The sequence below is a fragment of the Caloenas nicobarica genome, chromosome Z, assembly GCF_036013445.1.
Source record: "Caloenas nicobarica isolate bCalNic1 chromosome Z, bCalNic1.hap1, whole genome shotgun sequence".
Taxonomy (NCBI): Eukaryota; Metazoa; Chordata; class Aves; order Columbiformes; family Columbidae; genus Caloenas; species Caloenas nicobarica.
In genome coordinates this window covers 64,420,662-64,709,019 of record NC_088284.1, presented here as the reverse complement: position 1 = coordinate 64,709,019, position 288,358 = coordinate 64,420,662, and the positions used below count along the sequence as shown (strand labels likewise).

General features: G+C 39.6%; 1 protein-coding gene, 1 long non-coding RNA gene and 2 other non-coding genes across 11 annotated transcripts; 2 read left to right on the top strand and 2 right to left on the bottom strand.

The window, feature by feature from the left end:
* The first annotated feature begins 38,193 nt into the window (after window positions 1-38,193).
* On the top strand, window positions 38,194-38,265 carry TRNAH-GUG (transfer RNA histidin (anticodon GUG)). Its single transcript has one exon. It is a non-coding gene; the product is annotated as a tRNA-His (tRNA).
* A 6,166-nt stretch (window positions 38,266-44,431) lies between these two features.
* TRNAH-GUG (transfer RNA histidin (anticodon GUG)) lies at window positions 44,432-44,503 on the bottom strand. Its single transcript has one exon. It is a non-coding gene; the product is annotated as a tRNA-His (tRNA).
* A 1,442-nt stretch (window positions 44,504-45,945) lies between these two features.
* LOC136001833 (uncharacterized) lies at window positions 45,946-70,029 on the bottom strand. 4 transcript variants are annotated; one of them, XR_010607851.1, is made up of 7 exons: window positions 69,929-70,029; window positions 68,932-69,095; window positions 63,759-63,832; window positions 52,627-52,726; window positions 51,666-51,762; window positions 49,804-49,960; window positions 45,946-46,146 (listed from the first exon to the last, which is right to left on the bottom strand). It is a non-coding gene; the product is annotated as an uncharacterized LOC136001833 (long non-coding RNA). The 4 variants fall into 4 exon arrangements; XR_010607848.1 differs by lacking the exon at window positions 45,946-46,146 and having other exon boundaries at window positions 49,599-49,960; XR_010607849.1 differs by lacking the exons at window positions 45,946-46,146; window positions 68,932-69,095 and having other exon boundaries at window positions 49,600-49,960.
* Window positions 70,030-89,026: 18,997 nt separating this feature from the next.
* NFIB (nuclear factor I B) lies at window positions 89,027-266,088 on the top strand. 5 transcript variants are annotated; one of them, XM_065655431.1, is made up of 12 exons: window positions 89,027-89,490; window positions 95,617-96,148; window positions 190,268-190,321; window positions 201,347-201,415; window positions 203,550-203,670; window positions 205,475-205,593; window positions 220,984-221,115; window positions 223,591-223,775; window positions 235,648-235,786; window positions 239,787-239,869; window positions 248,564-248,652; window positions 259,316-266,088. In XM_065655431.1, exons 1-12 carry the CDS (start codon window positions 89,461-89,463, stop codon window positions 259,443-259,445), a joined length of 1,683 nt encoding a protein of 560 aa, XP_065511503.1. In that variant the 5' UTR covers window positions 89,027-89,460; the 3' UTR covers window positions 259,446-266,088. The 5 variants fall into 5 exon arrangements, with proteins under 5 accessions (XP_065511503.1, XP_065511502.1, XP_065511504.1 ...); XM_065655430.1 differs by having other exon boundaries at window positions 235,648-235,813; XM_065655432.1 differs by lacking the exon at window positions 248,564-248,652 and having other exon boundaries at window positions 89,029-89,490; window positions 235,648-235,813; window positions 259,316-259,412.
* The last annotated feature ends 22,270 nt before the right edge of the window (window positions 266,089-288,358 follow it).

Genomic DNA, 288,358 nt, shown 5'->3' with positions numbered 1-288,358 from the left:
GAGCTTCCCAAGTACCCCCAAAAGAACAAGATAGGAAATTTAAGAAAGCTTTAATGTCTATATTCTGTGGATGAAACTCCACAATAATAAGCACTCGATCCCTTATGCCAACTATTGCATTTAACAGAAAGGTCACAGGAAAGCTCCAACAGCACCCCAAGGGAGTGATCTTATCAGACCTGTATCCATATCTTTGATTTTGGCTGTGCTGAGTAGACAGGAGACCAACACTGGAAAATATAATGGTTAACAATTGTGAAATGCTTACTTTACGAAAGGTATACATATATAGATTTTGAAAGTATTTTTACTCAGGTTGTGGATTGTAGATTAATTTTCCTATCTAAATTTCCCAAGGTTCAAATATTTTCTACTTCATATCAATGAAAAAATCAAGATCTTTCCATTTTTGTTTATTTACTCCTTAGGACTGGAAAGAGGAAGCAGGAAAGAGCAAAGAGGCAGAGAGAAGACACTAATAGCTCACAGATGGGTAGACAGTAACTTGAGTGTTAGGATCATAGCCAGGGAAACATACAAAAAAGATTAAATCTCTTGCTCCACCATTTCCCATACCTGAAACAGATAGTCAGTGAATTTGGTATATTTTTTTCTGCACATGTGTAAGAGTTTTAAGTGGGATCAAAGACTTAATCCAAGTTGTTTACCAACTGGAGCAAAAAAAAATCAAATGTAGGAAATACACCTTTCATCCAAATGAAGTTGAACGAAGGCTGGAAATTTGTTTTCCTGCACTGATAATGTATGCTAGCCATCAAGCTGCTACTGCTGCTGCTCCTTTTCTTTCCTATCTCCTCTCCCCTTTCCTCACTTCATGAAAAAGTATATTCTGCCTCTATTTCTGGTTGAAGTTTTGTTTAAGGTATTAATTTTCTATTGAAAGTTTTGGTTTTGATTAGTTGTGCTTTTTGAGAAAAATACTACTTCAGCAAGAATTCCCAGTCAGCTCAAATCCATGCTTGGATGAGGAATGCATGAAGTCTTTTGTCATTAAGTTAATGTTTAGATTAAAAGTATTTACAGTATTGAGTAGAGTCCTCACCTTTAAAACTGTCTCAGCTGGTCACAGACAGATCTGAAAATGTTTGTGAGTGCATAGCACCTTTTTTAAGAAGTTGAATTTTTCCTGTCCTGGCATCTAAGAATAGTGGATACAAAGCACTAAGAGGTGTGGTCAGACAACCACAAGTAACTTTTAAAAAGTATTTTAGGAAGTTACAGCTCCTCACCTGGAAGCTGTGTCCTCAGCTTTGATGCAGTACTGGTTTTGATGTGTGCGCTCTTTGGCAACAGAGTACATTTTGTTACTTTACTCTAAGCCACTGTTGAAATGAAACTGGAGCTAATGGACCCCAATACACAGTATTCTGAGCTAGGACTTAACTTACTGTTCTTAACATACTGGTATATTCAGTCCTCTTTTAAATGCTAATGGGCTTGGCTATCTCCAAATATAAGTTTACTATAACAACTATAACAACTGCTTGAAACAAATAGTAATTCTTGTTTGAAATAACTGAGGTGAAGGAACATTTTGAGAAAGGGATAGTACTTATGACTTACCTGGGTCAGCCCCTTCCCTGTCGCTGCTGGGCAGAGGTAGGGGACCAAAAAGATGAGGAGGGTTGGAAGCAAGTTCCAGTTCGGCGTTATGGGCAACCCCCCGCTCTACCTGCTTTGCTTCCCCGGGTGCCCCTCTGTAATAGGTTTGAGGTCCTGGATCTTGAAGGAGAGGTAGGTGGGGATGTGGTGCAAGGCCCACCTACAAGGTCACATAGGAAGAGGCGGTTGACTCCATACCTCAAGACTCCCTTCTGAGAGGGACAGAGGGCCCAATATGCAGAGTTAACCCTCATCATAGGGAAGTTTGTAGTCTACCCAGAGCCAGGATCAGGGATATCACCAGGGCACTCCCCAGCCTGGTGCACCCAACAGACTACTACCCACTGCTGATCTTCCAGACAGATGGGGAGGAAGCTTCATCCCTCAGTCTGAGGGGAATGAAGAAAGATTTCAAGGCCTTGGGACGGTTGGTGAAAGAGTCTGGGGCACAAATTATTTTCTCTTCCCTCCTTCCATTTTTGGGTGATGATGTGGGATGGAATAGAAGAATTGAGTCCATAAATGATTGGCTACAAAACTGGTGCTACAGGCAGGGCTTTGGATTCTTCGATAATGACTGGTTTTACAAGACACCAGGCCAGATAGTGATACGTGGGAAAGGTTTACCTCACAGGGGCAAAAGGATACTGGGACAGGAATTAGCAGGGCTCATTTGGAGGGCTTTAAACTAGATTTGAGGGGAATGGGGTTGTAGCTGGGCTTGCATCGGTGGGGCAGCACTCTAGAGTTGATGAAGACCAGGAGGCCTCCCATCTCCCTAGGGTGAAATCAGTGTGCTCAACTCGCTCCCTGAAGTGCCTGTACACCAATGCGCGCAGCATGGGGAATAAGCGGGAGGAGTTAGAAACCTGTGTTTGGTCAGGAGATTATGATCTGGTGGCAATTACAGAGACATGGTGGGACAGCTCACATGACTGGAATGTGGTCATGGATGGCTATGTCCTTCTCAGGAAAGACAGGCCAGCAAGGCAAGGTGGTGGATTTGCTTTTTACGTGAGAGACCAACTACAATGTATAGAGTACTGTCTAGGGGTGGATAAGGAGCAAGTTGAGAGTCTGTGGGTGAGAATTCAGGGGCAGGCTGGCAGGGCTGATACTGTTGTGGGTTTCTATTACAGGCCACCAGATCAGGGTGAGGATGTTGATGAGGCCTTCTACGGGCAGCTGAAAGTGGCCTCACATTCACAGGCCCTGGCTGTCGTGGGGGGTTTTAACTACCCTGATGTTTGCTGGAAGGACTACTCAGCCAGCCAGCCACAGTCCAGGAGGTTCCTCAGTGCATTGATGATAACTTTCTGATGCAAATGGTGGATGAGCCAACTAGGAGAGGTGCACTGCTGGATCTCATCCTCACTAACAAGGAGGGTTTGGTTGAAGCAGTAAAGGTGGAGGGCTGCCTTGGTTGCAGTGACCATGAGATGGTGGAGCTCAGGATCTCATGTGGCAGGAACAGAATACCAAGCAGAATCACAACCCTGGACTTCAGCAGGGCCAACTTTGGCCTTTTCAAGCAATTGCTAGAGGAAATCCCATGGGCAAGGCTGCTTGAAGGTAAAGGGGCCCAAGATAGTTGGTTAGCATTCAAGGACTGCTTCTTCCAAGCTCAAGATCAGAGCATCTCAACATGTAGGAAGTCAAGGAAAGGAGCCAGGAGACCTGCTTGGTTAAACAGGGAACTGCTGGGCAAACTCAAGTGGAAGAGGAGAGTTTACAGACCATGGAAGGAGGGGCTTGCCACTTGGGAAGAATATAAGGCTGTTGTCAGAGGATGTAGGGAGGCAACTAGGAAAGCTAATGTCTCCTTAGAATTAAACCTGGCAAGAGGGGTCAAGGACAACAGAAAGAGCTTCTTCAAATACGTGGCAGATAAAACTAACACCAGAGGCAATGTAGGTCCACTGATGAATGAGGAGGGTGCCCTGGTGACAGAAGATACAGAGAAGGCAGAGTTACTGAATGCCTTCTTTGTCTACACTGCCAGAGGCTATCCTGAGGAGCCCTGTACCACTGAGGCCCCAGTATGAGTCAGGACAATGGAGGAGTTTGCCTTGGTTGATGAGGACTGGGTTAGGGAGCAATTAAGCAATCGGGACATCCATAAATCCATGGGTCCAGATGGGATGCACCCGTGGGTGCTGAGGAAGCTGGCTGAGGTCATTGGTAGGCCACTCTCCATCATCTTTGCTAAGTCATGGGAAATGGGAGAGGTGCCTGAGGACTGGAGGAAAGCAAATGTCACTCCAGTCTTCAAAAAGGGCAAGAAGGAGGACCCGGGTAACTATAGAGCGGTCAGCCTCACCTCCATCTCTGGAAAGGTGATGGAACACCTTATCCTTGGTGCCATCTTAAGGCATATCAAGGATAAGAGGGTCATTAGGGGCAGTCAACATGGCTTCACCATGGGGAAGTCATGTTTGACTAACCTCATAGCCTTTTGTGAGGACATAACCCGGTGGATAGATGATGGCAAAGCAGTGGATGTGGTCTATCTTGATTTCAAGAAAGCATTTGACACCGTCTCCCACAGAATCCTCACGGCTAAACTGAGGAAGTGTGGACTGGACGATCGGTTAGTGAGGTGGACTGTGAACTGGCTGAAGAAAAGAAGCCAGAGAGTCGTGGTCAATGGGACAGAGTCTAGTTGGAGGCCTGTATCTAGTGGAGTGCCTCATGGGTCGGTACTGGGACCAGTATTATTCAATATATTCATCAATTACTTGGATGAGGGAATCGAGTGCACTGTCAGCAAGTTTGCTGATGACACCAAGCTGGGAGGAGTGGCTGACACACCAGAAGGCTGTGCTGCCATCCAGTGAGACCTGGACAGTCTGGAGAGTTGGGCAGGGAAAAATTTAATGAAATACAACAAGGGTAAGTGTGGAGTCTTGCATCTGCACAGGTTCCACTATAAGTTGGGGAATGACCTCTTAGAGAGCAGTGTAGGGGAAAGGGACCTGGGGGTCCTGGTGGACAGCAGGATGACCATGAGCCAGCACTGTGCCCTTGTGGCCAAGAAGGCCAATGGCATCCTGGGGTGTATTAGAAGGGGGGTGGTTAGTAGGTCAAGAGAGGTTCTCCTTCCCCTCTACTCTGCCCTGGTGAGACCACATCTGGAATATTGTGTCCAGTTCTGGGCCCCTCAGTTCAAGAATAGGGAACTGCTGGAACACAGGAGGTTTCACTTAAATATGAGACGAAACTTCTTCACAGTGAGGGTGACAGAGCACTGGAACAGGCTGCCCAGGGAGGTTGTGGAGTCTCCTTCTCTGGAGACATTCAAAACCCGCCTGGACACCTTCCTGTGTAACCTCATCGAGGTGTTCCTGCTCCAGTGGGGGGATTGAACTAGATGATCTTTTGAGATCCCTCTCAATCCCTAACATTCTATGATTCTGTGATTCTGTGACTTTACTTTCCAGGAGCTCTCAATTTCCCTTATTTTATCCTCAAAATATAATTGAGAATAATCCATGCCTATGAAACAACGTGCCTGGTGAATCCCACAGTGATAAGCTGATAAAAGTAATTACCACAGCTCCTACAACTTCACCTGATGATTTTTCTTGGGGAGAAGCCAGACACAAAGCTGCACCAGATCATTGCTTTGACTCATTCACAGCAACACACAGGGAGGGATTTATCTGGTGGAAGGAGCTTCCTATGATGTAGACATCCACATCCAAGCAAGCAGCCATAAGCTCCCTGTATAGTTAATTGCTATTTGATCAGTGGAGTTCAGGGAGGGATTTCTCTCTTTGGCAAACACCTGAAGGAGACAAGCTGAACCAGTGTCATCTCGCCTGCAGTTTACGAGTTGTGCTTTCTCTCTGCACAGCTACTATCACTTTAAGTCTCATTTCATATCGTTTTTGTTTGCTGTCTGGAAAGAAATTGCATGGTAACTTCAGTAAAATTTCCTCAGAAACCTCTGAGTCTCTTTAGATTATTGCCACTTTTTCTCAAGCTATTAATATACTCTGAAGAAATTGACTTACTGAGCTGTCTGCTGAGTAATTTAGATGGACACTGCACTGAGGAACATTTTTATAGAAATTAGGTGGTTTTGTCTTTAGGAATGTTTGGGTAAGGGAACAAGGCAGTCTTTGTCTGCGTTACTTTTATTAAAGATTAATGAGTGGCCATATTTCTACATCACTATAAATCTGAATGCTGCTTTTTAGTCACGTCCTGCGTCTGACTGCAGCTGTTTCACTGCCCGTGTTGTGAATTCTTACAGTGTCTCATGTTGTACAAGGTTGAGGTATATGTGAGAAAGAATACTTTAAAACTGTATTAATGCATTACACAACAGACTTCAGGAATTCAGTTTTGCAAGAAACTTGAGACCTTAATACAACACTTTGAACTGCCTACAAGTCAGTTTGCTCTCACCAAACAGGGAATGAAAGCCTTCCTATACGGAAGACTGTTTTTCAAGGCTACTTCGGGAACTTACTTCTCTAATTAATCTGAAACTTGAACTAACAACCAGGTGAGCAGCAGCACATGTTGAAAAGGCAAGGCAGTTTGCTCTCCATTTCCAACTCATGCACAGGTCGTCAGGAGTAACAAAAAATAAGAGGTTCTCATTAATACTGTGGAATTATTATTAAGTGATTAGAATAGAAATAAAAATATATTGTTTTGCAAACTTTATTTTTTTAAATGGTACTTAATTTCACAGAGTTTCTTATTCTTTTGTCTGTGAATCTCATCTGACACAATTGTTCTCTTGAATGTAAGATGTATTGAAATAAAAAAGGTATATATTAAGTGAAATTCTAGGAGCAGAGCTTCATTGGCCAAGACATAATAAGAGAAAATTAGGATTTAATGTCCTCTCAAAAGATTCTACACTAGTCAGAGGTCAGCAAAAGGCACACAAAGCAAATTTAAATCATGGTTTTAGGGAATACAGATTAACAGATAAGAGAAAAAAATATGCTAAAGGCTTTTTATGGATAGCTAAATGATGAAGAACGGGTGAAAAGTATTCATACAGAGCCCCAAATAGAGCAGAACAATACCTAATGTGCAGTAAGTTTTCTCAAGAGAATACCTTGAACACTTACGAGTTTTTTTTCTGTTTTATTATGGCTTACCAAGATTGGAGGAAAGTGCTAAGATGTAGGCTCCATGTCTCAGCTTCTTTGAAATGTCTTAAACAAAAGCAAAATTAAGTTCACATTAAACAAAATCCTGTGGGCATCTCAATAGGAAAATTTCGAAAAGCAGCTGTTTAAGTTAGAAGTCCAGACTATTAGGAGGATAGCATGTGAGAAATAATTTCTGTAATGTTAGACATACCGACGAGCTCAGCATGAGTCTTTTGAGCTTTGACTTCCTTCAGCAAGTGATGATAAACAATTTCCAATCCAAACTTGTGACATTTCAATACAGGAAATGTCAAATAAGTGACAAAGGAATTTGAACTGAAAATGAGAGGCTGAAGAAGCTCTGTACCATATTGTGGTTACTACAGGGAGTTTCAAAAAGATGGACCCAATTTGAAATCACTATATCTTTGAAATTGGGTTCATTGTTTTTAAACACCCTGTAGATAGCAAGATTCAACAACTAGATTTGCTGGCAACATTACCTGCTTAGGTAAGACTATAACCATAAAATTTCAAGAAGGTCTGGCTTATTACTATATAGTCATATAGTGACTTTAAGGTAAATAAGTATTTTCAGGTGCTCCCTGGAAAGAGACATCTTTGTATGTTTTTCAAAGGCATTGCAACAGCAATTTATGCTACCAAGTAGGGAAAAGTCAGAACCTGCCTTATCATGCCATACAACCTCTGCATGAAAATTAAATGTTTTATTACCTGAATAAATGGCATAATAATGATTGCCTAAGTGCTGAAAACCTACTTAAAATATTCATTTTAGTTGTTCTATCTCCTGACATTACTGGCCTGAACTCCTCTGCCTTTTGGCATAGTCATATAACAACCTCTCAATTTTAAGGGCAGTTGTTTGTGTCTCTCCCAGAGCAGAAAGTATCATCAAGTATTCTTTGATTAAAAAAAAAAAAGAAAGGAAGAAAAAGAGATGAAAGTGTGGACAGAGTTTTCTGCTATTGCTTGAGGTGACTTCCTAGTACTGCAGTGACCAAAGTTAGCAAAAGACACATTGGTTATACAACTGTGTTTTAAATACATGATAAAATTACTTGGCTGATCTTCATTACCACTTGTTGAAACTGGGTCCAGCAAAAATAAAATTGCAAGTCTACCAAGTTACTAATCAGAATAACCAAGCTTTATCCCTGCTTTAAAAACTTATTAATGGAGCTATTTACTTATTTGGGCTTAGAATAAGATTTAAACCTCTCCTTCTTTTGACTATGTGTAAAGGATCCTGATGAGGATGGGCAGTTGAACAGACACAATCATACATGCTCTTCTAGATAGGTGGTAGTTTTCTGAGAAACTCTTTCCAATTGGTAATTTTCCTGTCTCTTTTTATTTTTTGTTTTGAGTGAAAACTGGTGCTCTGATGTTCTGTGCACCAGAAGTCCCTATCAGTCCTGTTGGTATTATCTCTGGTTATTCTGAGAACTCACAGCCAGAGCTGTTCATAATCACCTCATGACTGGTGCTAAGCAGGACTTTCCCCCCCTTTTTTTTTTTCCCCCTAACCCTCTCACTCTCTAAGTCTGCAGAGAGGAACACAAGAGCTGCACTTACTCTGTCCTCATAGCGCAAATTATACAGCCAAGGGAGAGTATGTCAGTTAAAAGAAGAGATTAAAAGGACTAGGATTACTTAGGTTGGCAGGTAGATGAGCCAGAAGGTATATAACAAAAATGTAAATATTACGAGTTGTAAAGAAGGCAATTATCTTATGCTTATTGGCAGCTGGACTAGATGGTTGCTGTAGGTCCTTTCGAGCTGAATCATTCTACTCTATTCTGTTTTACAGAATTAAAGTGCCACTCAGTGAGATGGGATACATTTATGAGAGATACACAAAAATAGTGTTTGACATGTTATGCAATTAACTGATGGAACTCATTGTTAATGGATATTATTTGACAAATATTCACAGCTTGCTGAACTTGCTGGGTTTAGTAGTGGAATGAGCAGCAGGGTTAAGAATTGGCAGTGAGCCTTCAGCTCAGAAAAGTTCCTTTATATTATTATCACACAGTTCAGGTACATTACAATTCTGTGAGAACTATGGTTATAACCAGAGAGAGGTTCATCTTGAAAACTAATATTATGTTCATCCTTTTATTTGTGTGATCCATTCTTAAAAATCTTTTTTTTTCCTAAAATTTGGTTTGCAGTTAACAAGTGGCCTATGTACCATTCTTTTTGCTAACACTTTTGCTAGCTAGATTTACACTAACAGTTCTTTCATCTTTCAAGTAATTCATGAGGGACCTTTCTCTGAAGCCTAAACACATAAGGAAAAAGCATATAACTTAACAAAACAAACAAAAATAATTAAAAATTTGAAAAGTAGGACAGACTTACATTAAAGGCTGGAAAAAACTGAGGATTTTAAACTGCAGCTAAGCAAACCTAAACTACATCCCAAGTCAAAGCTGGTGAAATGCTGATCTTTTAGTGACATAATTCAGAAGTAAATCTGGTTAAACCAGTACAGTTATATCGGTGCCAATGTCTTAAAGAGAACTTAACCCATCTCCTACTAGTGTATGAAACATACTGCACCAACGTGTATGTCTGAGATGCAGAGTTTCAGGATGCTGTGCCCTGAGGAAAAATGGTCCTGTAGCTCTGAGGAAGCAGCAGCAGCCAACAATGTCGTGGTCTCTTTTGCTGTGAGCCTCCTTTGCTACATAAACATCTTAGCATGTCTGTGCCATGTTTTCTTCAAGTATGAAATTTGGATTTACTGTTTTCATAGAGGGACAGGTGGACTGTATGGCTGGTTACACTAGAGACTGGAAAGAGCTGAAGTAAAATAGTGAAACTATAAAAAACAAGGTTCTGACTATACTGTGTTCACCTGATGTAAACAAACCCCACTTTTCTAATGTATGCTCTTATCTGTGAGCCTAGTACTATGTATATAAATAAATTTACTTTTGAACCTCATTGCCATTCTCAAACATGCTGATGAGACCACCCCTTCAGCAAGGAGAGAAGAGCAGGTCAGGCACATTTTCAGTGGCACCATACGGTTTCTAACCATTTCATGAAGTGCAGATGCTTGGACTATTGTTTCTTTGCTGTGCATGTAGCCTATGTGACTTCAGCTGGTATGGCAGATATTTCTTGCCAGCAAGGTTTGATACAGACAATATATTTCTGTCTCAGTACCACAAGAGGTGTATGCAAGGCACTATTTCACAATGCTGCCCTGGGACTGGCACCAGAAATAGGCTGGGGTGTTGTACCCCACTGGCTGCTCAGTGTACGTGGCATCAGCAGTGATATACTCTAGCAGCTCAGCAGTACAACTGGTCACATTTGCCTTCAGAGTGCTTCTGCTTTTCCTTTGTGTTATCCTTAGTTCTCCTGTTTGAGCAGTTGCTCCCTCTTTGATAATTGTTCACCGACAAGTTTAATAAAATTGAGTTTTGGATTACGCTGTGAAATTCCACAGTCCCAGCTACTTCTGAATGGAAAGAGAAGGGAATTTTGTCTTAGATGTCCTGCTTTATATGTGCACCGTGTAATTTCTTGTCTAATCCAGATAATTAATAAGGGCCTTATTATTCTAATACCTATTTCCTTGTGAAAAAGGGAAGTGTTATTATTCCCCTATTAAAGCAGAGGCTAGAAAATCACAGAGAAATTCCTGGTTTATAACTTCTGCCCTTTCCTCAAGAATGAAAATTATAAAGGAACGCCTTCACTAAGTACGATCAAAGAAATTTCAGAGAATTTAACTACTATAGGCATCACTACCCCTCTAGACAAAAGGCTTCTATTCACATAGGTAGCAAAAAGAAAGCTGAAAGCAAGAAAGGCAGTATTGACTTGGTTGTATCAAGTGTCCTCAGCTCAGATATCTGATGGCTTACTCCAGGGCCCTTCTGATTTTATCACAGAAGTTATCTTATTTTTTGAACTAATGTTTTTTATCGCCATGCTAGACAGAATGTAATTATCTTGTCTTTTTTCTCTGCACAACAGCATAAGCATATTGGTATTGTGTACATCCATGTGAATTAAATGCAAGTTGTTTTCTTAAATACTAGGAATAAGTCCACATGTCTTTTGGCAAATGGCAAAGGGACAACCTCAAGAATTCACAGATAAACAAAAACAAGGCCTTATTTCAGATGTTCACTTTTTTAAACAATGTAGAGGGCATAGCAGTGTTTTTGGAACACAACTGTTTGTGAAAGAAAATAGGCTCTTATAGACTATTGACAGCAACAACTTTGATTAGAGAAAAAAGTATGTTTGCACAGCTGACATCATACGTAGCTTTTTTCTCTGTAGAAGAGACATAGGTTAGGTAACAGAGAACATGGCAGATTGTCAAAATTTCTCAACTCTGATTTCCCAGAGCTCCCGCTGATTCAGAAAGCAAAATCTCACAGTTCATGCCTTTACAGTAGAGCTGCCAACCAACTTCTGGTGTAGCACCATTATGCTAAGACTTATAGTGAGCCTGCAAAGCCTACTCTACACACGCAACAGCCAACAGTGATGGCAGTTTGCAATTGCTTCCTTGTCACTCATTTTGAACCCTTTTGTGCATCTGGGCAATGAGGTGGCTGGTCTCAACTTCACTGTGTCTCTGAAGCCATCATGACTTAGAGCATCAACAGCCAGAAAAGGTATGTAAAAGCCACTTGCGTCTGCTGCACATCTAGAAAACTGTCAGAACTGCTACAGACAGAGGAAGTAATCCCTCCAAGGCAAAGCCAGAGAAAAATCCTGCTGCAATGCCTATGGTGATATAAGAGGAACACGTACTGCTTCAGGATGAAAGAGGATCCATAACCTGGGGGTCCCGGTGGACAGCAGGATGACCATGAGCCAGCACTGTGCCCTTGTGGCCAAGAAGGCCAATGGCATCCTGGGGTGTATTAGAAGGGGGGTGGTTAGTAGGTCGAGAGAGGTTCTCCTTCCCCTCTACTCTGCCCTGGTGAGACCTCATCTGGAATATTGTGTCCAGTTCTGGACCCCTCAGTTCCAGAAGGACAGGGAACTGCTGGAGAGAGTCCAGCGCAGGGCAACAAAGATGATTCAGGGAGTGGAGCATCTCCTTTATGAGGAAAGGCTGAGGGAGCTGAGTCTCTTTAGTTTGGAGAAGAGGAGACTGAGGGGTGACCTCATTAATGTTTATAAATATGTAAATATGTCAGGATGATGGAGCCAGACTCTTCTCAGTGACAACCAATGATAGGACAAGGGGCAATGGGTACAAACTGGAACACAGGAGGTTCCACTTAAATATGAGAAGAAACTTCTTCACAGTGAGGGTGACAGAGCACTGGAACAGGCTGCCCAGGGGGGTTGTGGATTCTCCTTCTCTGGAGACATTCAAAACACACCTGGACTCATTCCTGTGTAACCTCATCTAGGTGTTCCTGCTCTGGCAGGAGCATTGGAGAAAATGATCTTTTGAGGTCCCTTCCAATCCCTAACATTCTGTGATTCTGTGATAACAGGAGAAGGCCAAGTTCAGTGACCCAGGAAGTTTCTCTCAGTCCCATTTACCTCGTAATTGTTCTGTTACTAACCCCTTTCTAACCCAAATTAATGGATGTTTAAAGTGTATGGCCCAGAGTTTCGGAGAAAGGGCCGTTTGTTCCTCACTCAGCTTCTTGTTTGTTTCTTTGCTGATGAGATTATGCTCAGTAATCTACCCTGGTCAAAGGAGGGGATCGATATACTCTGTTTAAAAGTAAGCTCGTTTATTCACTCTGGGTGAAATACAATGAGGTCCTCGTCTGGTAGTAAGAACTAAGTGATGTTATATAGCCACTAGTTCTAGTTGGCAAACAAAAAATGAATGTCATTCTTTGTTAATCACTGTGAAATACAAATCATTGCCCTTGTGTTTCTAGGCAGATTAGTACAGAATTGGGAGCTTCCAAACAGTCTGACTGCAGACTGGATGTCAAGTTAAAAACATTTCTTAATGTTGAAACAACCCCACTTTATCATTGGTTATCTGTGATCTTTGTTGAGATTACTTAAATTTAGAGCTGCCAATATACCACTAAGCTACAAATGCATTTGTACTGTATTTTCTGCCCCAGAGGGGCAAGGGAGAGAGAAGTTGTTTCCAATCTTCTAAGAGTCTTCAGCACCAAATGTCCCAGCATGTGACTGACACAACATATTTGACTTACGTTAATTCGAATAGTTACAGAGTGGCTAATCGTAGGAACTTCAGAGATTCTTTCAAGTTTAAGGCAGTAATAGCTTCAAGAAATATCACAGATTTCAAGATTTGTAGTTAATATTGGCAAAGTTGACAACACAGTGAGCAAGTGTTTCATCTGGCAGAGCTAGGAAGTGCAGTCCTCAGCTGTTGCCCTGGCATACCAAAATGTGCCACTGGTTGAAAAGGTATTAACTAAGGTAGCAAATTCTACAGTTGCCTTGAAAGTATATAGGTGTCATATAGAAGCATAAGCTACTGACTGATTGCCACATTGCCCTTCATTAGTTTGTTCCTAAGTAATTTCTGTGAAGGCAAACCAGGAACTATATACTTTAATTAAGAGTTAGAGTCCATCATGATGATGTACACAGAGAGAGTATCTTCCCTCGGTACAGCTGAGTTAGGTCATTGCCTGAGAGACTCTCTTGCCGGAGGGCCTATGATAAACTTGCAGTACTGACTTCTGGAAAACTACAAGATAGACTCCAAAGAAACACCATATGAGAGATTTTCTTAAAGTGTGCTCATTTAGCTGTGTTTAATGCACCTATAAAACTGCAGCTCCATTGTTTGGATCATATTGTGTATCATGCTTCCCACTTAATGCCTCCTTCTGTGTCATCAAGCAGAACTTGACCTCACCTTCCATCTGTGTCCTATGTGAATTTACACCTGGTTGTTTCTTTCCATTCCCCATCCATATCATTTCAGTGCTGCTGGGAACATTTCCCTGCAACTTCTTTGTCTGCCTTCTGCTGCCAAGATTTCTTCCATTTCTTGTCTCCATCGTTCATGTCCACCTCCCATACTGATATCCTCATGCTCTCTCTTCTAGGTATCTGTTTCCTGGCCTGCTGTGGCCTGGGGACTTCCTCATGTCTCTTCCTGCTGTAAGTCATCATACTGAACTCAGGTTCCCCTCAAGAAAGCCATATAACCAAATTGTTGTCCTCTATTCTCAGGGCAGCTTTTCTTCAGCCATATCAAAACCAGCAGAAAACAGAGAATTCTTCTATGCAGCTGAGTCTCTGCTTAGATGTGCAGCTTAGATATGAAGCTTAGGCTGTACATAATGAGCACAAAACTTCAATGTTTGAATGTATGAGCTGAAATTCGTAAGAAACATTTAGCGCCTTTTTCCAATTACAATAAAAGTGCAAGCTGGCAGGTACATTGCATCTGCTCAACAGTGAGGAATCAGTGGAGTTTTCTTGGTGGGCTACTTGGGAGTGATTCAAGACAGGATCAAGACGTTAAGGAATGCTCAGGGCCCAAAAGCCTTCAGAAAGGCTGGGAAAAAACTTTGGCCTTGAAGTTAGAGGAAATATACATGCAGAGTAAATGAAATATGCTTGACAGGGAATGAAAATGGGACAAATAGGTCTCTTGGCTATTTTTCTGTGAAAGCTCATAAGTTAAGGTTACAAACATACTTGTGTCTATTTGCTCATAGACTTGTACCCCAGATGTTGTAGCTGAACTGCTAAATTATTTTTCCACTGAAAGGGAGTCAGAAGTAAAAGTTTTACCTTTCTCTCTGTAAGAAAAAATGCCTGGTTTTTAGCTGAGACAGAGAGCACGATACTGAACTAATCATCTGCCGACTCAGTCAAACATGGAAAGAACATAATTTGCCTGCTGTAAACCAAAAGAAAATGAATAACACCACAGATTTTGTCTGGAGATGTCCTCTTGCTACACCCCTCTGCTGTTTGCTTTCGTTTCCCACCATCCTGTTTCTCAGAGGAGTGCTTTGCAGCAATGGTTGTAACCAGTCTTCCTGTGCTAGTTACAGAACCGTGCCCATTTCCAGCCACAATTGTCAGGCATTTCTAATACAGTTGCAAAAACTCTCTTGCGGTTGAACCGTAGGAAACAAGGTATCTGAGGAAAGCAAAAATGTTTCCATGCTAAATGCAAAAGCCTTCTATTTGTGGTGTAGTCAGTTCTGCCTAAATGTTAAAAATTTTGTGCTATTATCCAAAAGTGAAATGATTTTTTTTTTTTTTTGGTATGTCACACAACTTCTCCTCAAGTCACCAGCTTGGTCCATTTTAGTGGCCCTGTATGTGTAATGTCTTCTGCAAAATGCCAAGATAGCTGCAAAATCCGGGCTGCCTCTGGAGATTGCATTTCTGTCCTCTTTTGTGAATAATCTATGTTTATGTGAATATTCATGCTTCTGTGTCTTACCCGAAAGGTGAGAGGGTTAGCAACAGTAGAATGCTATGGGATTTGTCACAGTAAAAGACTCAACATGACTTCTTAATCAAGGTACTACATCTTCCATAGTGGATTTGAGCAAAATGACATTTGAAAATGTAAGACAAGCAGGTTTTTATGAGTAGTGAACTAGAAATATTGTTTTAGTGTTGTCATGGTTATCTTAGTCGTCTCCTTTTCAGAGATTCATTCTTAGAAAGTGATCTGAATTTAGGAGTGCAAAGAAACACTGCTACACCAAAAAAGCCTCTCTGTGTTTCATACCAAAAGACCTCAAGCCCCCAACTAGTAAGTAAGGTAGTAAACACTAGTAAATAGAAAGGATGCTTGTGAACACTAGGAGAATGAGCAACTGAATCATCTTGATACAATTCTTAGAAATAAATGACATGTCCTTGGCGTGAGACAACAGCATCTCTAAAAACTACAACAATTTGACTTTTTGTGATACTGCAGCACTTATACTGTATCAGACCATTTTTTTGCAGCAGCAGAAATAAAGCCTTCGACTCTTTCACAGGAGTTATTTGTCACCTGCTTACTCATATAAAGCTGCAGGCATTTGAAAGCAACTGCTTAGTAAGATGGGAACAAGTAAAGCTTTGGAGTTAATCTGCTTTTTATTTTTTTCTCTCTGCTCAGTGGACAGTCATCTTTGCCTAGAAATGACTTTGCTATTTTAGGTTCTTTGCAATTGTTTTGGACCTTTCTGAAATCACTCTGCAGGCCATTCTGTTTAACTGGCTCATTGGTATAATATTGGTATATCAGCAGATTAAGCTAACAGTCCCTATCTTTCTTACAACCAATGTGGTAAATTTCTAGATGAATATACTGCCAAGGCTCAGACATTTCTGCATTTGTGACTGTAACAGATTGTTGCTCCCTGAGCTGGTGCAGAGCCAAGGCCTCTGCAGGGAATGGGTAGGCTGTCAGGAGGAGCAGAGGCACACATCCGTGGATGCAACAGGCCCTTCTTCTTTTCACAATGTGATGCTCACCAGGGCTCATATACCTGCAGATTGTGGGCTCACACATCCTCTAAACGCAGCTAAGACCATTCTAGGCTGGCTGAAGCTGTATGTATACATGTGCATATGTATGCACAGATGTGAGCACAAACACATAGGAGGATATGAATGGTCTAATAACCACATGAAGTGCCTAACAACCAGGACTTTGGAAAAACTGAAAAAAATAGAAAGATAAAAAAGATATCTGTGTGTAATTATATGTAAAATAATATAAAAAATCTAGGAGACTAGGGATCTTTCTCCTCCCTTTTGGGGTAGGACTGCTGAGCATCAGGTACACGTCTGTATAAGACATCCACTTAATGCATTTTGAGACATAACACAGGTTTCAGTCTGCCTGTTTTATTTATAATGCAAAGTTACTTAAATGCAAAGGAAACAGTTGCTTCTCTTGGGAGGCTTTGTAGCACCTTAAGATCTTAAACTGTAACAAAATACACTTCAGTCAGCTCAGAATAGAAAGATGCCAGAATGGATTTAAGGCACTTCAGCTAAAGGGTAATCCAAGTAGCTGGTGGTTATGTCTCTAATTTTGTATATGGCAGGCTTAAGTCTCTTCTTCTTTATATCAGTTATTCTTAGTGCCCCTTGTCCTGCCTGATGGGCTAGAGACATAAGCTAGTCCCAGGAAACTACAGGCCAGTCAGCCTCACCTCCATCTCTGGAAAGATGATGGAACAACTCATTCTGGATGTCATCTCCAAGCACGTGGAGGAAAAGAAGGTTATCAGGAGTAGTCAACATAGGTTCACCAAGGAGCATGCTTGCCCGATGTGGTAACCTTCTATGATGGTATGACTGGCTGAGTAGACGAGGAGAGAGCAGTGGATGTTGTCTACCTTGGCTTCAGCAAGGCTTTTGTCACCATCTCTCTCAACATCCTCATAGTTAAGCTCAGGAAGTGTGGGTTGGATGAGTGCACAGTGAGATGGATTGAGAACTGGCTGGATGGCAGAGCTCAGAGGGTTGTAATCAGCAGTGCAGAGTCTGGTTGGAGGGCTGTAGCTAGGGGTATTCCCCAAGGCTCAGTACTAGGCCCAGTCTTGTTCAACCTGTTCATCAATGACCTGGACAAAGAAATCAACTGCACACCCAGCAAGTTTGCTGATGATACCAAACTGGGAGGAGTGGTTGATACAGCAGAAGGCTGTGCTGCCATTCAGTGAGACCTGGACAGGCTGGAGGACTAGGCAGAGAAGAACCTGATGAAGTTCAACAAGGGCAAGTGTAGGGTCCTGCAACAGGGGAGAAATTACCCCAGGCACCAGTAGAGGTTGGGGGTGGACCTGCTGGAAAGCAGCACTGCAGAGAAGGGGTTGGGAGTTCTGGTGGACAACAGGGTGACCATGAGCCAGCAAGGTGCCATTATGGCCAAGAACGCCAATGGTACCTGGGGTGCATCAGGAAAAGTGTGACCAGCAGGTTGAGGGAGGTTCTCCTCTCCCTCTACTCTGCCTTGGTGTGGCCTCATCTGGTGTACTGCGTCCAGTTCTGGGCTCCCCAGTTTAAGAAGGACAAGGAATTACTGGAGAGAGTCCAGCAGAGGGCTATAAAGACGATTAGGGATCTGGAGCATCTTTTTTATGAGGAAAGACTGAGAGAGCTGGGCCTGTTCAGCCTGGAGAAGAGAAGACTGAGAAGGGATCTCATCAATGCTTATAAATATCTCAAGGGTGGATGTCAAGAGGATGGAACCAGACTCCTTTCACTGATGCTCAACCATAGGATGAGGGGCAGTGGGCACAGACGGAAACACAGGAAGTTCCATCTGAATATGAGGAGAAACTTTTTTATTTTGAGGGTGACAGAGCACTGGGACAGGCTGCCCAGAGAGGTTGTGGAGTTTCCTTTTCTGGAGACCCACCTGGACACATTCCTGTGTGATCTGCTCTAAGTGAACCTGCTTTAGCAGAGAGGTTGGACTAGATGATCTTCAGAGGTCCCTTCCAACCCCAGCTGTTATGTGATTTTGTGATATTATATAACTGTAAAGACAAATATGTGTGTGTGTATGTATATTTACATAGGTATATGTATACATACAAATACATGTATACATATATGTATAGGTATTTGTACACACATTTATGTATACATGTGTATATGCATACACATTAATGTATACGTATATGTATGTGTATATATGTGTGGCTACACATTAGAGAGAGGAACAACTTAAGTTTCTACAAACATATATTTGTGAATAAATGTGCAATACCTGTAATGATCATTGAAATTCTTTTCATAAAGGTGTACAACACAGCACGAATGAAGAAACAGAGCTTGCCTTTGTGCATTATGCTCTGTTTGCAGAAACACTTATGTGTCTATTGCTTGTTATGGACAGCTGCTCAAAATTTTTTACATGCCATAAAATGGAGACTTCTGGTCCTTGCCACACAACTTGTGGAAGTTTTGTTTACTAAGTGAGATCTTTGGGAGGATGATAATTAAGTATTCTTGCTTGTTTGCTGCCTAGTTTAATTACTATGCATTTGCTTAAACAATTCCAGGTGATTTGTTTCTTGCCATATGAGCCTCATTAAGAAAAGAATAACTAAGTGGAACCTCCTGGATTTTTTTCATTCAGTTTTTGTTCTCAGAACTTGTGTAAAGAGATGAGGGAGAGGGAAGTAACTTGGAGCTGGGAGAGACCCAGGTACTCCACTTGTGTTTTCCAGTAATAAATCACAGAGTGGCAGACTCAGGGGAGCTGGAAGAGACTGTGGGTCCCTCAAGGCTGGCTCAGCTGTGAGCTCAGTCTGAGCTGTTCACCCAGTCAGGGAGTGAAACCCCCCAAAGATGGAGATGGCCCAACCTCCATAGGCCTCAGTCCCACTGCTCAGCTGTGGAAAAAAGGCTCTCCTTATCTTCAGCCTGAGCTTCTCGTGTTTCAGCTTTTACCGCTGCCTCTTCTCCTCCCACCATGCAGTGCCGTGAAGAGCCCAGCTGTGTCTTCTCCATCCCTTCCATCAGTGCCCAGGATGCTGTTGAGTGGTCCCCAAGCCATCCCTTCCCCTGGCTGAACCAGCCCTGGTCCTGCAGCCTCTAGTCACAGGACTAGGGCTCCTGCCACACTTTCTCCAGAAAGTTTATGGGTGTCCTTCCTGTATTGTGCAGCCAAAACCAGACATAGACCACCTGTTGAAACTGTGACCTTGTCTTCATTCTGTTTAGCTCCTCCCACATGCTTTAAACAAAATGTTTCACACACAGAACTATGTTATGTTGTTCCTTTTCTCTATTATCTTTGTTTCATGTATATACGTTTGTTAGCGTTTCCTCAAATCTTGTCCATCTCTAAGCACCAAAGACTCAATGTGGAGCAATAAGTTAGGCAGCAGTCTTGCAGGACTTAAAGGGAATTTCACAAAATTTGGTTCTGTAGTTTCATAAATCTGGAAAATTTAAGCAGATTCAGAAGTCTCTGAAGATGAATACGCAGCTTTTATCTTTTTATTCTGTTTGCCATTTCCTAGATATTTCCCTCCTTTACCTTTTCATTTAATTCATCTGAAGATTGTTCCTTTGGCCATTTCCTTCCAAGCACTTGTTCTCTCTCCGTGTTTGCCCTGGAATGAATTTACCTGTGCTGTAAGTCTCATACTCCAAGCAAGGTCTTGAGGGTTATCAGGTGTGGTCTTGAGGGCAAAGGACCAATTGAAAAAAGAAAGGAAGATCATGATTGAGCCAGGGACTGAAGGCAAACAGGGTATTTTCATAATATCTGTATACCTGTATACACAAATTTAACAGGGTTATTTTTTGGAACAAGGAAAAAAAAATCGAGGAAATTATAGACAGTTTAGTTTCTGGTGTAACCAAGAACTGTATATCATAGTTTGAATGGGCGATGTTTGCCACCAGAGGAATGGGAAACAAGTAAAGTGTTAGCATGCTGTAAGTAAAAGTAACAGGACAGATTGTGTTTTAGGAAGGATGTTAACTACGGTAAGAAGAGAAAACAGGCTTTACACTGATCTTTCAATAGAAAGAGCAAAATAAATCTGATACAGCATTTCCTACCCTGGAAAAATATCATCTGGTTGATGTAGCTCCCTGTGCACAAACCAGGACACTCCGCCACGTTGTATTTCCTGTGTCTGGCAAATGGGAACTGCCAGGTTGCTTCTCTGGCCATCTTGTGGGAGCCGAGTGAACCAACACCTTCCCTGTGAAGGGGCCTTAAAGCCCCGTGTGTTCATGGTCTTCACTTACAGTGCTGTGCAACTGTAGCATCAGTGAAAATTAATGGGAACTGTGGATGCTTCAGTGACAGGTAAACTAGTGGAGGTAAGCTGGAAGAAAGGTAAGCAGGTGTCATCTTGTAGTAAGGTTCTTCAGAACATTCTGATAGGTAAAATGGAACATTTAAAAGAGGCATTGCCAAGCCTTAAAGTAAAGATTTGCTAGCATTTTGCAGTTGCTCAGCATAAAGTTTGGCAGAAAAAAAGTCAGATTTTAAACTAAGCTGTATATGAACATTAATAGAATTCTTTGGATCAGATAATTTTCAAGCAAGGAGGAGATAGTATTTGGTCTTGTGGATATCAAAGTTATCTTCCTGAATGCTGGTCATGGCTGGAGAAGCTATAAAGTTAATCTCCATTCATGAAGTAGTCTATGAAGAGCATTTTGTAAGTTGGAAGACTTTGCGAGAAAACATTGAGAATAGAGGGATACTTATGTTTTCTATAAAATATGAAAGAACTAGAAGGGCTCTCAGCTTCTCCAGCAAAATGTCAATGTAAATGAAATTGCTTTAAGTTATCCAAGAGCACGATATTACTCTGTGGATACAATCTGTAGGCTTCTCAGAGAAACTATTGACCTAGCACAAAGGGAGTTTTCTCTCCTGGAAAGAATATAAAAATGGAAAACGTGATGTTTCCTGTTCAGCAGAGGAGATGCTGAAATGAAATGAGATCCCTCAAAGAGTGAATGTTGGACTGAAATGCTTTTTCTTACTACAGAACAAAGGAATGGCCTAATCCTGCAAAAGATCGACTGTGAGGCATTCAGCATTCCTTATCAAGCCACAAAATAATCGACAAAAAATAACAGTAGTGAACTCAAATGGCTAAATGGTCAAATGACAAAGTTAAAACAGTGCTCATGAGAACTATGGGCTGAGCAGATCACATGGATGGTGGAGACTTGTTGCCAAACCTTTATTTACTGAACAAGGAAAAGTGGATGAAACGAAACAAGTAAATAATTAAAAACTAATGTCACAAACACATCTCATTTTGTTTCTCCCATACTTTAGCATCCTGTTGCAACTACAGGTCTGCCAGCACTTGAAGGAGTGTGTGCCCGCACAGCATCTGCAGTGCTTTATTTATAATGTTCATTAGATATTTACTCCAGGTAGGTACCCCAAGAGAATGTACAATGAATTTTTCTCTTTGTGTCAAGTTTTAGCAATTCTTCATGGCCTCTCCTCAGTAAAACACACAGCCACATACACATACATCTAAACGTGCATGCATGTGTGTGTGAGATGGCACTTCCCTTTCCCAGTGGATGAATGCCAGCTTTGTTTAAATAGATCTGGGCTGACAGATCCTTTTCAGCACTTGCAGAATCATTCTAATATAATTTTCTGGTTTTAAAGGTACAATATAATTTGTTTTAATACCTGAAAATATAAAAGAACAGTGACTACAGCATAATATGCTGACTATTGGCAAGTGCTATCTACATGTCAATGGTTTCCAAACACCTCTCTGTGTTTGGGGTTACAGACGATAGATATGGCAGCTCTTTTAAAAGTCTGTTTTCCTTATGACTAGGGAGTTTATGTTTCTTGTCATTAGGAACTAAGGCAATTCTTCTGTCTTTTTGGTACTATTTTCTCCAGACAATGTCAAGTTTGCTAACACAGAAGTGTTTATATTATGTAGCATAAACATGCCAACTGAGCAAAGGCTCCTGGTGCGTGACACTGTGTTTGGGTGACAGTTTCTGCATTGCAAAGACTGTAGGTGGACAATGTAGGCAAAGGGTTGTGGACAACAGAAACTCCACAGAAACAGTATGATTTCTTATTTATTTTTTCTAATTTATCTTATGAGAAAGCAAAAGGTTCAGCGCTCTGTGCCTGCATTAGCTTGAAGTGTCATGAAGGCCTTTGCTCTGGAGAACTCGTGCTTGTGCAAGAGAACTGTGAGACTTGCAAGTCCTTCTGTTTGTTTATATGATAAGTGCTATGCATATTTATATATAAACATCCTGCAGCAAGACAATGATGTAGATTTGTGCTAGTGATTATTGTTTTCCATTTTCCAGTTGGTTTGGCTTATCTTTCGATTTGACTCTGCTTTCAAGTCCTTTGGCTATATCTTACTCATCAGCTGAACAATTTCAACTTAAAATACTTTTTACTTCAGTCAGTATTTGGGGAAAAAAAACCTTTGCATTTGCCTTCACAGGAAAAACAGTATGTTGTTTTCCTCAACTCAAATAATCTACTTTAAATCCTAGAAATAACAAGGCTTTTTTTGTTTTGTTTTCAGTCCAAACTAGCAGGTCAGATTAAAAGCCATGGAGATCTATCAGCCAGCTTATTAAGGGTGAGCACTATATATTTCCTTTTCTTTCTAGTGTATGACTTCCAGTTAGAAAACTCAAATTAAGAACATACCTTTTTAAAGACAAAATCAGTTGTCTGAACATGAGCTGGGAAGAAAAGAGCATTTCCTTGCCACATAAAGTGATGTAGTGCAGTCATTCCTCAGTTTTTACTGAACCAGGAAAGAGAGTAGCTTCATCAGTGCGGCATTGTGCCAGGCTAACGTGGCTATTCTGCTTCCGGACCAAATGTAGTATTCCCACATGACCCTGGAGTTATTATTACACGTCTATTGTCTATAATTGTACTCTGAAAAAAAAAAAAAGGTTCATCTGCTAACAATTTGCCTATGTTGAAATTCCTCAGTCTGATCTGCAGGGATATCAAGTAGGAAAAATTTAACTTTTCCAAAGCTCTTTCTGAAGGTCCACCTGGGAGTAGGATTAAAGCACCTCCAAGTATAACCATATTTGATCCTAAATCAGCAAAAACTCTGGGTAAAATTGTCTCCTTTGACTGGCGATACAGATATTTGCTCTTATTTATCTTTTTTTCTGTGGCAGTTCTGTGCTCAGAACAAATGAAATCTGTGCTTTAGAGGCATATCATGCAAATAATAAATAACAAAATGAAAGTTTCCTCCACCTAAAAATAGCAGAAAAACTGTGATTCTTTTAATCACTGTGAATATTTTTATTAAAAAAATAATTTAAATTTTGTGAATTTTTTGCTCTGTAAGTTACCATTTTGTAGTTACACATGCTTACAATATAAACAGATGGGTTTGATTTGCTGCAGTAAGATCATCCCTAGATCTTATCAGCAGTTCTCACTGATAGCAAGTATGCAATTTTCTTTTTAACATCAGCAATAGGTCTAATGTGAGTATAAATCTGATTTGCAATTGTAGGACAAAAGGGTCTTAGAGTCCCTCAGGTGGTGACTCATAAGAATTGCAGCAAAATGTGAAACTGCTTGCAATTCAGAAAGGAGTACAAGCTTTTGCAAGTAACAAAATATTCTGAGTGTAAGGACTGACCAGAAAAACCATATGGTTTAAAATCAAGGCTGTTGGTTATGGAATGTATTTTCTACTTCTGTGTAAAGTTATTTGTTCCTCCTTTGGAGGCTGTATTCTGATCTCAGGAGTAAGGATTTGTTTTTATTCATTTGTGGTAGCATATTTTGTTCAAAAATTTTAGATGGAACTGTGTAAGTTTATCCTTACAATTACATTGTGTTTCAGAATAAATTGAAAAGGGGATGCACACTCCTCTTCCTTTAAAAGTAACAACAAACTAATGTGCATTTTCACACTGGTTCATGCTTATGACAAGTTAATTTTATAATTCTTTGTGGTATTTCTCTCAGTGAATCATCTACTAACAACAGATTTTTTTTTTTAATTGAACTGTTCCTAAAAGTTGTATTTTTGTATTGTTACTGTTGCCTGATACCTCTTAAGGATAGCACACTGTATTATCTTCCTGCGTGAAAGATAGCAGGTGGGTCTTGGTGGGAAGCTGGTCTAAGAGGTGGTGCATTTTTGTTTTTCTGTGCTTTCAATTTGTTGGGTTGGCTTAGTACCACCGTTGGCTGTTACCTTCTTTATAGCTGAAAGCTGATGCCCTCCATGTGCGCTTCTGAGCAACTACAGCTATGTGCAAGCAAACAAAAGGCTGCTTGATGCTGCTGAAACCATGCCTTTCTGCTGCATGCCTTTCTACACCAGAGAGGGTTTCAGATGAAGTTCTGGATATTTAAAGACTTGTGCAATTACCGTCTGGTAGATTTCTTCACCACAGCTGCTCTTCATCTCCTCAAGTCTGTTTTTTCTTTCCTCCTTACTTTAGCATTAATCTCTCCCATAACCCCTCGAATAATTAGTACACCAAAATTAGATTGTAAAGAAATCCAAATTGCTCTTCAAAGAGAGAATCAGAAACATGGATTTCTTCTGTAACCTTACAAATGCTTTTGTTTCATTTGTGCATCACATGTTATGAAGCCTTCGTGCATGAAATCAGTAACAGAGTACAGGTGGATCAGAATTGATACAACCATGTTGTTCATATTGCTTTCATTCACTAAAAATTTTCTTTCTGGTCCTTGGAAGAAAAACTTCCGAAAGTGACTAATGTAGTTCGCCACCTGGGAAGAAATCACTCGCAATGTAGGCTATCTCCATGGTTAATTTTAAAATCTTAGGCATGTGAGGCACTGTACACCTCAGTGTCATAGTCTACACATAGTCAAAACAAAAAGTGAGCTCTTCTAGCTGAAGCTGCTCAAAATTCCCCAAGCTTTTTGTGGAGGAGAGCTTCAGGAAAACAAACTCCCCCTTCTCTTGCTGCATGGTGCATCCTTTGCCCCTCTCCTGAGTAAAGAATCAGCTCTTCCTTGCACACATGCCAAAGGCCACATTTCTCTCTGGTATGTGTGTCTGGGTGCTACTTGCACAGAATACAAACTGAGAACAGGACTTGGCTTTGTGGTCTGGCTTGTACAGCATCTAACTGCAGCCAGGCTCCTGCTGTGACCTCAGTGGAACTGAGCTGACAGCTCATGATCCACCATAAATACATACTTTCAAAATGATAAAAGGTAAGCCAAAAGAAAACAATTAAGCCAAACCAAAACCAGAACTGTGTGTGCACAAGGGGAAATACAAAGGTGTTTTTTTCAGGTGAGCTTTACCAATCTGTGTTGTACTACAATGCATTCTTAACGTTACTTTCATAATGGCTGCATTTACACAGTGACATGAGCCTTTCTGCTTTGCAACACTTTTTAATAGAAAAGCTGTGTTTTGCAGAGCTTTGGGGAGTTAATGTGATTTTTAAGCTTTTTTTTTCTGCTTCTCAGCTAGTTAATAACATGGATTCCTCCACAGACAGAGGTCTATATAGCTATTAGCAAAACGGTATACTTTTACATAATATATAGCAAAAATAAAGCAGATTTTAAGCAATTCTGTCCATGTCAACATGCTTTCATAGGAAGCTCTCTAAAATCAGAAAGACAGGAGGTGTCTTAAATTTGCAAAATTGAAAAGTCTTCTAAAAAATATTTAGTATATGATTTGGGTATTTAATTCACATGGTTCTTCTGTACAGTCTGCTGGGAGGAAGTAAAATCCTGTCCAGCCCTTCACAGGGCTGGAGTGGCTGGCTGCACTGCATCTTTTTACCTCTGTAATCATATTTGCCAGGTGTTTATTGCAGTGGTACCAAGGCAGTTCTGCCTTTTGGACCATACGTGCCTTTGAAGTGGGAAAGCACGTGGACTGTAATGACAGCCCATGTTACACTTGTACAGAGCCAAGAGTATTGGCTATTTATGCAACAGACAGCAGTTACTTCAGAGAGACAAACACTGTCTGCTGAAGCCCTTAGTAATGCATGGCTTAAAATGATAATGCAACCTTATTGTCTAACCATATCTTCCTTACAACTCTAAGCAGGAACTGCTGATAGTATTATAACAAAACTTCACGTTGGGTTGAATTTATTGTCTTCACAACTATCCACATAAAATTACCGTCTCAGAAAATGTACTTTTAGGTTCACTTTGTATTGCTTTATTTTGGTCGTGCTGGTTTTGTTGCAGAAATAAAAATGTAGAAGGATGTCCACTTCTGTTTTTCCTACTGATACTGCAGGAGAGGACTCCAGCATACTTTTCTCAGCAAAATGTTGAGACTAGGGAGAGTGGAACAGCTTCAGAACAAAAGGAAGCCTCTGTTCTTAACTTTATGTTTGATGGACAGTGTCATTTATTGCCATAAATATCATCATAAACACCTTCTTCAAATAAATATTTTGTCAGAGAACAAGACTTGAATAATTCAGGGCAAGGAAATATCTAGGGTTCTTAATAGATGTTAGAGGACTTGACATTAGTGCTGATAATTTAGAATTTTAATCACTGGGTTTGAGTTGTTGCACTGCATATTTTGTTTGTTTCTTTCAGTTTCAAAAGGGGATTTTACAGATGAGCATAGAACCATAAAGTATGGATGGGGGAGATTTAATCAGTGCATACGGGAATGTACTATACCACCAGATTGCAATTATTAGACCATTTCCACTTTCTTAAGAAGATCTTACTCTCAATTATTTGCTAGCAAATAAATGAGTAAACTAATAATAATGCTGGGGTCTTAGCCTTGCTTCCGTAATAGATGGCTCAGAAAAGATCCTTTGTAATTCAGTCTCAATACCATATGTCTCTGTTGACATTAAAGTGCTTAGTTCCAAATGAGTTGGCTTCATTCAAGCATCTTAATTCAAGAGTGGATGATTAGATCTTAAGCTAAAAACCTATTAGGATGTAAGCACTTATGTTGCTGAAAGGTATTAAAGGAACAGCATAGTATGGTTGCAAATAAATCCTCTATATCTAGGACTGATGGGTTAAACTTTGTTTGATCTTCAAACAATGTTAAAAACTAGCTTAAATGTTCAAAGTTGAATGTCACATAAGTAAACCTCCAGGATACATTATGTGAAAGTAAATTTTGATGGCTTTTTGAGAGACAGGGAAGATCAGATACTAGGACTTGACACTGCGAATAGAAATAACATAACATGTTTTAAGGAGCGCACAGACTCTTCAGCTTTTAGAACTGAAAACTGTGGTTTTTACTTTAGTCAATAAAGCATGGCAAGAGTAATAAGCAACTCCAAAGAACTTTATTCAGTCATTCCTTAGCATAGTAACTAGCATTTTTAATACTCCTGCAAGCTGTGTATTTTATTTTTCATTTGCAATGCAGTACAAACTATGTAGTGAGCAGAAAAACCCCAATCCTCTGTTAAGTGAAAAGAATTATTGTCTGATTCCTTACTGAATAAAACTCAAATACTGGAAGTAAAAATTGCTATTCTGAGGGACTGATTTATGGCACAATTTAGTTCTGCATGTGACCCAGGCCACTGTAAATTTGTTTTCTGAATGATGTATTTTGTCTCCAGCCCTGTAACAAATAGGAGAAGAAAAATAATATATAAGTGACCGTGAAATCTTACTTAAATAGTATTTTATAAAATATTTATTACAAATAACAAAATTAATAACTGAATTTCAGAGCCAGATGTGTGATTTTGGGATATAATTGGTAACATTTTTGAAGGAGAAGAGACCAACATCCTTCATGCTACAACCTCCTTTCAGGTAGTTGTGGACAGCGATAAGGTCTCCCCTCAGCCTCCTTTTCTCTGGGCTAAACAGCCCCAGCTCCCTGAGCCGCTTCTCATCAGACTTGCACTCCAAGTGGTGATGGTGAACTCACCACTACTGTACACACTGCTGTAACAGACAAGGAGAAATAAGAGATATCTTTGCGAACTGTAGTAAAAAGACATGAATTTAGGACACGTCTGCATGTGAAAAAGGAATCAACTTCAAAAAAACACTTTTAGAAATCAGCTCTTTTGGAGAGGCATAGTCTTCCTGGTGAACAGTGTGCTTTCTTCTTCCCTCCTGTGAAGTTCTCATTTATTAAACAGAAGTCAGTAAGGTACCTCTACTGTATTTGAAAACAACAAAACTTTCATATTTAAGTAAGCAAAATGCCTAAGTAGTCTGTGCTGCTATGGGTCTTGAGAACTGTTCTGTAGCCTTTTAACTTCATTTCTGCCAGGATGCTGAGTTGCTGCAGGTGAGGGCAGCCAGAAGCAGCTGTCCCTCTCCCTGTCCTTGGCAATACCATGGTACACAGACCGCAGTGCCTCTGTTGACTTGTTCTGGAGATATGGTCCTGGACTTGTGTGCTGCTGGGTCACCTAGCAATGAAATTGGGCTTAGGATCCAGCCTGGAAGCCAAACATGGTTTTGTCAAGTTAGCCAAAGCATGCAATGCACTGTTGAAGCCTCAGCTTGATTGTGTTGGCTGCAGGAGGAGACAAATACCTGATCCACAACATCAGAGTCAGGTATCTGTGTCCTGAGGCTGATTTGAACAGCACACAGATGCTTTGCAGCCTATGGCCATGTTGGCCATAAGGATTAGGCAGCTGTATATCATAAACACATGGCATGAGATTCAGACAATTTGATCATAGTCAGAACAAGAAAGATTTCACCCATCTACTGAAGCAATTCACATCATTATTGATCAGGGTTTCAATAACAGCAACAACAACAAAGCTCTTTTTATCCAGTTTTTAGCACCTATTTGTTCATGTATTCGCTAGGGTCTGGTACAGGACCTAGGCTAACATTGTGCTTCTCAGCTGTGTCCCAACAAACCTCTGCATCCATCTGTCTCGTTTTGATACACATGCGTGATTAAATGAACTCTATCAAGATCCACTGCTATGATGGAGTGAGATAAATTGATACAATAATGTGAATATGCTTCCTTACAGACTGCATTGTTTTGAGTAATCCTCTGAATATGTACTGGTTTACAGGATGAAATAAATACATGAAATAATTAGCCTAATGGAATATTGTGTCCAGTTCTGGGCCCCTCAGTTCAAGAAGGATGGGGAACTGCTGAAGAGAGTCCAGCGCAGAGTCACAAAGATGATTAAGGGAGTGGAGCATCTCCCTTATGGGGAAAGGCTGAGGGAGCTGGGTCTCTTTAGCTTGGAGGAGACTGAGGGGTGACCTCATCAATGTTTATAAATCTGTAAAGGGTGAGTGTCAGGAGGATGGAGCCAGGCTCTTCTTGGTGACAACCAATGATAGGACAAGGGGCATTGGATACAAACTGGAACACAGGAGGTTCCATTTAAATTTGAGAAGAAATTTATTCTCAGTGAGGGTGACAGAACACTGGAACAGGCTGCCCAGGGAGGTTGTGGAGTCTCCTTCTCTGGAGACATTCAAAACCTGCCTGGACACTTTCCTGTGTAACCTCACCTAAGTGTTCCTGCTCTGGCAGGGGGATTGGACTAGATGATCTTCAGGGTTCCTTCCAATCCCTATCATTCTGTGATTCTGTGATTCTGTAATGGGGAAAGAGAGAGTAATGGGGAGAGTGAAGACTAGGGAGCGAGTAGTAATGCATGAATTCACAGTCCTTGAGACCTAGGAAAGTCAGAGGAATCATGGCAACTATTCTGTACTCCTTGACAGCAGCAGGAGCTGATTTTCATCATCACAATTGAACCTTGGGAATTAGCTTGTTTCATAACTTCAGAAAATGCATATGTTCTGTATGTTTAAGATGAATGCCCCTATGGCAATGTGCAGGAATGACAAAAAATTCGTGATCTAAAGGATAGATACTATTTAAACAAAGGGGAAATATTGAAAAGTGGGGACAACCTCTCCCTGTTCTCACTGTAAAAATCATCTCTTTACGTTCCAATTTCTTGCTTGGGAGCTCTGCTTGACTTAGGCTTTCATTTCTGACAACTTATATACTTAACCTGAATTTGCCCATGATGACTCTTTGGTATTTCCACCTTAGCCAGCCTTCAGTTTTGGTCGTTCCTCTCTTTTGCTGTAACATTATCACTTTCAGTCTCACAGTGGCTAGTAGCAGCACCAGCAGCTACTGTTTTCTGATTATGTGACTGGAGCTGCAGGCTGCCTTGGTGCTGCTCCCAGCTCTGTCCTGCCTTGCAGGCAGCACCTCCTCACAGTCAGTGCTTCTTTCAGTCCAGAGTAACTGGATTGTGTGGCACTACAAGCTAAAATCCAACTGAGCCTGTAAATTTAGGCTGGAAATCCTCATACATGTCGCAGCATCATTTGCTTCAGTGTTGTCCTGTGGTCCACTGTATCCTACCCCCTTCACAAAAGGCACAAACAGATCTTATGGCTCATGGTGAAAGAAATATACAGCAGTTCAGCTTACAATAACAAAAAGATTTATGAGATGTATATACCCTCAAGTCTTGGCGGTGCTTATCAGCAGCACTGATGATGCCCTGAAAGTCTATCGGTGCTTATCAGCAGCACTGATGATGCCCTGAAAGTCTATCAAGTTAATAAACTGCTTACCACTGAAGCTGCATAACGCTGTGGCTCCAATCCTTCCACTTGTGGCAACATGGGGCAAATTGCTCCACCAGAAAGGTGTATGGAGGATAATGCTCACCCTCGTTGGGTGGAGGGGAGGGAGATAAGAGCTATAATGATCAGAACATCTCAGAGATTGTGAAGCCTGTCCCTGGAATAGCTCCTGGGATTTGAAAGCTGAAGGCATGACCTCCCAGACTGACAGGAGGGTATGGACTGTGTCAGTTCTGCTCTCACAGGAGTACATCAAGGCTAATCTTTTATCTCCTTAATGCCTTTTTCGGTGCTTCTAGAAAGCACTCACAATAAACATAGACTGATCAAATACCTGCTTTGTTAATGAATGTGAAGCTGAAAATTGCTATCAAGACATGTTTGGTCTAACAACAGTTAACATGTTAAATAAGTTATCAGATTAGCTCAGGTTTTTTTTAGTTTGACTGCCTTGCTCATTATCAAGTCCTTGTAAGGAGTTTCACTTATCCTTCGATGTTTTCAAATCACTGATCTAAATGTGAGATATGGTTATCTCTTCGCAAAAGGTGTTTTCTGCAGATTTGCCTACCATGCAACAGTAAGTGCACAGAAAATGCTGCCACATAGAAAGCTGAAATGAGCATCAAGAACAAGTCAAAATGCAGCATAGTGGGATTTCCTCTTTTTCTTCATTGGAAGAGAGAGCGTGCTGCTGAACAAAACTGCCTAACGGCCATCCTCCCAGTCTTGTGGTTTGCAACGCATATGGCAGTCTCCTGGCTTTTGGCGAAACTGTATTGTTGTGTTACAGTAAAAAAAAAAAAAGAGTAACATCATGTATACAAAACCCTTCCCTTGGATACACCTCAACTAATTCACTGACAGCAGAATGTTACATGTGAAGTCATGCTTACATGCTATTTATAGTTAAGAAGAACATGTATTTGACAGTAACAGAACATCCTGAGACCTTTCCTATTCTCAGTCTATTTTTGGAGGCACAGGGAAATTTTTCTCCCCTCCAAGGACATTGGTGTTGCATCCTTGAAGAGAGCTTTCAGATTCAGCAACTAAATTAGGGAAAGATCAGTACTAGTTCATACTCCACTTCAGGAAAGTCACAAGGCTCATTTTGATTATACAACTTGATTTCCGTGTTTTACTTGAGTAGTATGCAAAAATTTTAAAGAGCAAGAATCATTTCAGGAAAAAAATCCCACCCATAAGCGTCTTCAGCTGTAGGAATATAATCTGCATAAATGCTCAGTGAGATTGAGAATTTTGCAAGAGGACAAAAATTACAAAATAAAGGAACAACAGATGACACATTCACTTGTGTGGCCATGCTAGCTTTGAGACTTTGCTGCTCCTGTCAGCAGACAGAGAGTTCTGGCAGAACACCTGAAGTGTTTCATTCAGTCTAGGTCTCTGGCTACCAGAAAGAAACTTGAAACTGCAGGAAGGGAAGAGAAAAACAGAAAAGATGAACAAAACCCTTAGGACAGAGAACAATTTGTTCATGAAGAAGAGTTACGTGATGTTGGCTAAACGAAAATACTTGACACTTGCAAGGTCATTTGTGACCAATTATAGGGATGCACAGAGCAAACAGAAAGCATTGTAGCATGGATGCATTTGAATTCAAAGAAAAACATGAATCCCAAGGTGACTTTTCTGGACTAAGAATCTTTGTGTAGGAGATCACACAAAAAATAAGATCGGTTGCAATACTAATAGAAATAATATTACCAGAAGAAGAGAAAAAAACTACTTGCTGTTGGCAGTGCTGCCAAATGAATTGCTATAGAGCTTTTCCAGCCCAGGCTTTGCTTCTAATGGGCATTAATTGTATTTTCCATCTATATACAGATTAAACTGAAGTTCAGCACAGAATCTGCCTGAGAAAGGTACTACAGCCAAATGGCAAGCACACACCCAACAGAGAAAAACCCAATTTCTTTATAATCTTGTTGTAGTGAAAGTGTAAGCTTCCTCAGTCTACCCTGTGCCCAAGTCTCAGTAAAATGATAGCCCTTTAAACAGAAAGAGGAGTAGGTTCACCCTTTCCTGGAGCTATGCATGACAATGCCTCACCCTCCCTGTACACCCTTTGATGGTTTTAATGTTCACTCTTTATTGGGAGATGAAAGCTGGACTGTGGTGCAAGCTGCTCCTGCAAGGCAGGAGATGGGAGATTTGCTGAGCCACAGATCCGTGCAGCACAAAGGGCTTTGCAAGGCTGGTGCAGATGAGCAGGAGAGGAGTAGTCCTTGCAGGTCAGACAAGGGGAGCACATCGCAGAGCTGGTGCTCCCACATGGAGTGGTGAGGATGCTTAACCAAAGGCAGTCAGCAATCATTTTGGTAGACACTGTTTGAATGCTCTGCGTGTATGTAGCAATAAAAAACTATGCCTTGCAATAATAAAATACTGCCTAATCAGAACTGTCTATATACATCACGCTGGGACTTTAGACTGTGCAAATGATGGCACCAGGCCAAAGGAGCAGAGAAAACCTCTGGATGCTGGCCTGAATGGTTTTGCAATATTTAAATGTAACTTTATCGCTCCCAATCTTTCCTGTTCATTAAAAATACAATCAGAGAGGATGGGAACAGTAAATATTGGGTAAGTGAACTCTGCATTGAAAACTAACAAGTGGATATACTATGGCATGACATCCCCTACAAGGGTATTGGGTGTTACTGTCAAGACAATGTCAGAATTCCTGTTGTGTGTTATTTCTTCAAGCAGCTTTTCTGATCTGGGTGATGATTGTACCTCCCACAAACGCTAGGTTTCATTGACTGTCCTTATTATTGCTGCATCAAAAAGTCTTTAATCCTTTATATTTTTATTAGTGAAGAGCCTGAAGCCAAATTTTGTCAGCCTGTAATAAATTCTGTTTCATTTTTATTGAGACAAATCACCCATATTGCATGTATGTGCAGATAGACTTTCTTGCCTGAAGGCATCTATGAGTAAAACACTGAACACAGAAAATTCCAGTAGAATTCTGTTCCTGATAGTAAAAAACAGTACTAAAAGATACTTTTTAACTTCTACATCCCCGAATGTTTGGCTATGACAAGCATTTACTGTACAAATTGCAATAACCATCTAAAAAAGCTTATTTGATATTGTGCTGCAAACTGTCGACAATTTAAGCTAAGTACTTTAAAGAGAGTAGTAAGCCAATGTAGGGCTTTGACATAGCACCTGAGTCTTCTCCACCATGTGGTCAGAATACGTATTTGAACTGCATGAAGTTACTCTGACAATCATGGAGACTAACATTGTCACTCAAAATTAGAGGTATTGTGTCTCTGATCTTTAAGATCAGAAGAAACACACCCTTTCTGGTAGAGGCAGGCAAGAAAGAAACTGAGAGACCCAGATATGTAATAGAAGCAGGCAGAGACCTGATCAGGGTCTTCTGTGGCCTATGTGGATGTCTTGGGCTACTTGGCTATGGGTGTGCAGAGGGTATGCCTGTCTCAGGGCTTTCTATCAAGTGTTACCCTTGCACAGCTAATTCACTACAGAGGCAAAAAGCGTTAACTCTATGGCCTGATGCTGGGGCCACTCAGCTAAAACAAAGGTGAGTAGCCTGGGGGCTGGTCCTGTTAAATGCTTGCTTATGCTAACAGTAAGTGGAAGAGTTCAGACCAGAGACAGTAGGGGAATTCACCTTATATTAATTAATAATCTGATAAGTAATGAATCCCTTTGGGAAATGAGAGAGAGAGAGAGAGAGGCTATTTGTATTTGCTTCAAGTCCTCCTTCTTCTGGACCTGCCCATGAACTTTCTGGCAATTTGGGGGCTAGGGGAGTGTCTTCTGATTACTTATTTTCTTTCGACCAGTGATTCAATCCTGAACAAGAGAAATGTTCTGTGCAAAACTGACATTTTAACAGGAGTCATTGCCTTGAAATATCTTTTTAGACAAAAACCCACAAACAACAAAATGCTTTATTTTTTAAAAAAAGGAAACTGCAAATATTTAGAGTGTCTTCATAGTTATGTGGGTGAAAATTTCACAGCTGTTTTCTGAGCCCAAGTAAAAATACCAAGGTTGGGCTCAGGGGCAGAGAATCACATGACTACGCACGTACTGCACAAGGCATGCTCGTGTGCAATAACCATCTGCTGGGGACAAAAAGAAAGATACAGTAATAATGTTTTACTAACAGAAATTATTAAAATAAATATAAATGTAAAAAATGGCAAGATGCATAGAGACAGAGTGAAAAGTAGTACTAGTGTAGTACAATTAATGCAATGATCATCCATTGCACAGTGGTTACTGCTTGTAGTATCATTTCAAAGATTTGTGGACTGATCTTAAGCTCCAAAGATTTATGGATGTGATTGATGGCATTTATTATAAACTGTATTTTATTCTCATGTGTAGGTCTGAAATTCTCAGGTGTGGGTCTGAAATAAAAACAGTATATCAAGTGACTCCGACTTAGCAAAAAATGCATTAGATGACATTCTAAGCTCTGTACAGCAAGATGGAACTAGAAATGCACTTTGTTTCTCTGAGACCCAGATTTTTTAAAAGTACATGAAAATTTTTGATGGGAATCTAGCAAACCTATTTCAGTGCTGCAAAAAATCAGGCCTCCCTAGGACTTCTGTGGGAAGTGACACTGTAGAGTAGACTAATACAGGTTACAGAGCTTGCAAGGGCCCTGTCTCAACACAGCTGAAAATATTTTAGTGATGATTTGTAAGACAAACCACATTTAAAATCACATTCCTCTCCTGAGTATTGTGCTATAAAGCACCTAGAGAGTCTTACAGTAGTTTTAACTTAATCCCTTTACTTACTTTGAAGGGCATGCTGTGGACAGAAACCTATACCTATAATATTTACTAGACTTCTGCCTTAAGGGGAAATCTGGATGTTCTGAGAAACTCAAACAAAACCGAAGTTACTGTTGTTACTTCAGGACAGGTAACCAGTTATAACAAGACTCAATTTTTTTAAAAAATAAGGTTACTTAAGGTTCTAAGTATGGAAATCAAGAAAATATTCTAAGAGCTATATTTCCACGGGTCTACAATAACAAGAAACTACTGAATCATTTTTGTTCCAGGTCTGTTCCACCTGCCCACGTGTGCATGATGCTGAGCAGTGCCATCTTCCAAATGTACTTCTGTTCACATGCAGGTGATTAGGTGATGGTACTGTACTGTTCACTGTGAAGACCTTTTGAGCTGACTTCAACCCTTGTCTACCACCCTTCTTTCTGAACCACAGTTTTCCAGATTTTTCAATTAATGTATATATATTAAAAAAAAAAAGCAGTAATGAAGATACACTGGATATGCTGGCCTGATAGTGGCTGTTAAATACTAGTGCCCAGTTTCTTTGTTGCATTTAATCAAGGTCTTCAGAGTACTGAGGAGTATCATAAGACTTACCACATCAAAACATTCGCCCAGAAGTGGCAATCACTGTCCAGCTCTTCAGAGATTTCTTTAGAGTTCAAAGGGTTTGGAGGCTGGTGAGGAAAAGGGGAAAAGGCCTTCCTATACTGTGACTTCTTACAGCTGACAACATGTATGTGATGGCTTTACAGGTAACATTCACACTTTAATGCACAAGCTGGGCTTGAGGTCGTTGCTTTTTCCGGTCTTTTTCCCTTGCCAGAAGATTCAAAAGGTGTTCTGATGGCACCTGCTTTCCAGAGAGCTGTGGATGAGAACTGAAAGACAGGGATGGAGGCGGAAGGTACAGAGAGTCCTAGTACCTCCTTGTTTTCATGTCATTTCTAATTTCCACAGTTATGCTTAGTTTCTGCTAAGTGTAATGGCTTTATGAGGCAGCAGCAAATCTAAGTTGAGGGTCTAGGTTTTTGTCAGATGCATACAACTCCTGGTCCTGGTTTTCTTTCTTTCAAACTTGTGACAGCAATGCAGTCCCTTAACACAGGGTTAGGCTGTGCCTAGCAGGACTGGAGATCAGGGAAGAAGCAGCCTTCCTGCCCTCTGGAAGGGTTCACTGACCCTTGAGCAAAGTGTTATTCTGGTCACACCAAGCCATCGAGCAAGGCTGTAGGGTGAGGTACAGCAGTCTGAACCACCACTAGAGCACACTTCTGCTCGATACAGCCCCAGCAACCATCAGAAAGAGCAATACCTTCTCCTTCCCTCCTGCAGCTCCAGCAGCAAGGAGGACCCTGTGTGCTTCCCTAAGGCAGAGACAGTGCAATCCAGCACTGAGGCAGACCAGAGTCTGTGCAGTAAGTTTGCCTTTTAATGTCCCAGCTTGATGTTTCTTTCGCACAGTCCGCTTATGGATTAGTCCCCACCGTGCAAACCTTCATCCAGAGTAAATCCATATCTCAGCATGTTGAAGACACACTGAGGACATTTTAATGTTCTTGTGTATGACAGACTAGCAATTCTTTTTGCATGTCTTTCTTCTTCTTCAGAGACTCAGTGTAGCACTGTACCACTGCAGTGATGATGTTGCTGTGATCTCCAAGGCTGTCATCCAGGCAAGCTTTGCAAAGGAGTTAATTTTTTGAACTGAATAATGAATATAAATATAGGGAGGATGAGCATAAGGAAAACAGGCTGCATTTTATGAGCAGGGTTTGAGTGCCCCAGAACCTGCCGCATTATTATCTTTCCCCATGATAATCTCTCTTTACATTGCACAACTTGATTTCTGTTGGAGCTCTTATTTGAGAGAACTAACAATTTTTTGCTGTTGTGGCTATTTGAATGTTGTTTGCAGCTTTCTGTGTCTGAACACCTGACAAAGGGCAGGTTCTTCTCAGCAGTTGCTTCAGTATAAGAGTAACTAGTGGCCTTAGTTGATAGAAGCTAAGTGCTCACTCCACTCGGACTTCATCTGTAGCATTTGACCAACTCCTTCCACAGTAGATGACGTAAATTCTGGAAAAGGTGTTTGTGTGTTCTGTGCTTATTGCAAAGTTAAGAAAGAGGATGTCCAAAAATACAAGCACTTACACTGGAATGAAACATACTTGGTACGATTCAGGAAATGCAGTTTGCAGTTAAGCAGATTTTGTTCTTTTGTCTACATCTGTCTCTATAGCACACTGCCAGATTGCTGTCATGACTCTGCTTTCCCCAGCACTGATAAAACAGGAAAAAAACAACAACAAAGAAAGTTCTTCCTGAAAAGATTTGGAGGACAGGAGTAGGGTTATTATAATTCTTTTGAGCCTGTTTTTAGGCAATCCTGATAAGCACAGATTATTAAGAGAAAGGAAAAGTAAGTCTGGAAGTAATTTCGAGAATTTGGAAAAACATGTAATTACTTGTAATAACGCTTAGAACCAGCTGCTGCTAAAACTCAGCGTAAACTGTAGGTGGCACCATTTGTATAAAATTTTGGAGTGCAGTAGGGAAGAAGCTGTCACATTAACTTAGCAGTTTCTGATAGCTTGCCGTGATCGTATAGTGGTTAGTACTCTGCGTTGTGGCCGCAGCAACCTCGGTTCAAATCCGAGTCACGGCAGGGAAAGGTGCATCTTTTGAAGAGATGTAACTGCAGAGTGCATTCCAAAAATAATCTATTAGTGATGTCAAAGACTAAGATGAGAAAGCAATTGGAAGCTCTGTAAATTTTACAAGAATGTTTTTCTAAAAGAGTATGTGTCACAAGTATTAGTTCAGTAATCCTGTTGACAAGTATGATTTTTTAAAATTTATTTAGGTGTTTATGGATATTGTGATAAACACAGTGGCACAGTGAGCACGTAATTTTTGCTCATTACAACTATTTAAGATCTGGACTGAGCCATGAAGTCTGTTTGGTTTTGATCTTCGCTAGTTTTTCATGCTAATAAAGAGATCAGCCTGAATTGCTGGAAACATGACAGTGGTAGATGTGGAAATCCTGCTTACCAAGGCATGAACTGCTCTTAGCAGAAGGTCTTTGCTGGTGACAGATAAGAGGAATTGTCATTTGTCGGTTACTCCACGGATTCCCTTTGTTTTTGTGGTAGAAACAGCGTGTAACTTCACTGTCCTGCCTCACTGAGTAATATGAGCTCAGATTCTCAGAATGGAGACTTCTAAAATGACCATGTGGACTTTATAAATTAGTCATGGCGAATAATGGCAGTTTGTGCAATAAATGGTAAATTAACAACAAAATTGCATAGCTGGCAACAATTATATTAATAAAATATAATTATTATGGAGTTTATCAGATTATTTGGATGCTACTGAATAAAGTTTCTGGTAGTTGGTTCTTCGATTTGATAAGGAGTTGATTCAAGAGAAAGTGCTGGTTTTCTCTCAGTGTTGCATCTGGTGGGACATCAGTCCTCTGCATCTCCATCAGGCTTGGGTGGATTCAAGTTTCATGCAACAGGTCCAGCTCTTGCAGCGTGTGACTGACAGGTGCTTTTCTCTTTGCTTATCCTCCTACTCAGTAAGGAAGTGAAACAAAACTTTCTTCACATCGCTATCAGGAAAAATCAAAGTCCTATACACTTGCAAACCTGGGAGAGCACCTCACCTCTGGAGGCTGCAGGCTTAGGTGTCCCAGTTTTGCTGCAGTAGGCTAGTGGCCCCTGGCATCTCACCACCTCTCACAGATTCATGAGTGCTCTTTCTGTTGTGGTGTGTTTTTTTTTTTTTTTGTTGGGTTTGGTTGTTTGGTGGGGTTTTTTTTGGTGTTTTGTGGTTTTGTTTATTTGGTTATGGGGGGGGAGGTGTTTGGTTTTTGGTTTTGTTTGTTTGTTTTAATATCTTTGGGTATTCCTTTGATTCGCCTCAGATCTCTTGTCTAAATATCACTCAGCCTCTTAGGAACATATCAGAGGAACTGGTCTTCTTGGTCTAATTGATGAGGCAGATGTGACTGATTTCCCAAAAGAAAGCAATTTAGAAGCATGCACTAGCGTAAAAGAGACCAGGATGATCTTTCATACTCTGTCCCTGCTGTAATGTCTCAGAAATAGCATCAATTGTGTTAGATTTTATAAACTTCAGAAATACCAGATTAACTCATCATAGATGCATATATTCTTTAAAGCATCCCAGTGAATTAAGTCCTAGAACAGAAATTTTAAAAACGCAGCGTCAGAAATTCTGCTTTACTCATGTATCTTCCTGAGGCTGCCAAAACACTCAAGGCTCACCCCTGCTTGACTTCAGCCTCCCTGAAACTGACTTCTGCATATCCAGTGTTCATCTGTAGCTAAAGTGTGGAAACACTGTGTTACCTTCTTGCTGGCTATAGTAATATTGACAATTTCAAAGTGCCTTTTAAAAAAGAAAAATATGATGAGTTAGCCAGAAAAAATGGTCATTCTGTTTACTTGAGTTTATTTAGGAGACCAATATCTGTATCACTAGCTGAGTGTTAGCACTATAAACTGAGAGCAAGAACGGTATAGGCAGATAATCAGACACTTCTTACCAATTTTCCTTGAATTCTCCTCACAAGAGAAGGAAAACTAAAACACAACTTCAATTACACGTTTCATACAAACATGCAAGTGCAGGTGGCTCCCAGCATTCCATTTCCTGAGAAAATATGTCAATTTTCCCATCTCGTTTGGGGAAAACAAAGCAAAAACATTAGTACAAAACCATTTCCAAGGATAACACGACTGCAGATGAGGAAAATCCTGGAATGGATTTTGAAGCTTTTGAATTGCCTATATATTTCTGAAACATGTGACTTTTCATTTCTAGCAGACATGACCAGATAATGCTTTTCCAGTTGGAAACCGTGATCTAATAATACTACTAATAATATGTCCAAATATTAACAAAAATCCAGATTTACATATTTCTGAAGATCTAATTTTTTTTTGTCTAAGACCACTTCGAAGGCCAGAGATAAGAGTTCACTTCAGCAGCCTTCCCTGCCTTCATGCAGCAAGCTGATCTGGTGGGAAATGAAGAATATTGTTTTAAAAATGAGACGAGAAAAAGGAGTACTTGCCTTTCTCTGCAGCTGTTCTGTGTCTGCCATTGTTTAGTGCATGGCTCATTCTGCATAGGATGTCAAATCTTCAAGACATAGAGGTATCTATATCCCCAACATGCCTAATTCACATTTTGGCTCTGAAATGTATCAACACTATTTGGGAAGAGATTTATTTCTTTTTATTGTATTTTAACATTAGCTTTTAATTATGGTTAAAACTGCTGGAGTTTTTAAGCAGTGGAGAAAGATGTCTAGTTGTTAAAAAGGCAACACTGAACAGAAAGACTTGAAAAACTTTTGAAATGTTAATTGAACCTGATGCAGATTTCTGTTCTACTGCCTTTATTTTTCAGGGGTGCAGCAGAGTTGGTTAAATCCTGTTTGATGTTCATATCAGGTGCTGAGCAGGATAGAAAGCAGTGGCTGTTTTGAATCTGCAGTCATCAAATAAAATTAATTCTGTTTTTCATTCTCTTTACAGGAGTGCAGCTCATATTAAAACTTTTATAGGTCCCCTCTGAAATCCTTTCAAAGGGCTCTCATCAAGAAGACTCTTTGAAAGGAGATCTTCTGTGGTAAAGAGAACTCCTGAAAACTTAAAATAGCTGGTTGTGCTTTAGCAAAGAATGCCAGGAATCCATTTCACAGGTGGGATGATTTTACCTCTGGAAATTCAGCTCTGAGTTTACAGGGTATTACTGCAGGATGGGTAGTAATTGGGGAGAATTTGGCAGACAGGAAGATTCCTGAGCCTGATATGTAAACATAACTGCATAAACAATGTCTGATGCTGCAGTTCTGTAGCTTTTTCAATCATCTGCCTCTGGTGTTTCTTAAAAAGAAAGCACGTCCTGGCCTCTAAATAAGACTGTGTGGCTTCTTATTTGTAAAGCTGCAGCAGGCACTCACAGCACAGGAAAGAGATGCACGTATGTGAAGACTGTCATCAATTTTTGAAGATTTTAACTTGTCCCACTTTGGGCTAAGCTTTGAATCTCATAACTTTCTGCACTACATTTCAAACTACTGAGTAGGACCTGATTTCACTTTTTCATCAAGAGTTCAGCACAAATCCCAAAACTACCAAACATCCAAAACTATCTAAATAACGGTTTAGGTTGCTTTTTCTTTCTTTTTGTTTGTTTGTTTGTTCTTTTAATTTATTTATCTCTGTTGTTGTATCTCTTGAATTCTAAATTTCCATTTTTTATTCTAAAACCTTTATAGATGTGTCCTCAACTGGGAATTTTACAGAAGCAAAATCAGCTCTTTGAATTAGATTCAAACACATCTGATAAATATCTCTTTCACAAAGCTTTGTGAAAGTCATTCATGTGCTTAGTGTTTTACAACTTTTTCCTGCACTCTTTTATCAAGAAATGTGATATATGCTTTTCTCTGCACCAAATACAACTCAGAAGATGACACTGTGTGATATTCCTTTCAAAAGAATATCTTCTTTGTCACAAAGAATACTCCATCCAAAGGGATCCCAAAACACATATTAAAAATCTTTGAGAAGAGAGCACACTTTTGATATTCCATGATAATATAGCAAATTTTTTCTCTTATAACATGGCCTGTAATACTAACACAATCAGTGTCTCCATGCTGCTAAACCAGCACCTATGTGTCTCTTGCACCTGAAAGTTGTGCAAGGAGCTAACAACACAGCCGCCACACTCTTTCTGGTAATTTCTTTCTTGGGACTCCCTGCATTCTCAGTTTAGATCTTATGCCTCCAGACTCCCAGAATTTTTTTTTTTTCATTCTCTGATACAAGCAGCAAACCTCTTACTTTACTCTTCAGGATGGTATCACATTTGTTTGGGGATGGCAGGTCTATCCAAACTCTTCAGGAAAATCTGGCATAGCAGGGTGTGTTTATTCTGGGACCTCACTGCTGCCATTATTCACCATGCAGCTGAAGGCAAGAGGGTGTGCTGACTTTTGTACTGGCACAGAGAGGAAAACTTCTTTATGATATAACCATGAAGGCATTTATATTAAAACCGCATGGGGTAAATTAGTGTTTTACTATTACACTTGAGAAGGAAAAGTCTGAATCATTTGGCTAAAGCAGCAGTAAGAAAACTTGCATATAATGAAAAATTCTCTTCAGAAAAACAATTTGAAGGTTCTTTGTTTGTTGGGTTTTTTGGTTTGACACTTTTTGTGTAAGAACTGAACTTGACTGAAAAATAATTGCAAAGGGACTCTAGAAGGCCTAGCGTAAGAAACATGAAGTCTTCCAGAGTGACAAAAGTGTAAATTTCAGAAAGAGATTTAAGATTGATCCACTTACCATCGAACTGCTTTGTTTCATCATGTTGTCCTTCCAATTTCTTCTTTGCTGAGAGAAGAGTTTAACGGAATTAAATATTCTCTGTTGGTCTCCATCATTACACAAATCCCACTTTAAAATAAATTCCTTTTCATCTTAATAGGTTCAAGATAGTCTTGCTTCCTTAATGAGGCCTGGACAGACACCTGGAGAAAGTTTGCCAAGAGCTGAGAAGCCTGTGTCTGGATGCCTAAATAAGGTTTGACCTCAGGACATACACTGTCTTCAGTAAGGAAAACATCTGAGATTCTGGCCTCAACTGTTAGAAACATACAGCCATTTCTCATAAATAAATATTTGCTGCCTTGTCCTTTTTCATCCCCTGCTTTTTCTTTTTAATTGTAGGCGGGCCGTATGCTTAGAATAATTTGGTCAAAATGAGTAGTTTTTGCTTCAGACAGCAAGATGTATAGCTATGTAATGAAGAAATTACAATTGGTCATATGATCTGAAGTTCATGAATACATTTTGAGCATCTTCTATTAATAACAAATTAGAAGTAGAACTGTGTTGCTGTGTGGTTCAATCAGTATATGAAGTGCCCATCTGTAGGCACTTGGGAGTGTTTCTTGAAAATTTCACTGTGCCTTTCAGCTACCTTCTCTACCTCACCATCCCCATACTGGAAAACCACTGGTCCCTAACACCTTTGCCCCAGTGAACAGCAACATCCACCGTGAACAAGGGAACAGTACTTAGATAAACAGAGAATCATGTCAGGCTATTTTCTCACCTCTTAGCAGAGACCTCCCACACAGACCTCTCCCCACAAAAATGGCATTACATTTCCAGCAGTGTCAAGCTTCTCTTTAATCAAATTTCAGATCTAGACATTATGTCTCCCATCTGCTGCTATTGATTACTGGCTTCATAAATGCATCATTCTTGGAAAAAAGATACTAAGAAGTGTCACAATAAAGAAACTAATTGCATGGAATTTCATGCCTTCTTTGGTGCTCTTTCCTGAAAAATTCTTCTGGAATTTTATTTTGTGATGAGTCATCTCTGGGGACAGATCATAGAAAGAAATCAGTCGTCACTGGGAGAGAGAAAGGAGATATGTTAAAAAACTGACAGAATGAAGTCAGTGAAAATGTTGTCCCAGAAAACCATAGTACAATGACATCTGTGTGAACTGCTTGAAATCACATAAAAGGAGACAAAAAAACCTAGGCAAAGAGTGTCAACCACTTTATCATGTAGCAGTGAGCTACACGAGCTTTTTTTGTGCAGCTACTGCTTCCCTCCCTCTGCTTTTTCTGCGCTTCAGACATGGAGTCCTGTTCAGCAGTTACTGCAGTGTGAGGGCTTGGGTGGGTGTTGTGTCCCCCATGGTGTGCCTCCAGCACCAAACCTCCAAAAGTGAAGACAAAAATTGTTCCCTCTCCTCTCTGCCGTGACTCGGATTTGAACCGAGGTTGCTGCGGCCACAACGCAGAGTACTAACCACTATACGATCACGGCAAGATACAGAAGACTCAGGTGTCCCCTCTAGCAGAGCCATGCAAGCATTGCCACCTAGCACAGGCTGGTTATGATGTTCCAAGTGCTGGCCTCCTCCCTGGGGTGACCACAGCTGTTGGGGCACACCTAGGCATTCCCCAGCTGAAAACAGTGCTGCTGACAGAGATGTGCATGCATACAAGACAGGCACAAATATTATGGTGGCAGAAAAATGTTCCTGCTCCTTTTGGCAATTGCAGTCTGGTGTGGAAATCTTTTGTTGCCTTCTGTTTGGCTAACATCTATTTTTAAACATACAATGGTTTTGGTCTGAGAATCTTCTTTCTGTTTTCAACGCTGTGCCTAGTGGTGGAGGAAAATCTGGTGAAAGGACATTCAAAGTTACGTAATTATTTTAAAAGCTGTTGAAAAGGAATCACAAAAACACATGTTCCCCTCCTGCTGTAAGTCAGATCTGAAACAAGGTTTCTGTAGCCACAGCATGTATTATAGTACCAGCCACTGGACTTTCACAGCAAACTGGCACATTGTGAGAGGTTTTGAGCAGACATGGCAGAAGAATAAGATTTCTAGTAAAATATCAAATGTCGACAGCATCGAGTCATTGAAGAAAGATTTCTGTTGAAGTTTGAGAGTTGATGTTTCAAAACACGAGTGTTGATAGTAGAGTTATTCCAATAATTGTCCTTATTAAAGATATATCTGCCATTTAGTCTCACTTTTTAATTCTGTGTCGGACAGTGATAACAGCAAAAGATTGACAGTAGCAAGTATCTTCACAATTTTGTTAATTAGTTTAAAAAGTGGAAGGAATTGGTGGGTACATCAGGTGGTTCTGCTGCCATTCCAAGGGACTTTGTCAGGATGGAGAAATGGGCTGACAGGAACCCCATGAAGCTCAACAATTGGAAGTGCCAAACCCTATACCTGGGGAGGAACAGCCCCATGAACCAGCACATGCTGGGGGCTGGCCAGTGGGAAAGCAGCTTGTCAGCAAAGTCCCTAGGAGTTCTGGTGGACAGCAAGCTGACCATGATCCGGCAGTGTGTCCCTTTGGCAAGGAATGCCTACTGACTCCTTGGCTTTGCCAGCAGGTCAAGCGAGGTGACCCTTTCTCTGTACTCAGCACTGGTGAGACACACCTGGGTGCTGTGTCCAGTGCTGGGCTCCCCAGTAAAAGAGAAGTATGGACATACTGGAGAGAGACCAGTGAAGGGCTTGGAGTTTGAAAGGGTGAAAGAACTGGGACTTTTTAGGCTCAAGAAGAGCAGGCTTTGGGGGGATCTTATCAAATGTGCATAAATACCTGATGGGATGGTAAGGAAGATGGATCTGGACTTTCTTCTGTTGTATGCAGTGACAAGACAGAAGGCAATGGGCACAAATTGAAATAAAGGAAATCCCTTTTAAATCTGAGAAAAGCTTATTTATTGTGAGGGTGGTCAAACACCAGACCAAGTTGTCTGGAGAGGTTGTGGAATCCCCATCCTTGGAGATATTCAAACCCAGCGGGGACATGATCCTGGGCAACCAGCTGTGGCTGACCCAGTGCAAGCCACAGTGGGACTACAAACTTCCAGAGGGACTGGCCAGCCTCAGTGATTCTGATTCTCAGGAAAGCCAAAAGAATAGCTAATCCAGGCCTGCCAACAAAAATAAAATGTCAATTATTGCAATGTTTTTTTAAACATCTCTGTAATGTATAGCTGTGCTTAACAGCAGAGGCAGTCGAGCAGAGAGAGTCCACGAGTGCCAAGAAATGGGATACTGAAAACTTGACAACCTTCCCTGTTAACATCCACAAAGCCTGTGTGACTTGGGGAATTAAGCAATAGCTCGAGGTTGAGCGTCTTAGTTGATACAGAAACATTTAGGACAACTTTGTGTCTTCTGTTATGTTTTCAGAATTGACAATGACAATTGACATGGATCTTGCCCAGCACATGCATGTGTTATATTTTTGCTGGGAGTTAGAGGTGACAAGTCATGGGTATGAATGGTTAAATGTATAGGTCAGCAAGATTGCTTGGGATTTTCTAGCTTCTCCTTTGCTGAGGTGAATTGAAATAGATTACACAGTTTCAGCTAAACTCCCTGTGATCATGAAAAAAAGAGTTGCCTAGTTTTTATTCTTCTAACCACAAATAAAAAAAAATATGACAGTTTGCCAATCTATTCAGACTATGCTCTTTTTTCTTTCCCTCCTTTTTTTTTTTTAATAACTCCACCCAATGTCATTGGTTGTATGTACTGACATAATGATAGAAATATCCACAACTGTCTGCAGACTAATGCCATTTCTAGGAATTCATCTTCTCCCAGTATTTGCAATGCCTTGGGTTTGATCCAAAGGTCTAAATTATTTTAATAGTGCACAAGATCTAATTTCTGCACCTAAACATGTATGTACAGCTTTTTTTTTGGCGTTGTTTTGTAAGATTCTATGTGCTAAATGACTTCTGCGTCTGTAAACATGATGCTCATGGTCTCATGTTGATTAAATGCCTATCTGCTTCATATTGAAGGCCTACTAGCAGGCCAGTAATCGATTTCTCTGTCACTTGGTCCTCCATACTTATCTTTTGTTGAAACCAAACCAGATTATTGTCAGAACTCAATTCAAAGCTACCAATTACATGATAGTGTGTGTCATTCAAGAAAAAGAGTGATTTTTAAAACATTTTAAACTCAGAAGCATGTTTGCATTATTAAGTATGCCTCTGTCTTTGATTCAGCTTGTGCATTTGTAACTGTTATATCTGACTAGTTGGTGTCGGCACCAAGGGAAAAACTTGGCACATTAGACTGTGTCAGCATATTTTAATACAAAACATGAGCCTCTGGAGATTCTTTGATTTGATAGCATGCTAGTTACGTTTCTTTAATTGACTGTCATTGCTAAAGTTTAGCTAAGACCTTGATTAATTTGGAAATAAGGAATTTTGGCCTAGTGGTACTGAATACAAGGATATCTCCTTGAAATAATCCTGGCATACTGTGCTTCCAGTATTTTCTCCATTTGAAAATGATCCAAGAGGCAGTGGTTGGGTCCAAGTTGGTAGTAGAAGCAGAAGAAGTTTAGCTATGCTCACAGGTGGTAAGGTTGCCTTACATTAGAGGGTACCATGGGAACGACGAGGAAAAGAGGGTTCCAGAATAAGAAAAAGCCAGAGGCAAGTGGATTTGAACTGAAGACACATCATCTGTTTTGTGTTCAAGGTGTTGGCTATTTGGGGGTAGCAAGACCTCTCAAGTGTATAAGCATCCTGACTCACAGTGGTAGAGCAGACCTCTGCCCCAAGACATCTAGGTGGCCATTTGTGGTACAATTTTTGGTATTGTAGGAAATGTTAGTGCTACAGTTCAGACTATGCTATTGCTTCCAGTAAAATCCTGTTGCCCTGTCATCTGTCTTCCCCTTATGTTACTGCCTTTCTTTCCTTACATTTTCACTGACTTAGATTTTCACTGGACTGAACTTCCTTTTCTGTGTAATTATATCAACGTAAAGGAACCCATAGACACATGTGATGGCTTATTTCCCTCTTGAATGATGATATAACATCTAGCAAAACAGCTCCAGAGTAAAAGGCTTTCTCCTGGGCTGTGTTAAGGATGCAGAAGAGCTAACTCAGCTGCTGAGCCCTGTGCACTTTCCTTGGAGAAAAAAAAAAAAAAAGTGAACCTCCCTGAGATGTGTGCATTTCAAAGCAAACTCTTTGATAAACTAAGTTTCATTGCAATCATCCTGATGATATGGTACCATTAAATGAGCCTGAAAAGTCCTTGTGGTTGAGCTGAACATTTGCAACACAGTACTATCTTTGTAGCTGAATAAAACATAGAAATTGAGTCTCTTATTATACTTAGTTTTAGAGTTGTCTGAGTTATTATGTGTGGACAGATTATATAAGACTTCAATGCAGTCTGCAGGATGCTTAGTATGTATGTAATGTAATACTAGACAGTATAAATATTTGGTTTTGAAGTGTATTACTGTTTCTTCAATAGAGTTGGTTTGGGTTTTTTTAAAATTCTTTATCAAAACCTGAGGTTGACGATGGACATCTCACTACTTAAAATCACTTTTTGAATTAAATTCTCATCTTATTTTAGTACTGGATTAATATAAAAGCCAGTGAATGTTTTTTACTTAGACTTGAATTTTCATAGTGTCTAATCAATATACTGGATAATAAACCTGCCTTTAAGTAAATCTGATTAGCAAATCGAACATGTGTGAGCCTGAGGAAATCTATGAAGCATCCTATGACCCTGTTCAGTTGGAATTCTTCTGGTGCAGAAGCTTGCCTTATATAATGCTGAGAAGAAACTAGAGGAGAACAGTAACAGTGACTAAAACATAACACCTATCCCAGCCTGCTATGTTTCAGTCTGCTTGGCGCACATGTGCCAAAACTTCATTCATGACCACTATTTTTTTTACTTCTTATTTTTGAAAGCTGTTCTACCTCCGAGGCAGTTTAGAGGTGATATATCCCTCCATAATGGGCATGTCAGAGCAGAACAGACTGTTGTTTGGAGAATCCTGGCTTGAAATCCTACCTTTTGTACTCAGATTTGATGTAGATGCATGGACAGGTACAGTTAGGGCCATCTGTTTAAATGAACAGCAAAGTCCCATTCACAAAATTCTCAGACTTTTGGGTGTTATAGTGCAGAGAAGCCAAGCAAATGTAGATTGCTTGGCTGTCCAGACAGAATTGTACTTCATCTCTTCAGAAGAAACTCTTTCATGAAATGACAAAGGCAATAATGGAAAAATTTCGTGAGAGTCATATTTAACTTGATTTACAGCTTGCTCTATGGAAGGGGTAACTGTGAGGCAAAAATCCAAAGGAAATGTGCACACAACTCTCTTATGCAATGGGCGCTTAATGTTGTATGTAGAAGACTGACAAAAAATATTCAGAACAGCTGTAATAATGGAATACTCATCAGGTCATTCCAATCACATAACCAAACTGTATCTGACCAGGAATGGTATTTATCTTTTGAATTAGAAAAAATATTTCAAAACCTTTTTTTAAAATAACAGATTGTTGATAAAAAGAAAAAACAATTAAGCATGTATTAGGCTCTCAGAAACTCACCTTTCACAAAACAAGGTACACATGACACCCAGAACATTTTTAGTAAGGTTTATGTTATGCCGTTGCAAATAAACAGATCTCTCTGACTTGTTCCAATATGAAGATTTCTCTCAACAGAATTATGTAACAAGGAATGAAATGACCTTTAAGTTGCAGTTCTGCAGTCAAACAGCTTGTTATCTTCACCTTGGTCTCAGCAGCATTGTCCCCTTTAGCATCAAACAGCAACCATGCATTCCACGCTTTTTCTATTGTGTGCATCCCAAGCTCCTGCACATCTTCAGTTTGAAAGATGTTGTTAGTTTCCCGAAATCTTCATTGTAATGACTAGTTGTGTCACTTCCTTTAATATAGGAATAATCATCAACACCATAGCATAATACTTCTAGCAATACATTGTTACTACACCTTGCCTAGCAAACAGGGGAGATGTGTGGATCAGAAGCCAGAGAGTCTGCTTTGCTGTCCTGATGGATATTTATTGATAAAGCTACACGATATCCGTGTTTGTCTACCATCACCAGCTCATAGGACCTATGGCTGGAGTAACTTGTTCAGAAATATTGCTGTTACAGCTCAGCATTTATCTTCAGCTACCAGGCTGTGCTCATTGCTGTTGCAGGAAAAAAGCTGCCAATGCCACACACAGGAGGACAAAAATGTTTTTATAAGGGAACTCATGGAGATTCCTTTTTGGCTCTTTAAAGACTCCTTTTAGCTGCTGCTTGTAGGTCCCGATTTCCAGTGTAAAATTATGTCACAACCAATTAACAACAGACTAGTAAAAGTCTATAAACAGTTCAGTTCTGTGGATGGTTGTGCAAATTGATCAAATCTTAGTATAGTCTGGCTAAAACTTGAAATGGTGCTTCACCTTCTGCAAAGGTGTTTTCAGGTTTCTTCTCTGAGCCTTTTTATGGATACTGTCAATCCTGTTACCAATGCTTTTTTTCAGAGAAAGGTGACAGCACCTCTAGAACTGCTATTACTCAGAATACCTCATGTTCAAGTCCATGTACATCATCTATACAGAATTACTCCTTGCATTGTTTGGCTATGAAAAGCTCTTTTCTCCTTTTCTGTCTCCAAAGTTTCCTTCTGATTTTGAAAAGGTTTATTGCTGACAACACCCTCATGAACATAGAGGGTGGTGTATTATAAATATATCACAAGTTCATTCTGGATAATGCTGACAACACAAAACTAAGCATTAGGTTAGTAAAATACTGTCAATGAGATAATAGCAGTGCACCAGTGGGCTCATGAGAGCTCAAATACATTCCCCTGTTGATGTTTTCCCATTGACAACTAGCAGATGTTGGCTACATGAATGCTAGTGCTTTCCTTGCTTCTGTGAGGCTTTTTTGATTGCAATAAGAAGACACTGTAATTTTGGTTTTCTTTTGTTATGTACCATCTCATATCTTTGGGGATAGATTTTGTGAATTCAGTTGTGACCCTTACACTGGCTGCACTGAGAGCTCCCTGAGCACCAGCTCAGCAACCTGCACTGTAAGCCCCACATAAATGTATTTTCTATTCTTGGTAACAAAACAGTACATTTTAAAATGTATTCTAATGCCAGTTAATTAGTGTTAAAATAAGGGTGTTCAGATGATTGTAGTCAGATTTTGTTGTGCTAATTACCTCTTGAATATGCTATTTGTGGTTAGGAAAGTGCTGCTCAGGGACTGACAAAATGAGAGACACTGTTAGTAGAGACCCTTTAAACTCAGAGGTGGCAGAACTTCCTAGTACTTTGAGTCCTAAAGTTAGAAAGGCATTACACTCCACGATGTGGTCTTTTCTTGTATCAAGTGAATGCAAACCAAACAAATAAACAAGAAAACCCCACCCAAACCCCACACATGTATTGTTAAAAAATTCCCTGATTACCTTATTTAATATGTTACATGCATTACCTTATTTAATATGTTACATGCAGCTAGAAGTGGTTAAATTCCCATATTCATGATGTTTTGTTACGCTGCAAAATTGCAGAGTAAAAAAGTTATCTGGCTTAGATTTGCATAGTAATTAAGATTTACCTGGCAGGAGTTCATAAGGAAAAGGTACAACAATGTCAAACTTCTGGCTTCCTTTAAAAAATCTAATTCATGACCCCTCACTCTGCATTTGACAGGTCTGAAAGAGATTTTTTTTACACTGAATACAGGTTTTTGAAGAACACCTATTTGTAAAAAAAGCTCAAACAATTGGTTGGTATTTGTGAAATAACAAAACATTAAGTGATTACTATGTTAAAAGTCAGTTCAGGAGCCGCATAATACCATAATCTAAACCTCAGAACTAAATTAAGGGCGTTGATTAGCACCATCTGATCCCAGAGACTGATTCACGCTAAATCCATTAGAATCTCTTCAGTGGCTATTAAATGATTGTTTAAACAAAGAATTATTATTTAATAGTGATTTCCCCAGTTATGTCCACATTTTGAATATTTGAAGGGTTTAGATTATTCACTAATCTGATTTGTTCCACTGAGAATTTGCCCTTAACAGGTACTTTTTCAGCAAAAAGTATTTATACTGGTGCCAAAAGAAAAGCGACAAGATATTATCTGTAAGCAGGACTGCTGTTTACCAAACTCGTCCTCATCATGTTCCTCAATATCTTTCCCTTTTTGATGCACATTGGAATCATAATAAACAGATGATGGAAGGAGAGCTTTCCTAAGGTTTGGGGCCATAAAGCGATTGCAGTTTCACGTGGTGTTCTGTTTGTAAGTGAACTAGGTTTACTGCTGCCACCTCTTAATCCCTGCTACATTCACCAGAGATTATAACTAGCTTACATCTACCGACATAGCCAGCCACACGTTCACCCTCTAAGGTGGCTCTCAGGATGATACATGTTCCCTAAATATCTTTCATGGTAGGAAAGACTGATTATGACTGAGATATAGAAACTTCTGATTTTGGAGAACAGTGACATGGAGTAATATTAACCTAGCTCAGTTGTGCTAGAACATCCTGATTGATATCTCACCTCTCTGTAATATCGAAGAGATTCAGAAAACCAGCCATAGGCTTGCATCAGCTGACCTCTGTAGGCATGTCATTCGATCTCTATATATTAGGTTTTCCACCTGTAAAATGTCCCACAAAGGCACTGTAAGAATTTCATTTGTTAATGCTAGAAAATCTGTTTCTCAGAATAGATAGTACCTTGTCTATGATATCTAGATAGTAATTAAATTAGATGTGATTTCAAAATCAGATATGTTCCTAAGTATAATTAAAAGCTCCTTTTATGATGCATTTGTAGCAACTACAACAATAGGATCCTGATATTTATGCAATCAATAATTACCAAACAAGTTATTACATCAGCTGTCTTAAATTAATATAATCTGTAAAAGTTAAAGTAAACCTGAGGCAATTAATCCCTTCTTCTGCAATGACCAGAACCATGAAACGTTTATCAAGCATGACATTATCTTCCTTCATTTTGCAGTTCACTATCAGTGTCCTCAGTCTACAGTGCATTCATTGCTGTGGTAGTTTGTGAGAGCCCAGAAATTTGACTTCTGTTCTCTCCCAGTCCTCAGCAAGACATCTAACTATACCTTTTATTTTGCACATCTGTAAAACCCAGACAGCAAAGTACAATAATAATATCTGATAGAAAAATGCTTTGCAAATCATGGATTAAATACATACAAGAATGTCACCCACAACAGGTGGGTACACCAGTATGCACACACACACATATATATACATACATACAAATATGTATATGTATAACATTGTCTCAAATGCAGCTCCAATTCAAATGCCTAACAGCAGTTTCAACAATGATAATTGGTTGGAAATATTTAAAGCTTTCATAAGTATTAGCCAATGCAGTTTCATAGTTTTTCAGAGATGTTATTGCTCTATACAAATAACAAGTTGAACCAGAAAGAGGTAACTGCCATGCCTGTCATGACATAAACTTTTATGATCACTCCAATGACAGAATTGATCCTAATTTTAGACTTCACTGTGACTAAAAGTGTATCACAATGGCACTATCTTTACGGTCAAACACAGAGCATCTTTGTTTTGTTTTTTTATTACTAGATTACACAAATGTGCTTACATTTAGTTACAGTCTATGAAAACCATTCCAAATGACTTGTCTGTTAAGCATTAATAACTTGTTTCATGTAATTTAACTTATTACATCGGTTAGGCAATATTTTTTTACCCAAAATCTTAAACAGCTTAATTTTTAACTCAGCATTTTCACTGGGTAAACCAAGACCCCTCTGATGGATCTACAGAAAAGAGTGTGGATCTGCCAAGGTCCTGTGGACAAAGGCTGAGCACTGGCTGGGGCTTTGCCATTTTTTTTAGGAATGTAGCTTTTCTCATTGATCTTGCTTGTTAAAAGACCACTTAAAGGACAAGGAGTTTAAGCTTTATCTACAAGGAGTGTTGAACCACTGAAGAAGACTACTGTCTCCAAAGGGACAAAGAGGCCTTTCCTGAGACTAGTGTTTTTCAGTAGTTATTAGAAAGCCACCCCTTTCTGTGAAAAGAAAATAAGATTTTGAATAGTAAAGGAAACTATGTTATACCTCTTTCAACTCTGAAGACCTTAATTTGCCATTTACTGTACCTCACATCTGTCTTTCCCATGACAGTAGAAAAATTGCTCAGCCCTCTCTCTCAAAAGCATAAGACCAGTTTAAAAATAATGAGATTTGACATGAAACTATTAAGGCACCAAGAGAGCACATTTTTGGAGAGGCCATGCAGAAGGCAAGAGCAAAAAACTACTTTTTGAGTTGCTCTTTTCTTAATGAAAACTGAAATTATATAATCATAATTTTACTAGTACATTATTTATTAATTATAATTATATGGTTGTAATGACAATATAATCCTTAGTCTCCAACTATTGCTTAAGGAAAAACACCAAGCGTCATGAAAATCAGAATTAAATTATGATATACAGCAACACTACGATTTATAAAATCTGTGACAAAGTCTTCATTTTTCAAAGTTTGGTACAAAACAAAAATCAACTATGACAAAATATGCCCTTCCTAAATACTGTTGGGCCTTTTAATCATTGCTCTCCTTGAACGCAATGTATACTAACTGCTGTGTATGAACCAAGGAGTTTCTGAGATATGTGACATGTTTCTGTTCCAATTTGCAAAGTTTCATAAATTTTGTAACATTCTGTCCTTACCAGGAAATGTGAACAATTAAGCCTAGAAAGCTCTCTTGGACAGATCAGCTTTTCTCCAAAACAGACAGAAAGCGCGTTCTATATTATATTGTATTATTTTGTATATCTAATTTAAGACTCTTTGGGAACTGGTTTTCATAAATCCCACTGCATCTCACTCTCTTCCCTGCCTCTTGTAGCTATCTAATGCCTGATGGTTACATACCTAGACCTTTTGGAATTTTATTCATGTGACTTATATTTTGACCTCTAATATGCATATACTGGAGAAGGAACAAAACAGAAAGTGAAGAAGGAACAAAACTATCTTTCCACGTAACTGTGGGAACCCTTTGTTACACGGTTATAGGATTGTGTGTTTCGCCATGGCTACCCGTTTAGATCTGCGTGTTACCTTCTGCTTCTTCTATCTAAACACACACTGCTAACCACCGTAGAAAGTGCTTCTCTTAAACAGGATGGGATTAATAGACTATGTCACAATTTTTAATGGGAAAAAGCTGCTCATAATCACAGAATAGCTGAGGTTAGAAGGGACCTCTGGAGGTTGTCTAGTCCAACGCCCCTGCTAAAGCAGGGTCAGCTAGAACAGGTTGCTCAGGACCATGAGATTCCACACCTCCCTGGGCAACCTGTGCCAGTGCTTGGTCAGCCTCACAGTGATAAGGTGTTTTCTGATGTTCAGAGGGAACCTCGTATGTTTCAATTTGTGCCCATTGCCTCTTGTCCTGTCACTGGTCACGACTGGAAAGAACCTGGCTGCATCTTCTTTACACCCTCCTTTCAGTTATTTATATACATTGATAAGATACTCACTGAGCCTTCTCCTGCATGGCCGAGATTGGACTGGCTACTGCTTCATTCTTCCTGATGTATGTCTGCTCCAGTTAAGGGAAAACTATCCCTAGATGTGTTTGCTCACACAGAGAAAGAGCACAGCTCATCTACAAACAGGACATGCCTTTTAATGGATCAGAGCAGCAACATTATAGACATGCCAAAGCCAGATATTTCCAAGTTTTGGGGGAAATGCTTTCACTGACAACATTAGGTGGGGGAAGTCCTAGTAAAAACATTGCCATGTCTGCTATTGAAGTTTTTCTTTCTTGTCCACCAGGCAACCTGTCACCAGAATTACATAAGTCAGAGCTAGCCTTTTTAACTCTAAAGCAATTCTTACTGCCACCACTGAAAAGGCACTCAAGTTAATGCAGGAGACCTCTCAGAACAGCCTGGAGTTAGCACAGCTGCAGTAAAGGATGGTGAATTGATAATCTGTTGGAAGCAGGCACCTCCTATGTGTAGTGTGATGCTTCCTTTATCAGGTCTAGGATTAGCATGCTGCGACCAGCTTTACTTTCAACATATTGACTATTCTAACCCAAAAACCAGACGCAAACAAAGGAATAACATTTTAGGGAAGCAAATAAAGTAACAAATTTCAGCATATGCTTGGATTCAGCTCCTTAATAGTCTGGAAGCTAGAAAAGTTTGCTTTTTCCTTACAATCAAAAGATTCACAATAAAAATATCTGCAAGCAAAAGATTTCTTTAAACAGTTCAAGCCCTGAGCTGATTCCTGCACAACGTCACAAGTATCCAACAGATTTCATACTGCTGACCACTACCTTACAAGCCTCATGGTCCAGAAAGTTTTCCACCTTCTATATGGTTTGTTTATACTATTTATTTCTCACCAATCTGGCTATAACTGTCCTACAGGAGATTGCTCTTAAAGCCTCACTAATCTGAGGTAAACAGTATCCATCGCCTTCCTCTTGTCTGTATGGGATATTATAGAAGGCAATCTGGTTGGTCAGGTATGATTTGTCCTTGCTAAATGTATGCTCCCAATCACTTTATTCTCCTTCGGTCATCTGGACATGGCTTCCAGGAAGATTCAATTCATAATCTTACCATGGACCGAGGTGAGGCTGACCTTCTCACCCTTTTTGAATAAGGCTGTGCATCATTTACCTTTTACAAGTCATTAGGAACCTCTCCGAAACATCACAACAGTGAAGATGGTACAGAGTGTCTCACAGGGACATCAGCCAGCTCCCACAACACCCTGACATGCATTCTGTGTGGTCCCATGGGCTTGTGTGTGTCCAACCTGCTTAACTCAATCCTTAACTCAATCCTCCTCTATCCTTGGTAATGCTTCATTCCCCAAGGCATTGGCATTAGGCTTAGGGACCTAGGAGACCTGAAGACAAACACATCCAGTAGAAATCAAGGCAAAGAAGTTGCTGCATGTCTTAGCCTTTTCCATAGAATATCTTATTGCTGCTCTTCATGTCCCTTGACAATTTCAACTCCTGCTAAGTTTGGGCTTTTCTATCTCCATCTTTTTTTGTATATCAAAAAGTTATTAGTGCTTTGGCCTGTATGACATGACTCCTAACAAAGAGACTTGTCTATTATTTCTGACGATGCTTTTCACTGGCCCATTCTTCCTTTCATGCGGTAACACACAAAGGTGAAACAAACTTTTCACTACACAGTTCCAGGGTCCAGGGCTGCAGCTCAATTTCTCTCAACCCATCCTTCATTGCACCTCACATTGAAGGCGCCTGTCTGCTGAATCAGAACTTAAATAATAAAAAATTAATTTTCCTGTACCTCGAAGAAACAGAGTTAGAATTCAGAGAAACTCTGAAAGAATAAACATGACTAATACTCCCTCAGTTCTATCTTCCGTGTTACATAGATGGGCAAATGCCATTCCACAGTGCTGCTCCATCAGCAGCACGACCAAGTCACTACAGCCCCACTGAAAAATCATCTGTAATTCACAATTCTATCTGTAGGTGGCACTACATGATACTATGCATGGGTTTTGCTTTTTCTGTATTCAGATTTCTTATTTTCTAGATAGTATGGATAGCTTCTGACCTTTTAACAACTCGTGCCTGTGACAAGCAGCTGAGGATGTTTGTCTGAGAATGTAATAACACATCAGCAGAAGATTTTTCGATGCTATGGGAAGTTCTGTTTTAAATGTCCAAGGCCTTATTAGGTGAATATATTTTACTCTATTTTTCCATCAAATTCTGATGTAGAAAATCCAGTGGGTCCCTTTCAACACGCAAATATGGGACATGCAGAAATAAGTGTAGTATGCCAGCTAAAGCACACACAGCAGGAATCCATAAATCCCATAACTGCTTGAAATCCATCTCCCACTCCATTGTCATACATGGAAACATGCCCATTGCCTTCATTTTCAGAGCTTCAGGGATAGCACCCACTTTGAACCCTTTTAAATTCTGTTTCTGCTGTACAGAAAGTAAAGGACTGACAGCAGTTTTTCTATCGTCAGCTCAGAACTGAAACACTCTGTAACTGATAGGTCACTATGTCCTTACCCAGATGTTCATGCCTGATCTTGATGTAAAACTACCCCTTATGTATTTGTCAGTAAAGGGAGTGGGGGGGGGAGGATGGGGTGTGTTTTAACTTTTAATGCTGAAGAAGTAGAATGTTTAGAAATCTGCTATATATGTTACTATCACTTTTCTGTGTGCCCAGTCAAAAAAAGCATAGATAAGGTACGTTTAGAAGCTTTTCAATGAAGCCTGTTTTCTCTCGACATACTGAATACCATAAATACTGGATCTGGAAACCATTACAACATTTTTAGAAGCTGAAAAGTAATCATAATGAGATCTTGCAAACAATGAACTCTATTCTCCCTCTGACACACAGAAGGATTTACGGACATATTATTGCCTGTGCATTCAAAGAAAAATCCCTTGTGCATCAGCACAATAGGATGCAAATATCCACTGAGTTCTTCCACAATTACAGTGCTAGTTTCACCCATTTATGGTGGTTTTATTCTTATTATTCTAACAGTAGATGGCAACATTTAGTTGAAATTTAGCAAACCTTTGTGAGCTTTATGGAGTCATTTCAGTTCTGATTTTACTCGTGAGACTTAGAGATACAGAAAAACAACATATAGCAGCACATAATTAGAAAATGTAAATTAACTAAATTGTTTAATTATCGATATAAATTAATACAGCAATTACCTTATTTTGTTCCAAATTCCAGCTTGCCCAGGATAGTTTTTGACTGAAAGCCAGCTGTGCTCTGACATTTTATCTGGCAACTTGGAAAAATATCGATATCCTAAGGGTTAAGCTTTCCTTATACAAAGTCATAAGTGGAGAAAAGCAGCAAGGTAACTTCTGAAAGGGTTATCAATAAAGCTTTTCCTGAACTACACAGCTCGGATTCAGATCTGAACTGCCAGCATCTCAGGATGTTTGGATCAAGCTTTTCAGTGTAGGCATTTACAATTCTCCAGCTTTTACCATATCTGTTTCCCCTGAAAGGTGCTCAGTGAATATTCCCATTTAATGCTGAAGTTAATGAGAATTCTGCTGTTGACCTGGTGGAGACAGGAACATCCTCTGTACCATTAAGGGACAGAACTGCTCTTGGTTATTAAGATCACAGTAAAATTGAAATCTCTTAACACTTCAGAGGTTGTCTTGTAACAGATTACTCCATGCCTCAGGTGTAGGCTCAGGCATAAGGTGAATCAGTATGTCTCCACTCACCCAAGAAGGACAAGGATCCATCTCCTGGGCTGTATTCTAATCTTTGGATACACACTGAAGGTACTTGTGTAATGTTTGGCCTTGGCAGAGGAGGCCAAGGGCTTAGGAAAGGAAACGCCAGCTGCTTGGAGGTCTCTAGATAAGGCTATGTGTGTGTTTAATCAGAACAGGCAGGACTGCTTGAACTAAAGACTCGCCCCATAGATCTTTCAAGCAAAATATTTTCTTCAAGTTTAAATTCTTTTAAATATTAAATATAGACATGTGTGTAACATACATCTCTCTCTGTGTGGTTCCTTGTCTGGATCTGCCTTGAAATCTTGGGCTTCATCTTCTCAACAAGAAGAAAGACCATATAGTCAAGGAACATTCCCCAAACTCTTCTGTTTAAATTACAGTGAAAGTAAAAAGCAGATCAGCAGGTATATTAGTGTGCATGGCTTTGCAAACCCTTCTGACCAAGGCACAATATTATCCATGGATAGTGCATTAATCACTCAGAGAGACCAGGGCATTATTTCTGGCTTTTAGAACCACAGCCTGGGCCTTGTGCTGTTGCGCAGACAAGTACAGAAAGAATGTCATTTGAGAGGGGGAACGTGAGTCGAGTGAAGAGAGGAGGCCCTTGTGCGGGGAAGAGAGAAGAAAAGAGAAAGGAAGAAGTTCCAGACGCTGGCAAGCAAGATGCCTTTTAAGCTGCCAAGGGTTTAACAAAAGCAATCATGAGGTTATCCTAGAGGGAGTGAGCTTCTTATCATAAACACACAAATGATTTCACGGGCATGCTCTGGATCTCACCACACTTCTGTGTGTATCTTATGCAGTGGTGTTTGGTCTCTGGCTTTTTCTTGTAGAAGGATGTCTCCTGCAGAACTTCACAAGAGGCTACACATTCCACAGGGCATTTATGTGAATGTGGAAGAGTCCAGCAAACGTCCTGTATATCTATAGCTACTGCACTTTTTTTCTGACAATGGAATGAAAGATAGATAGACTGTTAAGAAATGGAATATTCTGGAATTGTAAAATCTAGTAAATGTAGGGCAGCCTCTGTATTCTTTAGATACACTGAGATTGAGCTATCACAAAAGGAGTGTTTAATCAGAGGAAGACAGAAGCATCTAGAGATAGAGGTAAATAGATTAGGACTAAGTAACTGAGGCTGCCTTCTGTGCTTCGATTGTGACTGCAGAATTCCTTTGGATTCATCTCCCTGCAAGAAAATCTAGCGCAGCTGCTTGAAAAACCTCTGACTGTGGAGTGAGCAAGAAGAGGAAGCTGCTAAAACTTTGGCTGACTGCTAGGAGCAGCTTTGAATCAAAAGCAGGAGAATATCCCAGCACAAAAGACATAGAGGTTTAAAAGCAGAAAAGCAAGACAAATCAGGAGACTCAAGGTCACTCATCTTATGAGACAAATTGCATTACACTCATAAAATGTTATGCCAGTGTAGACTGCCATTTACAAAATAAAGTCTGTATGTGATTGAAAGGAATTAGTCAGGAAGGACAGGCATACGTTTTCACTGATCTCTCCTAAAACAACAATGCATTTAAGCAGTAACTGCCTACTAGCAGTGTGCGCCATTTGACAAAGCTGAAGGACACAAACATAGCCAACCCAAGAGGTTAAATGTGGGGGTTGGAGCATAACTTTTCATATCCTGCAGCTTGAATATAACACGGGTAAAAGAGGGCCTCTGATTTGGTGCTCTGTTTTCTGGAATGTATAGCACAACTGAATCTAAATTTTGGGAGAGTGCCCAGTTTCAGATGTCTAAAGCCTCTGTTGAAAGCAGTGGAGACTACACACTGCCAAAGCTTTATGTACGCAACTGCAGATTGATTGCCTAATGGCAGTCATGGGCTTTGATCATGAGTGTCTGGAGAGAGAAGTCTCAGTAGGTACCGTTTTCCTCTTTTTTTCCCTTTACTCTTCTAATTCCTAATTCTACTGTTTTTCAGTGTTTTCTCTCTGTATTTACTACAAGACTTTCACTGATACCTAGGATATAAAAGTTCCTCTCCACACACATTTATTCTCTTTAACAGCTTGCTAGTCAAGGACTGTGCAAGAGGAGTTAACTGAAGAAGGTGCAAGGGTATGCAATTGCTCTAACACTTTGTCTATTTTGGGCTTTATGGGTGAGAGAAACAGATGAAGATAATTTCCTCTCATTCTCTGTTTCTTATTAGTAAATCATGAAGAATTCTTAGGTACAGAACAAGCGGGAACATCATCTGTGTGCAAGGGAAAATTCTTTCCTTGCAGTTTGGTTGATGTGTGAGTCAGAGTCACATAAAAGATGTCATAAGCTGCTGCATCTCACAATTAAATGTTTTGTTCTGATGGCAAACTAAAATTTAAGTCCAGTAGAATTAAGTGAGAAATCTTGCAGATTCCCAGCTAACCACATATTGTGATTCCACTTGGCAGCTAATAGGACTCAGAAAATTGCTTTTATTGGCTCCTACTTTCCATTTTACATACACCTCCGGAATTGTGCAAAATGACAGCAAACTGCCATGAATATATCCTTAGTCTGTATTCATTGCTCATTTCCTTTCCTTAATGAAAAGAAGGGTGGTGCATCAATTTTTATACCTTTTTACTGAAAAAAAAAAGTACCACTTTTAATACTTACACACCTAACAGACGGGGTAAAATGACAAAGAAATGCCTGACAGGATAGGCTATTTTCTAGTGAAAAATCTTGCACAGCCAAAGAATTAAAACATTTTTTTAAAAATCATGCTTGCCCTAGAATCAGCCTATTCTGTTTTCTTTATAACCTCAGTTATGGGGAATCATCTCAGAAGCTTCCAACTCTTACAAAGACAGATATTTGAATGATCCCCTCCTGCTCAGTATCAGCTGTTCAGCAGAGCTTGCCTCAGAAATAAAGGACCAGTTACCCCCTAGTTTTGGCTGCCTTTTCAGGAATGATACAGGGATTTTTTTAATAACAAAGGAACTTTCTTTGTTCTGGGGGTCAGCTAGAAAGCCTCTGGCAAGTGCAGATTCAGCTCAACATGAATAGAACTTGCTGTGGCTCCTTGCTCTTAAATTTCACTTACAGGCCAATTACACAACCAGTGTAATTTTTATGAAGGTATGGTGAAGCTCATCAGCTTAAGTCTCCTATGAATTCTGCATCTCTCCCTTTCAGGCATGAGGGATTCACTTATTCGATTAACAAGAGCAGATCAGGACACTTGAGAAAGAATGTAGGTACCCCCACGATCTGTTCTGCTGTGGGTACACAGTGAGGTAGTGAACCTGATTCAGTGCTCGAAGATAAACTGCCCTGAAGGCTACACCATGACATTGTTTTCCTCATAAGGCAGTGTCTTTGGGTGAGGATGTGAAGAGGATCTAAAGAAATGAAACAGACAAGCCTCAAACCAGGTGAAGATATGGTGTCAGTATGCTCTTCAGGTTGTCATGTGTTTTTCTCTAAACAGGCTTCACAAGGAGGCCCTTCAACATAAAAGCAAACTACGTTGCTGTATTCCTTTCCTTTTGTCCCTGGTTTCCCATTGTGGGAGAGGTTCTTTACCTTCCAAATCTAAAAGGTTTCTGAGAGGTGAACTGCAAAATGAAAAATAAAAATTAAACTTGACTTTGCATATTAGGATCTTGACCAGGGAAGGGAGCAGGAGAACATTGCCTATAAATGAACTCCCAATTTAACAAAATCATAAAAGCCCCATAAAAGATTAAGTATAAAAAATAACGGCAGCCCAAAAATATGGTAACAAAACACAGTAAATCAGTCTTGGAGGGAACCCATTTCATTTTTGTGAATTAGGATGACCTCTGCATACTTCACTGAAGTTCTTATTTTACCAGTCCTGAGCTCATAAAAGAGGGTATATTTCATCCCAGTGGTAACATTAAGATACTGTGAGTTAAGCCCAGAAATATGTGCTGAACATCCCCCCATTACCAGACCGGGTGGAGCCTTGCGCATAAGACTAAGACTTGAGTAACCCTTTCAAAACCTTCCTCCTCTCATGGCTCTCCCTGCTGCTATGCTCTGGTCTAAGGTATTTGTCCCTGTGAATAGGTGACAGCCCATATAGTGACTGGGCTTGCTGGAGTCTCAGGCAAAGATCTTCATTCGCATTTGATATTGCCTTCTAGGTATTCAACAGTCATCAGTGGACCAGAGGAACCATTACTCATGTGTGGGTCACGAAGGGAAGGAAATCAACACAAAAAATTTAAGGCATACTGTGGCCATAAGTAGCACTAGAAGGACTACTGTAACACAGGGTGGCCTCCAGCTCTGATAAATTACACCAAAATATAATTTGGCTTTTCTAACAGCAGGCATCCTAAGAACCACCTTTTCCCCACCTGTCATTTCTAAACATGCCGTATGTTCTTCAGTTCCCAGAGGTGCAGGACAAGCTCCCAGACAGCTGCTTCATCTGGAAAAGTTAGAGACTGACATATTCAAATGGCAAGAAAAAAATTGCCATCTCCTTCTCCCCTCCCCATCACCATTAAAGCTGTGCTTGAACTCTACTATGGCTCTCCTCAACCTTCCTTTCAATATAGAACAACTCTACATGCTTTGTGCTTTCTTGTTAGGTCTCATTTTTTCTTGTTCTTAAAGATATCTCTATTTTTCTCATATATATGTCAAAAAATGATTTTGCTTAGATCTCAGTCTAAATTTATGCTATTGTGTAGTAAGTGGAGAACTGTACTTCATTTCATGACCATGGTAGGAGCTGATGCTCTCTGTTTTTGTGGGTTTATCAGTTCTGCCAGCCTCATCTGCCTAAAGCAACATGGAGATCAGGACTTGCACACTGTGGCTCTCCTGGAGATAAATTGTGTCCCAGTGTTTGCTTCTCTGTTTCATGAAAGGGGATGACACTGGCAACCTGGCTGCCTTTGAAAGTTTGGTTCCGTGGCTGAGGTAGATAGTAGCAGTGATGACTTATAAACAGCCAGTTGATGTTAGATTTGAGCTGGTTAAGAAGTCAGGACAGGGGGGAGTAAAACTCCTCAACAAAAAATGGTATCTCTTCATGATGAGACGGCACACAGAAGCACATGGTGCAAAGCTTAGACTGCAAGAAACTGCAGCTCTGTGGAAAAGCTGTGCCTAAGCATCTCTGCAGGCATCAAGCTTGCTGGTAAACCTGCTGGGATGATTTCATAGAAAGTTATTTTTCAGTTTGCTTAATGAAGGAGCAGCATGCAGTGATATCAGTAAACAGTTTTAATCACTCACCACACCTCAGTAAATTAAGAACTATGGTGAATTCTGGAGCCTTAATACAGACTTGTGTCCATAAACACTATTGTATAGTGTTTAGGAGACCTGAAGTGTAACAAGACCTTAATTATTTCAAGCAGGGTATTACTTAGTTGGTAATTTTTACCCTTGCTTCCTTTCCATAACATGAAGCTAATGGTTCTTTCATCTCCAAGGGGTTTGTGTGCAAATAAATGAAGCCATGTTTGCAAGGCCTTTGTGCACTGTGATGAGAAGGTGGATGTTCCCAGTGGAAGTGCGGGGGCAGAGGATGTGTCTCTCGGGTTGGGGTCAGGTGAGCCAGTGTTTGAGGGACAGCAGAGGGTGATTGAGACAGTGACGGTGGGGCCATCTGGTTGTCACCATGCGTGGAGCAGGCTGGAGGTGCATTCGGCTGCCCTGGGCTCCCTCAGAGATGAAGAAGGGTGTCCTCACCCCAGAGGAGAGCTAGGGCGAGCACAGGAGGGCGACGTGGGGCTGGAGAGGCCAAACCAAGGCATGCCCCCACGGTCCACCCCTGACCCCAGAGCTGCCACCAGGTACCCATGGACTGGTGCTGTGGTCTGGGGGGGATGAGGGGACCCCGAGCCCCACACCCAGGATACTGGACCCAGAGCTGCAAGACAGGAGGGCAGACAGGCAGGGCGGGCCCCGCGGGCGGGAGGCGGACCCCACGGCTGGGGGTCTACCCCACGGCCAGGAGCCGAGCCCCACGCCGCGGGGGGGCGCTGCCGGGGCCGCGGTGACGGGCGGGCGGCGCTAGGGGGCGCGCGGGGCCCGTGCTGCGCTGCGCGGCCGCGCAGGTGCCCCCCCCTCCCCGGCGTGGCCGTCCCAGCGCTGCCCGCGGCGGCCCTGCAGCGCGGCGGGGGGGCCCGGGGGCCCGCGGCGGCGGCCGCGGCGGGGGCCGGTTCCCGGCGGTCTGCTGCGCGGCCGCTTGCCCGCATGTGGCGGGCGGAGGTGTCGCCGGTGGCTCCGGGAAAGCCGTGCCGGGCCGCGAGGGCGGGAGCGCTCCCCGCTTCAGCCCGCTGGCACGGAGAGGCTCTGCCAAATTAGGCGACTTTTCCTGTGGAGGGGGTGGAAGCCTCGGACGTCCTAAAAATAATCTCGGCCGGGCCGGCGGTCACAGGGGTGCGGGGGAAGGCAGCAGCGGGCTTTTTGGGGTGAGGGCGAGGAGAGGTACTGAGCGGACCCGCGGGGCAGCCGCCGCGTCCGCCGCTGCGCGGGGAAGCGCCGTCCGCCCGCCGCCAGCATCGCTGGAAAGCCGCGGGCGCTCTTCCACCGGCTCCGTCGACGGGGTTTTAAAATCCATCTGCGTTTAAGAATAAATGAGTAAACGCCACGAAACGGTCGGTAGAGGACAGGGGAGGCTGCGCCGCTGCCCTGCGAGAGCCGCCGGCGCCGACCTGCGCTCCCTGGGTTGCCCGGGGACGGGCGGGAGGGGAAGGGCACCGCCCGGGCAGGTGCAGAGGCTGTGGGGCAGGTCGGCGGCGGTAACCGCAGAAATCCCGCTGGCCTCTTTCTGCGGGAGGTGGTCGGTAAGGTCTCGGGAAAATCTCCCTGGCCTCTGCGTGCGCGCAAAGATGTACGCGGGGGTGAGGAGGGCGGGGGGGGAGAGTGGGGAGTGCGTCGCCTGGGCAAAAACCAGCCGCTTTCATTCTGGTAATCCGTCAACAAATACAAGGCAGAGTTGAAATGAAGCTTCCCCAGTGCACCCGTCGCGAACAAAAGGCGCACGTCCCCCCGCTCCCCATCACACCCCCAACTATGTCTTGCGTGGTGTTTGTGGGCTTCTTACTTTATATTTAGTCTCTCTACGGCGGCTCTAGTATTGTGTGAGGTCGGGAACGCATTTGCGAGGAACGCTCCGTTGCTCGCTGCCTGGGTTTTTGCTGTCCCTTTTGAGAAGTGCTGCTTTGGGCTGCGGTTCGTGCAGGCGGTTCTGCCGGAGCGGAGCTGGCGACAGGGAGCGGGGTGGGAGGGAGGTAGGGAGGCTGCAGGACAGCCGCTACCCCGCGCTCTCTTGTCCGCGGAGGCTCTCGCGTACCTGTGCCTGTCATTATGTGCTCTCATACAACCAAGGAGTCCGCTTTTTTTAAGCACACCGGTCCGGCCGAGTGTTATGACAGAGAGAAAAACAGCAATTCAAAAAGAAAGCGCGTTAACTTGAGCAACAATGTCAGTATTGCACTCCGGTTTTATAGGTTTTCCCTACCTGTCAAAGAGAGTTTGTTACTGTTCTCCGAGAACCAGAAAAAAGCAGCTAAGATGCACTACAAATACAGAGAATTTAGAGACCTCTAATGTTTGAGTGGGCTCGATATAATCATACGAAAAGGTTACTGCAAAGTAGGAATAGGTATTGAATTTATCGATGCGCACATACAGGAAAAAATAGCCTTTGTTTCCTCTATGCAATTTGGAAGCGTTAGTGCTGAAATTAGGATAAGTGGGAAACAATGTGCATAATTACAACGGGAAAAAAAAAAAAAAGACAATAACGATTGAAAAGGACAGGGGGGTTAGCAGCACGCAAAACACCACGAAGACAGTAGGCTTGTTAGATACGAGGAATGTTTATCTAGATCCCTGTTCACTCGGTTTCTTCATAATAAACACTACCTTTATAGCAAAGCAGTTATTGCTTCTAGTCATAACGATAATCACTGTACGAGCAGGATTTTGCCTCTTTCTGTCGTGCGTAATGATCGTGTTCTGTTGCTGAGACTGTAATGATTTGGAGCGCCGACACTCGGATTTTCGTCTTTTCTAGACGTTCTCCTTACACATATTTCAACGTCTCTGTGCAAAGAAGACTAGTTTGCCCTTATTTTATTCAGTTGACTTCGTTCAGTCTCTGGCCCCTGGCCACGGAGGGAATCCTACATGAAGATACTCTTGGCGGTAACTGAAAATCCTGTGAAGAAGATCTCAGTGATCAGGCATTGAATACAATGCAGTGTTTTTGCTAATGTGTGCGGGTGTCCAAGCGCAAGTGGTATGAGAACTTTCCAAATCTACAGTCATGATTAAAATTCGTCTTGGCATTTCTGCACCTCAGACTGTACCTATGCCTACATATAAATGCCTATGACATTATAATCTCAAGAACGCTAGTTTTTAAAGTCTGAATTACTGTAATTCACTCTCTAGGAAGCATCACTTGACAGAAATGGATTTTGCCCTTTCCTTTCCCACCTACTTTGTTGCGTTCCTTCATAGCGCTATTCACATTTATGTTGGACAGCTTGTAGTTAAACACACAGCGACACGTTTTTAAAATGGACACAGTAATAGTGTCAGCTGGAAGCTCTCGGACAACGCGGGGCGGGGGGGGGGGGGGTGGTGAGAATATTTAAACACACTTTAAAGTACTGTTACCGAAACAGTAGCTGCAGGACTACATCTGGGAAGGGGAAGCAGGGCTATTTAAATGATGTTTGAATTGGACCCGATATTTTAGTGCTGTTTATGAAGTGCATATGGTACTCCCCAAAACTGTTCACCAAGTGCCGACAAAATGTATTTATCAAGTGGACAAGAAGGCATGGCAGTATTTTGATCAGTTCTTATTTTGATAGCTGGGCACACCGTTAGGGTCATCATAAGGGCAGCATCTACGGTAGATTTACTGGTTTAATATTGCAGGCATTTCCCTGCAACATTTTAGAAACGTTTCTTTATTCAGGCAAATGCTCCTGTCTACGTTGTTGAGAGTGATTTGCCAAGCTAAGGGAGCCATTTCCTACAACAGGTAGTTTGACAAGGAAAACCGACGGTCTTAAATATCAAAGAGTAGACAAACTGCCATAAGATTCAAAGCAGGGAGTGTTGGAACATTTTGTTCCAGCGAACAAGCTAAAAATAACAGCCCCCACCCGTCTGGAAGGGGGTTGATTTGCCCACTTGGAAGGCCCGGTAGGAAATAGAAATTAAATTATTAATGTAATCAAACACAAAAATCTGCCTGGAGACTTGAAGGGTGAAAGAGTTTTGTTCTAAAGAGTCAGTGATTTAAAGAAGCCCGAGTCCAGAGCCGGAGCTCTGAACGGTATCTGATGGGTTGTTGGGTGCTTTAATCTAATTGTATACCTTCCTCATGGCACATCAGAATGCGTTTGAACAAGGTTATAATAATGCCAAACTGCACAGCCAATTGTAATCCTGCTGCTCCAGCCGTTCTGCCACTCGAAGCCAAATCTGAAAGTCTCATTTTCAGCCCAAAAGCAAGTTCCTTCCACAGCTTCACTTTTTTTTACTTACCTGCAGGACAGGCTCTCTAAAGATGTCAGAAACTGCTTAGACATCCATTTCGGAGATTAGAGGCTGAGTATGGTGCACGTCAATAAGGAAATACTTAACAACATGACAATTACACCATCCACGTTATTGAGGTATTTGCTGCCATGTTAGAGACTTTCACCGTCCTGGCTCCGCAAAAAGACAGCTTCGTTATTTTCACACCGTGGGGGAAAAACAAACAAACAACCAAACCAAACCAAAACAAAACAAACAAAAAACCAAACAGCAAAACTCAAAACATCCATGTTTTTAATCCCCGAATCACTTTTTTCTGCAGGCAGGGAAAGAAGCTTTCCCCTTTTCCAATAAAAGCGTTTCCTGCTAGCTATTACTTCCCTACTCCCGTGAGCGGCGTTGGGTTTGTTTTTGGGTGTGATTGTTTAAAGCACAGTAGAGACGCCGTAGGAAAAACAGCCCACGCCAGCCCGACCGAGCGGTGCTGCTCCCCGGCACAGCCTCCCCCCGCCGCGCAAAGCCGCGCTGCTCCAGGCTCGCTGCCGGGTTTCCCCGGCGGCCCCGGCCCCGCAGCTCCCGCTGCAGCCCCACAGCATCCCCGCTCAGCGCCGCCGTCCCGCCGCCCCCGGGCACTCCCATGCTGGTCCTCGGGGCCGGCGCCGACCCCTAGTGCGGGCTCGGCCCCGGGCAGCCGCCAGCCGCGAGCAGGCGGGTCGCCGCTCCGGCAGCGGGCACCGGCCTTCCAGCCTCGCCGGCGGGGCCGGGCGGCAGCCCGTGTGCCACTCGTTCGCTCTTTATTTTCACCTGGTCCGACACCTCAAGTTCTTAAAAACACCGTGTCGTCCCCTCCCGCCCCAGACACAAACACAAGCTCTCCCCACCCTCGGCCCCTCCGAGCCGCGCTACCCAGACGGGGCGGCCACCCCGACCTGCCCCTTGCCCAGAGGCAAGAGGCTTTTCCTCTCCCCTCCCAGCGAGTCGGGGCTGGACCGTACCCCGTTACCTTTCTCTTGTCCGCCAGGAGCAGGCGGGAGTCCTGCACCCCCGGCCCCTGCCCCAGCCTCCCTCCGCGTCCCGTCTGCGGGACTTCAGCTCTTTTGCCTTCTGTCCTCCCGCATGCATGCCTGCCTGCATGCCTCCTTTTTATTTTCGCTGCCAGTGACTTAAACCCAAGCCAAAGGAGGCACAAGGAAAAATACAGCCGTGGGCTCCAGGTCTATAAATACACTTCAGAGAGAGCGCCCAAAAGTTTGGAAGGAGAGAAAGGGAAAAGGCAGAGTACGGAGACAAAAGCTAAGGACCGCTCCGCAGCTGCCGATGCTCCGGCTCTGCTCGGGTTTCGTGGCGAAGGACCGAGTCTCTTTGCTGTTTGTTTGGGTGGGCTGTTTTCGGGGGCAGCGCGGCAGCGGCAGAAGGTTGGGCACACTCATCGTTTCGGGCTTAAATATGTGAATTTTAGCGAAAAATGCCAGTCGATCGGACAACTTTGCAGCTGCTATCGCGAGTGGAAACTTGCCTAGCGTGGCTCAAGCTGCTCGTGGAGAGTGTTTCTTTTGTTTGGTTTGGTGTGTGGGGGGGGTTGGGTTGGGTTGGGTTGGGCTGGGGTTTTTGTTGTTGGGGGGGGGAACTATATATATATTTATTTATTTATTTATTTTCAGCTGGTAAAACCTAAGAGGCTGAACATTTCCTTGTTCTCTCCACGGTTTGTGTGTCCATAGGCGAGGGAGAGAGAAACAAGCAGTCGGGTCTTTAAAGGAGGAGTAGTGGCATCCTTACCTGTTCTGTGTCATTGTCCCCTTCGGGACACTTGTAAGCGGGGCTGCAGTCCGCTGTAAAAGTAACACAGGGATGTCAGAGAGGAAATGGCCAACATATGTCTCCTGTGTCCTAAGTAAACATTCATGTTATGTTAGCTGCTTCTTTCTTCATCCTAGGTAAGCAATTGGTGTCAGACTGAAAGTAGTGCCCTTTCTTAGAACCGAGCAATACCCAGTTGTACTGTGCTCAGAACAGCAATAACAAAAGATTCGGTGAAATCTGCGTACACTGGATGAAATAGGGAGAAACCGACACATTTTTTTGGAGGTCGTCTATGTGGGAGCTTGGGGTTGTGGCGAGGAAGCAGATCTGGAGTAAGAAAACGAAGCTGGCAAGCAGAGAAAAGTGACATCCAGTGCCCAGCCAGCCTTTGAAAGCTCAAGGAGGGACAAGCCAAACTGCTCTGCAGCGAGAGTGCCAAGTGGAAGCAGTGAGAGGCCGCAGAACACCGTGTGGAATGATGCTGCCGGGAGCGGCCGCCCGCAGCGCCTCCCGCCCCTCGGGATGGGCTGCCCCTGCACACCGGCTGCCCCTGCCCCTCTGCAGCTGGGAGCAGGGAGAGGCCCTCACCCTCCGGGAGAGAGAAATAGTCGGCGGCTGCTATAAGACAGAAATAAAGGAGGCTCAGGGAGTTAAGGTCTAGGAGCCAGGAGGAGAGAGAAGGAGTTAATCGGAAGGAAAAAATGCGTTGCAGCTCAGCGCTGAAGATTTGCAGGAGTTATTGCTTGCTTTGCACGCCAAGCACTAGGCAGGGGGAGATATGCCTCCCCTGAAGAGCTTTGCAGGCTGCAGGCATCAGAAGAGCTCTTTTTGGGACCCTCCTACATCTCACACAGTTGCAGAAGGCAGCTTTACCATGCACTGCTACAAAACAGGGGGCTGGAGGTTCTTGCTTGTTGCCCTGCTCCATGCCACTCTCACCCAAGGAGGAAGGGTTGGCTCAGCTTGCCAGGCTTTGAGATTCTTGTTTACTTAAGGGTGGTGAGAGTTGCCCACAGGGATTGTTTTTGGATTGGGGAAAGTATGAGGAGGGAGAAATCGTGTATCAGCTTTATGTTGGGAAATTCACTGGTGGTAAACATCTAATGAGAAAACAGCACTGTGCAGTTTTTGCAGCAGTGGGGCTGCAGAACAACCCCCAACAATGCCTCCCTGGGCTAGCTCTCACCACATTTGCCATTCCACATGAGTAACACATGGAGAGGAGGCTTCCCCCACATGCACAGGTGCTGCCACCCTGCCACCACAACTTTATTGATGACAGATTTTTAGTAACTGCAGAGTTATTTTCAGGGGATAGGTCACATCGCCAGCCATCTCAGCCTGTCCCCCTTCCTAAAGGGTGAGCAAGGAATTGAGGGTGGCTGAGGAGCTGCACACAGATAGGGATAAGGCACCCCACAGGTGTGGGCACGGCAGCAGCAAAATGCAGCTCATCCTGCACTCTCAGTTGGTGTCCTCCCTTGCTGGCCAGTCCTCGAGGAGCAGCCTGCAGCCAGGGTTCCGTCTATTTAAAGCCTCTGCTGCTGCTGCAGACTCCAGGCAGCGTGTGCCAATCCCTTCAGCTTGGCAACATTATTTTTGGCTCTGCCTCCCTGCCGCAGCATAGGAAATACAATAAAATTAAAACAAACAGAAAAAAAGTGAGCACTCCCAGCAGGGGAAGGAGAGGAGCCCACAGATGCCATGTGTCTGCCCCACCACACTGTTCTGGGGTCACCTTCCCTCCAGGCATGACACCTCCACCTCCCTGCTGTGGGGTCGCAGCTGTGGGGTTAGAGGAGGCAGCATGGCAGTGCAGCCCTGCACCAGCTGCCATGGGGCCTTCCCCACCACTGTTGCTGGCCCTGGCCCTCCCAGGCTAAAAGGATGGACACCCCCCTGGTCCATGCTATGTGGGCAGCAACCTGCCCCAGGCCCCAAGGGGGCTGCTGGTGATGAGCTTGGGACCACCCTGGACTGTAATTTAGGTAGTATAGACCTCTCTGTGCAGACATCACTGGCTTGCGGATGATTCTGGGTCCTGCTGGTGTGAGCTGGCTTTAGCCTTCACCCTGTCTTCCGGGAGAGGTGGTAGGACATACTGCAGCTTTTGCTGATTCAGGTGGAGCCTGAATTCTGATGTTGTCCATTCCACTACTGGAGCTCAGCCTTTAAAATAGAGTAGTAATGAAAATGATATTTAAGCAAATCTTATTCCTGAATTGAGGCCATGGGAGTTGTAGACACAATGCATACCAGAAACAAAGAAACCCGTGCTTTCCCAGAAAACTTGTATCTGTCAAAACTTCACAGAAGACATGACAGGATGTGGTTTAGGGATGGAAAGTAAATCCATTAGGGAAAAAAGGAACTCCTTTCACTGGTGCAGAAGAAAACACCACATAACTTTGTAATGGGAAAGCACTGCTTGATTTTGTTTTTTCCTCTAATCTACCAACCTACATTTCCACCTCTATACAGAGAGCATGAAGATATGCGTTTATGTAAAATACATTCTTTACTGAAAAATCAGTAGTATTTCTACTTAGAGGCTGTAAGTTAATTTTGCCACCTCCTCTGGAGATGCTCATATATTACTCTCCTTTACACAGTGTAAGGTCTTATAGAGCTTTCCCCATGCCCTTTATATACCTCCTGCTGCTTCAGCTCCTCCTACTTCCAATATGTTTTCCTTTATTTGGCTCTGTAAGAAGCCAAAGGAAGACTGGGACGGCTAATGATAGAGATGATGGGAGTGGGGGCTGCGAGGATAAAGAAAGAGGTGGAGCTTGCTTTGGTTTTGCCTTAGCAATCAGTACTGCTCTTGTGACAAAGCTTGCCTTTGCTCATCCTAGTCAGGCAGAGCTGCTCTCAGCCTAGGTTGACCTCCTGCTGCTGGCAGTCACATCTTCCTCTGACTTTCTCTGCTTCCTCTACTCAAGAGCCAAGTGCTGTCCTGCTCCATTCCTTGCTTGCGTTAGCACATATTGTACTGCAAAATACATTACTTTATTAATCAGTTCAGCTGTTTAACAGAAAGATTAATAGTCTTACCCTATTAACTTGAGTGCATGTATCTCTGTATTCAGAGTATTCAAAGAACTACAGGGTATGATTAAGCTACAGAGAAGTTCCATTATAACCTTGTTTCCATATGTTCCAAGCATTCTGAAAATGTCGCCTTTGGAACTCAAATTTCCTGTGTCTAGTAAAAACTATTAACATGCCAGTAAGTCTTTCTCTGAACACAAAACTCAGCCTTTCAGAAAATTCACCGTGTGTTTAAAGTACGAAGCAGGACTTACATTTTAGCTTAAATGCATCCAAATAAAATTTTTTGCTCTGAACTTACATGGCCTTGAGAGCCAGGATCACTCAGCTGGCTGCTGGTACAGACAGGATATGGGTTTCATTTTAAAATGGGCTCTGAGAGGCTCCCTATATGGAGTGGCTGCTGCTGAAGTCCAAAACCCTTACGCCAGGTTTTAGTAGCTCCTCAGTGCTGTACTGCAGATCCTTGGGCCCGTACTGTTCCGCTCTTCTTCCTTCTCGTGGCTTACTTCTATGCAACACAAATTACCTGTGGTCAGTTGTGGCTTATACACATCTTAACTCTCCTGTCATGCAGCTCATTCTATTTTTACATGCTTGTCTCACCTTGCACATGCTGCTGAGGTTAACCAGCTCTTGACAAGACCAGGCTCATCAAAGGGTTTGGTTACTCCCTGATGTGATCATGGTTTACAGTTTAATTTTGGTAGGTGCATGGAAAACCAACACTGGTAGTAAGGCACGTTCAGAGACAGAGATGAGAAAGCCTGCTGCGATTTCAGGGTGTGCTATTATAAATCCAGTGAAGAACTGCAATTGCACCAAAATATGCCAACACCACACCTTGCTGTGCATCTGTACAGCTGTGACTATGGTGAGCTTGAAGGGTCCCTGTGACTGCCTCAAATATCTGCTTTTCGCCTAATTTTTTTTTTTTAAGAAAACTGTGACTTTTGGTTTGGCCACCACGGCTCCTTGTTTTTTCAGACCATGCTCTCTGTAACATTCACACCAGTACAGCAGTGTAGAGTGATATTTCTAAAACATTGTCTCCCAGTCCAGACTGTAGATGACCAGTGTTTGCATGTAGTAAAAGTCTCTACCCAAGGCTGTGGAATTTGTTGTTCTTGAGGCTGTCCATTCACAACCTTGCATCCCGAGAGAGAAGGAGACAATAAATTTGACAGTCTCTGCAAAACTTCACCTTAGTCTCCTGTCAACGGCTGTTTAAATTCCCTCCCTTCCCTAGTCAGAATGCTAGTATTTGCCTTTAGCATTTAAAGTTTAAAATATCAACGCCTGGTAGGCTTCCTGGCCAGAACAAACTTCCTGTAGCTCACCAGTCCTCTCTCTGCCATGGTTTGCTCTTCACTCAGAGCCTCATGCAGTGAAAGGTGGAGTTTCTTACACCTGAGAAAGTTACTTGCCTTCTTACCAGTAATCTCTCCTTACTAACATACTGGAATGACCCCTCAGTCCATTTTCCTTGGCTTCTCTTTTCAGTCAGTTAAGAAACTAATCTGAAATCCTTCCCATAACACATCAACGAGCTGGGAACCTGGTTGCTAGCAGACAACGCATGGGTCAAATAGAGAGACAAAGAAAAATGTCTGTGGTCTTGCCGTGTCATAGAATATAAAGGAGCAATTCTTTTGTTTCTTTAAATAGAGGACAAATTATATGCTCTTTGTTTTTCCTGGAGGTCAACAAACAAAGCACAATCAACAGAGTACTATAAAAGGGCTCATAGATGCATGAAGTAGATATAAACTCTAGACAGAAGTTGGATGAACATTTCAGCCAGTGAAGTGAGGAAGAGCAATGGCTACAAAACAAACAAACAAACCAAAACAACATAACAAAACAAAACAAACACAAACTATGGAAAACGAGGAAGGTAAAGTGATCTCTCTTCAGAAAAGCTGAGATACAGCTCTCTGACTAGGACTGGAAGAGCACGCAGGACGGGAGAAGAGAGAAAGGAGCTAAGTGGCTGGTCACTACCACAGTTTCCAAGGCAAGGGTTCCCACTCCTGAAGCATAACCACCTCCAATATTTTATGAGTGCTCTCTCCTGCTTGCTGCCTTCTTGCACAGCCAATCCAGTCACCAGGGAGCACAAGATTTTCAGTGACTGCAGGACTGGAAGTAGGTACTGCTCCCCATTCATGCTGTTCCCACCCAGCACACTGGTGTGTGGTCAAAGGGAAGTAGAACTCTTCAGAAATCCTTCTCAACTACCAGTGTGATTGTACCACAAGCACTTACCGGAACAGCAGATCTGTATCTTTAAAAACTGTTATTATAAGCAGCTGGAGTGCCTGTAATGCTTCTAAAATATTAAATAACAAATCTTTTTGTAATATTTTTATTTTAATATTTTAAAAATTGTTTAGGAAATTGATTAAACAATCATCATAGGCATTCCCAGGCACATGAATATTCAGGAGAGAAGTAATCAGGAAGACTAACATATTCAGGTTCCTGATTGTCAAAAAAGCAATGGAAAGCATATCCATGGGTGCTGGAGGAGTGTGCTGTGTCCCACTTTATTTCCATAGCACAACATTTTCTCTTGCACATTAGAAGCAATGCAAGTATAAGTGCAGCCAGCATTTTCCTTCAGTTCTTTCCCTGCTTACTGGACTCTACCCCATTGATGGAGAGCATACTTTCTAAGGTCTACTGTGCCTTGAAAACTGGTGGAGAGCCTCAGAGGTCCTTTTCCTTGGAGACATTGTGCAGGATACTGCAGAAGGCAGGAGAAGAAATGACACTGGGTACGCTTTTATCCAGAAGTGATTTGGTAAGGAGGACTGTCTGTTCTTTAGCCTGCTGAGTTCACACTTCAGCACTCTCCTCCAGCTGACACTCTTCTGCTGGCGGCAGCGATACCAGCACAAAGAGGGCAAGAGGCGTTTCTTAAAATGATACACGTCTTGCTGACATCCATACTTTTGGGAGAGTGTAAGATCCCTGCTGTTCAAACTAGTGAATATCATTTCTGGGACAGCATCATGCTGGTCGTCTTTCTACTTTGTGGGTGACAGAAGCCTGCACTGCCTTTCAGGCTGACACAGTAAGGTTTTCTCTGTGATGGGTGAAGTGCAGTATCCACAGTGTTAACACTGGCTGCAGTGCAGTTTGTGAAGCCCAGTCTCTTAAACCGTAGCTATTATTTTAAACACCTTAGCAACAGGAACAAGATCATAAATCGTATCAAAAGTCTTTGTTACCATAAGCTCTTCAGCTCTCTTGCTGACACCATGGCACAGACCTGTACAAGTCTGGATGAAAAAGCCACCAGGTGGCAAAATCGTCCACTCTGGACAAAAAACGCCTGCCCTCATGGGCAGATCCTGGAGATGGGGGACAGGAAAAGTTTGTGGTCAAGCCTCATGTGTATTTCATTTTCATGAAGAAATACTGAATGTCCCAAGACTACACACTGAGAGGATAGCTTTCTTTTGCACAGACTGTCATGCTGATGTGCCTACAGAGCGCCCATAGTGACTGCAGCGTGAGATAAGTGTCTGCCAGACCATCACATCAGCACTCATCAGCAGAAATAAGCTCTTCTCTTTTTTTTTTTCTTTTTTTTTTTTTTTTCCCCTGGAGATCCCAGTGTAAAAGTGAGATGTTTACATGAAAATAACCTTTGCTGCCTTCCCTAATCTCTCCTGCATCCTGCTACAAGAATGCTAATGCCACATTCATGAGTGGCTGATGCAGGTCCAGGCTGATGTAACAGGAAAGAATAGAAATGAAAGTGAGAAGCTGGGTTAGCAGGCTAAAATTACTTTTTCACAGGAGTTTGTAGGCACAGAGAAGTTCTTCCTCTGACCATTTTGAAAAATGCTCTCAAGCCGGTAAGTGCTAAAAGCCTTGGAAAACATGCTCAGAAATCCTAGTGCCAAACCTATCCTAGGACCAAATCCGATCACCTACGTGATTGCAACACAGTTAGAATGTGTTACAGGAGTATGGGCCACGTGCGCTCTTCAGGTGTACATTCATATATAGGTTTGGTCAGCTCAGGTAAACATGCTCATGTTCAGAGCAATAAATATACTGTCAAGTCAATTTGGATGCTCTAAGACCCACCTCAGAAACAGTGGGGTATGTGAAGTTTAGTGGAAAGAGACCCCCTAACTGGAGCAGGAAGGAGACTTCGTTCTGATAGATTGGTTTGCAAAAAATAGAAGACAAAAATAATTGTCCTCTAAGGGCCTGCCCTGGCTCCATTTTACAATGTTCTGCAATTTCTAAACTTAAAAACCAAAAACATAAACCAACCGAAAAACGACAAAAAACCCCCACAAATCTGCCACAAAAATACAGCTGCTACAAAGTCAGTTAATGTGCTGCTGGTCTGTTCACATAGCTTGGCTGAAAACGCTGTAAGGCAAAAGTAACAACAAAGATGTGCACCCCTTCCCTTCCTGTTCACCTTAATGAGGTGTGAACTCAAAAGGCTCTGTATGCCATTTAAATGCTACCATTAAGGCTCAGCTATTATTTTTTCTGTTAAAAACAATGATGTTACAGTTCCTCAGCAATCCTGTGTATCAAGAGAGGCAAGGGGCTGGGGGAAGAAATTAAACTTTGCTGTATGTTTAAGGACAGCTGAAGAACTGAAAGCAGTCTGTTGTATGGAATGTATAGGAAAATCTCTACCTTTTTAGTGCTTCATTCTGTAATCTCCTAACCTTCTTTTAATTTGTTCTGGTGATGATGCAGTTGTGTGGTGATATTGTGAAAGTGCTTCCAACATATTTTAATAGAAGTACAGGATTAAACAAATAAAAGCACATAGTATGACACTTTTAACTAGGCAGAAATAGATACTGTGTATCAGGATTCTGCAGTTGTTTTCCTGTACAAGGTAAAGGAGGCTGACTGCTGACTAAAATCGTATATGCCATATTTCCTCTCTTGCGTTGCTTTATTATCCGAAGTGAAAAATCTGATCTGCTCTAATTGGCAACAACTTTGTTACTGCTTGCCGAGGCCTCAGGGTTTTAGAAATAATTTTACGAAATCTCCTTGAGTTCCCCCTTCCCTAATATGCCAGAGCAGCTTTGGGAACAAATGGCACTTGTCACCGCCGTGACAAGTGGGAACTCTAGGTTTTGCGTGGCAGTATAGGGAACTACCAACACCAGCCTCTATGAATCTGTTGACCAGCACTCCCCATCTCTCTGCCCAGTGCATTTTACCCTAGACTGCAGAGTACTTGCCTGGGGGAAGCAGCAGAAGAAACCATTTCGCCCGTGCCAAACTCAGAGTTATAATTCTGCCTAGTTGCTAGGAAACTATGCAGGAGGCTCAGTGGGGCTGGGAGCCTATAAAGAGCAGCATGGCAAAAGTAGGAACTTTCAGAAATAATGAGCAAGTGTCGTGCACATGTGCAGATCGTGGATTTTTACATGGTGGGTTGCCCAGATGAACCTGAATGAGTTGTTGCAGGAATAGCAAGAGTAGCCATTCCCTGAAAAATGTGAAGCTCCTACTTGAGAACTGGTAGGGCGAGAGCAGTTTTTTTACATGTGCGAAATGATGTGTTTAGCCAAAGCTACCTGGTTTTCTCCATTGTCTTGTTATGCATGAGGATGGCTGTACCTCTCATGCACGTAGCTGAGTGCTACTGAGATTCTGCCTACTGTATTTTCACTTAATGCGGTCCTTGTTTACTTGGTTTATGCTGTGGCTGCACTACTGATAGAATTTACTGTAGAACCATTGATATGCCAGATCTTCTTCCACTCGTTTTATTTTCCTGTCCTGTTGATTAGTGAGGAAACCCTAAAATACAGACATTTTAATAAAGAAAATTATATCAGCAGCTTTGAAAATAAGTCTTGAAAAATTAGATCTTTCTTACAAATTCTGTTATAAAGATGTCAAATAATTCTTTGGGTTTTTTTAGTGGAAATTCTGCAAGTGAGTCTATCTCCCTTCAGATTATTATCTGCTCATATCTAGATAGGTAATTAAGTATGTAACAATTATCCATAGAGGAAAACTATTTAGAGTCTTTTCATGTTTCATCCATTATGAACATTAAAAAGTATCAATTATACAGATATACAATCTCAGAACACAAAAAAAATCCAGAGTCAACAGAATCTAAGGTCACCCTGTTACAAATATATGAGCTTTTGATAATATTTATGGAAAAGAAAGCCATAATCAAAACATGCTAGTGCTATACAATTGAGAAATAAAAGGCAATGGAAATGATACATAACACAATTTTTGAACTTAAAAATATGTTCAAGAAAGTTGTCTATGACAAACAATCCAGGCTTAAACTAAATAGAGTAACTATGGCAGCTTTGGGTAACAAAATTTTTCTTTCTAAAAGACTACAATATCCATGGCTTTCCCTGATGCCATTATTTCTCTCATGTGTTCTAATATAAATAGTTCCCAATTGTTTGCTAAATCATTTGCAGAGTTAGGCTTAGTAACTATATAGGCTCAACAAAAACAACTAAAAAGAGAAAGCTGCAGACAGTAATTGGCCTGTCTACCAGAACTTGAATCTTTGTCAGCAATCACAACAGCAGCACCAAAATTAAACCTACAGAGCAACAAAACCCCTGGAAATCTATCACGAAATATTGCCAAATTTCTTGTAATAAACTCTGTTAAGTATTGATGACGAGTGCAAATCGTTAACTGTCTGTGACTCTGTGACTCAAAGCTTGAATTCTGTTTCAAAAAAAAAAAAAAATCAACACCCATAGATTCTGTCTGGGATGGAGAAAGGTCTGCTCTCCACTCGACTGACTGGCCGTCATAAAGGTTACAAAATCTGTGCCACATATAGCATGAGCAATCATTTCCCCCCTTCACTGAACAGACAAATTCATAATTTAATTTTTCTAGGTTCAGCTTCTTCACAGAAGAAATCAGAAAAATAAAGACCAAAAAACCCCACAGTGATTATTCTTAAGTCTGAAAGCTTGTGTTTCTTATTTTTTTCCTATTTCATGGCAATTTGTACTTCATTCTTAGAGTGGAATGTATTTTTAGCAGCTTAGAATGTTTTTCTTGAATCAAACAAAAGAAAATTGACTTCCTGAGAGGCCCCCATGTTCCCAGCAATGGTCTCCAAGCAATTATGAAGATTCTTTAGAGTTCGTACTCAGCGAACAATTTTTAACAGGAAGGAATGTATTTGTTATCTGCCTGATTAAAACTCTTCACACACTTTCGCCTCGTGCAGTTTTATTTATTTCAAGTGCCTTAACCCTGTAGGAAGTTTTAGATGTGAAATCCTTCCTCTGCGAGGTGCCTTGCTGCCTTCAGGTTTGCGCTGCAGAACAAGTTCTCCGAAGTTAATCCTGAAAGGAGGGAGAAGTATGATGTGATAGTTTATAAATGGCATCTGAAGCAATGAAATTATATAACCTGTCAGCAAAAGCCTCTTATAAAGATACGTGTGAAGAAATGTACCCGTCACCCGCGGCCTGTGAGGGCTAAACTAAAATATTTTGATATTTAAATTTCAAATGCGATTGCAAGCAATTTAATTCTCCGACTCTCCCGGTCTGCGTCCATGCCCTCCGTTCAGCGCACGGTGCTTGCCCCGGCTGGGAGGGCTGTTGCACCCCCAGTCCTCCCAAAGCACGGCCGTGGGACTCCGCACCGAGAAGCCGCGATGTAGCGAGCGGTGGGTGTCACCCCGCGCCTCTGCCCGCCCCGCCGGCGGCTGCAGACGCGGCCCCCGCCGCCCCCGCCGCCCCGGCCGCTCCGGTCCCCCCCGCCCCGCCGGGCGCACACCGGCTGCCGCCGCCGCTCGCGTACCGCCCCGCCGAGCCCCGCCCCGCGCTCCCCATTGGCTGTCGCGCTCCTAATATGCAAACGAGCGCAGCGGCCCCGCTGCGGGCGGCAGCCGCCAGGCGGGAGCGGAGAGCCGCGCTTCCCGCGGCCGCCGGGCCCGGTGCGGGGAGCCCGGTGCGGGGAGCCCGGTGCGGGGAGCCCGGTGCGGGGAGCCCGTGAGGTTGTAAGGAGGCTCGGGCCGCCGCTGGTCACCGGCTCCACGCAGCGCCGGGGGCGCGGAGGGACGCGTGCAGTGGCGCGCAGAGGCAGCCCAGCCGTAACATACAGATCGATCGATCTAGCTGTGTGTGCGTATGTGTATATATTATATAAAAGTAAAAAATTTTCCTTGGACGGCGTTCAAGCGCGCCGCCGCCGAAACGTGCTCTCCAGCCTGGCAGCTGGAAAGGGGAAGGGAAGGTGGGAGGAGGGGGCTACCTGCGGGCTGTGTGGCTCTGCCGCCTTTTCCCTCGCTCCGGCCAAGAATTTCCATTACATTCGGTGTCAAGCAAAAAGCCGTCAACAAAAGACAACATCCAGCCTGAGCAAATAATAATACATACCACTTCCCCCTCCCCCCCCCAAATCAATGACAACAAACAGACCAAAACAAAAATGAAACACCCCACCTCAAAAGGTAGAAGGCCAGTTATATTTGGTGGGGGGCTTCTTCGTTTGGTTGTGGTGTTTTGTGTTTTGTTCTTGTTTTCTGTTGTTTGTTGTTTTTTTGTGAGACTGCAAAATACCGAGTCCTTGTGAAAATAATAAATTTGTTTCCTGGAAAATGTGAAGCCAACGGCTCGGTGGTGTGTGTTAGAGATTTCAAGATCTCATTTATTTAATTCAATGTGGTTTTTTATATAGGTATATATTTAACTTGCTTGACTCTTGTTTTGTAATTCCTCCAGGCTGAGATTGTGTCTCTGTGGTTTCAAAGTGGATGTTATACCCTCTTCTTAAATGCTGATAATCACTGCTGCTTTACAGGATGAGATATGAGTGGTGGATTGTTTATATTTTGCTTTTTTGGCAGCTTTGGTATATGGGTCACACTTTTATGCCAGGAATCAGTTGATGGAAGTTTGCGTCCAAAAGTGCTGAACTTGGCACATTTCCTGCTTCAACTTTTCCCCCTCCCCCCTCTTCTCTGGCAGGCAACTATCAGTTAAATGCTGGAAAGGATTAATGCAAATGCTACTTTATTTGTACCTTGCAGACAATTCTTTTCCCCTCTTTCTTGTTGCTGTAGAGATTGCTTCTTTACTCACATTTTAATATAATATTTGCTCTCTGGCTGTCTTGGTGGTTTTCGTAGTTACTAGACTGCAGCGTTAATGTATAATGTTGAGGAAACGGCATTGCTGCAGTGTATGGTCTGCTCGATGAATTGTCTGGAGGCTTGTGCTGGTCTCTTTCACGCTGTATTGATACAGGATACAGGATACAGTGCTCGGGTGGCACTTCTGGCTTGGTTTTTAAAGTTGCTTTAGAGGTGTGTTCTGTTTTTTTTTTTTTCCTCCCCCTCCCCCCCCCCCCCCGCGTTTTGTTGTGGGACCTGTGTGTGTATTTTAATTCATTCCTTTCTCTTGCGTGTCTGTGTGTGTATGAGTGTGTGTGTGTGTGTGTCTGTCTGCTTTCCCTCTTGTCCTCTCTTCGCCTGTGTGTCTGGGCCACATTTTAATGCACAATATCCCATCCATTAAGTTGTGGTTGAATGCGGAGTGTGTGAGGACTTGGCAGCTTTCAGGTTGAAGGGGGCGGGGAAGCCAGTTTCGACTCTGACACAAGATGCCGATGTGGCGTGATCTGAATTATTATTAGGGCTGCGAGCATGGCCATCTTCTCCTCCCGCTGCTGGAAAGCGCTGCCATTGAACTTGAGACAGGACAGACAAGATCTCCAACTTTTTTTTTTTTTAAGTACAGTAGCTAGCAGGGAAAAGGCGCCAAAACACACAAGATTAACTCGTAGTGTTCTCTGAAGCGGTTTTGAGCTGCAATGCTTACAATTCTTACATTGAATCATAAGAAAAAAAAAATAAAGCACTTTTATAATTCTAATTTGGGCAGACATTTAAATCCAGCTTCTAGACACCACTCCCCGTGCCCCCCCCCCCCCCCCCGCTCCAGTATACTCAAAATCTGGCAAGTGATTTAAACTGCCAGAAAAGATGGTGCTGAAATGGTACTGTTTTTGTCTTTGCTGCTGTTTATATCCACGGCATTTAAGATCAGCAAATGTGAATTTTAAAATAATTTACTGTACTGGGGTAAGAGGGTTTCATGCCTTTGTAAGGCTGAGAATGTGACCCACAGTGAGGACAAAAACTGCACAGTTGTGTAACCCAAAACGTTGTGGTTTACAGCTTTACACTTGAGGTTTGAGGTTTTCATCTGCTGGTCTGGGAGCTGTGGAAAGCTCAAGCATTCCAGTCTCCATCAAAACATCTGGGGATAGGGGTCAAGTACTCACACCCTTTGTATATATGTGTCACTGTATGTAGTCAGTAGTGTGTTTATTTTTGATTGTATACATGCACACTTCCTATCTGATCATAATCTACGCAGTTTATACATAGTGTTCTTTTGATCACTCCGAAACAGACAAAAAAAGGTGCTAGTAAATATTAGGATACATATATTTGTAGGTATGATACTACACTGTCTTAGGGTTTTACTGATTGCTGTTTGTGCTTTAATTAATAAATACCTTACAATTCAGCTGCATATGACAAGTATAGAGACCCCATAAACTAATATGTTATCAATTTAATTATTTAACTAGTTATGTTTATTCCCTAAATGTTTTCTAGCCAACTTTCTGTGCATGCACATACATCTATAGATACATATATATCTATATGCACACACGATACTATACATAAGACTACTTACCAAGGCTCTAATTATGCCAAAGATGTGAAAGTTTGCAGTTTAATAGGTTTGTACAAGAAGTCTTCAAGGCATGGAGAGAAGTCATACAGATAGAATTGCCATTAGATAACACTATGGTAATATAATATGGTTTAGGTTATTTGTTACATGTAGTTGACATAAACTATACTATATTTGTAGTGCCCAGTATTTATGTGTGTACCTAAATAATTGTGTATCTAATGAATATGGGCATGAACAGCATTTTCTAACGAAGTATGAAAAAGAAGTTAACAGTATTGCTATTGAACTAGATAGAACACTGTAAAGCTTGTCTTTTGGATCGCAGACACCTCTAAAGTGTAAGTTTTGGAGCTGGTTCTCAGATATTGAATCTTTTAGATGAAATACCATATGCCAGAATCAGTTGTTTCTTATTTTCACAAGGAGACTACTGGAATTTTAATGAAAATTTGATTTCTTAGAAGCTGGGTATGTGTATATTTAGATAGTGGGCCAAACTGCCCACTTGTATGCTGAGAGAATCTTAGACTGCATGATTCAGCATTAGCAATACCTTTCTCTTTGATTTTTGATGCATGATAATAGTCTTGTGCTCCAAAACTTAAAAACAGTTGAGCAGTTGTCCAGCCAAAGGGCATCAGATGAAACTCTGCTTTAGAAAGCATAGAGATGGCCTAATTGGCCTTTCCACTTTTTAATATTATTATCTCTGCAGTGCCAATTTACAGCATCTGGTAAAGTTTCTGAGTATTGTCTGTGAGGGAGAGAAGGAAAAACTAGGCTTTCTGTGCAAGTTTGGCATACCAGGATCTGCACCGCTGGCAGGAAACTGCTCTAGGGAGTGAGGGCAGGTTGTGGTGAGCAAGCCTGTCTGCTCATGGTGTCAAAAAACCTTTCTGGTTCTTTCCTGAGGTGAACTATTGCGGATCCTGCAGTGCGGACAGTGGATGCCCCTCTATCCTGGCCAGCCTGGCAAAAAGTGGGTGGGAGGCATGGGGGGATGTGGGGTGGTTGCACACTCTCAGAGAGGGTCATTCACACACAGCTTCAGTATTTGCCACTTACTGGTGTGAGAGGTGCCTTTTCTTCTTGAAGGTGCCTTTTTGTTGCATGAAGTTTTCTAGCACCCATGTGCCTGGCTGCGTGTGTGTCCAGGCCTGTCTTACCAGTGCTCATATCGCATCCTGTCTGCAGGCAGGATTGCTCAGGCCATCCTGGCTCCACAGAGTCAATAACAGCTCCCGGTGTCTCTCACCAGGAAGGTCAGACGGTGACTTCTATTTTCTTAATTGCCAGCATTGAAATGATAGCTGAACTACCAGCTACAGTGTGGAGGTTGGCATAGCTCTGGCAGCGAGGACAAAAAGCAACTGTCCCCCAACCTGGAGCTTCAAGGATAGAGAATTTGCAGCAGTAGTGGGGTTTTTAGTGTGTAGGGTGGGAGAAAAGTGTTTTTAGGGTGATGGGGAGTTAATGCAAGCCAGGACTTTGAAGCAATTGAACCACTTTCCCAAAAGGTCTCCCTTCTTGCCAGGGCCCAGCCACTGTGGCTGCTGTCATTACTGCATTAATACCATGTTTCTCCAGGCTAACCCAGTTCCCACATACCTCTTTATGTACCTCTGCAAGGAAGTTGTAGACAGTTGCTCTTTTTTATTATTTTAATGGAGTTCTTTCTCCATTCTGGAAAGAATTGTTAGCTTGCTTTCCTGTCAAATGAGCTGGGGTGGGGGGGTGTTGGGGTGTGTGTGTGGAGGCTTGTGCACACATATGTGTCTGTATGTGGGGAGGGTTCTCCCAGGAGAAAGCCTCTCCTGTGCAAGTTCCACTGGGGTTAACCAGGAAGAACAGAGCCAAAACATTCCTTTTTGGTGTCCAGTCCAGCCTGCTTTCACTGATGCAGTAGGAACCTGTGGGCCAGACTGGAGGCAAACCCATGGCAACCTGCACCATGTCTACCTTGCCTCCTAGGTCATGCAGAAGACAAGATGCTGCTTGAGCCATGCTGGCCAGGCAACTCCATTTCCTTCAGGATGACTTCACATGAGAGGCCTGCTCAACTCTGGCCAGCACACTGGCTCAGGGGATAGTCTGGCTTTGCTGTGATCCCCAGCAGTGCTACTCTGGGGGGTGCTGGCATATGCTGCAGGGCTGGCTGGGCCTAGCCCCCCCTTGTCTGCTCTGGGTAGAGATGGAAACCCACCCTCAACCAGCTCCTGTGGGGGCGCAAACCCAATCTCACCCTGACTCCACAACCCCTTGCAGCAGTAAGGGCTGCAGAAAGCACCCAGCTTGGTGTCTGCCTTTACCTTGCTTCATTTGTGTTTTCCTGGTTACCTCTGCTCGCTCCTGGGACCTTGCCAAACAGTTCTTGCTTCTCGTGCACAGGTCTCTAGCACAAAGTTGTTCCTTGGCCAGGACCTGGGAGGGAGTGGGGCCTTCTGCAGGTCCTGCCTGGAAAAGGACAGACTTCTCCCATCTATGCAGCTCATAAGGGCAGCCTTGCTGATGGCAGTGTTGTGGGCTTGCCCTGATCCTTGTGGAGGGGTGTGAGGAAGAAGAGGGACGGATTGGGGTTATTACGGTTTTAAATCAGGTCCGTAATAATGGCTCGTTGTGTAAGAGTTCAAGCACTCAAAGAGGTGTGTTCAAGGACATCAGTGCATTTGTGCCAAGAGGGATGTCTTTTATAGTAAATTAACTCCAGGTAAATTGAATATTTATTCAAAGGGAAACTCCAGTATTTAAAGCTGGTGTTATCAGCTTTTTGCAGTGTCTGGGTACAGGAAAAGATTATAGGATTTGGGGGGTATTCTACACCAGATATGAAAACTAATTTTGCTCATTGTGGCTAAGCCCGAGTTTGCCTCATCCCTTCTTGCCTAAGCGTATGCTCTGTAGTTGTCACTTACCGATGTGGTCTGTAGAAAGGAAAAACTGTGGCTGTTGCCTGAACCCTGCAAATCTGAGGGAACTCAGAAAATGCAGCCAGAAACGGAGCTGCAGGGATGCGGTGTGGATTCTGCAAGGGTTAACACGTTGGGGTCTTGATATTTTCTTTGACATTACCTGTCTTATACTGGTTCTCTCCTTCCCCCGCCCATCCCCCTGCTTCTTTTGGTTTGTAAATTTACGGGAACTGCAGCTGGTAGACTTGGCAAGCTCCCCTCATTAAGAGCCCTCGTTGAAAATGGGCTGTGTTTGAGCATTTCCCTAATGAGGACAGGACGGGGTTAAAAAGTGACCATTTCATGGTTGACTTGAACTTGCCTACTTGCCTTGATGTGTCGTTGTGAAATGCCTGACGTGAATAAACTCTCACTTTGGGCAAGGAGGAAGTCCGCGGTCTCTCCGGGACGCCGCCGCGGGCTGCGCACCGGCAGCGGGAGGCAGCGCCGGTGCAGCTCAGCCGCTCGTTCCCGCAGCCGGCAGCGGCAGCGCTGGGGGGGTGTGAACACACAGCGAGCGCTCCCCCCCGAGCTGTGCACCGCATCGCAGCCCTCATCGCAAGAGCAGAAATAAGTTTCGTTCAACTACTTTCCCCTCCGTCCCCAGCTCCCCTGGTAAAAGCTGCCCAGGAAGAACGAAACCAGACCCCTCGCCCTGTTGGTGCTGGGGAGCCGGGACCCCCCCGGCTGCCCGGCAGCAGCCTGCGAGCGCGGGGACAGCAGTTACTGGCAGTGCCGGGCAGGGGCCCCTCCTTTAGTGGGGCGGCGGAGGGGGCTGCCTTCTCCCGCGCCCCGCGGCGGGGCGGGGGCCGCCAAGGGGGGAGCGGGGGCGTCTGAGCCCGCGGCCGCTGGCAAGATTGTACCCCGAAAGGAGGGGAAGGAAAAGAAACCTCCTGCAGATAGCAGCCCCCCCGCACTCTTCCCGCCCCTTCCTCTCACCCCCCCGCCGGAACTTTCTCCCACCAGAAGAGAGGGAAAATGAGGGATGTTTGCAAAACGTGCGAGTTCCTTCTGCGGCGTTAGATGGTGATTAATAAAGAGGGAGGGCAGAGGAGGGGGATCTGGTGGAGAAAGAATGTGTTTGCAGGAGGAGGAGGAGTGTAAGCGATGATTGTGTAATTAAATAATTAAAAAAAAAAAGTCTCATTTGGGGAGAGAGCTGGGACAGGGTCCAGAGGGTGTAGCCGGCGAATTTTTCAACTTCCAAGTTTTGCAGAGTCGGGGGAGGGGGGCAAAGAAGGAAGGGGGACACGGCGGGAGCAAATCGGGGGGGAGCGCGAGGGGAGAGATTTATCGTTTGAATTTCCAAGAGATCATTTTTATTGCAGTGGGCGTTTGGAAAGCAGCCTCTCGCCATCGCTGCGGAGCGAGGGCGGGCGGAGGGAGCGCACAGGGGCCGCCGGGGGAGCCCGCAGCCCGCGCCGCCGCGCGCTGCCTGCCCGGGGCGCGCGCGCTCCCGCGCCCGCTCGCGCCCGCAGGCGCGGTCGCTGCCCGGCGAAGTTTCGCCTGCCATCACTCTCCGGGATTTTCCTGCTCCGCTCCGGGCGGTAACCTTGAACTTTCGAGAGCGTGGTGACAGTGCCGTAATAACCCACCATCACCAACTCCTTAAAAAAAAAAAAATAAAAAAAACCCCAACAGGGCCAAACAAAAAAAATCCTCCCGCCCACCCCCCCTCCCCGAGTCCTTCCCCCCTCATCTGCAAAACAACCAGCAGCAGCAGCAGCAGCAAAAGCAAGACTCCCGCGCCGCCGACTACAAGAGGGTTAAAAGTGTAGATTGGATTTCACCCCGGGAAATCTAGCACACGGAGTGAACTTGAATTTTTGGCTATTTAAGGAGGACTGGGGTTTGTTGTGAAGTTGCGGTGATCCAAGGCAGAGCCCCGTCCTGATTGATTTCATCTTCCTTGAGTCTCAGATGACTGTAAAATGAATAGATGAAATTATTCCTTTTTGAGGCTTTTCTTAGGGGCTCTCCGGGCAGCGTGTTCTCAAAGCGAAGTCATGATGTATTCTCCAATCTGTCTCACTCAGGTATAGATGCGTTTTATTTCGTTTATTTGTTAATTTACTTATTTATTTTCACTTTTTAAAAATTTTGATATGTGAGTTGTTAATGAGTCATTGCTAGTAGTTGTAACGGGTTAAAGCACAGTTGTAACTGCTTGTCAGATCCAAACTCCTCTCGCAGGAGGGAATAGTAGAGAATAAACTGTACCAGGCCATTGTTTTGGGGAGATCCATTCAAAGTGTCACCCGTAGACAAATACTGTTAATTGTTGGTGCATAGGAAGTCAAAGGTTAACAAAATGGAAATGAGCATAATTACGGTAAAAAGCAGGTTTGAGAAGTATTGATTTGATTGGAATTAAACGATTTGCTCTCTTTTCAGCTCGCCGTTTTAAGCAGAGTCTAATGAAAGGGTTTGAAAGGAAAAGTGCTGTTTTTGACAAAAAATGAGCGCTCGCCGCTGCGAACTAGTCCCGTCTTATGCTTAATTAATAATACGTAGCCTGCCAACAGCGAGGGCGATGTGAGTGGGGATGACCAAGCCGTGCACCGTTTTCTTGTTCGGTTGTGCAGGAGCGTGGCATTGCCCCCCTCCCAGCGAAACTGCAACGCTCGCGGACCAGCATGCATCCTCCCGAGCAAGGGGAAACATCTACCCGTGTTGTACAACCGCGCTTGCAGCCACTTTTCAAGCCGCGGCGGCGGCTGTCACCGGGACGGCGGGAGGGAGCGGGGAGAAGCCGCGGCCGGAGCCGCGCGGGGCCGCGGAGCGGGGCGCAGAGGGCGGGGGGCGGCGCGGAGCGCGGCGGGCAGCCCGGGCTGGGGTCCCAGCCGCTGCAAAATGCTTTTTGCCTTTTTTTTTTTTTTTTTTTTTTTTTTGGTGACCTAAGGGGTTTAGGGAGCAGGGTTGGGAAGTTGCCCGGGTGCCCCAGGAGCGTCCTTGCCTGGCGTAAGGTAACGGGGAGCGGGGGCTCCGGAGCCCGCTCCGGGGTGTAAAGACGGTCTGCAAAGCCAGGGGATAGTTTTCAGAAGCTTTTTGTGAAACTCTGTCTTAGGAGGATGTGATGTAAACTGATTAAGCGATAACTGCTTGCTTCCACATTGGTGCACCAAAAAGCTAAAGAAGCAGAAAATGTGCGAAAGTAACGTCTTCTGCGGTACTGGTGTTAAGCGGCCAACGATGCGCTTATATTTGCACGGTGAATAAATAAATATGATTTAAGTTATTCCACAATTAGAAAGCCTTGTAATTCAAAAGGACTGAAGTATTCATAAATTGTGAATGAAGATGGAAACAATGATAAGGCTTATTCAGTGATTGGATACAGTCCTGTAGCTTTTTGGCTGACACATTTTTTATTGTTTATATTTTGTTTGGCATCTAAGTGTGATTGACTTAGATATGGATATTTTCAGCAAGTAAACGTGAGCTACAGTGTAGCAAAGCTGGAAAAGAGTACTGTTGAGATATTTCTTCTTCAAAAGAGAAATTAATGCATGTAGGAAGCGTTTTGTGTAACAGATACGCACATGCGTACAGGTACCTATGTAGAAAAAATTACTTGGTGAAATCTGCAATTAGTAAAAATTAATTCTATGTGGGCTGTCCATTCTGTGAAATTATTGACAAGCAATAAGACCTCTGCACCAGAGTGTAAATGTGAGAGTACAACTTAAGAAAGCTTTTTTTGCATTGGGAACATGTAAATTTTCACTACCACCTCTGTTACAGCGGGTATTTAATTTTGTTGTTTCCTACTCTGATTACATTTTTTTTCACCCCTATGCTTGCCTTTTGGACTCACAGATGTAATAGATTTCCTTATTCTTTCCAAATCTGTATTAAAATATCTCACTCAGGTGTATGCAAAACCACCGCATTGTACTTATACAACCATAAATACAGGAAAGCAATTCCAGGGTTTCATGCATTGATAACTTCTCCATAATATTTTATAATTATGCTGTACCATGTACCATGAAGAGGCAGCTTCCATTTAGTGGTACATACATGGAACACGGTTGGGGGATATTTATTTTAATTTGTAATCTTTCTCTGCTTACTTGGAGTGATAAAGGCATTTAAAAATTATCTTCACATAAATTAAAAATTAATATTACACTCACAAAGAGAATTTATACTTTATGATATTTATTTATTTAAAGCAAAAGATTGATCTCAAAATGAGTTGTGACTGAGTTAAAGTAGTACTGCCAAAATTGTTCTCTCTATTGTGTTCTCCATCTCTAGGGCTCTTGCAATGCATATTGACTGTGGTAGTATATGCTTGGAAGAAAATATTTTGGTAAAAGTTCTAAACGCAAACACCTGTTCGGACCGTGCTCTCTATGAAAGCAGTAGTTCAGTTTGTGCTGAGACAGTGCTGAAGCATCTTTTAGGAAAAAGTCTAAAATCCAAAGTACAGCTTTAAGAAAAACCTTGGCAATTCAGATGGTACCCATCACTCTTTTAATAAAGATTTGGTGAGTGTAAAGTAGCTCCAAGGAAGAATTAAGACTTAACCAAATGCAATTTAATTTTTGGGGGTCCTTTCCTCTCCTTCCTATATGCTTCTTTCCCCGTTTTGGAATGAGCATAAACTGCATTTATCTCTCTTGCTGAGGCATGATAGGATGCAGTTACCGCATGCCTTTATGTGCTTGGTCTCTTGTGATATTTTTGCCGTGGTTTATTTTTATGTTGTGATGGTCCAGGAAACTCAGAATACATTGTCATTTTGTTTTCCTCTTGGAATATGTTGTTTCTTTCAGCACAGAGAAAATCCATGCAGGAAAATCTAGTACATTAAGTTTTCTGTATAAAATTTTTATACTGCTCCTCAGTTCAAACTTGCATGAATTGATATGAAGTTTATAAAAGTGTAAGACAGGAGGAGGGCACTGCATTTCCCCTTCACCTTTTCCAAAAAAGAAAACTTGGCCTATCTATTATCATTAGAAGACTGGTATTTTTTCCTTTATTTACAGGCTACTTAGATATTATATAGTAACTTCCATTTTAATGTAAATTGCCAGTGCACAATGGTTCACCTGAGCCATTTGGTATGACATTTGAAAATCTTACCTCCATAAATCACTTTATTGCAAGAGCAACTGTGGCACATGGGTGAATGCCACATAAAAAAAATTCAATAAAGCCTGTGTGAGTATTAAGGGAGAAAAAAATTAAATTCTGTAGATGGCTTTTTAGGAGGTTTAGTGGGGAATGTGTGTGATTAATTGCAAATCTCCATTTAGGATCATTTTTATGGGCACTTCTTCTTGTCAAGTAATGTTTCATTTGAAAGGACTCCAGGTGCACAATGAATCTCTCAAAGATATCTGATAATGTTGCTTTAGAACAGGATGTTCTTTGCTGTGTTTCTCCTTCACACTCTTTCACATATATTTATATCATTACAACTTAATGATATTATGGAAGAAAAGCCTGAATACAGTTTTGAAAAGCTTTTAGCTTTTTTTTTTTCCCCCTTCACTCTTTGAAATAGAAACATTCAACCACTACAGATAGGAATTTAAAGGTGGAATTTTTCTCTACAAAATTTTCATAAAATGTTGTAGGTTATTACTGGTACTGCTGTGTGCATTACCTGAAGGCATAACCATTACAAAACAGCCTGTGATGTTCTTCTTGGAAATGAAAACTAGACGTGCAGTATTCTAGTAGTGTAGAATATTTCCACATTCATTTTATTGCCATTTTAATTTATAAATACTGAAGTCCGTTTAGATGTAGGGGAGATCATTGTATTGAGACAAAAATTCATTTCTCCCAAAGCTTGTCAGCCCCCTGCCTTTACCCCACCTTTAGCCCCAGCTGTTAGAATTTTCAAAATCTATAGTAAATCTGGTTTATTCAGTCTAAAATGAAATGTAAGGATTTAACACTGCGCAGTCCTTATGCTTTTTTTTTTTTTAAATTTTCTTCGAATACTTCAAACAAGATGACTTCTGTGGAAGAAAAAATAAACTTTCTTTAGTAGTTATAATTGAGGGGAAAAAAAGCATGGCATCAGAAAGCATATGAAGATAGGGAAGTCGTATCATGGGCTGTGGTTACTCAGAGCAGTATTGCCTTCCCACACAAAGAACAGATTGTGGTTTAACTCTTTCCATGGCCTAGTTTTATGTGCCAGTATAGTATCAGAATTGTTCAAATCTCTTCTGGAAACTACTAATCAGTTTAATTGTTGCCTTTGTGGTTCTTTGTCAAGCATCATACTGTAATGCAATTGTTTATGTCCTCAATTACCTTCCTTTATTGTCTCTCTCTTTTATTTATTTATTTATTTATTTTTAAATTCTGTGAAGGTAACGGGGTCATAGGTAAACTGCTTGCAACTTTTCTGTTTTCTGTTTGATTTGAGGATGGTTAGGGAAGAGAGGTAACTAGATCTCGTGAGGTTTTTTACCACTCAGGAAATTTTGAAGTTTGTTTGAAATCTGAAGATTTAAATACTAAATTCTTGGCCTGAAGCTTATACAATGGCAGACTGAACTCTGTATAATTGAGACCATTAGTTATACTTTCATCATTTTTACCTAATGGACTTAATTGACCTATTGATTAAACATAATTCATTCCTTGTCTAGCAGTGTAGCTAAAATATTAGTTTGTTAATTGTATTCTTGAACACAATTGTATAAAAAAGGTTCTGTTTTAGTTTGGTTGGACTGTGCCACTCAGTGTGATGGGCAATCTGCATGGTATTTAAAACTAAATATGCCTGTGCACAGAAAGAAAGATACCTCCCCTAAGGTCTCCTTTCCAAACCAAAATACAGTAATGTTTGATGAGCAGATTGCACTGCTTTAAGCAGTGGCTTTGCTTGCTGAAAACAAGCATTAATTTTGGGGAAAAGCCTATTTAGATATTAACATGGATGTGTAGGATGGTACTTTAAGCAGACAAAATGAACTAATTTAATTGCCATAGGATGTATGCGTAGATGACAACTAAACATTACCCCCTTAATGCAATCCATATCGCTGCTAGGCAAAAGATAAGAACTTGCAGGTGAAGCCAGATGACAGAAAGGGATATTTTTGAACTGTAAATAAATTGCTTGAATTTCACAAAAGCAGCATTTGACCAGCGGTGCACTCGTAATGTCACTCTGCCACAGCATGCAGGAACACAAAGAATGCGAAGTTTGTGCCAAGTTGCCATTTTTCATTGTACACCTCAGATTGATTTTTAAGGGGTTTAGAATAATTGCCACACTCATGTGATCAGTTAACAAATTAACTGACTCTGTGGGGCTTCAAAACCCTCAGTGGAGCTGCTGAAAGAACATAAATGTAATTTTTGTTCTCAACTTCATAAACTTCTATTTTACAGAGTTTGGGGGTGGTGGGAGGGAAGCCCGATGAGCTGAAAGTACAGAAGCTTCTGTTCAGGATTTGTATACGACACACTGTGTCTTTTGCCTGCTTTCCCTTACTGTATACTGGTTTCTCTAGTTACCACCACTGGAATGGTGCTGTTTCAGTGCTGGAATGTTGGACGTTTGATAAGAAAATGGATCAAGTTTAATGGCGCATGCTCTTTGTGCCACCAGCAGTCTCTTGCTGAGAGCATGCTCCAAAAGCGGGAACTGTGTGGCATTACACTGAGCATGTATATGCTTTGTGTTTCTGTGCCACAGAGAAGAGAAATGAACTGTGGCATTCGCCTCAGCCTTCTGAACGTTTCTGCTCAGATTTTCTAAAACCGTATAGTGTCCTCTTTGTGCAATGGTACTTTTTTGATGTTAGCCGTTCACTCAGATATTTAAATGTTAGCAACAAAACATCTTGATAGCATCTCTTTTAAATGATATTATCTCTGCAGTGTTGCGGGTTGAAGCGAAAGGAGGCATAAAAAATAAAATCTTCACATGGTTCTTTCAAAGAAGGAGATATGGGGAAAATGCAATTCTGTGTGTACTTTTTGTCTGCTGCCTGACAGTGATAGTAATTGCATAAAAGGTGTTATGCAGAAATTTGCAAAAATTTTAAGTGTTTATTCTCTTTGTCTTGGATTTCGCTTTAAGATTTTCAGAAACCTTTCTTGATACTGCTTTGATTATGAGAACTTACTGACTTTGAGTTTTCTTCTTCTTTATTTCCCTCCACTTCTTTCCACAGGATGAATTTCACCCGTTCATTGAGGCACTTCTTCCACATGTCCGTGCAATTGCCTATACTTGGTTCAACCTTCAGGCTCGAAAACGCAAGTACTTTAAAAAGCATGAGAAACGAATGTCAAAGGATGAGGAAAGAGCAGTCAAGGATGAGCTACTTAGCGAAAAACCTGAAATTAAACAGAAGTGGGCATCCAGGCTTCTGGCCAAGCTGCGCAAAGATATTCGCCAAGAGTTCCGGGAGGATTTTGTGCTCACGGTGACTGGGAAGAAGCACCCATGCTGTGTATTGTCCAATCCTGACCAGAAGGGTAAGATTAGGAGAATCGACTGCCTGCGACAGGCTGACAAAGTCTGGCGTCTGGATCTAGTCATGGTGATCCTGTTCAAAGGCATCCCCTTGGAAAGTACGGATGGAGAGCGGCTCATGAAATCCCCACATTGCACAAATCCAGCACTTTGCGTCCAGCCACATCACATAACAGTATCAGTCAAGGAGCTTGATTTGTTTTTGGCATACTACGTGCAGGAGCAAGGTAGGAAGCAGATTGTCATGTTTCTATGTTAGTATGTCAAACTCTGATTCCAAGTAGCCCTGTTTCCCCTATGGGCTTGCTTCCAGTGAAACATTATTCTGTCGTCTATAGACATAATGTGGGTACATGTCCATATGTAAATCAGCATGTATAGTTATATACTTCTATACGCACACATTCCTACAGACCTGTGTAAATGACATGTATGTTTGACATATGTGCCTCGTTCTCTTTCAAGAGAGAGCGGGACGTACCAAGGTAATACTTTAGTTCCACTGAAGTTGCCTTTTTTTTTTGTTGATTAGTGGCAATATATTGTGTAGTTTTTCCAGTTGTGACTTCAGAAAACATTCTTCTTGTTTTTCAATTTTTTTTTTTTTATTGCCCTGATATAGTTAGTAACAGATGCAGGTATGTGCAACTGCACAATCACAATAAATAGTACGAATATTTTTTATTGTCTTTGTAGTTACAAATAATCAAGAATTCATCCTTAAACTGATGAACCTACTGTCGCTTTGAAGAGCAATTGTAGACTTTCTCATGTCTATAAAATAAAGCATGGAAAAACTTCAACACAGAAATACTGCTTTGTAAATGCCATATGTAGTCAGAATTACAGCATACAATACTTAACGTTTTATTCATATTTTACATCACCAGCTCATCTTACCTGTCTGAGCTTTTAAAAAAAGATCCAGGTTGTAATATTTCAAGATAATTTTCCATTAAAGGTATATTTTCATAAACACCCTCGTACTTATTTTATTTGGCAGGTAATTCAAATGTGGAAAAGTGCAAGAACACTATGGAAAAGCTTCTTAAACTTAGCTTTACAGAATGAAAATAAAAACAGGGCTTCTGATAACCAAGTATCAGGGGAAAAACTGCAAGTCATGTTGCATATTCAGATAACAATACTTATAGACAAGTTCCCTGAAATCGTAAATGGCTGCAAGTACATGAAGGTTTTTTTTTTCTCCAATACTAAGCCTTCTGAAATGCTTTTTCTCTGTGAGGGGTCATTTTGGTTCTTTCTGGAGATTATACCATCCTCTAGATGTCTTTGTATTGCTGACTGAGCAGCGGTAATAAAGCATTTATTTTTTAGCCGCAGACCTCAGCTAGGGGAAGTTTGGCCGGCTGCAGATGGTGGGCCATTTCACAACTTGGCCTGGTAGTGGGCAGAAATGGCCTGCAGAAGGGCAGATGGCCAGCTGTTATCTGATGCCTGATACATAACTGCAGGATTTAACTGAAAAACAAACAGAATGGATTTTGTTAGTAAAAAAAAAAGTAAAATTGCACGTCTTCATTTGGTGTGTACTCATTCTTTAAGAGAACAGATACACAACACAACCTTTTGGTTTTTAGTGAATTTGTCTTTTAGCATTTACTCACGAAAGTGGAGCACTATCTTTATGTGAACGTATAAATAGGGTTCAATCTTTTAGGATAATTGTAATGAAAAAATATTTATTTTTAATTTTTTTAATATATATATATTTTTTTTCTCCTCTGCTTGTACTTTTTGTACTTTCTCTCCACAGCAGTAGACAACAGTTATATATTTTGTAGCGACTTTAAGTAGCTGCAGTCTGGTGAATCTGATCGCCAATAACATAGAAAGAAAGATTTATTTGACAGCACTAACCAAAATAAGTTAATTAGAAATAATTTGTACCGGTAAACTCCTTTTGTGAAAAAAAATTCAGATGATATTTTGAATGCATATATTGCAACACATAGCTTACTGATTAATTCTAATGGATTTACCTGTCTCTAGACGTCAAAACTACAAAGGGAGGTAAAACAGTTTAAGTAGCTCTTGAGCCAAAGAAGCTGGGGTCAGAGTACTCTTACATACTGTCGACTTTTAAGTTGTTGGAAGCCAGTAACTTGAAGTGGGAGAAGGAATTGCAGGGCATAGTTGATTTTATTGATTTAAATTGATTGAGAATACAAGTTTACTAAAAATATTTCTCTAATTGGAAATGGGTAAGATAAGCATGCTATAATATTATATGTTTCAAAGCTATATAGCTATATGGTGCTACTTTGAAAATATACTGGAAGATGAAGCTGGCTAATTTCTATGTACCAAGTCACCCTTAGTAGACCCTTTTGTTTATTGTAAACTGCATGTATTTTGTATCCGTCTTGCTGCTTCACAGTAAATCTTCTGTTAACATCTGTTGGCTCTCTTCTTGAAGAACTCATATTAAGTTATCCTTATATTTTTTTTTTCCGTTTTGTCAAACTTTGATTCTCTGTCCTCATTGAAAGTAGGTTAATTGTGGTGCTTTGTAGTGCACTTGATTAAGAGCACCAGGCTTTGCAAAAGATAAGCATGAAGTCAACCAAAATGCTGCAGTATACACATGCTGTTTTGCTTTTTATTTCTCTTAGCATATATAAACTCGCCTGATAGTATCATGTAAAAACTAAGTGGAGACATAGAAATAATTAAATCCCCGAACGAAATATGAAGAAGGAATTAGCACATAAAATGAATAAAGGGGCCAAGTAGTTTGGTTTTTTGTTGCTTTAAAAAAAGAAGATTAGGGGGAAAAAAGAGGAGGAAGGATAGTTCGAGTGCCAGTGATGGTTGCCAGTGGCACCAGGATTGGCATCAGACCTTCTTTGTTTAGCCTAGAATGCCTGTGATTTGTTGGTTGGCATCCGCATTGCAGTGCGGAGTAATGTTACAATATATTGACAATTTCCAGATCTAGAAGTGTCAATAATCCCTTCAGTTCTTAATAAAAAGAGCTTCTACTTCCATGCCTGCCGTGAAAGAAGAAATAAGGACCGACCTATGAAATTTTGTCATTGACCAACTTCATCTGGTTCTACTTTTCCCTCATCTCCCTCAGAATTCAGCACCTTTCTTTTTCCCCCTCATTCTCTTTTCTACTATCGTCTCATGCTTTACGATCTCCTAAAAAAAAAAAAAAAAGACGACATAGGTTGCAATGCTGCTCCTTTGACTGAAATGGAGGAAGAAAATGGGAAGTACATACTGTGATCAATGTTTAACATCAAAATAATTCTTAATCATAACACACTTCTGCTTGTTATGTGTATCAGGTTCACCCCCCCGCCTGAGTTTTTAAAAAGCCCAAACTTTGAAAATGGTATGAATATCGTTTCTATTGACAAATCTGTCCCCCCCCTTTTTTTTTTTTTTTTTTTTGTCAGGCATCAGGGAGCGTCTATCGTTTGGTATGAAATGCATCTCAGTCCGTAAAATTGTTTGATGATATTTGATTCAGTGCAGCGCTTATGCTGTGTTCCCGTTGCTACAAGAACCGCCATTTTGTTTGTCAAGTGCCAGGAGAGGGAAAAAAAAGGCAGACAATGTGCTTGATGCCAATAATGGTTGCCAGTGGCACCGAGGTTGGCATCAGACCCTCTTTGTCTACTTGCTGAATGCCTTTGATTCGTTGGTTGGCATCCGCATTGCAGTGGGCACATTGGAAAGTTTTTGACAATCAGTGAATGAAAGCTGCAGTACTTGTTTGCTGCAACAGAACCCAGATAATATAAATCCCTTCTTCTGATAGATATTTTACTCTTACAATGGCTAATAATAATAAAAAAATGCGTTGCTGTTTTTTCTAAAGCATAATATATCTACAGCAATGTGCCTCATCTGCAGAATTCCTAATCCCCGCATCATCTCTGCTGTTTTTTGCAGCATAAATAAAATGCAAACTTGATGTTAGGTATTTCAGCACATAGTGAATGAAGCATAGTAGACCTTGAGAAAGGCTTTGGGAGTTTAAAGGACTGAAGCAATGGTACATGTAAATGTTAAACATTTGCAAGTGTTTTTAATGCATATGCCTCTCAGACTACATTTCTCAGATCAGTCATGTTACTGTTTACACTGTCCTTTGTCCTTCTGTAAGAGTGATTTAATTGGAGGACCCTGAATCCCCAGCTGTTAATAAACTCTGAAGTTGAGGGAGGGGAGAATCTGTTAAAGTATCCAAGAAGGAGGGCAGAAACCATCAAGATGCTGCCACAGTTCCAGCTGCACGACTTTGTTACCAGGAAATCAGCAAAAAGACTAAATCATTTCTGTTGGAAGTTTCCTAGATAGTTAGCATTGATATTGCTTTCTGGTTAACTGCTATTATCTCGTTAATAAGAAGGATTAGCCGCTCTGCCCAAAGGGCTGCACAGAAGGAAGGCTGGCCTGCCTGAGTCCCTGAATCGCCAGGCTGTGCCCTGTCTCTTGTGGGGGGAGAGAGGGGGCGGGAAAAGAAAAAGAAAGAAAGGAAGAGAAAAGAGAAGAGGGGGACAGCGAGGGCTCGGGCTGGCTTCTGCAGCCTGGGTAGTGGAGAACTTTGCGTGCAGGACCCTCCGGCTGCCCCGCGGGGAGCTGGCAGGTCCCGGCGCCGGGGGTGGCTGCGCTGGGGTGGCCTGGGCGCAGCCACCTGCCTCTGGCCGCGCCGCCGCACCTGTGCTAGTGGCTTTCTGCTTGTTAATGTCCCCCACGTCGGATAACCTCAGCTGGGGCGCAGACTGCTGCATCTGCCTTCATTTGAAACTGTCTTTACCCTAGTTTAATGCCAGCAAACTGTTAATCCTGAACTCACCAGGGATATCACTTTTTAACTTCAGACTGCCCTGGAAGCGTGAATGCACTGTCTTACTTTGAAAAATGTGTCCTCCTTCCAGGAAGAACTGTAATTCTTTTTTAAAATGTGATATATCGAAATTGCAGGGGTGGGTGGGTGAACTCTTGGTGTACCAATGGCTTGGTATTTTTATTAAGCTTTTTGAGTTTTTTGATTTTGTTTTTATAGGGAGTTCAAATTTTAAAATAGGTTTATGTAGTCTTTTCCATGTTATACCTTATTTTTCATTTAGTGAGTATGGAAAATTGATTATATAGTAATATTATAATAATACTTCTAATATTTTAAAATCATAAATAAATTATTTTTGTTAGTTTGCTGTGACTACAAGAAATTCCACTTAAGATCACAATCAAAATTGTGTTTTAAGCAGTCTTCCTTCTGCATAAGTCATATAATGGTCGTATGTCTAAGTGTCACACCACCAAGATGGATTTTGAATGAGGTTTTGCATTTCTTGTGTGCACTGATGCTTCCACGTACAATTAATAAAAAAATAATGGGCTTAGAAGAATCAATCAATCTGTTGAATTGCTGGTTGTTCCTACTTCCATTAACTTTAATGATTTGCCTCCTTCTGAATACTTTACCTGGGAACATACAGTAGAACATTTTACCTGTTTTGCAGAAGGGTATGTCAAGGTACAAGGTGATTTGTTGAAGTTTACATAGCAAATTATTAGTTACACTAGGAACAACAGGAAATGGAGCTTATTACTGCCTGTACCTATAGGCGTCTAAGTGATCTAGGAGCTTGTTACACACACAGTGAAACGGCATTCCGATCCCTTGCGCTAAATGTCAATTTTGAATCAGAAAGCAAATGCAGAAGCAGAAGTATGAATTTATATTTTATCTTCTCTCATATGACAAGAGCTTTTTTTTGTAGTTTAGGAATCTGATAGGGAATAGTAAACCTTTTTAAATCTTTGAATTACTTTGAGCAATTCCAGTCTATTCAGGCAAATAGAAAATTTAATTTTAAAATTTTTCTTGTGTCAACTGAAAAAGACATTGCATTGATTTGTTTTCTAGTTTTCTAATGTAAAATTTTGGATGATTACTTTGTCAAGTATCTCTATTCTGGTGAAAATTGCAGGCAGGAAAGACATTTGTCATTAGTATATATATGGGCATAATAAAGTTTTTCAATTGATGATTACAGATACTTTGTTCATGAAGATGTAGGATATGAAAACATTTAAAAAGGCCACCCATCGACTTTTATTTTTCAGAAAGTATATGTGTGAACTGACAGTAGATCCAAAGAATTCAAAATGTATATTTTTATTTTGGATTTTAGTTTCCCTCAGAACAGGGTTACAGGTCATATGACAGGTTCATGAGAAAGGAAAGAGACTTTTCCATATTTAATTTTACCGTTGCAGTCAGGAATGAAGTACATATACAGTTTAGGAAGGAGCATTTAGCTTGTTCTTTTTTTTTTTTTTTCTTACCTGATACACAAAGGAGAGTAATTTTCACAAGCTTAAGTGACATTAATTGTGTTTAAGACAAAAGAGGTTTATGGTTAAATAAATTCTGTACAACTAGTTGAAAATTTAGAGGTCAGGATTAATTTATGAATGACATTTAGATCGACAGCAAGAAGCTATGAAGTAAAGAAAAGAATAGAAAAGAAAACAGAAGATTCTTGCTTCACCATAGTTTCTGACAGAAGAACAATACTGGGAACAAAAAAATGCTCTAAAACTATAAATAATGCCAGTAATTCATAAAGTAAATACTTCAAATAACAGCAGAGATTTATGTTTAGATTTCTTAATTTTCCTGCATATTCAATTCATTGTAACTGTGAAATCTTCATTAAAATGATTAAACACTAAGTGCTGCTGCAGGTTGGATTTTAAAGTTAGTTGCGTGAGATTGCTGTTAAGTCCACTTCTTTTTCTAGCTTTCCCCTTTTCTCTGCTTTTGCTCCTTCTCCATCTCCCTGCTGCTAGTATAGTAATGTAGACATCTCAGGGACTGGTGGTCCTCCAAAGCTCTGGTCCTTGGAGCAGCGTGCCATGGTGCCCAACACAGTATTTCAAGAGGCTTCCTAAAACATCATGTTCCAGTCTCAGCAGCAAGGTGGTATGTTGCTTTGCGGTGATCACTCAGGTTGGGATGATCTCAATATCAATAAATGGCTAACTTAACTGAATAACGTTGCTCCTTCCATTGTACTGTGGAGAAGAAATCCCTTATTTGTTCGACAGATGTCAAACAGGATGTCATTCTTTGTAAGGAGGTTTCTCTTTTTTTTTTTTTTTTTTTAACTCTGGTGTAACTTCTAGAAGCAGTTGCTAAAAACCTGGCTCAGGGCAGTGAAGCCTGGATTAGAAGAGGTTTGAAAGGCTCAAAAGCTAGTAAAGGGGAAGTAAGTCTTAGATTATTATCTTTGTCCAAGAGAAAAGAGAGTTGGTTTGCATGTGTGCATTGTACTGTCTGGGGGCAGTGAGTTGTGTATGAAGTTAGGAACATTCTTCTAGCGCAGCTGTTAATCTTTTCCACCCACCTTTTTATTTACAAAAAGGTTACTCCCTTACACTCTCCCCCTGCCAAGCCTCCTTTCAGAGAGGTTCTTTCCTTTTCTGAAGTATATTGTGCTCTTTCAGTTTTAAATATATTCCTTGAGCCATTTCTTAGGAACCTCATTGTTGGCATGTGACTTTTGTTCTAGCTTTTTTCACAGTTGGTGGGAGATAGACACTTCAGACATAGGTTTTGTGGAGGATTTTGTCTGAGGAAGGGCTGATAGTCTGAAGTGTGTTTATCAATAATAACATTTTGGATGTTTTTAGCCAGCCTGAGGACCAGAGCTTTTGCCTTCATAACCCATGGCTCCTGTATGTTACAACCCTCTTACCTCCACGCCCTTCTTCAAGTCAAAAAGGTGACTTAACATTATAGGGACATCGGAGTCATTTTAATGTTAGTTTCCTCTGAATGACTTATGGTGTTTGGGAACTTTTAAACTACTTCTTTCACTCTAAGAAATAGAACTGAAATAAGAAGAAGTAGTTGTGATATGGCACTGGAAAAGCACAGTGCAAAAGCTTAGCTGAAGCCCATTTAACCATTAAGTGTTCTTTTCCGTCAGAGAGACCTTGCACTTTTGAACAGTAACCTTCTGTTTCCAGAGCAGAAGGGAAACTTTTATGTTTTCCAGTATCCTTCCATACAGACATCTTCACTAATGGCATCCCTATGGCTTTAAGTGGGCTTTTAATTATTTCCCCCTGAAAAAATACACAAAATGCAACAAAACGGTTCCCCATTTCTTACTCAGAGACTGAACAGGAAAGTCAACTGCAAAAATGAACCATTAGCGAACTCTGAGAAACTCAGCATGTTCATTGAGAAACTAGGAAAAAAGATAAGTTTTCTGATACTGGTTTGATGCAAATGCTGTGCACAAGTAAGTATATTCTATATTATTTACAGTTATGAGACAACTGAGAATTTTAAACTTTTAGGTCTTGAGCATATTGTTTATACATTTGTCTTCACAATCATCAAGTTCTACTAGCCTAAATTACTACACATATTTTCATAAGGATTGAATTTAAACAAGTGAAATATAAGTATGAACTATTTATCTTAAATCTAGCATTGCATTTTAATTTTTAATCAGTTTGCCATATGCTTCACAGGTTATCTTCTGAGAAGATGATATGGGATTTATACATTTTTATTTAAATTAGAAATAAAAAAATATGCACACATTAGAACCCAGTAATTACAAACTATATGTCTTTAGAAATTAAACATACTTAAAATATTTACAGAATATATGTCCTTTGTGTGTGAATTACTTTGCCCTAGAATGCCAAAACTTTTTCAGCCTTTTTTGCGGAAGCAACTAACAAGGGAATGCTCAGTTTGCTTAGCAGATTTTTATGGAAGTGCCTTGTGTCTGTGAGATAGTAAGTATATTTACTGCAGCATCAGTTTTCCACTGCATGATTAATGCTATTGAAAATGAAGCCAGACATCTTGAAAGGATGACTACACTTCAGTGTCCCTGATTTAAAAGTCTGAAAGCAACTCCTAGTCAAGACAACTTGTATTTTATTATTCTGACATTAGCAGTTTCTGGATGGATTACCTTAAATTTGTTATGCTATGTTAAAAGACATGTTTTACGAGGCTGGCCTCAGCTCCTGGCCTTAGTGTCAAGAACCCTGCTCCATGATGCAACATGTCTTGTTAGGTTTAATTGACCAAAGCTGATTTGTTAAAACAATTCATTTGTGCTGTAACTCATGCCCAGGCCAAGTTGCTACCTGAATCTCTTGACCTCAGCTTGTCTGGATCATGAAATGGCTGCAAACTGCTTGACTTCTCCATTGTTCAGCAGCCGTGCCCCTTCCTTTGGTTCTTTGTGGTAACTGCTGACAAGAAGATCTTAGTCCCAAGTACACCCCAGTGGGTTTCACGGTGTCCCTCTGGAGCAGCTGTGTCCTCCCTTGGATGTGCTCATGATGGTGGTACCTTTTGTCTGCTGACAGTGACAAGGGGACAAGTTGACAGCTTTCCATAGTGGCAGAGGTGGCAGGAGGATTTCTGGAGGCTGGAGGGAAGCTCCATCCTCTACCAGGCTGCAGGGCATTTGTCTTCTGTCTGGGTGCACAGATTTGCTTCATTTTTCAAGGGCAAACACCGTCAGTCTTGGTCCCATTTCACTGTGAGCATTGTTCGAGTGGGATGTGCTGGGAAGGTTCCACTTCAAAAATCTTTTGTGATGAAAATGTAATATGTATGCATACCACTTCAATTTTTAGGAGAAAAGAGTGATCAAAATATTTTTTTTGCCATGAAATGGAGGAGCATTTCATGTCAGTGTTTTAAGTGGCTATTTGATTTCTGTAGTACCAAACCATCATTTTGTGAGACCCAGATCACATTCAAGAGCAACTGTGGTCTCTAAAGTAAAGGACTTTACATGCTATGCTTTATGCAGTACAGTCTTTGTCTTCCTTTTTTTTTTTTAAAAAAAAAAAAAAAAAAATTTTTTTTTCTTCTGTGAAATGCTGGGTTTTTGAGGGAAACTATTTGTCCTCATGAATTACTCTTGGAGAAGGGGGGAGTCACAGACTCCATATCCCAACAGGCTTCCTACTGTCAATGTCCCTGATGCTAATGTCAGCTTCTTGATGTAGGCTTTGTGCTTCCTGTAATTACCTACAATTTGACTGTTAGGACAGTTTAGTTTTTTGAGATGAGTATTACATCTAATCATCTGCTACATTGTGCCATTGTTTTAGGAAGCGGTGCCTTTTGAAATCAGTGACTGGTTCTGTTGAAAAACTGATGGCATGTTACAGCCTTGCTGGGTTAAGAAAGCTCATATACTAGTAGTAGTACCATTATAAAACAAGTGAATTTGTAATCCAGTGGTCATCAAATAATTCGTATGTTCTTAATTTAGGGCCTCAGCCTGAAAACTTTGCTCATGTGAGTAGATTTATTCAATGAAATATACTTCATTTAAAACTTTTTTTTTTCCCTACAGCATGAGGCACTGACTTTTGCAGCATATGATCAAGGTTATATTACTGTAGTCCACCTGATTTCTATATCGACTCACTCTTTTTTTTGAAAAAGGAAAAAAAAATCACAGTGTATTTGTACATACAGCATTCCTGTGCACTTGTAAATGACCAAATATTTTATTTCAGGGTGAAACTTGACAATCTAGGTGTGATTTTTAATTGCACTTACATAGTTCCTCTGAAGCAAGAGGGTGGGAATGCTGATGCAAGGAACTCAAATGCTATCACTGTGATGCCAATGTAAAGTGTGACTCAATGTTTAGATGCTAGGATTTAAAAATCCTTGTCCTGGTCCCCAGCCCTGCTGCAGCTGCCCAGGTGACCACAGGCAGGTTGCTTCGTCTCTCTGTGCCTCCTGTTCCAGGGAGAGAGAGCACCGCTTGCTGCAGCACTGCTCTGCGAGGATCGCAAAATACTGAGATATGTCCTGACTGAAAAGTTAAAACTCTTCCTGTGTTTCATTGCAAGCAAAATCCGCGTGCTGGTGCCCAGCCCCCAAGTGGGCTCTGTGTCGTAAAGAAATGTCTTACCTGGTTTTCTCATGCTCAGACGGAAGAAACTTGCCCAAGCAGGGGGGCCGGCATGAAGCATTCCTCCACCGCAAACCCTGCAGTGGTACTGCTCTGTGGGAGAGAGCGTCGGAGAGAACCGTGCAGGAGGAGACTGGGTCAGTGGTGGGAGCAATCCTTGGGTCACCCATGCTTCAGTCTGCTTGAGCCCTGCGCAGGGCTGGCCCTTGAGGGGGGACCATGGTGCAGGGGCTTTGGGGCACTCAGAGAGTTGTCTGAGTATTCTTGCCCTCTGACAGTGAAGGGAAAAATACTTCAGACAGAAAGGTAAAAGAAACAATCATTATGGGCGGTTACATATATGTTCGTCCAGCTGCCCTGCCATGGAGGAGGCACCTGCAGTCCCTGCAGGGGTGGCCTCTGAGCTCAGTTTGGTTCCTCATCCCCCACCCCACTCTGAGCCCAGGTTTTTCAGTCATGTGTACCAGTAGCTCAGACCAGAGCACACCAGCACAGGAGGAGGATGGGTGGTCAGCAGTTTGGTCCGAAGTGTGAGATAAAACCCAGGCTAATGTAATGGCATGCTTATATGTGGAATATGCATCCCGTTTCATCTCTCAGACTTGGGCAGGTCTGATTTGTGAGCCAGCCAAGAGGGAGAGAATTGGTTTGTAAGGAGTCAATCAAGGGTCTTCTCTTGGAGTGCCTACCTTTGCTTGAAGCCCATGCTGCTTGTACTGAAGCTCTTTTATATACTCAGTAACTTGTACTTTTTGGACCCAGTGTGCCATCTACCCTTACTCGTTAAGTAATTGCTTTCCTCATTCCTTCCTTTATGATATTTCGTGATTGGTAATGAGCCAGCTATAACATCAACACCTACAAAATTACTGTGTCTAGTTCTCAGAGTGGGAAGTGACATTAATTTATAAAAATGAAAAAAAGTCTGTCCATTCACTTTCCACAGGTGATACTGAAACAGTACAGTTTACAGCTAACCAAGGGTTAACATCAAAAGTTATTCTATTTATCTTCCAGTTAAAGAATAACCAGCTTGTGCAGAAAGAAGAATTGAAAAATTGATTTGGCTGTCTAGATTCAGACACATAATTTAAAGTAATCTGTATCAAGTTGTGATTTTGCCATATATGCATTCATAGGTGAGTTCACTGCCTGCAGTTCAGTCATCTATAAAGGCTTATGTTGTAGGAGTCATGGACTTCTTTGGTTTTATTAAACCTGAGGCAATTTTTTGTAAGCTATGTGTAATTACTTTAACTTGCTCAATTGTTGCCTTTTTTTTGAGTTAAGGAAACAGATATCACATTGTTACATAAAGCGTAAGAATTGTTTCTGCATTTTTTTAACTATAGTGAGGAGTGCCTGGTCTTGCCTTGTCATACACAAGTGCACAAATGCAGCGTATGTATATAGTCTTCCCTGGCCATTCACTTTTTTTTTTCCACTAAATTTCTGCTGTAACTTGGATATTCTGGGACGAGAATTATAGTTGTCCTGTGATGATTTCTGTTCTATTTACAGCCTACAAATAAAGGAAAAGCTGCTTATAGTGAAATAAGGATCACTGGTCTTTCAGTAATTAAATAGACTTGTTATACTGCATTAATCCTTTTTGGAACATTTGGAATTACTTCTTAGCACTCACAAACACAGCATTAGGGCCAGCAATTAATCTGTTGTTTGTCCTCCAACATTTGTGTGATGTAAAACATGTGTGTTCAAAGATGTATTTCAGGTTTAAGACTAAGATCATTGCAGAGTCAAATAATGATAATGATTGTTCACTAGTGTGAACCAAGACCTAGAATGAAATTGCAGCAATTGTTAGAAGGACTCACACACCACTGTGTCCAGCTGGAAGGACTTATGGTATAATGGTGTCAACACTGTCTGGTTTTGGGTGTTGCACATGAGAAGAAAAGTGGGAATTATTTGAGGCAGCCAAAAACTTTCTAGATCTATGATTAGCCTTCCTTATAGGTACAAGAAGTAAAAGCTTAACATTTCATCAGGAAAGATTATGTTCAAGAAAAAAACCAGTAACCTTCTCATGATGAGGGCAGAATAGACTGGAGAGGAGAATGTGTTATTTTTGTCAAGGACAGGTTTAGGAAGCATCTACCAAAATGACACACCTAACTTGATCAAGATGTGCAGCAGAGAGGTGGTTCAGGTGATCACTTCATGTCCTCTGTAACCTTAGGGTTCAATGATGTTAATGTGGTAGTCGAATTTGCTCCTTTTCTGAGCTTTGAGTTCACAAATAATGAGCACATAAAGTGACCTGAACTTTCTTTCAGACTTTTGCCTTTTTGTAATTGCTTTCCTGGACATAGCCTGCTTAGTTTTCTTTGATCAGAAGGGCATACTAATTCTCTTGGTGCTGTGCTGGAGTCCTGTGCTGTTCTCCTGAATTGTTCAGCAGTAATTAACTTGAAGCGTGGTGTAGAGCATTAGCCACTGAGCCTGGGTTAAATCAGCAGAAGAGTCTTAGGTTCCTGCAGTATATAGTCTTAGAACACATTATCCTATTGTAGTAAGATAAAAGTATTTTTAAATATAGTCCAGCCAGTTTGACCTTGTCAGAATTCAAGCCATATAAATGGTACCTTGGGCTTGCTGATGTGTTTCATAGTAGGACAATCATTAAAACAGAACTCCCTACTTATCTGGTGAGGAACCTACAGAGAGGGCTATACATAGATTTTTTTTCTTAAATTCCCTATTACAATATAATGAGATATTCTGTTTTCCTTGTGCTTATGACACTTTTCTTGCCATTCATAGACACCCTGTGTCTGAGACCAACAGACACAGTTAAGAAGAGACACTAGAAAGCAACAATATTAGATCATGTAGATATGACTGCTGAATAGTAATAGTTATGGGTTGTATTTTGAGAAGCAGCAATTAATGACAGTTTCATTCTAGCAAATCTAAGTGTGATGTCCCTGCTTTCATTGTAATGCCCAGGAAACAGGTATCAAAATACACAGAACAGAACTTAATGATTAATTTACACATAGCATATAAGTTGCAAAAAAACTCTAGAATTTTTAAATTTGATTCTGCTGAAGTTTGACTACATGAAGTAATACCTAAAAATATCATAGTGAGGTCTGAGGAAGCTCCCGTGGGTCCTGAAAGCAGCAAAACGGCATTCATATGGCATCTTCATGTGATCTTATGTACAGTGCTCCTGAGGGTTCCCTACAGGATGATGTGGATCTCCTCTGGAAAAATATGCCCATTGGAGTAACTATAGTAGGCTCATTTGAACTTCTCTCAGTTATACGTGTGTTTTATTTTCTAATGGTAGTATATGCATATGAGTCTGACTATGTCTGTTGATGTGATGTTCGATATGTAATTTCCAGTCTGAGTGAACAGTGTTCAGCACACATCCTAGCTGTTATGTATATTATTGTCAAGGATGCCTTAATTTGGTTCTCAAGACTGGTTTCTGTATCACTGGTTGCACATGATCTATTTTAAAGTGTCACATGGAATCATTCATGTTGGAAGAGACCCTCAAGATCATTGAGTCCAACCATTAACTTAGCACTGTCAAGTCCACCACTAAACTATGTCCCTAAGTATCACATCTACACATCTTTTAAATACTTCCAGGGTTGGTGGCTCAACCACTTCCCTGGGCAGCCTGTTCCAATGCCTGACAACCCCTTCCATGAATATTTTTTTCCTAAAATCCAATCTAAACCTCTCTTGGTGCAACTTGTAGCTGTTTCCTCTTGTCCTATCACTTGTTACTTGGGAGAAATGGCCAACACCCTCCATGCTACAACCTCCTTTCAGGTAGTTGTAGACAGCGATAAGGTCTCTCCACAACCTCTTTTTCTCCAGACTAAACAATCCCAGTTTCCTCAGCTGCTCCTTGTAAGACTTGTGCTCTGGACCATGGGAGTCAAACTCATTTTCACTGGGGGCCACATCGGCCTCACGGTTGCCTTCAAAAGGCCAAATGTAATTTTAGGACTGTGTAAATGTAACTACTTCTACATTCATACAGTCCTAAATTTAAATTCAGCCCTTTGAAGGCAACCACGAGGCTGATGTGGCCCCCCAGTGAAATGAGTTTGGCACCCCTGCTCTAGACCCTTCACCATATTCATTGCTCTTCTTTGGATGCACTTCAGCACCCCAATGTCTTTCTTATAGGGAGAGGCCCAAAACTGAACACAGTATTTGAGGTACAGCCTCACCAGTGCCATGCCTGGGTGGCAGATACCCGAGGGGCAGAGTAACTGCATCACTGGACATCACAGGTGTTGAGTAAATGTGCCAGCATTTCCCAGCTTCCCAGAGTATCTCCACGAGACAGCTACCACTCATCAGCTTCTTTGTAGCCTGTCACCCTTTGACTACTTGGTGGCCATGGGCTGTGTGTGCCTCCTTTGCCAATGGAAACCACAGCAGTAACCTGGCTTCTGCAGAACCTGGGGGCATGTGGGGGATGGGTGAGGTGAGAGAAGACAATGCATGTGCGCCAAGGGAGGAGTGGGCAGGGGGTGCAGCGGAGAGTGCCCAAGAGTGGGTGTGAGGAGGGGGTACTGCATTGCCAATGGCACCAGTTTTGAAACCCCTGTGCTAGGCACGCCTGTTGACTTCTAAATAGTAGTCTCTCTTCTTCCATCTCCATGGTAGCCCCAAGTTACTGCATTCAAAATATTTCCAGCTCCAGGTTTTGATATCGGGAGAGGACAGTGTGCATATCCAATGTTGTGTTCCATTTAGGAAAAAAATAATAATAATTTTAAAAAATGGAGAAAAGTATCTTTTCTCCTTTCCCCAGTTTTGTAAATGCAAGGGGCATTCTTCTTGTGTTTTGTACTTTAATATGGATCGCGTCTTATCTCTTTGAATGTTGTTTGACTCAGGAGGGGTTGCTTTAGAGTAGTATAAAGTCCTAATGCTGAATTCATGTTGCAAGGACTGTGTTCAGATTTGTTCTGCTTCTGTAAGTGATGCTTGGCCTGTTCAGGAGCTATTCTGCTGTACTGGGTTCCCAGGCAACAAAACTAGAACACGTATGACTGAAGTACTGCAGACTCTCTAGACTGTAGACCTAATCCTGCAAATCCCTATTTACATAAATCCCACTGATTTCAAAGGGTCTGCACATGAGAAAGCAGGTTTTACAGGATCAGGCCATTCTTCCTAGAGACCAACATCTGTTGCACCAACTGTGATAATCTCATGACTGTTAAAGAAAACTGTGAGGAAACATTTTATCTGGGCTAAAAGAAAACAGCAAAAAAGTAACACTGTTGTCTGTTGCTATGACGTGGATTATTACCAAAAGCAACTCTCTGTGTATACTGTGTCTCTCCTCTGTTCCCTTCCTGCATATTTTTATTTACTTGAGAGAAAATACTATATGTAGTTGTATACTATATGTAGTTGTGTGCTGTTACAGCAGTTCTTCACCTGTGTTGTATAAACTTTCTGTGCCAGACTACAGATTTTGAGATATTTTTAGATACTGAAAGAGGCCTCTGGCATACAGGTTAATGACTGTCAATGTGTTCCTTTTGGAGTTTTTGGAAACTGAGAAAGAAATGTCTTCAATATTATTCTAAGGTATTTTGGATCTTGCAGTTCAAGTCTATGCTATGTTTTGGCTCTGTCCAAATTAACTGAAGTAGTACATTCAAAGAGTGCACTTGTCATTCGCTGTGGAACAGTGAATAGTCAATTGGTAATATTGCAAGAAAGAAAGACATCTGAGCAAAAGCAGATTGTGGTCATATGGGGAAGAGCAGAGTCCACTTCCTTTGCTCTCCTCTAAGAACAGAGAACACCTGCGTAGCAGTGGTAGCACTTGGTGCAGCTGGAGTTGAATATTTTTTGTGACTTCTGCTTGGAGGTCTGATGTAGAAGGGACAGTAGCCGGCTGCCTTACCTTAGTTGACTCCCAGTTCCTCTGGCCTGGTTTTGTCACACACAGGAGCATGTGGAGTCATAGTGCTGGGCTCACTTGATGTGTAGTCTGGAGATTTCCTGTGTATGTTTGCTGCATGCCTTGGGCTGTGCAGCTGAAGAGAGAAATAAGATGTTATTCAATGTCCCTTGCAGCACAGATGTTACAATAAAACAGCTGTACAAAATATAAGAGAAAGAGCTTGGCAACTGAGTTGGACCATTTATGTGGTGGTGGGGAAGACCTCCCTGAAGTCCAAAAGCAATGAGGGTCTACGTCAACAATGCAGTGCATGCACAATAGTTCAAGCATCTGCCCCATGTTTTGGATTTGCTGCACTTAAATTTTACAGACAGTCTGCATGTGACAAAGACAGTGGTCTGGGATTTCCATGAGCCATGTAATGAGCAATAAGCTACTGCTACTCATGTCATCAGACCAGTGGAAGAAAAGGGGCAAGATGGCAAAAACACTGACAGTGCTAGTCAGTCAGAAGCTGCAGAGTTGGTGGACAGAAGCATGCTATTGCTCTAGACTGTAGTATATTCTTGAAAGTTTTCCTTCTCATTTTGAATATTTCACATGGTTATCCTTTCACTTTCCTGAAATTAGTAACATGATGTTCAAAGCCTAACGGACAAGGCTTTGGCCGATATGTAAAAGCTAGAATCTAAATGAAGCCTGTGTGCAGTTCAGCTTTACAATGTAACGAGTTCAAAGACTGTCCTTTTATTCACAACTGTAACTTTACAGCATCTTCTAAATATCTTTCCTGGTTATTACAAGTCAAGTTTCCTTAAACATGCAAGATTCATAATCGTGCAGACTTTTCATTAGGGGAACAGATGCTTTCCTATAGGTTTTTCTTCTGCATCACCTGTATCTCCACACTGTAGTTACCACAATTCCTCCTTCTCTGTCATTTGGTCCATATTTGCCCTTATGTTGTAAGGTAAGTTATTGGGAATTATGCTCTTAATGATTTATAATGAAATTTTAACTGTTCCACTTCGCTCTGAAGTAATTGCTTTTGTGAAGTGGACAATAATTTTTAGTGTATATTTTCTAGATTTTATATTGACCTTTATGGAAGATAAGACCTATACTAAACGTGCAACTTAAATCAACTATACCATGCTTAAAAAAGCAGAATGGAGAGGATGATCAACTGAAATTGCAAAATGTAAACCTCCAGAGAATAAGTCTTGGGACCAAAGGCAAAACAAGTTACACATTTCTTTTCATAGATGTTAATATGAAAGATTTGAGAAAAAATGACATTCAAAATTTCTCTAAAGTTTATTTATATAGAAAAAAGAATGAAGAGAACCCTTGTGCTAATTTTCTGTATTGAGATATTGTCATCTTCATTTGTTAAGACCAATTAGTTAATTCAATCAGCAGATTTTTTCTTTTTTGGAACTGCATGGAACAAGTATTCTCAAAATAGCAAGTGTATAAGGTCAGTTTGCTCACATGTAGTTGTGCACACTGTATCACCCCAAGGAATATTGTAATTTCTTTAGGGTCTGAAATAATCTTTGGTTTGTGTTAGGTTAAATCTAGGAATATAAATATTGTGCCAAATGTTTGTAGTCCTTTTAAATTTTACTGGACTTTTTTTTTTTTTGATACTTTAGAACAATTCTTGCCAGGATTTGCAAATGTAACATTACAGCAGGTGGAGACAGCATGGGCAGAAGGTGAACCTGATTCTAAACAAGAAGAGTAATTAGTTACTTTTGAAGAACAGTTCATTGCTTTTTTCCTGAGACTACTCGTAACAAGTGATTCCTTGTCAATTTCTGTGTAATTTTCTATATTGCAATCTCACATCTCAGGAGAAATAATGTTCTTCTTTATCAGAACCAATGTACCTCATTAAGTCATTAAGATAAGAGGATGTCCTGTCATTCTGCTGTGTTATAGGGCTCTTGCTGAAGGTGAACACCTTTCGAATTCTAAAAGAGTTTTGCATTCTGTCTTAAAATAACATGCTGTCTCCTGGCTACCTAAGTGAAACAACAGTTATTTATATAAACCTGCTACATTATCTTGCTGCCTCTAGACATGTTTTTTACACAGATTTGAAACTCCGTGTCTGAGAGGAGGAGGTTTTTGGGATTGTTGTCCTCCTGTGCCTAAGCTCATCACCAGGCACAGCAGGATCTTCATCCCTGCTTGAGATCACTGTGTATGGTGGTATTCAAACACCTAGTGTGGAAACTCTGTGCTAAAGCAATACTCGGCACACTACAGCTGCATTTCAACCTGCAGGCTGTGATTCTCAGCACTTTCTTATTGCTAGATAAAACAAATCATTAAACTGGTTGGGTCCATTCATTTGTTATAATGTATTCTTAACATAGATTCTAGAGGTCTTTCGGTATGAATAAGAAAATATTTTTTCACAAGCATGGAAAGATAGGTCTGTTCTATGTCACTTTCTTTGCAACAACTATTGCATTTGTGTATCTTACCTCTGGCATGAAAATCTAGTCAATGGAGAAATACTGCCTTCAATCTTGTAAATGCTTAGATTTTTAACTTTTTCTTTTTCCCATGATAGTTTCAAAATACCTGTCAAGAGAGGAAATCCTGAAAATCAGATAAGGTTTTATTTTAGAAAAACAGATTTTTGTTAATCATAGTGAACACTAAAATGTCTTCATCTTTATAGTTGTTACAAAAGCTTAATACACCGAACCAGATAGAAGGAGACACTGTAGAAAAACACAGTAACACTTTCAACTTTAGTAAGAAAGAAATGAAACAGTTTTTTGTTTAGTTTTACTTGTTTGAAAGAAAAAAACAAAATAGAACAAAAACATATGTATAAACTTAAAGGATGCATTCACTTTACTGAGTTGTGCTCGGAATGCCTGATGCGCTTTTAAGAATTCAGTAGATGGTGCTTGTTCTTGTGATGCTGTCATTGCTATTGATGCAAATAAGGTAATTTGGAAAAGTCTCTGACCTTAAGAAATACTAGGACCACAACACTTGTTGCTATGAATTCTCTTTAGATCAATAATTCATTTATCAATAAATTTATAGTGTGTTTAAAATGGCAATATCTGTTTCTCCATTTTTGAATTTCAAAAGCCTTCAGACACAGCTGAGTTTTTACTTTTAAATATCAATGTGCATAAATGCATAGGCCTCAGAAGCAAAAATATCTAAAAAAGTATTTTTGAATCCATAGTGTACAGATTACCCACTTGACTAATCTGCTGTCCATCCACAGAATCATATTGAACAGTGTGTTTAATAGCCTTTTAAATTAAATATTTAATTACATGGTGACTTGTAAGAAATGGTAAAGATTATTATTATAGTGTTCATTGAAAAAATGTGTTTGGGTAGCATGGGCAGTTCTGCAGGCAGTTCAAACTTGCTGTAGAAGAAGTGAAAAAAAAATACACAATTCAAGAGTATTATTTCTGTCAGAACACTTAAGAGGTTCATCTTGGAAACCACAAAAGCATGACTCTGGCACAGATTTAATCCAGATAATGGTATCAAAATAAAAGTGTCTTACAGACTCCATGATTTGAAGACACTTTTTTTTTTTTTTTTGCTACACAAAGTAAATATTTGAACATGCATGGCAGGTAGTATTCTCACACATTTGTTGAAAAGTAAGAAATCTCAGACATCTAAGCAAGTCCAGATTTTTAAGAAGCCTCTGCTTTATAACATGAATGCATTAGTTCGTGTGAAGAAAATGAATTTTGGCCTGCAGCACATTAGTGTAAGCCATAAATGACCTTGATGTGCTTTCTGCCATGATCTTTCTTATTGCTGTGGTTGGCTTTCCTTTTGGTGTTTTTAGATTTTTTTGTCTCCTTTACCTATATTGTCAAAACACAATTATTTGTAGTGCATGCTTACTAATAGCAGTTTATCTCTGTATGTTTTACAGAATTAGAAGCCAATAACTATAATTACATCCATGTTCGTAGCTTAGCAGCAAGCTAGGAAAGTGAAGTTCAAGTATGTCATTGATGCAGTACATCCAGTAAGAAGTACAGCATAAAATCATTGCTATACATTCTTTTGGTTTCATGATAATTGTTACTTAAATTTTGTTTGAGGTGGCGTTACCACTGTCTGTTGTGTTTATGTGACCACATAAAGAGCATTTAAGTTCTTTGCTTTGTGACTTTCTTGTTGTATTTATTTACCACGTCTTCCTTCTGACTCAGCAAAACCGTGAATTACAGATAATAACTTCCTACAGTAACCTGGCATTTGTGCTGTGTGGAACCAGTGCACTTTTTACCACTAGTGGTGCAAAAATGTAAGCAAGGTTGCAGCACCTATGACAAAGTTCAACTGTGAAGTGTCATAGCCACTATCATCTACCTGGCTTACTTGCGAGCAGTTCTTAAACATATTTAAATCAGGCAGCTGCCTGTAAGGTTGAAATGAGTATAATTGAGACTAATGTACAGCAGGTTTTCTGTAACAATGGAAGTATTAACATTTAGGGATCCAACTCAATTGCACAGATGCATTTACAGGTATAATTATTTTTTTGTTATTTGGCAGCTAAATTTAAGTATTCTTTGAATATGTATAGTTTATTTGTTGTAGTTCATGTTTTTTTCTTTCTCCTTGCCATAATAATGCAAATTTAAATATTATTTTCTTACTGACGCTGACTCGAATTCAACACAAGAAATATTTAATTTCCTGAACATCTGCCTCCCAACATGTCAAAAGATGAAAATCTTTCATAATTTAAATAAAAGTTTAGCCAAACATGGGAGAGTTGTGCAGACAAACAAGAGGCAGATCTAAGTGTACTGAAACTACTGAAAGTTCTAAGTGTATATGACAGGCAACAAGAACTCTGCCAAACAAATATAAAGTTTCTCCAGTTAAAGTATTAAGCAACTTTCCTTAGGCTAAACAAAATAACAATGGTAAATTGACAAGGCAACTAACATCCAGTGTCTGGTCCCTGTGCCCGTTGAAATGGACCATGTTACTGCATTTTCAACTGTGGAAATCTAGGGCTGGTTTCCTGCCCACACTTATCAGCATGCTTCCTGTTGGTTCTCTGAGACTCCACCAGACTCTCTTTTGCATTGGTCTTGTGCAGTACTGTCTTGTTGGCAGCCAGTCTTAGAAGGAAAAGCACACTTACATTTTGAAGAGTGTTTCTTGGTGCTGCTGTGAAGTGTGCTGTAGCTGAGCATTTTTGTCACAACCTAATTCTTACACAAAGAAGTCTGAGCTCGCCTTCCAGGGAAGTGCTTTGTGCTAAAGTGGATTAGACAGTAGTTATGTTAAGAAAATTGAAGCAAGATTAGGACATATTTATATGGTGTTTTGTAAGCAGACTCAACACACTTTCTCTATGCACTGAATTAGCCAAGCCACTACAAGGCACTCAGTTCTGGCCAACTGGCTCATGGCACTGTCAAGGCTTGTGTGTGGCTGCCTGCAAAATACCATGTAAATACACCCATACTTGTAATAGCAGTGGGAACAGGGGAGTGGTCAACGCTGACCTCTCAAATAGCTCCTTTCCAGCTCAAGTGACAGGGATGAGGCAGGCCATGTGTCAGGGGAGGGTGACGGTGTTGCTTTTCAGATGCAGCTTGTGTCTTCTGGCAGGCTCCCTTTGAAGTGCCCAGCTGCCACTTTGCAATGTCGCCCACCTCTGTAACATGACCCAGCACAGCAGCATCAGGGGTGGCTCGGCTAATTGTCCTCCCTCTTTGCAAGACCTGTTTGTCCGTTTGCATGGAGGCAGGGAGCGAGGTACTGGCTTGCTTTAGACTACTTTGCTCTCTCTGTTTCCCAGTTGTAGAGCTTCCTCATTTAATTCAGTAGGTAGTCCACCTGTTTTTTTGGGGAGTATGTAGAGAAACAGAATAAACCTTCATTCCCATTATTTTCAGAACACAATATTTGGGGTTTTATTGAGTTATGGATGCTTTTGATTTAAAATGTCTTGGTTTTTACTGGAAATGACTGCAACATTACGTTTTTGTTTCAAAATAGTCCTTGTAAACTTACATTTGGAGATACTGAGGAAGAATTTACCAGGAGTCAACCTTCAGTTTCCTTTTGTTCCTACTTCTGTACTCTCAAAACAGTCAGTTTTCATTGGATGGAAAATTGTTTCAAAAAAGCTTTTTATCATAAGAAATTAAGAAGAATAATCTGAAATAGTGGAATTCCCCAGGAAATAGAAGTGACTTTTCTCAATTAATATTTGTCATTGAATTTAGTGTGGTCATTCTGTTCTAGGGACTGAAAATAGACACTCAGATTTAACATGTGTACCTTGTTAGCAATGTTTTGACAAATAGCAGCAGCTGTATAAACTAATCTTTCTGTAGCTTTCACACATGGGACTCAATTAACAATGAGCCACTGTCAGTATCTAATCCTTTCTATCTTTTTTTTTTTTTAAAGTTTCCTGGTTTCTGTACATTTTTCCATGTGTAACTCAATTATTTTTCTTACCTATAAAATGAGGAAAGTGACAGACTGTAAATGGATTGACCTTGCATGACATTTTACATGTGATTTATAGAAGACAGTGGCACTCATGTTTATATTCCTGGTAAATTCAGATTAAAGTGAAGATTAAAGTCTGTTATTTGCAGAATGTTGTAATGATTGCAGAACCTAGAATAAAGCTTTGTTTGAAATTACTGTGTCTCAAGGTCTGAAGTGTAGAGAATCAAGAAGTATTGCCCTAGGTATGTCATTCAACCTCGTGGTACTAAGTAAGAGGAGGAAGGGCTCAGTGGATATTGGCTATAGTAAGCCTGTGAACCCATGGTATGTATTGTGCAAAAGTCTGTATTTACCTATGGCACAGTCCTGGCACAAGACTTCGATGTTCCAAGTAATTTTACCTCCAACTAATCTCCAAATGGATCTGTGGCCAGAAACTGAAATATTAGAGATTTCCACAGTAGGACTTTTGAAATTTTTTAGGTGTCTTAAAATAACAGCATGTACAAATGCAAGCTCCATTTTAAATGCACTTGACATTTGAACCTTCCATTTGGAATTCCTGCAATAGAATTATCTAAGGAGGACATTCTGGAATTACAGGGGCCTCTTGTCTTTGGCAAGTGAGCAGAAAGATGGCAAAAGGATATGAGGACAGAGCTCAAACAATACATCATTAATTTTTTCTTTCACCTAGTAAAACTTAAGTAAAGCTTAAATTGCTAAATTCAGAGTAGGCTGTTGTCACTACTTGCCAAATAGTACATGCTTGTGCATCTGTCTAATCCATATTTGAAAGCCACAAACAGAAGCACATAATTTGGCACAGTACCAGAAGCATGCCTCGGCACACTTATGGAGATTCTTCCAAATGACTTACTAATTCAAAAATTCTATACCATTTGCCTCTGCACGCGCACTGAGTATCTGGAGAAGCTTAGCATAAATTCTGCAAGAAAACTATGTGCATTGTGTTTGAATTGGGGATGTGATGATTATGCATCCCTGTTAATTTACCAGGAGTTCTAGATGTATAACAAAGTTGTGGTTTTATGCTTTCCCTTTCCCCTTCCTATTCCCCTTCCCCTTTCCTTTTCCTTTCCCCTTTTCCCATTTTCCCCCTTTCCTGTGTGTGCAAGGAATGGTTGTGTTTCCACTATCAGAAAATCTACAGAGACAATTTACGTGAAACAGGCTGGTGATGAAGTGTGCTTGTTAGCCAGAATTTTTTTCAGTTACTTTGTTTTCTACTCTTTCTGTTGAATTTTTAAAACAGGGGATTGACTAGTGCTTAGAGACTTCAAAAGCGGGATACAAACTCCTCCATAAAATAAACTCCACAGTCAAGAAATCGGTTTTCTTCCTCCCATGGTAGCAATCATTCTTTAGATTAATCTCCTTAGGCTCTGGCACATCTTCTTTTATTTCACTGTAAAGCGTTTCAAATATTCGGATAGGTTTAAGGGTGCAACTCCATGAAACAGCTGAGATGACCTCATGGATAGCTGCTGCAAAAAGTGGCCCTTCTCCACTGGTCCTCTGCACCCAGCTTCCACAGCAACCTTCACTTGCCCTGGTGCTGGTTGTTGGTTGTCTCACCACTTTACTGACGTGTGTTTCATACTGGCAGAAAGTGTTTAGATGGTCAGAGGATGAAATTAGTCTGGGAACTGATGTGGTTAAAATATTAAATTTAAAAAACCAGATGTAATGTTCTAATAGTTTTAAATATAATGAAATGAAACGTAACACAAAAGTAATCAGCCATTTCATTTTTTGAAGGGGCTTGAGATTGTCCTTCAGTTTTAAAAGAGCAATCTTGTTTCTTTCATGCTGCTTTGCCACTCTAGATGTAAATACACTAAATCCTAGGTAATTTATTCCGTAGTAGTTATTCCAGTGTAAATTACTGTTGTGGGCACAGGTGTTTCAGAAGTGAAAAAAGATGCTTTAGAGAGGAAAAGATGCTTTTATTCCAAATCAAGCTTTCCAAAAGGGTATTATGTTATACCAGAACTGCCGTTCTGGTAAATTTGCTGTGTTGGACAAATCTTTTTGTGAACAAATCAGTTTTTTGATTGAGAACCGTATGTACAAGAAAGGGAGGTAGATGCATCTGTACTCTGTGTTTCATACTTATGTCCATAGTTCTGCAGAACAATGACACACATGATGTAAAAACTGAGATATAAGCCTGCATTATCTTAGATTTCAAAATCTTAGATGTGGAAATATTGTCACCTGATGGTTTTCATTGCATTTTTTTTTTTTATTGATGAGCAGAGAGTGTGCTGAAAGCTGAGAGTGATGAAAGGCAACTTATGCCATAAGATGAGCTTCTGGCTTCTAGTTTGGACACTACTACTAGGACAGACAGGCAAGTACAGCATATTCTGTCACAACAAGAAAAAGACACAGCCCATTTTGTCTTTTCTAAGTGTGATAGGTTGAGCTTGGCTGAGTACCACACACCTACCCAAGCTGCTCTCTCACTCTTCCTCATCAACAGGACAGGAGAGAAAATAAGACAAGAAAGCTGGTGGACTGAGATGAAGACAGAGATGTCACTCAGAAATTACCCTCATAGGTAGAGTAGACTCAATTTGGGGAGAATTAATATAATTTATTGCCAATTAAAATAGAATTGGATGGTGAGAAACAAAGGAAAATCTAAACGACCCTTCCCCACCTCCTCCTTCTTTCCAGGCTCAATGTCACTTCTTCATTCCTGACTCTAGTTGTGCAGGGAGATGGGGAACTGGGGTTGCTGTCAGTCCATAACAGCTCCTCTCTGCCTCTCCTTCCTCCTTTTCCTCTGCTCCAGCATGGAATTTCTCCATAGAATGAAGTATAGAATGTCCTGAGTTGGAAAGGACCCACAAGGATCATCGAGTCCGACTCCTGTCCCTGCACAGGACAACCCCACAGTTCACACCACGTGTCTGAGGGCGTTGTCCAGTCTCTTCTTGAACACTATCAGGCTTGGGGCCGTGACACCTCCCTGGGGAGCCTGTTCCAGTGTCCACCACCCTCTGGGGGAAGAACCTTTTCCTAATGTCCAACCTAAACCTCCCCTAGCACATCTTCCTGCCATTCCCTTGGGTTCTGTCATTGGTCGCTAAAGAGAAGAGTTTGGTGCCTGCCCTTCCTCCTCCTCTTGTGAGGAAGCTGTAACTGCCATGAGGTCTCTTAGTCTTCTCCAGGCTGAACAAACCAAGTGACTTTTGCTACTCCTCATACGGCTTCCTCTCCAAACCCTTCACCAACTTCATAGCCCTCTTCTGGACACTCTCCAGTAGCTTAATATCTTTTTTACCCTGTGTCGCCCAGACCTGCACCCAGTGCTCCAGGTGAGGTTGCACCAGTGCAGAGCAGAGCGGGACAGTCACCCCCCTGCCCGGCTGGCCATGCTGTGCTGGATGCACCCAGGACATGGTTGGCCCTCTTGGCTGCCAGGGCACACTGTTGGCTCATGTTCAACTTGCCGTTGACCAGAACCCTCGGATCCTTCTCTGCAGAGAGTACTCCATGGAGTACAGTCCTTTGAGAATAAGCCACCTGGTCCACTGTGGAGTCCTCCATGGGCTGCAGTGTGGACATCTGTGCTGGCGTGGTCTTTTGTACAGGTTGCAGGGAAATACCCATTTCAGCATGGTACTGGAGCACCTCCTCCATATCCTTCTTATGTGAACTTGGTGTTTGCAGGGCTGTTTCTCACACTTTTTTTTTTCCTCAGTCCTCACTGTTCTGCCCTTTCTTAAATACATTTTTCCAGAGGCACCACTATTTTGGCTGAGGGTCTCAGCTGTGCCCTGTGGTGGGTCTGCTGGAACCAGCTGGAGTGGGCTGGGTCTAGTATGGGGCAGCCCCAGACTCTTCCACAGAGGTCACCCTGCAGTCCTCCTCTGCCAACACCCAGACACTTACACTCAGTACACTCAGGATTAGAGTTTTTTTGTTCTTTTTTGTTCTTTCCTGTTGGAAGAAGACTCAATTCACTGCATATGCTCTGGGGCATTAAGCCTTCCCTCAATAGGTAATGAAGAAGGAAGTGAGACACTCCTGTTCTTTCTCCATGCTTCCTGCAAACTTACTGCATTAAGCTAAGTGTATATCAAATATGCAAAGCATCTGAAATGTATTCTGCAGGGCATTTCTCAAAAACTTGGTATGGAACAAAAAGACTTCAACGATTACACTCGCTGCTTTGAATATGGTTTCCGAACATAGCTGTGCATGTAAGGAGGATGAGATGTGTTAGCAGTTGCTTCAGCTGAGGTTTTGGGTGAGCTTAAATCATGGAGGTGTGACTGAAATGTGTGTTCGTGTGGGTAAACAGCTGTTTGGCATCTGTGTGGGAAACTGTGGTTTAGTACTACAGGACTGATTTGTTAATTTCAAAACTTTTGACATAAAACCTTGCATTTGCCTACTTTAATGTTGCGGTTAGAGGCTCCAAAACTAAACGCCACCAGGCCAGCTCTCTCTTCCACCTCCTCCCCTCCACCAAACAACAGAGAAATTACATTTATTAGGCAGTGATATAATATATTTACTGTCCTTCAAATGGGTTTAGGGTTTTCTTTCTGTATGGAAAGCAGTTTAAAGTAAGCTAAATAAGCACAGCTGCAAACTTAGCTACTCTCTTCTACACTTCAGTAAAAACTTTGCACCAGCTCTTGGTGTGAACATCCTCAACTTGTGCTGCATGTCCTTGTGCAGGGAAATTTATTGCATTGGCAGAGTTTAGTAATACGATGACATTGGTAACTCTGGACAATGCTGCAGTAATTTTCCAGTGTAGACAGACCATTAAATTAAATACATCTTGGAAGCTACCATATTTTCCTGTGCAAATGATGTAGATGGGCTGCTGAAGAGAGAATTCATCTGTTTATATGTTGTCCATATACGGGACTTTTTAAAAGAAGGCTAAAACCAGGCTTATTTGCCTAAAATTCCATTGACAATGCCAAGAATAGAATTTGATAATTTTTTTCTTGAACATTTGAAAGAAAAAAAAGCTCCTCAGTAATGACTTTTGGCAGGCTAACAATTAATCATCAGCAGAACTAGGACTAAAAATTTGTGGCAGAAGTACATGAAAAATAGCACGAAAATGAATGTTATAATTTGTGCTGTTCTACGCTTACTGGATCACAAAAATGTATCCAATACAACGAACGCAATTTTGATATGTATCTCTAACTTCAAACCAGGGAAATTCATTTCCTGAGGTAAATTTCAATTAAAATGATATAAAAGATTGGCCCTTGGCTTATTTTTTTCCAGTTTAGTTTATTATATATATATATATATATATATGTATTTACAATTGATAATTGGACCTGTGTATAGATTTGTCAAATATTTCAAAGACCCATTATTATTTTGCACACACTCATTCATAGTGTAAACTGGCTGGTTTTTTGCTCCTACCAGTCAATAGTTAGGAACTTGAGCTCTGTACAAACAATTCTCTGGGAATTTTGGTCAGTTTCTTCAGTTTCATTAGTGCACTCCTCATTAATTCCTGCCTGAATGGAGGTCAAAGGTGAAACTCCTTTGGACAACAGTAGGTGCCTCAGCTGCTCAGCTCTCAGACTAAAACTCTTACTATGTTTACTTATCTCCCAGTCGTGGTAAGGCTTAATCATGTTTGTAAGACACTTTGAAGCACTTGGATAAAAAGCAGTACAGTGGTTATCGGCATAAAATCTGCAATTCTCCGTGGTTATTGTATTGTGCTGTCTTGGAGACTGCTGTATTACCTTGTTTCTAAGATAGGAAATTACTGTGGTATTTCAGAGGTTGTGGTTTTGGAACTGTCAATAAATCCTGATAAGCAGTATATATAAGAGTCCAGAAGCTATCGACCAGGTTTTTAGGTGTTCTGTTTTGGCTTGCTGATTGGGTGTGAGTTTTTCAGATTTTACCCTTACAATATTAATTTTAAGCTGATGGAAAAAAATATTTTTCTTGAGGTCTGTGAAATTAAAATGAAAAATTGGACATTTGTGTAGACCAGCAAAAGAGATGAAGCTGTATTCTCATATAAAATCTTTATTTTTCGGGGCTTCATGGTCAAAATATAAGTCCAGTTTTGTACATGTAGTTTTATGCTCTCAATTATGCCTAAAATCTCCTAAGTGAATTGTCAGCTGGGGGAAAACTGGGGGAAAAAAGGCTTCTGTTGGGTCAAAAAATGAGATCACAGTTCTGATGCGTCACTCCATGTGAACAGACTCCAGCCACTTTATTGCACAAAGAGGAAGAACGATCCCACAATGGGTGGTATAGCCTAACAGCAGACAACTGTTGGCAATAGTGCCACATTTGGCACTGACACAGTTTTGGTTTGGCTTAATGACAGTGAGCTACATTGCTTTTTAAAATAATTTTGGCACCCAGCACCAGAAACATACACCCTGTTGGTATAATCTGTAATTGAATATGGTTCAGAACAGAAATAGAAAGTGTAGTTACAGGCAGGACAACACGTTTTGACAATCCTTATCTAGCAGTGGTGTAATGGCTGTTACAGTGTCTTCTTGTCTTCAGAACAGAAGGATGCTGTATCCAAAGGCAGAATGTATGAAAAAACAAAATAAACAAAAACCCCTCGAACCCCCAAACAACAAACACAAACTGCAGAAACCACAGCCCCTCAAACATGGAGATTTTTTTCTTTTTATTCTGTGCTAGTGCTGGATGTCCCCATGTCTGCTGTCCTGCAGTTCAGAGGAGGGCTGAATCACAGATTCACAGAATCACAGAATGTTAGGGATTGGAAGGGACCTCAAAAGATCATCTAGTCCAATCCCCATGCCAGAACCTCACCTGGGTGAGGTTACACAGGAAGGCGTCCAGGCGGGTTTTGAATGTCTCCAGAGAAGGAGACTCCACAACCTCCCTGGGCAGCCTGTTCCAGTGTTCCGTCACCCTCACTGAGAAGAAGTTTCGTCTCAAATTGAAGTGGAACCTCTTGTGTTCCAGCTTGAACCCATTACCCCTTGTCTTACAGTTGGTTGTCACCGAGAAGAGCCTGGCTCCATCCTCGTGACACCCACCCTTTATATGTTTATAAACATTAATGAGGTCACCCCTCAGTCTCCTCTTCTCCAGGCTAAAGAGCCCCAGCTCCCTCAGCCTTTCCTCATAAGGGAGATGCTCCACTCCCTTAATCATCTTTGTGGCCCTGCGCTGGCCTCTCTCCAGCAGTTCCCTGTCCTTCTTGAACTGAGGGGCCCAGAACTGGACACAATATTCCAGATGAGGTCTCACCAGGGCAGAGTAGAGGGGAAGGAGAACCTCTCTCGACCTACTAACTATCCGGCTTCTAATACACCGCAGGATGCCATTGGCCTTCTTGGCCACAAGGGCACAGTGCTGGCTCATGGTCATCCTGCTGTCCACCAGGACCCCCAGGTCCCTTTCCCTTACACTGTGGCAGGGTTGCCTTCTGCAGCACTTTTTCCAAGCACTGTTGTGTTTGAAGCACATGCTAATTAGTACTGTTGAGCATGGACAAGTATCAGTCAGTAAAAGCTGCCCCAAAAGACTAGGAGCTACCTCTGTGATTAGCCAGTTAAAGTCTGGAATGGAAGTTCTGTCAAAAGTACCTGCAGGAGACTGTGGTCTCCCTGGAATAAAAGAGAAGACTTGAAGGTTTAGTCTGGCTTCTGGTGGACTGGTATCTGTTTTACGGAAAATCACTGCTGAAACGGTTGATTATCCAGCAGAGAAACTCAAGAATGAAAAGGCATGGTTAACTGAACAATTGTTTTCCCCTTTGATGTGGTTTCTTTAGAAAATCATTAAGGCACATTGATAGAGCCCGAGAGGAAACTACTGCCCCTGATTTGCTCTGTAGTTGGGGGATTCGAGCCATTAGCAGGCCTGTTTTATGTGCTACTTTTACTTGTGTTTTACAGTCCCCCTCCCCCACAAAAACCTGAATAAACCGTGTCAGTCATGTGCTTGGTCCTTTTCTACTAAAACTGCCGTAGGAGCCCTGAGGTACTGCTATTGACAAGTTTCATGATGAATGGCTGCAGAGAAGTAAATGTTTGCAGTACTGTCGCTGGTTCTTCACTTTCAAAGTGACTTAAGTACAGCACAGGGGCAAAAGCTCTATGGACAGATAAAGGAAAAGAAAGTTGCTTGGCATTGTTCACACAAGTAACATTACTTAAAAAGCCTGGAGAATTAAGCCTTTTCAGTCTAAACAATTTTGTATACCCAAAGTGGCAGTTTTAGAAATAATATAACCACACAAAGGAGAAGGAGGAGAGCATTTATAAAATTAGGAGGACTTCTGTGGACTACATTTATCATTAAAAATTTAAAGAGGAAGAAGTAATCACAGGGCTTTTTTCTTGGCTATGTTTATTTTTTTTTTCCTTCCCCCTGTTGCGTGTCAATACTATTGCTGCTAACAATATCTGTTTTTGAGCAGATTAGTGTTGCTCTCTTATTTTTTGTTTGTTTGTTGGGTTTTGTTTTTGTTTGTTTCCTGCTTTGTAGCATAAAATGTCACTCCGTGTCCATATAAGCACTGTCTTGGTCAGACACCTTTGCGCCTTCAGATACAATCTGGATTTCATTGCCTTATCTCTTTAACGCCATTGGAGGTGAAAAAAAGGCTGTTTTCCTCTCGCTAATTGTGGTGAAGTGCCACTTTTTTTTTTGTATTGTAGTTAACAACTTCAGGGGCCTGAAAGCCTTTAGTTTTGACTCTTGGGAGTGAGTCTTTTCCTCTTTTGCTCAGCTCCAGGAGACTTGAACATTTGTATTTTCAAGACCACATACCATTGGGAAGGAAGCGGGGTGGAGATGTGTGCAGAGATTAAGTGGATATAAGAAGCAGTGCGCGTTGTAAAGATCTAGGAACTGCATAATTTTGAGGAAGACACACTCTCTCTGGCATGTCCTTTGGCATTTTTAGGAGTTCAGTGACAATGCTGCTAAATCTAGCAACCTGTCAGAAAATTCCATGTAGAGCTGTTTTTTATGTGTGGTTGTCACAGACCACACTTTTTTGCATGCTGTTCCCTTCTTGCACTGTAGCATATATAATGTGTATGCAATGTGTGTGTTTGTTATGCGGGTGCAAAAGCTTTCATATACTCTAGCTGTGTTTTTCTGGAATACATATTTATTATTCATCATGGTAGAGGAATTCCATAACTGTGGGAACCAGTTATTAAAAAAAACCTTCAAAAATATTTTTACTAGTGTAGCGTTAACTCTTCCCACTCTGATGTTGCATCTGCAAGTAATAGTCTGGTTTTAAATTTGGACCCCTAAATTCTGTGCCTCTACTTATTTTAATTTCTGATAAGATAATATTTTGGGAAAAATAGAGCATTCAGATGAAATCTGGATTTGCTAAGTATTTTGTAACTTGATGGTACCACTCAAACTTTTGTAATGCACACCGTTGTAAATTCAGTTAACAGTGTGCCATTTGAGAAGAAATTTTCCCTTACTTTCCTGTTAGAAACCCCTACACATTTTAGCTCAAGGCCAGATTCAGTGTGCTTCATATCTATGCTTAAATGCTTCTTCAGGGCAACATGTTGTACAGCCATATAAACTTTGTGGGTTCTTACAGTAAGAACAGGAGCAGTACATTCCTGCAATTTGAATTATTTATGTTTATATAAGTGAATAAAAACTGTACATGTACCATTTTTCCTTTTTATCAAGTAGTCCATTAAACTAAAGTCAGTGAGAAACCTGAAAGTACCGTTCCTTACTTTATTTCTTCGCAGTTTTCCTGATGTTTTTTTGTGATGTGAAGGAGCCATATGTGAATGTGGATCAGACAAGGCAGGAACAGGTTGCAGGGATGGCAGTGCATACACTTCTGCGGCAGAATGTATGAGTGTGGCAGGGAGGAGCACATTCAGTGTTTCTGTCTACAGACCTAATCCAACTGTGGAGGAAGCCATAGGCTTCAACATCAACATGTCGGGTCGCCAGTGAAGGGGATTTCTCAAAAAGTGGAGCTTTTGAGAAGACTGAATGTGAGACTCATCCTCCCAGACATATAAATCTGCAGAACACCCTGCTTGTGTGATTAATATATTTTCTCTTTGTGCTTTATTCTGGATTTGCAGCACTGACACATTCAAGTGATAGTAGTTTATTTTCCAGGATGAGTATCAGTGTTCTTATTTGGCAAAAGCAAAGATGGGACTACCTTTTTCGTATTTACTTTCTTTTTATGCCTCTCAACTTTGGGCAAAATGAAAAAATCAAATAAATCAACCAAAATCTTCTTTCAAATAGAAAAAAATATATAATTGAATTAAAACTAAATAAAAGCTGGTAGGTAAAATGAAGTTCCAACATGGTTTTCTGAATAATTAGCATACATATTGCTTAAAAAATATGAAGAGGCTAGACGACCAGTATCATCTTGTCTGAAAGTTAATTCTACAGCATTTTTTTCACCAGAAGTAATGCTGGAGGTCTTTATTTGCAAAGGGTGGTGGTTGCTACTAGCACGGCAAAAAATATGCACTAATGGAAGAATTGGTGTAGGTGAAGCTGACCTGCAAAAAGTAAAATGCCATCTACTTTTTGGGTTGTGTTTTCTCTCTTATTTAGAAAATGTTTTCTGTTCCTCTGATAAAAAAAAGTACTTGTGATAGAGGCATTTCTTGAAGCTGTACTCTTTGTAACAGACAATTTACTCATCTTTTCTGTGCGCTGTTGTAGAGGAGGTGCTGTTGACAAAGAATGAGTTGGGACTAATGCAAGACAAACACTTTTCCAACACTTACGTATTTAGTGCCTGACATTTTTTATTCACTAAATGTAAACAAAATACAGGAAATTATTAATGGTTTGTTTACCTATCACTTAATTTTAATAATAAAACATATAATAATTATTTAAAGTGAATTAGCTGTCGACTGCATTCTGCACTTAAGAAACACTTTTGAGAGTGAAGTACCCTGTGAGGTGCAGGGCTGTGTCTTTTAGAGTGAAAAATCATCATTCGTTCTGGAAAAGTGCTATAAAGTACAGAAAGTACATACCATGTCTATGAATGCCAGAGACCTTTAGGAGTGTAACAAGCAAATACATGGTTTAACCGTTTCAGTTGAGTTCATACTTGTGATTGAAAGAAACTATCATCTACATGAATTGTGGCACAATCATCCGATAGCTTTGATAATCAGATCAGTAGGCAACATCTGAATATGAAGTGTGGCAGTGCTTTATCCTTTACGGTCTAAACTTAGTAGAAACTGACTTGCAGATATTTTACATTTTGAAATTTTTCTTCCTTTTGCTGTTTTCCAGAGAGATAATGTTTGGCTTAGACTTTACATTTTTTTCTTTAGTATTTTCTCTACCTTAGTCCTTGTTAAGTGTGCTCCAATCTGAAAATATATCTTAACTAAAGATATGCTCGTTACATGTGGAGTAATTGAATTGGGGGGGTGGGGTGGGTGGGGAGATAATATGTGCACCTCTCCTACCAGCTTGTTGTGGAATCTTTTGGAAACAAGATTTCACACAAAAGAACATGCTGTTTTAGAGTCCTGCTGTGAAGATCACCGTGTTAATATGTTTTTCTTCTCCCTTTCTTCACAAAGGCCATACAGAGGTATAGGGATGTGTTCTGTGGGAAAATCGTATCCGCTTCTACCGTATTTCCTTTGTTTTTTTGGGAAGTTAAATAATGCATATTTTTAATAACTGAAATGTGGAAAGTTAGATGTTTTTCTTTTGGACCTTTTGCTGTATATTTCTCTCCCCTAATGCAGAGTGTGTTTATTTCTACATGTGACAAGTCTGCAGTCGTGTGTTCTTTCTTAGTTATAATGACTCAGATGTCATAATTAATTTGATGAGCAGGTGGGGGTTATTAGCCTTGTGCTTCACTTGCTAATAGCTGCACAGCTTTTCTAAAGTACTCTTTCAACTAAGGAGGCATTTCTTCACATAGAATAAGCAGTGCAGCACAAAAGCCTCAGTTAGATAACTATCCATGGGTTTGAAAAGCTGCCAAGCAGATGTTGTTATTGGAGCGGGCCCAGGCGAGATTGGGCAAGGCAGATGCGAGGTGGGGGAGGAGGTTACACACAATCCAGGCGCTTTCGCTGCGGTGGCTGGAGAAAGGGAGGCTGGGAGGTGTCTTCCCATAAACCAAATCCATCCTTCACTGGCCTCAAGACCCACCCTTTAACTGTAAATAAACGAGGAGGAAGCCCCCTCCCCCCGCTTTGTCTTAATATCCATGTGGGAATGAAACCGAGTGTTCATCCAGCAGTCAGTGACTTCTGGTTTGCATTAAATCGGCTGTGTGCAATTTTTGAAGGGCCTACAGAGACTTTGCTTCATACCTATCAACATATGTAATGAACATGACTGCACTGACATTTACCAGAACTCTTAGGCTCTGCTTTATTACTATAAATTAGGTTGTGCAAATTTAAGACAAAATGCTGTTTTGTTTCCTGTCACCTCTCAATGTTTTTTTTTTTTTGAGATTTTTTTCTTCTTTATAAAAAATTACAAATACCAGTCCTTTTTTGAATCGCTTTCTTTTTTTTTTTTTTTAAAAAAATTATTTAGTAAGAAAATCTAGTTGATTTGTATGTAAGAGACCAGTAGATTGGACTGAAAATGGAGCTGATCTGTCTTTTACCTTCTACAGATTTTTTTCTCGTCTGTGATCTTAGGCTTTTTAGAGCATGTCTCTCTGTCCCTCTCAATTAAATTGTATAATCCCATTTTTCTTTGACTTGATCTCAAGCCAGTGGTCTGAGCTTTTATTGTCAAGGGATAGTTTTTGATAATGGGCTATTAAAACACTTGGGTTTTCCATCCTATCTTTCAAATCTGTATATGCATAGATCGCCTTTCTGTGGAGAAAGAAAATCTCATGGTTGGTAAAAATCAATGAATTGTATGTATGTATAGTATCAATGACTTAAAAGAAATAGATCCTTGTTAAACTAAATACAGCATAAAAATATCACAAGATCCAGGTGACTGTAGTTCATAAAAGATGATATTATGCGACTCTTGGCTCTACATTTTATTTTTTACCTGCACTGATAGTTTGTCAATTATTTTGCAGATTGATATGGTACAGGCAGACAAGGGTTTATCCTACGGTCTTCTTAACCATGGAAATTCACTGGTACATGACAAGATATACAAGCCATTTGACCTTCCATTGCCATTTAAAATGTAGTTAATATTAGTTTTAAAAGGACATAGAGCTTAAAGTACATCCATATATTCTATACAAATATGCACACTTAAGTATTTGGTATGTTTGACTTGTGAACTTTGTTAGTCTTCTTCAGTAAATATTGTAAGAGTCATAAAAGCTCAAGGCAAGAGTTTATTTGCCAGGATGTTCTTTTTACTAGCTTAGATCTGATTTTTCAGTCTGAACACAGTAGGCTTACATGTTTCACAGGATAGCAAAGTGCTAATGACTTCCAAAATTCAAACATTCATTTTTCATTTCATGAGTGAAATGAAGCTCCTTGCTGCAGTGGTGTAAGATTTTTTTTTCCTTAATCTTAACAATATTGTTTTTCATTGTACTCCTTCAGGAAGTCCATGGAAGCTAGCTGACCTGCTAGAAACCTTATCCCTCTAGGATTGTATAGCTAGGGTCTGGTACAATACAATTTAAAAAAAGAAAAAGAAGAAAGAATAATGCAAAGATGTTTCAAAATTCAAGTAAACAAATACCTTTAGGAGGGAACAGGAAGGCACAGCTTCTATGCATCTTCATGTGAAACAGGCTGGCATTTGGTTTGTCACTTCTCTTGTTGCTCCAGAAAGCTGAAGTTGTAAGATTCTCCATACATCAATTCTTACCTTCAGACATTAGTTCAGTTTTATCCCACTTGTTTTTCTCCCTTGATTGACAAGTATCAGATGTGTTTATGAACACAGAGATGTTGGTCCTTCAACTGTGTTCCAAACTAGTGCTACTTCCATGTCTTATTCAGATTTACATAAAACCCAAAAAACCAAAAACTACCATATATCTATCGATAGAAAATATGGTGCCAAACCAAGCATTTCACATATTTTCTGTTAAAAAAATTTCTCAGATTGTCAGCTAGGACAAAAAGAGGTCAGTCTGCAAAGGACATTTACTAAAAACTTCGCTGCTAATACAGTTTCATTGTAGCCTTTTTACAATCTTACCCATTTTGAATTTGATGTCAATTTTGTCTGGAAAGGAAGCAAATGAAAATTAAAAAAAGATGTTATTTGGTTAGTTTATATTTAAGACTTTCTAAACCACTGAATTATTGGCTGCATGTTTGCAGCATGGTTCCTTGCTTTTCTGATGGTCTTTCAATTTCTCAGGTGCACTGCATGTCATAATCATGGAAAAAATTAAGTCAAAAGAACTTTAAGGTACATTAAAATGTTTTTAATAGTCTCTTGGGGACCAATCTGATGGCTCAGCACTCTTCTAATGTGAAAAAAAAGGTTCCTTCACATGTAAAGGTCTGGCTCCCTTTTGTTATATTTTATTAGATTTATTCAAGATAGTTGTAACCATCCCTGTAATAGATTTGAACAATACAAACAATGGCATATGGAGCTGGTGATCAATGGAGCCACTTCTCTGACATGAACATCCTTTTCTCTTTTGAGAGTTTCTGATCCCAAACAAGACCTGAAACCTCATTCACTGGTAAAAATTGCAGGTACAATGGGAGAAATGAATATAATGGCAAAAAAAATCACTGAGATGGAGCAGTCTGGACTGGTTCCTTTATGTCTTCTAACTCGTCCAAATATAAAGTTGCATGGAGAAAAGAATAATAATCACGCAAGCATGAGAAAAAGTGACCTTGAAAAGTAAATGGTAATAGACAACAGTGAATAAGATTAATGTGGCAACAAGTATGAGTCGCTTATAAGTAAATAGGAAAATCCTAAACAAGAGGCTGGTGGCATTTTGGCTGTCTGATCTAGAAGCAGTCACTGATAACAGGCTTTGTTCTAACAGGCGTGCTTCAAGAAGAACAATTTTTGAATGCTTTGATGAACACTGCTTGAGGTAACAGTCTAGAAGCTAGTAAAAGCCAGCCTTGAATCAGAAGCATTTTGAAGGGGGCAAAATAGTTAACTGGATTTTGTTTTTTCCCCTGGCTTTATTCTCCAGTTCATATTTCCATCTGGGACCAGAAATGTTGAAATACCACAAGTCATTCAATTTTTACACTATTTCTGTTCCAGTTGGAGAAATAAAGTATTGGCTTGATCTTGGAAGATTCCTAGTCCAACATTTCCTGAAATATCTTCTCATGAGGCAAGGGTCAGATCTATAACAAAAACTTCTGCTCGTTGAATAATGCCGGCTAGAGGCTGTGGCTTTTTGCAGCAAAACTGTAGCCTGTGCTCAGTTCAGCTGCAGAAATGTTTGTGTTGGAGTAAACTGTTGTCCTGGTGCACTTCCCTAGGTTAGATCAAGCTTCAGATAAGGTACTGCTCCTCACTTACTTTTCTTCAGTAAGTTCTGAAAATCAAGTACATTCCTCTATTACATGTCTCTTTTTCAGCAAAGTTGATAATGCAATCAGCTGAATTAATCACCACAAAAGAATATGATCATAAGAGAAACATTGATAATTTGTGGTATTCACAAAACAATGTAAAGTCATAAAAGTGTGTATCAGTTTTATTTGGAAAGAGGGAACAGTTACTTTTTTTCAGTGTGACCAAGAGGGAAGGCTTTGAGTTTTTGACCTGTACGTTTACTAGTCCTGCAGTGCTTTTCAATTACTATTGCTCTTTCTAATATTGAGATTCTGATTTAACTAATTTCTTGAAATGTGGGCAAATAGCTGACATGTAAATATTTCAAAAGGCCCATGTGTTTTTGAAAATCCTAACCTCAGTCCTTTCCCATAATGTTTTTCTAGCAGCCATTCTATGCTATGTTACACAACCAGAAGTGAGGTAGACTCCTCTGTTTGTCTATACATAAAGTTGGAAGAAGTAAAAATACTCCCTGTTATCCCATGCTGGGGTGGACTACTTCTCAAGAGTCCAAAAATCCAGAGATAAAAATCTGTCCAGAATCCCAATGTACAAGTACTGAGTAGAGAATATCTGTGTTCTTCAATCTTTCCAAGAAGCAGAGTCTCCTGAGACAGGCTACAATACACAGTTCCCTCCAAGTCATACAAATCCCCTGAAAGAAGCATTACTATAACAGTTTCATTTGATTCAACGCATCTATGATATAGAACCTCAATGCATATTTTTTTTAATATTTACTAAAGAAAGGGCTGCCTTTTTTAGGTGTGTGTGCGCATTATTGGCTTGTGTGATTTAGCTAGTTTTTTACTGTAGATTGTTCCCTTTACATCTGTTTTATGTTGTGTTACTACCACGTGTGTTTGGCTTCTTGCCAGCGTTCTCAAAAGCACATTTACAGAAACAGATCAACTTATGGTGAGTCAAGTGTGCTGCCTGCTTCTGAAAACTTGACAGACAATATGAACAAGATTTCTGCATGGCCTTTTTACTTGGCATGATACTGGGCAGAGTTTATTGGTGGAAAGCATCTTCTTATTCACAGCACTGGAAGGAGTTTCAAAGGAGCCTCCCTTCTTAGGGGAAGAGGACATTATGTGTGTCTCTGTTGTAGGCTTTCTTAGAGTGCCTCTAAGGTGAGAAGCAAAGTCTGCATTCATCATGGAAATCTTAAAATCTGACCTTGTCTTTTCCATGTTACTGCGGAGAAGGTAGGCAGAAAGAGAGATATGGAACCGTAAGTCATCTGAGCACTGTTCTGGACCTCAAACACTCCTTAAAAAACAGTGAATATGAAGTGTCTCTCAGGATAAGAAGAGTGGCTTAGGATTGTGCTTCAAGCAGCTGGACAGAAAATGAGACTGCTCAACTTCTTTTGGGCCCAGAAGTTTGTCAGCCAGAATTGCTTCACAGACAAATCCCTTAAGAGGCTAAATGCTGTCACTGTACTCTGTGAAGGCCCATATTGGATATCAAGCTTGGCTACTATTAGTTGTCTGTTTCACAGCAATCTGGGAAGATATTTTCAGCTCTTGTCCCAAATAAAGACTTTTGCTGTATTCATGTTACTACAATTCTAAAATGTCTGGATTAAAGGTGCAGTTACTTTCTTTTTCTTAAAAGGTTAGTTTTCTCTTTTTATTTTAAGTGGAGCTGGTAACACTGTTGAGAGTCAAGGTAGCCAGGATCTTCCCATTACAAGTATGCTTCCAGTTGCTTATAACTTGGTCAAACTTTACTTCTTTGAGCTTCGACTTTTCCATGCAGAGTGTCACCTAGAGCTGAGTTTCAGCAAAACTGGGCTAGACATTCCTAAAAATGAGATAAAACAAAAAAATGTTGGATTGTAATAAATACATTTTACAGCTGTTTTATTGAGAAGCTATGACCCCTCCATGCTTTTGAGCAAAGTCTTGAAATTTAGCATAGAGGTCATTCTGCTGTCAGGGGATGCCTGTTACTGTTCTTGTGAAAAAAATGCCTGCATGTGGCCAAGTTATAAGCCTTTGCAAAGGGTCAGTTTGCACATGTTAACTTACAGTCACATCAGACTTAGGCAGACAAATTCCTCAGAAAGTTCCATCTGCTGTTGGATTTTAATATAGTGGGGACAGGGAGTTCAGAGGAATAGAAGAACGTTAGTTGACTAAGATAAGGAAGAATTGGTTACCTGTAAACATTATGCTGTTAAAAGACATGATGATATTGGATTTATTAATATGATACAGCTTTAGAAGATGAGTGTCTTTTCTAGGATCATTTGGGTAAGGCAACATGAAACCATTTTTGGCTTGCTGAAATGGCAGTAATGAATTGAGTGATGAATTTCTCTTTACCTCTCTTAGGCATTTTTCCTTTCTTCTTCAAAATGACAATGATAGTGAAGCCATGAAACCACAGTCCTATGAAGTATTTTTTAGATCTGATACTACTGTGTTCAGTAGCCATTAGTCGTTAGACAATCAGAAGTTGCTGGTTCTTTTCTGTGGCAAAAGCATTTCTATGGTAAAGGTATGAATAAAGATAAGCTCCCTAGTAACACAACATCAAACCTTAATTTTTTCAAAATGTTTTGAACTCATTATAAAAGTTGAGTTAGTTTAGATTATCTTCAGAAACCTGCTGTGAAGGGCAGTATTAATTGGTGTGCAGAGGGTGTTATGACCACACTGTCACTGTAAAAATTAGTCAGAGAAAGAAGAGTTCTCTGTTTGTGTCTGAGCAACACAGTGTAAAATATCTTTGTCTGGTTTCCACCCTATCAGCTTGCAAACTCAGCCTGAGTTGTTATAGCTGTATGGGGCTTGTTCCTTCTCATCTGTTACCAGTAACAAATATTCTACAGGCCAAACTATGTCCTCAATTGCACTTTTGCCTTGAGTCAATATGCACAGGTGTGCAACTTTAATAAACAAACGTAGCTGTAATAGAAGGGCTAGAATCTATTTCTCATGCTTTCTTAACTACATAAGCTCTTCAAAGCTAATCAGAGTCTCTTTTAGTTTCCAAAATGAGTAGCTTGGCCCTGGATAAGCATGTTGCTGGTGTTTTAATAACAAAACTACCTTTTTTTTACAAACGTTCATAGTTGTCTTTTCAAACTTCTGTGTAATTACTTATTCCTTTGGCTCTTTTTGGAGGTGCAGACCCCACATCAATGTCTATCGCTCTCTAGTTTATTTATTAAAACTTTTCTTAACTGACTAAGAAAAATGTGTTCATACAAATTATTAAATATATTTATTTACACAAATTTGTCTGACCACATTTTTGCAGTTATTTATTTTTCTTCAGAGGATCACTCAGACTTTTATATTTGGATTACACAGGAAAACCATTTTGGTCAATACTGCTATCTACAAAATAAGTTACTTTCATAAACACTTTGCATGAAGAATAATGACAGATTTGAGCCTTTGACCTTTTCACAGTTAATCACTATGTAATATACATATATAACTATGTATATCTACAGTAGTTTATCCCCACAGATTTACTGTGTCCCCATAAATTTATCTTACAGAGGTCATCACTGAGATCTTAATTATCGGTTGAACTACATTCTAAGTTATTAAACTGGCATTGTTAGTCTTAGTATGATTTTTATTCTTCTTCTAACAATAAAACTAAATTCTCTTTCAAAGAATCTTGCCAAATGTCTAAATAGTATAATCAAATTCCTATATACGGTAGTCATGAATGAGCTTGGGAAAAAAGTATATTTGAACCCCTGCTGTGTAGCAGTTTGAGACCCTTGACATAGAAACATTATTAGTGCATGTTTAGTTTGAGATTTGTGCATTGACACTCTAGTACTTTGAAAGTACAGCCCTCAAAAATGGGAGGTAGCAGTTTCAGGAAGAGTTTTTTCTTTTGTACTTTCCTAGATGGGGACCAGGTGTGAGGGTGAAATAATAGCTTCAGATGTGCTTTTTATTATGCTTTGGAAGTTCATTGCTGCCTATGGCATATAAGATGTGAGGGGCTTGTCTTTCCATAACTCTTGGCTGTACAGGGTAGGTTGTGGACAACTGTCTTGATTAGTCTTGCACAGCAGCATGAGCCTAGTTGCCCAGACTGCCCAGCAGCATACACAGAGAGTGTGTGCTTGCACCAAACTGGCATTTACCCTTTGAATATTTGAGGTTATTTTACACTGTGCTATTCTGAGCACTGATCTTCCCCCAGCCCTGTCCTGCCCCCCATCCTCCACTCTCTCCTTACCATCTTTGATCCTGGCAACAAAAGTTCATTCCATAGCTCAGGTCAGACAGAAATGATGCATTGCATCACAGCTGCTTTAATGAAAGTGTTTATTTCATATCTGAAATGTTTTTATATACATTTGCTCTGCTATGACTTGCAGGAGGAGAAGGAAAGCAGTTTTACTTGAGGCAAAACAGCCACCTGTGAAAACTAATTGCGTAGGTTGCGTTGTGCTGGTATGTCTGGGAATGATCCATCAGGAAGAAAGTAAATATCCTTAATCTGCTCGGAGATCACCTGTATGCCAAAATGATCTCCTTTATCAAAGTGGTGATTGAAATATCCCTTCAGATTTGCGGTGGTATGTGTATGGGGGGAAGGATGGGAAGGAAGCATAGCTCTTGTAGAGGCAGGTGCCTCATCCCAGCAAAGCATATAGAGAAATGAAAAATGACAAACTTGAGAAGCTCTGACTAAATTGTCTCATTAAAGACTGTAATTTAATATGCTTGGTATCTAGTTACTTTCAAAGAAGAATTTCAAGAGACCAGGCTGTTCTTCAGCTTTGTCTTTTTTTCTTCGGTAAGATAAGACTTGCAGAGTCAAGTTAAGCCACTCTCCTCACTCCTATCGCAAAGTTCTGCTCTCAGTCAGCTCTCCAAACATCTTGCAGTAGACTTAAAAAGAAAAACTGGTCGAAAAATGCAGAGCTCTAAGGCAGTTCAGCTGCCTGCTACCTCTGGGTGTGTTCTTCATCCAGTCTTGTGAAAGCCTGCCACGGAACTGTTAAAAAAATCATCAGGGCTTTTCTTCAAGGCACAGACAGGAACAAGGGCTTTGTTTCTGCTACGTGCTGTGCGCCTCTGTGGCTGCTGAGGACTTGCTGCTCCTGGTCTCCCTGCTCCCCGGACTGCAAGGGCTCGGGGGCAGTGCCTGAGCGCCTGGTGCTGGGTTCCATGTCCCTGCGTCGCAGGGCACGGCGGTGACCGGGCTCTCTGTGAGCCTTGCGAGTGGTGCTAGGACCTGGACCCAGGGCGCTGCTTGGCTTACTGAAACACCAAAGGCCAGAGTGTTGTATGCACAGGATTATTTCAATCCTGTGGTCTGGCTGTCTCTTCATTCCAAGATTAGATGACTTTTTTCACCTTGTTTTTTGACCTTTGGTTTCATTGTGCCTTAGAGACTGACCGGGCCAAGGAATGACCATTTTTCTGCAGCAACATGGAAACTTGCTACTGACTCTATTCCTGTGATTTGTGACCACTGTGTAGAGTTTTCAGACAGCCCTTCAGCCACAGCTTTTCCATTCCTATTGTTTACCTATTTTTGGAACATTTGAAAGAGAAGTTGTGGGGACTCTGAGGAGAAAATGATAATTAACTGCTTTTCTGACCAGCTTGTATGAATGAGGTATATGACGGATATTTCACTACAGCTCAATCCTTGCCATATGGACTCAGTCAAAGTAAAATACCTTACAGCAAGTTTTAAGTGTAAAAATAATTTGCAGCTCTGTGTTTTAAGCAAAATATAAAAACATGTTTCCCACACCGCTTTCCTTAATCTTAATCTCAATTTAACAAAGTTAAGGTTGGAATTTTGGGGAAAAAATATCAGCTGATAAAGAAACAACTGAATCAAAGGGATGGGCTTGCCCTGTGGCATGTATTGTGGGTTCTAGCATTCAAAAATTGAGAATAATAGTGTATTAAATAAGAGCAGACAGTCTTTGTATAAAATGCATAAATTGAACACTATTCTATTAGGAATGAATAACCAGAGGAACCAAAACTAGAGTGACCTTGAAATCTGGAATTGACTCTTAGTATTAATCTTCTAATAATTAATCTTATCTTTGGGATTGACAGCAATAGATATAAGTAGCAAGAGGGAGATGCCAAAATGACAGATTGTACACAGTATTGAGATATTTCATAACATATGGGACCACATCAAGTCATGGAACAAGTCGTTAGTGGCAGTGAAGGTTGTTTCATTAAAAATGTGCGCTTTCCAATAGATGAATATGACTGCCTTGTATAGTTATCAGTCTTATAGGAGGCAAACTGAGGCACAACAATTAGCTTGCATGGAATTTGAGAGAATGCTGAAATCTTGGAAGCCAGCTCCATGTTTTGCATCCTGCATATTGAGATTTCCAAAAGATTTGCCCAAAGTGTTTGGATTTAATCTGTTAGTCATGAGTCATGGTTTTGCTTAGTTTGTATATAGTGTAGCTATTGCGTTGTGCTTTTCCCAAGAATTAGTGACATTATTGGGAAAAATATCTGTCATCAGCTGGTCTCTGATACCTTGTCATATGGTATACCTTTTAAACAGGATTTAGATACTACAACCCTCATTGCCACCAGGTGGAAGAGTACTGAATTTGAATGACAAAAAAGATGTTTTCCCACCAAATCAAACAAACTGTGTGTTGCTTTTGTTCTTATATCTTTGTCGTGGTTTGATTGCAGAGTGACTATAAAACCGTGGCAGATGTATTGTTAACCTCCTCTCCCTCCTCTTTCCCCTTTAGCCCCTTCCTCTCCCCCCTTCCCACTAAGGACAGGCGATTGGGAGGGAAAGAAGGACAGAGAGAAGAGAGTTGGAAAAATTAAAAATGTTTTACTAATGCTACCAATAAAAATAGAGAAAATAATACAAAATATACAAAACCAATCTTGAAAGTCCCGGCAGCTGCTCCGGCAGATGTGGGGCCGGCACCCGAAGTCCTGGACTGGACTCTGCAGCCAACTGGAGCTGGATTCAGTCTGTCACTAGGCCTCAGTTCGCCGGGACAACTCGCAAGGTCCTCTCCCAATGTCAGCCATAAGGAAAAGGGACGAGATCCTCGTGATCTCCCACTTTTATATGAAGTATCATGTGAATGGGATGGAATACTTTAGTTCGTCAATTTACAGTTCACCTCCTGCTTGCACATCTTGCGGGATGCATCGTTATCAATGACCTCGCATTCCATTGCTATGTCTACCAAAACATGTACCTAACTTTCAGGAAAACTGCAGTTAGTAAGAAGACTTTAGCTGACATGGAAATTCACTAAAAGAGAAACTTGTTTTTAACAAAACCAGGACAATCTTGCAAATTAAATGAGTGACAGTTTTTACCTCTCTTGGTTATTATTCAACCACTACTATTTTAAGTTCTGGAACTTAACAGATCGTTTTATTTTTACAGTCATAGCTATTTTTTCAAGTTAACAGAAATGGTTGTCATAGGTGCAACCTTATACCCTTTCCCCTTACACTAGGAAAGAGACAGAAGGACCACTTGTCAAAAGTCTCAAATGCTGGAGGGGAGGAGGATGTTGCTGATGCCAAAGAAATCTGAGAAACACACACCTGCTGTTATTTCAGAGTGCTGTGCTTCTGCTGATAACTAGCTGAGGTTTAAAGTTATATGTGATTTAACTCTAATTCATAATTCCACAAGAGAGTTACACACTGGAGTGAACAAGGGCAAGTTAAAAGCAGAGAAGTTACTGACTGCTAGATCGACTTTGGAAATTGGCAGTGGTCCTCCAAATGAAAAGGTGTCCCTGCATTTTTGCAGATGGACACCAACACACCTCTACAGGGACAGGCATTTGAGCCAAAGGGGTTTGTGACTGCATTTCAACTCCATTTGCTTTTGTCACCTGTCCATCCTGACATACTTACTTTGTCAGCCAGAGATTTTTTTTTTCCCCCAACTCTGTGTCTGTGTTGTGAGAATTCCTGGCTTCCTAAACTCTTCTGGGCAGCTGTGTTGGGCCTGAGGCTCTTGCTCAGTGTTTAAAGCCAATTTTTTTACTATACTCCTGCTGGTTTGAATCTTGCATCACTGCCACTTTTGCATCTGACACTAAGATACTGCCTAACAGTGGTCAAAGGTGGTAGAATTTGTGAAAATTACTCTGGCACTTGAAGACTGATAATTAAATCAACTGTTTCTGTATATGTTTCTTTTGTGATAAAAAATACCTGCCCTGCCCTGCGCCTTAGCTTATGTGCAACAACAGACCTTTGCAAATGAAAGTGGAGGAGAATAGTAGCTCCATCACTTTTTCTTCTGGTATAAGGGTGCTGGAGATACTCTTCAGCCTCTTTTCCTTTCCAGATATTTTCCCTTCTTCTTACTAGTTATTCTCCGTGTGGTCCAGAGGACTCTTTTTCTGAACATACACTCATACCCTGCAGGAAAAGGTTTACCTGGTTTAGCTCCACTCAGCCAAAGACAAATTTCAGAACCTTAACTGCACCAGCACAGCTGCCTTGTCAGAGGAGTGTTATTGATGATCCTCCAAACTTTTGAAGTAGAAAAAAACCCCTGGTTCTTTTTTCATCATCACTGCATTTCACTTTGCAAATGCTTTGCATATCTACAGTATGATGTATGCTGTTGAGTATGTAATATAGAAGTGGACAGGTCTGTGTGTTGGATTGGGTGCAATGTGCCGGGAGAGAAATCTTTTATGAAAAACATGCCACTTGGACATCAGTTTCATTATTTCTTTCCGATTTCAAATTTCCTGAGATGTTAAGTGAATATAGATTCACTTCTAACACGTTTTTAGGAGTTTCATTTCCGCTCCATACACGTAGCTGTAAATTTCTCCCTGGTTTCTGTTCAGCTCTACCATATCCAGTAATCTGGCGTCATCTCTTTCTTTAAAAATAATTAGAAATGTGCTTTCTAGAGTGAGATTTATCAGTGCAATTGCCGTAGCAGTTTTTGTGTAGTTATGGCAGGAAGCCTGAATGGACACCCCTCCAACTGCAGAAACACATGCTGCAGAGGTGAGTTGTGCTGTCCTGTGTCGGTAACCACTGGAAGTCAAAGCAGGCACAAGCCTTGCTGAGCCGATGCCATTTGTTTTCATACCATTTGCGGCAACCTGAATGACTGGTTGTTCTGGTCAGGAGAAAACAGTGCTGACATCATGTGATTCTGGCAAAGTGAGCCACGCTGGATTCTGGCCTTTGAATACCCAAGGGGCTGGCAGCAGTCTCAGGGGTTGGCTGGCAGCCCCATTGAGCTCGCTAGTAATCAGTTGACTGCTGGGCTGGACAAGCTGCCCTACTTTCTCTGACAAGCTCTGTCTAAAAGAATGATGGGCAGCCTGCCACTAGTGCTCTTTAGCAGAGTTACTGAAGATTAACTGTTTAGCAGCTCAGCACTGACAGTGCTTCCCTTTGAAAAATGGGTGTCGGAGAGGACATTGTTGAGTAGGGATGGCACTTCTTTGTCTCACTTGTTGCATATTTTAATCCTAAGAAGCAAGACTTTTTTTTTTTTTTTTTTTTCCCAGTGCCCTTCTTGCCAAATTTCAGAGAAATGCCATTAGATTTGTTTTCCTTTGAAGCTTCTAATTTTTGTTTTATTTTTTAATGAAATGTGACATTCTGCTAACTACTCAAACCCTAAGATCCTAGACTGCGGAAATCCCTGGAGGAAAGACAGACAAAAGAAAAGTTGACTCTTTGAAAGACCCAGAACATTTAGTATTTATTTATTATGACAGATGTACTCATGTGTATTTCTTCCAACAAAACTTTTGATGTGTCCTCTATGAAAGATAAAACGGGATATTCAGTGTAGAAGGAGAGTTACATTCATGGAGAATAGTTTTGAAAACCTGATTGTCATAAACATGAGACTGATTGTTGGCTAACTGAAGTGTAATGAATAAGTCATAATTATAAACAAGAAAGGTTATATTAATGAAAAGTCTGCTTAATGGGTGATGCTGTGAGTTGGTGGAAATACAGTTATTGTACTGTCCCACCAAAAGAAAGGAAGTGCTAAAATAAAGACTGGAGGATAGGTACTTTTTCAACAGGTATTTTTTGTAATATTTTCCTTGATAATTAGATTGTTTCAAAGATAAATTTTTCTTTGAGTCATTAATAATTTAAAACATGCCACTGAATTTTTTAGATAGCCTTCTGAAAAAGGGAGTTTGCTGTGTTAATATCATGATTCAAACAAACTGATCCAAATTCTTATGAAGTCAATGGAAGTCTTTATGGGCATTTCCCTCTCTGAAAATTATGAGAAACATAAAAGCTTGTTATTCTGGGATGTCTTTACATTCCATACATTACATGTGTAGACACAATGTCAAATCTGTATGTAGTATAAACCGGCATACCTTTGCATTAGTTACAATGCAAGTTAGCTGGTTCTTCAGGTTTGCTGCATTTGAAAATTGTTTTCCTATCTGTTAAGAAAAAGGCAGGCAGAGAAATGCAAAGATAAAATGACATTCTGAGGATACCTTTGGTTGCTGATAGAGTCTTTTGACACATGTATGTAAAAGGTTTCCATTTAAATATTTTGAAAAATCCCATCTGTATATGTACTACCATTCTACCTTCCACTACGAAAGTAATACTTGGACTCCACTGATTTATAGGACAATACCCTGAACAGCTCAGCCAGTGAGTGGCAATTTGGAAATATTCCTCCTGTTTTCAGACCACATACAATTAATTTATTTTGGTGTTGCTTTCAGCAGTCTTTCTTGTCGTGTTTCCTAAAACTTGAGAGTAACGTTATTCTTAAGCCTTTTTGTTTTACGTCCTAAGTTCAAATGACTGTCTGGCAGACGGTGGTTGATCAGTTGACTGACCAGTCATTGTAAACAACTTCCATCAACTATCTGCTAAGAGATGAGACCTTCTGAGACCCTGTGTTAACTTGGACCCATTGCGATTAGGAAATGCCTTAGCTCTTTCACCTGGAAGTGTATATTTTCATCCCACCCAGCATGCCAATGACACACAATTTCCTCATTCATGAGTGAAAACACAACAAGAATGCGAACAGCAGTCTCCTCTAGAGACACCTGTACTTGTTTCCCTGGCTTTTTACTTGTGAGCTTTAATGGCTTTTCTATCCCGAAACACCTCTTCACTTTGAAGGGTCTAGGCACAACAGAAAATTGGTAGTGACAGTATTTTTAATTAAAAGCAGGAAGGTACAACTGTTGAAATCCCATGAATATTGTAGTCAGTCTTTCTGAGTGTCATTCAGTACGAATGAAAAACCAGACTACTCGTACATATGTAGGATATATATGTGCAGTATTTTAAAGTGTTTTAATTTACTCCAATCTAAATCAATTAAAGAAAAAGCCTACAAGTTAATCTCTTTGCCAAGGTAATTTTGAAGAATTGTCATTTGAATTCTCTAAGAACCATTCTTTTGTGATTATGGCGTAGGTGCCTGTATATCATGGCAGAAACATACCTTTTATGTCTGCATTTCTCAGCCTCTGCTCTTAGGTTACAGTAGATCATTGCAGGAAGGTTGCTTCAGCCATTTAACTGATTGTGTCTTTCTCTTCCTTATCTTTTAGATCATTAAGCCAGAAAAATGTGGTGTTTCAGTAGGCTACTGCTGAATGTCAGCATTCAGAGGGGGGAAAAAGAAAGGCATTGAAACTTGAAAGTTATATTTAATTTTAAGGGCAAATTAATTATTTTATATCAAATATATATATGTTCATGCCCATGATAATGCTAAAACTGCTGCCATGGATTGTAAATGTGCACATACTCCACATTTTGCAGGGAGGTGAGAGGTTGCTAGGTTAGTTTGTGGAAGAATCATCCAGAGTATCTGACTTCATTAAAAGCTCCCTGATTGTGGATATTTGCAGATGTTGCAGATATTCCCAAGTGATTTTCAAAGCATCAGTGCAATTCTGAACATGACAGTTTATAAGACTTTCAGTTACTCTATTTCAGTACTTCAGTGTGAAAGAGTATTTCAGACATAATTTAAACGTTTTCTTGAAAGTTTTCTTTCTCCATTTTTGTTGAACAATGAGCTGCATAAAATAAATTCCCATGGAGTAAAAGTATGTTGTAAGGTCTTTGACTGATACAGAATAATTGCTTTGTTGATTGTATATCCATGCATGATAAGATATGCATAAGAAGAAATCTGGTACAGAAGTATAAATAATACTTATCTTTAAGCCAGCATCTGTCATCTGCTTCAGCAGACAGTGTTTTCTTTCATTCCTGCACAAAAAGAGTTGAGAGATTTATGGAGCAGCTTTGTTTGTGCTCTGTGATGCTTAATCAATTTTTATTAAATTCTAAATTAAAACTTGGCTTTCATCATAGTTGTGTTGTTTTTTTTTTTTCCCAGTAGACGTATCTGATGTATAGAACAGGAGAAAGGCTCATGACAGCCACAAAGTTAATGCAAAGGTGGGAGGGCTTCAGTCCTGAACTCCTGGGCACTTTGTTTTCAGTGGGGCTACTCTCAGTCATTTTTCAGAAGCTACACTGGTGTTTTTGTATTCAGACTGTGACATCCATGAGTACTACTAAACCAGAAAAACCTTTGAGGCGTTAAAATATTTAGACTCCCTTTTTGGTATAATTGTTATTGATCTTCGCAAGACATCTCTGAAAGAATTTTACTCTTATTAATTTGCAGATGGTATGTGTGGTTCTGTTAATCAAACTGTGTTCAAAGATGGCGTTTCAACTTCATGGCACTTTAAAACATTAGCTAATCTACATTACACATGGAGATATGTAAATAAGTAGCATTATCTCCATTTTACAGATGAAGAAATTAAGGCAGAAGTGCTAAGTTACTTAGTCAGGGTCACATCTCTTGAAAGAGGCAGAATATAGACTACAGGCCTGCTGGAGTCCTCTGCTCAAATCACATCGCTTTCCAATTACTGTAATAAACAATAGACAGACACCGTATACACAAGTTATATTTTCAGAATTTAGATACATGAAATAAATGAGTCACCTGAGATATGGAAAAGTGTCTTAAAATTTGTTACTGTGAAAGAAGATGATTAGAGCATTGGGGAGTCAGTTTGGATGATATGATTTTTGCTCTGAGTCAGGCCATCCTCAATTCAGACAGGAATGGTTCTGTGTGAGCAATGCTAAGAGTCAAGCACAAATCAAAGGTAAGAAGATAGAATTAAAATTATTTGTGCATTTATTTTTCCAAAGCAGAAATCACCTAGGTTGCTTTGAAAAAGGAAAAAAATACATGGAGCCTGAGGTCAGAACGGACATTTGATCCGGTTGGTTGACCTCAGTGTAACCCAGTAGCAATTCTTCTTGGCCTAGCAACTTGCATTTGGTTAAGCACATTTCCAGGACGCTATCCAGCCTTAGTTGGAGAGAAGTATCTGTTGCTTTGCTTGGTAGTTTGTTCCAACAATTTGTTATTCTTGCTGTTGCTAAATTGAGGTTGTTTAGCTTTATGGGATAGTTCTTGTTATGCCATTCATGATTAAATTGAAAAACTCTTAGGACCTGTTGTGTTCTCTCTGTGAAGGTACTTACATACTCTAATTAATCCACTTTTTTCCTTCCTTTCGAAGAAGTCTCTTATTGTGGGACTTCTTCTATGACCTTGGAATAATGTTTATGTCTCAGTCCTTCACTAAAATATGAAGACAGAATGGTGCTTCTGCTGCTTTCCTATTTCAATAGAGTCAAAACTAGTTTTACCCTAGATTGTGGTTGGGAGCTTGTATTGAGTTTTTCATGCTTAAAGCCTTTCAGAGTCACAGGTTCTTGTTTGTCCTGTCTAAGAAACTTGTGAGGGAAAACCTGAAGAGAAACCTTGTTAGAATACTCAAAGAGTATTCCAAAGATAGAAAGTAAAAGTAGTTGTCACTTCAGTGTCTTCAAAGAAATTTTTAAAAATATCAATTTGAATAGGAATATTTTTGTTTAACCTAACATCTCTGCTTTTGGATAGTTTGGCTTGGGTCTTCTACACAAAGTCTCTGGTACATACCAGGCTGACTTTAAGATTGTTTGTTAACCTCACTCTACTGAGTAGTTAAACACTAACTACAAGCTTTGCTGAAAAGTGAATCTCTTGGTCCCCAAAGCTGCCTGAGAAGACTCCTTACAGTTTATGCATGTTCCTTTTAAGAATTACAGCAGGCAGTAAGTTCAAATCAGTGTGCCTGAATTCATTAATTGACTTTGGTGGGCTGCTGTAGAGAATCTGAGAAAATATTTTTGTTGATAACTGCGAGGGAAGTAGAATATAGCCTCCAGAGTTTTTACAGCTCAGCTCCTAATCAAAGAGATGTCAGTTAGTTCTCTTTGTGTCCTTTTGCCTCCTTTATCCACTCAAAATGCTGTTTGTTATCTGTCCTGAACACATTACTTCTGTGTCCAGTGTGGCAGCAGCAGCAGCATGGAAAAAAAGCGTGGGGCTGAGAAATTGGAAGAACTTAGAAAGGAAGACAAATAAAGAAAAGTGTCACTGAAATTTTAAAGTGAAAACAGGATGTGGATATGATGTACAAGTGTGCTTTCATGATACAGTGCAACTGTCTTTGTAGATGCCCAGCTATATGCTTTCCTGCTGTTTGCCAATGTTCCCTTTTTACTGCATGGAACACAATGCAGATCTTGTAAGTTTGTATCTGTTTCATGTGGAGTAAATTCAGAGTAGATGAACAGAGTCTGTGGAGCCATTGCCAAATGAGGTGGTGATGATGGCTAGAGAGGTTTGGAGCTGGGGAGTGCTTCTGACAGGAACGCAGCACATACTGCATCATGCCTTTGACCAGGGTGCTTTAGACACACTGCCAAGTGTTTGTAACAAGATAGTGCTGTTACTGCACTTTACTTTTAACTTTCCCCTTGCATAGAGTACATTTCCTTTTTTGTTTTATAAACTGTGCTCTCCATAGTTTTTGTACCTCTGTAAACAGTTCTGACTATTGATATGTTGGCAAAGTATGAGGTAGTTTCTTACAACTTCCTCTCTGTTATACACCATTATAAACTCTATGCTCAGTTTTGGTAGTGTGGTCAGTTTGACTCCATAAAATATGATAAAGACTTGCACAACAAATAGCATTTTATTGACTGATGTTCTGGAAAAGAATAAAGGCATTGCTTGTATCTTTTAAATGAGCAAGAAGACAATTATAAATTTGATAGTCATAGTGTAAGAAGGGATGTACCTTAACAACAGTTAGATCAAGATTTTTTAAGAAAAATGAGAGTTTAACTTTGCCACTTTATATAGGGAGAAACTGAGTCATCTTTTAATAAAATGCAAAACCTGATGATTTTAAAATTTAGTGAATGTTATTGAAATCTAAAAAAAGAATACTAATTTTAATCCATGATTTATTCATACATGTATAGGCTGAAACTTCACCTTTGCAAAACTGAAAACTGAACTGTACCACACCTTTGAGACTATGCTGTGACATAAATTCTCAGGTTGTAAAAACTACAGTAATACCTTTCAGTAATGTTATAGATGGTATAATACATCCCAGCCCAACTATTTTTTTTTCCTCCTTGTGTCTGTTTTTAATGTTGTTCCTTAACGGATCTTGTAACTGAGGTCTCCCTTTGAACTAAAGAGTTGCTTCTGCCTGAATGAGTAGCTGCCATGTGTCTGACAGTGGTGTATGGTGATTGTGCAGGATCTTTGGTTTAACCCTGGTATCCTGCAGTCACCATGAGTACCTTTGAGAAGGTAAGATTATATTAACTAGGAATGTTTGTAACTGCAGAGGTTTCTCAGGCTCCAGTTTGAGACATTTCCTAGACAATGAGCTTCTGAAATACTGAGTATCTTTAACTGCAGCATTAAACCTCTGCCTATGTTCACCTCAGAAGCAACTGCATATCTGTGGTGGATAAAATGATTTCCAGTGGTGTAGAACAATAGTAAAGTTTTCAATAACTTTTTTTCATTAAATGTTTTTTAATGCTGTGATGTTTGCCATGTAGCATGCCATGTCAGCATGCAGTAGCACAGCTCTTGTAATGTTAATCTGGTCATCCACTTCATAAACAGTTTTGCAGGTGAGTCAGAAAAGCAGGGTCAAAGCCGTGCAATGTGGTTTTGGCAACTCTTCCTCTGTTTCTTCATGCTTATGCTTTTTGTAAAAAGGTAGCTGTTAAACCTGAAAAAATATGCTAACCGATAAGTGAAAATGTACTTGTTGTGGCTTGGCTTCCTTAGTTACTATTGTGAATAACCTTACTATGTTTGTGTTTGCAAGGGTGGTTTTCCACTCGGGAGGGTTACTGAGTCACCTTCGCAGCCTGCACACCTTCTCTCTTTCTTTCTCTGCAACAACCATGGCTTTGAAACGGCAGCTCAGTGCTGCGCCATCATAGCAGTAGAAAAACCGGTCACCACGAGTGATTTCCTGCTGGTGAGTAAATGTTATTGCAGAGCTGGAGATTAGGAAATGAAAAGAAAAGTTAAGGACCAGGAGATCTCTCTTGAGCAAAGCATTTATCTGAACAGCCTGGAGTGTTTATCTGCTGCCTTTTTTTTTTTTTTTCCTTCTTCTGGTAAAAGAGTGAAGAATAGGTACTGAGTTCCAAAGCCCTGACTCATGGGGCCGCAATGAAGCATTAGGATACAGCCGTTTCCTACCTTTGTTTGAAATCAGCCGAGCAGCCCTGGCGGATGCAGCCCTCGGCTGCCAGGCTCCGTGGAAGGAAACACTTTTTGTCTTTATTGAGCACCGACTGCTGCTGAGCAGTTACTTTGTGCATCAAATGCAAGAGGCGATCATTGTGTAAAACGTGTAAGACACTTTGCTGTGCCTTGCTATACTCCTCAGCCACCTGAGGCTCCAAGGGGATTGATGCATGCTTCAGGAAAAGTTCTTGCCACATAGCTAGAAAAGTCTGGTGAGGGAGGTCATGAATTGCAAGAGCACTGTCAGCTTGCACCATATCTTTCCAAGGCAGTTTTACAGGTGTAAATAAAATATCACCAACACTTCTTTGAATCAGAGAAATATTGTTATGGGAACATGAAATTAAGCAAAGGAAAAAGGTATTTGTCTTGCCTGAAGTGATGCTACAGATTCTGCGGCTGAACTCCAAATTGGTTGTACAAATTTGCTCACTTATTTTTGTGCTCTGACCACTTAACTCCACCCAAATGCGGGTGTCGTAATCTCAGAAAAGACAGCACATTTGCATGTGGGGAATGCCTTAAAAAACCCCAACAAACAAAACAAAACCCAACAACTCCCAGAGTAAGTAAAGCAATGAAGCACTAAAAGAAGCAATGGGAGCACTAAAACAGTGACAATTGGAAACTTATGAGGTCACTGTGTATTTATCTTTAGCCTTGAAATTCATTGAGACACTTTCCAGTATTTTTTCTGGGTTCTTCTGTAAATGACTCCTGGGATCTTTCGTTTATCAACACTAGACACATTTTTAGTTTCTTTTAAACTCCCGTTAGTCTTTATGGCTTAGTGATTCCTTTTACATCTCAGAGGCAAATTGTTTATTGGTGTTTTACCATATTCTTCTTAAATAGGGCCTTACTGGCATCTGCAATCAGTGTTAGTGAACGCATTAAAAAAAAAAAGGAAAAAAGTATAATCCTGGAAACTCTCCAAAGAGGGGTTAGGAAACGACGTACGGAGAAATGCTCTTGCTTGGAACAAAATAGAAAATGGTCCCTGGTTCATGTGTTTGTCTGTGTGTGTGTTTTTAGTTTTTGTTAAACCAAAATTAAACACAGTGGAGTTCACTGTTTGCTAATCACCATGTGTTTACTTTCCCTTCCAAAGCTGAAGTTGCCAACCAATACATTTCCTACCCAGTGCTATGAATCTGTCCAAATAAACATGGGAAGTAGTAAAACAATGCCACTATATTAAAATACATCCTCATTCATTAAACAGAGTTCAAAAATTTTTGTGGGATTTAGCAGTAACTGAGAAATGTGCATCTTATGGGTTCTCCAGCATATGAAAAAATAATAACATAAGATGAATGATGTTCTCAAGGAAAGCACTTATCCTGCTGATTTACAGAGATGAACATGGATTCTTTTATATTATGCTCCCTCTGTAATCCCTGTGGAGTGGCACATTTTGGGTATCTTACGGTAATGAGGAAGGTAAGCATCTTGCAGAGGATAACTAATCAATTCTAGCTACCATCTCAGTCATTAAAGATTACCAGTGTGTCCTTCAAAGTGCATATTAAAAGGACTTCTCTCACAGATCACAGAAGGAACAGCAGAAATGTTAGATTTAAAATTAGGTGATGTCTTTTGCTTGTATGACCAACTAGTGTTGGCAGAAACAGTCTTATATGCATGAGAGAAAAGATGCTGTACTGAACAGCTGTCCAGCTCTTCCCACATGCCAAATTCAATTAATTTACAAAATTTTTGGTCTATGGCAGAACTTACACTGATGTCAGCAGACAGTTTGCATATGAGTCAAAAGTAGCGTTAAGACTCAATGTTGCCTATTGCTGAGCTGGAGGATGGGAGATGGCTTTTTTCAACACCTCATGCTGTGTTACACACATTGAGTGGAAAATAAAGAGCTACGCAAAAATGCACAGAAACAAACTGTGATATGAAGATTAACAATCCTAGTTCCTCAAGAGTTTACTGGTTTTGATACATTTTAGATCTCATCCAAAGGGAGAGACTTTCAGGAGCCCATCAGCCTTAGATGTTTTTGGTTTAGAGGAAAGTGGGTTTCTGTGTGAATCATCTACACTGCTGCCTGCTGTGGTTCCCTGTCCAGAGAGTGGGATAGAACTACATACAGCCAGCACTGAACTTCGGGGGGAAGTACATGATGTGTGTAAAGCTTTGTGGGGACCTATGCTTTTAAGGCCCCTTGTTCTTGAGATACGGTCCTGAAATGGCAGGACATTCTGTCCTGGGGATGCTGCTTGATTGTCCTTGGCAGCAAGTCAAACAACTGCCTCTTTCTTCCAGCACACTACCTATTTGTTCTCTGTAGATGCGACTTTTTGAACCCCATCCAAAGCATGATACATTTAAATGTTCATGTGTCAGTCTTAAGGACTGCCATGCAAGGTGATGGCCTGGGACTATCTGATGGTACATTGTAACAACTACAGCATTCCCACTCCACATATGTGAGTGTTTTTCTGGAAGTGCCTCTGCCAGCTGCAGTTTACCCCTTCTGCTGGTATTTCCTTTATAACCTTACTTGTTAGTGTTTATGAGCTTGGATGCTAAGAAAAATGTTTCTGTCAGAGTTGGGAGCACATCCTTTACAGTGAGGCATGGTGCACAACTGTCCTCTTAGTCTGCAGCCCTGCAAGCTGAAACAAAACCAGCAGGAGATGTGAACTTCTTGCAGTCCTCTGTGACTGGGAGGCTCTGACTTTGAAGTTGAGCATTTACCCCTGAGATACTTAGGAGTTAACCGGTTCACTGGTAATCATAAAGGAGAGGGCCAGCAAAAACACTTGCCTGAGCCATGATTTAGTGTCTTTACCTTAATCTAGCCGATACATTCCTTGGAAAGTGAATTCTGGGGGACTGAGGTTTCAATTTTGAGTAATAAGATTGGTACAAATTGCAGCTTGCTGAATATTACTTTAATTGTTTGGGTAATTTAGAAAATCAGGTAGACATAGTGCTGACAGATGGAAAGCACTGGTCTTTGTCACATGGTCAAGGATGTTTCATCTCTTGCAAGATAATTTTAAGGTATTCAAAAATTTGTTTTGTTTTGTTTTGTTTTTCTTCTCTTCCCCAGCAAGGAATGCTTAAATAAGCTCAACAATTAGGCATGTGCCATTTCCATCTCTGCTGAAAGAGCTGTGTGGATAGGAGATGTCTGCAAGTGTGTGTGGGCAGCAAAAGCATCGGGACAATGTGTCTGTGATTTCTCTTGAAGATTTAATAAGGATTTTAAAGTATTTTTATTCATACTTTAAATCACTATTCCATTACATGAAGTAAAAGTCTGAGGTCAAGAAAAATATGAACAAAATTTTGAAGACATTTGATAAAAACAACATGTTCCCTGAAGCTGCTTCGTAGCCAGCCTGTTTCCTTTATATTTAAAAAATCTATAGAAATGACAGTTGGGATTAGAATTTAGTTGTACTGGGCACTGTGCAAAACCAACGCAGACATAATACCTGCCCTAAGGAGTTGATGGCCTACTTCAAGGCTTGATGCCAGGAGAGGGTGTAACAGGCAATGAGAACAAGGAAGAGGTAGTAGTTCTAGGAACTTGTGACTATCCCGTCTCACTGGATAAACACTCTGCTCAGTGTCAGCAGCATTCAGTGAGGTTAAGATGCAAACAAAAACACTGGTGCATTTGGTAATCTTGGCTAGTCTTGTGATAAGCTTGGTGAATTTATGCGATAGCACTACCGTCAGCTTTATTTCTCAGGTTTTGTTATACTGGCTTGTGGGCAGGAGGATTTGGGCTGTTGATATGCCCACTCCTACAGAGGAGAAATGCTGATGTGTGGCTTTAGAGCATTTAAGTCTAAAACAAGATTGTTTTGTTTAAAGCTAGTAGTTCAGAGTTTTCTTCTTCCCTTGCATTTCTGATAACCTGAAAAATACTTTCTGCATGTGAACATTTCAGTCACTAGGAATCAACTAAGTAGTGAATGTACAGTGTATCTGAAACAGATAAGCCACTTTTCTAAGTACAGGGTGCTGCGTTCTTTAGCTGCTTTCACTAAATCCCTTTTTCCTTGGTTTGTTTGGTGAATGAGGCAGACACTGCTGGCAGATCACGAACAGGTATCACCATTTCAGGAATGCATTCTCTCCACAGGACATCCTTAAGGATATTCTCAGAATTCCTAGAAACGGAATTGAACACCTACTGAAATGTCATGAGCAGGGAGGACTGGCATGTAATCAGATGGGTCCTTAAACAGAGACCATGATTTCTGTGTGGGAGTGTGTAAAATGGTAAGATAGAGTTGTGCTATGACCACAGGAATTTTATTGTATTGGACAGGATCAATGGTCTGGGATCAAGTACTCAGTGGCTAGTGTAGCACCCTGTGTTTGACAGCAGCTGGTGGAATGTGCAAGAAACCCATTAATTGACAGTTACAGAATAACCTGCCCATAGGGGAAGTAGCTTTGTAAGCTCAGGCAATTAGTGGTTTTCTTTTGCCTTTTAGCAGGAGTTTGTATAGTTTGTCTTTAGTGAGCAAGCAGTTTAGGTTGCTGAATAAGAGTTTTCACTTGGCTGCAGAAAACTTTGTAATTGTGTTCTACTACTTTCAGAGCTTGCACTTTGCTGGTCTGTCTGCCACTCATAGGTACAGTTTAAATGGAGAAGGACAAGCTGAGAAAGCTCAAAGCAGAAAGGCAAGATGTATTTTAGGGAGACATCAACAGCAAAATCTGTACAATTTACCCTTTTTTTGGCTGCTTTTTAAGTCTAAGCAAAAATGTGTTTATTTTTATTGATGCAGTGATGTATGTGTGTTACAACGTAACACATCTTGTGTTTTATTGAAGGATATTATGCTTTTTATATAGTAAATTTTAGGGATGTAAAAGATGCATTATGTACGTGTTGTAATCCTTGGGCTTGTAATAGTAATCAGTAAATGAGACCAACACCCTCAACAGCTAACTCTTTTCTCATCAGATGTCTCACTGAAATGCACATCTCAGGTATGACAGCTTCCACAAATGTAGTCTGGTTTGGCAAAGGGGCTGTTATGTCACCCCTTTGGGAAAAGTTACAGCAGTGCTAAACATCTCATGAATGTAAAAATTTTCCTGAAATTTAGACCAAATATTAATTTTTTTTTCTTAGACTTTCAGATTGTTTGCAGTATGTTTTATCATGCACCCTATGTTTTTACTACTTAAACACTTTTACTACTTAAACACTTAAAATCTTTGTTGACGATCATCAACTGCGCTTTCAATCCCAGAGTTGCAGTTCAGTTCCTGGGCCTGAAACTTTCATATTGATCATAATTTACATTAAAATTTATAGCTACATCAGTCTTATTGTAAAACATTTTTCAGTATCAAGAAGAAAATACATTTCTGGATATTCACAGAATTAAAAAGCTGGTACTTGTTGAGTCTTTTGGGAGGACAATGGTGAATGCAGAGTTAAACAAGTGACTGGTTTATGCTGAACATTCAGTGTTGCTGGATCCTTAATTCCTAAACAGATGGTTTACCGCGGTCTCATTGTAGTCCAAAAGTACCTCTTCTATGAGAAAATGCAGTCATGCAGAAATAGTACAAACACTATTGACTTGCCTACTGCTTGTTGCTGCTCCTTCTTTTCTCTTTTTTTTTTTTTTTTTTGACAGGAGGCAATGTTAGTTTACCGTCATGTCCATAATGCCTTTTGGCCTTTACCTAGGATTTCTGTTTTGCTTCTAAATTAAATTTGTATGATGGATCTCAAAGGCCTTAATTATGAACTGCTTATGAACTCATTTTCAGATAGGACTGTTTTGTTACTATCAGAGGAGACTTCTTTTGCTTCACATAGCTTTTCACATCGTGGCATTTCAAATTCCTTAAGTCCTGTAATACTATATTTTGTGAACAAGAGAGAAGAGAAAATAGAGAGATTTTAGTTCCTGCTTTTGTTAACCCATTCTTGTTTTGGGCAGAAAAAGAAAGGGGTTTTGTTACTCAAAGCTGAAGATCTGCCAGATTGTAAAGTATTCCTTTTTTATAGGAGGGAGATTAAGTTGGCATTTTATGCAAGTTCTTTATGCACCTTTGTGTCTTGTCATAAGGCATATAATTACTGCATTTCACCATCAGCAATCATTCTTAAGTTAAAACCTACTATAAATCTCTCATTAGTAAAAATAAGACAATGAAAGTAGGACGTACACCTTCAAAAAGAGAACCGACTGTTAAGGGAGTTAATATTTTCTTTTCACTATAGATAAAGAATAAATAATTTTCACTTAAGACTTTTCTTTTACATGCAATCAAAATAGTTTGTGATAACAGACCTGTTGCCAAGGGTTTCATAAACACAGGGGGTTTTATTCAGATAGGGTTGATCTTCCTTCTGTGCTGCATTCAAATAAGGTAGTTTCTTTTTAGGTATGTGAGGCTGGGTCACATCCTCCTTGCAGCCTTGCTGCACAGCAGTGGGGCAGATCTTGATGCTGCTTGTGTTACAGAGGGTGGAGAGCCATCACAGGGAGCTTTGCGCCACCTCTTTACAACCTCAGCCAGGATAAAGACTGTTTTCTGGGTAAGGAAAATAGTGTGGCCAGACCACATTTTCTCTGAAAAACTTTGGTCTGAAGTATAGCCCTAGAATATGAGGCTGACATTGGCCCTGAGAGTGGTTGTTGGCAAGTGTGAGATTACTTTGTGGCAGGTAGAGACCTGGTTTGTCTTCCAGTCTTGCCTCCTATGTAAAAACCATGTTCTCTTCTTATTGAGCTCCAGCAAGCTAAAAGATGAACAGGTAAGAAACCAGATTTGTTTCCTTGTTTTCAAAGCTTTCCTTAGTTAGGAGGAAAGCCTGAAAATTTTTCAGTGTGCTGTCTTCCAGAGTGAGTTTCACTGAAATGAATACCTAAGATATCCTCCATGTCATGTGAGCGTTTTAAGTGGTGTTTTCCTGTGGAAGGCCTACTGTGGGTTCATTTGCATCTGTGTTGGGTACTAGTGGTTAGTGGGCTTCTATACCCAGTTCATGAATTTCCAGTTTTAAAAGGGAGAGCAGAGAAGAAGGTAAAAAAGGAAGGGAGAGAAGGAAAGATGGAGAGAGGGAGAAAGAGGTTGCAGATCCAGTACACTGAAAAAAAGATGTGAGGACTGAGCTGTGTTCATGACTAGTGCACCATCACCTGCAATAAAGTCTATGCCGTCCAAATCCTGCTTATGGAGTCATTGCATGAGATTTTTATCTAGGAAGTATTTTATCTTCCCATTGGAATTCACTCAAAATTTGTGTTCAGTATATGCAAAGTGGAGGAAGGTCAGCTGAATCTCTTGTCAGTATGCTGGCATGGTAGTATCAGCAGGAGAAAAAATCAAGGAGTAAAAATAGGTTCAGGTGAGATTTTCAAAACTGGTTATTGATCTCAACAGTAAAACTATGGGAATGCAGCCAGGTCAGCAGAGAATGCTTTTCAGAGCTCTGATCTTGTGCCAGAAGATGGGCAGACTAAATATGCCTGAATATTCAGGAAACAGGTTTTCTGAATGAGAAGATCCAACATTACATAGCTCTTTTGCAAGGTTTACATACATGGCTCAGAACAGAATCATACAACGAAACAGGCTTCAGGTAATTTTTCAAAAATGTTAGTGCCAGAGACAGCTTATTACGTATAAAACCACTGCATTTAAAAATGAAAATTAGCAGAAAGATAATGTTCTGTTGTTGGAGTACAGTACTAAAAGTTAGCTAGCTGAATTTCTCCCCTGCCTCCCCCAAAAGCAGCTGAAAAATGTATTAAACAAGTTTTTTTTCATGTTCTTACCAATATTAGAATTGAAACATGGTCAAAACTAATTTCCAAGAAACCTGCAGTTGTACAATATCAATTATAAAAATTATGAAAGATTCTAAATAAATTAGTTCTTCTGGAAGTTATCCACTAGAAGTACAAGTGAGAGCCAAACCACAAGCTCTTTTTTGCCTCTTTGAAAAGTTTAGATGTCAGATGGAATGCTTTCCAAAACAAGGATGTGCTTGAAGGGAAAAAGAAGAAAAGTAATCTTGTTAACCAAAATAAGTAGAATTCAAAATTACTTTTGGAGCCTTCTTTTTTCTTATTGAGAAAAAAAAATAGCAGGGCAAATGTACTTAAACTAAAATTCCATTTAGATGTTAAATACACTTGGCATTGGAGGGTCCACTTGCAGTTGCAGAGCGGGAATCTTCTCTCGTTGCCTAATTTTATTCTTCCAAGGGTAGTGTGACTTGCTACTTCTACAAGGACTCCTTGAGAAAGGAGTGCACATCAAGTTAGTTCCTTCAGATGTGTGCGGTACACATCTTATAGTCATAAAGCACTTTACAGAGACAAATATCGAATAAAACCAACAACATTCCACTACTGACTTTTCTCCAGGCTCTTTGAGCCTAATTACTGTAACGGATACCAAGTGCAAATATCACTTCAGCAAAATGGGCCACCTTTGTTCTCAGGTCTGGTTAGACTACTGCTTATACAGAAATCATGTAGTCAGTTTGCACAATCACCAGTTAAGTGGCTCAGTTCTTTTCCAGGAGGTTTAAATCCCCAACTGTTAAATAAACCAACATCAACTTGCCTACTAAATATGGGCACTTATATTTGAGATTCATAAAAAATCTAGGAAGCAGTTATTTCTTACACCATATTTATGAATAATGACAAGACGCTGCCAGCTGGTGTGTGTAAAGTTGTCTAGACCAATCTAAGAGCAGTATGTTTTTGCATCTTTTCTTATGGCAGCTTTGAAGGCCAAAGAGGCAGGCTGGATAATTTTCCAGTGACTGCTAAATGACCTCAAGCTCTAGTAGAAGTAATGCCTGCAAACACAGCAGATTTGGCTGCTGTGACAGAAATATTAAAAAAATAAAAATTGGAAGGTTATCAGCACTTACGTTTTAGGACAAATGCTGTCTGAGAAAAAAAGAAGTTTTCTACTTAGGTCTAATATTTCATAATTTTGCAAAGTGGAAGTTTTGTTTTGTCATCAGAAGTACATAGTGCTGATCACTCTTTGAAATACAATAATGATTTAAACTTTGCAGGTGCAGTTCATTCTGCAGTGTTCCCAAGTGAAAGACTGCATGTAGGCATTTTCTAAGTTAATTTTTCTTTTTAAACCACATTTACTGACATCTTTTGGCAAACATTTATTTTATATCTCATGTGCACACTGAATTGTAGATAGCTACACAGTTGTATGATGTACCTTGTGGTTTTGTTTGTTCGTTTTTCCTCCTTGTACTTCTTTTGGTTAGAAGAGAGCTGTCTTGCAATAAACATCTAGCACCCAAGCTGTTTGTAGTAAGAGTGAAAACGCTAATCAAACATACTAGATTCTGAAAGGGGCGATGTGTAGGGATTTAGAAAAGAAAGAAAAAAAAACCCCAAGGTGTGGGGGGAGGGGATGATGAAGAATGTTTTAGGAAAGAGAAAATTTTCCACAAGAGAAAGGAGGAAGGGAAAGGCAGAAGAGCCATAAAAGAGAGTTAATTTTATTGGGAGAGACCCCATTTTTTCCCATGAGGGATATAAATTTTCACTTGATGTAGAAAACAACTACATCTCTAGAACAAAAGACACCAGCTTGCACCCAGATCACCACAAATTACTTACGACTCTTTAATTCTTCTTAATAAAAATGACCTGTAGATTTATTGGGAATATCCTTTTCTTTACGTATGGCAACTACTCAATTCATGCTGATAAAATCATTCATAGCTTTGTAAGCAGAAATGTTTGATAATAGTTATAAATATAAGCGATAAATCTGTAAATATCATAAAGCAAGTTCCCCTGAGTGGTCTCTAGAACAGTCCTAAACACTACTTTTTAAAAAAGTGGTGTACTTGGGTAAAAACCCTAAAGGTAGCATGGGCACAGTTCCTGCTGATAGTTTGCCACTTTGAGAACTTATGTCTCTATCTTTTAATTTTTTGTATTACAGTGTGTTCACATCTAACAAGTGCACTAATTTAAAGAAAATTGAGGTCAGCCGTGTGTAATAAGAGGAAATAATTCTATTGATTTGAGAAAGTCTCAAAAGAGAGGTAAATTTGAAAATGTTATCTGTTACAGTTTCCTTCTATTGCCTCATTGTGCCACAGTATCGTAGAAAAGAGAGACCAGTGCATGAGTTTGTTTGCCATTTTATTTTACACCTGGATACAATGAAATGCTGAGGGATAGATTGTGATTCTCAGAAGGCATCTAGACAAACTGTGACTCATTAGACATTCCTGAAGCATGGTGAAATGGAAAAGTCAATGGAGTACTGTATTATCTGGGTATAACTTGTGCAAGGACAGTTAAGATTATAGTGTTGATGGATTAATATTATGTGGTATAAATTCCATTTAATTAGCTAGATGATGCCATTCCTACTACAGTGGTATCTGTAGAGAAATAAATCCCAGATCAGCACGCATGTTTAGAGCTATAAAGCCAAAAGCAAGGCTTACTCAGTAAAGAGCAGAACTTCCATTTCTTCTCGGAAGTGAATGAACCTGGATGTGACACTGCAGAAATAGCCCCGTATTGGTTATTGTTTTGCAGTGAATACCTACTTGCCCACAAATCCAGGAGATATATTCCTCCGTGGTTTGGGGAGATGAAAGTTATTTAATGTCCTGCTAAGAGTCTCCATTTCTTGTTGAACCACTAGCAGATGTTTGGGTGATTCTGCCACTGGATAAATGGAGCAAGAGAATTCCTGCTGTGCTGGCTGCTGACTGCTCTGTATCCCTGCCATGCCTCTTCCTCAGGCCTACTTAACCTCTGGCTTTTCATTGGAACTCTCAGCTTCATGGCCCTCTTTCTCTTGCGGAGACTCCAGCTTTCTTGGCTGGTCATGAGAGTGGGTAGATCTCGCTACATCTTCTTCTTGTGCCAGTCAACAAAATTTGCAGTTTTTGCACTTTCTTCTCCCAGCAACAAGAGAGAGAACACCAAGTCTCTCCAAAATGAGAGAGGGGTGGGAGGAAGGTAGCTCCCAGCTGTCTCTATCCCCTGATTTTAGAGAGCATCCTAACACAAGCTGGTCTTTGGGATTAAGTCAGGCCTGTAAATGGTGCACTAGGCTGTTAGCTGGTGTCAAGACTCTGGTTGCTCTCCTGACTGACATCAGTCATGTCTTGGGCATGTTATCTTGTACATGTCAGGAATGGCTATCAAAACTAGAAGTGACTGAGTAGATTAAATTTTAGCAAAATTTGATGTCTGTGATTTGTGCCCAGGCCACACTTCAAGAAACCTCATCTGTAAAAGAGATTATATTCAATTAGTGCAGAATGTTCTCAAGTCATCTGAGAATTTCTCTTTATGGAGCTAGTTTAAGAGTGATAAAACAAAAGTTGACATCGCCTTTCTATAACATAAAAGCATTAAACAAAATAGAAAGGTATTTTTCCTTTGTTAGGGAAACAAGTCTATACTATACAGGATCTTTTCCTACTACTGTTTTGAACAGGCTACTTGTTATCCATGTTAAGACAAGAGCACTTGACCCACTTATCACTCTCTTGTATGACTATTCCAGCATTCCAAACTTCTGAAAGCAATCGCTAAATAAATAATAATAATTAAAACAAAACAAAAACCCAAACAAACAAACAAAAAACTTTTTGAGAAAGGTCTCTTCCTTTATTTTGAGCACAGATGAAGAGCCTTCGCTCTTTTTTACCTAACACTTGGAAAGAAATGTGAAACAAAGCCAAATAGTAAAAACCCAAATCAGACTGATTTAAACCCCAAGGCACTGATCCTTTGAGTGATGAGAATGAACACTTGGAACTGTGTCATGCTGGGAGGCATGACTGTTCATATCATATGTGTCCCTTATGTTATTAGGAAGGAGATATTACTCAGGACGCACAACCTTGTGTGCCATTTTGGAAAACAATTGCTTATCTGGAGTAGGTGAAAACTGCTTAGCATCACTTTTTGAGACCTCTGTCCCCTGTTATAAGTTTCTATGCCTGTGAACCACGGGCCAGGGTATCTTAATGAAATATGGTATTTTTTGGAAGATGGACATGTTCTATGGTATCAGATAATCTTTTCCAAAAGTTAAGTGGTCAGAATTTTCAAAAACATGTTTTACAGGCAATCTTCTACTCCCACCCAAGATAAATGCTGGCAGGAAAAACGAGTGTTTCAGTTAAGAATCAAAAGCAATTTGACTGTTCTTTCCTAAGAGGCCAAAGACTTGAAACAGTTCAACTTATACACATGCATCATGTCCAGCTTAAACTCTCAATGCAGTTTCTCTCATATATGGTATTTTTTTTTACAGTCGCAAGGTTGACAGATCTGTTGTTACGATTTGCAGATTATTTTCTGTAAGGAAGTTAATTTTTTGGAAAGCTGGGGTGGAATATCTTACTTCCTGCTTAAATTATTCCATTGGGCTTCAATATGACTACTCACAAGTTAGATGTGTATTCAACAGTATGGATTTATTAGGTTAGGCTTATAAACTGTGGCGTCTGTGAGTCGTATGTGGCTAAAAAAGCATATCTCAGAGATGGCTGACATACAGTTCTGTGAGAAAAGCAATTCTTGGGCCTAACTTTGCACTTGGCTACATAAATCTGCACTAGCTCTAATGAAGGCTGTAGAATTATTTCTATTTTACCTTGGAGCCATTGAGCGATGCCATCAGAGCACAGATTTATGTACACATTTGTGGTTTTAAACATTTTGGGGGCCACAGGATTTGTTAGATGTTTTAACATCACTATATCTTCTCTTATTTTCTGTTCCTAGCCAGTGGAAAACCTTTAGATAACCAGGTTGCTTGATATACTTTGGATTAGAAAGGTGTGATCCTGGATAAACATATTTCATATAAAGTAAGTGAATTGGGTACATTTCCAGGTGCCCAAATGAGTGTTTGAAAACTATCCTACATATTAAAATCGAAAGTATTAGGCTGTCTTTGGTACAGAAATATGCCATTCCTGTTTATGGATGAAATGCTTGGTGCTCAGTGGCAGCTAGATCAATAGGAATTTGACATAGCTGTGTCATTTATTTCATAACCAACTTTTATAGCAAGTGCTGTTGGGTTTCACCCTTGGCCTCAACAACCCGTCTGTTTCACTACTTGGCGTCCTCTGAAGACACTGCTAGTTTTAACACATTTTGTGGTTTTGTAATATGGCAAATTCCCACTAGGTGCTAGACAAACAACTTCTGCATTTGTGATTTAAGCCACACTTGAGCTGAGGCTGTCAGAGGTAAAAGATTGATATATCATTCCAGATCATTAGTTGGTTGTCCCTCTGAAATACTTCAGGGATGTTTGCACACTGGAAATTTTATGTAACTTTTAACTTTTGAATTGGAAATTGTCATAAAAATACCCTGAACTACTATTACAGCATCAGTGAACGGACTGTGGGATTTTAATTCTTTTGCTAAGGACTGCACAGATTTTTGTTCCACAAGTTGTTTTCCTTTTATTGTTCCTTAAAAAAACCTTTTTAATATGCCATTTTTTTTCAGAATATGTTTTTAATCTTAAAGTACATGTTGATGCTTAATGATAAGGGAAGAGGAAAGACTGGCTGCACCTTGAGGAAAATGCTCTAGTCCTACAGGCTACTTGCTCCCTCACTTGAAAAATCTTGGATCGCTCTCAGAATATTCAACAACATTCAAATTTGCCTTTTCCTCTAAAAAGGGTGCAAAACAGTAAATCTATTCTCCAAAGCAGAATGTTTGTAATGTCATGAAAAGGGAGGACAGATGGCAACATAAAGCTTAAGGGGAAAGTATAGCACTTTAAATCAAATTGTTTGACAGAACTAAAGACAGCCACTTAGTTATCAATTGCTTAAGTTATTTATGCTTCTTTGTGTAAAACAATAAAACAAGAAAATTAGAATATTTTGTACATTCCTGAGAGAAAAGGGTAAGATAAGGCAAACTGGTACTTTATTTGCTTATACTATTTGTTAATAGTTACACCACAAATGTGATTGATCTTATGAAGCAGCCTTACGGAATTGTTAGAATAAATGAAAACTGATAGTATAATTTTTGGTTTCACAGTTGGCAAGTTCACCGTGATACAGCATGACAGCCTACTAGGAAAATACACAGAGCTTTATAACTTGGAATCTTTTGCCATTTTCCCTCCACTTTTAACTGAATTAGGTTTGCAGTGCATCAAGATTTAGATTGTGATTCAGCGCATTAACTTATCCCCATACTGCTTTGATTGAGCAGCAAAGCATCCATTACCAATGCCATATCCAAAGTGACGTTTCCAAACAGACTGCCTGCTGTTTCATTCATAACCACAAAGCAGCCTGAAATGACTTGACTTCTTTTTACAACTTTCAAGGGGTTAATGGACTGTGCTGGCCCCCTGCCAAAACCTTTAAGAACTTTTATTAATGTGTTATGAGGCTGGGACACCATAGTGTGGGATTTTATTGGTTATTCATTTTAATGAATAAAAATATGTATGCACAATTAAAACCATGTTTTAAGCAGTTGCCTTCTACTACATGCTAAGGCTTTGGCAATGATATTCTTGATGTTCACTAGTCCCATTTTTGTCTTTTTATTTTCATAATGTAAAACTTTGCACTGCAAGAACATTAAATTTGTATTGTGAATGTTCCCTTCAGTACCAACCTCACCTTTAGCCCAGAGAATACTCTTTTCTGATGCAGAAAAAGATGCATTGAAAGCTTCTGGTTGGACTTTACTGTGCCCCTACAAATATGCTGTTGCAGAAGATGATGAGAAAGACTGTGAAGAGTATATTGCTGTGGAGATGTAGGCAGCCTGTACACAGTGCATAACATATGAAGAGCGATTGTAATGTAACTAGCTTCAAAATCAATGCCAGAGGTCAGTTGCTGGTATACTGGTTGTCTGATGTGATTTCAGTGTTATTTTACAAACATTTATTCCCAACAGGCAATGGAATTAGTTTCTGTTATACATTTTTAAAATTCAGAATTCACTCAGACACAAGGTAGATAAGACTAGGTAAAACTCTAGACAGTTTCTAATGCCCGGAAACAAGAACAGAGATGGTTCATTGCAGAAAGACGTGAACTCTTTTTTTAAAGAAGGTAGTTTGCTTCTTTTTCCTTCCATTACTCAACAATAAAAGTGGTCTCTTAGAGTCATTGCTCACTGAGAAGCATCCCAGTTTTCAGTCCCTGAATGCTTTTCTCTAAAACGGGTAAATACTATCAGACAAAAAAAACCAAACCAAAATAATAGCTTTAATGAAGATAACGATAGGAAATAGAGAAAGAAATGTGGAAGTGAAATTCAGTAGGTGATGGAATAAGTTAGTAGCAAAGCAGAAAGTTAAAATAAAAATGTCTCAGTCTGTTTAAATAGTTTACCGTATTAGTACAGGTTGACAACCATTAAGTTTGCATAAAAAATTCCATTCTGCTTTCAGACTTCTCATTTGGACTTGCAATTTTCAAAGCTGGCTTGCTTAGAAAGCAGTTGTGCTTTGCATGTAATTTATGTAATAGTTTGCAAGTATAAGGAGATTCATAAAGTACATTCTTTCTTGGTATAAAAATGAAAAGATCTCCTGACTTTCTTTTACACTGTTTTACTGGGAAAAATATGCGGAGGTAGAAAAATGAGTATTTGTTGGGGTAATGACCCTTACTAAAGAGTGCTGCAGTGATTATTTTAGGTTTGGTGGTGTGTTGCAAGGTATTTTCGTAGGAATAGTGCTTCAGAACCTCGTCTGTACTTTGAACTAGATCCTTCCTCTCTTTAATCTCTGATGGTCTATGCAAGAACTGAAGAACTGGCCAGGAATATATCTTCCAAATAAAACGGAGACATCCTTATCCTCCGAGAGACTCAAAATAAACTACATTTTTTTTTTACATATGTATGTGCACAGGTGCTGCATGGTTATCAATACAGCTTGAATTTAGCTTCTTTCTAAGTTTATAAAAAAACCTTAAATGGACAAATTTTTAAGACAGTAGACTTGCTTGATACAGAACATGAACTGGGTTACAGTAAATTATATTGCGTATGGCCCAGAGAGCTCAGAAAAAATCTTATTCTGAACACTGATTGTGCCATTTTGACTTTCAAGCAACTTTGTTTTTTGCACACAGCTGTTGTATACTTTAGGCAGGGTACATTAGAGATCTCTAGATGTGAAGAATAACCAAATAATAAGTTGATGCAAGAAGCAGAATTAACTTGTGATAACTTCGGCCTCTTGATTTTTGAGAATCAAGTACACATTTTCTTCCAACAGACTTTTATGGAATTTAGACCTAGCCATTAGCTAAGGAATGTGAGGAAAGAGAAATTCTTAACAACACTTCTCTGAAGCTGAAACATCTGTAGTGATACTCCTGATAGAAGAAATCCTTTGATTTTTCCTTTCTTGAAAATTTTCAGCAGAAGGAAGAGACCATAGGAGTAGTTATAAATAAAAAAATACTATTATGCCTTCATTTGTTTTTCCTTTGAATACTTCAGAAACCTAAGTGCCAGTGCCAGTGAAAATATGAACTAATTGTCAGGGGCCATTCTAAATACGCAAGTGGAACTGCTGAGATACAAGGGTGTTTCCTGCAGTATTAAAATAACAGTATGAATATCATGGCATTTTTTAATACCGTAAATAGAATTTCACAGTCATTTGAAACCTAGAAGAGTGAAGATTTGATCGTTTTGGTTTTAGCAAGCCTGTTGGCAGTAGTGTGCAGAACATGGGGACTGAGGATGGGATCTCATTTTCTTACTGCTTACAGCACAGAAGTGCTGAGTTATGTGCAAATATATAGTATACTAGGCTTTATCCCAGGTTGCTGACCTGACATCAGACTGGTCAGAGAAAGGGAGACATTGGAATTCGATGTTGAGAAAGCTGTTCCTACACCTCTATTTTTTGTCTTTAATAAATGAACAGAAATATGTTCTTGAGCACTTTTAATATTTCTTTCAATTCAGCTAGGTAAAACCAGAAAGTTTTGGGATTCCCAGTAAACTAAGTACTTGGTGCTTCCACATGGGAAGTTTTTAGCCCTGTTTTTATTTAGTGTTGGAACTAGAAGTGCCATGTTAACCCAGTGAGGAGGAGAAATGTAGAACAGGTAGATATTTATTTTTAAAATACACATGTGCATTTGAAAGGAAGAAGAGTGGCATGATGTTCACAGAATGAAGCTTCATGTGTAGAGGCTGTAAGCAGCAGATAAGATAGAGAAAATGAGATAAATTTGTGAGGATAATGCTTTACATACAGGGGATTAACCATGGCACATTATTTGGAAAATGGAAGAGACAAAGATGTCCCTGTGCATATCTGACTGATAAAATATTTTGAACGTAATCCTTTCTTTTTTTTTTTTTTTTTGGTAGAGAACAGTTTAAAGGTGTACTTATTAAATATTAATAGAAGAGAGACCAATTGAAATTGCATGCCGATGTAGTCCCCATGCTCTTTGGAACCTTAACCCTAGTTCACTGGTACTTTACAAGGCCATCAGTGTTACGTAGCTGTGTGACTTTGACCCTGATTACTCATTAAACAGATGGTGAAAGTCCCTTAATTCAGAAGCCTGTTGAGTGGACAGAACTATCACTGTGAGTGTCCTTTGTATTTACGGGGACAAAGATTTGCTCAATAGAGTCGAAAAGATGAGAAATTAGATAAAAGTTATATAAATAGTTGACTGGGCTCGATTTGAAGTTTTCTGATGCCACAATGTGGCCATGCACAATAAGCAGTTCATGGATCAGTTGACTAGCGTTTTCATAAAAAGCTCCTGTTCAGATGTTACTATATAATGATAGTTGATAGGGAGGCTTAGGACTATAAATAGACAGGGACAGCACCCGCAGAACAAGCTTTGTATTCATTTAGTGTCTGTAAGGTTGAGAGTCTTCTACTAATGGACTATTTTCTTCTGGCGTAGACAGTTCTTGTTTTCTTTTAAATTCCAAGTGATGATAAAGTGCCTGTGGAGTTTTATTTTTTAGAGGAAATTCAGTGGAAACATCATGGTACACTCAGGTGTCACCCATCATTATCCAAACCATCAGGTCTACCTGAGACTCTTGAGAAACTTCAGCAAGCAGTAAGAAAGAAGATCTCAGGCTCAAAATGCCTCTGCTTCAGTCAGAGTCAGTTGTGATTACAGCTCAGTAAGCAAGCCCAAGGAATCTCTCCATTTCTATTCTGTTTGACAATGGACACAGTGAAAGAATACTCTCCATCTTTATTATTCAGGCCCAAGACAGAATTGCTAAGATTTCGCAGTTCTGACCAAGCATGGGACAGCTGAAATCAAATACAGAGAGGCTGGCACAGCAGATGCTCGAGATGTGTGGAAGGGTTTTGTACATTTTGCTGGTTGCTTGGAAAAGAGATTTGCTTCAAAAGTGTGCAAATTCAATTTGAAGGAGGTATCAGGTGCCTGGGGCTTTGTCAGTTCCTTGTGACTGGGTGCAGAATAGCTGTGCTTTGGAAAGGTCCCAACATGTGTACTTCTGGCACAGGGCAAGCGTATGACGATTTATGCATAATTTAAAACAATAAAATTAAGCTTCCCTTTGGGAAACCCCTCCTCCCCATTTTTTTCCCCTGTTGCAGCGTGCGAGGAGCAGTCTGTGTGCCTTCCCACCCGCCGCCACGCACCATGTTCTGGTGAGCCTGGCATGACCGACCTCTGGTGCCAGGTCCCATGCTTGTCTGGAAACCCAGCTCCTTGCCTCATTTAAAACAATCAGACGGTTTTAAAACTAGCTTTGGCTTTTGCCCTTCACACAGGACGACACTAGGTCGACGACATTTCAGGATAACTGTTTGGCAGCCATTTTAGATACTGCCTGCGCTGAGAGCTCTCTGGCTGCCAAAAATTGCAGACACTCTGTGCCAAAACACTCTTGGCAGTAGAGATAAACTTCGCAGAGATACACAGTCCAGAAATATCTTATAATTACAAAGCACAGGGGGCAGAATGTTTTTACAATACAGCTGTGCTAATGTAAACATTTAATTTGGCAGCCTTCTCCACCCACTTTTCAATTAACCGGGTTTATGCAGATACTTTAGGTCTGCAATAAACTTTATTGCTACGTCTCAGAGTACAGTTTATGAAACACAGATCTGAAGTATTTTGGGGGGTTTCTGTCCATTGAGCAAGGCACATTGAAAATGTTAGGCTGTCATAAAGGGGAAGTGTCAATTCCTGTTTTAAAATGCCTTAGCTCTGGCTTCACTAAAAGCCTTTGCTTTAAAAGTATATATTAATTGGGGCCTGTCTCCTTTGGTTTCTCCCAAAGCAAGTAACAGGATATTAATAGAAAGAAATGGAATCACTTAAAGAGCCACAAAAGGACATTTGTGCTGGCGATCATTAGAAAAGACAAATGTTCCCGGCGCTGAAGAATGGTGCTACAGAGAACAGCTCTGAACAGCAATTCTTATGAATATAATTGCAATAATTGTGTGATAGCTGCGGTAATTGTTCTTATAGAGTAAAAGAAAAATAATTTCCAATCACAAGCATTATTCAGCCTCAGACATGCAAAAGCGGCCAAAGATCCTTTCCTGCAAACTTCAAAATGCTGGAGGTTACATATTTTATAATGAGATGAGTTAATTGTCTTCATGAAACTGGTTAATGTTTTATAATATAAGAATATATTAGATAATATCATTCTACTCACTATCAAATACATTAAAGTAACTTTCTAATTCCTTTCACATTTTGTGGGAATGAAAAGCTTCAGTGTGACTTTAAAAGACTGAAATGCTGAATCCTTCCTTGCAGTCAGGAGCTCCCCAATCCTGTGAGGGATCCCACTGTGTCACAGGGACCATCCCTGGTATGGGGGGCTCTGTATTCAGGGTCTAGGCAAACCAGAGTGGGCACAGTCGCAGAATTAGATTACCATGTTCTGTAGGGATGACAGACTCCAGGATTCAAAGGATCAATTCAGTTTGGACAAGCTGAGGAGTAGGAAACATTGTCGTTTTTTTGAAAGTATGTTGAGACTTCTTTGGTCATGAAACTTGGACTAGAATCCAAGAAACTTCTGTCTTGTCTGCTTTCATTTTGGCATTTGTATTTCCAGGCCAAGCCACTTGTTGTTGATAATTATGCAGTAGCAGCAGCAGAAAGGCTGTTGATTGTCCAACAGCAGTTCGGATGATGGTCTCTGCCCCACAGAGCGTTCAGCTTTGGTTTACATGTGTGTAGGGCCAGGAGGTGGTGGCATGAGGTAGTCTGATGACTGGTAAAGGGCACCAAAGCGGCTGTATGGGTTTTTTTCAGCTGACATGCAGAAACTTGTTGGGAACTGTGTGAAGGATTTTTACCGTATACTTCAAATGAGGGAAGAAAAGATAATGGGAGTAGATACAAGTGGCAATGTTCCTGAGCATTGCTCAAGGCATCGTTTACCAGCAGGTTTTTAAGTGGGCGAGCATGTTATGGCCCAAAAGTGAGTGAGTGAAATTAACTACTTGAGTTTTTAATGAGTTCCAGACAGTTTGATTCTAAATGTGAGTGAAAGGCCATCAGATAAGAGCTTCTTCCAATTGATTTGTCCATGCCTTATTTTCATTGAAGTGAACTAGTCTTAAATGTTATTTTTTAAAAAGTATATTTGCTTTCTAGTATACATCAAAGAAATGTGATTAGGTTAGTAAATACTAACATATAAAATAAAGATTAATTGCTATACTAAAAAGGTGAATAGAAGTCAGCAAAAGCAGATGTTAAAACACTAAAAACATAAGGAAGAAATTCTTCACCATGAGGGTGGTGAGGCACTGGAACAGTATTTCAGTATTAGGTCCAGTCCCGTTCAACCTGTTCATCAATGACCTGGATGAAGAGACTGAGTGCACCCTCAGCAAGTTTGCTGATGATACCAAACTGGGTGGAAGGACTGATGCACCAGAAGTCTGTGCTGTCATTCAGTGAGACCTGGACAGGCTGGAGGACTGGGCAGAGAAGAACCTGATGAAGTTCAACAAAGGCAAGTGTAGGGTCCTGCACCTAGGGAGGAACAGCCCCAGGCACCAGTACAGGTTAGGGGTGGACCTTCTGGAAAGCAGCACTGCAGAGAAGGGCTTGGGAGTTCTGGTGGACAACAGGTCGACCATGAGCCAGCACTGTGCCATTATGGCCAAGAAGGCCAATGGTATCCTGAGGTGCATTAGGAAAAACATGACCAGCAGGTCTGCCCTGGTGAGGCCGCATCTGGAGTACTTTGTCCAGTTCTGGGCTCCCCAATTTAAGAAGGATAAGGAATTACTGGAGGGAGTCCAGTGGTGGGCTATGAAGATGATTAGGGGCCTAGAGCACCTTTCTTATGAGGAAAGACTGTGAAAGTTGGGTCTGTTCAGCCTGGAGAAGGCTGAGAGGGGATTTCATCAATCCTTATAAATATGTCAAGGGTGGATGTCAAGAGGATGGGACCAGACTCCTTTCAGTGGTGCCCAATGACAGGATGAGGGACAGTGGTCACAGACTGAAACACAGGAGGTTGCATCTGAATTTGAGGAGAAACTTCTTCACTTTGAGGGTGACAGAACGCTAGAACAGGCTGCCCAGAGAGGTTGCGGAGTCTCCTTCTCTGGAGATATTCAAGACCTGCCTGGACACATTCCTGTGCAATCTACTCTTGATGTACCTGCTTTAGCAGGTGGGTTTTACTAGTTGATCTTCAGAGGTCCCTTCCAACCCCAACCATTCTTTGAACAGGCTGCCCAGAGAAGCTGTGGTTGCCCTGTCCCTGGAAGTGTTCAAGGCCAGGTTGGGTGAGGCTTTGGGCAACCTAGTCTAGTGGAAGATGTCCCTGCCCATAGTATGAGGGTTGGAACTAAATGATCTTTAAGGTCCCTTCCAACCCAAACCGTTCTGTGTTTCTATGATTCTATGATAAACTAACGTCTAGTTGTAAGGATAATTCCGTCTCTGTAACCTGAGATAGGCTGTAAGGGAGGGAATAAGGGAATATATTTTATGGATGGCATCCCACACAATTCATTACCATAGGAATTCAGAATAACTTCTTGTCACTTATGATCACAAGACATATTCTTAGACTCCTACTGTAGGAAGTGATAATTACTTTTAATTGAATGTCTCCTTACTCTTTCTACCAATCCATCAATAAATCAATCTTGCTGGTAAATTTGAATTATCTGGCTGTTTTTCTTAAGTGCTGTTCCCTTAATTAGGAGCACAGTTATTCAGAATTGTTACTGTGAATAGAGTGTAAGTACAGCAGATAACAGAGTGCTTTTAGGACTAAAACGAAACTGTTTAATAGACTTAGGCCATTACATAAGCAATAAAAATTCAGTTTGGTGGTGAAGGATCTCGTGAATGAGATCCTTATTCTCTCCTTTGTTTGACCACAGAAGTCTGTGAGAATCCTTATGATAGCTCATAGGCAGAATCAGCATTTTAAAAAACGATGCTTTGTAATTCATTGGCATTCCTTAAAATAGGTTTTCAGGATAGTAAAAGCCTAGCCACAGGAATGAAAGGTCTGAAAGGCAGAAGTGAGAAATGCATTCTGCACCCAAAAAGAGAATATCAGTCGCCTTCAACAACACTAATTTCACAGATAATTGGTAAATAACAATGTGCATAAACTGCAATCCACTCCTTCCCAAAGCTTTACATGAGCACAGGTGATACTTGGAAAAGAAAATAGCTGTTGTGTTTTGCCTATCAAGAAGCCTCCTAAACAGCTGGTTTTGGGACAAGGCTCTGGGAGAGCAGAGTCCCTGTGAAGTTTCTGATGGTCTCCTATGTGTAAACCAATTTCCAGGTCTACCAGGGAGCCAGGCCTTCCCGAGGAGCAGGGCAACATGTACTGTGTTCTGCCATGTCCTCTTCAAAATTTTTGGTCCACTGTAAGTGCAAGGAGCCTTGACTAACTTATGGAGGAAGCATCTATAGTGTTCCTCCATCCTCCTGCAGTGGCAGTGCTGATGTCCTGGGGGATCTCCATGTCTGCCTTTGCAGCCACGAGCACCACTGCTGCACTGTCAAGGTAGCAGCCTGCAGCAGTATACAGAGCACAGTGCTGGAAGTTACCTACCCAATCCTGCTCCTGGGTGGGAACCATACCCACAGTAAAGCCTGAAACAGCATCCCTCCATTCAGGGGTTTTGGAGGATGCAGAGGTGGGCAACAGCCACCTTTACCCCAAGCCCTTCTCTCATACCAGGTCACAGGTTTGGAGCTGTATGTTTACCTAATGTTTGGGCAAACATGGGAAGTCAAATAGTCCTGCTCAAACAATCTGGCAAGAATTAAAAAAATACTTTCAAAGAATTAAATGCAGTTTGTCGCAGTTGGCCATGCACTATGTATCTGGAGGGTTCTTGAAAGCTTGGATGCTCAGGAGTGGGGGTCGGGGCAGAAAATGAATGTGTGTGGTGGAGTTCCCCTTCCCTGGCATTATCTTAGAGGATTTTTTAGAAAGATGCTGAAAGCTCATATGCATATAGTAGCAGCAAGCTTTTAACCTGCCAGCCCTTAGATGGTAGTAAAAACGCCATGTTAGTTATTTGGGAAACACATAAACAAGGACAAAAGAAATATTCCCCTGTACAGCAGAAGACAGTTTAAATGGATTAGGCTCTGGCATAGCACTTAAGTTTATCAGTCATTTAGTGTTTAGGATGTACAATACAGCCGTATGTGACTTGCCAACTATCTGGGCTTCCCTCACTGTTTCTGGTTTGGCAACAACGTGGTTTTTCACCCTGTTGCAATGCTGACTGCCAAGGAGACATGGCCAGCTTTCTGCTTCCTGTCTTCCTCTTTGTCCTGGCTTGGCCTGCACTCTGCCTGCCAAGTCACAGATGCCAAAAGCTTATACAAAAAGGTCAAATAACTGAGGCTTGCAATCACCTATGCCAACATTTGTATTTTCTTTTTATTCTTCTGTATTCAGCTAAAGGGAGAGTACATGGCATATAGCTGAGACAGGAATACAGAGAAACTTTTGACAATAGGAGTGTATGGGTCACAGTTTTGCAAACTGCTCTCAGTGGCAGTCAACACTGAACATTTTAAGAGGAATTCCAAGTAAAGCTCAGAGAAATGTGAAGTGCTAAAGATATATAACCTTTTTGGGTTTTTTTTGCATTTATCCTTCTCCTCTCCCCCACCCAGTTTGTTTTTGCTTACTCCTGCAGTTCTACTGAATTTGGGAGTGAATGTCCTTCGGAGTTTAGTACTACAGTCCCTTGCAGTTGGATCTGCAGCTACATTAATATTTGTGATCCTGTTGTGACTATTAAGAAAATTAATCTTAAGATGGTATTTATAACTGGGAAGTTCTAATAATAAGTATATTCAGAACCTGAACTTCACCAACATAAATCTGAAAACTCCGGAATTGAGCAGTTTGTACATTTTTTCCCCAGATGAAATTTGTTTGCCTGATTTTCATTTTGCTTCTCTCCACCTTGTGAAGATGAAGCAGGAAAATGGATCTACTGCTTCTATTTCTGTAATGATTCTTACCATGACTATGATATTCACCTAATGCTTTAATCTCCTGGTTTTCGACAAAACACTAAGACTGATAATAGTAGCCATAAATGCAGCTTGACTGTTGGCCATGAGTTGTAAAATTGCATGATTGTAGGGGAAGCCTTCTGTTTGATGATTCATCAAAGTCCAGGTTGCAAAGCCCAGCTTTGTATTTCAGTTGGTCTTCAAAAGAAACTGTTCACTTTGTTCATCATCTGCCCAGCCTCTCCCCTACCTTACACACCTTTAAAGAGCGAGTGTTTCTTTAAAGTAACAGCAACAAGCAAGAGAAAGATCCTTTCAGCAACAGGCCCCTTCATAAAAAGCAGCATTTGATTGTCTGTCTCTTTTTCAGTTGAGCAAGAAACCTGCACAGTTCTTAGTGATTTTAGTTTGTTTAACTACAAGTATTTTCCCAGACACTGGGAAGGTTGCAGGCTCGAGAAATATTCCCAGGCACGTAATGGTGGCAGGAGAAAGGGAGAAAGAGATTGCAAAGAGAAGGTAGGGGAATGAATTTGTTGTTGGTTGTTTTGTTCATTCATACAGGTGGTTGCAAGTTATCTTATAGTAAATCTTTAACAATTTCATGTGCGGTATTATTCCTAAAGTTAATTGCAGACCTAGACCTTGGGTAAAAGGGCTGCCAATGTCATTAACGGAATGACAGTGCAGTTCCTAGAGTCAAACATTGCTTGTAGACATCCACTTCTAACTCTACACACAAAGCCACATATTCTGAATTCATTGCATACCAGGGTGTAATTTACTCAGATATATGCCCTCTGCTCTTAGTAATGTGATGGAAGAATCTTCTGTAAGTGCAGGTGGCAATTGTTACTACTATTTGTCTGTTCTGAAGGAGGGTTGTCTGTCTCTGTCCTTCCAGCTGTGATTCTCTGAGTTGTGAACACTGCTGGCTGTATTTGCCCCCTAGAGCAGAGAGCACTAGTAGTGGTGATGGACTTGAGAAGTCATGCAGTTTTGTTTCTTTATTGGTGAATATTTTGGATGTTCTTCAGTGCCAGGGTAAGGATAGTCATCTTCTCAGGTACCTGAAAGTGAAACATCACTGCAGAGTTTCTACAGAGCTTGATTTTGTGGAGTATTTCAGGAAGCTTTCTCTTGGGAACGCCTGAAATCAGCAAGATGATCTTGATTGCTGCTGTTTATTTTGTGACCTTAAAACTGACTCATCTGCCCTGCAGAAGAAAGGATTGCAGGTATGCATATATGTGAACAAGAGCAAAATTCAGTTTTAAATATTGTCCTTTGCAGGCCATCAACCTTGAATTTTTTTGCTAGCAGGGACTGAACACAGGTAGTCATCTGATCCAAGGGTCTTCAGGCTGTACAGGTTGTTGAAATCAGTCTGCAATCCCTGTAAGAAGGAAATGGTCTTTCCTGAGAGGCACAAACTTCATTTTTACAGATCTCGAGACAATAAGGAATTTGTCATTTGGGCTAAGAATTTACCATGGCTTTCTGATGATTTAAGCCCTTCAAGTCTTGGTCATGAGTCTGCAACTGATGTCAAGGGAATGTATTTCAGGAGTCTGAGAGAGCACTTGAATGAAGCATGGAAACATAGGAAAGAGTATTTTTAACACATCATCCAGATATGTCAATTTACTGTGGTTCTCCCCTGCTAATCTCATGGAAGTATATGGCCCAGAGAATTTGCCTCTTAACCGTACCTCTTGTTCTGCCTAATAATCATTGCACTTCTTTTTAATGTCTCATAGCTTAATAAATGTTATTTCCTAATGTGATTTTTATTACATATGTTTAACCTAGTCTGGTTATTAGTTTGTTTGTTTGTGGTTTGTTTTGTTTGTTTGTTTGTTTGTTTTTTAAATGGTGCAACATACTGATTATATTTTTTGCATCTGCTGATTATGAAAATGGACTTTGGCTAATAAATTTAGAAGACAGCTACCATTTTGGTGCTGATATGTGCTTTTGCTCAGAGATCTTTGTGATTGCTTATCATCCATACGAACTTCGCTACCTAAGTTGAGTTAATCTGTGGTGTATTGTTTGAAATGGTATAGGTGAGAGCTGTGCAAAGAAGCCCAGACTTGCTGTGGTTGAGCCAACTTGTGTATGGGAAGCAGTGTACGCTTGCAGGCTTGACATTCTTCCTAGATTCATGTTTTCTGGGCTGTCTCCTATATGCATGCACGTACTGCCTAACAAACTGTGGTAACCTGTAGGCTAAACTTTGTATAAAGCTTTACTTTTATTATTATTGTGATGGCAATCTGTCTTCATATGCTGTTTTTGTCTCCTGAATGCTTACATCATGCTGTTATCAATAGTTATGCATATGGAAGTGATATGATTGTTCATTTGATTAAAAAAGAAGAAAGGGGCCATACAGCAATGCTAGTGTTTCCTGGGGGAACACAGAGCTTTAAACTTATAGCAGACAAACTGGCTTGATATGGAGCTTGTTTTAACTTTGTTACATGAACTTTATTTTGAGCAATCGTGTAGGCAGGAAGGCTAATGCCAGAATCACTTTGGAAAAATTGGCCAGAAAATGCGCTGGCATATTCTTAGTTTCTGGCATTCGCTTCGCTGCTGCTGGCACTCTCTGTCGCCAGCCCTGACTTTGCCTCGCTTTGCTGCAGGCAGGTCACACACCTCTGTTTTGGTCTCACATGTGGAAGTGCGTTGGTGCCAGTGAATAGAAGAGTATCATGTGAAAAGCATACATTGCAATGAGACAGCCTCAGCCCTCTAACATGCCTGTCAGTCACACCCACTGGGTGGAGAAACACAGCCCTAGGCCAAGGTGAATTTCATGAGAAAACTGGATTTTCTCATGTTCTTACCATTACTGATATCATACTGTTGTCCTGAAAAGGCTCTATTGTTGTTCACGTTTCACTTTTAAGTAGACATTAAAGGGATACTCTTTGTTATTCCGATGTACAGCATCTCCTGGAAAAGTGCTTGAAAACATGAAAGCATTTCGGGCTTTCAGATATTTGCTTGCTAGAACTGTTCATAAAGGTAAAAATTATTGTATAACTAGCCAATTGATCTCAATGTGAATTTTAGCAACTCCTGAACTACTGAAAGATAGGCTGATCTGAATGAATTCTAGTCTTGGCATTGCACACTCTTCCAAACTCACGTCAAGTTGCTGAAGCAGCACAGACAGATTGACATTACACTGCTCTGAAGTGTTGGTAGCAACCACAATAAAGGGAGGCTTGGCTAGAAAGGGAGCTGTAAGAATATATTTTCGGAAGTGCACAAGGTGTATGTGTTTTTGTGGAGGGCAGGGAGGGACAGGCAGAAGGAAGGTAAGGCAAAGTCTGAGAAGTTCTCAAGTTTCCTTTAAGGTACTGTCGTCTGCTTGAAATCGGTCATAAAAGGGTCTGCTGTAATTACAGTGCATACACCTGAACTCTTGTGCAGTGCACTGTGTCTCATTTAACTCCTTTGGGTCAAGTGAGCTTAACCCATTTGTTCAGGAAAAATACAGCACAGAGCTGTCAAAATGCTTCAATGCACATAAGAAGATGTCAAACTGATTCTTGAACGTGCTGTGTGGGTGCACTAAGGGGAAAATGGTTAGTATTGTTCCCAGAAGAAGGACAGTGCAAGTATTCAGTTGCTATTTTTTGCTATACAGATTTTAGAAAAACCTGAAATATTTCTGTAAGGAATGCTGTTGTGAAGGTGCCGTTCACATTTATTCCTGTTCTTTCAGTAATGCACAAGAGAGTTAGCATGTTTAACTCATTAGACTTTTCCCTCTACAAAGCCCCAGACAATGGTATATAAGTAAGATAACCCTGAAGCTATATGCATTTATAATTTCAGCACACAGACGCAAAGATACATGAATATACAAACTTATTAAAATGGAAAGGACAGGACTGCTTGGATTAAATGTTATCCTATATATTTAACCAGCAGGAGTTTTTTTGTGGGTTGTGGTTTGTTTTTTGTTTTTTGGTTTGTTTGTTTGTTTGTTTGTTGTTTTTTGGTTTTTTTGTGTTATTGTTTCCTTTGTGTGTGTGTGTGTGTTTCTTTTCTTTTTTTTTTTCTTTTAAAGTAAAAAAGGGCCTCTAATGAGAATGTAACTCCTGCAGTTACAGTAGATATGCTGAGTGTCTAAAGTTGCTCATTCTGGCTTTGTGTCTTGGAGAGGTTGGGTGATGCAACCCCCATTGCTGTCTGCCACAAACTGAAATTTGAGTTTCTCTTGCATTTCCAGCAAACTTGTACAAGGTTTTTTATCTCCAAAGACTTTTTATAGCTGCAGACCAAATTAAACTTCATAGAGTTCTCAAGGTCCTGCTGTGGTGGAACAGCAGTAAGAAAATAAGCCTGAGGAACTCTGGACAGTTAAATAATGTTCAAGGCACTGGCAAGTTACCAGGTGCAGTAAGAATTGTGAGTTAGTGCTTTGTCGTTGTTGCTGTTTTTTGGGGTTTTTTTGGGTTTTTTTTAACTTAATTAACACTCAATTGTTATTCGTGCAAACAAAAAAGGTGGTAAGCAATAAAAATAAAAACCTTGGCATTTGAATCCATACAACTGTTTTTTTAGTTAAAAAGTAGTTTGCTTTTTCCAAATATAGGGATACCCTTAAGTACTACAAGAATATTTGCCACCTTTAGTAAATAAATCAAAATACAGGGAGCAAAAGCAGCCTATGTTGTATGCTGAACCAGTAAGCGTATTTTAAAGCCTTGGTTGCAGAACTGCACTTGGTACTGTAACTATATCAGGGAATTTCACCTATGTAGATGATGCTAATATATTAGAAATTAGCAGAAGTGAAGGATATGCTGGCATGTAATATCCGGTGAAAGTTATAGAATTACAAACCAGATGCTCCCATTTGATATTAGCCACAACATGACAAAATTATGCTGGGAAGGCACAAAAGAACAAAAGAACATGATCAGACAGGATTTGATATTATTTTTTATAGCTTTTGACCAATATGACTGAAACAACAGTAATATTGCTAATAGGGAGATAGGGAGTCCGTGGGAAAAATGTTCTTTAAAATTGCTTTAAAGGGCAAGTTTTAAATTACGATACTTTTTTTTCCTTTTCTTTGGTTGCACGCTTTTTAAAAAAATCCTTCATTTTTTTCAGAACATCCCTGCCAAAACCCCGAACAGTCATACCTTTCTATGGGTTAGTCGGTTCTACATTTTAAGTTCTCCTCTGGCACATCATATGATTAGGTACTGCTAATTTTTATCTACTGTAGAAGATCGAAGTAGGCAGAAAATCAATACATTGATCAGAATTTATTTTTTTATCAGGGTTGCTTCAGTACTCTATACATTGTCTCATCTCATTACTTATTTATTACCAGCTTGCATATGATGGAAAATAAACACAGTGGCTGTGAGCACACATGCAATGCCAGTCACGTTTATGAACCAGTGGTATGCAAAGGTAACATAACCTACAAATTATGTGTATATACATCTATAATAAAAAATATGTTACTTATGGACACACAGAACTGTGACATTCCTTATATCGCATCTCTGTTAGATGCAAATTAATATCCCAGTGTTTAAAAATTACACATAACATCAACTGGCAATCTCAAGAGAAGAAATACCCATCAGTGTATGGTCAGCAGTTGAAAAAAACCCAACCCAACCAACCAACCCAACTCAAACCAAACCATCACTCTTTTGGGGTCTTAGAAGTGTAATCCGTATTCTTTATGCTAAAGTTTGCACTTTACCACCAGTCATAAAGTTGGAATTAATTGAAATGAAAACATAGTCGTGGTAGTATTGTGGATCATAGATGAAAACTAGGAGATACTTTGGTAAATGTTACAGTATTTAAAAACACTACAATGACGCTCAGGTTGTCAAATCATTAAGACTTTTCCCTCCTATTTCAGAGAAAATTTTAATTTTGTTTTTGGCACCTAAATATTATTATACTTACTGGAAGGGGACTACCTCATACTGTTCTTAGCTGCCTTGAAAAAATACTAAACGCTGTGGTGCTCTACTCTAGTTTTGGAGTTTCCATGATATGTAAAACCCCAGTGTTTTAGTTTAATTGCCGTTTATTTCCACCAGTTAGTGTATAGTGTGGTGGCATACTTAGAATTTTAGGAAATCTCTGTCTAAAGAATAATATAGAGGCCTTGTGAACCTCTGCTAATGTTTGTAAACTACTTTGTGCATTGTCAGGCATTGTTTTAGAGTCATGAAGCAGCATAAAATTGTAACTTCCTTAAAGACTGAGGAATTTAGCTTTTATTACTGTATGTTTAAGTGGAGTATGCAATGCACTTTGAAGAAAAAATGCAGTCCCATCCTAGAGCATTTATCGAACTATGCTTTTTTTTTTTTTTTTAAACTGTAATTTACCATGACATGCCTCATCCAAAGCTCACTGGGACAACTTCCCATTGATTTTAACTATCTTTGACTGAGACCCATATTGAACAAAACTACTTCTTTTTTGTTTGTTTGTTTTTGTAGTCATGTCATCATCATCCTATGCCTAAAAATTTTGCCTTATGTAGTGGAAATGTGTATTTCAACTCCCTGAACTCTTTTTGCTTTACTAGTCTAAAATGCAACACAAAATGAAATCCTGACTGCATGGCAGCCAGCGGTAAAATCCACATTGATTTCCATGAAACCAGACTGCACATAGAAGTTCTTAGTATTATACATTGCATGAAAACGAGGGTCAACCTTTGTATTTTACGATATAATAAAATGGCCAGTTTATATATGCAAGCAAATTCCTATTTTTTACATGCAGATATGAGCTTTTTCATTAATTAATATGAACTATCATATATTTTCTTTCTTCTCTAAATGCCCAAATAAGTCTTTCACTGTGTTCTACCTTCTGCTTTTCATTTTTTGAAGAATCTGTAATATAATCTCTTTATGATACATACCTTAATTGAAAAGGTTTCTTGGTTTCCAAGAACAACTTCTGAATGTTTCTGACTATGGCTAGTATTCACGGTGTCTTCCAGATGGATAAAATTAAGTGTTCATATCTCATCCTTTCCTACTAAATCCAGCAAGTTTTGGAAAGCAGCTTCATTCTTTCACATTCATCCACATGTGGCAAGATACCTATGTAAATCTCTTCTTAACGTACATGTCAAAAAAGAGGTCAGCTAATATTATGTAGTATGGGGAACATTTGTTTCAGGCCATGAAAAAATATAACCCTTTTCTTAACTTCAAAATGTGTGTGCATGTCTGCGTGTGTATGCATACATATATATAATATGTATATATTCCATGCACAACTTAGCCTATAACACAGCTGGGGAAAGTTGTTCCATTTTCAAAATGAGCAACATATGGTCTTTATAAATTGTACAAGAAATATTTTGAATAAATAAGTATTGTGATTTATTTTACATAAACAAATAAGGGAATTTAAATTAAAAAGATAAATCTGTGCATGGTACATAAAACTGAAAAGCTGACTATGTTTATTGCTATTTTGGTTCTGGTAAGTGATTCTAGGTCCTTGAATTTCTTTCAACTATATGAAAACTGGATTCACTCCCAGAGCTCCACTTCTTAACTAGGGCAGTTTAAAAACTAAACAAGGGCTGAGTCAGTTAATTAATTTAAATGAGATTACAAATCAGAAACACATTACGTAATGCTGATTTAATTACCATTTTTTATTTACCTAATTAAAACACTCTGAAGAAAAGTTAACAGTCTTGACAATGGCCAGTGGAGTGACTTGGCAGCAGCAGGTCTGAGCTGCTGATAACAGGGGAGGTGAAGCAGGGAGCCCACCATGACCTGCATGGCTCTGACGCCCCAAAACTGTCACACACCGCCTTCTCTCAGCCCACCTGGTAGGAGGAAGTCCCTGAACAACCTGGCCATGGTGATGCCACTGCAGCTGCAGACCCCACCACAGCGGCTGCGGAGCCTGCCCCATGGGGATGGAGGGGCACTTGGCCAAAAGCTGTGGGGTTTCTCCCCGTCGTGCCAGCCACAGGAGAACTGGCTTTTTATGGGAGGGCACAAGGGAGTGCAGTAAAAGGGGATGGGCGATGACTGAGTAGCTCTTGCTGTGTCCTCACTCCAAAGCAAACAGGCTCCAACCCAAATGAAAGCAGAGCCCTCTCCTGCCTGCCAGGCCAGCTGTCTCCCAGCAGAAGCACCTCCACGCCTGAGCTGTGAAGGCTTCCGTTGAATGACAGGCCTGCTTCGACTAAAACCTGGGTACCCGCCTGAGCTGACGGGTGACACAGATAGATAGATACCTTAGCTTTCTGGGGCCAGCGGTCAGTTCTGTTCCTCACTGCCTTTTTCGGGGAGGTGAAGGTTAGATGGCAGCACCCTTTCAAGGTAAAGAGAGTAGGTCGCTGTTACAGTGCCTCATGGCTCCTGGTGTGACGCGTGGGTGCTGATGAAGCCTGCTCTTGGAGGATCACAAAATGGATCAGCACATTCAGAGCAGCCCTTGCCACTGCTCTGGTCTCCCAAGAGGTCTCTCCCTTACCTCCTGGGTGCATACTAATGAAGGGAGTAAAAGTCAGTGAGGATTACTTGCTAAAGTGGAGTCTGCACTGAGGAACTGAGGCTTTCTTGAGATTTAAATGCACCTCATATCAATAGCAACCAGGATTTCTATTTCTGTGTCAGCTTAAGAGCACTGGAGGATGCCACAGACGCTCTGCAAGGCCAGCAATAAGTAATCCTTCCTTGCATGGCCACTGGGCCTTGCCAGTACAGTGTTGTCTGGGAGCAGATGCCACTGCCCCATGACTTGCACCTAAATGTCTAACTTCAGTTCATTACGGTGTTCATTTACTACCAGCTGTGCGAATATCAGGCTCATAAAAAACTTGTAGGCCTAGCACATCTTATACTTATCTGCGATAGCACCAGGTAGCAGTCTTGTTGATGGGGTACGATGCGAGACTTCTTCCTGCAAACTTGTCTGTCTCACGGTGCAGCCCTACTTGGTTTTTGAGTTGCTGCTTCTCCTTGTGTGAACTGTGGTTCATAGCATATATCTTCAGGGGTATAGAATAATAGAATCATAGAGTCACTTAGGTTGAAAAAGACCCATAAGATCATTGGGTCCAACCGTGAGCCTAGCACTGCCATGTACACTACTAAACCATGTCCCTAAGTGCCACATCTACACATCTTCGAAACACCTCCAGGGATGGTGACTCACTTCCCTGGGCAGCCTGTTCCAGTACTTGATCTAAACCTGCCCTGATGCAACTTGAGGCCATTTCCTCTTGTCCTATCACTTGCTACTTGGGAGAAGAGATCAACACCCTCCATACTACAACCTCCTTTCAGGTAGTTGCAGACAGCGACAAGGTCTCCCCTCAGCCTCCTTTTCTCCAGGCTAAACAGCCCCAGTTCCCTCAGCCGCTCCTCACAGGACTTGATCTCTAGCAAAGAAAATGGTGGGGGTGAGCATTTTATTATACTATACATAATCAGCCAAAATTTTCAGGGGAAGGATTTCCATTAAATGTGATGATCTATGAAAATGTGAACAATAAATCCCCTCTCAAGTTCACATACTTATGAAAACAAGGATGATGCTTGTACCAACTCATTTCAGCAGATATTTAATGCAGTAGAACACTTTCAGCTTGTTTATACCATAAACAAACTGAAATATCACTACAGCTGATGTGAATCGTGTGCATAAAATTGTACAATAATTCAGGGTCGTCTAATATAGAAGTTGTGTATAATGAAAGACATTGCTTTTGCAAAACGAAATTGTTAGAAGTATTTGAGAAGTTTGTCAATCCAATCAGTCACTTTGTCAAGGTAAAATAATGCAGGTAGTAGAAGGTGTGTTGTAGAATTAGGAAAATAATAATTAATGGTAATTATTTGAAGTGCACAAATGAGAGTACTTATTTATTTGCTTTATGAATTTTTGCTAATCACATTATTTGCTTTGGAGGTGAGGGAAATATCTTGCTTTTTTGTTGCCATGAATGCTTTCCTACCATGATGATGTTCTGAAAATCTGTGAAAGATGAAGAGATGATTTGGAAAGCTTTTTCCCTATGAGGACAGCCCAGCAGTGGAGGCTGGGCTGTCTCCATCCTTGAAGATTTTCATGCCCTGACTTTGTAAAGCCCTAAGCAGCCCAGTTTGATCCCATGGCTGAGCCTTCCCCTGGGCAGGGGCTGGGACTGGAGGTCTCACCAGATCACGGGCAGACTGAGGTGTCTTGCGATCCTGTGATTTTCAGGGGTACAAGCAAGTGCCTCAAGTTTGTGATGTCAGGTGGCAATGTAATCCTGAAGGATGACAGTCTAGGAAGTAGTTGTGTTTCTTGTTCCTGGTAGTGACTCTGTCAGTTGTCAAGTCAGATGCTGTATGTGACGGCTTGAATGGCATCAAACTGATACTTACATGGTGCCACATCTCTCTGCTTCTTTATTATCCTCCATCATGGACTATCAAAGAACGAGGGTGTATTTACATGCTGGTGAATGATTAAATTAGTGTCTGTTGGCTGAGATGAACTGAGTGCAAAGGCTGTCTCCTAGCCTGTGGCAAATGAAAAGTGACATGTGTTCACTGAAACCACTGAGGAAGTTTATTTGATTGGTATGACACCTGTGAAGAATCTGCTTATTTCTAAGACATGACTCAAGAAAGTATTTTTTCTTTTTACAGATTCTGCCTCTATTTGTTTTCAATGCCTTCAATGTTATGCTAAAGCAGAGGGCCTTAAAAGCAAAATTCCTTATACGGCATGGGGCATAAGGGAGATGTAGCATGACTTACTTCTTAAAGACAGTATCCTCTCTTATGGGCTGAAAAATGAAAGATTAGAGTACTGAGGTGACGAATACTAACTAACTACTAACTTTTATTCTGCAGCAAATAAGGATAAGTATTTCTGAGACCTGTGTGGAATAATTTTTTCAAGAAAAGCACATTGACAGTGAGAAGGAGGTTTTTCAAACAAACAAACAAACAAAAACCTGAAGAAAAAGAATAAACTGAGGGAACTTACAGTTGCAAGCTACCTAAATGACAATGGTGAAAATTTCAGTTTCATCATGTTGATGTGATGGGGTTTTATTTGCTACTAGTTGTATATCTTTGCTTACAACTTCTGGCTTAGGAAGATTTTTAATGCGTACAGATTTATTTAGTGGGAAAATTGAATGCAAAGCCAGATAGACAGATCATGAGTCTGGTTTATGTCTTTCTCCATCACACTGGAAGAAAAGTCTGTGATTTTTAAACCCAGGGCTCATGTATTAATTGATGATCTTGTGCAGGTGAGGATAAAGAAAGATTTAAAGTGTCTTAACATATATTTTACTTCCGTATTTTCTGTTGCTTTCCAAAAATGCCTCTTAGTCCCTCTTTTAGAAGAGCATTGCTCAAATGTCTCTTTTTATTCCATGTTCTGCTTATAAATTAAGTTATTAATATAATTTATTCATATAATGATTACGGTTCTCTTCTACTTTGCAAGGCTATTTGCATCCGATCAAATCAGGAGAGTGCTTTATAATTACTGACACTGGTAAGAGAACCGGATCCTCACAGGCCATCCCAGATCTGTGTCTTTCATCCTAAGAATGAGATACTTCTGTGCGCTTAAAGTGCAGAGTTACGTAGGTTGATACGCTCATACAGAATACAATTCTTTACTTTCTCAGCTGCTCTAAGTGAAGAGTTAGATAGGTTGCTTCTCATATTCAGCTTACAGTAATTCTTTGCTTTCTCAAGATCATTGAGACCCCACTGGCAAATATATTAGTAGCGTGTACTGCTCAAAACTGTGTGAGAATCGATCTGTGAAAATCATGATTGATCAGTAGTTAGTGTAAAACAGAGATAAATCTGACTGGCAAAATATGACAACTATACAACTGCTTGTCCTCATAACTGGAAATTTCCTTGCTAAGTTTATCTTATTATAATATGAAAAATAATTTTTTAAACTACCATCTGTCTTTAAATCCTGGGTCCAGAAAGTGGCCATGTTGACAATGAGAAAGTAAGAGTAAAGGCAAATTGATGTGCAAGAGCTAAAAATATTCTTCACTTTATGCATCTTTTTAGTGAATTTTAACAGGATAAAACTTCAAAGGCTGTCTTCTGGTAGGCATCATTAATCTAGTTTCAAATCTCTGTGTTCTCCCTGCTATACTGTCCAACCTTTATTAGGTGCATCTGCTGCCAAATTGGCACTTCATTTAGCCACACATCTGCAGTAGTTTTACACTCGGACTGTTGCTGTGTAAAATTAATCCTCTCTGATAATCTTAATTTAAATAATAATATGTATGGTTTGCAGCAGCAGAGAATGCGTATTAGAATAATATTAAAGTTCACGCCCTGCAGAGTGAACCTTCCCATTACAACACAGGAAAAAGGACGTTTGTCTGTATAAAGATCCATATGCACAGAAGCATAATATTTTTAGCATTTATTGTGGCTGATTGAATTTTCAAATTAACTTGATTTGATCTTTTAAGGGGATGTGCTGTATCTTATAATGAAAAGAAGCAAGCTTACTGAATGGTTATGTGTTGTGCTGTACAGTGGGACTCTTAAGAGTGCCCAAACCATTGGATGTGCAGAATATGACCAAGAGGCCTGCGCTTTATTCTTCCTACCTAGGGTTGAAGGGAAGAAATTTCATGTGAAATTCACTATCCAATATGCATTTTATTGTGTGCAAGAGTGATTTAAATCAGTATTGGAAAATTTAGTTGCGTTTTTAATGAAATTGAAACTGAGTTTTGCATGTGCCTTGGTCTTCCAGTACTCTGGTATGCCCCAGATGCTTGTCTTCCGTGAGAACTGTGATTCACATGAATTCAGTAGAACCTGAACTGTGAAATGGATTTCCATCTCATATCTTTTGTAGAATCAAAGTTGTGTTAACTTAAGCTTCTTGAGAGGCACATGTCTCAAGCCATGTTTGTTAAGCTATACAACACATGGTAATAGATTTCAATGAACTTCGTGTAGCAGGTGGAGAGAATCTTTCATTCTAGGTTGAGGGCTATGTTGGCTTTAAGAAGAGGTGATGGTGCTTGAAGGACAAGTACTTTTCTCCTTTTCTATCTTTTTTTCTTTATTTGGACACTGGTAGCAGCAATGCATTCAAGAACTCGGACTTCCCTCTGGGGTGCATTTGAGAGCAGCAATTTCTGTGGTGCTATGATACAATCTTTTGGTGGTCCTACACTTCTAGCAGGCACTGTTACATTAAAAAAAAAGAGTATTTTTTATTCAGACTGTAAAACTGCACCATTTTAGATACCTAATTACAGAACAAATTGTTGTGCTTCATTTAATTTCTTCTCTTTGCATACAAGAGTGTCTGTCATGTGTTTGTCAATAAAAAATATTGCAGTGGAGCAGGGTTTTGTTGTATTACTGGTGTGGGAATACAGCAAAAAGTAGATAGTTTTAGAGGCAACTGCTTTTATGAATAAGGATATAATTTAATATTTAGTGTGTTAACATCAAAGTGCATTATCCTCTTGATTCATTAGGTGCATGTATCATGAAAAGAACACTCTCTGAAGTCTACAGGGTTTGGATTTTTTTAGTTTTTTTAATTACATAATCTTTGTTTCACAGCAGAGATTTTCAGAAACTAGGAACACAAAGCCTAGATTGTATTAAAACGGACAGTCGTATTAGTGCAGTCTTGAGTCTGCGGAAGCAGCACAAGCCTTTCCGCTTTAAGGAAAGGGTAAAGATATGGGACTCATGACTGCAAACGCCATTAGTTGCCTGATCCAGTATATCTTTCTGGTCGTTACCTGAGATTAAACTACCTCTGCTTTGCTGATTATGCAATATTATATTTGTGGGATGGAGGGAAAGGGAATGAAAAGGTACCCTTGTAGATGTGTTTACAACTTGAGTGTTTACCTGAATGACTCTCTTGTCCTTATTCAGTGATCTGTGAGTTCCTTGTATTGGGATTGTTGCGTCTTTCACAATGTTTCTACTTCTGCATAGAATGGGTTACTTATAGTGTGTTTGTTCAATAATGCCCGCACGTAGGAAGTCAGGGAAATGACCTTTAAAGAACAAAGTTAAGTATTAGTTTAATACTGAAGAAGGGTCTTAAAAGATTGTGAGACACTTTCAAAACAAATTAGTAAAACATTTCTTTCATTTCTTTATAGATTCTGGACAACCAGGAAGTCCAAGCCACAATGATCCTGCCAAGAATCCACCAGGTAAATATAAGTTCCAGAACATGTGCATCTAACATTGTTTGAGAACAAAGATACTACTGTTAATAGTTAAAGAGAACATAATTGGTCAGCAACCTATTTTGCACTGGTAGGTACATATAATCAGGACAATCTGTGATTATTTTAGTTCTTTTTAACTGGCAATGCCTCAGTTGTACTTTGATCAACATTCATTTGATCTAAGGAATTTTTCTTTCAGTTCATGGTTCTTATAATTTTGTAAGTGGGGATGGGCAGAGGAGTAAGAAGAGAAGATCTCAAATAACTTTACTTTTATAAAAGTTTTCAAATGCAGCAGTTATTCTTTCATCTCAGACAAAACACAATTGGTCTACCTCTAAAGTCAGTGACCTGAGCTACCAGCTTTTTTACTTCTATTTAATACCTGCATTATGCAGGTATGTTCATTTTTTATATTTTTCACATCAGCTCAGAGCAGTTTTTGAACATGTTGTTAATGGGTCATGCTAGTGGCATTTGGATTTTTTTTTGACAGAGACATCAGTGTAAACAGTCCTTTCAAGGATTATCTAAAAATAAACATTCGAGGGAAAATCAAACCTAGACTTTGCTATTCCACACTGTTTAGACCACAGGTTCTTTGTATTTTCATGGTGTTATCCTTCAAATCATTTGGGCTATGCTAGTAAATCTTGTAATCTTTGTTGTTTTATTTAAGACAAGTGTGACAGACATACTATCACTTCTTAATGAACCAGCAGTGACTCCCGGGACCACTGTCCTACTATATCTTCTTATTTTGGCTCTCAGAAGAAGCGTCTATCTGAAATAAGCTGCAACTAACTCAGTTTGCACTTTTTCTAAATGCAAAATTAACCACGCTCTAACCAAGAAGTACCTGTGTGATGCTGTGTTGTTACATATACATACATATTTTCTGGATCTGTCCAAACATTAGGGAAAACATCCTGTGTTGTGGCTGTACCATTTTGTATGATGCATACGATCAAAGTATTCTCTATGTGTATCATGTGTGTTACATGTGAGTACACAAAAGTGGGAGAACCATCAAAGCTCATTATACAAAAAGCCACATTCCTGTAATATAAAAACCAGAAACATGTAATGGAAGATTGCAGATATGTTTTAGAGATATGAGGGCAGAACCAGTCAAATAACATGATAAACTCCTTTTCAAGTGATTTTTTTTTGAAGGGATGTTGCAGGCTTCAAGTCACTTGTGGCTGAAGACTTCAATGCTGTTTCTCTCCAAACTGCATGGCACGACTAGTCTTTTATATCTCTAATAAATTATGTAGGGTGGTGGTTTAGAAACCCAAACCAGCAAATTTTCACCTAAAATAAGCCTGAAAAAATTCCTCACAGATAAGCACAGTTTTATAAAACTTGCAGGATTTAGCTGTAGAGCATTTATTTTTGTATTAGAATATCTCTGGCTGTGAGTGCAAGAAAAACCAAATGGATTACCCCTTGTAATTTTGAAGGGTACTTTGTAGCCTCTGGGTTTGGGAAGCTGAAGGCAGAGTCTGGAAACTCACCTTCAAGGTGTTTCAAAAATCTGTTCTTAAATTACTACTGAGCGTTTGGAGTAAGAAGGTAGAAAGACATATTCCTCTAGTGAGGGTCACATCGTCTAGTAAGTCCGGTCTTAACAACCCTCATTCTCAACTCTGTGCTACTCCACCAAGGAGTAATCTTGCTGCCAGCAACAGAGCCCCGCGGAGGGCAGCAGATGAGCTGTATAGGCTTTATTTTGGCAGCTTGTGAGGCAAGGCCAGATGCCCCAATGTTTGACAAACTCCAGAAAACTAAGGGAAGATAATGGGCAGAGAAATCTGATGCTGGTTTCGTCATGAAACTTTCTGCTTGAAATTTGAGCATAACACTTTCTCATGCTTTGGAGTCACTGCTGGCAGTATTATTGCTTTATCGGCTGCCAAGTGGGGACAGAAAATAGAAGCTGTGCCTTGCTTCCCTTGAAACCCTTCGTTTAAGCAGAGACAGAGGTATAATTGAATGTTTTCTGTCTACTTGGGGATACATGAACTTCCAGGCTCTTTCCGATTCCTTGTGTGATACCATCTTCGGGATAAACTGTCAGGGAGTAAGTGCTGAGGCTTGTGGGACTGCAGAACGCAGAACTTCTGGGGCTGTGCAGGAGAATGAGAGGGAGTTGCACTCCTTTCAGCTTGTCTGGGAAAAGGGCTGCTGTCCTGTTCTTTCTTATTAAACTTCACATGAGTCTTATTATTAGAAGCAGGCAGTCACTTCTGTCAGAGCCCCAGAGGATATCAACTCTGAAGTTTGTTTTCAGTCCCAGGCCAGGAGCACACAGACTGGCAGTGCCAGGAGGTTTTATTCTCCTATCATGTTTTGGTCTGATGCCTGTATGTCAAGGAGCCAGCGTGTTGGCAAGGGCTAGGTGCTGTTGGCTTTTGGATGCCACTATCTTCACAAAGACATTGCCAAGGAAGAGAAGGTTGGAAACTGAGTGGTAGTTGGCGAGGCTGTTGGTGTTAAAAGTGTTTTTTTCTAGGTTTGGCTAGACTGTTGCATTCTTTAGGGTGTCTGGTAATTTGCTGTCTTAACTATGGTGGTAGGGTAATGTCACTTGCCAAACAAAAGAACATTAAGAGCACTTGTTGGAATTCTTTGCAATACATTCCTAAAAATACACTGAATACTTTGATAGCAAGCTACAGTATTAAGATAGTGTAGCTTATGGTGAAAGTGGTATGCAGCTTTTGTAGCAAGATCCAGGAATTTCCCCGTCTAACTTTTTCAATAATTTCTAAAGAATGAAACTTGGTTTACTGAGAGCTGAGTTGTAAAGGTCACTTCTCCACGGGGATTGTTAAGTAGATTCCAGACAGATAGATGAGCTGAACTGAACTGAACTGAGAGAGGAGAAGAGTTTTAACATTGCTGTTGTCTGCATCAGTCATTAAGTTCCTGTTATGCTAGCACGGTGCTAATAAAAGTTTATATGGTTTCAGAGAGAGAATGGACATGCTCGTGGATCCATTCAGAATGAGTAACAGACAGAGGGCACACCTGGATTAATAAGCTTTAAAACTGAAAATACTTGTATCCTTGGATACTATCAATCAAAAAAAATCCCACCAAAACCCAAAACCAAACCAATACTTTAGGCCTGCTCTGTTTCTTACTGTTCTACTGGACATCTGCTCAGGGATACTGTTGAAGGCAGGCTGTTGAAGGAGACCTAGTGTGGCAGTTCCAGTGTAATGCTGTATTATTTGCTGCCTGAAAGTCCCATAGGTCTTTCATATGGCTTAAGAAAATGTAAAAAATGATCCTTCCTTGACATGTGTGTCTCAAAATACCTGCAAAGGTGTAGGAGGATGTGTACTAAAGACAGAGGGAGTGATCTTTCAGTAAGTTCATCTGTCAGGCATAAGAAAATTATGAGAGTGAGTAAACAGAGGAAAAATGTCTAGAACTACTAGTAAGCTAATTGGGTCTCCAGTGATACAAACCTTACTATCCAGTTCTTCTAGTAGAGGATTTTCTGGGGTTTGTTCTGCTTTATTTTTCTTTCCCTTACTTCCTGCCTGGTGGCCACATCTGTTTGACATTAGTAAGGTTACTTGCTACCTGTCACTGATGTGAGATTGCTCCTTGGTAGACTTGATTCATTTGTACACCAGCTGAACACTTCTGTATTCAGTCGTTGCCATGTTGCTCAAATTTTTTGAACATAGCCTTTTTAAGCAGCTAAAATAAGAGTAAGAAATAGCAACACTGATAGAGCAAAATGTTATCCTGATTTGCTGATAAGATGGGATAGAGACTTGAATACAATTTGACGAATCGAGAGAATTGGGAACCTGAGGGAGTAGATACCGGTTCTTACTGTTGCTTCATGTTCTTCATCTTTTGTTTTCTGGATGGAGCTGGAGGAGAATAGTCTCTTCTTGTACACGTCGCTTCAAGGTTTCAAAGATTGGGTAATACAAAAGATACTTTTCAGAAGGTGCAAAGGAAACGTAACCATTCTGACACAGACAGTCATGAGCGTCATTGGTGAGGGAAGAAATGTGTGTTCAGATTTTGCTCTTATCCAAGCAGTTGAGTTCAGAGGTTGTTAGATTTATGTTTCCTCACAAGTGGGACCTGCTATTTTTTTTTCCTTGGTAGAATTTACTCCACTTGAGCTGGTCCAAAGAATATTGTCATGTAAATTTTTCAAACTCTGTAACATTAGTCGGGGCTGAATGAGAAATGCAGATGACTCGGATTTGAGCCTGTGTGATGATGAATATTAGATTATTTGTATGGGGTTACACACTTTTAGACAGAGAGATTGAGAAACTGTCTTTCTGCCTTTCATTCCTCTCCACTGTTTCCCTTCTTCTTTCCTTCAGAGTATCCATGTTGTCATGGAATTAATGTAGTGATAAGATCTTTAATCTGAATGAGGCATAGTTATGTGAGTCCTCAGTCTTACAGCTCTGGAATTGGTTTTCCCCTTCTGTTTTCACCAGAAATTTTATTCTGGGAACCGTTTCCAAAGAAGACTTGAGTTAAATTATTTTTTTTCGTTCTAATTAAAGAAGGTATTGCCAAAAAGCTTGCAACCAGCCTCACCTGTCTGTCAATATGCAAATCTCTCTTGCAGCTGTAGAGCCTCAAAGGCATTTTTGTGCTTTCGTATGGGCTAGCAGCCACAGAGAGAACATTCTTTTTGGATCAAGCCCTAAGAAATGTGTAATAAATTTGCCCCTATATGACTGTTTTAGATAGAAGTATTTAAGTTTTAGCATGTATAGTTTCAGAAATCACCTCTGAAGAGTAACGTGGTCTCAACCTTTGCTCTTTTTTTGGAAATGCAATAAGCAAATGTTTTTGAGTTTTCAATGACTGAGAACACAGATGTTTTGATTATTTTACTGTATTGGAAGTTATCCTCTTCTGGATGGGGAATTAGCCCCTTAACTAATAGGAACAGAAGAGATATTCCCTGGACTCATGATTGTAAGCAGCTTTTCTTTTGGAAGCAATGATGCCATAGTAGCAGTTTGGGGATTCAGCCAGAACCGTATTTAAACAAACATATATTCACCTCGCTTTTTCAGCATGGGAGTGGATATTCTGAAATGCTAAGTGTTTCCCATATGCCTGCTACTGTGTCATCTCAGATAGTGATCTTCAAATAAAACAGGCTTGGGTTTGGTCAGGGCTTGATTTTCTGTGGAGTTCTCCCTTTCCCAAATGCTCTATGAATTAGTAATGCCAGTGTCTGAGAGGTGATACACTTCCTTGTCAGCCTCTCAGCCCTGAGCCAGGTGGGACATTGGGAACCAGTGCACAGCCACACTATCTCGACAGTCAGAAACCTGCACAGATTGTACGGCCCCTTTTTCCAAGAGGAGGAGTTTTTGGCCTTGCGTGCTGGTTTGAAATTTGGTGTGGGTAGTTATCACTGTCTACTGGCTTAGTGTTCTGATTTTTTTTTTTTTTTTTTTACATCAACTGTCCAGCTGTTTAAATAAATGATGCTGTGATCACTTCCGATGCCATGTTCACTTCTGATGCTGTTGTGTTCAATGGTGAGCGCAATGGTTTTTACTTCAAAGTATGCACAGAGCAAGGATTTACTAAAAACTTTTAGGTTACCTGTTATAATTCTAGCAACTGGTGTTGGCATCAGGAAATTATTTTTTTGGTATGTGGCAGTCAGCTGTTAAATAGCACCTGCCCCAACACCTTTTTAAATCTTGACTGTAGTTTGTATATAACCTGAAACTCTCTGGAGTGGTAGGCAGTATGCATTTGTGTTAGTTTTCTTTCTTGTTAGGTTTTGGGGCAACTAATTTATTACATTCCGGTGCATGGATTCCAGAGTCCATTAAACCAGATGTTTACTTCTTCAAATTACTGAAGCACTGAAGGATATTATAGTTCTTGTTATTAACTTGAGAATATTGAAAATCTTACTTGTTTCTGAAAGTGGCATAGGCAACTTCTTAGCTCCTTATTGTGCTAAAAAGTAAAATGGAGTCAGGGGATCTTTTTGCAACATGTTTGTTCTCTGTCACATTTACAGCATCATTGAAACTTTCAGGAAAAAACAAAACACCAAAACAAACTGTGGGTATGCAACAAGGCCAGAGACAATTGTGAGATAACCAAAATATCCTCGTTCTCTGGACAGACCTTAGCTACTGTTTCAAGAAACATCATAGCTGAAATCTTCTCCGTCACTCCTTGGCTCATCCACGCTTCACTGCCTTTAGGAAATTCTGGCCTATGCCACTAGGATTCCTGCTGAAGTGAGAGAGCTTCCTGTAGAAGTCATATACTGCGGAGAGCAGCAAGAGCTGGTCCTTGAAAAGTCAGTTTTCAAAGACTCAAACAAGACAAGCAATGCAATGAAATTAGTTAATCTTTAATTGTGGCATTTTCAGAGGTAAAACAAAACTGTAGCAGCATCCAGAACATTGCATTGCATAACTTAAAGTCAAGCTGCAGCTCTCTACTAGTATTTTGTATACCAGGCTGAAGCTTCCAGCCTTTCTTCTCACGGTAGCTCCTGATGTTGAACCTGTCTCACTGCTAGTAAGTCTATCTACTGCTTTATAACTCCTATTTGTGAAGATCCAGAAATAAAAGCACAGTAACACAAATAGTTTCCTGCGCTGATTGGAACCTTACTCCTGTTTTATAAGTTACTCAAAATCAAGGCTGTATCAGTGAAAAAACTAGATGTTTAATGATACAAGGAAGCAATTTTACGTTTCGGCACTAGACAATATGCAGCAGAATGTAAACAGGCATTCTATTCATAAAGTACAATTAAATCAGAAGACATAAAAAAGGCTGGTTAAAGATTTGTAAAGCCAGACGTCACCGGTAATCTTTTAAGTAATGTGAGAAAAGCCCTTTACAGTACGTTAGTGCAAACTCAGAATGTTTTTGGGTAGATTTAAACAGCTTTTTTTTTTTTTTTCCCCTCCATTTGAGTCTTAGCATGGTTAAAAGCTATACTTGAAACCCAGATCTTGGAGGCACGGCACAGGTACAGAGCAGAAGATGTAAAAGGACTAGGACAGAATAACTTCTATAGTAGTTGGAGGCATTACTGAAGGTTTCTCCTGTTACTGACAGTATGAGGGGAGCCTGATCAGGACTGCTGCTCAGCTTAACCTGTTTCTCTTTCATGCTTGCTGGCACTGGTCTGGTCATTGTAGTATTGTTTGGAACATGTGTTTTTCAGAAATGAGTTTTCTGTACGAAAGGTAAGGAGAGAAGACAGATTTTATACTCACTCTGCACAAAGGTGAATACTAAAAGGAAATACAGAAAAAAAATCCACTGCTGTTCATGGATTTTGGAAGTTACTGACTGTTTATACAGAATTTCACTATGGTGCTTTTGGTAGAAATGTTCTTTTATAGAACTTAGATTTTCAAGAATAATGACAATTAGTGAAATGCATTTCAGAGAGTGTCATCTCTCTGGCAAGGTGTGTTTCAGTCAATGACAATACATGCTCATATTAGGTTTGAACAATAAAGACAGCAAAGTGTTATCACAACCATCAAAAGATGCAGTAAATCCTCTATGAGGAATACAACAATAGACTGTTATCAAGTGCATTAGTTTCTGTACTGAACAGATCAGAAAAACACACTTCAAGAATGCTAATTTAAGACTCTTTAGCAAGTTAATGCAAGCAGTGCATCAGGAAATGCTTAACCAAAAACCCAGTAAGACCTATAGCATACGGAGTATCACCAAGTGTTTTTTTCTTGCATGCAGTGTATTAATGTGAATATGAATGTTAGATCTTCAGCAGGGAGATCAGCTGCACAAGGTAAAAGGCAGTGTCTCACACCATAAAGTCAAAATGTCCTATGCTGTTGTCCTGCTGCATACGATCTTGCTCTTTATCCTTTGTTGTATGTAGAGTACATGTATCTGCAACAAACTACATCAGTTTAATGGAAAAAAAAAATTCCTGTTCACTTCCTAAGTAGTTAAAACTGTTGAAGTCCACTAGTGCTGGAACCAAACCTACTGTGTTTATTTTTCTGCACTTGGAGGCACAACTGGAATGTAACTTCACTGTTAGAGCATAAGGCTCAGGATGAAGTTGCTCAGTGCCTGTGACATAGACTGTTTACTGTTGCATCAATTTTTTAATAAAATTTTGTGACATTCCTTTGGGAAAAGAATGAAACTGTTTTCTAAGTTGATTGAGATTTACAATAGCTGCAGTTTCTCTCTCTTTCCTAATGCCAGGCAAAGCATTTGCATATGTCTGTGAGTGTCATTATTTTTGGACCATCCAAGGCAAGGTGAGACCTAGGTGGAAGATCCATCAGTGAACAATGCATCCTTCTGTGAGGGGGTGATGAACAGTGGTACCACTCAGTGGCAGAACTTTTTCCCTGCTCCCATTTCATTGTCACAATGAGAGAAACACACTGTATTGCTTTTGTGTTATGTGGGTATCAGCAGTATTGCCAGTGAGAAAAACTAAGAATTCATGAGAGAAGGCTGAAGATGAAACATGTGTGTCTGTGTGTGTGTGTGTGCATATACATGTATACATCTGTGTTCTTCCATATAAAATCCTACATGGACTTTTTTTTTTTTTTTATGTGAGCCTTGGGGCATGTTCTTACTGTAATGATAGCTTGACTAATCTACACTGGGGTAAAACTCCTCTCAAGTTAGCCCAACTCGAATGGGAGAATTTGTGCTTTGAAATAGTGGTACTGGTATTTGAATAAGCAGCAAAGAAGTTCACTCTTGTCTCATTACCAGCTCCAGAGCTGGCTGTATATTTGTACACTGGCTTTAAGCCATACTTCACTTACATGCCAACTAAAATCAAGAGACCAAATTTTTCTTTGGAAATCTTCTGTTCATGTACTACTTCAGCAGAGAAGGGAAATATTGCCATTGTCAAAGGAATTATTAGCGTTTATCCAGCTTGCCCATTCTTAGGTTAAAAAATGAAGACTAAGGAAGAAAGGAAAAAGAAACATTAACTCTGCAGTTTTTTATAGTAAGGGTATGCCAAGTCCTGTCAAATAAAGAAATAAATACTTGAGAAGCCAAGTTGTGTTTTTGTCCACACAAAAAACAAGGACAAAGTTTGCATGAGAATACAGAAGATGAAAGAGAAAGTCTCCTATTTCTTAGAAACTGGAGATGAATAAGGTTGCAGAGAGGCCTGCAACATCCAGGTGAAGGACAATAAAAGTGGAAAAAGTAACAGATATGGAGAGAAGCTGTTGAAAATGAGAGGGAGAGGAATGCGAAAAGAGGTGAAGAAAAACGAGTGAGACCTGCAGAGCTACCAGTGGAAATAAAGACATACAGGGATATCATATGAAGTAGCATGCAGGGATATCTTATGAAGTGACATTGACTGGAAGATAAGAGGATGATGGCATTGTCATGACACGGTTCAGGATGATCCCACTGGCCTATAGTGCTCTGCAGGCCCTCTGCACCTGCTCCTGGGATGGTTTTTCATCTGGGGAAGACTGACATTTGCTCATAGGTATAACAGCATAATAAAGACATCAGGAAATGTGCTCAGCTGGATGTGTTCCCTTTCTTTCAGCTTGAATTGTCAAGTTCATTATTTATACATGCACTGGTAAATAATATCAGAGATGCTGGGTGAGGCAGCTCTGTGGTTTTAGTAAGATTGCTAGCAAGCAGTGAAAACTGCTCTTTTTGCCTGTACCCTCTTTGTTTGATACTGAAAACGAAGTAGAGATTTCTCCAGATGTACCAAGGACAGATATCTCAAGTGAAGTGTGCTGCCTTTTCTGTCACTTTTCTGATTATAGTGGCACTATTTTCCTAAAGTACTTGAAGATGAAAGCAGTAACAGACAAAAGAAACCTAAAGAGAATAGTACTGAACCTTTGTTTTCCAAACCAGTAGATATTCCAGGAGGTGCATTTTTTGTTTGTTTGTTTTGTTACTTAAGACATTTAGTGTGCTTTTGCTCATTCGGACATTTGGAACAAAAAATTGGCAGTGAATTTCTGAAAGAAAAAAGCTGTATTGATTCAGAAAAGGAACTGGAGAGACCACAGTAAGAAATTCTCAGTGCACCATCTCACATGAAAGCAAATAAAAAAGTAATACTGTTGGAGCAGCAATGTGCACCAAGTATAGATCTAAATATTTCTGTTGGTAAATGGTTGGCATTCCTACCTGTAAAGGATGTGATGTCATGTAATCTCAAATTCAGTCAAGTCACCTCATGCAGTGATTATTGATATGAGGCTTCCACAGAAACCTGTGTTTCTCAGCTCCCTTTTTATGAGGTATGTAGTTACACTACTGAGATAACTCTTGCTTATCAGCTATTGTTTCACTGCAGTACTTCCAAGTTGTGCCGGAATTTCATGGCAGGGAGAGTATATCTTATACATTTATCTTAGAATAAGTAAATATAAGCCAAAACAATAATACATGGTTTCTTAAACGTAGGTTTCTAGATATATAATTCAGCATGTATACAAAAATCCATGGAATAGCTCAGCTATTTTGCTGAGTTCCTACTTTTATGGGAAATACTAGCTAAGTGGTAGTGTGAAGTCACTATGAGCAGTGTAAGAGTTAAGTAAAAATCTATTAAGCACTAATGTATGAGAGGACAGGACTGCTCTATGCTGAAATTGCTTAGTCCAGCTGATACAGTTCAATACTGACTGAAAAACTGAAGATACTAATAAAAGGGCCTAGATTTTAAGCATTTTCTATATGGTTAATTAGAAACTCAGTGTGTTGCTTGTGAGTTTTCATACACATATTAAAAAATTACTTTCTCAAAACTCCTCAAAATTTTTTACATCTCTGCATCCATTTTAGCTTTCAATAGGTCCTGTGATCAGCTTTCAGTGTACCTTGGTTTGTGTATTATAGTTCTGGGACTCTTCATACTGTTGTTAGCTGGTGTATAAACTTATCTACAGTTATTTATTAATCTTCTTATGATACTAATTATGGTACTGTGATCTTTTGCAGTATACCTTGAGGACAGTTTCGTAAAATCTGGAGTGTTCAACGTGTCAGAACTTGTGAGGGTGTCCAGAAGTAAGTTATCATTTACATTTAATCATTGCCAACGCCTGCTGTAATCAAGTGAATGTTTTTTTCTTAAACTTTTTTTTTTTTCCTTCCTGAGGTGTAGGATACATAGGAAATGCTTATAACACACAACTTTGATATCTTGTCCACAGTATTACAGTTCATCTTGCATGTGTTTGTAATAAACCAAGCAGAAGTTTTCTTTTTTTCGCATGAATTTTTAAGGATTGAATCGATTTGTTATGTGTCCCTCTGCACAGCTTCATGGACTGATATGTCAGTGAAATTACTATATGTAACAAAACCTTGTATTTGTTAGACTTGCAGCTTTTTAAGGTTGTCCTATACTTCATTGGATGTTTCTAAACAATCTGATTATTCTTTTAGTTTGTTTTTGAATTTGTAGCTGTTAAAACAAAAATCATAGCATGGATATAAAGGATGACTACTTAAATGTATTATATGCTTGTCTTCCTTTTACTCATAGCAGTGGCTGTACCTGAATTTGTAATTATGTTGGCTTGTTTTTGCATCAGAAATGTTATGCATGTGAACATTAAACAAACAAAAAAAAGTAGCATAAAAATTAAATATAAAGGGATGTGTGAAGCTTTTGCAGAAAGGAAAAACAAAATGAACATAAATAAGATCTATTTTGTTGATTTTTAAGAATTTGCTATAATAGTATCTCATAAAACCAATGCATATCTTCATTTGCCATTGCTTTCTGAACACGTCTTTTCTCTCTTTAGTATCAATACTATTAAAGTATTTCTCTTAAGACTTCATTAGGAAGTGAACAAAAATACGTGAAAGTTGTAGTTAGAAGTGTCTATAGTGATGACACCCACATTATAACAACTGAATGACCCAGGAAAATCTCTTTTCTGATGGAGTGAGGAAAAAACCAGCCAGGCAGAAGTTTCCAAAACTGTCTGTCCAAATTTTGCACAGGAGTTAATTCATGCCAGGTCAGGATGCTTGAGGAATTTAATAATCTTAGTGAGGCTTAAAGTGCATGTGCCACTTCATTTGCTGTGGTCAGAGATTAATATTCAACAATTAAAATTATTCTGAGTCCTCAGCAAAATACTGAGCACTGCCATCCTGCAGAATTAAAACATATTCCTTTTTGTGGTTCCTGAAGATATGGTTTTGCTCTTTTAGGAGGCTGAAGATATGCAAAATACAGCTTTCTTTTAGTTGTCAGGTGGTTAAATACATTTTTAAGTGTTAAGCCATTCAGATAAAAAAAGAATCAATATCGTAACTGTTATGAAGTTGTACCTTCTGCATCTGCTATACAGATATACTTCCAATAATAAGCTTTAAAGCATGTGGTTTCTGTGGGGTTTCTTACCATGCATTTGTTTAACCTCAAGCCACAACTGAGTAGTACTTTAACCGTCAGGAAAAATACAAACCTTCAGATACATTACACAACATGCAATTATTCTTTTAAGTGCCAAAGGTAGTTAAAATGCACAATGCACAGACAGTGAACAAAGGTAAATACACCACAATATGTAACATATAATTTATTCTTGAAATGCCAAGACATACAGTACACAGGCTGTGTGAGGAGGTGAAGATAATGCTGAGTGTGTGTGTTTGTGTGTAGGTGTACATATACAAATACCTGTGGCACTGGGTGAAAGAAAATGGAGGCAGCAAAACAAGCTGTCAGAGCTGAAGGCCATTATTAATACAAAAGAGTTAGCGTTAGGGGTAAAGAGTTTTTGTGTCCCCAAATTTGTTCTTTCCAGTTATTTACATTCTTTAGTAAATAATACTAGCTGTCCTTATAAACTCTGCCTCATTCATTGTAAAACTCCTTCTACAGAAGGCTTGACTTTACACCAAGGTTGGTGTTACCTTTTTCATGTTAATGATTCCAGGTTATTTGTTATAAAACAAATATATTATGTCTGCACAACTGCTAAGGGATTTCTAGGGACTGGAGAAGATAATTCACTTTTTTAGGCACATAAACATTGATAGAACTAGTCTGTACTTTGTTTCTGCAAGAGGCAGAAAATTAGATACTTGTAGTAATGTGTTTTTCCCAGTGTTAAAAATGAAAAGATGGCTAAAAATGTACAAGATTGTCTGTGACTCGTTACGATGATGTGTTTTTCAGCACCCATAACCCAGGGAACTGGAGTGAACTTCCCAATTGGAGAGCTTCCGAGCCAGCCATATTACCATGATATGAATTCGGGAGTAAATCTACAGAGGTCTTTGTCCTCTCCACCAAGCAGGTAACAACTTGAATTAAGTGCTAATGAGAAACCAAGTTGAATAATGTAGGACAAGCAATTCAGAAATACTGTCAACAGTGAACTGTCTTGTGAATTTCCTCTGATTTTGTGAGGTAGGCAACTTACATACATTACCATAGTCCATGTAGAGATATATATGTTACAAAACTTGTAATTTAAAGTGGTGTCATTGTTGCCTGTCATCATCGTTGATACCAAAGACAATAGTAACTTTTGTCAGGGTTTGAAATGCTCACTGAATCATCTGCCAAGAGAACAGTTACTCATCCTAAAACTCCTGCTGAGTTTCTGGAAGGTGTAGCAGCTGAGAACCTGCTGTCAGGGTTTGATGCCATGGGATGGTTGCAGGGACAAAAGCTGTCTTTGAGGGTTCCCTCTTGGACCTCTGTCTGGAAGGACATGTTGGGACAGATACTGTTTCTTGTGGAAAAGGCATTAGGACAGATGTATAAAGACAAGGTGATATCTTTATCTATAGCATCACCCCAGCTCATGAAAGTTGCTGCCTCACCCTTACAAGAGGCAATTCCCAGCACAGTGGTAACAAGGAGGAGCATGTGAGGTAGTCAAAGCCTCTCTAACTTTTCTCAAGGGTCTCCATGTGCTAGCTACACGCAGTTTGATCTGAGGGACCCATATCTTCCTTGCTACAACATGTTCTCTTCTCCCAGCTCTGAGAAAGACACTGTTCTGTCCCTCAGGAGCAGCCAGCAGACCCATAGAGGTGGAGAACCTGGTGTGCCCTCCTTCTGATTTCCAGACAATATACTGTCTGTCACACTCCTGGGACCCCTTGGTTTTCTGAAACTGCACGGTGTAACATGAAATCATAAGCACTATAGGACCTCTCACTGTCCCGGGTTTCTGCACCCCAGTGAGTCAGGAAGTGTGTGCACAGTGGGACAGGGTTTAACATGACTGTCAGGGTGCTGAGGTGCTCTTCCACCAGCACCTGGTGCTTCTGAGTTACTTTGCTCATATTCTCTTATTTCATTCTATTGTATTTTCAGTTTGGCAGTTCACCTAGTACCTTTTAGAAATGAATAGATTAATTCTCACAGTGTTGTCTAAATAACAACAACAATATTAGTAATATCACTACTATTAAAAATTTCATCCTGGTTTTCTTTGGCAGTCAGCATAACCGCTTCAATATATACTGTTATGAAGAAACCTGACTTCCCTCCACTGTATTGAAGTGCTCCTTCATTATATATAGAGTGACTTGAAATATGGGCCTTTTGTTGTTTTTAATTAAACTAGTCCAAAATGAAAAGTCTTTGTTTCAGGTTAGACCTCTGAAAAGCTTACAATTTTGACCTTATGAAATGTGGTAAAAACGATATTTTTTTCCTTATTAACACATTCAGAAAAGTTCCTGGTTACTTTGACTTTATTAGTAATACTTTTACAGTGCTGTGTTTTGCTTTCATCATTTCTGTGTAGTGTTAACACCCTCATGACACAAACTTTCTTTGGTGGGTTACAGGAGCTGGTTTCTTTGTTGCTCAGCCAAATGCTGGTGAACTGAGAACACTTAGGGCTTTTATATCATGCCATCTCTGAAATATTAAATCACGTGAAAAATGCAAGCACATACCTACATTACATATTGTTAAATAACATTGTCTATGTAAGTTAATGTAAGCTCTAATATTCACTTTTTTGTGTTTTGTATGCCTGAATTACTTTGCATTGAAATATTTGTTGAAATCCAAACAGTTTATATACCACTAATAGCTGCTTATCATATTCACTGCCAAATCTCACATTACTTCAACAGCAAAAGACCCAAAACTATCTCCATAGATGAAAATATGGAGCCAAGCCCAACAGGAGACTTTTATCCTTCTCCAAATTCACCAGCTGCAGGGAGTCGGACATGGCATGAAAGAGATCAAGGTGAGTAACATGGGACCATTTTACCTTGAAGTATATTAAAATACACAATAAATCTCTGCATCTGCCTTTCCATTACTGCCATAAAATGATGGCATTTTAGAAGAATCATTATTTTTCTGTTAGGTATGTGTATTTGCTGGTTTTGTTAATATAGTTAAAACCAACAGTCAACAGGATATGATATAAACAACCACGTAATAACTTTTCTGTCTGCTGACTGCCTTATCTATTGTTTAAAAAGATGTGTGGCAAGTGAGGTACTTAATATTGTGTATGCTGTGATTATCCCAGCAGGATATTGAGTGCAAGTAAAAACCAAACCATCTCCATACTATGGTTGAGTCAACACTAGTTTACTCAGTTGTTGTTTTACCGTGACAGACTGCTGTGTGTGCATTTAGTCCATACTGTGTGACTCAGACTAGGTCCAATAGGCTCTTTTCTGAAGAGCCCACACGTAGCTCTGTGGGACTATATTCATATGCTAAAGGGTGTTGGTAAGTGTTGCTGTGTTTTGGATTGTCAGAAGCAAGGAACATGGTTTTATGGAGGAGAAAGTTATGGCTGTCAAAACAGTAAAATTAATTGTCAAAACTTTCCCTCATGTTATCTCGATGCTTTATAAACCTAGATGCCAGTGTAGTCTTTTCTCTCACCTTTGTGATGTGAAAATGTGTACAAAGTCACATGTATTTAACCAGTGTTGGTTAATGGATCCTATGGCTGAGGTGCGGCAGCTATTTGGAAGGTGTAATGTGCAGCACAGTATGTAACAGTGAAACAGAGAAGAAAACATGCCATTGCCTCCAATCTTTACCCTCCTTTTCCTTGTCCTCTGTTCGTAATTGCTCTCAGTTCTTCAGTAACTGACTGACCCTTTGGTCTTACCTAATTTTTGTGTTGTTTTAGGCTTTTTTTTTCCCCACCTGCTAAGTTTTCTCTTTCATCTCTGTATGCAAGGTAGCATGTGATTAGTATTTAATTTAGCTGCCTTTTGTTTTCAGATTTTCGATACAGTCAGTCTCCTTTTAATCTGCTTCTGTCTGCCTTCTGATCTGTGTTCTCATCATTAGGCTGTTCCTCTCACACAATATCTGATAGTCTTTTTCTTAATGGTTTCTTTTCTACTTTTTGTTTTTCATGGATGCTCTGGTATTTTCTTATTTCTAGCTGTTTGCAGCATTCACTGTTGAATTTAATAAAAAAAAATCTTACCCATGTGTTTGCAGAACCAAACTTAAGACAGCAAAATAGCATTTCTACCAGCCAGAATCTTCCCCCTTGTGCAAAATATTTTCCTCTGTGACTGTTAGCTGTTTTGCCATGACACTTTCTTACATTTTTTTTTGTAAAAGACAGGATTGTACCTCAACTAATTTTTGTGCTTTTCAAATAAATTAATTTTGTGGTTGTGGGGAAAACAACCAGTTGTTCCTTGGTGAAATAGTCTCTGCATCTCCACACTTGTGAAATTAAGTTCTTTTGTGCTGATGAGTGAGCTGTAGGGACTTCCAAGAAAGTCAGTGCCACGTGGAGAGCTGAGCCCAAGTCCTTTCACAGATAGGTCCTGACTATTTCAATTGCTTTTTAGCTCTTGAATCATTCTGCTTGCAAAGAACTGTGCTCTGCGAACGCTGGATTTGTTCCGTTTTACCAGCCTTCTTCATGTCACACTTATCAGTAGTGAACGATGTTATTGTTCAGATTGCTTAGCAGATTTACAATGAACCGTCACTTAATTTCTGTGACATTGAGTAGCCAGACTTCTGAACTGAAACAGCCTTTAACTCTCTATACACCTTTCATAAACCAGGGAACTTCAAAAGATGAGAGAGAATAAAAGAGGTAGACTTGAATCAGTTTATTTTATTTTTGCTTCCCAGAGTTAACACTCGTCCCTGAATATCCTGTTCTCCAGCACTGCTGGGCCTAGTGACGTTTTACCAGATCCCTGGCAAAGAGGTTTTCTTTGAGACACTATGAGGGACTTCATTTTTTCTGTCCTGAAGATGTTCTTGCATTCCTGCAGAGGGACAGATATACCATTGGCCACTCTGAGAACCGTTATACTAGGGGAAGCACAAGCCTTTTACCCCTAACTATTTCTGTTTGTACCTTCTGAGGTTATAATGCTGCTGCGGAAACTCTGTAAGGTAGTGACTGCAATGCCTGTCCTTGGTACCTGGCCTCACTGGGAAGGGGTATGTGGCAGCTTCTGACATATTTGTTTTGCTGCTAGTTTGTTAAGATGCTTGATAGCATCTTCATACTGGCATGTATCTGTGTTAAACTCCTTTTGGACATAGAGGTCTTACAAGGATATGAAATTTGTGAAAACCTATACTCTCTTTCCTTATGCCTGCAAGCACAAAGGTAATGATGTTTGGATGTGTTTTCTATGCCAGAGTGCTCACTGATACTATGTTCATCTCTCCCATGGAGATCTACGTGTTGTATAAGGTTAGGCATAAATGAGAAAAAAAGAGAAGCCATTTGGGATCACATTTGTGTTCATCCAGTGTCACCAGGGGATGCTCATGTAGTCCCAACAGGTACTGCTTTTCCAGGCAGTCTCCAAAGGTCACCAGCACCAGAAATATGAATCATTCCACAGTGCCAACAATTAAGAATATGCATAGGTGTCTTGTTTATGGGTAAGCAGCTTCTCTTTCACTCTGATGCAATTTTAACTCTTCTAGGAGAAACAAAATCAGAAATAGAGTTGATATAAAAAATATCGTATTATTCGTTGCAGCTTCATTGTCTCTATTTTGAACCTGACAGTGCAAAAATCTCTTAACTTGTGAACTGAAATAGATCTAGTTTCTTCATCTGCATACCCAAGGGTAATGTATTTTCACAAAAACAGAGATGACGTAGATTTGAAAGATTCTTTTATCATGAAGGCTTTTCATGTCTTCGTTCAGCTGCATTTTTGAAATAGCAGAAATGAGATGACAGTGGTAGTCTGGCACTGGAGATAGTCACAATAAAACAATGATAACAGAAATGGTTTGGAATAAAGTACTTAGGAGTTTCATAGGTATCTAAGGAATGTCGAACTATTTTGATAGAGAGGATGGGACAAAGATTAATGGGTAACACAGAAATCTACTGAGATTTAAATGTAACAGATGAAAATTTGAAGTGGAGTGGAACAGGTTAGATCAACCTTTTATTGCTGTGAAAAACAGATATGTAGTTTAGGAGGTATGTAGACATCAGGAGAGGAGTCATTTTGTATGCGTGATTCTGGTGTAATCCTCATAGTTTCTACAGCTTCTCTACTGTGCAAGCATGCATCATGAGGGATAGAAACATGGCTACAGGAGTACTTGTGGTTTAGCCAGGATATGGCATTTGTGAAACGAAGAAAAAGAAATCTAGCCCAGCTACAATAAAATCTTCCTCATAACACACCCTACTCTCAGTTGTAAAACTCCAGACTTTGTCCTTTTGCTGTTATCTGTCGTCTTCCTGTCATACCACTTCCAAAAATGTTTTGATAGGATTTCCAGATGTTGTATTTTATAGTCTATTTTAGGCAAGTTGGCTGTTTGAAGAGGTAATTCTGGGCAGAAATAAGTAACCATATCTGAAAAATGGGAACTTTTGATGACATAGGGTTGGTCAGAGCCAGTCCTCAAAGGTTTGTGAGCAGTGGCTTCATTATCCAATGCTCTAGTATTGTTATGCATGTTAATGTTCTGATACAAAAATATTAAAAAATTATAATAAACAAAATCAGTCTTAAAAAAAAGTTTTTATTTGTTTTTCTTGAAGTCAGATTGTAAGTCCTTATAGAAGAAAATAAGAGAAAGGCTCATGTAGCCATGATACTGTCCTGGAGGTTTACTTCATTGGCTTGCAACAGTTTGTGACTATTTTAAAAATATATGTAACCACAACAGAATGTGAAGCAGTTTCAAAACCAGATTTAAAAAGATATTATTGTGGATTTACAATGCTGTTTCTGAGTTTACATGCATTCAGTCATTGTGGGAAGATTTTGTAGTCTGTGCCATTATTTTTGCTGTGTTAAAATACTTAAAATATGACTCTGTTTGCATCATTTTTTGTAAAAGGTGTGAGGTTTTCCTGCAGAGCAAATAGACAGGATCATAACTGCAAAGATTTTCCCCAAACCTCCTCTCTACCATTAGTCTTCTAAGTAACTAACCATTCTCCAAAAATCCCAGAGCCTAAGGAACTGAAAAGTCATCTCTGAGAATGGTGCATTACTTAGAAACAGAGCCCTAAAATGACAATTAGGCGTTCAATTTCTGTGTCTGCTGTCAGATATGGAGAAAGTTATTTATTCTCTCTTGTACCTCGTTTTTCCTAGTTGAATGTCTTATTAGCTTCAATAATGTCTGGATCATGTCTTACATTTCTACCAATTGGAAATATATCTAAATCTAAAAAGTAGTTTGTGGTAAATCTCTTGCAGTCTTCCTTTTTCTAAGTTGCTATTACTAAATTCTTTATATGTTTCTGTGTTAAACAAAATTTTTAGTTCCTGCACTAGTGTAGTAATACTTTGTGAAATATATGGAAGTCGCTGCATGGGTAAATTTGCTGAGCACTTCAGAAATTCTGAGGAGGATAAGGTTTTGTACAGGAAAAAGAATTACCATCCCTATTTGGAAGAGCAAGTTATTAAAAATATTACAAACCCAATGGCTAGCGGAGTGGATTAATAAAACCTTCAGATCTAATACGCTAAGAACTGTTGGTGAACATCTTGATTTATTAACTGGTAAGTAAATCAGATACTTTTTCCATAAGTCATAGGGAAACATGAATATCAGAAGAATAGAGCATAGTGTGTGCACCTCTGGCTTCCCTTCTCAAAGCTAGCTTGACAAAGTGCATTAACATAATTGCAGACAATTTCAGTATTTGTCCTTGAGATCTGTTTTACTGGTAGGTGTTACAATTCTGTGTATGTTGTAAATAAATAAAACAGGGGTGATCACCAATGCATGCTGGTCATGATAAAAGTGGAGAGATTTATGTGGATTTCTGTAGTGGTCAGGTGTCTTGAAATACTGAATGTCAATATACAATGAAGTGAATTTTAATTTTACAGTTTCTTCATCATGTTCACTCTCTTACACCTCACCCACCTCTACCAACAGTCAAGAGTCAAGATGCCAGCATACCATTAAAACTGAAACAGCTGGACTGCCTTCACCCATTGATTGGCCAGCAGCTGTTGGACCCTTCACTTCTCAGGTCCCGACCCCCTTTGTTGGATATCCTTCTTCTGGACACTTGTCCCCTTTTGCTTTCTTCCCACCCCAGTCCTTCCCCATTGGGGTCCTTCCCAATGGCTCTTACCTTCTTGGGCCTTCTTCTCATGGACCATCAAAGATGGATGTTCTTATTTCCGAAGTGAGGGAACTAAAAGATGAAGTAGTTAATGTTGTCCAGGAGTTGAGAATGATAACAGATCACCTTGGCATTTTGGTGGCCAGTGTTGGACAGAGTTCAGGATTTTTTCCAGCTCCCAGTGCTCCTTCTGAAGGTTAATGCTTTAGAAAATCATGTTCTCCATCTAACAGATGAATTCATCTTGTGAAGGTTTATGTTGATGAATGTCTGTTAAATGCATTTCTGTGTTTTTGGGTCAGTCTGAGTTCTCAAAATCCTTGTATGTCAAAGCATGTTTTAAAGCAATTAATGTCTCGTTAGTAACTTCAGTTACATCTGCCTTTGTATTTTTTAATATTTCAAGATACTATTTCATCAATGTATACAAACACATACACGTACTTTTCATGTATATATATATGCACACCTTATGCACCTGTCTGAATTTTCCGTGTTTTTAACTAGTATACTGTGCGCATACCAGTCAAATGCTGCCACTTGATAAGCTTTAATAGCTTCATATTTTTAAGGTGAGTGGTACTTTTCTCCAAAAGTAACTTTTCAAAGTGTATTTCCAGAGAGAATTCTTACCCATGGCTTCTCTTAGCCTGTTGGCTTCTATAGTGCTGAAAGTGAAATTGTGGTAACAAACAACAGCATTAGCACGGAAGACTCGCCTAGAGGGCCACAGGTTGGTTCTCCTCTTTCTTCCTGGTTGCAGAACAAGACATTGGTAGTGCTCAATGAACAGGTATTATGTCAACTCATTAAAAATCAGTAGTTCTGCCGTGATAATTAAAACGAATTTAAAATCAACAGGGAATTGTTTACTTTCAGTTTCAATAGAGGCAATTTTACAATAAAAACTTCTGGTACGTAAAATAAGTTAAACATTACTTTTATAAAAATGAAAAGTGCTGCCTTATCCTTAGAGCTTGAAAGGTACTAGGTACAGAAAAATAGGTGAAGAAGCTTTCAAATGCTTATTTAATTAAAAATGCAGAGAAAGGGGGAAAAAAAATCCATGAACAGGACAGCAAAAATGTTATCTCAAAATGAGTGAAGCTGCTTGTACATCAAGAAAATGTACATCCTCCATTATTGGGTGAGAATGATATTAAATTTACACTTTCTCCAAAAGTAAAGCAACATAGATTATACCTAGTTTTCTGTGTTTAGAATAGCTTTAGAATAATTTAAAACATGTTCATAAGAACCTTCAAATATTCAGAGTAGCAGATGAGGAAGTTTCTACCCTGGGCAGAGCAGGGACCTGACTTCTGCCCACATACTCTTCAGTTTCTGAACATATGAATGAAGAATAATAAAATGTTTAGAAATGCAGACAACCACAGTAGGAGATACAGTAGGAAGCATAAGGTTTGCTTTTTTGCGTTCCTGGAAATGGCTGTTCTTTGCTCAATAAAGTCACTGTAAAAAATCTCATTATAGGTTCTTTGTCTTTTATTTTGCCTAATATATTGTGGCAAGGCCTATTAGTTAATGTTTTCCATGTGTGATGAGTGAGGTGAACACACTCAGGTCTAGAATATGCATCTCCTGTATACATAAGTGAAAAACGTAAGTGAAAAGAATATTTTTGTTGTATGCATAGCTCTTAATATGTGATAAACTTTATGCTATGGCAACATTCTGTTACCTTGATGGTGACTCTAGACATCCTTTGTTTGAAATTAGTGATAAAAAGCACATCTTAATGCAAGATATGGCCCAGGAACTATTAAGTGTAACTGTTCTATTCCGATGTTGCTGAATAACAGTTTTCATTAGTATTTTTTAAACTAATTAGCTCTTATTAGAAATTATTTAAAAACCTGAGATCAGATTTTTAAATGTGAACTTATGTGGTGCAGAATATCTTCAGTTACTGAAAGGATAAGTATATAGTGCCTGATGAATCACAGGGACCTGCACTGACATTTCTTTCCAGTTACAATACATCCATGAGATGGAAAAAAAATTTAGTCCACATATTGTAGCTTTTTTTGGGCACCTCTCCTTTTTGTCTTCATTGATAAATTAATTATTTTTGTACTGTATACATAGGTACATTTGAAAAGGTTCTTATTTTATCTTTTTCTACTGCTTTCATGTAAACTGTATCAAACTTGATCAAATAGTATATTTCAGTGTGAGTTAATGATTTTATCTCAGTTCAAAACCATTCCCCACATGGTTGTACAATTAAATTAATATAGCACACCTATTAAGCCATGCTAAACTGTTACCAATATAGACTATAATAGTAATAAAAATGAGATGCCATATCCTAAATGCTTTTAAATCAACAACTTCCTTTACATTGCTTTATCTCAAATGCCTCTTTAATCTTATTGCATTAGAAGTTGGAAATACTTTTCTGACTTTTGCAGTTAAGATTACAGAATTCATTTCATTTTCTAGCCAGGTTCCTTGCATTCTCAGCATTAATGAGATGTTATAGCTTTGCATTTTTCCTTGGAGTTTGGATGACTTTCTGTAGGATAATTAAATAAATGACTAAAATGTACTCTAAAGTCTTTATAATTTGTTTGGCTTTTAAATTATTTTTTTCTCACAGTCTCCCATATGCTCCTCTATCACAGCTATCTACTGGAATCACATCTTTTAACCAAGATTCAGAGATGATGAAATGGCCAGGTCCGTTTCTAAAGTGTAAAGTTAAATTAAAAGTAGTTGAGAATCTAAAACACACTGTAACTGCTGAAGGGTTATTTATGGCAGTACAGGGTACTTGGAGCTTCATGTGGGCTTGTTAATGACTGCATATATTTGTTATAGTACATTCCTTGTGGCAGCAACCTTGCATTTTTGGTCTCAAGCTTTTTATCTCTGTTTCCAAAGTCAGCCTCATTACTTGCAGTGCCTGCTCCATATTTAGCAGGTAGCCACCTCACTGAGCTCTGAGTTACTCCTAAATGCTTCCCATATGACATCTGATGGGCTGTGCTGGCACAGAGGTGGTTGGATGAGCTGAGTCTGAAGGGAAGAAGTGAGGCAGGACAGGCTGCAGAGATAAAGCCAGGCCCTCTACAGCCAGCTCCCACGGGTCACTGTGGAGCTGGTGGGGACATTCTCATCTCCCTCCAACAGCAATACCCCAGGTCTTCATGGTCTCCATGGTGGCCCTTGTGGCTTGGGGGTCTCACAGCTGGACAGTGTTTCTGGTATGAGGCATGTAGTGTGAGGAAGGCTGGCCAGCTTTATGCCAGCAGATCAATGCATGGAAAAAGCAGTATTTTTTCTCCTCAGAAGAAACAATGCAGGTATGATAACGCAGTTGTTCTGATTATGGACCTTTTCTGGAAGGTTTACTGTTACTTGCTGATGAGGAGTGGCAAGGTGGGTTTGAAGAATTGCTGCCCACTGTTCTTGCAGGACAATGTGCCATAGTTTCACCCTAATCCTAGTGGGAATAGATGTAAATTTAAATAGGAATAATCTCTTCAGTATGGCAGTTAATTACTTACATGTTATATGACACTGTCAAACAACTGTTATGGGATTCGGTCCGTATGTCCCAATCTACAGTTAAACATTTTTTGAAATTACTTTGGGATGAGGAGGCTTTTGATGTGAACATATTCAATATTAATGCTTTATTCTGACCATCATATCTTTCCATTCCTTTGCCTCTAAGCCTCCACCCCCCCAGGATGCTGGGAGATATTAGGGAAGGTAGATAAAACCATTCTATCTTTTGTGCAAGCCTCTTTCCATTGAGAAAAAGAAAATCGTCAAGGTTAACACATCCCACAGAATGTAACTTTTGGCAATGGAGTACAGTATTCTGCAAGTTTGCATGTGGGTAAGGATGAGAAGAATGACATGTTTACTCCATCTAAAGGATTTCTGACACTCATATTTCAGTTGTCTGTCTGAAAGTTCTTGCATCACTTTCTTCTCTTATCTATAATAAGAGAATGCTTATTGAACAGTGCAAAATAAAATAGTGTACTTCATTAGTAAAGATTAATAGAGGAACAAGGAACGAGAAAATAATACAGTTTCTATTGTAAGAAATTTACCTCTGTTTTACCATAGCTCTTCTGAATTGCAATTTTGTTGTAGTGTTTTTCTCACCAGCTTGCAGTACTGAAAATGGCACTGGAAGAAATTCTAGTCTAGCTCCTCTTCTTAGATTTTTCACTGCAAATCACAAAAGATAATACATTGAAGTGGTTTCTCTCTTATGAAATGTCAAAACAGCACAACAGAGTGTTTGATTAGCCCTGGGCATGGTGTAGTATCTGAGGTGTGCCAGTGAAAGTAACTTTGGCCCTAAGTAGGCTGATTTGAAGCTGAAAGGTTATCAAATCTTTGTACACTGAAATATTCTACCTTAGTATCAAATTTTCCTATGCAAAATGCTTTACTACACTCAATGTAGAGGCAAAAAGAAAATGGAGATCAGGTTTTTAAATGGGAGAAGAGCAGTTATCTTCAAACCTTGACACTAGCTGCTTCTCAAGTTCAGAACTCTCTAACTGCTAAGTAACGTGCATATATACCTTCATGTAAGACCTCAATGTTTCTCTCAAAAGCAAGTACAAAGGCCTTCACACTGATAATTGCTATATGTGTCTCAGAAAGGCATGGAACAGAGCAGATCCTGATTTGTTTGTTCGTTCGCTTTGTTGATTTTCTAATCAGAAAAACAACAACAGAACTGAATTTTTCACGGAAATAAATTTTTTAGGAGGGCTTCTCTCTGGTCTAAGATAAAACTTATAGTGAGGAGGAATGAGACACCAACAAGCCAATGATTACAGCACAGATTTGGATGATGGGAGAGCTACATGCAAAGCGTGACGTCTGCCTGATGCTTAACAGAACGTCTTTCTCTGTTCTAGGCACCAAGTATCTCAGACACCAAGCTGCTCAGGCACATCTGTCTTTCTTTCCTGTTTATTCACAAAATAATACATCACCATTCCTTTTTTTTGCAAAGAAGATAGATGAATTAAAATGTTTTGTTTTTCAGGATTCTTAGCTTCCACTCAGCCCCAGTGCAAAGTCTTTAGGACAGATATAAAAAAGCCTTTTTCTTGCAAATGAGAGGTGGTTGTACTCTAAAATCACTCAGCTGTCAATCTTCAGTGGTAGGTGCCTTATTATGACCTATAGTTGAGAAATACAGAATGCTTACAGCATTAAAGAAAATCTGAAAATTGGTGATGCTGGCTCTGCCTGTGCAGAGTGGCTCTGCTTTTTCTTCACATGCACAGGTGTAAAACAAAACTGATTCTCCTGAGCACAGTGGGATTTGTCATGATGTGTTATCATCACCCAACTCTCCGATGTGAACTTAAAATTTTACTTAAGTTTTCACACGCGCTTTACACAAATGTATCTACCAGATATGGTGGAGAGTGAGGTCCAGCTGGATGTGATGTATGTAGTGTATCCTGCCATAAGAAATTATCTCAGGTCCTGTCTCTTGGAAAAAAGCAGTTCATTTAAAACTGTAGCATGAAAGGATGCCTCTTATAGCTTGCCAGTCGTGCTATGGACTCCATAGCTTTTCACTATGTTTATCTATACAGCAAGTTGAACGTTGTTTTATCTTGCTCTTTCTGGAGGTGATACTACACTAATGAGTTGTAAATGAATTTTTTAGAGATTGTTGTCTGCAGGAGTGTACCTTGTAAAGAAAGGCTTTTGAAACTAAACAGTAGGAAATATATTAGTTAGAAAAAATAATGAATAAACTGGATTAAAAGATATTTACTATTTGTTAATGATTTATTTATTCTTACTCTGCTCTTGAGCATGTCTCAAGAGCAAGAAGGAGAAGCTGCCATGTTGTGGTGGTGAAGAAGGCAGATCAAGTGTCCAGAAACAGACAGGCGGATGTTTGAACTTGACCTGGATCACTGCTCAATTCCAGCTGAGCTCTCCTCACAGGTGGCTTGCCAACTAGTGTGCCAAGGTGACAGGGAACTGCCTGGATGACAGGCTGCTTCAGACTGAGGAAGACGGTCTTTGCTTTGATGAGGAAATTGCCAAAACTCATGTCTCGTTAGTGTTTCCTAAGGTTCTTTGGAAGTGAACAATAGTTTGATTAAAGGCTGACATAAACACATTTCTGCACACTTTCCCTGCAGCATTTTATCACGTTAGAATTGATCAAAATTGTTGCCTTGGGCTGTTTTGAAGAGCTATACATCTGAGCACCATTTGTGCAAACTGCTGATGAACAGGCTGCATATGCTATGCTTCACAGCAGTTGTTCTGCCTTCCTAGGTGGGCAGATTTACCTTGTTGGGAGATGAGACGGTCTAATAACTCTTTTTATTGGCATAAGCCCTTTTTCCTTTGATGTGATGCTTTAAAATGTATAACATGCCACCTTGTTTGTGTTCATACATACTATATCTCCACAGTAATATGAGAATATAGGCAAGAGTGATTTGAAACTGAGAATTAAAACCAAAACAAAGCAAAAGCTTGTTTTTCGCATTTGAGGGAAATTCTCAGCAGGACAGGACACAATGTCTGATTAGTGTTGACCTTTAGATAATTTTGTCCAAGTGCTTTTGGCATCTTTCTGCTTTTCATCAGTACTTTGCACTTTTTCCAAAAGTCTAAAAATAAATCACACTTGAAACTGTTTTATTTTCATTCTCAAAGTAATGAAGGTTGGAATCTCATTTCTGAAATTTTGACACAGACATAGAGCAAGTGGCCTATTTTTTGTCGTTTGTTCTGTAATTATCAGTGTGTAACTAAGATCTGTATAGCTACTAGACTATATCTCATGATGTGGAAAAAATAAGACAAGTTTTAAAATGAGAAAAATGTGTGTTTTCTACTATGTATAAGCTACTAGTAAAATCATATGAAGTTTCACTGTCACATCAACTTATTCTGCTTGACTGTTGCTTACGAGCAAAATTAAAGGCAGTGAAAGACTGCTTTTCCCCCTCCCCCCACTTTTTGTAAATGGTAACTCTCCAAAGAAATGTAACTTGTGTGTCTTCCTGTTAAATCTCTGAGCCTCCTCTGTTGGCTGAAGAGGAGATGGCTGCAGCTTTTCTTCGTAAACTATACAAACAGTTGCTGCGCGTGTTATTCTGCAGAAGCAGGAGCATGAACGCTCCGACATGACAGCCGGGCATACGTGGGGAGAGCCGTGGGGACTTTGGGAGGAAGGGGCTCTCTGAATTAACCTCTCAATGCAAAGTGCATTGTTTTAACAGGGAGGCCTCTGCCCGCACTTCAGCCGTTATCCTTTGAGGTTGCCTATGTGCCATATATAATGAGACTTCCGAAAGTACTTCATGCTGGTGTGCTGTGCAGTGTATGTTAAAGTGACTGTTTTGGTGGGTAACGAGTGTTCTTATGGCAGTGCTGAATTTTCTGCTCCTGAGTACCAGTTGCATTCACCTTGATGAGGAAACAGTCTGTATGAGAAGTTCATTCTGTTTGCTTTGTAATTTTTGCTGTCTGTTTTCTGTGTGCTAGCTACAATTCTTAGTTCCGTAAAGTAGGACCAGGAATAAGTTACACATGTTTAAAGCAAGCTCTAGGGTTATCATAGTCACCAATCTCTTTTTCAGTACACTCTTTTCAAATTAGTGATCGGAGGTTAATGGATACTCTGATTACATTGCACTTTATATAGCATACTTCTTTAAAGCAACTGAAATATTTTGTTTATGAAAAATGCAACAACTTGTGGTTTTTTTAATGAAGTAACAGTCACCAACCAAATTAAATCTCTGTTGCATTCCAGAAATCAGAGCTGCTGACGTGTGCAGGAGTTAGGCAGCTTTTTCTTTCATGAGTTTTTTGATAAATATGAGCTTTACATAAGGAAAATATTTTCCATTTCCAGGCCATGGTTTGTTTTTTCCTTAGGGAGACTGAAATGCAGTACTTCTAATTTGAAATAAAAGTGATCTGTTTGTACATTCTCTCTTTTGTGATGGCATATATGTGATAAAATGAGATATTTGGTCACTGGTAAGTTCTGTGACAACTACTGATGATCACAGAATTGTAGTGGGAGGCTGTGTCTAAAAGCAGTATATTAGGCACCCTTATCTTTTTTCTCCGAGTGTAACACTGCTGCGTTTCTGCAGACAAAGTTTGTGCATGCATAGAACTACAGTACAAAGACAATAGCTCAATAATTTTGTCCTAGGCTTCTATAAAACCCTATGTCTGTTGTGGACATGTGAGAGTTTTCTTGCTCTGATGGAACTAGGGTCTTACATGAAGAAGCTAAGGCTGTCTTTTGAGCGGGAAGTAAAACAAAATGGAAAATAATTCCAGAATTAATTTACTTTTTTATCATGGTTTGCCTGTGCAAAACTCAATTTAAAACATTTCAGTCTTGCAATTTTTAAAATTATTTCTTAGCTTAGCAGAATGTCTTCAACAAAACTGTAACCACTTGGCAACTTTGTCTTTGCTACCTGCTGTTAGATTCAAATAAACAAAATATTTCTCTTTTTTTCTTCCTCAACAACAATTTATTTACCAAATTTTTATAAGATAGCTAGAGATGCATCTGTCAGCACTTAGTGTTTTTGATAACAACATAAAATTTCAACAGAACGGTATAATAAAAAAGTTTAGAGTAAACTTTGTCATGTCTGTTAAAACTGAATAAGTGCTGAATTGTTTTATTTTAAAGCAATTCCTCACTCTTCCTGAGTGTTCTCCTGAAGAAAATCCTTTCTTAGCCACCTTCTTGAGGAGGTGAACCTTGCAATGTTTCTGGGAAATCAGCAGACTTAGTAGTCAGGACCGAAGGTGGGCAGGGGAGTTGTGGAGGGGCACGAGCAGAGTCTGCTCTGGGTCTGGTGCCAGTGTGTGTGCAGGGCTGGACAGTGGGATGGGGCAGAGCAGACAAGTAGTTGCTCAGCTTGATGGGTCCTGCTATAAGTACAGCTTTCACGGTGAAAACCCACTCTGAACTCCAGCCAGTTCAGAAAGCACTGGTCCAATTTGGTCTCACTAAGGTGCTCACATTTTACAGGCCTGTCTTTGACTTCCAAGATGATTTTATGTCCCCCAGAATAGCACATTACAGTGTGCCAGTATTAAAAGTGCCAGAATCACTGTAAGAGCTAACATGGTCCATGTAGGAAAGTCAGCTGCAACGTGGTCCTAGTCCCCTAGTCCAGTAAAGTACTTAAGAAATAATCTGTCCTTTAAGCATGAGTTAGTTCCATTGATTTGAAATGGAACCCTTAATGATATTGATGTGTGTCCTATAAAAATATTATACTTAACTTTGAAATAATTTGGTGCAAACTACAACAAATGTTGCTTAATTAATTTAAAATTTCAGAAATAATCCAGTAATTTTGCTTTATGCAGTATCAGTAACCCTGCATGGTAGAAATCATACATTTGTTCCTACTAGAGTTTCATCTTCACTCAGTGAGCTCTAAAGAGATGTTTTTGTTGATGGGGATACTGGAAGGAAGAGGTGGGAAGGCTGTACTTGAGACTTGGAAAATATGAGATAGAGAAGTTAAAGTATCCTTTATTCTTAGACAATTGGCTTCGCCATGGTTTTTGGGAAGTGCAAGGGATGGGTTTTGAAATAACAAAATATAAATACCATAAACTGGCATGTGTATGGCAGCTACCCTACACACCTGAGTGTAGGTGTTCCATTAAAAAATGCAATAAAGATTATGTGGCTGTTGAAGGAGCAGATGATTTGTTGATGTTCTGGAAAGCTGAGAAGTATCTAGGGAGGTTCTGAAGACATGCATTTTTTCACTGTTTGGTTTGTCTGGTATGAAAGGAATGTAGTTTCTGTAGGACAAAGACCAGTTAGGAGATTATTATTATTCATTCTCAAGTTTGAAAGCAATAGTTTAAAATTAGTTTATTGGTCATAGGGGATTTGGGTCACCAAACAATATTTATGGAAGAGCAGTAAAAAAAAATATGTTCAGTCTACAAAATGATGTGTCGTGAGACAGGCTTCTAAGCTAATGTCACTGTTCCAATGTTTTTCTGTTGCAGATATGTCTTCTCCTACAATGAAGAAACCTGAAAAACCTTTGTTTAGTCCTACTTCTCCCCAGGATTCTTCACCAAGACTGAGCACTTTTCCCCAGCATCACCACCCAGGAATCCCAGGAGTTGCACATAGTGGTGAGAGTTGTGGAGGAGGAAGAAATACCTCCCCATATGTTTGGTCTTTTCTCCTTTCCTACAATCAGATTGTGATGCATTTTTTGGAGACTTTCTTAGAGAGCTAATCCCATTTTTAATACTGATGAGATTAGAAATAGAAGAGGTTGGAGTATCCTTGCAGGAATGCTCATTAAACTCAGTTCAGGTAGTCTGACTGCTGCAAGTCACTGGAAAGAATTTAGGATTAACCATTGAATAAAATAAGCCTTAAACTGCATGGGGAAACTAACAGAGGAAAAATCCTCCCCATCTTTCCTCCTTCCACCTACATGCTTTTTTATTATTGTTCCTATGGTTATGTTGTATTTAAATACCAGAATAAATAGGATTTAATATACAAGAGAAGGCACAAGCGTGTTCATGATGTGACACAATGAAATAAGGACCAATGCTTCTTTTGAATGCTCCGATAGATGGAGTCCAGATAAATACTTTTCAACATCTATTTTCTGAAATCCATAGTAAAACTTCACTGCAAGTGTGGAAGAAACACTTGAAATGTGACAGAATGCATGTTATCTTGAGGGTTTATCAGGAATGACAAGGAATTCCAGCATCATGGTCTGTTTAATGTTAGAGATGAGAATGACCCTGATTCTTCAGATGAGAACACCGTCCTTGGAAATCTCCTCTCAGCAGCTCATCGTGTCTCTTTATAAACTCTATATAAAGGGATTCATTGCTCGAGCAGAGCTGGGTGACTAGAGGAGTAGAGCAGATTTGAGGACTCTTTCTTCTTTAACATGCAGTTCTGTTTTGATAAGTTTCTGTTTTGTGATTTCTCCATGATTTCAAGTTCTTCTCTTTCAGTCCATGTGCAAAGACTATTTTGCCTCTAACATCCACTGATTTTGTATTATGAAAGTGAGCCTGGACTCATTGTGGTCTCTGTAGGGTTTCCACTATCAGCAAATACTCAAGCACGTCAGAGATGATGAGTGAAATGGAAGGAATTGATTTCTGCTCACTTGTGTTTGTTTTGCACAGCTCCCACATGTCAGAGCAGTAACGAATGTTTAATGATTTAACTGAACTGGTGGGGCTGTGATTAAAACGAACCTGTCATCAAAGAAGTTTCCATAATTATTTTTGTCCCTATACTTAAGTGTAGATCTTTCTGTTTGCTTTAGTGTATAATTTTTAGATATATGTACTTGGGTAACAGTTGTAACCTAATTTGTAGATAAGCTATGTACTTGCTAGAAAACCTAATTTCTGTCTGTGTAGCCTGTTCTATTATGTCAGTGGGCAATGGTTTTGAGATTTGCAAGATTTTGATTACCAAGTTTAGCAATTTTGGAACATTCCTACTGTTGTTTTTTCTTGGGCAAACTATGACTTGGTCCCAGCTCAAAAATAGCAAGTAATTTAAAAATTAAGCTGGAAAACCCCAAGATATGGGAGGTGGTCCAGAAGAGCAGTGTTGCTGTGCTTGTGCTGTTACAGTATAGAACCATGAACAGTTTATAAAATACCTTGCTTATACAGGCCTAATTTTGTACCTTTCCACTAATGAAAATGAAAACATTGTTGTATTTTCTCTATTTTCATTTAAATTAGTACCTACTTTTTAGTATGTTGCCAAGTGGGTGCCCTCTAGATGTGTAATAAAGGAGGAAAGTGAGTTAATAGTGCAGTGTGATAGAAGAACACTCTCCACTTACAGCTGAATGACGGGGCAGCAGCAGGACATGCTGTACATTCCTTTTGCTGTGAAAACATCGCTGGTTGTTTAGACATTACATACAGTTTGCAGATAGAGAAGTGTGTGTTTGTAGGGGCTGGGAAGAAAGAGAATGCAAAGAAAAATATACATAGCGTAGATACTTTTTTGTTTGTCAGAGTTATTTTTATTGGATGGATTGATTTCCCATGCCTTGAAATTGAACATTCATTAGCATTTTCACAAAGGTCAGCTAATATTAATGGCATTATTGATGAGTGGTTATTACCCTTTCCTCACATGAGGCAGGCAGAATACAATGTAGTGAGGAATCACTAACTGTTTCTTAGGACTTGGTGACTTTGCTCTCCTCTGTTGGAGTGCTGTGGATAAAAGTGTAGGTTTTATTTATTGAGTAACACACTTGTTTTGTTTATTTGGGCTCAAGGTGGAAAAACTGTATAATTGAAATGTCTTTTAGATTGGAGAATTATGACTGTTTAAAGAAAGAAATGAAAAAATATGATGGCATAACTCACAAATTCAAAACAATATACAGTATTTATGAATTTGAAACATTAGCACTTTCTGTTTCTTGGGATGATGTGATGGGAGGACACGTAAAGTTTTTCTGTAAAGATGCCACGAAGCACGAGTGCAGTGTACTGATTTATAACTGACTTTTTATTTTTCCTGCTGTAATACAGAAGTGAAGAATTTTAGAAGAAACAAGATACAAAGTAATTTTAATTTTATTTTATCTTCTCCAGTCATCTCAACTAGAACTCCACCTCCACCTTCACCATTGCCATTTCCAGCACAAGCTATTCTCCCTCCTGCCCCGTCTAGCTACTTCTCTCATCCAACGATCAGATATCCTCCTCACCTGAATCCTCAGGATACTCTGAAGAATTATGTACCTTCTTATGACCCGTCCAGCCCGCAGACTAGCCAGGTACTGTAAAACAATGTGAACCCTCCAAAATAAATCCTATGAGGAACGTGTGTCTTCCAGGGTGTCTAGACTGGTATCTCACTAGTTCTGGTATCAGAACAAACTGGGAACTGCTTCACCAACCTTTCCTGTTCAGCATGGTGGAATAAAGGGTGCAGGTTAGTCATATCCACTCACTGTTCCTCTGTGAAGTGTTAGAAAAATACTTGTACTGAACAACCCAGCAGCACCACCAGGACAGGTCTTAGTCCCGCACCCCTCCTGCAGGCTGGAAGCCTCTGTGGCTTTGCAGGGCCACCAGAGACACAGCTCCTGCTGCAGGGTGGAATATGGAGTCCGCTGATATGTACATGCACACCTGCACAGACATATGGGTATATTTACAGACTGACAATGAAAATAACCTCTGCCAAGGTAATGCTTTCCCTGTTCTGTAGGCACCTGCCGTTTCTTTGCACAGATATTAAGACATTACTGTAGTGAGCACAGCACAGACCCACAAAATTGTTTTTTCCTCTCTTTGTAGAGAATGTGCAGTAACAGGTGAGTTCATGGTTGCTACACTGATTCAGACTTGTGTCTGATACGGGAAACTAACATGGTTTTCATTAGCGAAGTAATTTGTGAAGGACTGTGTGCAAAACTACTTTCCATGATAGCATCAGCACATAGCATTGGTATGTGATCTACACTACAGGATAAACTGTAGTTGAGACTTGGTCTGTCAATACTTGGAATATTTCCAGTGTCTGTGTAATGCAATCTTTGCTGCTCAGGCTGTTGTTTATTTTTGATGCCTTGTCTGAAAGGCTCCTGTGGAGCCCTGTAGCTTGTGCTGTAGCATATTTTGTAGAAGGGCCTTGGGAATGCAAACTGAAGAGATTATGGTCAGGTTTTCCTGCTCCTAAGATTTAGGTTCCTTTGGAAGGACTGTCTTATCAGGGATGAAGGGGTTGCTGTGACAGCATTTTATTTTGGGCTTTGTTTTGTTTTGTTTTTCACTTATAATGACAGGCCTTTTAGCATGTGTTTCAGGCACAACAGAAATAAACTTGAGACTGAATCAAACTTTCTAATGCTGAATAACAGATATGGCCCATCTGGGCTGTTCATTGTGACTATTGTCCCCATTGCCTAATGCTCTGGTCCAGCTACATGACTTTCTAAGTATTTAAAAAATAAAAAGTGAGTCCATAAAACCAAAATTTACTTTGAAGGGAGAAGTCTTAACTATGTGATTTTTCTTGATTACAATACTAATACAAATGAAACCACAAAGTAAAAATGTAATATGTGGGCTTTAGAATACAAATTGCTATCTGTGCGTGGATTGGAGTATTTCAGGCCCGTATAGAACTTTTGCTGAGACTCAGCTGGGAATGTTGCATGTAGGACCTGATTTTAATTTGTGTAAAATTTCCATGAATAACAAAGTCTAATTAAGACATCCATGAAAAGTCCTTAACGTTAATTCAATGCAGAAATCTTAGAGTTCTGATGGATTTTTAAAAAAACCTGATGTCTTAATAAGGCGCTATTAAGGGAGAAATTATGCAAATGAAAATCAGGCCCTTACTTGTATGCATTTCTTTAATTATTCAGTGCTTGTTTTACTTAAATTTTGATTTCTTATATATATTGAAAGAGCAGATTAGGTGACAATCTCTCTGGATTGTTCAGTGTTCTCCTTTGGATCATCGGTGAAAATATACAATATCTAAATCAAGTATCTAACTTTCAGATGGTTGACAAATGTGTTGTCTTGTGGTTTTAATTGGAGAGTATATTCATTGAACAGGAGAAATGCTATCAACTCTTTGCCCGACAGGAGCCTTACTCTTTTCCTTGTCTGTGTTTGAAAGATTAATCTTTAGACCATAAAAGATAAAATTTTACTCTGCTGGCTTTTTCAGAGTAGGAGCAAACTGAGAACACTTTCTATTCTTGTGTTGTGCCACCGTAGGGAATAACAGGCAAAATTTGCCTCAATTTACTACTTTCATCACCTTTTATAACCTTTATATTAGGGTAATGTTTTTCATTTAATTTCATGTTCCTGAGAAGAGGGAATGGAGTTAAACAACAGCAAGTATGAGATTCCAGGCATCTGCATCAGCTATTTTCCACAATTTATTATCATTAATTGCTATTATTAGTGGAATCTATTTTAAATTTAATTCTTTAAGGTTCTCCTCTGAGATGTGCTGTACATTAGAGGAGCTGAATGCCCCATCAAAATGTCTCTGAATAGAACAGTTAAAGGATAGCTGTACAAGAAGTAAACCAGCAAGAATAATTTTTTGCTTAAGAAAAGAAGAAGCAGCTGTCTGTGAAATTTCAGTGACAAAAGGGAATTGTTCTGATACAATGGCATGCTTTGAGCCAAACCAGTTTTTCTTTTCTAAATAAAACATGAATTTTTATTCAAACAAATTTAATTATTATAAAATGCAAAACTGCATCTGTATGAATACCACATCAAATTTAATTATACTTTCCCACCTCAAAACATACTCATTTGGATTTCAAAAGGAGAACTATGATTATAGTTTTAATTTCAGCCTTAGAAATAGAAAGGATGGATACCCTGACAGCATTTACCTAAAATGAACTGTTCCTCCCCAACATCTTTCAGTAATACACTAATGTAGATTGTTACGACAAGCAACTGAGATGCCTTGTACTCCCCACAGCAATTTTGAGGTTAATTACATTACTGCTGCACTGATTATAGTGAGACAGTCATGCTATTCAATGGAATACTTTAAGTAAAATTAGTTTAAAGATATAGAGCTCCCATAGGTTTCCACAGTGGGAAGCAGTGGGCAATTTTCTTGACGTAATGTTAAATACTCCAAATTATGTGTGATGAACAGTCAGGAAGTTCAAACAGGCCCTTTGGCTGCAGTAAAAAATGATTCAGCAATGGATGATCCTGAACAAAAGCTTGCCGTGGCTGTCAGTTTCATGCTTGTCTGCCTTCTATCCCCTGTTCAATCTGGATAATAAATAAACACATGTACTGAACAGAAAGAGACCTTGTTAGATATAGGGCTGGACTTAGAATGAAACTAGTGGTCTGAAAAGTTCCCAAGGTTTGAAAACTGCTGTACTTTCCACTAATCAAGTAATTTTGCTGAGTTCTTTTTTGTTATACTTATTTCAACTCTTTTTTTCTTAGCTAAGCGCTTATGTTCCTGTATGAGATTGTGTGTATGTATCTGTGTTACGATCCAGTGCTGGTCTCTCCACAGTTAAATTGATAGTGGTTACTCTAAATTTCAGCGAAAACTGATTGATCACTATGTGTCTAATCCACCTATGGTGTTTATCCAGCTACAGTGCGTCGAGACTTTCCAAGTTACCACAAATTTTGAACACATATTTCCTTTTTGAATGACTCCAGATGGGTGAATCTTTTAATCTTGGAAAATCTTATCTCCTCTGTGTGCATATACACATGTGCACGTGCACGCGCAAATCTGAACACACTTGAAATGCATTAATAAACGGGAGTGTATGAATCAATATACAGTATCAAAATCAGGCTTCCAGTGAGCCTGAAAAAATCACGAAGCACACCACCACTTGTGTGGCTGAAGTCAAAACCAAAAGCTCCAAACTTAATGCCCCATCGAGTTAAATGGAATAATTTCCTAATTAAGGTGTGGTGAAACACAGAAGAAGGGTCAGCAAGTGTGATGAAGGAAATGATGGTAATGTGATGAAGGAAATGATGGTAAAGCAAATAGTTCAGGTGTATCCTGCTGAAGAACATCCTAGCATCAGTGAGAATTATTTTTCTGACTGAACCAACCAAACAGCAGTAGACAATCTTGCAAACCCTTTGAGTTTGGATTATGAAGGCCACAGTTTACAGGTAATGTTAAATCAAATTTTGTGACATTTTTTATGAAATCTGCAGTTTTCAGTGACATGGTAAAAATGCCTCCAATTTGGAGGCGTTAAATAGTGGACCTTTTTCTTCTTACAATAAAAGGCTTGCACTTGTTATATACAACAGTCCAAGGGAACCGCTGTCCACATAGTGACTAAAATTCCTGGGGCTGTTAAAACTTACTTTGTTGCAATGTGGGCTATTGTGCAGCTTTGTATTTTTAATGTTTTTTTCTTTGTCTGGAGACAGAAATATCTGAACTGCTTGAGAAGAGCTGCTTCTGGAAGCTGGTGAGGCCACTTATTTTCCTCTCATAACGGACTGGGATATTAAATTTTTGTTCAATGAAAGATAGGCACATTCTTCAGGAATGCCGGGCAGATGCTTTTTCATTCTTCAATACAATAACTGCAGTCATTTAGCAATGAGGAGTGAAGCTCTGTTTGGGCTGGTCAAAGCGATTTCTGGGAGAATACTAGCAGAATAAGCTGACACAAGAGATATGTGCGCATGTGGTTTCCTTGATATAGCTAGTACCTTTATTTGTTCACATTTAATAGTTTTCAGCTTCTTGGACAACTCTTTCTTTGTAATTTTTGAGAAATAATTGAAGATTAAATATGACAATGTACTTGTTTTAATTGTAATTGGGAGACAGAGGGAGACTACTAGCTTAGCTGTATCTACTAACAAGGCATTTAAAGATTTAATTGCAGTTGTAAATGATTACTTCATGTTTAGTTTGCTCATTTCTAGTTTATTAAACGCACAGGTATAGGTCTCCAGAGTGCATGAAAACCATTTAACCCAAAGATATCTCTTGAACATTTATCTTTTAAAGATATTGGCTTTCCCATGCTTGTGTAACAGGGACTTACCCTGTTGTTAAGGAACTATACAAGGAGGGCTGAGTATTTCCTTGTGCTGTGCCTATTGACGAATAATTCAGATTTTGTGAGCTCACAGATAAAATTATGATTTAGGATGGAAGACTCTTTGCGTAAAATGCCTTATGATATCTGTGTTTGAACATGGGTTGCTGAAGCTCTGCAGTTGCTCTTAGTTTCAGCAGCATTACATCAAGGGGAAAATGCTTTCCCAAATGGATGAGACTCAGAGCTTTATAGATCAAAGTCAACACCTTGATTTCTCTCAGAAAGTAGTACAGAAGTGATGTTGTCAGCCAAGAACTGGCAGCAACATGTTTTTTCTAAAGCTAATTCCTCAGCAGACAGGTAGCTGCGTGTCACATCACCTGAAGCTTTTGTGTGGCATCTCCCAGTGAGGTCTGTGTAAGATGTGCTGTAGGAATCAGTTACTCAGGTTGCAAGGGTATGGAAACTAGTGAGATTTATCATTATGAAAAGTGGTAAGGGGCACTATAAAAAGACAAAGTACATTTCTGTTGCTACCATAGTGTTCAATAGCAGAAATTAAATCTGTATAGCCTTGCTTCTTGTTAAACAAGTGCTTTATGGAACCCACCATATTCAACCCAAGGAGGAGCTGCCCTACAGTACCTTCTACAGTCTCACTGGCAGTGCTCTAATAATACTATTCACTTATGTTTAGCAGAGTATCAAAGGCACTGTGTTATATTACTTATATAGGTAATAACCTGAAGCTGTGCCTTCTGCAAGTTTGATGAAACTGCCTCCTGTACCATTGAGCTGTCTCCAGTGGGAGACTAACATGGCCATTGGATTTTTACAGTTGATGTAACTTCAGGGCGCCCTATGCAAAAGCTCTACTGAGGTAAAAGGTTTGATTTGTGTCATATAACCAAAAAAAAAAAAAAAAAAGAGGAGGATAGTTAGAAAAATGGAAGATAGTTTTTCCAGTTTCTTTTACTTGTAGATTTCCTGAAACATCCGTCACCCTCTGTGGATGTCACAGACCACAATGGCATGGACTCACAAATATGGAACTTGTCAGCCATGATCATAGTTCATAGATGTGGCTAGCAGACATCTCTTAAAAAAAGATATTTGGTCCGTGAGCAGGGGACCAAAATGTGCAGAACTGGATCTTCTACAGCTTCATCAACAAAATTCAATCAGTGGTCTCAAAACTACACTGCTGTAGGGTTTTGCAGTAATATTCTTCACTATAGTATCAGAACTTGGCTGTTACAAGCGACTGGAACTGTTGAGAAGAATTGAGTGACAGAGTATTTCCAAACACACTGCATTCAGTTTGACTAAACTACACTCATTGTTTGGTTACCTGGCTATAATAGGGTAGCCTTCTTGGGAAACACATTTTTTCTGTTGAAAAACCCATGTTTTGAGACACAAATATATTATCCTCCACGTGTAATGGTTAGCTGGAATAATGTAATTTTTATTAAGCCCTGAAACTTCTTTCTCAAGTGCCTAACACAGTATCATACATAGCAGTACCTAGGACATGCACAGGATTAACTTGATTTCTGGCTGTTCTTGAGTATTTCTTTGAAGTTGCTGTGTATTTAAGATTCCAAGGAAGATTGGAGTTATTTTATTTGGAAATTAGAATTATAATTAAATTATTTTGTAAAAAAATTTACTGTGCAAATTTAAACATAAAATATATTTTATCATTTAAGCAACTTAATAGTTTATGTGAATTGTTTAATATATATGTCAAATTTCTGCTATGTTTGGATATCTCATCTGTAAATATTTGTGTTGCCATTTTACTGTGGCATCAGAAGGATTTTTTTGACACTGGAAGTAGTGAGCTACAGGACAAAACACTGTCATAAACTGTAACTGAAGACTTAAGATGTAAATGTGCTGATATTTGGGCAAATATGTAAACAAAAATCTACGAGATGGTTGATTAATTACTAATTACAAATATGTTAGTAAAATCCCAGCAGGGAAAACAAGTATAGTGAGTCCTGATTTTAAGGAAGTCCATATTCATATCTGTTACTAGTTTCTCTTCAGAATTCAGATCAAAAAATTAACCAAAAGTGTGCGTGGTGCACACAATAAAATATTAACAGTGTGACAATGTGAGTTATGTTACAGCTATGACAATGAATACAAGTCATCTGTGCTTTTGAGCACATGAATGGATTGATCTGAGGCAATTCAGGATGATGTGAATTAAAAAGCTGTAAAATGTAACACAGATCCGGAAATCAAATTAGCCTCCACTCCAACGATAGAAAAATGTATACCTGCATAAATTGGGGCTAAATTTGCTAGACCTTCATTGTGTTTGCCTCCTTCTCTCTCCCATTTTCAAACGCACAGCTTGTTTGTCTAACACAGCTGCGTCCATGCAATTTGCTTGTGGTTTATGCCTCAGGCATCAAATCTCTGTTTGTGAATCCATCACACAGATATATTGATGCCCTAGCTGGTGGTAACGTTTGATTTTTCACCTGTAATGCATTTGTCTGTAAGAATCTCTCCATGGAAAACTGGAAATAGGATGTAGAACTGACTTTAAGTAAGGACAAAGTTAATTTGTATTAAATGATGTGCTATAAATATTTGGACTTGTAATTCATATGCGTACTGTCCAAATATATACGTAGTTTCCATGCTAAAATATCTTCTGACATAACTGCAAAAATTAAAAAGAGAACAGGGCACAGAAGCTATTTCTAGCAGCCAGTTTTCAATAAGCTTATGAACTGACAACTTCAATGGGCTATTTCTGACCAAAGGGTTTCCCTATTTGCACTGTAAACTTAAAGCAGGACAGAGAACTTGAGTCATCCAAGACAGCCAGTGTTCTTGAGCTCTATCAGCTACTATGGTCCAGAATCTAGACCTTTATTTCAAAAACTTCTGGTTTTATATTTGCAAAGATAACCATAGAAGTCTGAATTCAGCAATGTCAGCATCAGTCTGAAGACAGGTCTAAGCTATAACTCAGAAACAATTATGCGATCTCTTTATTTAGGACTACTTTGTGATTATAAGCTGCACACTACTTGCGATAACTTAAACATCAGTTTTGTTAGCGGCTTCACTTTTGTACACTGTATGCAAGAAAGACAAGTATAGACTTTTCAGGAAGGTTTCTTATGAGTGACATTCATGTGACAGAATTTGGGAGAGTATGAGACTGCTTTTTGTAAACTCTGTTTTCTAATGTAGCAAACCTAAGAAAAACACTGAAGTTTTAGGAAAATTTCATCAGTACCGTTACCCGTGACAAGCTGTGTCAAAGGGAGGACCTTAGTTCACATCTGAAAGATAGCTGGGATTGTTTAAGAAGAATTATAAATGTAAAAGTCATGGTAGGTTATGTGCTTACCTACAGCTAAGGTTAGTTAAAAATTTAAACAAAGGAAACTTTCAGTATGGGGGGAGAAGTTAGGTTCTTAGACATGGTACATCAAGCTCTGTCCTGTATGTACTTATCACTTCTTGTGTTATCTTGTTTGCCAGGCAATAACACCTGAACTGTTATTACAATACATAGTATTTGACATTAATGCAAAATTTTAAAACAAATGTTATTTCAAATGTGAAAAAAGAGGTGAATTACTTGAAAAAGGAAAAAAACCCCAGATGTTAGAGATGACAAAAATAAAAAGCAGAATAAATCATAAAGTGCAGTCAGAAAATACTTGGGGAGATGTGACAATGTGCGATAAAATTGTGAAGAGGCAGGCAACTAGGTTATAATTGCATTTGAAATATACTGTGCAATCACAAGCTGAAATGTTGAATAAGAATTAGACTCACTGAAGTAACAATTTTCCCTTTTCTCACTTTGAAGGTATTATTTTTCTGTCTAGAGATTGCAGACCTCAGTTTCATTCTGTTGTGTCTGCACTCAGTGTTACATGTAGGACAGATATGGAACAATGCTTACCATTTGAGAAGACATTAAAAAAAGAAGAGAAATAGAAATGCGGACACTTGTGGTCACAAACCACATCCACTAAAATCACTAGCAAATTGTCCATGGATTTCAACAAGGACAGGATTTCACACTCTATTTGGATTAAGAGGGGTGATGTACTGCACTGCTATGTATTACACAGGGAAAAACATGTTTTACGTGATAATGGGGTATAAGTGTATTCTTTGTCTGATAACTCAGCAAAGAAAGGGTTTGCTCGTTGGACCATATGCTCAAGGACTAAGCTGGAGTCCATGTGAGCCATTGCATTCCTGTTGATTGAGATCACTAGGGAACAGTAGAAGGTGATACATAGCTGTAAATCGTCCTGGTCTCCAGCTGTGTCCTTCTAATTCATTCAAGTCTCACTTTGGAGACGGAGCTGCTTTTGGAAGTTGATGATGCTGGCTGTTTTAATCCATAAATTCCCTGGAATCTCCTTTCTTAGTTTTTAATAAAAGTTGGTCATTTTGGTAAGGGCTTCTCAGTTGTTTTTGTGATTTGTTAGCACACCACTCGAGCTAAGGCTCCTAAGGTAGCCCTGTAGTCACAGGTCAGTGACTCCTCCTAGGAGCTACTGGACTCAGTGAGAGGTGGTTGTTCCTCCAGGAGGCCGTGTGGACAGCTGGGCTGCCAGGGCAGGAGAGGGAGCTTGTCTCTGCAGCAGGCTTCCCAGAAACATACTGAAAATCTAGTCCAACATAGCAAACAGGTCTTACTGGCAAGAATTTTACCCACAGATACTTCAAACTGTGTCACAGCTCCCTTACCTACAATGGAGCATGTTTTATTAATATTTCAACATCGAGATGTCTCAAGCTGAACTCTGTACAACTTGCAACCATTGAGTGGAGATACTTGCCTCTGAGTTTTGGACTGTCTTGGATAATTTGTATGGGAAATTTATTTTAGATAACTCTTAGAGATTTTCCGAAATTAGATTAGTAAAAATTTTCATTTTGTTCTAAGGCAAGTGGAGTCAGATTTCTGGTTGCCGAGAGATCTGGTTTTAGAGGTTGGCAGGCCTTTAAAACAGAGCCTGCAAAACACAATTCCCTAAACCACTGCTAAGATATATTTCAAAGAATGTGGACTTATTGATACATACTTAGATATGACTGTTTGTTGTAATATACAGATGTAATTTGTATTCTTGAGAAAAGGTTCCTGTAATTACTGAGTTGCCCACTTATGATCCATTAGTCATGTAAGCATGCAAGCAGATGCTTAGTAAACTTTTAGGCTGCATTATTATCTAGAAATTGTCTTGTATATATTCTGAAACATCTCATTTTCATTTCAAGTACACATAATAAGGGAGATCTAACCATTAAGTTTCACCTAGTGAATCCAACTTAATGTAGCACGCCAGTTATTTGGGAGAATTGTGTTATTTGTGAAAGTATTGTCATTCCTTTGAATCCATGCTGCTATCTTATTTTGAAGCAACTTTGACAGCTAAATTTATTCCCATTACTAAACTCCTAGTAGTAACTTCTCAGCTTATGCAACTAGAAACATGAATGAAAAAGTGGTAAATACCACCCAATTACTATATTTGTAAGATCTTGGGATTCTGTGGCTCTTTTGTCTTCACCCCGACACCAACACAAGCCAAACATGCTGTTACGTTTAGGGGGTGACTTTTTTTCATTTAGAGGGATAAGTTGTTGGCCACTTCTCATTAGTGTACACTTTTACTGTTACTTTTCATTGTAAGTCTCGTGATTTTAGAGAGGGATGTAGTCTGCTAACTGCTCAATGTTCCTATGAATACAAGATGGTCTCTATTCTCACTTATGTTTTCTAGTGTTTTTTTCTAGCTTAGTTTTAGATGTTCTAAAGAACAAGACTCTCCCCTGGGGGCATTTTCAAAGTCTAGTAGATCATACTGCCAGGAAGTTCTCCTGCTATTAATTTTAAATTTCCTTCTTCTTGATTTCATTCCATTACCCTGAGTTTATACTTCCTGTACTTTCCAAATAATTCCTTCCTCTTCTTTGTATTTATACTCTGCACGTACTTGCAGTAATTGTCTCAGCCCAGTTATTATTTCATTACCATAGTTATACTTACCTCTTTTAACCTTTCCTTGTATCAGTTGAATCAGGTCCTTTATCAGTCCATTTCTTTACCTGGGTTATCTCAAATTTGACAAGATCTTTCTGATGATAGGATTACAGTATTTTTTTACTTTGCATGGCTGTATTTTAAAATAGCTATGATTCACAGAACACACAATCAGTTTGAGACAAAAGTTATCAGTCACTCTTGAAAAAACTAAGTACATCTTCCTAATTTTTACTGCAAGATACTTACAGTTGGAGTATTTACAGTCATGCAGAATGTCCATGGCATGTTTAAGCATTGGATAAACACAGATACCAGTGCATATTGCTAAATTTAGATGAACCTATATGCAGAAAGTATGTCCTGTAGATGTCCTGTAGAATAAGGTCATGTGCAGACTGCCTCTTGTATCTGTGAAAGAAGTGTCTTCATTTATTATGCTCTCGACTTGCCAAGTTCCCATTATTAAAAACTTCTGTGTTTTTGGTAGGTGGCTTTTGGCCAGATGTTATGATGTATGCATTATAGCGCATTGTATCCTAACCCTCTCCCTCACTCCCAAACATGTGAATTATTAGTTAGTCTTCCAGTGTGTGTAATCTCTGTGGACAACTGTGGTCAAGACCTGGTTGTGCTCCAAGCCGGGGTGGTATGGCATGTGAAAACAGAGGTTTCACATCATTCATTTGCTCTTAATACTTCACACAATAGGGCCTATGCCTGGTCAGTTTAATTCTGCTATCATGGGATTTACTGTGGTTCACAGCCACTGCCTGAACAGCAAATATATTTTGAAACAATTTGATGCATGCTGCATCCAGAAAGAAAGAAGGCTTATGAGAAGGTAGAGCTACTTAAGCATGTACTACCTGAGGAGGGACCTGCCTGCTGCAAATACCACAAAAACATTCACAGCTTTGTTAGAATGGTGCATTGCAGCACACAGGTACTATGGTGATGGGCATTCTGGAAAACCCTAAGATAGGTGGGTAGGTTCCTTGAACTCAATGTGTATGTTTCACAAGGCATTCTTTTGGTTTTGTTTTGTAGCCTAACAGCAGTGGTCAAGTAGTAGGGAAAGTGACTGGCCATTTTACTCCAGTTTTGGCACCCTCTCCCCATCACAGTGCGGTGCGACCTGTGACCCTGACCATGACAGATACTAAACCCATCACTACATCCACTGAAGGTGAGGCATCTTCACCTACAGCAACCAGTAAGTATTTCTTTAGGAAGCAAAAATGTCCATCGAAGATTCAATACAATTTCAAATTGAGGCCAGAAAAAGGCGCCTTTTCCTACTATTTGACCAAGTAGGTGCTCATCATTTTACATGGAGAGCAAAGGTAATCTGACTGCAAAGCTTTTCCTCCTCAAATTTCAACCAATTCATCATGTTACATGAACCAAAGTTTGTGACATGACAACCCAAATGAAAGGGAAAAGCCTGAATATTTGACCACTATTCAAGAAAAAGAAAATGCAGTTGTTCATCTAAGGTGGACATTGTTAAGACATTGAGAAGCACACCCAGACAGCAAGGTTTTACAGTGACCCACAGATGGAATTCCAAACAGAGACTGGATAATTTGCTCCTCAATGAGCTTTCCTACAGAAATCAAGCCTTGTTACAACAAATACAGAATCCGAGCTATGAGAATTGCATTTTGATATAGGTTGTGTCATTTTTAGCAAAAACAACTGATATGGAAAAAGAAAAATTTAATTCCTTCTTGCTGCGATGGATGGTAGATCCACTGTTACTTTTTTTTTTAAACAAAAAACACAAAAACCCCCAAACATCAACAAAACCAACAACAACCCCCCCTAACTTTATAAGCTTTTTATTACTATATAGGACCATATTATTTATCCTATTATCTTCAATGGAATTGCGGTTTTGGAAATAAGAGCCTGTCTCTTGTTAGAGTAATTTCTTCTCTTCCAAACACTCATCTTATGCTCAGTAATGCAGAATATTGCTTTTTAACTACTTTCTGCATTTCTGTTGTCTTTGAACTTTTACTTGGACTTGAGATGACCAATGTTACCAATATTTATCAGAATGGTGAAGATTTTTAGGAGGCTCTTCCAAAAATACACTTCAGAAGAAAATTTACAAGTCTTTGAGAATATTAATCTCTTTAGAATCCATTATATTCAAATTACTTGTTTTAGACCTGTTTAGTATCTGAACTGTGGATGCAGTCCCTGACTTTTGGTCTGTCATTACTGGAGACTGTAAACTGTACATTTCTCAGGCGTTATACTACTTTGCATCTTTTCATTAGAAAGTGAAGCAGAGATGAGACTCAAATGCATAGGAGTGGCCAGGATGTACAGGAGGAAAACTGGTTATGCCATTACTATGATGGTAGTAAGACTTGGACAAACTATTGTTTAAGTAGAAACAAATAATTATATGGATAGGTTATGCAAATGTTTTAGCTATTCTTTTAGTATAGCAGAATTTTTGTTAAAAGGTGGTAGAGTATATCTGTATCCTCCCTGGTGGTTTAGTTCTTGCACCTTTTAAGAAGAGTCGGTTTTATCAGCAAACAAGAAGCTGTTGCTCTAAGCCTTTGGTCCACAAGAGAAAACCAAGAAAGCTGAGTTTGTGTGTAGTTTTAAGTATTCATGGTTTCATTCTGCTTCCTGTTTGATGTGATTCTGCCTGGCCTAAATGGCTGTCTCAGATGAGGTTAGGGTTTCTAATACAAATGGCAAAAAGAACAAATACAATGTCAGAACTGCGTTAGGATGTTTTCTGGTAATCTGACCATGTTATTCATCATTACAGGAAAGCAAACCTAATCTGTTCATTGTCCTATTACTAAAGGAAAAATCTGGACTACATTTTCAGATGAGTTAGCACCCAGTTTCTTGTGCAATTCATTGGAACTTGGGTACCCTATTCCTCACGAACCTTAGGACATCTTAGTTTAGATATTTGAAATAATGCCTCCTCATGCTTCCACAGCAGTGTGCAAGTAACTTCTTGCCTAAAGGTCCAATGTCTGTCACTACAGCACATATGTAATAATTAAAAAGGCCCTATGTACAAATTTTATTTGAATGTGCCAGTTCTGCATATGAGATAGCATAGAAATGCTACATGTTCAGAGCAGTGCAGTAGTCTATCTGCTTGGTAAAGCTTTTTGGAACTGGATTGGTAACTGTAAGAGCAAAAAAAGTGATGGAACATAGCTTGTTGATGAAGAAAATAGCAATAAATGATTGCTGTCTTGTTGATATATAAATGATATATGAATAAAATAAACTGTATTTTCAGTCATAATAGACCTGACATACAAAGTACTAATGTTAGCTTAATGGGAAAAATCAAGACTAAATATATTTTAAGGCACAGTTTTATTTGCAAAAACTAATTGATTTGCTCAAAATATATTTTTTTATATATATATGAAACAAATGCTTAGCCAACAAGTTATTATTCAATCTGATGATAATAAAATGGCAAATGATTAGCACTGTTTTTCATCCTGAAGTGCAATAGCAGAATTGTTTTGAATGAGAAAGAACAGAGCAAGCTTTGACAATATTTGAGGAACCCTTTGGCCTCCACCATAATTTCCTTCTAATAACTGATTAATTTTTAACATAGTTTTTCAGTAAAACCTGTTTACTGTATGTTGTGGTTTAACCCGAGCTAGCAATACAACCATGATAGCCACTCACTCACCCCCTCCTCCCCCAACAGGGGAGAGAATCGAAAGAGAAGGGAGAAACTTGGATTGAAATAAACACAGTTTAATAAAATAACAAAATACTAATACACTCCTAGTAAATATATATATATATAAAATAGAACTAAAAGATACTCAAGGCAATTCCTCACGAACATGCTGAGCAGCCAGTCCCAGGAAACAACACCTGGTCCCAAAGCTGATCCCAAAGAGGGAAGAAAGAGGATAAAGGCAGGAAGGCTCAGAGGCCTCTGCAAAAAGGGAAAAGGCCAAACTAAACATCCCGAACAAACTCCCCCAGCTGTGCCCCAGAGCAAGCAAGAGTCGGAATGCCTGAAAGAGCGAGAGAGCAAGAGAGACCGGAAGCTCCTGGCTCTCCTTATATCTGAAGCATGACGCTAACGGGATGGAATGCTTGCATTGATCAGTCTGGATGTCAGTCAGCTCTGCCCCATCCATGCCCCCCTTCCTTGCTGCCTCGCACCTGTGGGCAGAGCATGGAGAATGTCCTTGGGTCTCAGACCAGAGCAATTAAAAACATTAACTCTGTGCTGGGGTGTTGCGTTTTGTTCTCAAGCTAAGTCCAAATAATGACTGTGCTAGCTATGAAAAAATTTTAGTAGTTTTGCTTTGTCTGCAGCAAGTTTCCAGGTTGTGATGCTGCAAGTTGCAGTGTGGGCATTTCCACACTGGGAAGTGGAGTTTGACCATAACCTCATTTCATATGTGCCACCAAAAGTCATGAGAGAGTAATGGCTTTTATGGATTACTGACAGAGACCAGATAGGAATGTGACCTACAAGTGAATGCTCCATATCCTGTAGCTAATCTCAGCATTGCCTATTATTCCCTTTCTCCTCAGAAATGAATTGCTCTAATCTTCTGTAGCAGACAGTGAGAGACTTCCTTAAATTGTCCCTCTGGGAGAATGTTGTTTCTTGATGTGTAGAGGAGTCGAATATTTAATATTATATTGCACAGTAAAAATTAGCTCCTTTCTCATGAAAATACTAATCAGAGTACAACCTGTTTGCAAAGGCCTATAAAGATTTATTTCACGCCACGTAAGTAGACTGAACTATTGTTTCCAGTTTTTGTTGTTCTTTTACAGTTTTGTGATGGGCCTTCACACCCATAAGAATAAGTGTACACTAATATTTTCTCTCAAGATTGTAATACCAGTGATTCCACTGGTGCCTCAGATTGGTGTAATGGAAATGAGAATCAGGCTTTTGATTCCTTCAGAGACCTCATTATGATTTACACTTGCAGCTTCCATTGAAGTTTATAGGAATTTACACATGCTTTTTCAAATTTGGTCCATTTTTTCTATTAAAGTTTAAATAAAGGAAAACCATAGACACATCCTATACAGTGCAAAATCATAACTCTGGATCTCTCATATTTGTAATGTACCTGCACAGGGTAATAGTTATGGTAGGTTGGTATTTTTATCAATCTGTTTTGTTCTTCCTTAATCAGCCTACACAGCCTCAGGCACATCCCAAGCCAATCGATATGTGGGACTAAGCCCAAGAGACCCATCCTTCCTACATCAGCAACAGGTGGGCAAGTTTCACATAGGCGTAATGATATAGAGAAGATTTTGTGATATTACCTTATACATGCTGCCACTGTTATCTTGGATTAGACTGGGATCCTAAGGGTCTCAGTATTTGTCATCTGAAGATGAAGTTTACTCAAAAGAAAACTGAACCCTTTAAGAAACTTAAATTTAGCATATGCTTTATTTTTTAGATTTGTGCCATCTTAAGGAAATTCTAATCATATTTCTTTCAATTATTTTATTTATCAAGAGCTCATACATGTAATCTTTAATATGATTTTAGGAAAAAGAATGAGATGTATAAGGAACAAATACTCATTTCAAAATCAGTTTAAAAAATAAGCAAAATTTCCAAAGCAAAAAGTCCAGCTTATTATTTTCAAGCTATTTTCCCCCAGATGTTTAAGCTTACATTTCTTCATTTTAGTTTTATAAGATGAATTAGAAAACCAAATTTTCAATGCAACACATGATCATTTCTAGTTTAATAGGTTTAAATTGGTCTGCTGATTTCAAATGTGATAAAACCATGTTTTTGTTCTAGTTTCTTACATCATTTATGTTTCAAGCAGGATTTTAAATTTCACATCTCATTAATGCTGTAAATTTAATGCAAATGAAGTGTTTACCCAAACTGTGAAAATATACAGCCAAGATTAATGATGACTTACAGAAAAATTAGCTGCAGTCAGTAGCAAGGCCATGCATATACAGAAATTCTACATTGCTAGTAACTGGAATAAATTCAGACCTTTTAAAACTTTAACATATTTTATGATGCGTGTTTGTGTTGCACCTAGATCTTAACAGTTGAGGATTTTGAAATTAAGAGCATGTAAAATGTTATGAGGAAAAAAGCTGAATGTGGCAGTAAGAAAAGGGCTGTTGTAAAACCTACCTATTCTCTGTTTGTTGAGATATATATGTAGCTCAAGTGTGCTTCATCTAGAACTCTCTGTCCCTACCTGCTCATAGGGCAAGGTGGCATATGTCCCATCACATGCAAAGTTCAGAGAAAATCATAAAGATTATCATTTATTCAAGGTAGTTGATGCTTTACCAACCCTTTCTTAACCAGAAAGGCCTAACTGTACACTTCTATGAAAATACCAAATTACAATTAGTGGTTTTGCCAACCATTGATTTTTCAGTAAATTTTCTGGTGTACTGCCTTTTTTTTTTTTACATCTCAAAGATTGTTATATTATGAAATGTGTTGTAATTACTATAACATGGTTCTTTCTGAAAGATATACAGTACGTGTTTTTTGTATTTTAAAGCACACACAGCATAGCTCTTTTAAACACAGTGCATGTGATTCCTGGAGTTCTTTTTGTATGAAGTTTTACATAGCATCCTTTGAAAAGTCTCTGACATCCAGTTGATTTGGGGACGCACGATAGGTTTTTTTCACTACATGTTTTTAGACTTTTTTTTCAGCAAATTTTCTACTGCTTAAGACAACTCCACCTTCTTTCAAATTAATTGAAAGCATTACAAACTTCTTGTCATATGCCAGAGGGTAGTGGCAGCACCAATTTTCTCTTGGCTGAGTTTATGATAGGTAAATCATATGCTGCTTATTTCATGCATCTTATATATAATTTTGTCTTTGTGTAGATGGAAATATACCCAGAGATTTCAGCAGTGTCATAGGAACATAAATGTGAGAGGGATCTCAAGGGTCATCACCGTCTTTGGTGTTTACATGCACCGTGTTTTATGTTCCCTTTCATGGTAAAATGTGTGGCCAGATGGGTTAGGGGGAAGAGGAAAATAAATTAGGTCTCACATACACTTGGTAAACAGAAAAATTCTTCAGTGCCACTGTGAAACCAATGTTTTTTCCTTCTAAATTATATTACTTGTAGGCTCGTTATATTAATTCAGTAGCATCAACTGAAGACCAGTAAGACATATAGTAAATTTAAAAATTGTGTCAGGGTGTCATCTTTGCTATGAATTCTCTATTCTTTTCTAAATTTTGCAATGGATGCATGTGTATGCTTGCTTGAGTGTGTTTGGGGAGTACGCATGTGTGGATGCTTACACATATGTACAAAATTACAGAATAGTATGTACCGCTGGAACCATTTGAAAGAACAGAATACTTTAACAACAGAGCTTTTGAGATGGAAAAATACAAATATATAAGTGCATATATATAAGTTCCTAATGAATTAGTTTCCTTCACTCACTGAAATCTTAAAGACATCTCTGAGATAACACCATTTACATTTATTACCCAGAAAATGAGGTGGAGCACTGAGATTGTCTAAATAACTTTCATAGAGCAAAGGTTGTACTATAATAAGGCAGAAATGAGATTGATTTACTATGTCCTTTCATTACTTTACAACAATTTAAATGAGACCACTCTTCTTGTGGCAGATTTTAAATGCATTTGGTTTAAAGCAGCCCATGATGAATGAAAAGAAAAATCAAGGGGTACATGAAATAAAAGCAATCAATCATTTTGTATTAGTGAAGAGAAATTCTAAATTAGAAAGCCAATGGTTTTAGTTCCAGAGAGGTCTTTTAAATATTCACCATGCCCTGTAATGCACATTGACCCCTCAAGAATAAATACTGTCACTGGTACATTTTTCACTTAATTGGAGGAGTCTTTATGAAGAGAAATATTGGCATGTACTGTTGAGTACTTTTTATTGTTGTTAAAAATAATTATTATATAGCCTGTTTAAATTACAGAAACCACAATAAATTTAAAAGTTACACATTTATTTTGTGACATGCACTTCCATGGAGTCTTTTGGCAAAGGGATGGTTTGCTAGAACTTCTATTACACAATTTATAGCACAACTTACCTGGAATACTCACCTTTAGATGGGAAGCACTGAATACAACTTTGAAAGACAGTGCCAGCTAGCACCAATGGGAGTAATTTATTTGCTTTTATTGGTCTGGATACTATGAAAAATATGCTGTTACATGCTTTACTTAGCATGCTACATTGATAGGAAGACAAGGTTCTAAAGAGGAAGTATAACTATGCACTCCCCTTTCTGCTGTAATTACTGGTGGGTCTTCCTTTTACCTGCCTTGAAATTCCAGGTGTTTCTATACTGTGACATAAACAGTAACAAAACACGTCTTGCTTCAGTGGCATCTAAAAAGTCACATGTATCTGATTATTTTGTTGTAAAAAAGTCATGTCAACTCCCCCCTAACTGTCTGTTACAAATTGTTAATGACCAGTTTTTTTGCTTTTCTTGATTCAGCATCAGCTTTGGAGAGTTGTTAAGAATTGATAACATAACTGCAGGGAGGGCACCATAGGAAGGAGCAAGGGAAGTGTTAAGAGCTGGTACCTGAGTGATTTTTGTCTTAGTTTTACTATTGGTGGTTGGTGGGGTTATTTTAGGAAGTCAAATCTAGAACTTTGGTGCTCATAATCTGTGCTGGGAAATATCTTAAATGATTTGTGCATAAAAGATTGGATATCTCCACAATTATATAGGAGCACCTTTCCCGCCTGCTTTTTTCTCTGATGTGCAGCTACTGCAGATTTGTGGTTTCTAAGCCCAGACTATAGGAAAAAGCAAGAAATTGAGGCAACTCAGTCAATTCAATCTTCTACAAGTGGACACAGTCCCTTGTCAGATTCTAGTTGTGTCTTCATTCTTTTGGCTAAATAATTTTAATGGAGAGATCATTAGTTCAGTAACAAAGGCTTAATAATCAGAATTCTCTTGGTTATGTGACAACACTTCTATAGCCTCCTTGCGTTACTATTCTCAGCTTCATGGATTTATTATGTTCCTGAAATGACAGAAACTTAAGAGACAGGTTGATGTTGTTTCTGGCTATAAAGCTAGAATGTTGCCAGAACTACTAATCATGTACTTTACTTGTATAAAACATACAAAAAGATAGATGGATGGATAGATAAACATCTGTATTCATTGCAAATACAGATTAATGGTTTCACAAATAATAAGGTTTCTGTTGGAATGAATGAAATAACTGACAGGTTTTCTTTCTTATCCATTTAACTTTAACACACCTTCAAACATTGTATGGATGATTCTCTTTTTAATTAGAAAGTATAAATAAACAGGATAGCTGTTCAGGTCTGTGAAGACAATGACCTCTAGAACTTTCCTGTCTGTTACAGCAAACTGTGTTAACTAATGCTGGCCCAGTGACTGAGGAGGCGGTGAACTCTTCCAGTCTTTACACTGATTAATACACTGGCATGGTTTTTACTAGAGCTTGTACTTTCTGGATGTGGTGTGTGGTATGCATGATTTTCACACAGCTTTGACATTTGAATGAGACATTTGCCATGTACGTGGTAGTAAGAAACACTTCATGTCTCTAAAATGCAAAATCAGAAAATTGTAGATTGCTTTTTATTTCCTACACACCACACTGTCTGGCCTCTTCGGTAGGAAGTTAATCTTACCAGATGTATCCTTTAGTTACTGAATCACAACAGTTCGAAATGGAGTTGTCTTCTTACTATTCATCATGGAAATTGTAAACTTAAATGCCCACTGAACAGAGTATATGTTTGCAAAACATTTTGGATGGATGTTGCTTTTGCTTTCAGCAGAAGGCTGAAAGAAGAACACAAGTGGACTCTTAAACAGAACTTCTCAGTAAAACCAGGAAACAGGTTATCAACACTTACACTGTTCTTATTGTATCCCTTATCATAATTGACAGTTTGACGTAAAACTGAGTCATATGACCACCAGGGAGGTATGTAAATGGATAAGAGGTCACCTTTCACATATGCTTGCTGGAAAGGAAACACATTTAAAGGAAGTTTCAGTCAAAAAAATGACAATATGCAAATGTTAAGTTTTATGGGCTTTTCTCAACTAACAGAAGCTTTAGCACAGACTTCTATTACGCTTTCCAAAATATGTATCTACTTTCACTAGCCATTACAGAAGATTGAAATGCATGTTAGTCTTAAACAGCCACTCTTTAAATAGAATACAGCACCTGCTTAAATATTAACCCCTAAAAATTATTCAGACTATGACTAGAGATTGAGCTGTTGACTATAGGTTTTTAATGTACCTAGGATTTGCATACTTAAAAGTATGCAGGATGGTTGTGCTTGGAAGATGCCCAGTTTAAACCGAAAAGCCAGCTGTAGTGAAATCTAGCTAATGGGTGGAACGGCACTGGAAAGTGCAAACCAAAATCACTTTCCTGGCATTTGTCAGTGGGCAGAACAGGACCAGAGAGGTGGATGACTTTCGGTCAGGTGGAAGACTTAGGGGAAGCTATTGCTCTGCTTCTGCTCTGGACCTTCAGCCCCTTCCCATGACACAGCTGAGTTGGATGAGGGGGTTGTGCTGCCCCCCTGGAGAGGCACTTGGAGTGGGCTTTGTGCTCTCTGCTACTTCATGAGTGTAGCAGTGAGGACATGTCACAGGGGTAGGAGACCGCTGCCAGGAAAAGGCTGGGCTGCCTGTGGGGTTTCCCCATCTAGTGCAAGGCTGGGAATCCTTTTCTGCTTCGGAATACAGACCCATGTTCTTTTTCTGTGTGGTTAGGTGAGAGATAAATAAAATCATTGGTAATGTTTTGAGGATGGAAAGTGCTATTGGAGTTCATGTGTCTTGCCTTGCTGAAAATGATGAAGCCATAGGACTGAAGAGTAGGCCTGTCCAACAGGCTTCTAGGAAAGACTTTTCACCATGTCACATGCCAAATCAGGTCATTTGTTTTGCATTCAGAGCACATTTTTGAGAAAGTTAGTGATGTTTTTCAGCATTTATTAAAAGTCTCATAAGCACTGTTTCTTAAGTCCTTCTACTGAGGAATTTATGTTTTCTCAAGTAGCCTTCAAGTAGTTTCCTGCCTCTCCCTTTCACATCTCCTGCAAAGAAACTCTTTTAGGTGGCTTACTGTGGATGAATGTGTCTTCTCATCTCCAGCTAACACTGTGGCCTGATTTCAGGGGTCACATAAGTTACTCTGAGGACTATAACTAGCCAGAAAGCTTTCAGCATGACTCCAGACAACACATAGCACTCAAAGTACTGTACTAAAGTGCCCTACCTCCTTCCAAAGCTTGGTACTCATGTCAGGTCTGTGCCCCCAGGCTTTCCCTACTGGGCTGTCTGGACATCCTCCAAGAGCAGCATTCCTGCTGCCGTGAACAGATATCTTCTTCCATCAAATGGACCCAGGGCTTGTAGAGCTCTTTTAAGATTCTCCAGCCTTTTTACCCAGAAAGCACTCAACACATGTAAGGGATGCAAACTCAGACTTTGGAAGTTCTATTTCTAGGTACTTTCAAAAATATATTTCTATGTCTTAGACATCCTGATCTCTAAGCAAGAGTGACTTGGGAGAAGAAATTTAATATGAGGGAGGAAAAAAACCCACAACATTTTTCTGGCAGGTTAGTTTTCAAAGACAACATGGCAGCTACCTGAGCCTTCTGAGGAGTGTGGAGCAATAGTTTTTAACATTGGGAAGGTGGTTTTCAGCACAGCTGTTGCAGTCCTGGGTTTACCACAGAACCTGTTGTCATTCAGACCTGCAGTTCTTCAGGATGCTGTCAGTACCACAATTATGGCACAGTTGATGCAGTGAATAGCACTACAGTTTACACTAAGTATAAATGTGGTGTAGCATGTATCTTCATATAGATGTGCCTATATGTGTCTACAACATATATATAAAATGCACATGCTCTGTTATTACCATTACTGTATTTAGATGTATTTGTATTGAGGTATGTATGACTATATATAAAATGAAGTATGTCATTGCTAACATTTATGAAATGGGTTTGAAAAGCTCTTTGGAGCTTTCTTAATGATAAATTTAACACATTAACTGTACATGTGATAAGTTTCCATATAGACTGTCAGAAGAATATAATGATTTAGTGCAGAAGCTCATTTTCTAAAATGTAACGTATCAATGCCTTACTGTTTTCCCCAAATGGCAAATGCAATCAGGTTCTATAGTAAGCTAAGTACTTGCCAGATTTTTGAGCTAGACCTAAGTGCATAAAATCATTTGGTAACATTAAGTTTGGGATTCTAGTATTTTTATGGTTCTAATCAGCCAAAGGGCTTTTATTCATAGATTTTATATTTTGTGAAAGAAGAAAAGAGGGGGGCTTTAACCTTTCAGTCTTGTGTTTCAGCTGGAATGGAGTTTTTATAGCTAAGCTATAAAGCTTTAAGATATGCATCTGTAAGGAAGATGATGACATTCTTAAGGATTGTTACAAAAAAGACATCTACTGTACATTGACTAACTGAGCTGACATATTTTACAATGTCTTCAATATTAAAATCAGGTTTATGATACTGTTTTGTATAGCAACTAAACCAAATATTTACTTACCCCTTTCTTTAAACATATTCAATGTATTATTCACAGTTACCTCTAGCAAACTTTTTAACTGCATGTTTCCTTTTCTGGTTAATTTCATGTGGTTTAATGGCCTTTAGAAGGTCCCTTGGAGTTCTTTAGATAACAAACAAGAAACAATCCCTATGAAAACATCAGAGACTAACATTTCCATTTCTCAGACCTTAACAGCAGGAAGCTTGTGAGTCTAACAGCCAGACAGGGTCAGGTTTGCAATACTGTCTTGTCCTCAGCATTTGTATTTTTCAGGAAAAGACTGCAATTAATTGTGCTCCTGTGAATACAGTTTATTGTTGTTTGTTTGCTGTAGCCTGCGCTGTCTAAAGACTGTGAACATGGATTGAGAATGAATTGAATGCAATTAAACTCAGCGACATTATATTAAATTCAGAGTGCTGTATCATATATAATGATACAACAATTTATATACGCCATGACTATACAGAGGTTGAAATATATGTTTTCTTCACAAGACAGATAAATTCACTTTCTTAAAAATAGCAGTATACATTTTCAATATATCTGCTGACACTATAGGGCAGCTGTTAAATGAACAAAGCCGTAAAGGGTTGCTTGAACAATCCCATGAAAGCAGAACTGATGATTTGAAGATCAGGGAAGAATTTGTTTCAGCTAACATTTAGTACATTCCTTGTTATATTAAAATGCAACAAAGTATTTTAAATGCAATTATTTGGATTCTAAAACAAGTTTAGATTATTTTATCACCTCTTGCTAAGTAATACCACTTTCAGTAACACTAGATTAATAAACTTCCAATTACAAAATATCTTTACCCTTCTTAAACAGCAAGATAAGGACATACAGTATGTTTAATTTGGGCAAATTTTCTATAAATTGCATGTCTTCTATGTTTCACAAAATGCATGTTACAAGATATTTATTATATTTGACCTTAATACACATTATATAGAGCATTGCTTAGACAAAACAGCATTTTTATTTCCTTTCTTAAAGTATCTCACTATTGAATATTAACATTTCCTTTTATTCCAGCTTAGTTTGTAATCTAATAATGGCTAATTGTTATGTGCTAAACACTAGTTACTCTTTTATGCTTTATTAATAGAAAAGCATATTAAAGTAGCATTATCTTAAGCAAATCTATAGGCTTATATTTCTCAGAATACGTTATTTTTCTTTGGTTTTTAAATTTTATTTTACTTTTTAGAGTTGCTTCTTGGGAAAGTAAGGCTTTTGCTATGTACAGTACTAGTTTGCATGTATTCATTTAAATACTAAAAACTGTAGTACTGCTCGATCCATATCTGACTGCTAGGTTTCAATTGACAGCTGAGAATTTGTGACTGGACCATGAATCAAAACGGCAGGCATTTATACCCCAGTGCCAGTGAGGATACATTGGGAATTACTTGGCAAAGGTAACATTTTAATTATTTCCACCCCTACACCACCTCTAAAAAAGTTGCATTGAGCTATAGTATCTGTTTTAACAGGCCTCCAGAGAAATATGTGACAGCATTTGATTAAAACATGCATATAACATTTTTTCCCATATGCATTCTGGTTATCTTTAGTATAAGCTGAATTTCAAAACTACCTTAATTAAGCACCTGGAATGACAATGCTGTGCTGTCAAATGCAAAGGGTTTGTAAGTTTAAGGGAATACTGATCTTAGGCTTTAAAAATGAAAATGTTGTTTGCAGAATTAAAGGTCATGTTTTGGGGGCTTAGTGGTTAACACAAAGAAAATGGTGTTGTTAGAGGTATAGATTAGTATAATAACAGATGTCTGAGGTGGTGGTGGTTTTGGACAATGAATAAGCATACTATTCATAGAGACTTTTCCAACTAATTGGCTGGTGTAGATTTAAGTCACTAACATGTACATGAAGGTAAGATACAAAGCATCTTATTTCTCAAGTAAATAACAGAATAATTAGGAGTGATTTACACAAAAGAGAGTTTCTTTTTGTATGAAAAAAAGGCAAACACAATAAACCCCATTAACGTTTGGTAAATTAACATATTACTCATTATTATCTTTTACATCTCTTGATGAATTACAGTAACAGAGAGGTGTGTGTGTCTAAATAGATATGTAAAGAAGTCAACATAGCCATGATACATCAGTTTTCCCCTCTTTCATATGCAGGATTATCTGCAACACTCAGCACTTAATGGGGGTTGTACATGTAAAGCCTGCGGGTTGGGAGCCTGTCAGATGAAGTACTAGCTACTCTTTGTTAAAATAATTTTAAATACTTCTTGGACAATTGTGTGCACATGACAGTATACATATTTCGGAATAGTTTGTGTAAGTATGTGTGTGAGTGTGAGTGTGTATATGTATTATGTACAAAATGCCTTTTGATGCACTGTATTGTACTATGGATTGCTAGAAGGTTTGGGGTTTTTGAATATTAACCTGGAAGGGTGATTATGGAATTTGAGAATTGGTGCCATTTACAAGTACAAAGTTTAAATGTCTTGAATATTTTTGCTTTACTTTTCCTTTTTACAATTTTTCTCCAATAGTATTTAAAATCTGGAAGAAATGTGGTGGAAAAGCAAGGTGTTATCATTTCTTTCCTTATAGATTAAATGGCACAATGGAAAATTAGCTAATGGATTCATCTCGTCTCCTCAAGGGCTGTGATTCACATTATAAATCCCCATCATGCAGTAATTGCCAGTTTTCAATGTACTGCCAAGAGTGAATCCAAACTGAACTAGTATAGCACAGAGAGTGTGTGATTTATACTCCCATTACAAAGGGTGTTGCTTTTTCAGGGCATCGACGGGCATAAGGAAATTATATCACGCTGCCTATCTAGGAATATCTCCTTCAATGGTTTCAATCAGCCATCCCTTGAGCACCCTGTAAATCAATGCCAGTTTATACCAGCTGAAGCACTGTCCCAGTGTTTGCCGAGTTCTGTTTTTCAGTACCCATCACCCCGGGCATAAATTATAAAAATAAAAATAAGAGGGGAAAGAGATTTCTAGGTGATGACCAAAGAAACATTGGTGATGAATACAAGCATGCTGCACGATCCACTCACCTTTATAAACAAAAAATGCATGGCAGGTGGCTCCCAGAGTGCTGCCTGCTGCTTTATCCCTGCCAACATACAGAGTGCTGCCAGATGAGCCTGGGCACAAATTCTGCCATGGACAGCTCTTTATAGGCCCTGGCTATGCATACTTGCCTTTGAATTATGGACAACCTTGGAGGACAAAGAAACAAACTGTTACTTTTCTCTTACTAGATGGCTTTTAGGATTTGGATTTGGCATACAACATTCTTCAAATCCTGTGTAGGTGAGGATGTAAGAAGATAAATGATACCTGCCCAGGCTAAGGAGCAGTGATCCATTCTAACACTAAAACTAACACCAAAAAAAAGAATGTATTGCAAGAGGAATTGTTCCTTGTTGGCAAAGAAATATATTCTAGTCCATATAGTCAAATTTACTCCAAAATGCTTTGTTAAATGTTTGATTCTGTTAATTCCTCAGATATGCAGTGATCATTTTGATGGTATTTGATTTGACTTTTTACAGCAGGCTTTTGTGGTTATTTCAAGAATACTGATATTTCAGAAATATCATTGACTTCAAGAAGATAAAGTTAGCAGTTCCTCAGTGTTAGCTGTCCTGTCTCTACAAAAATCAGATAGCAGAGGTGGCCAAGCTGAAAGCTTTGTCATAGAGCTCTGTTGGTGAACCACACCTTGGAAACCTGGAGAACGTGAATTATGAGAAACCTCTGTTATTTCTATTTTCTTGCCTTATTAGTAGCTGCTTTTCATACCTGATAGTAGATACAATATGTAGGTTTCAAAACATGATACATAGATTTCATAATACATTTTCTGGGTTTTTCTTTCCCTATAAAATTATATATCTGTTGTCATTTAAAGTCCCAGGTATGAGACAGTAGTAGTCCATATGCAAAAGACTGAACTTTGGAGAAAAAAAAAAAAAGAGAATATGAATAATACAAGACAAACAAAACAAAACAAAACACCTCACAAAACTTTAAGTCATTGATGCACAATTTTCTTCAAAACCAGAAGACCTGCAGGGAATAGTGATACTAATAACTAGATCAATGCTTTGCTTAGCTGAATTAAACATTCTAGTATCTTTAAAGGAAATACTTATGTAAAACATCCTGTACTTGTGAGCATTCTAAAAAAAGGGTAAAAAACCCCACCAGTTATTTGGTAAAGTATTTGGAAGTAGAAATTTTTATTTTGCTCCTGATACCCTAAACATCTACAATTTTTTCATTATTGTTGTTGCTTACTTACAGCATTTATGGTATATATTTTATTATGTCTGCTGAACTTCGAACAGCATTTAGGCACATCAATAGAATTAAGTTCTCAAGTACTTTTAAGATCACTTAGGTAATTTTTTCCTGTAAATATGAAGATACTCAGAATACCTTAAAAATAACCAAACCAGACCAAAAACTTATTTTTTTCACAACCACAGTTCTGTGATAATAACTGTTCTCCTAAAGACACAGAGTGAGGGCAAGCTGTGAAAATCTGTAAGGCTCGATCAGGAAAATACAGTCCCAGCTGCTACATGAGAGCAAAAGCATATGCAACAAGTAAACTTAAGATAGGAGTGAGAGTGATAAGTGTGTGTGTGTAAGTCTGATAACATGAACTTGAGATTGAATCTCAGCCATTTGTGCCATTGATATTAAGACCACTCATAAAAGTGGGCATGATGGGTCTAATTTAGAGCATTTTGAGTATTCGCAAGTCTTTCACAGACAGTAAGCAAATTTTTATTCCCAAAGTGTACATTTTGACTTAGCTATTGACAAATATATTTTTATTCCCAACTATTGTTATTTATATTCATTTTTTTAACAATCTTTCTGTATTAGTTTTACACGTTAACTGTTACTTTAGCATTACATTTACACTACACAGGCAAATGCGCTAGGTTAGTATATCCTGCTTTTGGTCTGTTATCTTGACACATAAGCATAGTACAACAGCTGGTTTGTTCCTGGAGATGCTGAGGGAAGCTGTGTTCTCAGAGTGCTGAATTTCCTTCTCAGCATTAGCTATAGGAGTGTTCAGCTTTCCAGGCACCATTTTTTCTGCCTAGCACCACTCCGGGTTTAGGGTAACAATGCTGATAAGGCAATCAAATGGGATAACCTCTGATTTGTGAAAGAAAGAGGAGAGGAACTGAGAATGGATGCACAATGCTTTTGTAGCACAGTACCTTGTGTGTGTTTAACTTGTACCTTATGTGTGACTAACACAGTCAGCAGCATTGCTGTGGCAAGCACATTTTGGCAAACACAGACACCTGTTAGAGCAATACCCTCTATCCCCCTCCCCCAACTTCCCATCCCCCCCAATCCCCTTGGGCAATGTTTTGGAATAGAAGCATCAATTCATTATAATTTAAGAACAAAAATGCTGAAGTATCCTGATTGTAAAAATATTCACATAAAGAAAACCTGATGATTTCTGGCCTTTATCAATTTAAATTGCTAACTGTAATAGTTTTACCCAACTCTGTAATGCAGAAAGATGTGCAGAACATTATGTTTCCTCTCCATCTAGGCAAACATCTTCAGAACACTTCCTAAGAAATTAATTGTATTCAAGCCAGACTTGAATGCTGCCATCCCACAGGAAATGGGTCAGCAATCCATTAAGATGCCATTAGATAATCTAATTTGGAACTTAATCTCTAAATTAACCATGCTCCATACTTGAAGCATACTTGAGAGAAAGAAAAAAAGTTTATGTTTGAATCGATAGGGGAGCAGAAGCGTGAAGAAGGCTGTTTGTTTTTTCTGTGGCTGTGGTCACGTCTCAAGCTGTCTGGTAACCAGGAGAAACCAGACATGATGTAATTCCAGATTGAACTTGAACTTCAGGGACTTAGAATGGGGGAACAATAGACCATAGGAATCAATAATGTCCATTTTCCACATGATTATGTTTGGAGCTTTAAGTTAAACTTTATGGGAGAAACAGCAAGAACTGCAGTGTGATCAAAATGAATGAGATAATCCAGAAGCGAGATGTTAAAGAAAACAACTTCAGTAATATTTTCTGAGCAGCACCGCGGATTCCAGCAGGATTAGAAAAGTTCCCGCTCTGCAATGAACTGGTTGCCTGTTCTGAGTACTCTTTGTTCACTTAGGTAGGGCAAACTTAATCTCATGTTTCCTGTCAGATGATTTTTGGCAGCACTGCTAGGGAAGGAGGAGCGTATTACAGAGAATTCCCAAGTGTAAACTGTATCTTTAACCCCTTGGTTACCCTGGTTTTCTAGTTCTTGATTATCTTACCTCCAATTGTTTAATTTGAAACAGTAAAACTACACTGTTGTTTTGTGTAGGGTTTTTTTGTTTGCTTTTGTTTTTTGTTTTCTATGTCTGTGTGCATTTAGGATTATTTATGTTATTATTTAGGCAAGCTAATTTGATATATAAATTTTCAGTCATATTTTTTTTTTTAGAAGTGCCAAGGTAACATCTAACCGATTAAAATTAGAAATGGTAATATTTGGAGAAACAAACAGTGCAGATATAGAAAGTGGAGAGTCAGTTTTTCATAGGCAACCCAATGGTCTCTGGTAACCCAAGCCCACATTCTTTATGGTTTGGCTCTATGGGAAGCAGCCCTTCACTTGGTCATAACCCCCTCTGTGCAACTGCATATTTGCAAATCTCCTTTAGCCCTATCCATGCACCAAACACTCATGCATGCATGGTCCAGACCACAGCATGGACACACTCAATTTCCCTGGGCCCTTCCTCTGCTGTGGATTTTCTTTGTTAGTGATGGGGTCTGTGGCCTCTTCCTGATCTTTCTGTACCTTTTTTTTTTTTTTTTTTTTGCTACACTATCAGAAACAGTGGTCTGCAGGGAATAAAATAAGTATCCTTCTAGCAGAATTCCTTTTTCCCTCCTCTGGGCATTAATCAGTAGGTCTTTAATTCCTCCATCTGCTAGATGGGTGGTATGTGCCCAGTGGACTATAAAGTCATCCTAAATTAAACTGAGATATACTTAAGATCTCTCTTGAAGTAAATGATCACTTTGGAGGTGAAATTTGGCAGCTGTTTAGCGACAGATACCAATTTGGAATGGTAAGAGAAGTGCTGCATTAAGTAGATGCTGGAGGGGTGGTTATTTTTCTGGCAGAAGTGCCCAAGCGGGAATTTAGCCAGGGCACTGAGGTTAGCACAATTACATTTCCAAAGTTCATACAATCTTAAGAATTTGAAATGCTAAAGTTCCCTGTACTTGTGTGGGCAAGCACTTGCCTAGTACAAGAGACACGAATCTTGTTTGGTGACTCGCTAATGCCACTTCTCTCAACATTGAAGGCTTTTCTACCTTTTCTGTCCAAAGACTGACCTGGCATCTGATCTGCCTTGTCTAAGCTAGTATGTTCGTGCACAGGGTAGTAAATTTGTAAAAAGGAAAAACTGTTTTAAGTGTACTTTTCCAAATGGTGAAACACTCTTACAGAATTCTCTCTTACAGAAGCTGTAATAGAAAGCAGTCAGTAACTGGTGGAAAATAGGAACCTTAAAATCCTTCAGTTTTACTCAGATCTGATTGGATTTATTTTTTATTGCATTTAGTTAATTGTTTAACATTATTATACTCCTTATGTTATTATAACCTCCAAAGCGGACTGTATAGACATATAATGTTAGCACTGCTTGTGGTCCATTCCAGTAATATTTTAATCAGAGGTTCTTGAAACAGCAATTATTATCTTTAAGAGGAAATCACGGCAGAAATCTTGATTGAATTAACATGTGAAAACTGTAATGGAAACTGTAATGGAGAATGTTAACCCTGTACAATGCTTGCAGAATTTTCGGTTGCTATTTTATTACATTTGAACAGATAAATACTTTATACTTGCTGTAGATGGAAAGGAAACTGATGACTGTATATCACGCTTGATATTTGAGTTATGGTGACAGAAAACTGTTTCTGGTAGTGAAATTACTTAGGGTTATAATGCTTTAGGAAGGTCATCCTACAGACCATACTCTGTCTCACGAAGGTTACTAGTCTGAATCTCACAGCAGTATGTGGTGGTGCTTCTCATGTAATTTCCTTCAAGACAGCCTAGAGCAGTTTCTTGGAGGTCTCACGTTCCAAGGGACAGGTGTGTATATTGTAATCTCTGTCAGAGCAGGGCTCACAGGTTTCCTCACGAGAGGTCAGGGGAAGAGTGGGGTAGATCTGTGTTATTCCACTCATACATACAAAACCTTTTTATCTGAAGGAGAAGCCACATGGGTGGAGGAACATCTCATTAACTTCTGCAAGGACAAACAGCTTTCCTGTGTCCTGGGCAGTGGAAAGAGCTTTGGCTTCCCCTGTGTTGAGGTACTTAGTGAACAGAGACAGAGCATTGCCTCTGCTTTTGGGAAACCAAGGGCTGGAAGTTTACCTGGGACTTACGCAAACTGCTGGACAGTGTGGTGAAGGGAAAGATGTTTTCCTCCTTCCTGCTGTTGCCACCCATGTGGGGCCCTGGGCAGAGTTTGCTTTGCAGGCAGCAGTAACAGATGCTTCTGCTGGGACACTCTGCAGAGGAGCCGTAGCTGGTTTCCATGGCAGAAGCTAAGCTCTGTGGTGCTCACGTAGGTCCCTTCAGAGCAGGTCTGAGAAGCCTGGTAGGGGATCTTGCCCTTCTGGACTGTCAGTCTGGCCCGGCTGCATGCAGGAGTGCTGGGGAGCTACAGAGGAGGGTGTGGCTGATATGGTAGTTGAAACTTCAATTAAATTTACTGTAAATGTAATGAGGTATGTGGAATGTTGGATAGACAGCCATACATATGCACCTTAGCAGAGCCTGAGGTTTTTTTTTGTATCATAGCTGTTCTCAGAGCTTTGTGCTGTGATTAGTGCTATTCATCTCAGTAACTTTCATTCAGGTTTCCTCTTTTCTCTGCAGTAAACATTTGGTGGTGGTATCATGACTGGGGTGGTGCGAGATAGAGTTACATCAAACTCTGGTATAAGGTTAATTCCCAAAGTCAAGCCTTGACTATCATGGCTTTGGAAGTGCTAGCAGAGGGGATGGCCTGCCCTTCCCGCAGCCAGTGGGGCCAGCTGCTTGTCAGTCAGGGTGCGTGTAGATCAGGGACTCCAGCTGTCCCCCAGAGGTGTTGCCATCCCCACACACAGATGACCTGGAGCTGTCGTGGCGCCGCAGCTGTGCTGTCCTGCACCGCTGTCTCAGGTGGGAAGGAAGCAGGAAGCTCTGCGCCAGCACCAGGGGGGCTTCCAAAACTCATGGGGGGACCTACACAGTGTTAACGTGGGAGATTTATCAGTCCCTGAGGATTCATAAGCAGCATTGACGAATTTGTTGCAATCCGCATTTTTGCCATGGCCATAATATAAGATGGGAGGCTTGAAAGGTTTAAACAGACACCTATATTATTATTATTGTCATACGGCAACAACAGCCCTGCTAGTCACTTGCTACAGCTTCTTTTTATTGAGCACTTTGCACAAAATCAAGATGTTTGTTTCCTACATTAAGTTGTAGATAAGAAAGGTGCTACAAATAGTAATTTGTTCTTTATCGGCACTGACTGCTTTCCTTCACCCGCCATAGTCATTAGAAGTTTGTCAACTTTAAAACAAAGGAAAAAGTCACATGTATATGTATCCAACCACTGAAGTGCACTGTAAATCTTCAGAAAGATAACCTGGAAGATGTGTATTTAGCCTCTGCAGCAGAAATTGTTTAGATACCATCTTGACCTCACACAAAATTTACATTCTTTTAGTTAGTGTTCTATTTTGCTTAGTCACTAAACACTGTAAACCCCATGTAACATGACAGCAAAAAACTGTGCACCACAAAGCGTATATTCAGACAGAACCTGAGAAAACAAATCAGCTTTTTTTAAAAAAAATTTTTGGTTTGTATTACTAGTTCCTATTTTTACAAATCCTTGTGCTTGGAAACAATTTGCATTATGTCTGTTATTCCACAATTTACTTCTTAACCTCACTGAAATCCGAAGAGGAAGGAATGCATTTAAAACAAATTATGAAGGAAGATGAAGAATAAGTTGAAAAAAATAAACCTCTTAAATGAGATTCTGGTATTGAATTTTTTTTTTAAATAAGCTTTTCATCGGATCATATTGGACAAGCTTTCGTACATAACTGGGTTTAAGTAGTTGTGAATATTTCAAGATTTACAGTTATTTTTGAATTTCAAAGGAGTTGTTGCTCCAACAACAGGATTTATCTTATTTGTAACAGTCAGTAGAATCAAAAAAAAAAAGAAAAAAATAAAACTCTTTTATTAAACATATTAGCTGATCTTAGATTTTGAAAATATATCAAGTTTTTTTAATTTCTGAAGAGGTTAAAATTGCGCAGATTTTCACGTCACCCTCAAGAATATACCCTCACTTCAGAATTTTACCACAAGCAGGCCAACAAAACAGATCACCTGAAATTAATTGTTAGGGAACAAAATAGTAAATTAACAGATTTAGAGAAGTAAAGGGTATCAAACAGGAGTAAATGACAGTAACTACTTGTATTAATTTTCATATAAAAGACCTGCAGAACACGTCCCCTGGTTTTCACAAAATAAGTTGACCTCTTTCTTTAATGTTCATACAGCATCAACTGAAAGGATCACATAGGTCTACCGAGTGAAATATAGTTATTTCATGCACATTTAAAACAGATAAAGAGGGTCTGTTTACCTCTTTACACTCAATGCCACAGAACTGTATCTGCTCATCCAGGGAGAAAGCAGTGCAGAGGAGTGACCAAAGATAGAGAAGGAGGAAACCCTCCAGTTTCCATCACCCAAAAAACATGTGTTGGTGGTTCTAGTCTTGAGATGTGGTATCATGCAGTTTATCAGTCCAATCTCAATGTGTGTTCACAAGTAAGTTGTTGTATGTGTGGAAACACTTAGTGTGGAGAAAAACTCAATACAATGAAATGCGGAGAAGTACGTCTTTGCATGCTGCGTGTCCAGTTCTGCTGTTAGTTCTTCGGCCATGATTGCTGACATAATGATGCTGGTTTTCTTCTGAATAAATTTGATGGGACTTTCTCTAAAGTCCATTATTTCTGGGTTGCCAGAAACACATCTAAGGAAAAGGCTGCTCAGGGTTTGCTCTGGGCCCTGGATAAAGGCAGCTGAGGTCTCTCTTTGAGTATCCATCCTGCAAATACTGTTGGGTACGGAACCTACTGCTAGTTGGTGCCTGGTATATGGGTGAATGCCATTGGCCCATAAGCTCCTCAGTGACAGAGTGTTTTTGAAATGATGACTTAAGTTCCAAAGTCATTGAATTGCCTTTGAAAATATTTTCTTTCTCAGACATTTGTTGAAAAATGTATGGCACTTGCTGCTGCCCTTGACTCACAGCTACCCTTGGTTGCAAGTGTTAACATGACTGGGCCCTGTGTTATCCAGTGGTCCTTAGGCACTGATACTTTTTGGGAAGAATCTGTAGAAAAATCTGTTTTTTGAATAGTAAAGGTCCTCTGTTCTCATGGGGACCCACGCACCTCAGAGGCACGTCTTGGACTGAGACAACATAAACTGCTGGGTTGTAAGATGACAGAAAATCACACGAGAAGCTTAACCACTGAACCTTTATAATATGTTCTTGAAAAGAGCAAACCTATACACTGTAGTGTATTTCAGTAGCTCTTAAATAATACCTGTGGTGCCATATAGTGTTACTTGTATGGTTTAGTTGTGTCTCCTCTATGTATTTGCCTCTGAAATTTTGATAAACAAGCAGGCCACTTAGTGTAAGACAGCAGTAACACTACTTGTTACTGAGATCCATGCAATTATTTTTGTTTCAAATAAGTCATACTTTCACAAAGAAAACTGTAAAGTAGCATCTCAAGTAATATTCACATATTTGGTTTCTTAAGTAGTGCTATTAATAACGAATATTGGCTTAACCCTAATGCATATTAATTGTGTTACAGTTTTTGCAACGTTTAATTTTTTTTCTCTTTCTCTCTCTCCTTATGTCTTTCTCCTTTTCAACAGTCCTGGTACCTGGGCTAGCTTCGTTCCTTTTCAAGTATCAAATAGGACACCGATCCTGCCGACAAACGTCCCAAATTATGGTTTGAACGTAATTGGAGAGCCTTTCCTTCAAGCAGAAACAAGCAACTGAGGGGAAAAAAAAAAAAAAAAAGAAAAAAAAAAAGAAATGAAGACAGGATGAGAAAGGAAACTGAAGAAAGAAGAAAAAATAGACCAGCAATTGCAGCTCTTACAATCACTAATTCCCTTATGGTTGAAACTGAAATGACATACGAAGGGTCGACGATATTTCACTGATGGGTAGAATGTAGCCCCTGCTAAGTAGCCTTTGTTATATGAAGTCCGCTGGGAAATAGATGTTCTGTCTCTGACAATATATTTTAACTGACTTTCTAGATGCCTTAATATTTGCATGATAAGCTAGTTTTATTGGTTTAGTATTCTTGTTGTTTACGCATGGGATCACTATTCCTGGTTATCTCACAGAACAAAGGCTAGGCAGCAGCAACAGAGCTGCAGGATGATAAGGGCCGTGAGCCAGCCATTTCCTAAATACTCTGATTTCTAACTGTTTTAAAATAAGCTCTGTAGCCTTTAGTTATCAGTATGGATTTATTAAACTTTGGCCCTTAATTCAGCCTTTTCTAGTGTGTTATGCAGTTTGAAGTTTTCAATCAGTATGAACACACAGGCTCTATGGAAGAAATGCCTCTATGTAGGTAAAAGTGTTATCTTCTCATGCAACAGTAAAAATGAAAAGGAAAAACAGTGAACATTTTCCCCACTAAAGAAACACTTAAGAGAGGCAAGTGCAATTTAAAAATCATATCTAAGGGGTCATCACTATAAGTCCTTCAGCCCTTGGACTCTAAATTGAGGGGATTAAAAATAGAAATAAAAATTACTTTGAACAAACTTATTTTTCTCCTCAGTTTTTGAGGGCATTAAAAGGCATTAAATCAAGACAAATCATGTCCTTGAGAAAAATAAATCAATTGAAACACAGCACTTATGTTGGTTTAGCTGCTACCTCCACAGAGGGGTAGGATTTATTTATTTAAAGTTACTGGTTGCATCAAGAACCCATAGGGTATACATATTTCTGTAAAACCTGCATCACAGAGACAAAGAGACAGGCAAATCCATGCCACAAGGGCAAAGCTTACCGTTTACAAACTGGTAATACCAGGATGGGGATATGTTATATTTAAATAATGCACTCTTAATGTAAGTCTGATTACAGGGTGCTGAATACTTGCATGGTGCTTTCAGAAGTTAGCCTTGTTCAACAATTTTCACATATTAACAGAAATATAATGTGCATGGGCAGACATTTTGCCTCTATGTCTCTTTAAAAAAATAATTAAAATACTCTATCCAGTAATCCTAATTTGCACGAAGATATAATGTCCACATTACGTGCCTTGCCTTGAAATCTAAAAAATGGAAAAAAACAAAAAAAAAGAAAAAAAACACAAAAAAATTGACATCACTACACTTGTTTTGCTGCATTTATTATAATTTTAAATCTTTACCATTTTTATGACAAAATATTTTGTACTCCAGATGGGAAAAAAGTGTGACATCATGGATTTTTTAGACAGTTATACCTTTATCTCACATTTATAAAGCATATCATGGCTGTGTATAGTTGCCGCTTAAAAATTGTAATCGACCAGCAATATTTTCAGTATTTTGGTGTTTTTTCTATTAACCTTTCATGTTTTTCATCTTCCAATTAATATTGGGGGGAGGGGATACAAATTTATATGAATTATGCAATACCAAGTTTTGCCTATGTAGGTAGTGCTTTTAGCTGCATTGGTTATTATAGGTAAGTACACAGATTTAAAAGAAAAAAAAAAAATTAATGTATGCTTTTTTTGTTTGTTTTAATTGACCAAAGTGGGTACTGCTATTTTTGCAGTGTGATGAGGTCCTTTTCTGTACTGAGAGGTGGACAGGGGATTTTTTTTTATACATACATATATATATATTCTGGGGTGGGTGGGGAGGATTTTTAACACTTTACAGTGTAGCTGTGAAGCAGTGCACCCTTAGCCAGGCAAGGGCTGCAAAGCGACTGTTCTGCCTACTGTGACAAACTTTCAAATCGGTTCCCTCTTTTTAACTTCCCACCTGGGGTGCAAGCTGAAATCATTTCTGGATTTAAAAAATAAATAATGAATTCTGTTGGAGGCAGACTTGACTTGAGGAAATTGTTTTACTTTGAGTTTTGGGGGGGGGTTGTTTGTTTGTTTAGTGTTTATTTTGATGTTGTTTTTGTTGGGGTTTTTGGTTTGTTTGTTTGGCTTTTTTTTTTTGTTTTTTCTCGACAAAGGGAAAGAGAGAGAGACAGACAGACAGAGGAAGAGGTCAAGACCCACAGTGAGATGAAGCCTTTTCCATTCTGGCAAAGATACTGCAACCTAAAGTGTTCACATTAGGAATTGTTTTTAGCTCAGAATGACAAAGACACTTGCTTTGTCTAGGAAATGCATGTACAGGGCCAGAATCTGTTGGCATAATTCCACTGAATCCAGTTGACTCTGGAGTCACTGCTGCAGAGAATTTGCCTCCCTTAGTCTGCTTGACTGATAAATTTTCCTTTTCTATTTCTTCCTCTATGTCAAAACATTTTTTTCCCCAAGTTTGTTAACTCACAGCATCTGCTTTACAATTCTCAGCCTGCTCAGGCTGTGTCAGAGGTTTGCAGTGTCTTCTCATACAGCAGGTCAGAAGGGGAGCTCTGGGTCATAGTGTGGAAGGAGTTTCTTAATGCATGGAATTAGACTATGAAGTAAAAAAAGTGTATTTCCAGTAAATTTACATTTTTCAGATCAGTAGTGGACCTGTCACTAAAGACCTCTTATGCACCAGGGATCTTTGTGACATATGGTTTGACACAGAGTACATTTTTTTTTTAAAAGCACATCCTTTTATTAGGGTGAAAGCAAAGGAGGGTATAGACTTGTGGATATGGGATACCCTGGTGGGAAAATTTATCCCTTTGCAGTTGTTTCTGCATTTTGGAGGTTTTCCCACCCTGGAGCAGTCTCGGAGGTGCAGCTCGAGCAGCAGCTGCCCGCCCTGGGCACTGAGAACACCAAAGTCAGTCCCTTTGGGCTCTGACCAGCACGGCGGCTAAAGAGCTGTGGTGGTGGTGGTGGTGACGCATCCCCGCATCCCAGCTGGAAATAACTGTGTAGGCAGGGCCTGGATGACCACAGCGACAGGAGCTGTAGAGAAGCAAATCCATGAGATTTAGCTATAGTTGAACTGAAAACAAGAAAACCCAACAGAAAAAGATAAGACGCCAAAAGAACATGAAAACTGACTTTATGTTGCTCTTTTTCTGAGCCCCATAGTAAGTGAATTAATTCAGTAAGCATGTGGCTATTGAGACTACCAAAATGTGCTAGACCCACCCAGAGTGCACCTCAGGCTCTGGCCTGGTAAAACAAAGTCTATATTGTCCTTTCTGCACACCACTGATACTGAGCAATTTGGGAGCAGAGGGGTGTGCTGGGGGGCTGTTCTTGATCAGTGCCACTAGAAAGGTATCCCCCTTAAGCTTCTAACAGGACATCAGATGAAAATGGAATAAGTTCAGGCTTTAAAATGCAATAGTCAAATTGATGGTTGTCCTTGTAGGAGAATGGATGCCCTTAAAAGAGTTTTTTGTTATCTCTGACCTCCTGTATGAAAAAAAAAAAGAGCTTATGGATGCAATATTTAGAAAGCAAGCTTCTTCCTTCCATGTGAATGAATTGGGTTGGTAAGCAACTGTGGGTTTTTTTCCACCTGCCTGTCTAATAGAAAAGCCTGTTAGGAAGAAAAGGACTTTTTCAGTTATGGTAGCTGCTTTTTTCTTTTTTTTTTTCTTTCTTTTTTTTTTTTTTAAGCTCAGTAGTCAAAAGATGAAGATAAGATTGAGAACTCAAATCCAGTCTCTGGCCTCCTCCTTCACCAGGAAGTGTATTCTGACTAACTTGAGCCACCCCGTTCTATGTGCACTGTTCTGCCTTTATTAAGTTGCTTTGCAGCCCTGGCCTCATGGCTGTGCCACTGAAGTGTGTTTCCCCTGGAGTGACATGAAAGTTTGAGGCTTGACTAAGGAAAAAAAAGGCAGTGAAGGAGACTGTACATAAAGACATGGCAAAAATATTAATTATAGCAATATAGTTGTGGGGTGATATTCAGGTGGGCAGCTCCATTGAAAATATGTGAATGAATCTGTGAAGCTGCAAGTAGCGAGCAGAAAGGACGATCTTCTGAATGAACCGCCTACCTTGTAGACAGTAATTTGTACACTGTATAGTTTTGTTAAGATTTTTTTTTTAATTAAAATACCCTTGTTTGTAAAGCTAACTTTTTAACAATTATAATGGAAATGCATGTCATTTCCATTTTTAAAGTAAACAAGAATATTCCTTGTTTGGAAACTGGACTTGGGTTAAAACTCTCCAGTTTCTTAATTTATGTATTAAAAAAAATTGTCCATGTTAGGAGTTATTTCGCAGATTCCTGTGCTTGAAAAGCATAGGTTACTAATCCTTTAAAATGTAAATGGAGAAAAGTTATATTTTATGAAGGTTATTTTGTTGTATTTAGTATTGGAAAAGTTGGTTTTCAGAGCATTTCAAAATGTTGGAAGCACCACTGTCTTTTTATTAGTATATATGGCCTTTAGCAAAAGTTTTTGTGATTGTTACATGATGATATTTAAGATTAGGTTCACAGAGCAATTCAGGATAGGCAGAGAACTAAAACAGTACTTATGTCTCACATAGCTTTGTCCTCAGGGAGCAGAATTTTGGATTTGCAACTTGTAGCTTCATAAGGACTTAATGAAAGAGATTGCACAAGGACATACTCAGCTGTGACACCGGAGTGTGTTCTGTACCTAAATCTAAATTATATTTACTGTGTGAGATTATGAAGGCTGCAGAAAGTTATCCCATATTCGGTGTACAGTATTCACTTTTAATGAAACAACTCTCTAATGTTGCTGGCAGTAAGGCCCCAAGCATGACGTCCAATATAGTTTACATGATTCTGTCAAGGTCTTTTGTTAACATTAACCAGCTGCATGCTCCTGGACTTTTTTTTTATTTGGTTTCTATAGAAAACTTAAGAAAAAAAAGAGAGAGTAAAATCATATGCAGGCTAATCACGTTAAACAGGAAAAGCTCAAAGTTGAATGTTCTACTCCATGCTGAGGGAGCTGAAAACTGCCTCCTTATTTGCACTTTCTGCTAGTTCCCCTGTTTTTTCTAATTCCTCAAAATTGTGTGGGTGTGGTGGAGCACTGCAGTTGGAGGATAACACGGACCACTGATTTTGCCCTTTAACCCTGCACAATGACCTTTGCATCAGCCAAACTTATTGCCATGCCAACTCTTTGTACTGTTTCCATGCCACAGCTCTGTTGGTCACATTGTTAATAGTAAAGGGGACAAGTTGGAGACGGTCAATTTTTACATTTTTGTTGCAATTTTTTCTTCAATGGTTGTAAGTAGTTTGTTTTGTTTTGGTTATTTTTTTTATATGATAAAAGGGTTCACTAGTTATTACTCTTTAGAAATATCTGTGTGTTGCAATTCAAATGTATGTTGAACTTGTGAAAAGGGCTTCAGTGCCACTAGCATCATAATATCCTAGAATAAGCCTTTGATACTTTTATTGCATGACATAATAACAGTAAAACAAAAGGTGGCCTAAATAAATGGAGAAGTGTGAGCTAGTGACACTAAAGCCAGTCTTTGTATTACTGTATTTTTGACAGAATGGTTTTGAAAACTGTGCTACAGGGACTGATGTGGCAAATGTATCTCTATATGCAGAAGGAAGTTTTTTAAGAAGTATGGCTTATTATGCATTCTTCATTGAGGGCATTGAAGTTGCATGGACTGATAAAAGTTGATGCAAAATGAGAAAGAAACAAAAACCAGCAAAATGTTTACCAAAAAACTCAAACAAATGAGCAGTGCCTGTTCAATTTCACAGTCTCTGTTGAGTTCAGTTGTAAATATGTTTCAGATAACGTTTTCTTCAAAAAAAAAAAAAACAAAACTCTACAACTTTGTAGAATGTGAGGGGTTCCTCAATCCCAGGCATAGGCTTCTCAAGAGCTGCATTAGATTATGTCTTCATCAAGCTGTTAATTTGTGCTTATATCATATAGAACTTTTAGTAAACTGGGAAGAGGCACCCCATCTCAATGATATTTCTCTGAGAACAACTTTTGTAGGGCTGTGTGTTTCTTTAGATACATTTAGTACAACTGTAGGTGACAAGTAGTCAGTTATTGCTTGCTAGCTACACACCAGGGTTGATCCATTTTAAAACTTTTGGCATTTTCCCCCATACTGTAGGCCATAAATCCTGAAGGTTACATTTTAATTAAAAAGGAGTTGCGTGCACAGTCTTTGTGTAATGAACCTTCACTAGTAGAATGCATTACAGTACAGCTACTTAATTTTGGAATTATGGTCCTCTGGCATTAGACCTGTTTCTAGCCTGAGTGTTAACAAAGGTTTTTATTGTGCCTGGTTGGAGGATAATAATGTTCTTTTTGGTACTTTTTTTTTTTTTCTTTTTTAGGTTACAAATGAACTCAACTGCCACAAGTTTTAAACTGGTGTAAATCAAGCTTGACTTAATGTGATTGTTACTGTTATATCCAGCCTATACTGCTAGCAGCTGCTCATACTGCAGTCAATTACTGGAAGCGGATATATTTCCTATGCAAAAACTGTTTAAACAATAAAAATGAGCTATGCTACAGACCCTGGTCTTATGTTTTCTGTCTCTAAGAGTTGTAATTAGTTATATCTTAGAAACTAACCTTAAACTTTGTACCCTGATAGCATGGCACAACTAAGAGAGTTCTGTGTACAGTTAGTTTAAATTTAACATGTTCGTTCACATACATTTTGGCTTAGCAGTTACACTGAAAAAGGAGAAGAACAGAAACAAAAGGAGATACAATCAGATAACAAGCTCAATTTGAAAGTTTATATTTAATTTTCATCATCCTGTTTTACCATGTGACCTGAACTGCTTCTCCAGTGGTGTAAGATTGAGTGTGACAGTGGAAGGGCAGGAGGCGTCTGTTTTCTTTTAATGTCATTGACTTATGACAGACAGTTAAGTCTTTGATTTTTTAACAGCCTTCGTGATAACATTTTCATGAAGCAAGATCCAACCTTCTCCAAATTCCTCCTGACTTCAGAAAGCTTTGTTTTGGGTCACGGTCTTTGAACTATACAAAAGAAGAATTATTTTTCCTAAGTGTGAATTAGCTGTATATATAGGATGTTTCATTCAGCTCATGGCCTTGGAAATACATTGTTTTCTTCTTACACTAGTAGGAATCTGTAAACTAGTAGTAATAGTCAGGAGGTAGCATGAATATGGTCAAGAGATGACTGGCAGGGTCATAGTGTAAACACTTAAACTGGATTGTATAAAAATGCTCAAATTTTGCCACACAACAAAGCTGACAACTCTCCATCTACTTAGATAAAAATATTCTGCAGGTCCTAAAGCATAAGCTTTATCCAGTTTCAACCATTAGTGTGAAAAATGCAAAATAGTTTGTTATTTTTTCCCCCTGGGTTGTTTACACAAATACCATTTATTTATTAAATGGATTATTTTTTTTCTGTAGGAGACCCTGTGTTGTATGTGCATCTGTCCAAAAAAAATTGTCAGGCATTGAAAAGTTAGGAAATTCTACCAATTTGTCCTGCTAGAGTTTCCTTGAGTGCTGATATTTGGACAACATTTGAAAACTATATTAAGTAATTCAGGTGCCATGTCTAAACCTCCAAAACAGAAAACCTTTCTGCATAACCCAGAGATGCTTAAATTCAGTCCTGTCTCCCCTTTCTGATAAGAAAGTTCCCTACTTCTCCAGCCACTCTGCAGCCACCTGGAAAGCAGCCTGCTGCTGCATACAGCCCGCCGGAGTCCTGCAGCAAGCTTTCCATAGGACTTTGGTCTTCCACTCTATATGTAGCAGCTGCACAGTGGCACTAACGCCAGTGGTTCAGGACAAAGAATGGCAGCTGCCTGCATTTATTCACACTGCCAGTTCCAGGGCCAGACCTGCAATGCCACACTCAAGATATGCAGTGCAGTGCCCAAGAGCACCAAGATAAAAGCAGCAGGGTGAATAGCATGCAAAGCAGACCATGAGTTGCAACTTCATGGTCAGGTCATGCTGAAGGGGTGAAGCTCCCGGTTCAGACCTTTCTGCTTTCCTATTTGCAAGGTTTTTGAGAAGAAATGAGCAAACAATTTGTGGACAGGTGTTTAATGTCTTTTTTTTTTTTTTTTAACTGCAGGGTTATTTTTGTCTGTTTTCCCATGAGCTTGAAAATTATGATTGAAAAAGAACAGAAATCTTGCCACCAGATCCAAACACATGCACAAGCAGCAAGGTATAAATGTCCAGTGCCCCTTCACAGTTTTTTGCCCCTTAAGTCATTAAATGAAGTTATTATCTTTGCTGTGCATGGGTTTCTTTTTGAGTCGCATTTCTCTTTCTGTTCTGGTTAGTGACCTAAATTTTTTCATTATAGCTGTTGCTCAGTCAACTTCTGGCTGATTGAGCAAAGCCGAAAAGAAAGGTAGTGTTGGATCCTTGCTTGTGAGCCTGGGCCCACAGGCATCTGTTTCCTTGGGAATACCACTGAGTGCCAGGGGACCCTTGTGAGTGTTTAGCTGCCAGAATCTGAGTCAGGTCCATGAGTGTCTGTGAACAAATTTTGTCTGTATTTCCCTGGAGGGAAAACAGGCTCATTGCTGCTATTCAGGTAACTCTCATGCCCCTTCTCACATCTCCACTTAAAAGAGCAGCAGCCTTAAGTCTTTCTGATAACTACAGGATTGTTTTATAGATAGGCTATATACATCACCCTCAGGAATGACAAAACCATGTCTGCCGAGACTCAACAATGAACAGCACTCTAAGGCAAATGGTTGGCATTGTTGGTCAAAATTTGACAGATATAAGCAGGATTTAGCAAAGGGAACTGCATTAGAAGAGCTATCCTGCTTCTGCCTGAAAAATACATCTCTAGAGCATCCACTGATGGTTTGTTTAAGGTCCTTATTGGTGTGAGATGAGCCACCATTGTCAAGGCTATTACCCACAAATGTTGACTGAGCTGCTGAGAGCTGTGAAGATCTGTGCAAAGCTGTGCGAGGAGTCAAGTGTGTCTTAAGCTCAATTTACCTTCTATGGCATTCACCATTACATGGTACTCTGGTCCACTTTTCTCACACTGCGCAGAGTGTCAGCATGTTCTCCAGACAAAGAATGGAGTAAGCAAAGGGATATTTTTTCTGAAATACAAAGCTTTAAAAAATATGGGATGAGGTGACACAATGACCAGTCCTTCATCTCAGGCTTGACTTGCAGTTGACTTGTGCATACGCTGTTGTGCAGTAAACAGAAATTGCTCTTTAGAAAAGGAGGGGAAACCTGCTGATTTAGGAGGTTGATCTGATGCCCCTGGAGTTGACAGAAATCTTCAAGTTGATTTTTAACAAGGTTTGGAACAGGCCTACACTGCTTGCAAGGCACCTTAATTTAGAGGTGAATGTGGGTTTCCAGGTCTTAACATGTGTGGTTTGTTTGTTTGTTTTTCTCTCCCTAAAGCAGGTGCCTTAGGGTGAAAGGAGGTGTTGAAAGCAGAACATAACTGTTTCTGCTTACTGAGCTGGTGGCCATTACTAAAACAAAGATTTCTATTGACTATGTTTAGTTGCACTGTAGGCTGCCAAAACCAGCTCACATTGCTGTGGGTAGACAAGCAAGGAAGTCTGATACACTACAGGACTGAGGCAAGGATAAAAAATATATATATCCCCATAACTGACAAGTCAAGCACTGCAGCACTGGGAAGCTGGAACCATATCAATTGTAAGCAGCTGTCTATTCAATTTTCAAAAACTCTCTGATCAGATAATTACTCATCTTTCAAGAAACAAACTGTGTCCCCAGTAAGACCACTGAAATGCCCCTGACTGCAATGAGGTCACCCAAGGGTAAGTGGGGGCTTTAGTACTTAAACACTTTTCAGACATAATTCTGGTTATAAAACACCTCTCTCCCAAATTATTTGAGATTGAAATATTTTCCTCAGGGTATTTTCTGCTGCAGTATATTGAAAAATGTCACAATTACTTACAGTGGATTGTTTCACAGCTCGGAAAAGTTGGACCTGTGAAAATCCTCGGAAGTTGAGTACATTTTTCGGTTTCGTGAAGACAAGAATAAAAAGAGAAGAGTTTTTTTTAGATAACTTGATCTCCTTCCACACCTCCTCCCCCCTTTCAAAATAATGTGATGTGAGAGTTCAGTTTGTATGTAACACCTGAAATGTGTTATGTATGCTAGTTTGGTTTGATTTTGAACAGAAGAGGAGGACACATACCACAGTAGCCATAAAATACACTTAGGAATAAGAAATTAAACTAAATATAACATGATGCCCCTTAAGTCATCAAGTAGAGCTTTTCACACGTGTTTTGGAGAGTAACGAGCATGACAGAGCTCAGCATCAGGGTGAGCATCAGCACAGTGAAGAACTTCATTTTAATTTCCTGTAATCGATTCAGAACTATTTGTGAAGTTGCGTGCCTTAGTTTCTCTACACCATGTAAAAACAAATGTGAACACAAACCTCCAGGTTTCCTGTGGCTAGAGTTACAGTGACTGATATATAGCATGTAAGATGCCCTGGAGCCCTCTTGGTACCACAGAATTACACACTTAGGAGGTTGCACATTGGTATTAAATGTCATTATTAGGATCAAAAGTGGGTTAAGATTATTAGTGAATCACCTATATCACCATGCAGACACAAACACACTGATCATTTCCCAGAGTGCTAAGTTTGCATTTAACACAGACCAGCCCATTTGTAAGTGAAGTCACTTTTACTTATTTATGTTCTACATGGACATGAGCATTGCTTTTCTAAGCCAGTCAGTCAAACCAGTTTTCACTGTGAAATAAAAAAGAAGTATCCATGATTACATGATTCCATCAGCTTCCCTGCTGAGCCTATCCATGTACTTCTGAAGATATTTTTACTAACTTTGTATAATATTCAGACTCTCCTGCAGCTCATTGTTTCATGCACCAGCCTGTCTTTGTGCTGACTTCTCTGCTGTATTATTCAAAGCTTTGGGTTTGTAGCAAGGAATTATTTAACCCACATTCTTCTCAAACCGTTGCTGCTCATCTTTACCTTCAGCTCTTTCTCCCTTGCAGCCATCTATAAAGATACTGTTTTCTTGCATCCATGGAGAAAAACTGTTCAAATGTTTTCTCCTGCTAAAGATTTATTGAAGTGTCACAGTGCTTCTCTGGCCAGTTAGTGGTTTTCATTTATAGGTTCTTCAGCCTCAGAGAAATTTGCTTCAAAACCAAAGAAAACCTCTCAAATGATCCCCTGTATTGTCAGAACAAGTCGTGAATACCCAGACAAGGTTAAAGAGAAATGGTTTTGAAACAACACAAAGTCAAGCAAGGGTAGAATGAGAAATTTCCAAAAGCAGAGGAATGCTCAGAAATTTCTGGATTTTAGGGTGATTTATGAAGTGTGAATGGCCTGAGTATATTTTCCCATAAACCTGGTTTCTGGAGCAGAACTTCATATCAACCCAATGTCCTTGACCAGCATTTGAGTCCTAGCTGTGTCTTGCATGCTGTCATGAGCCAAGACAATGCTCTGGACTTCAGAATTCACACAAGCTGGAAATCTTCATAAGTGTTAATGAGTTAAGGCACTTCAGAGGACGTGGAAGTGAGCTGAGTCAGTCATGCAAAAGTAGCTGCAATCAGATGGTCACCTGTTAGACTGTCTTTACTTGGTGTCTTCTGGGTGTGTTAGCATCACAGAAGGCTGAAAGTCCCATTACAGCTCTCAAGCTTGCTCTGCTCGGGAGCAGTCAGCAGCAAGAACAATAGGGTGCTGGCAAGCTCAGACTGTTGTATCATTAGGAAGCTTTGACAGTGCCTGCTGTGAATGATGTGTTCCTCTAGGCTAAAGGCTTTCAATCTGTGGTCATAATAAACCCTGAGGTCCTTTGAGTACTTCTGTAGGGGCTGTGAAAGGCAATTAAGGAAAGAAAACTTACTGTCAACAGGCTCAAATTCACTATACAATGACCATTAGGAAAATTTCAGGGTTTGCAAACTGGAAAAAGTTATTTCCATGCTTTCAGTATTTTCTTAGAAAAAAAGAATGGAATAGAGAGGATAAAGCAACTGGTACCATGACGGTGTTCTAGTAGGTAGAAATGTTTTGTTTTCCTGTCTCAACATTAAGGTTTGGAGGAGATGTGGAAGACCCTTTCCAAGCATGTTTTAGGTTTATAATGCTTCTGTTCAGACCTGTGAGGTTTCATGCCAGGAAGAATGTGAGGAACAGAAAGCCCAGGTGTCTTATAAAAATATAAGTTAATTCCCTTTGCAATTTGATAGTTGTTTGGGGGGTCCCAAGAGGATGATATTAGGGTAAAACAGGAGAATAAAGAGTCTTGCCCTACACTCAGGGAGGAAATTTCTGAGGTTGGGCCCAGCATCCCACTGTGAGACATCAAAACTTTGTGATCCTAGGGTGCTGGGAACTGGAAAGACAGGTGACATATCCAGACTCACAAATGGTTTGATGAGCCACTCCTGCTGCCGGCCCTGTCCTGACCTTCCCATGGGCTCACAAGCCTCTTCTTCAGTATGCTCAGTGCTCTCCCTCTCCTTTCATGCTTTTACCATTCTTCATCTACTCAGAGTCCTTACCATTCCCCACGATCTCAGGTGGATATTAATCACAGTGGCAGCTCTCCTAATGCTTCCCTTGTGCCATGTGTCCTCCTTATCCCTTCTGAGGGTGAGAGATGGTGGACTACAATCATTCAGCCTTAGGGAGGGAGGCGACATGTGATGGGTGAGCAGGAACTCCAGGAGGTTCCCTTCCTGTCTCAGGGAGCAGCAGAGGCAAAGGGGATGTTGGAGGCTGACAGGAGCCCCAAGGGCACCTGCAGAGATGTCAGGCATGCCTTCCCTCTCCTTCACCCCCCATAGCACCATTTCTGCAGAGGAGCAGCTATGCCAGGGTGCCACAGCATCCGGAGCCCCTCTCCGGCCTGACTTGAGCTTGGCTCATCTGCTGTTTCAGAACAAGGTGGGACTTCCTGGGCTTAGTTGTCTCAGAATTACTTCTTCAGATCGTGGTATGTGTTCTGCCTTGGTTGCACTTGACTCCAGTTTTGAATAGTGGTTGGTAAAATAAATAAACAAAAGCTGAAAGTCTGCAGTAGCTGTATCTGTGACAACTGAGGTCTGGGGTGTTTTGTCCTGAAGAAATAGTCAAGGTGATCATAGGTTTGTATGCAGAAATGATTTCACTTCTGTATATCTGGTCCAGGAGTGTGATGAGAGGGAGAAAGGCTTTGCAAAGATGGTTAACAAATGCTGGTAAACAAAAGCTTTCTGAAGGGTCTTGTTAAGCATGACTGGAGCAATGCTTCCAGTGCCTAGGGATCCTGCTCAGAAGCATCCAGCGAGCGGAATATTACTGTAGGGTGAGCACAGTATAAGGCAAAATTATGCTTCTGAATGAGCTTGTCTAGCAGTTATAGTGAAACCGTGGATTGAGAATAAGCCATAAAAATGAAGAAAGGACTGGTATGCAAAGGGTATGTTTCGAAGTTAATTGCACCTGGAAGCAGCTTCAGGGACACATTTGCTCCCTGTTCCCTCAGGAGCTCCAGACTTCAGTGGCTGCCACAGGTGGCCAAGCTCCCAGGCTGGGAGAGCAGAGAGGTGGTAACTGGGGTCAGGAGCCTGCCCCAGGATGGGCTTGTGCTCTGTGTCTGGCATCAGCTTCATCAGTGGCTGCTGCTGTGTGCAGCACTGAGGTAGGTCCCAGCTGCTGTTATATGCTCTGCCCTTGGTCTTGCACACCAGTCCTTCAGGTGCACTGATGACACCTGTACAGTGTAGAGATATTTGGGCAGAATAAAAAAAATGCTTAAAAAAAAATAATCGAGCCACTTTCTGAGGTGCATGGGTCATCCCACAATCAGTTTGGGTTGGAAGGGACCTTCAAAGGCCATCTACTCCAACTCCCTTGCAGTGAACAGGGACATCTTCAACTACATCAGGTTGCTCAGAGTCCCGTCCAGCCTTGAATGTTTCCAGGGGTGGTGCATCTACTACCTCTCTGGGCAACCTGTTCCAGTGTTTCACCACCCTCATGGTAAAAAATGTCTTCCTCATGTCTAGCCTGAATCTCCCCTCTTTTAGCTTGAAACCATTGCCCCTTGTTCTGTCACAACATGCCCATCTTAAAAGTCTGTTCCCATCTTTCTTATAGGCTCATTTTAGGTACTGAAAGGCTGCTATAAGATCTCTCTGGAGCCTTCTCCTCTCCAGGATGAACAACTCCAACTTTCTCAGCCTGTCCTCAGTCACTATCAACAACTCTTGGTGAAGCACAGTGCATGGTGCAGCCGCTGCAGGTTATAAAGTTCACTCAGACTCAATAATTTGTGTGTTTTCATAACCAAAACCAGCCCTTGAAACCAGTATTATTTTAAGGCTCTGTTCAGAGAGCAACATGGTGAACTTTCTTGTTGATCTGAAGGTAAATTTCATTCTAAATTATCTGATGTTCACTGTCTGTTTTCATATTGATATGGGACACAATGACTGGACAGATATTTTTGTCTTGCTTTCCCTTCCCTTCATCCCCTTTTTATGTGGGCATGTGGTTTTGTAGCTGTCTAACACAGGTTGTCTTCACTCAACTTCAGGTTCTCTCTCTCTACTTGGAAGTCACTTGAGTTTTGCTGGACCTGAAATCCTTCAACCTAGAGTATTCTACCTTGAACAAAAGAATAAAAATTGTTTCCTCTACAGGCAAGGCTTCCTTGTAAGCAGAAACCTTGCAAAGAATGAAAACATTCACCAATTTGCATTGGCTCTTAGTACTAGTCTGCTTGATTGTTACTGAAATATGTAGAATGATCTAACTTTCCACAACTTGTCTTTGATTAAGCAGAAGCCTGGGTTTGAAATAAATATGATATGGTTTCCAGTGATGTCTTCACCTTAGCAGTTCTGGGAAGAAATGACTCCTACCTTTGCCTTGCTAAAAATATAGCATTAGATTACATTTTACTGTTGATGCTGCCTCTCTGGAACTTGGGAAAGTACAAAGATGAAGACAGTGAAGACAACTTCAGCGAAGACAACTTCAGCTGACTTATTTAACAAGTTTGATACTTACGGAAAAGATAAAAAGTCCTCTGAAAAGTGCATTAGTCCATATATGGACTCTGTACTTGGGGGTAGAGGGCTGAACTGCGTGATCCAGTAAATACACTGCATTGTCTCCACAGTAGGACACTGGAAATGTTGAACTCCACATGCAGGAATAATCGGAGAATAAAGTTTCCGAAGTAGAGTGTTTACTTTCAAGTTGTTGACATTATACTGATTTACTGTTTTTACCTTTTGTATTAGATTCTTTCTCTTCAGCTATTTCAGTCATGTTGATATACTAAGAGGCACGAGGAAATGCAATCAAATTACCTGATTGTTGATGTTCCTTCACACATTTTCGCGTGATTGTCATGGTTCTGTTACCATTTTGATGTTATGCTCAGAAACAGAGTGAAGGCCTTTGCTCATTTGCCATAATTATGTGCTGGTATATAACATAATGAAAAACATTCTCTAAAGTATGGCTTTATTGAAAGCAAATAAAACCCTAAAGAGATACAGATCTATATGGCAAGGCAGCTCACAATCAAGTGCTAACCAACTTTAAACTAAAGCAAGTGTCCCAAAAAGAGTGTCATAAGTTGCAGCTGAACAGCCATTCCAGGAAAGCAACAGGAGTGACCGACTGAACAAGTCTGTAGGGAAAACACTATGAGATGAAGACATGAATTGCTCTCAATAAAGTACAGGAATGCACTGCTGTATTATGGCCTGATTTGCCATTTGCAGAGATCAAGGAAGGCAGGGGGTCACCCATGTTGGTCTTGCCTGATGCTTCTCCATTTTTTTACTGTCAAAAACTGCACATGAGGAGGTCACCTTTTCCACTTAAATGAAACTTTCCTTCTGTTTTGTTGCACCAGTGTTTCTGTTTAGTAGTATTTTATAACTGAGGCCTGTTCCATTTTCTATTCATTCGTCTGTCATCATGATTGATACAGTTTATTGCCTGACTGAACAGTTATCTTTTATGAATGTTTATCAACATGTAAGGGCTGCAGAGAAAACAAAATGTTGTATCAAGTTATGGGATTTCTACCTGAGTATATCTGAAGCTAGAAGCATTGCTAAGACAGATGAGACTGAGTTAAGTTGTTGTGCCGTCCTTTGTACCCTGCACTGTGTGTTAACTGTTATTTGTCTGCTGGGATCAGAAACTATCTATTTTTATTTTCCTCCCCTCTTCCCTCCCCAATTAGGCACATATACTGTACCTGATCCGGTGAATTCCAGATCCCCAGTTAGGGCCCCTAGGCTTCTCTTTAATATTCCTGGAGATATTAATACTAATAAGAAAGACTGGTCTCAGAGTTTTGAGGGATGTGACTCATACACAAAAGAATAGATTGTGGTTATTTTAGTGCAAAGTTTCATTTGTAACATCTGGAAGACTGGAATAAAATGCAAGCTCATTTACCAAGCCTGTGTCGTCTTTATCACCCAGCTGCTCCAGGATAATGGGAGGTTTCCAACATGGTCAAGCTATACATAGTTTTTGAGAATGCTGGGTTGTCGTGCTTTTTTTTTTTTTTTTTCCTCTACTGAGGAGTAGAGAAGAGATCTATTTACCCAATACAAAGTCGTTATTGAGTCAAACTAAATGTTTTTTGAAATCTCAGGTCATGATCTGTATTAAAAGGCCTATGTTTTTGGACTTAACTGGCAAATTTTAACAGAGTGTGTAAAATATGAATTGGATATTTAATGATCTTATGATCCACTATGTTTTTAGGTGTGGTAGGAAATATATCTCTGGTTATCAAAACCATAAGATAAACATGACTTGTAGAAATTCAAATGAGGCTGCCTCTTAATCCTGTTTATCCTGTTGTGCTTCCTCTGCTTATCTGTTTTCCATTTATGTGATCAGCACAAGATTTTGATCTCTTTCTGAAGGTTTGTTGTAGAAGAAGATTCTCAGCTGACCGGGAAATTTGACATGGGAGAAGTGCTATCTCTAAGTTACTGAGTCAGCCATCTTTCCTAAAGGATTAATAAGCAGATCTGAAGGATCTGATAAAAACTAACACAAAATATAACAAATAACACAAAATAAATCCATAACTGCTGAATGGGAGTTGGTGTCTAGGTCAATAGAACAGGACAGAAAACACAAGCACCTTTAATTAAGAAGTGGCTTTAGTCACGATTAAACAAGTGGCTGCCATTCTTCAGTCTGTTCAGCATCTATCAATATGTAATTATTGTGAAGGGATTTGTACAGTGCACATGAGTCCAGAATTTGTTAAATCATAGTTAATGTGCTCCACGCCAAGTGCTAACCCATCTCTTGTTATTAACATATCTAACATGAATTGCAACTTCTGCTGCTATAACAACTTAAACCTCCTCATTTGCTGTATGTTTTGTAACCTTAAATAATCTGACATGTCTTCCTTTCGCTGATGAATATGAGTGCTGTGTTTCAAAAAACAAAGAAACAAGTGAACAAATAAATAAAACCACACCAAAACAAACAAACAAACAAATGAATGAACAAACAGGAAGGAAGGAAGGAAGGGAGAAAGAGAGAGAGGAGAGAAAGAGAGAAAGAGAGAAAGAGAGAAAGAGAGAGAGACAAGAAAGAAAGAAAGGAAGAAAGAAAGGAAGAAAGAAAGGAAGAAAGAAAGAGAGAAAGAAAGAGAGAAAGAGAGAGAAAGAGAGGAAGAAAGAGAGAAAGAAAGAGAGACAAGAAAGAAAGAAAGAGAGACAAGAAAGAAAGAAAGGAAGAAAGAAAGGAAGAAAGAAAGAGAAAGAGAGAAAGAGAGAAAGAGAGAAAGAAAGAGAGAAAGAGAGAAAGGGAGAAAGAAAGAGAGAAAGAAAGAGAGAAAGAAACAGAGAAAGAAAGAAAGAAAGAGAAAGAAAGAAAGAGAGAAAGAAAGAGAGGAAGAAAAGGAAAAAAAGAGAGTGTTTACATAGTCTTCTGATTTCTTGAGGCAGTTGAAGTGATTTATTAAATAGCTATGAAACCCAGGCTGCCTGTGAAGAAAAATAAAGCTTTGCATAAAAGCACATCTCACTTTAGCGGGGAAATGGAGCTGTCTGCTAAAATAACGGACAAAAAGGGAGAGATGTAACATGAGAAAAATGACAGAGGCAGATGAAGGATATTAAGGAAAGTAACACAGTTGGCAGAGCTCAGAATAAAAAGGAGACAGAGTAAGTTAAGAATAAAGAAGACCTTGCAGTGAAACAGGGCCATTGCCAAATGGAGATAGAAAATTTTTCATAGTGATGCTGAAAAGACAGAATAGTCCCAGAGCAGTGCTCCATTAAATGTGTTTTTGTTTGGAAAGAACCAGAATAAAGTCCCTGTATGTTGTCAGGGTGCTGGCATGCTTATCAATGCTTTACTGAAGAAGAAGAGAACTAGTTGTTTGCAAAATCTAGTAAGTGGAAAACACACAGGGCCAGAAAGGGGTTCTCGAGGTGAGTCAAATGCTATTTATACCTGCAAAGGTATTCACTTGATATATATTAAGCACTAAGGAAGTTCCAAAAGCCTGGAAAAGTGTCACAGTTTGAATGGGTAGTTTGGTAGGTTGAAAAATAACTCTTTTGTAAAAAGTAATGAGAACTGAAAGAAGACTGAAAAAACCCAAAACAGATGAAAGGGCTGGATTACAGCATATATTTAATACAAGAAATACTGGACATTACAGCAGTGATGCCTTTCAAAAAGTTTCAATAGATGTAAAGAGCAAACTACTCAGTTTGGGCTCAGAAGTGACATGATATATGCCCTTTTACCTGACCTATGAGTGGTAGTGCTGTGGCTTTTACATGTATCTGCTATGGTAGTGAAAGCAGCACTGCTGTCATGTCATAATTCAAAGGTGATCTTCTAAAGTGAAAAAAAAATCTTGGAGGGAGAAAGATTTGATACACTTGGAATTCAGGAAAAAGCATTGTCATGGGAAATTTAGAGAGGTCTGTCTCTTTTCTTTATCAAAAATACACGACAAAAAAATAGCAGGAAAATGTCTATAAGCTGAAGTTGGGCAATTTAAATAGATGGTAGATTCTTCAATGTTTCATTTAAAATATGAATCATTTCTTGAAGCTATTTTTCCATCAAATACAAAAATTCTCTTAATATCAAAACAAGAATACCTGGATAAAATTAACTAACTGTGAGAACTGGAGTTCAAACCAGATCGATGCCATACTGTGTTATTTAGCATCTTTGGATGATGTCTCCTTGGGGACAAGTAATGCTTGAATTCCTTCTGCTATTGTCTTTCTGTGTTAGTACTGAGGTCTGACTTACTGATAAGAAATTATAAAGCAATAAGTAAACATGGTAATGGTAGAAAAGATAGAAGGAGGAATTTTACTCAGGTTGTATCAGGGAAGGTTTAGATTTGATATCAGGAAATATTTCTTCATGGAAAGGGTTGTTGGGCGTTGGAATAGGCTGCCCAGGGAAGTGGTTAAGTCACCATCCGTGAAGGTCTTTAAAAGATGGGTAGATGTGCTTCTTAGTGACATAGTTTAGTGCCAGAGTTAGGTTAGTGGTTGAACTTGATGATCTTTAGGGTCTCTTACAACCTAAATAATTCTATGATTCCATGAGTCTATTTGGAGGTTTACTTTCTGGACTATGTAATTCTATGTACAAATAAAAAGTTCTAGATTCTGAAACTAAATGGATTGGTGGATATTGAACTCTCTCACTTTCAAAATGAACTCTACATGTTATTCAAGTTTAGTTTTAAACTATTGATTTCAGTTTGAGAGACTCCCACACATTTTATCTTAAAATTCGGTTTACTTTTTAAAAATTTGACTTCAGTAATCTACTGAAAAAGCAAAGAATTTCCTGAATTCTAAGCGGGCTTAAATTTATTTTTAAAAACTCCTTTTTTCTTTTCCCATCAGGCTATTCACACTTCAGGTGAAGTTCGTGTAGGTGAACCCCTTGTGTGGGTATGCTGGAAACTCACTGTGGTTCCTTACAGAGTTTAGTAACATGTTCTCTAGAGGAACCAGATCTAGCTGTTCCTTGCTGACCTAAAGGTTTATAATTGTTTGCTTTCAGCTTTCTTGAAACCAGAATTGCTCCTTTTGTGTCTGTGATGGGTTGACCTTGGCTGGTTGCCAGACCCCTACCCAGATGCTCTCTCACTCCCTGTCCTCAAAAGGACAGAGGAGATAAAATAAGATGAAAAAGCTTGTGGATTGAGATAAAGACAGAGAGGTCACTTAAAAACTGGCCTCACAAGTAAAATGTGCTTGGCTTGCAGAAAATTAATTTGATTTGTTGCCAATTAAAAATAGAGTTGGATGAGAAACAAAGACAAAAACTAATTCACCTTCTCTCCATCTCCCGTTTTTACAAGGCTCAACTTGACTCTTTCATTCCCAAATCCTCTACCTCAGCCCTTACTCAAGTGGCCCAGGGGAATGGGGAATGGTGGGTTACAGTCTGTCCATAACATCTCTGCTCTGATGCTTCTTCCTCCCCACACTCTTCCCCTGTTCCAGAGTGAGGTCCCTCCCACAGGGTGCTATTCAGGAAATAGCCACCTGATCCATCATGGGGTCCTCTCTTGGGAGCAGTGTGGACATCTGCTCTGGCTTGGTCCTCTCCATGAGCTGCAGGGAAATTCCTGCTCCAGTGTGGTTTCCTCCAGCGGTCGCGGGGGAATCTCTGCTTCAGATCTTCCTCCACCTCCTTCTTCTCTGACCTTGGTGTCCACAGGGCTGTTTCTCACATGTTTTTTCATCATTACTCACTGCCTGTGCAGTGCTTATTGATCATTCTTAAATATATTTTCCCCAAGGTGTCACCCGCTTGGATGACAGATTAAGCTCTGTCCTGTGGTGGGTCTGTTGGAGCCACCTGTGCCTGGCATGGGGCAGCCCCAAACTCTTCCACAGAGGTTAACCCTTTAGCCACTGCCCCGCCACCAACACCTTGACACCCACACCCAGTACAGTATCCTTACCATTTTCCACCATCTGATCTACGTTTTAGAATCAGAGGCTATATAGCTATACTTTGTACTGCTGCAATAAAACTGAAAAGTTTTAGTAGCTGTAGTTGATTTCACTTTGTGGAACAGCTTATGTCAAGTTCTGTCTTCTATTGGCAACCTTGTTTTTGCTGAAAAGCGATTTCTTTCAATGAAGTCATGGAGGAAGTGATGAGTTTCTCAATGGCAGTGTTGGCAAAGGGCATGAATTTTGGGAAGATTATTTTAATACAGAAAAAATATTTGTACTTACTGGGTTTGTGTAATATTTTTACCTGGGACTCTCACAAGATCCAGCTTGCTTGAGAGATTCACAAGAACGTCCTTTCCTTTGGGGTACAAATGCTACAAGAATCACTCTTATTTTATGGCCGTCTAGGTTTCATTTCCAGCTGAAGCCTGGAAAGATTGTGCGGAAAGGGGGAAAATACTGGTAAATGAGTTCTAACAGAACTGCAACATTGCGACATATTTCAGATTGCTTTGTTTAACTTAGCCCAGACCTTGATTCAACTCCTGGTGTACTGACTAACACAAGAACAATGTCCACATTTGTAACTGGGACCTCCTTCTCATCAGGAGTCTGAAACAGAGCGTGATGGAGCTGGCCGAAGCAGAGGGCTGACAGCCAGCCCACGGCTGTGGGATTCCTTCCATAAGGAATTTGAAATAACTCCTCTCTTGTAAACTTCCAAGGCAAGATGCATGACAATTTCCTTTGAAAAGCCTCTAGTTGAGTAACTGTGAGAGAAAATGGCCCAGCAGTTCCTTGAAGTGGAACAGCAGAGAGACGCAGACAATAGTGTAGCTGTGCGAGTAAGCTACTTTGAGGGAAGAGGCAGCAGTAAGTCTTGCGACAAATTTATGACAGGAAAATGAAGACTGTGCAGTGGTATGTAAAGGTTGTGCACCAGCTGAACCAATCAGTTGCCCCACACTTTCTGATCTGCATGAAAAAGATAGGCTTTTAAAAAAAATTTTTCTAGGGATAAAGGAATAAATGATTTTTTTTTTTTTTTTCCTCTTTTGAGCTCTGGCTGACAGCACAAATTCTAATGGCTGCACATGTGCGTAATTGCAGTTCTTCTCTGTATGTGCAGTGAGTTGAAGGCCAGCCCAACTTGCCAGAGACTATCACTACATTTTCACCCTGTTCCAGGGATTAGGAAAAAAAGCCCTGGGACCCTCTGTTCAATGTAAGCTGTGCATAGACTAGCTAAAGTTAATGTTTGTTCAAAATTATTTTGACCCTTTCAATCTTATGAACCATAAGAGAAGGTTTGTACGTGGTCACAAGGTGATGGATAGGACACACAGAACAAACTCATAAGACTTACTTTGCAGTACCAAAGTATGATGAAATATGATGCAGTGACTTTGTTCAAAGATCCGGCATTTCTCTCATCCCAAAGCAATAATTTCAGCGAGAAGAGAAGCACACAGAGGTGTGCTGCAGCTCTATTACGGGAGTTCCTTCAGGAGGCAGAGCCCAAGGAAAAGTGATGCCACAAACACACCTTGCTGTTTCTCAGCCGTTCTTTTGGTATGGCTGAATATTTGACTTCTGTTGGAGTCTGTCGGGTGTTTCAGGATCTGGGACTTCCAAATGACACTGCAGAACATTCTGTTAGATGTTTTCTCAGATACTACCCCCAAACATGCCTGTTGTTGTGTTAATTATCATGTCATGAGATACTCAGGTCTTGTGGTACTGCATACTTGAAAAGAAGATAATGGATAATAAAGAATAAAGAATAAAAAATAAAAAAGAATAATAATGGATTTGTGTATGTATATTGTTCTGAACGATACCAAACCACTTTTTTCATATCAAGAATGCACAAAATGTTACTTAACTAAACACAGGTTCAGGATGGGAGCAGACTAAAGTAATATGACATAAGAGAGAAGTAAAGTAAGAATAACACTTTTTCTGGTCTTGGTTTAAGAACACCTATATAGGATTAACATGTTTCCAAAAAGCCAGTTTAGCAAGTCACTACAGTGAACTGTGAAAATGCAACATGTAAGATAGCATGTGTGTTTTTATGTCTCTTTTTGCTGCAAATATCCCTGAAGTATCCCAAAGACTTGTAAAATACTGTTACCTATGAAAGAACAGCAATTTTGAACACTCAAGAGGGTGTCTTGCTGCTTTATTAATTGGATTAAACCAAAACATTGTGTTCACTCAAACTGTTTGTTCAATCACTGTTCTTATTTGCATATTATTAATTCAGGAATCAAAATGCCTTTTGTTTGTATCAGATAAAACTTGCCATAGCAAATGTGGCATAAACAGAGGCATTAAACCACAGGAACACATAGCAGCCACCAAACAAGAGCACACACTAAACATTTACAAAAACATTTCATTTTTAATAAATGACATACCTTGTATCTTTGTGAACAATGATCTGAGAAACAAATTCCGAATGGGACTGTGATATAAAATTACTGTTATACAGTGGTCATTACCATTGTAACGTTTATCAAATCTGAGCAGCCAGCAAAGCATCTGGCTTTAATAAACACACCAGCTGTAGATGTTTGGGTCTTCCTTTGTCCTAGATACATTTCATCCTCCTTGTCAATGCCTATTCTCAGAGATTTCATGAAGCTAAATGAACTGCAATTGATTCTGCTACTACATGGGAATCTCAAGGAATGTGTTGTTTTGCTCTGTGGGTTTTGTTTATTTATTTGTCTTTTTTCTTCCCCACATAGTCTGTTTGGGTTTAAGTAGAAATAGGTTATGTCATCATGTTCATATCTACAGAAAATATGAGAAAAGTGAACTATGCTTGAGGTCCTTTTTGTTTTTAAGTAGGCTTTTATGAGCTTCTCTCAACAGTGAATTTTCCTCATGCTGCAGAAGAGTATCATGCAGATGATACCCTGCCTGTCTCATCTGAATTGTCTCATCGGAGATCGAAATGAGTTCTACATATGAGGTGAGTTTGCAAGACCTCTTGGGGTAACATCTAAAGCTGACATACTTATCACTAGTCCACCTGATGTTGTTTGTCACAGCTGGCAATGTAAGCTCAGTAAATGACAGAAACTGAGAGAAGGTGGAGATTGAATTCACACCTCATTTATGCCATAAAGTGCAATCTCTCAAGGGCAATGCTTAGGTGAACAAGGGGAGCAGCACTTGGCAATGGTCCATGTGCTCACCAGTTTATCCACTTTACATTCACCTGCTTCCCCAGATCATGGGTGTGTGTGGAAGCATTTGTTTTCCCAGAGGTAGGAGAAGCAGTTCAGGAAGTAGATCCTTCCCTTCTCCAAAATGCCTAACTTCTCAAAGTCAGGCTGGTTTTCCTAAGAAGAAACAGTTTATGTGAAGACCACTAAACCAGAAGTGACTGCAAAGAAACTAGGAGAGGAGTAAATCTTGCTTACCAAGAGTACCCACCACAAAGTTGTTTAGCAAGCAGAAATGCCCAGTGATCACTTTGAGGTGCAGGGGAAGAAGTTGTCTGTAAAGGCCAACTAAACTTTGCAATTGCAGTCATGTAGTACCATTTTAAGCTATTTCCTTCTAAACCTAATGACCTAAGACAAGGAATTACTGTGTTACAGTATTAAAAAAAAAAAAACAACCTTTTGCATTTTCTCTTGTCTTGTTTTAGTCTGTGGAGTTAACAGGCAATAAAGTTCACCTGTTCCTGTTGCAATGCATATTTCTCTTCAGGGGATGGCTACTAACTAGTTTCAATTCACATAAAAATAGTTAGTGCATAAAGTAACTTATTCTGTGGCCCATGAACGCTTCTTTCTTATGCAGCATTAAGGTGATGGTTAGAGTGTGACATTGTTTGCCTTGGGTATGGAGGAAACATCTCATCTTCAAGAGAAGTAGCTCATTTACTCTACCTGAAAGACAAACTTTGGTTTCCACAAGAAAGTAGCACTGCCTTCGAAAGTGTGATGAGGCAATAAGTCACTGATGTCATGGTACGAAATGGATATTTTGCTGGTTAAAGAGAGGCTGGGAAAGTTATCTTTTTCTGTTAACTTTAGAAAGGCTAAATTTGTGTTTTGTGAAAGGAGTCCTACGGAGTAATGTGAACTTTTCACCATGTAGGATTTAGCTAAGATGAGCTTTAATAATGATAAGATGTAGTTTGTTTGGGATTTGGGAGGTGTCTATTAATGTGTCCTTCAGAATTCTAATAATAACTTCTCCGAGATCTCTCTGCCCTAGTTGAATAGAAATACTGGCTGAATGTCACCATTCACTGAGTATTTTGGATGCTATTTTAGTTGTTCATGAGATGGGAAATACTGATGACCAACCACACAATATTTGTAACACATGCTCAAAGTAAATGGAGAAAAAACGGAAGTATTATTACCACTAAGGGAGACTGGCAGTTAATTTTAGGTCTCATTAGTGGTGGCAGCAGTTACAAAGCATTCTAGCTCCTGCTTCTTCTCCTGAATAACATCTGACGATGCAACATTTAAATCATACAATTTTCATCCTGTATGTGTTAAATTCCAAGGTAACCATATGTTAGACAGGATGCTGAAATATAATCTGGGTTACTGTGCCACAGCTCCAAATTTGGGCCAGCTGGGATCAGAGTGGTTTTGAACATGCAGGTCACGCATTTAAATATACAGCCCCGTCCTTTCTATGAATCATTTTATTCCTTCCCACCATTACACAAAATGCTCTAATCTAGATTCTGCCTGCTGTGTTATTAAAAATTTCTTTTGCTTTTGCCAGTCTTACCTGCCCCTTGTTGTACTAATTCAGCATTTCCTGACTGACAGTCAGAGTGATTGCTTGATGGTACTGCTGATTTTGTGTGAGTTAGCTTTATTAGAGGTGCACTAGAAGCTCCGGAAGTATAACATTATCAGAAAGATGCTCTTCTTCACCTTACCTTCCATTCCTTAGTGTCCTGCCACTTTCCATCTTAAACCAGCTGGTAGATTTATACTGAGATTCTCCCCAGTGTGGCCATCAGTTACTGCAGACCCCTCCTTGGTGAAAATGGCTGAGCTGCGCTGCACTGCTGTTACAGTTGCAGAATGACCTGGAGATCTAGAGAAAAAAACAGATGTCTCAATAAATTTTTGTCAAAATGTAATTATCTTGGGAACAGGAAGACAAATGTGGGGAGAGGCAGAACCAGATGCATGATGTTAGAATTTACAATCATAAGGAAATTTTGAATAACTAAGTGGAGGAGCCTATAACAGTAGAGAAAAGCCTTCCTTGACTGCTTGTGATTTTAATTTCAGATGAATCCCTGAAATTCAGTGTCTGGTGCTCAAAATAGAAACAGTGGGGGCTGCACAAAAGATATCATCCTGAGTGCTTTTTCACAAACAAATTCTGAAACCCATGATGAACTGTGGATTTCATCACTAACTGTAAACACTTGGTGTTTTCACTATGTAGAAGGTTGAGTGTATGCACAATGTGATTAATGGGGGGGGTGTGTGTGTGCTTTATGAATAACATCTTATTGTGTTTCCTTTGTATAAAAATAGAGTGGATTACTATTTGCATTGTCAGCTGAATAAAAAAAGAGTTTCTTATGGGTGTTTAAATAGCAAGACCAAATGAAAGACAGGGTCCTACTCAGGTTTGTAATCCTGACTGGCTGCTTGGAACTGCCCCATTCAACACATTACAGAGGACAGGACATAAGTATTCCAAAATGGCAAGTTGAGTTTTGGTTTTTTTTGTGGATTTTCATTTTTTTCTTTAATGGGAGTAGAGTTTTCAATTTTAGGTATTCATTTATAACATCCTTAAATAAAGAACCAGCTGCTTTGGAGGTAGGCTGAAGCATCTAGCCTTCATTATAGGCTACTTGCCATATCCACTTTCCATAGCAGGTGTCTTACAGTGCTACTGGAGGTCCTTGTGGTGATAATCTCGTGGTGAAAATTACTCTGTAGTAAGCAACATCTGGCCCTGGGCAACATTATTTTACAGAAAGTCAAGTTCAAAAGTTTGTATTTGCTGGCTGATCTTTGAAGAACAATTCCTCAAATCAGATCCTCAAGTTTGTGCTGTTCATGCTTTAGTGACATTTGCAGTGCTGTTTCTGAAGGTATATGGTGAAAGATCATCCCTCTAAACCAAGTTAAGTAAAACAAGTAGGCAAAACTAATCTACTCATTCAGTGTGGGTCCACCAGGTCCAAAAGTAAGTGGTTTTTAGCAGTGGTTTAACATTAGACAATTTGTTTAAGTTTCAAAAAGTTTGTGTTTTTTTTTTTTTTTAAGTCAGAGAAGACCATTCTACAACTGTATTTTAAGAAAATTTTGTGGAGTGTCATACCAGTTCGTTAAACTGCCTTTTAGGTGATTACAAAAGAAGCCATTTCTAGCTGCTGTGAGTGACATTGCAGACATTCCAGACCAGTTAGAGGGCTTCCTAGCACAGTGAGCGCTCATGTTCTCCTCATCCTGTGCAAAAACCATTGCCATTCCCTGAAGTACTGCATACTGCAGCTTGGTATGTCCACAGATCCCCTTACCAGAAATGCTGGCACTTGAAACATCGTGTGCAGCCAGGCTGCCTTCCACGTTTTTCTTCCCAAAGGACTTGCTGGAACTTTTACAATTAGAAAAAGTACAAAGAATAAACCTCTACTAAGGCAAGTTTTTGCACACTGGAGAGGGTATTCCTTCTTTATTTCCCCTTCTGTGTCTCATATTCATCTCCGTCCTATGAATGTAAAGGATTCCACTGTTTGTCTTCACATGGAAATGTCAGTTTACGAGAGGTGTTCCCATAGCTTGGAAAGCAGCTGGCTGGGATTCATACTAGGAAAATGAGTAAAGATTATGCAGGAAATAGTAAAACTTCAGTCCTGTAGCTGACAACTTGTTTAAACATTTTAGGGTTTGGACGCACTCATGGTCAACTCCTGGCATCAAAAAGAGAAAATGTGCAAGCTGGTTCCCTTGAAAAGGTAGTCTGGTTCCTCCCAGATGCTCCATTTTTATCATGCTGTTAGAGACAAAGTCAAAGGTTTTGTTCTGTCCACAACCTAAAGCAGTGTCTGGGAACCCTTATTTAACCTCACTCGTGGAAGTGTGGTGTTTCCGTTTTTGTTTAATAAGTATGAATTATAGAAGATAACATCTAAACTCAGAAATCTTACCAACCCTTTTATATACCCCATTTTATAGTTATTAATGAATAATGTTATCCCTCCCGCACCCCCCAAAATGAAGTCTAATTTAGTCATCAAGGCTGCGCTTTTAAAGTCAAGGAAGACTATTTAACACCGGCCAACTCTTTTTTTAGAAATAAGCTTCTCTTTCTCTTCTTCCTCCCTGATATATTTTCAGGCATTCTTAGATAGACATTATGCAGGAAAGAAGCAGGGAGGAATTAAAACTAAATGTGGATACTTAATAAAAATTCAGAGTTCACAGATGCAATGTATTCTGTTGTAGTAAGATTGCTGAATTTTATTTCCCTATTAACAGTAATAGTCCCAAAAGGCTTGCTTGAGTGGACACTGTTCAAAGATAGCTTACGAAGATAGGGTTTTGCTCTGCTCTGTTTCAGACTGAAGCTAAAAATACAATTGAAAGCTAATTTCAAGTTAATAATTTATTCAGTAGAACAAGCCTAACACTTTCAAAGATGCCTTACAGGCTGACATACCCACCTTACTGAATTTCAGTGGCAGTGGACACCTAATTTTAGCCTTATAGGCAGGTTTACAAAAGTCTTTTGAGGTTTAAACATAAGATTAAAATTTC

Bases quoted from the DNA above. Each gene is read 5' to 3' on its own strand.
- NFIB (XM_065655430.1), top strand. From the start codon at position 89,461: ATGATGTATTCTCCAATCTGTCTCACTCAG. The intron at 203,671-205,474 runs GTAACAACTTGA...TTACTTCAACAG, and splicing joins TTGTCCTCTCCACCAAGCAG to CAAAAGACCCAAAACTATCT. The intron at 223,776-235,647 runs GTACTGTAAAAC...TTTGTTTTGTAG, and splicing joins CCAGCCCGCAGACTAGCCAG to CCTAACAGCAGTGGTCAAGT.